The 247,632-nt window shown below is 38.6% G+C and overlaps 3 protein-coding genes, 1 non-coding gene and 1 pseudogene across 16 annotated transcripts; 2 read left to right on the top strand and 3 right to left on the bottom strand.

Moving 5' to 3' along the window:
- The first annotated feature begins 16,985 nt into the window (after positions 1-16,985).
- Positions 16,986-101,288, top strand: WDR19 (WD repeat domain 19). 7 transcript variants are annotated; one of them, XM_060148336.1, is made up of 37 exons: positions 16,992-17,012; positions 19,362-19,453; positions 19,741-19,806; positions 22,941-23,066; positions 27,346-27,461; positions 31,114-31,229; positions 34,722-34,802; positions 35,974-36,086; positions 36,359-36,532; positions 41,579-41,649; positions 42,110-42,282; positions 42,366-42,480; positions 43,347-43,453; positions 44,603-44,725; positions 54,325-54,474; positions 58,521-58,668; positions 58,798-59,002; positions 61,701-61,860; positions 62,284-62,394; positions 65,974-66,083; positions 68,961-69,018; positions 70,972-71,112; positions 71,193-71,275; positions 71,749-71,832; positions 73,097-73,243; positions 73,576-73,700; positions 75,990-76,102; positions 77,649-77,717; positions 82,108-82,185; positions 84,299-84,395; positions 85,069-85,193; positions 87,871-87,952; positions 89,724-89,874; positions 91,520-91,643; positions 92,407-92,483; positions 92,806-92,930; positions 100,988-101,288. In XM_060148336.1, exons 1-36 carry the CDS (start codon positions 17,007-17,009, stop codon positions 92,915-92,917), a joined length of 4,029 nt encoding a protein of 1,342 aa, XP_060004319.1. In that variant the 5' UTR covers positions 16,992-17,006; the 3' UTR covers positions 92,918-92,930; positions 100,988-101,288. The 7 variants fall into 7 exon arrangements, 5 of the variants coding, with proteins under 5 accessions (XP_060004321.1, XP_060004319.1, XP_060004323.1 ...); XM_060148337.1 differs by lacking the exon at positions 16,992-17,012 and adding an exon at positions 22,594-22,684 and having other exon boundaries at positions 19,436-19,453; XR_009540359.1 differs by lacking the exon at positions 92,407-92,483.
- Positions 101,289-103,768: 2,480 nt separating this feature from the next.
- On the bottom strand, positions 103,769-185,533 carry RFC1 (replication factor C subunit 1). 7 transcript variants are annotated; one of them, XM_060148320.1, is made up of 25 exons: positions 185,400-185,533; positions 168,808-168,936; positions 164,274-164,349; positions 161,261-161,383; positions 142,175-142,416; positions 141,253-141,330; positions 137,876-137,953; positions 136,628-136,715; positions 135,293-135,567; positions 134,450-134,557; positions 133,197-133,376; positions 131,740-131,844; positions 128,241-128,640; positions 126,547-126,659; positions 124,736-124,850; positions 123,138-123,229; positions 122,792-122,929; positions 112,392-112,487; positions 112,171-112,269; positions 110,829-110,983; positions 110,585-110,702; positions 108,167-108,312; positions 106,630-106,843; positions 105,340-105,531; positions 103,769-104,319 (listed from the first exon to the last, which is right to left on the bottom strand). In XM_060148320.1, exons 1-25 carry the CDS (start codon positions 185,400-185,402, stop codon positions 104,242-104,244), a joined length of 3,441 nt encoding a protein of 1,146 aa, XP_060004303.1. In that variant the 5' UTR covers positions 185,403-185,533; the 3' UTR covers positions 103,769-104,241. The 7 variants fall into 7 exon arrangements, with proteins under 7 accessions (XP_060004303.1, XP_060004304.1, XP_060004306.1 ...); XM_060148321.1 differs by having other exon boundaries at positions 126,547-126,656; XM_060148323.1 differs by lacking the exon at positions 112,171-112,269.
- A 15,286-nt stretch (positions 185,534-200,819) lies between these two features.
- On the bottom strand, positions 200,820-202,183 carry LOC132519376 (bifunctional methylenetetrahydrofolate dehydrogenase/cyclohydrolase, mitochondrial-like; annotated as a pseudogene).
- A 7,980-nt stretch (positions 202,184-210,163) lies between these two features.
- On the top strand, positions 210,164-245,271 carry KLB (klotho beta). Its single transcript, XM_060147312.1, is given in 5 exon segments — positions 210,164-210,988; positions 230,399-230,909; positions 233,712-233,980; positions 240,465-241,608; positions 244,520-245,271. Coding segments are annotated over 5 exon segments (3,132 nt in total). The 3' UTR covers positions 244,903-245,271.
- LOC132520124 (U4 spliceosomal RNA) lies at positions 221,616-221,755 on the bottom strand. Its single transcript, XR_009540488.1, has one exon. It is a non-coding gene; the product is annotated as a U4 spliceosomal RNA (small nuclear RNA).
- Positions 245,272-247,632: the final 2,361 nt, after the last annotated feature.

The following is a 247,632-nucleotide window of genomic DNA, read 5'->3' as shown; positions in this document are numbered from 1 at the left end:
ATTAGGGAAATGCAAATCCAAACAACAATAAGATACCACTTCACATCCACTAGGATGACTGTAATTTTAAAAACAGAAAATAAGTGTTGGAGAGGATGTGGAGAAATTACATAGCAAAGAAAATGGTAAACCAAGGTGGAGCTTCCAACATCAAGAAAGTGATTAAAAGAAGATGAAAGACTGAGGAATGAGGCCTTGAACTCAGTATGTCAGGTCTCCCCACTGAGTCTCTGGGCCTGAAGACAAGCAGAGCCTCTCTTAGGTGTTGAAGCATTTAAATGAAATTGGGCTAAAAGCTCATGTTTTATTAAATTGCCTCAGACTTGGTCATTTGTTTACTGAAATATAGGGAGGTTGAGTCAACTTGATTACGTGGCAGGTACTGTGTGCTGAGTACATCATGTATATGTTCATACATTTAATCTTTACAGTAGCCCTATGAAGTAGATACAATTATTCCCACTTAATGATGTAGAAACTAACAGAGCCAAATTTAAAAACCAACCAGATGTGTATGACCTTAGAGCCTTTAACAAAAATCTATGCAAGATTGCCACATGAAGGTGAGTTCTGGCTGTCCTGATTACATAGGATGATGATACCTATTTGATGCCAAGGTTAGATATTGTGATAGTGTCCTCATCACATCTGTGCTACATTTGAAGCTTTTAAGGAGTAGAAACAGGCTGGGTAGTTCTGCCTATTACGTGCATGAGTGCATACACACACACACACATGCAGAAACTGATCCTTACTAAGTACGTTTCTGTGGTGAGAGGACAAAAGCAGGGCATTTTAGTAAGGATGGCATATTTAATGTCCTGGGTACAGAGAAGAATTGGTGCTGTCAATAGAGTGAAGAGCAGGGATGCTGAGTAGAGCAGTAATGAGTGGAAATGAGAAGATGAGCCATTAGTAGAAAGTCATGAATCCATTATTAGAAGTTTAGTATAATTTAATAGAGACAAATGCTTAAAAATTCTAAGGATATGAGGAAGATGATTCTGTAGTTATGATGTATTAGTCAGGGACCAATCAGGAGACAGAAACCACACAATAATTTGAACAGGGGAGATTTGATATAAAGAATTAAATGCTATAATAGAGGACTGAACTCACAAAGGATCGGCTGGTTATTAAGATTTGGAATTTGATCCTGCCCTATTTGCAAGCTAGTAAATTATCCTGTTATTGTTTCATGGATGCTGGCGGAAGACACAAAACTCCTGGATCAGAGAAAAAGGACTTTATTACTCAAGGCGTAGAAAGCAGTATGACTGTCATCTTTGGGTTAATTCCCCTTGCCTCCCAAGTCCCACATGAGCAACGTGGAAGATCCCAGGTAGGACATTCCCTGACTTGGGGAATCCTCTGCTTTTGTAGTAAATGGTAGGCAACCCTAAATTTAAACTATGTCTCAAATTTTAAAATTAATGTGTAGCATCTAATATTCCTTCCATGATCTGATTCCCTTGTCCAGCCCCAATTAAACTTCAGATTCAGAAGTTCAACAGAGACATGGAGGTACATCTCACGTTCTACCTAAACGTCAATTGAGAGAGCGATAAAGGATGTTCTTTTCCTTTTCTGCATGAACTAACAATAACAACAAAATCTATTGTGGCCATCTTAGACTGTGTCATTCCAGCCTATGGACCCTTCCTTGGAGAAATGAAAAAGAAAAGAAAAGAAAATGAGTGACTAAATAATAGAAGAAAAAAGAAAGAACATGGCAATGGGGAAAAAATGGTTTACAGGGGTTATTATGAAGTTGAACAGAGAAGGGGGAAATAAAGAATAGGGAACAAACTGTCAAGATTTACAAGGCTTTTGAAAGTAAAAACAACAGCCCTTGAAAAATGTATACTCTTTACGAGTGACTTCAACCTAAAGTACCATCTGATTTTGTTGCCAAGCCAATTTAAAAGTAGGTAAGAGAATCAGAATGAATGACTGTAAAATTAATCTAATTCAGATAAAAACATACTAGGGACTTCCTTTGTGGTCCAGTGGTTAAGAAGCCACCTTCCAATGCAGGGGACGTGGGTTCAATCCCTGGTCAGGGGAACTAAGATCCCACATGCCTCGGGGCAACTAAGAGAGCCCGTGCGCTGCAACAAAGACCCAGCTCAGCCAAAATAAATAAAGTTTTTTTAAAAATTAGAAAAAAAAAAGTAAATTTCATTTTAAAAAAGCATTTTCCTATCCTAATAATGCGATCTAAAGCCATTAGGTGGAATATGACAAGGATGGCACCTGCAGTGGTGTTGAGGGACGTCATGGTAGCCCCATGTGGGGTATTGGAGTCCAAGTGGGGTGAAGAGGGCATCCTACAGAGGAGAGGGATGGCCTGGGGTAGGGTGTCAGACCCCAAGCAAGGTAAGGAGGGTAACCACACAGGGGGCAGCCTGGCATTAGAAAGTCAGAGCCTGAGCAGTGAGGAAGGTGTGTGTGAGGATGATGACACATAATGAAAGTCTGGAAAGAGGACTTAGAGCCCAGCAGGGAGGCGTGGGCATCTGGGCAGAGAGGGAATGGGGGCAGGGATTAGAGAGTGTTTGCATACAAGAGTGTGATGTTGTGATTTATAATAAGAAATGTGCATCACTATTTGTCTTCCAGTTTCTGGCAGCCTCCTAAAACCCTTGGAATTTCCTGAGCTGGGGGCGATCAAGGTGTCTTGTGTGTGTTAATGAGGTAACTTTCCGAAAGCACCTAAGGATGGAGGTCTGTTGCCAGGAGAACCAACTTAGTGATTAGAGGGTTGGAATTTTCATTCCCACCTCCTTTACCTCAGGGGAGGGGAGAGAGGCTAGAAGTTGAATTAATCACCAATGGCCAATGATTTAACCAATCGTGCTTTGTAATGAAACCTCCATAAAAACCCAAAGGGATGGAGAACTTCTGGGTTGGTGAACACGTGGAGATTTGAGGAATGGAATGGTCAGCAAGGACTGGAAGCTCTGAACCCTTTCTCCATACCTTGCCCTGTGCATCTCTTCCACCTGGCTGTTGCTGCGTTATATCCTTTTATAAACTGGTAAATAAAATGTTCCTGTGAGCAGCTCTAGCAAATGGATGGAACCTAAGGAGGAGGTTGTTGAAACCTCCAATCTATAGCTGTTTGGTCAGAATCACAGGTGACGCCTGGGCTTGAAATTTGTGTTAGGAGTGTGAGGGTGGGTGAGTAGCGGGTAACAGTCTAAGGACTGAGCCCTTAACCTGTAGGATCTGCCGGGATATTTCCAGGTAGTGTCAGAGTTGAGTTGAATTGCAAGACACCCAGCTGATACCAGAGAATTGCTTGGTGGTGTGGAAAAACCCTGCAGACATTGGAATTGGTCCCAGAACTATTAAAGGGGATTAATCAAATTAGTGATTATATTAAGGATAATGAAAGACCAGATTCTCACTGTTGGAGAAGAGAGTTATGAATACAGAAAAGGGAAAAAAAACTAGAATGAACACTGTAGTGTTGAATTGGAATTGGGCACATTAGTATGAACTCAGTTTTCAAGATAGATTTAGATAGATGATAGATAGATAGATAATAAATAGATAAATAGATATATTCCCTAGCTCAGTCCACAGAGAGTCTGGGAATAACAGTGATCACATCTTGTGCCCAGATCTTGACTTCTAAACATCACTTTCTACCAAAAGGAATGACGGATCCTTGGGCAAATGGCTGGTTCCAGAGTTGAGGCAGGGAAAATACATGGTGAACCTGGAACATCTTATTGTGCCAGTAAACAAGGCTGTGCTCAAAGAATGTTGGGGACGTAACAAAAGTACACAGAAGTCAGCTTCGAGGGGCTTCCACTGGCCAAAATGGAGCCAATTTAAGCATAAAAATAAATGAGAATAATGAATTATATCCCTTTGAATAACACAGGAATCCATACAGGTATAAATAAACACACAAACTGAAAGTTTGATGAGGAACAAGATATTTACATGGTTCTAAGATATCTTCCCCCCAAAACATTCATTTATTACAAAGGGCAAAGGATAACTTTACAGGTAAGAAGCCTGGCAGATACCACTTTAGTCAAGTGATCAAACTGAAAATCATCAGTAATGGGACAAATCAAAATCTTATGCCACATGATAGAATGGGATGAGAAGAACACAGCATTACTTCTGTGATACTCCTGCCGAAAATGCATAACATGAATCTAATCATGAGAAAATATCAGACGAAGTAAAATTGAGGGTCATTCTACAAAACAACTAGCCTGGAATTTTCAAACATGTTGAGGCATGAAAGTTAAGATTGAGTAGCTATACCAGATTGAAGACTAAAGAAAAATGACAATTAAATGCAATGCATGATCCTGGATTGAATTCTTTCACTGTAAGCAACATTATAGAGGCAACTGTCAAAAGTTGAATGGCTCTGTGAATTAGATGATAGTAATGTATCAATGTTAACTTCTTGATTTTTATGGTTGTATTGTGGTTTTGTAGATAACTGTCTTTGTAGGAAATACAATGTATTCTGGGGTGATAGGCCATCATGCTGGCAACCTACTCTCAAACAATTCGGGGCAGGAGTTGGGGCAGGGGGGCGTTACTTTTCTGTAACTCTGTTTCAAAATTTGGAAAAGTGGTTTTTAAAAAGTAGGCCCATTTTAGGCTTAACACATGTTTACTGTGTTCTAGGCCTCTTCCTTCCAGTTTTCCACAAAGCAAATTTCTTGCCTTCCTCAGATGTATAGGAAACATTAGTGGAGTTGAAAATCATCTACAAGTAGTTGATTATTGAAAACTGCACATCTGACCTCAGATTTGCCAATGATAGATAGCTTCTCTGCATATAACTCCATCAATATGAGATCGATTTTATTAAAATGATCCATATTGCAAATGAAGCAGACAAAATTCAGTTTTCCATTTCTTCCTTCCAAGAAATTCTTAGAAGCAAACTGATACCCTTCCCTGTGGAAGAGATTAGATAAAGTGAGTGAAGGCATGGAAAAAAATGCTGAAACCTTTTAAATGAGTAGCATATATTGTACACATTAACTAGGAAGATGAAAAGGTGTTTTATATTCAGGGATAGCCTTAGGGTTTGAAAGACCTGATGTAACCAGAGTGTTTTAGGGCCTTAGCTCTGTGTTATATTAGTGGTCCTCCTATAGATAGAAGTATCAGCTAGAAGAAATCTAAGGGCAGGTCTCGGGTCCCTGACCACTTCTGCCCTGTAAGTCTGATCCTGTGTGTTTATCATAGAATGTTGCAGTGTAACAGTTACATTACTTATCCATTATTTTCACTCTTTCAGAATAGTAACTTTTCACTCTCAAATAGTAACTTTTCCTTTGGTTCCAAATATATCCCATCCGCTTGGCATTTTTAAATACCATAGGATATCTTTTTTTTTTTAAGAAAAATTCACATTTCTGGTGTGTTTTCAAGAAAAATCTTGAAGTCTGCAGCTACTTATTCACATTCCTCAACCCTACTACTCTGATTTTTCCTATTCTTTTTATTTTCCTTAATTTCTTTCCTTCCCTTTGGCATGCTTCTCCTCTGCCCTTTTAGAGAAAGCATTATTTTCAATGATTTACCCTTGGAGGACAGGTCCATCCAGAAGTTTTAAAATCACTAACACTAAGGGACTTCCCTGGTGGTGCAGTGGTTAAGAATCCACCTGCCAATGCAGGGGACACGGGTTCCATCCCTGGTCCAGGAGGATCCCACATGCCACGGAGCAGCTAAGCCCGTGTGCCACAACTACTAAGCCTGTGCTCTACAGCCTGTGAGCCACAACTACTGAGCCCGCGCACCTAGAGCCCGTGCTCCATAACAAGAGAAGCCACCGCAGTGAGAAGCCCACGCACAACAACAAAGAGTAGCCCCCGCTCTCCACAACTGGAGAAAGCCTGCGTGCAGCAACAAAGACCCAATGCAGCCAAAAAATAAATAAATAAAAATTTAAAAAATAAAGACATAATATTTTTTAAAAATCACTAATAATTGAGACAAGGGATACCCTTTGGTCACTGCATGCTCCTCACTGAGGACCTAAACACCCAGTTTAAAAAAAATTCAAATCCCCAGATACAGTATATTCTTAGGTATATTCAGAATATAGGTAAGTGAGAGCTTCTACCTAAGGCTCTTTATGAAACAAACAAAAAGCCTGGATCGTGTGATTAGGTAGATTCAATAGTTGTTTTATGACAAGGTTTAATCTGATTTTCAGAAAAGCTAGTTTTGTTTATCAAGAAAATCACATTAAATGTAAAGATTCAATGTGCATAGGCTTTTTTTTTAATTAAGTCAAAATTCATGTAACATAATATCCATTTTAAAGTGGACAATTCAGTAGTATTTAGTATATTCATATTGTTGTGTAACCACCACCTCTATCTAGTTCCAAAACATTTTCATAAGCCCAAAAGAAAACCCTGTAGCCACTAAGAAGTAACCTCCCATCCCTCCTTTCCCCAGCTCCTGGCAACCACCAATCTGCATCCCAGCTCTGTGGATTTACCTATTCTGGGTATTTCATGTAGAATAATACAATATGTGACTTTATGTCAGGCTTCTTTCACTTAGCACATTTTCAAGATTCCTCCATTTTGTAGCATGAAATGTAGCAACACTTCATTCCTTTTTATTTTGGAACAATATTCCATTGTATGTGTATACCAAAATTTGGTTATCCTTTCATGAACATTTGGGTTGTTTCTACCTTTTGGCTAATGTGAATAGTGCTGCTATGAACATATGTGTACAAGTATTTGTTTGAATCCCTGTGTTTAATTCTTTGGGGTATATACCTAGGAGTGGGATTGCTGATTCATATAAGTAATTCTATGTTTAACTTTTTAAGGAACCATCAAACTGGTTTCCAGAGCAACTGAGCCATTTTACATTAGTGAGCATAGGCTTTTACCAGAATTAGCTCTCCACTTTCAGAAACAAAACAGGCGTTCCGTCTGCTGTTTTACATTTGGCATACTGGTCCAAATGTAAATAAACGAATGGTTCTCACCTCTGTACACCACAGAATTAGAGAGAGACAGAGACAGAGCAGGAAAGAAATAAAAGATAGGCTTCATCTCTAGAAATTCTGTTTCAATAAATCTGGGTTGAGCCTGAGCCACCCCAGGTGACCCCCAAGTCATTCTAATGGCAGTCAGGATTAAGAACTACAATATGAACTCCGGAGAGTAATACAAAACATTTCCCCTAGAGAATAGGAATCATTAAATTGTCATGGACCCAGAACTAATTTTTTGTTTGTTTGGTTTGGTTTTTTTTTTTTTTTTATAGCTCTCCATTGGAGTATAATTGCTTCACAATACTGGTTTAGTTTCTGTTGCACAACAAAGTGAATCAGCCATATGCTTACACGTCCCATATCCCCTCTCTCTGAGCCTCCCTTCCATCCTCCCTATCCCACCCCTCTAGGTCATCGCAAAGCACTGAGCCGATCTCCCTGTGCTATGCTGCTGCTTCCCGCAAGCAAACGATTTTACATTCTGTAGTGTATGATGTAGTGTTGATGCTACTCTCACTTCACCCCAGCTTTGCCCCCCTACCCCATGTCCTCAAGTCCATTTTCTATGTCTACCTCTTTAATCCTGCCCTGCAACTAGGTTCATCAGTACCTTTTTTTTTTTTTTAGGTTCCACATATATGCGTTAGCATACAGTATTTGTCTTTCTCTTTCTGACTTACTTCACTCTGTATGACAGACTCTAGGTCCACCCACCTCACTACAAATAACTCAATTTTCTTTTTTTTATATATATCTTTATTGGAGTATAATTGCTTTACAATGGTGTGTTAGTTTCTGCTTTATAACAAAGTGAATCAGTTATACATATACATATGTTCCCTTATCTCTTCCCTCTTGCGTCTCCCTCCCTCTCACCCTCCCTATCCCACCCCTCTACGTGGTCACAAAGCACCAAGCTGATCTCCCTGTGCTATGCGGCTGCTTCCCACTAGCTATCTATTTTACGTTTGGTAGTGTATATATGTCCATGCCACTCTCTCACTTTGTCACAGCTTACCCTTCCCCCTCCCCATATCCTCAAGTCCATTCTCTAGTAGGTCTGTGTCTTTATTCCTGTCTTACCCCTAGGTTCTTCATGACATTTTTTTTTCTTAAATTCCATATATATGTGTTAGCATACGGTATTTGTCTTTCTCTTTCTGACTTACTTCACTCTGTATGACAGACTCTAGGTCTATTCACCTCATTACAAATAGCTCAATTTCATTTCTTTTTATGGCTGAGTAATATTCCATTGTATAAATGTGCCACACCTTCTTTATCCATTCATCTGTCGATGGACATTTAGGTTGGTTCCATGTCCTGGCTATTGTAAATAGTGTTGCAATGAACATTGTGGTACATGTCTCTTTTTGAATTATGGTTTTCTCAGGGTATATGCCCAGTAGTAGGATAGCCAGGTCATATGGTAGTTCTATTTTTAGTTTTTTAAGGAACCTCCATACTGTTTTCCATAGTGGTTGTATCAATTTACATTCCTACCAACAGTGCAGGAGGGGAATTCCCTTTGCACCACACTCTTTACAGCATTTATTGTTTCTAGATTTTTTGATAATGTCCATTCTGACCAGCATGAGGTGATACCTCATTGTAGTTTTGATTTGCATTTCTCTAATAATTAGTGATGTTCAGCATCTTTTCATGTGCCTCTTGGCCATCTGTATGTCTTCCTTGGTGAAATGTCTATTTGGGTCTTCTGCCCATTTTTTAACTGGATTGTTTGTTTTTTTGATATTCAGCCCCATGAGCTGTTTGTATATTTTGGAGATTAATCCTTTGTCTATTGTTTAATTTGCAAATATTTTCTCCCATTCTGAGGGTTGTTTTTTTTGTCTTGTTTATGGTTTCCTTTGCTGTGCAAAAGCTTTTAAGTTTAATGAAGTCCCATTTGTTTATTTTTGTTTTTATTTCTGTTACTCTAGGAGGTGGGTCATAAAAGATCTTGCTGTGGTTTATGTCAAAGAGTGTTTTTCCTATGTTTTCCTCCAAGAGTTTTATAGTGTCTGATCTTACCTTTAAGTCTTTAATCCATTTGGAGTTTATTTTTTGTGTATGGGGTTAGGTAGTGTTCTAATTTCATTCTTTTACATGTAGCTGTCCAGTTTTCCCAGCACCACTTATTGAAGAGGCTGCCTTTTCTCCATTGTATGTTCTTGCCTCCTTTGTCATAAATTAGGTGCCCATATGTGCATGGGTTTATCTCTGGGCTTTCTATCCTGTACCATTGATCTATATTTCTGTTTTTGTGCCAGTATTAGACTGTCTTGATTACTGTAGCTTTGTGGAATAGTTTGAAGTCGGGGAGCCTGATTCATCCAGTTCCGTTTTTCTTTCTCAAGGTTGCTTTGGTTATTCGGGGTCTTTTGTGTTTCCATACGAATTGTAAAATTTTTTGTTCTAATTCTGTGAAGAATGCCATTGGTAGTTGGATAGGGATTGCACTGAATCTGTAGATTGCTTTGGGTAGTATAGTCATTTTCACAATATTGATTCTTCCAATCCAATGACATGGTATATTTCTCCATCTGTGTCATCTTTGATTTCTTTCATCAGTGTTTTATAGTTTTCTGAGTACAAGTCTTTCGCCTCCTTAGGCAGGTTTATTCCTAGGTATTTTATTCTTTTTGTTGCAATGGTAAATGGGAGTATTTCCTTAATTTCTCTTTCTGTTTTTCATTGTTGGTGTATAGGAATGCCAGAGATTTCTGTGCGTTAATTTTGTATCCTGCAACCTTACCAAATTCACTGATTAGTTCTAGTAGTTTTCTGGTGGCATCTTTAGGATTTTCTATTTATACTATCATGTCATTGGCAAACAGTGACAGTTTTACTTCTTCTTGTCCAATTTGTATTCCTTTTATTTCTTTTTCTTCTTTGATTGCCATGACTAGGACTTCCAAAACTATGTTGAATAAGAGTGGCGAGAGGGGACATCCTTGTCTTGTTCCTGATATTAGTGGAAATGCTTTCAGTTTTTCACCATTGAGTATGATGCTTGCTGTGGGTTCGTCATATATGGCCTTTATTATGTTGAGGTAGTTTCCCTCTATGCCCATTTTTTGGAGAGTTTTTATCATAAATGGGTGTTGAATTTTGTCAAAAGCTTTTTCTGCATCTATTGAGATGATCATATGGTTTTTATTCCTTAATTTGTTAATGTGGTGTATCACATTGATTGATTTGCGTATACTGAAGAATCCTTGCATCCCTGGGATAAATCCCACTTGAATATAGTGTATGATCCTTTTAATGTGCTGTTGGATTCTGTTTGCTAGTATTTTGTTCAAGATTTTTGCATCTATGTTCATCAGTGATATTGGTCTATAATTTTCTTTTTTTTGTGATATCTTTTTCTGGTTTTGGTATCAGGGTGATGGTGCCTTCATAGAATGAATTTGGGAGTGTTTCTCTCTCTGCAGTTTTTTGGAAGAGTTCGAGAAGAATGGGTGTTAGCTATTCTCTAAATGTTTGATAGAATTCGCCTGTGAAGCCATCTGGTCCTGGACTCTTGTTTGTTGGAAGATTTTTAATTACACTTTCAATTTCATTATTTGTGATAGGTCTGTTTATATTTTCCTGTTTATATTTTTTTGATGCTCTGTCCATTGGTGAAAGTGGGGTGTTAAAGTCCCCTACTATTATTGTGTTACTGTCGATTTCCCCTTTCATTGTTGTTAGCATTTGCCTTATGTATTGAGGTGCTCTTATGTTGGGTGCATAAATATTTACAATTGTTATATCTTCTTCTTGGGTCCTTTGATCATTATGTAGTGTCCCTCCTTATCTCTTATAACAGTCTTTATTTTAAAATCTATTTTATCTGATATGAGTATTGCTACCCCAGCTTTCTTTTGATTTCCATTTGCATGGAATATATTTTTCCATCCCTTCACTTTCAGTCTGTATGTGTCCCTAGGTCTGAAGCGTGTCTCTTGTAGACAGCATATATATGGGTCTTGTTTTTGTATCCATTCAGCCAGTCTGTCTTTTGGTTGGGGCATTTAATCCATTTACATTCAAGGTTATTATCAATATATATGTTCCTATTACCATTTTCTTAATTGTTTTGGGTTTGTTTTTGTGGGTCTTCTTCTTCCCTTGTGTTTCCCACTTAGAGAAGTTTCTTTAGCATTTGTTGTAAAGCTGGTTTGGTCGTGCTGAATTCTCTTAGCTTTTGCTTGTCTGAAAAGCTTTTGACTTCTCCATTGAATCTGAATGAGATCCTTGCTGGGTAGAGTAATCTTGGTTGAAGGTTTTTCTCTTCCACCACTTTAAGTATAACCTGCCACTCCCTTCTGGCCTGCAGTTTCTGCTGAAAAATCAGCTGATAACCTTATGGGGATTCCTTTGTATGTTATATTTTGTTTTTCCCTTGCTGTTTTTAATATTTTTTCCTTGAATTTATTTTTTGTTAGTTTGATTAATATGTGTCTTGGTGTGATTTTCCTAGGTTTTATCCTATATGGGACTCTCTGTGCTTCCTGGACTTGGGTGACTATTTTCTTTCCCATGTTAGGGAAGTTTTCAACTATAATCTCTTCAAATATTTTCTCAGACCCTTTCTTTTTCTCTGCTTCTGGGACCCCTATAATTTGAATGTTGGTGCATTTAGGGTTGTCCCAGAGGTCTCTGAGATTGTCTTCTTTTCATTCTTTTTTCTTTATTCTGCTTCTCAGCAAATATTTCCACTATTTTGTCTTCCAGCTCACTTATTCATTCTTCTGCCTCAATTATTCTGTTATTGATTCCTTCTAGTGTATTTTTCATTTCAATTATTGTGTTATTCATCTCTGTTTGTTCTTTAGTTCTTCTAGATCTTTGTTAACATTTCTTATATTTTCTCAGTCCATGCCTCCATTCTATTTCTGAGGTTCTGGATCAACTTTACTATCATACTCTGAATTTTTTTTCAGGTAGATTGCCTATTTCCTCTTCATTTATTTGGCCTTGTAGGTTTTTACCTTGCTCCTTCATCTGTGATGTATTTTTTTGCTGTCTCTCTTTTTTTTTTTTTATGAGTGGGATTGTGTTCCTGTTTTACTGGTTGTTTGGCCTGAGGCTTCCAACACTGGAGTTTGTAGTCTATTGGGTAGAGCTGGGTCTTGGTACTGAGATCAGGACCTCTGTGAGACCTCACTCTGATGAATATTCCCTGGGATCTGAGGTTCTCTGTTAGTCCAGTGGTTCGGACTTGGAGCTCCCACCGCAGGAGCTTTGGCCCAACCCCAGGCTCGTGAACCAAGATCCTGCAAGCTGCCTGGAGTGGCAAAAAAAAAAAAAGAACAATAACAAAGTAAAAAATAAAATTACACTAGGAAACTAACAGATATGTTAGGAAGAATATAATGATTAAAATAGAGATGAATCAACAACCAGAAGGTACATGAGTACCACAATAGTAAAAAAGAGGAGGAGGGAAAAGAAAAAAAAAGGGAGGGGGGAAGACCTTGGCTGTGGAGGGTGGGTCCTAAGCAAGGGCGAGGTTTGGGTGGAGGGCAGGGCCAATGCTTAGGACCCACAGGGCTGGAAAAGGCCCTGGGGGATGTGGGGGGTGGGGCTTAGGCTCAAGGAACAGAAGGGGCCCAGGTGTGCCCTTCCCCTGGTCTCAGAGGGCAGGGGACCTCACCTGGGAGCCCAGCAGGCTTCCCAGGACGAGTGGACAAGGCCAGCGCCCTCTGCTCCTCTCCCGCTCCTCCTGGAGGGCTCCTCCCACCTGCCTCTCCTCATCTTCCTAGCCTCCCTTCTGTTGCCCCCAGGATCCATACGGCCTGTATGGGGCTTTGGAGGGGGCAGTACTGGCTTGGTAGCTCAGCAGGCTCCCTGGCCTGGTGGGCCAGGCGATCACCCTCTACTCCTCTCCCCCTCTTCCCGGAGAGTCCCTCCCACCTGCCTCTCCTGAGCTCCCCGGTCTCAGGGGCACCTATCCCCCCTGGGCTCCACTTCTCCTACCCCCTCAGTCTCCCTACACCACACTGGTTCACTTTGGGGTTCCTCCCGTCTCCATGGGCAGCAGAGTCCCCCACCAGTGGCTGGCAGGTGCCCTAGTTGTGGGGAGATGCTAACTCCATGTCTTCCTACACAACCATCTTGACTCCACCTCCTAGAACTAATTTTAATTTCTTAATTTCCTTGGCTATTTGATTCATAGCCATGTATCTGCATCTAGAATCATGCTTGGCACAGAACTAGACAAAAATAATTGGCTTAATTTTGAATATTCAATTATATATATATTTTTTAAATAAATAAATTTATTTATTAATTTTTGGCTGCTGTTGGGTCTTTGTTGCTGTGCACGGATTTTCTGTAGTTGCAGTGAGCAGGGGCTACTCTGTTGTGGTGTGTGGGCTTCTCATTGCAGTGACTTCTCTTGTTGCAGAGCACAGGCTCTAGGCGTGTGAGCTTCAGTACTTGTGGCTTGCAGGCTCCAGAGCGCAGGCTCAGTAGTTGTGGCGCACAGGCTTTGTTGCTCCGTGGCATGTGGGATCTTCCTGCACCAGGGCTCAAACCTGTGTCCCCTGCGTTGGCAGGTGGATTCTTAACCACTGTGCCACCAGGGAAGCCCCAGATATTATTTTTGAATACACTATCTTTCTCTAGTTATTGTTAGGCTTATTAGACTTCCTTTCTATATAATTTTTGTTTAATTTATTTATTTATTTATTTATTTTTGGCTGTGTTGGGTCTTCATTTCTGTGCGAGGGCTTTCTCTAGTTGCGGCGAGCGGGGGACACTCTTCATCGTGGTGCATGGGCCTCTCACTGTTGCGGCCTCTCTTGTTGCGGAGCACAAGCTTCAGATGCGCAGGCTCAGTAGTTGTGGCTCACGGGCCTAGTTGCTCCGTGGCATGTGGGATCTTCCCAGACCAGGGCTCGAACCCCTGTCCCCTGCATTGGCAGGCAGATTCTCAACCCCTGTGCCACCAGGGAAGCCCTCTATACAATATTGGTAGGAAATTATTTCCTCAAATGGCTATCATTTTAAAGTTTGGAAGTGTAAATGATAAACTGGAGGCAAATTATAAGATGATCAAACAATATTGGCATTTCCTGGAAGTGTAGTATGCAATAAAAACTTTCTGAATTTATATCTATTTATCTTTAAAATCTGAATTCCACCTAAATTTCCTAGTTTCTTTATCTGTACTTAGTGTTAAATGTCATTATTTTCCATCCCCAATCCCATGCTATCCCCCTTTCTCTTCACCTTGGAAGCTCTCCTCTTTCTCTCTTTGGAAAAACGTTTTTCTGATATTATAACAAGTTATGTTATTCATTTTTCTCAATATCCGTTTGAGAAGCTTCATACCATTTTTACCAGCTTTTATAGCAGATTCTGACAAATACTTTCTCATAATGCCATACTTTTCCAGATAAATTAGAGGTTCCTGAAGATTACTATAATAACATATTTGTTTATACTTAAATAAGGAATCAATTTTAAGTTGTATAGTTTATTTTAAAAAATAGCTCTGTGCACTCTAGAATTACCCCTTCCCATAGATTGTATAACAGATTGGCTAACTCTTCAGTGAATCTCTCCCCACAAATGGACACCAGATCCTTTCCCAGATGTACAGGTTTAATCATGTTCCTGGTTCTTAAATTTTAGAATGGGAAGCTGTATTTCTCTTCTTTCCCAAATATTTTACATAAAATTTTGTATTCAGGTAAGGATACACATATTTCCAAGGTATACAAAAACTTCCAGAAGAATACCACAACTAAAAATATTTTTATCAATTTTCAAGTTCCATTATAGATAATAAAAGTGAAGCTTAGGTGGAGTTCCCTGGCAGTCCAGTGGTTAGGACTTGACACTTTCACTGCCATGACCCAGGTTCAATCCCTGGTTGGGGAACTAGGATTCTGCAAGCCAAGGTGCAGCCAGAAAAAAAAAAAAAAAGAAAGAAAAGTGAAGCTGATAATTATTGCTACGATGGCAATCATATTACAGTATATAAATGTGTCAAATTAACATGTTGTACACCTTAAATCTATACCACGCTATATGTCAAATATATGTTTCAATTAAAAAAAAAGTGAAGCTGAGAAAGTTAAGTACATAATCTGTTACTAACTGGTTGTTACTGGGTTCAAATCAGTTTGTCTGCATCTTCCACCTTGTACCTCATTACCTCTAAGTATCCTTTCTCTTTTTATCCACCTGTTGAAATCCTGCCTATTCTGTTAGCCTAATGAGAAAAACAGAGTAATAAAAAACAAAAAACTAGGCAATAATTAGGATCCCTGTTTTATCTAAAATAATACCAAATGCTCCTTGCAGCTTAAAAATAATAAATTGAAAAGTGACTTTCAGAGGCATATACTTGGAAAAGATTTGTTGCTTTGTAAATTTAATCAACATAAAAAGGAATACAGACTCTTTTTAGTATAACACGTAGGACAAAAAAGTGGAGAGGCTTTAGGAAACAAATATGGAGAGAACAGTGGCCTCAAAGTGTAATCCACAGATGGGCATAATCAGCATCACCTGAAAATGTGTTAGAAATACAAATCCTCCACATCAACCCCAGAAGGACTAAATCAGAGACTCCAGGTGGAACCAAGCAATCTGTGTTTCAGCAGGCCCTCTAGGTGAGTCTGACACCCACTAAACCTACCAGATACACAGTAAAGTTAGAGAACCAATTTTTCTAAATGATTCAGCCTCAGAAGCACTGGAAGGAGTGGAAAAAGTTGATTTTCTTGGTATGGGGAAACTAAAATTATTAGGATTGTACGCTTTTCTGTTGCTCAGTACTAAGCACCCTAATAAATGTGTTATATTATTTGACCTAAATAAATGTGTTAAATACACACATATATACCATAATTATAAATACATAGTAAAATTGGTATACATAGGGGCAAAAAATAGAGGGAAATATGCCCCCCCAAATTAATATGTTGATGTGGGATTTTTGTTTTCTTTCTTTTTAACTCATTCTCTCATATCAGGTAAACATAATACATAGAAATTTGTATGCTTTTCCCCTGTTAATTGGTCTTATGTCAGTTTAATTCTCAGGCCCTAAAGGTAAAAGTAAAATTTTGTCTCACATTCCCGAAATCTAAAAAAGTCCCATTCACTCTGTTTTAAATACTACAAGGACAATTTCTGAATTTCTACTTCTCTAACCTTTTTCTCCTTCACTCAGTCCCCTATTAAAAACATCTCCCGGGGCTTCCCTGGTGGCGCAGTGGTTGAGAGTCCGCCTGCCAATGCAGGGGACACGGGTTCGTGCCCCGGTCCGGGAGGATCCCACATGCCACGGAGCGACTGGGCCCGTGAGCCATGGCCGCTGAGCCTGCGCGTCCGGAGCCTGTGCTCTGCAACGGGAGAGGCCACAACAGTGAGAGGCCCGCGTACCGCAAAAAAAAAAAAAAAATCTCCGTTTAAATGTGCAGGTCTTGCACCCAAATTTAAACATCTGAAGATACAAATATATCCCCAGCAGAAATCAGTCTTCAATTTTAACATCCCTTGAATAGCTTCAGAGTGATCTCTTTGCGTGGATTGCTTAAGAGTATTGCCCCATGAACCAACTCCCCCCTCCTTTTATCCACACTCAGTTCCTTTCTTTTCTTGAAATTCTCAGCGCCCTCCTCTGGCTACTATTGACTTCTTAGCAGCCGGGGCCGAAATTTACGCAGGCGCTTTCCAACGTCTCATAGAGTCAGCCTCCCCTGGGTCGCATCCAATCAGGGCCCAGCCAGAAAGAAAGGGCGCTGCAAACCCTCGCGAGGTTCAACTTCTCTGGGCCTTGCTTCGCGGGCTTCACGTGATCTCAGTCCACACCTCCCACTCTTCTTCGCGGAGGTCGCCGCTAGGCACTGTTTTCAGCTGGCGCTCGCTGATTGGCCATTGCTCGCGCGGTCTCCTGGGAGACGGGAACGCGGTAGCCTTCTTGAAGGAGACTGCGTGCGCCTGCGCACTTGCCAGATCGCGCGGCTGCTCGAGCTTTGAGATGAAGGTAAATAACCTACGAACCCCGGGGGAGCGGGAAGAAGCCCGCCAAAGTCGCTTTGAGGATAGGAGCTTGTGACCTCCTTTCGTCCTCCCGAGTGCGTGAGAAGTGGGGAAGGGAGCGGGGCGACCAGGGAGGGGGAGAGCAGGGGCGAAGTTGAAGGAACAAGGGAATAGGAAGGAAAATTGAAGAGGAGAAGGCGGGGAGGGAGGCCTCTCATTTCTGGGACCGCGGCTGGGGTTCGTGCTTTGCGGGAAGAGGGAACCCCGCCACGGCTGGAAATGAGCAGACTGGATCTGAAGAGAACCCAAACTTCGCACGGTAGAAAGAACGAGTTGTGTGAAAGCGCTTGGAGGGTCGCGGTGAAGTTGACTCGTTCGGGTGTCAGGAGCTGCCTCATTTATTGCAGCTAAACACCTGGCAAGCCGCGCGACTGCTCAGCGCCTTAAAACGAGTGAAAAGCCTGCGAAAAAATAATCCCAAATTGTATTGCCTGTGACTGGTGCAGTTTACAGATCACCTGGTGGCGATGTACATTATTCACGGGGAAATCTGCACACGCAGGTCTCAAGCTCTAGAGCGTCATCCTCTGCACGCACGGTTTCTAGGCTTGGGCTTTTCGTGAACCCCATTCCCGGGTCACTGGCTACAGATCATTCACCCTTCGCTTTACCGAGCAATATCCCCTTACACACACACATCCCGGCCCTGATCTGGCAAAGAAATGGAAAGCTTAATTTTTATAAGTTCTGGTGGCTATTAATGTGGAGATTGCAGTTGACAGACTGGTAATCTTAACTCATTTCTAAAGCTCTTCACGATTTATGAAGTACCAGAAGTAAGGAGATATTATTATTCCTGGTTTACAGTTGAGAATTCTATGTTTGAGGCAATTTAATCGACCTGCTTTAAGCCCTACAGCTAATAAATAAAAAGCCAAATATAAACGTTGGTATTCTGGTTGTGAAGCTAGCACCTTTTCTGGTCCATTGTATGTGTATGGAGTGTCTGTACACCTCCTTTGAAGAAAAATAGTTTATAAGGTCACAGCCAGAGGAGGTCTACCATGAAGCTGGTAAAATTCAAGTTTAGGGACCCCTCGCTTGCATGCAGGGGTTCCAGGGCAATGTGGTCATAAAATTGCAAAAGTAAGATGCTTTTATACTCTTTTTTTCTTTAAGGGTGTCTTCATGCTTCACAAAACTTGGATGCACCTGTGATTTTAGCGCACCTGTTTTCAGTACAGGTGGATTTAATCTTTAACATAGTAAATGCCTGTGATTGGTGTTCAATTTTGACCATTTGAAGAGTTTTGTGTTGCTATTCAGACTGTCAAGCCACCTGCAGTAGTCTCTAAACTTCACATGCCTAGATATAGGCATCATTGTTTAACCTGTAATTTAACCTAATGTTAAAATCTACATTTATTCATCCCAAACTCTTAAGTTCCTAGATGTTCTAGATCAGCACTGTTTTGATATAAATATAATGTGAGCCAATGTAATTTAACAATCTTAGTAGCCAAATTAAAATGTTTTTAAAGAAACAGGTAAGATTACTTTTCATAATATATTTTATTCTACCCAGTATATCCAAAATATTATCATTTCAACATGTAATCAGTATGAAAATTATCAGTGAAGATAGTTTGCATTCTCTCCTTTATAGTCTTTGAAACCCCATGTGTAGTTTATATTTACAGCACATCTAAATTTGGACTGCCCACATTTCAAGTCCTCAATAAAATTCCAAGTCCACATGTGGTTTGTGGCTTCCATACTGGATACACAGTTCTTTATTGTCTAAGTGAAAAGAATGATTTTTCAGTTGAAAAAGTGTCCACCCAATAGCCAAATTAAACACTTAATGATAAAGTAAATGTAACTGATGGGGAAAGGAAAATAATAATTTTGAAGAAAATATAGACATTTTGTATTTCTATCAGAGTTAATATTTTTAATAGCAATTTTGTTAAATTTAATCTCCCCAAATCTATGCTATTAATAATTAGCTAAGTTCAAGTTTAAATTATTTAAATTTTTAATAGCTATAAAACACTAAAGCCATACATTTTTATAAAATTAATATTCGAAAACATTCAAAAGCAAAAACGTTTTATAGTAAATGCTCCCATATATATTGAGGTCCATACTTTACCGATCAGATTGTGATTATTTGGTTGGTTGGTTGATTGGTCATTTTGTTTGTTACATTGTTGACTTCTTTTGGGTAAGCTCTAGCATAAGACTTCACCATCCTGAATCCTACTGTTTTCATTATCACGTTTTGACATCTTTTCTGACCAATGTTTAATTGTATGTTCTGAAAATACAGAAATTGTATTGTGTTTTTTAGCGTGTTTTCTCACTGCTAGAAAAAACTTGGCTTGGCACACCAATAAAGTTTACCTGGCAGAAAACATCAGGAAACTACCTTGCAGTAACAGGGTAAGAAATCAGTGAATGTTGGTGAATCATCCTGACTCCAAACGGTTGTATGCCCACCTAACTACACTATCTGCTCAGTAGAAATTCTTGGGTGATGACTGAATGGTGGGAAAAGTAATATATTTCCATTAACATCACAATTCATAGAACCTTTTCCCTGGTAATAACTTTTTACATATAAATTATGAAACTATCGTGAGAAAATAAAATCAGTTGGGTGTATAAAAAAACTCTTTAGAGAAATAAGAAACACTTAAATCGTATCTTTGTGTTCTGATTGCTTTTAGAGCTGATCATATTGTGAAAATCTTTGATCGCCATGGTCAAAAAAGAAGTGAAATCAACTTATCTGGGTAAGTACAGTGGTAGATCAAAAACTTTTTCAAGCTTTGTGGCCTAAAAAATAAAAAAACACTGTCTTAAAACTATAATCAAATAGAATTTTATAACATATCTAATGTGTATCTCTTTTGCCTTCTCCATTTGCAAAGAGATTTGGTTTTTTATACCATAAACAGTTAATGAAATACGTATATATATAGCATATGAATTAGAATTTAACGTTTATAAACACTCATACATTCACAGATAAGCTGTAAGACAGAATTATAAATGAGTCCATGTGAAATAATTCTTATTTAATTATAAACAAGCTTTAGTGTGTGTATATGCAGATAAGATAAGCCCATATGGCTGTAGTATTTCCTCTCTAATAGTTACTTTCTGCATACTTCTTAAAGGACAAAGGCCTTATTTTATCTATTTTAAGGAAGTCATTCTAGATTACAGTAAGCATAACATAAGCATTTTTAATGATTCAGGGTTATCATTCCCTATAGTAGTTATTTTACTGATAGTCTTAGTGGTTATTATGATGTGTAGAGTCCCTCACCTAAATGGTCTTATGCTGCCAGCCTTTTTAAATACACATCTGCTTTCTGCTTTTATCACCACCATCTTTGCAAATCAGGTTGCTTTACTTCTCTCCCATCCACCTAATGCCACCATTTTGGCATTTCCCATTGCTCTCTTTTTTTTATTATTATTAATTTTTATTGGAGTATAGTTGCTTTACAATGTTGTGTTAGTTTCTGCTGTACAGCAAAGTGAATCAGCTATACGTATACATATAGCCCCTCTTTTTTGGATTTCCTTCCCATTTAGGTCACCACAGAGCATTGAGTAGAGTTCCCTGTACTGTACAGTAGGGTCTCATTAGTTATCTATTTTATACATAGTAGTGTATATATGCCAATCCTAACCTCCCAATTCATCCCACCCCTGCTGCCCTTGGTATCCATGTTTGTTCTCTACATCTTGTGTTTCTATTTCTGCTTTGCAAATAAGTTCATCTGTATCATTTTTCTAGATTCCACATATGAGCGATATTAAATGATATTTCTCTCTGACTTACTCTGTATGACAGTCTTTAGGTCCACCCACTTCTCTTCAAATGGCACAATTTCATTCCTTTTTATAGCTGAGTAATATTCCATTGTATATATGTAGCACATCTTTATCCATTCCTCTGTTGATGGACATTTAGGTGCTTCCATGTCCTGGCTATTGTAACTAGTGCTGCAGTGAACATTGGGGTGCATGTATCTTTTGAATTATGGTTTTCTCCTGGTATATGCCCAGGAGTGGGATTGCTGGGTCATATGGTAGTTCTATTTTTAGTTTTTTAGGGAACCTCCATACTGTTCTCCATAGTGACTGTATCAGTTTACATTTCCACCAACAGTGTAGGAGGGTTCCCTTTTCTCCACACCCTCTCCAGCATTTGTTGTTTTTAGATTTTCTGATGATGCCCATTCTAACCGGTGTGAGGTGATACCTCACTGTAGTTTTGATTTGCATTTCTCTAATAATTAGTGATGTTGAGCGTCTTTTCATGTGTTTGTTGGCCATCTGTATCCCACTGCTCTCTTAATTGTTGCTTCTGGTTTCTCTATTCTAGGAAACAGAGGGCAAGCTAGTTATAATTATGTCTAAAAGTAAGAAGCACTTAGTAAAAGAACTTCTTTGAGTAAATTGTATGAGCTTTATTGCATAATCTCTGTGACATCTATTTTGGTTACACAATGGCCTTATTTTTTTACTTATGAATTCTTTTTTGTTGTTGTTGTCGCTTTTGCGGTACGCGGGCCTCTCACTGTTGTGGCCTCTCCCGTTGCGGAGCACAGGCTCCGGATGCGCAGGCTCAGCAGCCATGGCTCACGGGCCCAGCCGCTCCGCGGCATGTGGGATCTTCCCGGACCAGGGCACGAATCCGTGTCCCCTGCATCGGCAGGCGGACTCTCAACCACTGCGCCACCAGGGAAGCCCACTTATGAATTCTTTTGCTGTATTCATCATAGTTGAATTAGACTGACAAAAGATCTCCACATAAATAAAATGCCATTATATATTGTCTTTAATTGGCAGATGATTTTATCAACAATTTGAAAGCCTTCCTCTTCCACACTCTCAAAATCCTGAAAATATTATAGAAAATTGAGATCCCAAAACATATTTTATTTATTTTTAATTTTTTTAATTTTTGGCCACACAGTGTGGCATGTGGGATCTTAGTTCCCTGACGGATCGAACCCATGCCCCCTACATTGGGAGCATGGAGTCTTAACCACTGGACCACCAGGGAAGTCCCCCAAAACATATTTTAACAGTTCAAAGAATAAAATAACTTCAGTAATGCCCAGCTGTCTTAAATGTAAAGCTGAGCTGAGTATGGCTTAGCCAATACCCAAGAACAGAGGGTCTCCAAATGAAATATAGCATCAGAGAAGGAAGGAAAGGTTAATCTTCAAGGAAGTTCTTAAATTATAATAGACATTTGGAGTAATTTTAAACAGTAAGAAACATGTTAAATAGAGCATTTCCTATTTATAACTATTTTGTTATCTTAATTGAATCACTCATTCTATTAAGATATGAAATAAAAATAAACTTTCTTACTCACTATTTCAGAATTCAAGTCTTTCTTGTTGTTTGCAGTCCTACATCTACCCAGCCTTGATCTGTTCAATACACAGTTTATCTAGATATAACATCATTTCTTATCAGTACCTACTTTTTCCCTCTGTAAATCTGAAATAACCTTTCGAAAGTTGATCATACAAATTTTCTCTTGATTCCAGGTGTGATTCCTTTCCAGAGGTGCTTGATGAGTTTGTTTTACCAAAGGGCCAGGCTCTTTATAGGTGTTGAGAAAATCTGCTAACTTATTAGGTATAATTATATTTAATATAGTATATGAAAATGATATTTAAAATGTTTCTGTTCCCTCAACAACGATATAATTGGTGTTAGTTTTATCTAGGCACTGAATGGTGAGTTATATTTCTCACTTTAGGAAGTTTATGACGTATTCAAAAATAGATTGAATGGTCTTGTTATAGACAAAAATCACAAATAGTTGAGTGTTTAAATTTCTTTCCCTGCTTAAAAAAAATGCATAGTGATGTTTTGCTCTCTTTTTAAAAAGTAACTGTGTTGCTATGGATTGGGATAAGGATGGAGATATCCTAGCAGTGATTGCTGAGAAATCCAGTTGCATTTATCTGTGGGATGCCAACACAAGCAAAACCAGCCAGTTAGACAGTGGCATGAGGTAAGGATAGCTTTTTTTATATTTTAAATCTTCACTTAGAAATATCATTATTTGCAGATTTGATGCTACAAATACTACTTTCATTATAAAGATGCATTGATGAGTTATTTTCTTATAAAGGAAAAAGTTCATTTCTTTTTTAATTGTTATATATAATCCTATTAATTTTGTTCAGTTAATTAGAATAAAGTTGTTATGATTATAAAATATGACTTCTTAAAAAGTTGCTTTCAATGGAACAGACTAAAATGTCCAAAGAAGAGAGAAAACGTATATGGGAAAATCTGGAGATGGGATTGGCTGCAGGCATGGCTGGATCTAGGGGTTCTAATGATGCAGTCAAGACTGTCTCCATCTCTCGGCTCTTCCTTTCTCTGTATTGACTTCTTCTAAGTCAGACTCTCTCTTTTTTAAATTTTATTGAAGTGTAGTTGATTTATAATGTGTTAATTTCTGCTGTACAGCAAACTGATTAAGTTAAACATATATATATTCTTCTTCATATTCTTTTCCAATATGGTTTATCACAAGATATTGAATATAGTTTCCTGTGCTATACAATAGGACCTTGTTGTTTATCCATCCTATATATGTAAGTCAGACTCTTGATGGCTACTGGCAGGTATCAGCTTATACCATTCTTCACAGCAAGTTATGCCAGAGGAAAGAACATGCCCCTATCACATGACTAGTGTCCACTCATTTCTTCAGAAGGTCTCTGAATAGGGTAGGCAGGGCCATGAGGTTGATAATCCTACCCAGTGAAGAGTGGAGTGAGGGTGGGGAAGTTCACAAGTGGGAAAAATCCTGGGCAGACAGAATAAATTGCAGGTCTCTGCTAAAATGGAAACCATTTTGCCATATGGAAAAGAAAAACCTATCGGTATTTACAACTAAAACTGCAATTTTGACCTTGGATAAGTTGCTTAACCTCTCTTTAATCCTCAATTTCTTCATATATGTAAAGAGTGTATAGTAATAATAATCTGCTTCATGGCATCATGTGGCCTGCAGGTGGGCAGGAAGAGATCACATACCATAAGGTTAGACTATACTTTTCCAGCTTACTTGCCAAGGAATAACAGAGCAGGACCAAACATCACCTTAGCGCAGGTTCTCTTGACCCTCCAAAGTGACGCACGAGACATGCATCCACAGGCAATAGTGTCTGACCAACACCAAGTCTTGCTAGGTCTGAGAACCTTCATTTCTTGCTCTGTCCTTTAACACTTTGGTACAGCACTTTTCAGAAGGATTTTACACACCCTGTGTGCTTCCATTCAAGAGGATGTTTATAAACATCAAGTACTGCTTCTTGAACCAAATTGAGCATCAGTGAGGCCACATCCTGACCCAGAGAAAAAAAACGCATAATTAATCCCAGGTGTTTCGAATTGGCAGCTCTGCCTCCCACTGTTTTATCTTCCCCCACTTCCATTTTCTCACATCATCTCAGGATTGTTGTGATAGTTAATTGTATGCAGTGGCCAGGCACCAAAATAAGAACTGAGGGAACAGTAGATGTTATTGTAATTATCAGTAAGGTAAAATTAAGGGTGTTTTACTGTTGCTATTAATATTTAATGTCTAAAGCCCTTTGGCTATAGAAAGGTATACCTACTACTATTTGTTTTTTTGTTAATGATCAATCTAACACATCACGATAGTTAACAATTCTGAATATCAAGTTTGCAAAATTTTCTTAAATATTTTGCAAACTTAAGTTTCCTTTAAACAATTAAAATTTCATTTACAAATTTAATCTGATTAGATTCTTCTGCGCACTTCAAACACAGATAATTCACAAAGCATCAAATATAATTATTACAAAACTTGCTGCAATGCCACTTAACTATCTTAAATTATTATGTTAGCACAATGGGTTGAATTTATTTCATCATTTTTACTAAATGTATTTTTTATACCTTTTTAAGATTATAGTGGTACTTACCCTGATCCTACCTAGGCCAACAGCAGTAATCATTTAGTTTTTTACCTGGGATACAGCAATCTTTTCAGAGAAACTCTGAATACAACATCTGATTCATAAACCAATTGATTCTTGGTTGGATCATGGGACATGGTTGCTTCTCCCAAGGCCATTCACACCTGAGTACTAGTCACCCTACTCAGCTTCTTTTCTAATTGACCTTCAACTGTCACATCAGCCAGAATTTTACAAACCTATGCCTTTCACATAGGTTGCCTTTTTTTGTAGCCAGGTGCATTTTCCTAAAATAATATATTCATTACATTTTTCTTGGCCAGAAATATGTGTCATTATTATATGTTGGCCTCATCGGTTAGCATAATTGGAAACATGTATGCCTTGGGATCTTACTGTACTTTGTAGGACCTTCTAGACATCTTATCTCCTAAGAGGAAAGATAAAGCCCATTCAGTTAACTCTTCTTTTGATGACATTTGATTACTTGATCTTCTTGGAATACACTATTTAACCCTCTTTCTAGTTGGTTGTTCTGTGACTGTTAGTACTGATCAACTATTGACTGGACTAATATTGTTACACTACTCTTACTATATGTGACTGCAGTTGCTAATCAGACCTTGTTCTTGTCATATAGTTCCTCTTTTCTCTGGTACTATTTAGCTCACTCCAGTTTTTTAAATTCATGTTTTCTGAGCAGCAGACTCCAAAATGGGATTAAATGTGTAAGGTGTTTATCACAGGAAATATCTGTGAGGGAAGAGAGAGGGAGAAGAAGTTAGAAGAGCCGTCAGACCCTTGTAAAGGAGAGAGGGAAGAAAGAAAGGGGGGGGTAGAAACATCTGGGACCGCAACACAGTTCTAAAAAGTTCAGCTAGGCCCAGTCTGAGCCAAGGTTACCATCAAAGGAGTCCTGTGCCTCCCAGAAATGGGCCTCAGCAGGACCCTTGCCATGCGCAATCATTGTCTGGGAGCAGCCCATGGGAAGGTGTGGTCCCAGCACGTTGAGGTGATGGATTCCAATGCCTAGCAGCTGGGGGCCTTGGTCGGTTATACTTTCTATAGTTGGAGATCTGAGAGGCATATTCTCAGGGCTGCTGTACCTACTTAAACTGAGAGACAAATGCATATTTATCTTTTATAAAGTATGTACTTAATATCTTTTATAAAATATACTTAATATATTCAACAATTGTAAATATATACTCAATTGAAGAAAGCTAGCAGCCCAGTATATTAATACTTCTTGTTAAAATTAATTTTTACCTAAACATTTTATTACATTCACTTATTATTACAACTGACTTTTCCTATGCTTTAAGTGAATTTTTGTCTTCCAAGTATCATTAGGTGTTATGGCCTTTCACAAACTCAACTTGTTGCAATTAAATATGTAATTTTTAATGCTCAAATTCCTCTAATTTAGCCAGAGGAGTCCCCTTTAAGCTGACTCTTTTGTCCTTTTATTACTGCCCTCAACATTCTTGAGAGCTGTGTTGCTTTCTGAAAACAGTAGCTTGATCTATCAGTGACTGTCAAAGTTTAGCTGCATCAGAATCACCTGGAGAGCTTATGAGAACACAGACAGCTGCGCACCACCCCCAGTTTCTCATGCAGTAGGACAGGGGTGGGATCTGGGAACTAGCATTTCTGAAGTTCCCAGGTGATGATGCTGGTCCTGGGATTGTATTTTCATAACCACTTTTCTAGATCCATTGTGATTTCTTTCCTCAATATATAAATGAGCTACTCTCCAAGGAGTCTTGATTCCCTTTAGTAGAAGATTGTATAAAAGTTCAACCTATGGATCCTAGAATGCACAGTAAGAACTGGTGGTAGGCAAACGTGCCTTCTACCTCCTTCTGAGCTACTCTTAGCAGAGCTGGAAAATGTATGTCCTTTTTCATGAATCATGAATTCCCAATGATTTTTCCAATTTAGTATATCGTATAGTTGGACCCTACTTTTTTTTTAAAGCATAAGATGTTATCCATGAAGATTTTTACCACAATTAGAGTTACAACTATCATTAGTAGACAGATTAATAAGTATCTCATCATGAATCATCTGATGAAATTTGAGATTCCATCATGACTGAATTGAAGCCTATATTCATCATACATTTGTATTTTAAGTCTCACTCACCTAAGATCATTTTATAGTGTCTCAGAATGTCTTTAGCACTTCTTCGTAGTCCTAAAGCATTAAGTTGTAGTTTTGTACTTCAGCTTCTATGTAGATGTTAAAACTATTCATGAAGTACTTTTTAAAAGGACTACTTAGGGGGTTATAATTGTGAATTGTTTAGTAATTTGTATCTTAATGTTACAGGGATCAATTGTCTTTCCTTCTTTGGTCAAAATTTGGAAGTTTCCTGGCTGTTGGAACTGTTAAAGGAAATTTGCTCATTTATAATCGTCAAACATCTCGAAAGATTCCTGTCCTTGGTAGGTTGTAGCTGGAAACACTGCTAAATATTTGAGATGCTTTACATAAATGGAAATTTTACCACCTCAGATTTCCCTGATATTGCAAGAGAAATTTTGTAGTTTAAAATGAAGACTTCCCTGGTCAAGCCATACATCTATCTAAACTAGAAGATCCATCTTCACTACCTACTAAGAATTTCCCAGGCTATGTAACAGGTTGCCCTAGGGTGAGCCTGTGCCTTTGGACACCAGTACATTAATAGCATGGCTTCTATCCCTTTCTCACCCAGATTGTGCCTCTGGCATGGAATAGCTCAGATGCATATCAACACATTAGTAGATGGGCTAAAACATTTGGTGGCTTCTTGGACAGAGTATCCAGATTCCTAATTCTGACCCCTCACTCTCTCCAAACACCAATTTAATCTAGGAGTTGACTTCGAGTTATATTTCCCTCAGGGTATATGACTGGATGATATGCGTGTTTAATCCTTTGACCTTCTTGGTTCAGTCTCTGATTCCCCCAGCCTCTGGTCGCCTAGCATCTGCCCTGGGACTCCCCAGGAGGAAACAGTATGGATTCTTTTCAATTATTGTTAACATCATGCTGGTGAATGGTGAAACAGTGGGCTTAATTACATACAGGTGGCCAGTATAACGTACCACTAATGAAAGAATCAAATCCTGGAGATAATAGTGCCCACAGAATACTTGAGAAAGTGCCTTTCAATTAAGGCCACTTGTTCATTTCAAATTATTTTCACATATATGTATATCTTTCATAGGAATATTTTTAGTGCTCTAGCTAAACAGTTACGTCATTGATCCATCTGAAAAATTAAACTAAAAACTTCTGAGTTACAAAGCTCTGCTTTCACCATATAAATTAATTTGTTTGACTTAAATAGGCATTTTCTATATCCCCCTTCATTTACAGGAATATTCTACCAGTTAACTTATAAGCCCTAGAAATTTTGACACTTGAGGTATAAGAAAATAATTTGTCAAAGCATGATTATTTTGTCAGTAACTGTCATATATACATGATTTTATGTGATCTTTGTATTTAATATGAATATTGATTCTAATCTCAGCTAATTTAATTCACTGTGTAAAATGGAAAAGATTCAGGCTAATTATATATTTTAGGTCCTCTTTCAGAGTTAGTTGTGATTTGTGGCTCTGCTTTTTTTCCTTTGAAATAATTTACTTTCCTAAAACCAAGGCATTTCACTTCCAATAGCAGCTGCACGAATGCATGGTTTTTACAGTAGCTAATGTCTGCTACCTTGTTTCGTCATGCTCTGATTTATTTCCTTGAACTAGACTAGATATAGGCAGTTCTCACTTCACATGCTTCTAACATGCATGAATTTCAGTGTTCACAGTGTACCTAATATTGCCAGTCTCCCAGTAACATGATTTACATTTCAGTGGCCATAGTATGGTAGCTGTAAGTTAATACTAATTAAATGAGTCGATACGTGTAAAGTGCCCAGAACAATGTTAAGTAAGCACACACAACATGTTAACTGTTATCAGTGAGGTTAAGGTTAACCTGAATTCTGAGCACTAGAAGAAACGGAGAGATTTTCTTCTCCCTTTCTTGAGTATAGAAAGAAGTTTGTCTTTGGCATCTTTCCACCTCTCTTTATGTACTCCTTTTTTCCCTTCTAACACCCATTACTTCCGACACTCAGTTCCAGTGTACCACTTAAGCCACTTAATCTATGATCAGCAAAATCTCCTATATCCCAGTCTCTTCTCTGAATGTTCCCTTCACTTTTGTGCTCTGGTCTTCTGATTTGAAATACTACCTCTATAGTCCCACATTTATCTCTTCCAAACTCTAGACTCATACATCCAGCTGCTTACTCAACATCTCCAATGAGATTTCTAGTAAACACTTCAAATTTAATACCACCAAAACCAATAGTTTTCCCTCTCATTGATGGCATTTCATCCTTTTAGATATTTAAGCCTAACCTTACCATCATCCTTGACCCTTATCTTTCTCCTACGTTCCATACCTAATTTGCCAGAAAATCTAGTAGGATCTATCTCCAAATATCTCCAGAATCAAGACTGTTCTCATCACCTCTACTGCTGCCACCATGGTGTGGGGCTCAGACATCTTTGACCTGAATTTCTGGAATATCTTAACTGGTCTCCCTGCTTCAGATCTTGCCCTGCTATAGAATATCCTCAGCCCAGAGGCCACAGTGAGCCTTCTGCTCGGAACTCTCCAGTGGCTCTCCATGTCACCCAGGGTCAAAGTCCTCAGTATGGCCAGCCAAGCCCTCTGTGACCTGGCCCTTGCGACTCTCTGACTTCATCTCTTACCCATCTTCCGGGGCTTCACAGCTATACTCTCCTCCCACCTGAGCCTCTAACACACTCTGGCACACTCTGGCCTCAGGGTCTGCTCACTTAACGACTATTTATTTAGAGCCTGCCTTCTGCATACATACTGTATTAAGTTCTGTACGGGGTACATGAATAAAATAAACATGATCTCTGTCTCAATAACAGCTAAAATAGCTAACATTTATGTGGCATTTCCTATATGCCTGGCACTCTTCTAAGTGCTTTAACTCGTTTGATCCTCAACCCCTATGAAAGAGCTCCTACTATTATCCCCAATTTTTGGATGATGTGACTAAGGAATAGAAAGGTTAAGTCACTTACCCGTGGTTTTGCAGTAAGTGGTGGAGCCACTTATTCAAAATAGGCAGTTTGCCTCCAGAATCTGTATACTTAATTAACCTTGGGGCTCTTGAGTATTTATCTATCCCAGGACCTTCAACAAATGCCCTCAGTGTCAAGCATGCAATTTCCACTCCAAAATGTGGTTTTTGCACTGTCTAGATTGCTCAATAAAAAAACGTCCTGATACTTAGTGGCTATCTAATATCCCTCACTAGCTAAATGAGTCAATTCTTTTTTTTTTTTTTTTTTCCCTGCGGTACGTGGGCTTCTCACTGTTGTGGCTTCTCCCGTTGCGGAGCACAGGCTCCGGACGCACAGGCTCAGCGGCCATGGCTCATGGGCCCAGCCGCTCTGCAGCATGTGGGATCTGCCCAGACCAGGGCATGAACCCGTGTCCCCTGCATCGGCAGGCGGACTCTCAACCACTGTGCCACCTAAATGAGTCAATTCTTAACACAAGTCTCACTAAGGTGCATTCGTATTTGTACCTCAGTGTTAATCATGAATCATTGTATGTCCTTTAGTTATATACGAAGAGTCAAAACTGTGATGTTGAATCTGCTTATGCTAAGGGTCTCCCACACTGTGAAGCTGAATATAGTAGAGATAGCTTCAGTGCTTTGAGATTTAAGCACATTTTGTGCTTAAGACATTAATGTGATAGGTTTGGTTATATGGTAAACAAATTTGTCAAGGGGTGGAATGTCTTTTTTATGTTAGGACCTATGCTCATAGGCACATAAAAAATTGGAAAACATGATTGCCCTCATATGCCTTTATCTTGATTTACAACTTGGTAATAAACTGTTTTAAATAAGGTTGCTTAGACACTAACTGCTTTGATGAGATTTTAAATTTCTTGTCTGTTTAATTTCCATAGTATATTACCTAAACTTTCAGATTAACATCATGGATATCTAAAATTTTTTTTGAGAAATCAATATGTACATCTCTTTTTCAGGAAAGCATACTAAGAGAATCACATGTGGATGTTGGAATGCAGAAAACATGCTTGCTTTAGGTGGTGAAGATAAAATGATTACAGTTAGTAATCAAGAAGGTGACACAATAAGACAGGTAATACAGTAACATCTCTTTGGTCTGCTATATTCAAATTTTCTTCCAAAACAGAGTTTGTCTATCAAACAGACCTATAAAATTTAAAAATCTCTATGTGAGATATGTATACAATAACTTCACATTCTAAACATCAAATTTTTTTAATGTATTAGGACATTTTTCTTTAATATGAATACTTTATCCAAATATCCTCCTTTGTACATTTCCCATTGGCTAGTTATTAGCATGGATTATCGGTTCTGTGGTTATAGTCAAACAGTATACTTGTGAAATAACTCTTATTTTATATATGTATTTTACGGCATAAATGTTAACAACTGGACTCAGAGTCAGGTAATGTAATCAACTGCCTGATTCTAAAGCCTGCTCCTTTAGCTGATATGTTAAATTGCTTCCAAACTAATTCTAATTAAATTTAATTTTAGGATTAGATTTTACTGATGTTCAAATTTCCCAAGATTGATTAGATCTTCAGAGGCTCCTCTCAAGGGAATTTGTATTACCCATAGCTATAGAAGCTCACCAGTGGCAAAATTTCACTTTGGATGACTTGGCTTATGATTTATTACTTCTAGAGCAATATTGACGTGCTTTGAATACCTGCTAGTTACATGGCACTGTGCTATGTACTATAGAAGAAATATGAAATATGACTACAGAAGAAATAAGAAATATGGCCCTATATTAACTATCTATTGCTGCATAATAAATTACTCCCAAAACTTAGCAGTTTAAAACAACAAACATTGCTTTGCAGTTTTTGTGGATGAGGAATCCAGCTGCAGCTAAGCTGGGTGCTTCTGCCTCAGGGTCTCTCATGAGGCTGCAATCATTTTATCAGTCTGAACTGCAGTCTTATCTGAAGGCCTGACTGGGGACCACAACAAAGCAGCTGGCAAGAGAGTGAGAATAGTCATTCAAGACTTAAGCTGCAATCGTTAATAAATAACCTGATCTCAAAATTATTTTTGCTGTATTCTGTTCTCTAGAGGTGAGTCACTAGGTGCAGCCTACACTGAGGGGCCGGGATGGGGATTATACAAAGGCATGAACACCAGGAGGTGAGGATCATTCCAGACCATCTTAGAGGCTGCCCACCATAGGCCCCCTACTCTCAAGAAGAGAAAACTAATCATGATAAAACATATATCATCTTATATGATTATCAAATTGTGTGATATAGCTTACAAGTCCTATAACATTTGTGAGATAGAGGAGATAAATGAAAGTTGGATTGTGAATCTGTAAGAGAAAAGATGATCTAAATCAGTCAGGGTATAGGCTAAACTATTGTAACAACAAGACCCAAAATTACAAGGACTCTAAGAATATGGTAGTTTGGGTGGTTTTTCCTCTTTTTTTTCTCATAAAACAGAGAGGGGTAAGCATGTCATCTATGTATCTCTGCTTCTCAAGGTTGTATAAATTCCCCCTTCCTTCCTTCCCCTCCCTTCCTTCCCCTCCCTTCCTTCCATCTTATTGTTCTGCCATTTTCTAGGGTGTTTTGCCCTCATGTACATGGTTAAAGCAAGCATACCAGCACCTCATTTCAGCCCCAGGCAAGGAAAAAAGAGAAGTGGGGTGCAAGAAATTTGTGAACGACCTAATCTGGAAGATGCAGTCATAATTTCCATTCATATCATTTGACCAGAACCTAGTTATATGGTCACACCTTGCTGCTGCCAGGGAAGCTGCAAATTTAGTCTACCTAGGTGATCATGTGCCCTGCTAAAACTTGTTTTAATGGGTATTGTAAGACATTTAGCAGTTGTTGTCATTCACTCCAAGCAGAACAGAACAAAGATAAGAGGAAAAACTTATTACAGCTTGTTCATGGCTTATTCCAGACTGGACTGACTGAAGATTTGGACTTTGAGAATTTATAGAAGATAAGTCTGAAGAAGAAAGTTGGTTCTTGTATCTGGAAAGCTTTGAAAGTGAGATAGAAGTAACTCAATCATGTTGAGCAGACCATAGCATGCTTACAGTTGTTCTTAAGGAAGGTTAATATGACATTACAATAGAGATGTTAATATATATATATATAGCATTACTGTAAAAAATAGTTTCTAGAAACCTTGTAATTTTGGTCCGTCTATGTTGGAGTCCTTTAGAATTAGAATGCTACAGGTCCCGCCTCTTGTATCCATATCACACATCATCAGTAGATGTTGGCATTTTTTTTCTTCACTGAATCAAGACCTTAGAATACTTTTCCACACATAACATCCAAGGAAGCCACTACCACTGAGCCATTATAAACATACAAGACAACTATTTCCCATTTTTAATCCCCAAGAAGTATGCTTCCAGAATTTGGCATACTACTTAAGTTATGATGCAGTAAACAAAACATACGTTATAAGTATTGTTTTGTCTGGTATTTTCTCTGCGTTGCTTTGACTTGGCTATTCTGCAGAGCACTCCATTGTAACTTGTGTGGATTTATCTTTATTTATCCTGCTGAGGACTTGTCTTGCTTCCTGAATCTGAAGATTGCTGTCTTTCATCAATCCTGGAAAGTTCTTAGTCATTATCTCTTTGAAATTCACCTCTCGCCCTTTCTATTCTGTCTTTCCAGAGCAACTGTTAGACATATGTTGGATCTTCTTATATCTCTTGATCTCTCTTTCATAGTTTCTTTTTGTCACTCTTTGCAATCTTCAGGATAATTTCCTCAAATCAGTTAACTTATTCTTTCTTCAAATTTGTCTAATCTTCTGTCCATCCCATTGAGTCTTTATTTTAATGGCTCTACTTTTTATTTGTAGAAAGTACTTTGTAGTTCTTTTTAAAATCTGCCTGGACTTTTAAAGAAAGTGTTGTCTTTTCTTATATTTATGAGTCCTTTTATGTTTTTAGCCATTTTAAATGTATTTATGATATCTTTCTGATAATTCTGTTCTTTTTAGATCTGGTGACTCTTCCTCTTGATCCATTGTTTGTTTCTGAGTTTTCTCATTTTGAATTGTGAGCTCATCTCCAGCAGGGCTTGACTGTGGAAGTTTTTTGCAGCCTTTGAAGAGGATTTAGATTCGTTTTGGCCAAACACTGCAGGGAGTTTCTAGACCACTCAAAGTATAACTTTGGACCTTAGACCACAATGAGCATAGGAGGGAAAGTCTTTGATTTTAAAAGAATTTTTTCTGACCCAAAGCCCAGCTTGAGCCAAATGGGCTTCCTTATTGTCTCCCTTTACCAGCTGCTGCTCTGGATATCTGCAGCATCAGTTTCTGCACACACTTTGGTTTTCAATTTGATCTTTGCTTATGGTCCCTGGAAATCTGCTAACCTTCTTTCAAGCTTATCTTAGCCATTTAATAAGATACGTGTTCAGTTTCATCCAGAATTTCTAGAAGTTTGTAGCAGTAGGATTTTCAGGTTGTTAGTCCAACCTGTAACAGAAATGAAAGCAAGTTACCTGTTTTAGTAATAGAATGAATTTGAGTTTGGGGTTTATTCATAGTGATAATATTTTCACCCTTGCAGACACCAGTGAGATCGGAGCCTGGCAACATGCAGTTTTCCATGATGAAGACTGATGACCGAACCTCCACTGCTGAAAGCACGGTAAGAGTTCTAAATCAAATCCAGGCCCAAATTATTTTGGTAATTTTTTAGGATATTCTGTCTCCTTTTCTAGTATGGTTCAGAATCTATAGTGATAAATAAATTATAGTCCTTCACTTATTAAACCAATGCAGGCCCCAGTTTCTCAGGCCTAAATGTTTTTTCTGCTGCCACCTAATATCACAGCAAGTGAGGACAGTTACCTGTTACACTTGCTGCTCTTCTTGTTCTTATGGTAGCAAAAACAGTGGGGGCACCTTGAAAAGCAAGAGTATTGATTTCTCTATCTTTTTTTAAATTTTCACTCTATCAGATGTGGGGACCAGAGCTCTGGAAATTACAGTTTTATTTTTTTAATACCTTACATTGTTTTTCCTGCCACATTTTAACATTCTGAAATCCAGATGATTTTCACAATCAACAAGAATATGTTTAATGAAGTAATGTTCCTTTATTTCTCAAAAAGCTATTATTAAAATGATAATAACTCCTAACTGGTAGCGTCTTAGAATCAAGGAAATATATCAAAGTGTTTCTCTTTACATATATATATCCATTACCCTTAATAAGCCCAAATAAGTAATGCACTCTTTTCTCTCCCCAACACAGTTAGACCCTCAACTGAGAATTATAGTTAAGTACCAACTTGTAACAGCGGGATAGTAGTCTAGCCACACTGACCAGTGCCCTGCTGGTGATGGGAAGAGTGATGATATAAAAAGCCGAGCTAGATTATCCACACAGGTGTGGACCTGTAATCCCAGATAGCCCCAAATCAAAATCAGATGGCCTTAGGATAGAAGACTCTCTATACTCTGGATATGAATTCAGTTTCAATGGAACTATGTCAGACCTACCTTCCTGTACTGCACAGGACTCATATTAGAGGTACAGAGAATTGTAAAAGGTTATTCCATCGAGCTATTTTAGTGTACCTCCAAGGGTGTATTGCATATATGTGAAGCCAAGGATCCTTTCCAGACTGTATATTAGTAAAATGTTACAAATGTTTTGAGTTAGTCACACTGTTACCTTACTAATTATAACATTTAACACGCTAAATTTGGCTCATTGTTTTTCTAAATTAGGTTTATGCTCTTTGGATTTGCTTATTAGTCTTTTCATGAAGTGCTGAGTAATTCATTTCATAATCTCTTTTCTTTTCTGGCAGATAAGTGTAGTGGTTGGCAAGAAAACTTTGTTTCTTTTTAATCTGAATGAACCAGATAGCCCAATTGATCTGGAGTTTCAGCAGCGCTATGGCAACATTGTCTGCTATAGTTGGTATGTACAAAAGCTCATTACAGAAGGATACCCCTGTGTTTTCCCTTACTAATTATATTTAATTTTTGTCTGTAGCATTTTCACTTCACTATGTAATATTTTCTGGATTATAGTCTATGATTTATTATGTGGAACTACCTAGTATATTATCTGACAAATAGGCCCTTGATAACTTATATTCTCTAATTCCTTAGTTTTAAGGTATTTGCTTATTTACTGTATTGCAAATGATAATCTTCCTTTTTACTGTATTATTGCCTTCGTTGCTATAGGTATGGTGATGGCTACATCTTGATTGGTTTTTCACGTGGAATTTTTGTGGTCATTTCCACTCATATTCGAGAGATCGGTCAAGAGATATTTCAGGCTCGTGACCATAAAGATAGTCTAACCAGTATTGCAGTATCACAGACCCTTAACAAAGCTGCTACATGTGGTGATAACTGGTAAGTTATATTCACATATTCCCAGGAAAGCTTATATAAGGAATATTCAAGAGATTCAGCAAGACATTGTTAACTAATGTGAATCTGTCAACCATAGTTGCACTGTTAAAATACGTTTGCAGTTGAAAATTCCTAACATGCCTTTACCTCTGCCTTTAACACTCGGGGTAATACCTAAAATACTAAATGCGTACTAAATACAAAACCTGAAATGGAGTATGCTTGAAAATCAATCTTAAAAATAAAATAGGCACTTCTGGGTAACATGGAGTAAGCACACTCCACCCTGTCACTCTCACTGAATACAGCCATAAAACCTGAACAGAATCCGTGGAACAGCTATTAAAGGACTCTGAAAAGTAAATAGTAGCAGGCAGATTGGAGAAGAAGGCCGGCGTCTGAAGTATCACTTAGCCAGCGGTGAGTCTCCCATTTGTCTTCTGGTCTCTCTCAACCAGGACTCAAGGCAGCCTGAAACCTGGACCCTGGATGTAAGCACTGGGCAGAGAGAGAGAACTCTGAGAGAAGCCCTTTAGTTCTGGCTCAAGTTGCAGGAAAGAGAACTCCTAACACTCAGAGAAAGTTGGGGAAATCCCCCAATTTTCTTTTTTTTTTCTTTCTTTGTTCTCTCATGCCCCAGCCACCAAGCAGTCTCACCATGGCAGTGACAGAAAGGACCCACAGGCACCTAAAACCCTGATGGAGGGTAACCTTCCTCTCCAATTGGAGGAGCTGTGGTCCCGAGAAGGTGGGGCATACCCTTGTTATTTATTTTTCTCTCTGTCCTCTCACTTCTTGGCTGCAGGCACAGTTGTAGGAGGTACAAGGCAGAGCAGAGCAACTAGAGCCCCAGCTTTCCTGCTGGAAGACCAAAAAGGGGAGCCCCAGGGAACCAGAATATACCAGGGAAGTCCTGGAGAAGGAGAAACTCTGGAAAGCAACCTTGTAAAGATATTTATGAACTCCCAGGTTCATCCCTGAGCTGTGTGTGTGTATCACATCCTAAACACATACCAAAGACTTTGAGAAGTGAAATAAGGGATAGATCATAGCCCATGTCCTATACTGGCCAAAGAGTAGGGCATACAGGGACATATCCGAGTACCACTACAAAGGCTTTGGAAGTGGAACTGACGTTGAAATCATAACCCACAGAAGGCTGGTTAAAATGTGTGGCCTGAACCCAACTGGGCTGATTGCCTGCTTAAAAAAAGAAAAAAAAAAAGTAACCTTCTCTGTGGGATTTAATCAAGACAGAGTCTCATAACATAATATTCAGAATGTCCAGAATATAACCCCAAATTACTTGACATATGAAGAATCAGGAAAATTTCAACTCACTTGAGAAATGGCAATCAAAAGACACCAATGCCAAGATGATGCACATAGCAGCTATTATAAAAATGCTCCAAGAAGTAAGGGCTAGCATTCTCAAAACACATGGGAACAGTCTCAGGAAAGAAATAGAGCCTATAAAGAAGAACCAAATGGAAATTCTAGGACTGAAAAAATAATATTAATGCAGTGTATGTAATACCAGCATGGAAATCACAGAGTAAAAGAGTTGGTGAAGTTGAAGGTAGAGCAATAGAAATATCCATTCAGACCCAGAGGAAAAAAAGATTGGAAAAGAGAAAAATGAGCAGAGCCTCAGGGACCTGTGAAACTACCAAAAGTCTAACACTTATGTCTTAAGAATCTCAGAAATAATGGCCGGAAACTCTCACATTTGGCAAAAGACATAAACCTATATATTATATAAGCTCAGCAAACCCCAAAAGGGTAAATCCAAAGAAATCTAGGCCCAGACACATCATAATCAAACTGCTAAAAGCTAAAGGCAAAGAAAAGATTTTGAAAGCAGCCAGAGAACATTTTGAATGATAGCAGATTTCTCACCATAAACCATAGAGGCCAGAAGGAAACTCACAACATTCTTAAAGTGCTGAAAGAAAAGAATTGTTAACCAAACCTCTCTCTATATCCAGTAAAAATATCCATCAGTAATGAAGATGAAATAAAGACATCCTCAGATGAAGGAGAATGAAGAGAATTTACTGCCCGTGGACCTCCTCTAAAAGAATTGCTGAAGGAAGTTCTTCAGATAGAAGAAAACAGATGACAAGGAAATTTGGAACATCAAGAATAAAAGAAAAGCAACAGTAATGGTAAATAGCTGGGTAGGTCTCCAGGCAGGGGAGGCTGTTGGTCACAAGGACTGTTGGTGAAGTCACATAAGGAACTTACATTTGCTTGTGACTGTGGGCTGCTATGTAGGGCATGCCTGTGCAGGAAGGACTAGTGTTAGTTTAAGGTCCCTGCAAGCCATGTGGCCAAAGTAGATGCCAGGGCAGCTACATCATGGTGTAGCTTAGCTAAACTCTCAACAGACTTGGACTGTGTTGTAAACCAACCAGACCTAGCAGCCATCTACAGAACACTCCACCCAACAACAACAGAATACACATTTTTTCCAAGCACCCATGGAACATTCACCAAGGTAGACCATATCCTGGACCATGAAACAAACCTCAGCAAATTGAAATTGAAATCATACAAAATGTGTTCTCTAACCATCATGTAATCATGCTTGAAATCAGTAGCAGAAAGACAACAAGAAATTCTCTAAACACTTGGAAAGTAGACAGCCTACTTCCAAATAACTCTTGGGTCAAAGAGTAAATCTCAAAGCAAATTAAAAAATACATAGAACTTAGTGAAAATGGAAATGCAACATATCAAAATATATGAGAGTCAGCTAAAGCATTTCTGAGAAGAAAAATTTATAGTATAAATTCATACACAGGAAAGAAAAGATTTCAAATCAATTAGCTAAGTTCCTACCTCAAGAAACTAGAAAAAGAAGAGCAAAATAGGCCCAGAGCAGAAGGAAGAAAGTAATAAAGAGCAGAAATTGAAAATTAAAAAGTAGGAAAAAAATTAATTAAAAAGCTAGAATTTTTGAAAGAAATTGATAAATCTCTAGCAAGGATGACAAAAATAGAAGACACAAATCACCAATATCAGGAGTGAAATAGAGGTATCACTACAGACCTGAAAACCATTAAAAGGAGAAAGGAGGGCTTCCCTGGTGGTGCAGTGGTTGAGAGTCCACCTGCCAATGCAGGGGACACGGGTTTGTGCCCCGGTCCGGGAAGATCCCACATGCCGTGGAGCGGCTAGGCCCATAAGCCATGGCCGCTGAGCCAGCACGTCCGGAGCCTGTGCTCCGCAACGAGAGAGGCCACGACGGTGAGAGGCCCACATAACGCAAAAAAAAAAAAAAAAAAAAAAAAAAAGGAGAAAGGAATACTACAAACAACTTTATACTCAGAAATTTGACAACTTAGAAGATAGGGAACACAACCCAATCAAAAAATGGGCAGAAGATCTAAATAAACATTTCTCTAAAGAAGACATGCAGATGGCCAAAAAGCACATGAAAAGATGCTCAACATCATTAATTATTAGAGAAATGCAAATCAAAACTATAATGGGGTATCACCTCATACCAGTCAGATTGGCCATCATCAAAAAAATCTACAAGCAATAAATGTTGGAGAGGGTGTGGAGAAAAGGGAACCCTCCTACACTGTTGGTCGAAAAGATACGTGCACCCCAATGTTCATTGCAGCATTATTTACAATGGCCAAGACATGGAAGCAACCTAAATGTCCATTGACAGAGGAGTGGATAAAGAAGATGTGGTACATATATACAATAGAATATTACTCAGGCATAAAAAAAGAACAAAATAATGCCATTTGCAGCAATATGGATGGACCTAGAGATTGTCATATTGAGTGAATAAGTCAGACAGAGAGACAAATATGATATTGCTTATATGTGGAAACTAAAAAAATGGTGCAAATAAACTTACTTACAAAACAGAAATAGTCACAAATGTAGAAAACAAACCTATGGTTACCAGGGGGGAAGGGAGGGAAGGGATAAATTGGGAGACTGGGATTGACATATACATACTACTATATATAAAATAGATAATAAGGACCTACTGTATAGCACAGGGAACTCGACTCAATATTCTGTAATGACCTATATGGGAAAAGAACCTAAAAAAGAGTGGATATATGTACACACACACACACCACACACACACACACACACACACACACACACACACACACACACACACACACACACACACACACACACACACACACACACACACACACACAGTACAAGTAAGACCAGGGACATCTGAATAAGATTCATGGGTTTTATCAATGTCAACATGCTGATTATGATATTATACTATAGTTTTTCAAGGTGTTACCATTGGGGAAAAAGGTAAAAGTTACACAGAATCTCTCTGTTACTTCTTACAACCACATGTGGACCTATAATTATATCAAAATTAAAAGTTTAATTAAATGAAAACATTTAATGTTTTAAATGAAAGGAAAAATATATAAGTGGGAAACAGTGGGAGGGAAGAAGGAAGGAGAGGGGAAGGGAGACAGGAAGAAAGAAATGTTGCAACCGTTGGGTCCCAACATCCTGCTACACAGCTTTCATTCACATTAGCATACTTACTCTTCCCAATAACCCCATGAAGTAACATTATGCCTGCATTTTTCAGAGCTTTCCACCTAGGCCTTGTGATTCCAAATTGAATGCTCTTTCTATTATATGTCACTTCTTTTTGTAGGAAAGAGCTCTTGGGGTGGGCGGGGCGGGGGGGAGGACACATTGCAAAGAGAAACCTGTTTCAGCTTGCAGTAATCAATACTGCTCGGGGAATGTTTTCCTACTCAAACTTTTTTTCAGGATAACTTAAACCTCCTTGTTCCTGAAACTTTAGATTAGAGAACTAGGGCACAACCCTACCCCACAACTCAACAAACAAACAAAAATTTAAAGGATAAAATATAATTAAATATAGAAAATTTAATATTTTCTTACCTTAACCCAGTGGATCCTCCTTCTTTTGAAGAGCACAGACCTGTTCCATAGCTTATAATTGTTTGTGAAGAAAAACAATTTAACTTAGTGGTCATATTTAAAGGACATTTTTTTTTTCAGCATTAAAATCCATGACTTGGCAGAATTAAAAGACATGTATGCTATAATCAACCTGGATGATGAAAATAAAGGTACTGATTTTTCTGTAGCAGAATGACATTTTATCATTTCGATTACAGAGAGTAATGTGTCACTGTATGGTTTGCATTAATTATAGGAGGAATAAAATTAACACCTTTCACTAGAGTTCCCTAAGATAGCCTCCTTATTTCAGTAATTATGTTGAGTCATACTCCTTGAATAGAAGCATATAAGTCCACTTTGATTCAAAGATTTCTAGTGCATTTTATCCCAAATCCAGTTGCAAAAACTAAATTCCTACATACCTTCCCTCTGAGCCAGTGTTGAATGAATCAGGGCTCATGTCCATAAGTCAATCCATGATGAATGTCCTAGTCTAAATAAAGACTAAACTATTTTTAAAATTTGAAGATTTTTATGCTTCTGGCAGCTTAAGTGAGGAGAGTTGCTTGTTTGCCTGCAACAGTATCTCTGTTTTTGAATAATCCTTTATTATGTCCATTATTTCAGGGTTGGGCACCTTGTCCTGGACAGATGATGGTCAGTTGCTGGCACTGTCTACCCAGAGGGGATCGCTCCATGTTTTCCTGACCAAGCTCCCTGTCCTCGGGGATGCCTGCAGCACCAGGATTGCATATCTCACCTCCCTCCTTGAAGTCACCATAGCCAACCCTGTTGAAGGAGTATGAAAATGCTGTTACTTTTATTTATTAATAAAATCAAAACAGTTTCAACGGGTAACTACTGTTATTTTTCTCTATTATAGGAGCTACCAGTCACAGTTTCTGTGGATGTGGAACCCAACTTTGTAGCAGTAGGGCTTTATCATCTGGCTGTGGGAATGAATAATCGAGCTTGGTTTTATGTCCTTGGAGAGAACGGCAAGTCTAAATCCAGTTGTTTTCTTATCTGGCATATAATTTGTTTTTATTTGGGAAGCACTGATAGTTTCTTTTAAGACCAAGTCTTTCACTCTTTTTCTTCAGACATCCCTTTCTTAGCTTAAATGGTTTTGCAAATCTTCTAAAAAATTTGCATAATATTTGGAAAGGTTTTATTCTTTACCTTTGTTGTGAAGACACCATGGTATAGCGGGGCAGAGTGTGATCTTTAGAATTGGGCCCTGGGTTCAAATTCCCTTCTGCCCCTTTTAGCTGGGTGCCTGTAGACAAATTCTTTACCCCTCTGAGCCTTGGTTTACTTATCTGGAAAATGAGGATTCTTCTACTTATGAGGAAAATTAAATGAAGTAAAATGTGTGATCTGCTTTTGCACACGGTCTTTCTTAGGCACTTCTTGGTCTGGTGGGTACTTAGTAAATGTTGATTCCCTCCCCCACTTTATTCTTCGAAAAATGACCATTAGCATCTGAAGGGAGCCTTGCTTTTTCTTCCCGTCCTTCCTCCTCTCCACCCCTTTCCCCACTGGAGGTCAGATATCCCTCAGGAACAGAGCCAACCTGAGAATTATCCTTAGATGTTCTATTAAGCTTATTGTCACTAAGGTTTAATTTTTGGTTGTTTTGCATGTGATTTTATTTTACATTACTTTGTTTCGTGTGAACCACTATGAAATTCCTGAAGGCAAATTTATATGGCAACTAAGATTTTCTTTAGAATGGCTAAAATAAAAATTATAGGTTCGGAATATTCTTGCAAAGGCACACGTTTAAAACTTATTTGCAAATCATTAATTAGATCATTTTATTTATATTTTAATGTGTTTGGTTTTGTTTTAATTGCTGCAGCTGTTAAAAAATTGAAAGATGTGGAATATCTGGGGACAGTAGCCAGCGTTTGCCTTCATTCTGACTATGCAGCTGCACTTTTTGAAGGCAAAGTCCAGTTACATTTGGTAAGTATAATTTTGATGTCCTGAGGCCTGCTCAGGTAAGTGATGAACAGCCTAATGTTTTATTATCAAGAACTTTGGTCAAGAAGCGACCATATGCTTTGTGACCACCTAGAGGGGTGGGATAGGGAGGATTGGAGGGAGCACAAGAGGGAGGGGATATGGGGATAAATGTATATGTACAGCTGATTCACTTTGTTATACAGCAGAAACTAACACACCATTGTAAAGCAATGATACTCCAATAAAGATGTTAAAAAAAACAAACAAAAAACAGCATTAGGGTAAAAACTAGGAAATCTGAATAACGTATGGAGTTATGTTATAAATGATGTATCGATATTCGTTATTATTTGTAATAAACGTACCATACTCATGTAACGTGTCAATGATAGGGGAAACCAGGTGTGGGGTATATGAGAACTCTACTATCTTCACACCTTTTCTGAAAATCTAAAAGCATTCTAAAATAAAGATTTATTTTAAAAAAATAAAAAAAATAAAGAAGCAACCATATGACAGACTAGCTAGAAAGCCAGATGTGGATAAAGGATTAACAGAACTCCTTGCCCTTCTGCACGAGCTGTTCAGTTGACTCCCAAGCTCTGTTCCCATGAAACCTGACAGAGTTTCAGCTGTGCTACTCACAACATTGCTTATGGTAAAAATGACTGTGTAGACTACATCTAGGAGGAACTATAAGTAAATTGTAAAAACTGATGGGAATGCCATACGTCTGGCTTCCTGGAATGCACTGACCCATGTATTTGGGCATGTCACTTGTGGGGATCTTGAAACTGTGCCTGTTGAGTTGCTCAAGAGATATTGGCCCCTGAAATATGGGACTCCTCAACCAGGGCATCTCCCACATCTGTTTCTTGGCTCTTTGCTTCTGGGAAGCCAAAGATACTAGCTACTAGCAATTGCAGAGCCTGCTGCGGAGACTATTCCCATTAAAAGGGTTGTTTAATGCGCCCTGCTGGCAAGCTGGGTTCCTTCCTGATATCTTTTTGAGTAAACTGGTCTGTGATAGTTTGGTGAGTCTGAATGTTTAGCTGAACTTAAGAAAAAGACTCTCCCCTACCCCTTAGATGTTGCAAACCAGGTTTATTCAGATAAATCTATGATCCACTATTATTCTTTATGTTTTAGATAGAAAGTGAAATGTTGGATACTCAAGAAGAACGTGAGACTCGACTTTTCCCAGGAGTGGATGATAAGTGCCGTATTTTATGTCATGCCTTAACTGGTGATTTCCTCATCTATGGCACAGATGTACGTATTGTCTTCCTTAATATAGGACATGGGGGAATTTCTCATTTTTACCTTGTAATTTGTTTATTATATATGTGTTTATATACATCTATTATATAGATATCATATGTGCAATTACAAACATTATATACTTATGTAGCGCACATAGGTGGTGTGATTTGCCAGTGTCAAGTGCTTTTGTAACTATAGCAATTTTGATGGCACAACGGCTTTGGAGTCTGGACAATCTGGGCTCAAATACTAGCTCTCTTACTTGCTGCTTCCTGCTTGACACTCCCAGCCTCATTTTCCTTATCTAGATGCTTTAAGGATTTAATTTGATGACAAATGTAAAACACGTCATTCAACTTTAGCTCTCCAGTGCCTACATTTAGTGGGCATTTAATTAAAATTACTTGAATATTGAGAATCCCACTTCAATTTTTTGTCTTTTGAACCACCAATACCCTGTACTCCTAAATATTACGTTAGCCACATATACATAAAACATAGTTTAGTAATAGCATCTTATATTTGTAAAAAGTTTTCAGAGTTTTTCAAAGCATATCATACCTCTTACCTTGCTTAGTCTCTAGAAGAATTCAGTGAAGTTGGTCTAAAAAAAAAAGCATTGTTTTCCACATTAGAAAACAATTATTCACTGTTTCAAAGGTTCCATTTTCTCATACTGTTTTTTAAACCGAGCATATTTTAAAACATGATTATTGCCAGACGAGAGACTTTTTAAATTTAATTTTGACCTAAAATAATGAGTCTTTGAGCTATATACACAAGTAGGGTAGGTTTCATGTATCAGGTAAAGTGGTAAATGATATGGTAAATAAGTAGTAAATATAGTCATAAATATATAAGCAGAAAAGTTTTAGAGATAAGGATACTGAAGATTGAGAAGTTAGTAAGTTTGTAGTAGAGGTGGACTTAACAAGCAAGATTTTCTGATGGAAAATCTACTCTTCCCACTGTGCCACACAGCATTGTGAAGTAAGAACTCAAAGTGTGGTAATCTGCCAATAACGTAGCATTTATCTCTATCTCAGTTTCTTTTTTTTATTGAGGTATAATTGACATATAACATTATATTAGTTTCAGGTGTGCACCATAATGATTCAGTCTTTGTACATATTGCAAAATGGTAACCCTCTAGTTAACATCCATCACCACACACAGTTACAAAATCTTTTTTTCCTATAAAATATCTCATTCTTGAGTGATTCTGAAAATATCGGGGGTTTTTAGCAGCTTTATTGAAGTATAATTGTTATACAATAAACCACACTATAGATAGTCTATAATTTGATAAGTTTTGACATATGTATATCCTGTGAAAACACCATCAACTTAATCAAAATAGTGAACATATTCATCACCCCCAAAAGTTTTCTAATGACCCTTTATGATTCCGTCTTCCCATCCCTCCCCACTCAGTGCTTTCTGTCACTATAAATGAGTTTGTCTTTTCTAGAGTTGTATATAAATGGAATCATATAGTAGGCACTCCTTTTGTCTGGCTCAGTATAGTTATTTTGAGATTCATCCATGTTGGTGTGTGTGTCAATAGTTCATTCCTTTTTCTTGCTGGGTAGTATTCCACAGTATGCATATATCATAATTTGCTTATCCATGAACCTATGGACGGACATTGGTGTTACTTCCAGTTTGGAATATTTACAAATAAAGCTGCTATAAACAAATTTGTGTTCAAGTCTTTGTATAGACATATGCTTTCTTTTCTCTTGGATAAATGCCTAGAAGTAGAATGATATGTCATATCGCAAGTGTATGTTTAACCTTTTAAGAAACTGACAGACTCTTTTCTAAATTAATTGGTTGTACCATTTTACATTCCCATCAACAGTGTATGAGTGCTCCAATTCCTCTACATCCTCACTAACACTTGATATGATTGGTCTTTTACATTTTAGCCACTCTAATAAGTGTGTAGCAATACCTCATTATGATTTTAATTTGCATTTCACTAACGGACTAATGATGTAGAACATCTCTTCATATGCTTATTTGCTAGCTGTATATCTTTGGTGAAGTGTCCAAGTTTTTTGACCATTTCTTTTTTTTTTAATTAATTTATTTATTTTTGGCTGCATTGGGTCTTTGTTGCTACGCGCAGACTTTCTGTAGTTGCAGCGAGCAGGGGTGACTCTTCGTTGTGGTGCATGGGCTTCTCGTTGCAGAGCACAGGCTCTAGGCACGCAGGCTTCAGTAGTTGTTGCACATGGGCTCAGTAGTTGTGGTTTGCGGTCTCTAGAGTGCAGGCTCAGTAGTTGTGGCACACGGGCTTAGTTGCTCCGTGGCATGTGGGATCTTCTCAGACCAGGGCTTGAACCTGTGTGCCCTGCATTGGCAGGCGAATTCTTAACAACTGTGCCACCAGGGAAGCCCTTGACCATTTCTTTTTTTTTTTTTTGCCCTTGACCATTTCTTAATTGGATTGTTTGTTTTCTTATTGAGCTTTGACGGTTCTTCACACAATTTAGATTCAGGTCCTTTATCGGATATGTGCTTCGCAAGTATTTTCCACCCAGTGTGTGAGTTGTCTTTTCAGTCTCTTAACAGTGTCTTTCAAAGAGGAGAATTTAAAAAATTTTGACCAGGTCCAGTTTATCAATTAATTTTTTTATAGGTTGTGCTTTGGGTGTCATATCGAACAAATTTTTGCCTAACCCAAGGTCACAAAGTTTTTCTCTTATGTTTTCTTCTAGAAGCTTTCAACTTTCATGTTTTACATTGAGGTCTGATCCATTTTGAGTTAATTTTTGTTTATGCTGTGAGATATGGATCAAAGTGTTGTGGGTTTTTTTCCCCTGCATATAGCTATTCGGTTGTTCCAGCAACATTTGTTGAAAACACTATTATTCTGTTGAGTCGATTTTGTACTTTTGTCAAAAATCAATTGTCCATAAATGCACAGATCTTTTTCTGGACTCTCTGTTCATTCTCTTGATCTGTTTATGTCTTTACATCAGTATCACAGTGTTTTGATTACTGTAGCTTTATAATAAGTCTTGAAATCAGGTAGTGTTAGCCCTCTAACTTTTGTGTTTCCCTTTCAAAGTTGTTTTGGCTATTCTCAGTTTTTTGTATTCCCAGTTAAATTTTACAATAAGTTTGTCCAGTTTTACAAAAAGCCTGCTGGTATTTTTATTGGGATCATTGTTGAACTTACAGATCAACTGCCATCGTAACAATATTGAGTTTTCCCACCAAGGAACAAGATATATATCTTCATTTATTTAGATTTTCTTTAATTTCTCTTAGCAGTGTTTTGGAGTTTTCTGTGTACAGGTCTTTCACATCTTGTTTCAGATTTATACCTAAGTATTTCGTATTTTGGGTACTCCTATACATGGTATTGCTTTTTTATTTCGATTTCTGATTACTCATTTCTAGCATATAGACATGCAACTGACTTTTGTATATTCATCTTGTATCCTGAAACCTAACTAAACTCACTAGTTCTAGTAGCGTTTTTTTTGGTAGATTCCATTGGATTTTCTATATAGATGATCATGTCATCTGCTAATAAAGATAGTTTTACTTCTTCCTTTTCAGTCTGCCTTCTATTCCAATATATTGTTGGATAGAAGCAATGAGAGTAGATGTCTTCGTCTTGTTCTTGACCATTAAGTATGATGTGAGCTGTAGGTCTTTTACAGATTCCTGTTATCAGGTTGAAGAAGTTTTCTTCTATTCCTAGTTTACTAAGAATTTCTGTGGATGTTGGATTTTATCAAATGCTTTTTCTCCATCTATCGAAATGATCACATGGGTTTTCTTTTTTAGTTTGTTTATAATTTGTGGATTATGTTAATTAATTTTCTAGTGTTAAGCCAACCCAGCATTCCTGGGATAATCCCCGCTTGATCATGATGTATTCTTCTTTTTATACATTGTTGAATTCATTTACTAAAGTTTTATTTCAAATCTTTATATCTACATACATGAGGTACATTGGTCTGCTGTTTTCTTTTCCTGTGATGCCTTTGTCTGATTTTAGTTTCAGGGTAATGATCATAGAATGAGTTAGTCATCTTCAATTTTCTGGAAGGGTTGATTAGAATTAGTGTTTTGTTTTGTTTTTTGTTTGTTTTTTGCTTAAATGTTTGAAAGAATGTGCCAGTGAAGCCTACTGGGTGATCAAGCAATTCCTAGCAGCAGTTGAGTAGTACCTGCTAGGTTGGCTTGCTGCAATTCCATAGATTCAGCTGGTAAGGAGGAAGCAGTCCCAAATAGATGTATACAGCAAAGGCAAGATCATGTTATTAGAGCTCCCCACATCCTTAGTGCCACAGGATAATACCAAACCGAAGGGGTCAGATGCTCTTCTATGTACTCTGTGGTGGAGGACTCAACTCTGCTACAACTAAGCAGTTTATACTCTGCAGCTATACACTAAGGAAGATGAATTGGACAATCCAAGATGAATTGGACATCATTGGAACCAGGGAAGCAGCTGAGAAATTCCTCATGGAAGTCTCCCACAAGACAGAGAGGTGGATGAGAAATGACTCAGTGACAGATTTTCACAAGAGTGCCCATCTCACCATGTTCCTTGTAAGATAACAGAGGATTCTGCCAAGACATGGGTCAGACTACAGTTGAGCCTTGACTCTGTGGCATTGCAAAGTAGCCAGGTGCCATGGTGGAGCTGTTTTCCTACGAAGCCTTCTAGGCCTGGAGTTTTTTTATGGGAAGGTTTTAAACTATAAATTTAATTCCTATAATCAATATCAAAATATTTGGGTTATCTGTTTTTTCCATGAGTGAGCTTTGGTAGTTTGTGTTTTTCAAGGGATTTGTCCATTTATCTAAATTATCAAATGTATAGGCATAAAATTATTCATAATATTCCTTATTATCCTTTTAAATATTTGTAGACTCTGTAGTAATATCACCTGTTTCTTTCCTGATTTGGGTAATTTGTGTCATTTTTCCTGATTGGTGTGCCTGGAGGTTTATCAGTTTTGTTTTATCAATCTTTTAGGAGAATACAACTTTTTTGTTTCATTGATTTTTCTCTGTTGTTTTCTGTTTTCTGTTTCATTGATTTCTGCTCTGATCTTTATTTCCTTTCTCCTGCTTATTTTGGCTTTAATTTGTTCTTTTTCTAGTTTCTTAAGATGGAAGCTGAGTTCATTGAGTTGAGACAATTCTTTTCTAATATACTCCCTTAGTGCTAGACATTTTCCCCTAAGTACTATCTTAGCAACATCCCGCAAATTCTGATATGTTGTGTTTTATTTTTATTCAGTTCAAAATGTTTTACAATTTCTCTTTTAATTTCTTCTCTGATTCATGGGTTATTTAGAAGTCCGGTGTTTAGTTTTCTAACAATCGAGATTTTACAGAGATCTTTCTGTTATTGGTTTCTGATTTAGTTCTGTTATGGTCAGTGAACATACTTTGTATGACTTGAATCCTTTTAAATTTGTGGGACTTAATTTATGGTACAGAGTGTGATCTATCTTGGTAAATGTTTTTGTGTATTTGGAAAGGATATGCTGTTCTAGAATGTCAGATCAAGGTGGTTGATGATGTTCAAGACTTCTGCAACTTTATATATACTTGTTCTGTCAATTATTGAGAAAATGGTATTGAAAACTCAGATTACAATTGTGGATTTGTCTATTTCTCTTTGCAGTTCTGTCAGTTTTTTTTTATGTGTATTGAAGCTCTGTTATTAGGTACATAACCATTTAGGATGGTTATGTTCTCTTCATAAATTAGCCCCTTTATCATTTTGAAATGACCCTTTTTATCCCTGGCAATAGTCTTTGCTCTGGAATTGATTTTGCCTGATATTAATATAGCCATTCTAGTTTTTTAGAATGTTACCCTGGTATATATTTTTCCATTCTTTTATTTTTAACCATTTGTGTCTTTATATGTAAAATATTTTTCTTGTAGGCGCCATATTAATTCTCACAATTTGACAAACTCTGCCTTTTAATTACAGTGTTTATTTTTTTATAAATTTATTTATTTATTTATTTTTGGCTGTGTTGGATCTTTGTTGCTGTACGTGGGCTTTCTCTAGCTGCAGCGAGTGGGGGCTATTCTTCGTTGCAGTGTGCGGGCTCCTCATTGCGGTGGCTTCTCTTGTTGCAGAGCATGGGCTCTAGGCGTGCGGCCTTCAGTATTTGTTGCACATGGGCTCAGTAGTTGTGGCTCGCGGGCCCTAGAACTCAGGCTCAGTAGTTGTGGCACATGGGCTTAGTTGCACCACAGCATGTGGGATCTTCCTGGACCAGGGCTTGAACCCATGTCCCCTGCATTGGCAGGTGGATCCTTAACCACTGCGCCACCAGGGAAGTCCAATTATGTTGTTTAGACTTTTGAATTTAATGAGATTATCTCTGTGTTTAGGTTTGATCTACCATCTCGCTATTTGTTTTCTATTTGTCCCATCTCTTCTTTGTTGCCTTTTTCCTCTTCTTTTGGATTGTGTATTTTTTACTATTCAATTTTATCTTATTCATTGACCTTATTAGCTACAACTCTTATTTTAGTGGTTGTTTTAGGTTTTGTAGTATACATCCTTAATTTATCACAGGCTACCTTCAAGTGACATTATACTTTATAAGCTATAGAGAATAGTATAAGTTCATTTATTAGAATAGTATGTGTCCCCTCCTACCTCTGCTGTTGCTGTCATACATTTTACTTTTGCAGGTGTCATAAACCCCATAATACACTGATATTAGTTTTGTTTAAACAACCAATTAAGAGATTTACATAATTAAAAATATCTTATATATTTCTCCATATAGTTACCATTTTTGGTGCCCTTCATTCTATTATGTGGATCCATAGTTCCAGCTGGTATCATTTTCCTTCCAGTAAAGGACTTCCTTTATCACTCTTTGTAGTGCTGGTCTGCTGGTGATGAATTCTTTTGCTTTCGTGTCTGAAAACATCTTTATTTCACCTGCATTTTTGAAAACTATTTTTGCTAGATATAGAATTGTAGGTTGACAGTTTTTTCTTTCAGTACTTTAAAGATGTTGCTCCTCTGTCTTCTGGCCTGCATTATTTCTAATGAGAAATCGGTCATCTTTATCTTTGTTCCTCTGTGTGTAAGCTGTCTTTTTCCTCTGGCTTCTTTTAATACTTTATCACTGGTTTTGAGCAAGTTGATTGTGATCTGTCTTGATGTAAGTTTCTTCATATTTCTTGTGCTTGAGGTTGTTGAATCCAAGGGTTTATAGTTTTAATAAAATTTGGAATATTTTCAACCGTTATTTCTTCAAATATTTTTTTCTCCCTCTGTTTGCATTCCAATTTCAGAAACTCCAATTATACATATATTAAACCACTTTAAATTATCCCGCAGTTGATGCTCTTTAAATTTTTTTATTTTTTTCTCAGTTTCATTTTGGATAATTTCTACTGCTCTATTTCAAGGTCACTAGCCTTTTTTTCTGTCATGTTTAATCTGCCAGTAGTTTCATCCATCATATTTTTCATTTCAGACATGGTAGCTCACCTGCAGAAGATATATTAGAGTCTGTTTTTGTATCTTCCATGTCTCTGGTTACCTTTTTAAACATATGCCATGCAGTGATATTAACTGTTGTAGTTACATTGTCTGCTAATTCTAATATCTGGGTCAGTTTTGATTGATCAGTTATTCTCCTTAATATGGGTTATGTTTTCCTATTTCTTTGCACTCATGGTACTTTTACCTTTTGGGGTGCTGGATGTTTTTGTATTCCTAAAAATACTCTTCAGCTCTGTTCTGGGATGCAGTTAATTTGCTTGGAAACAGTTTGACCCTTTTGAGTCTGATTTTGTGATTTGTTAGGTAGATGTGAAATACTGCTTAGTCTACAGCTGATTACTTCCCACTTTTGAGGCGAGATCTTCCTGAATACATCCCATGAATTATGTTTTCCAATCTGGCTATTGGGAACAGTCACTCTTCCCTGTCCTGTGTGAGTGCCAGTCACTATTCACGCTCATCCTTTTGGATGGTTCTTTTTCCTGGCTTCAGCAGTTTTCTCGTATTTATGCAGTGATTAGTTCTCTGCTGAAGACTCAAGGTAGACCCTCTGAAGAGCTCCAAGGTTCTCTCTCAGTGCAGCTTTCTCCTCTATGGTACTATACCCTACAAAGTCTAGCCGCCTCCTTCCTTGCCCCCACTGGATTCTCAGCTCTATCTCCTCACCTCGGGGAATCACGCTCCACCTGCATTTTCCCTCCCTTTGCCATGGCTTGAAAACTCTCTCAAGGCGAAAGCTGGAGCATTCACAGGACTTACCTTGTTTGTTTCCCATCACTCAGAGATCACTGTCCTTTGTTGCCTTATTCCAATATCTTAAAAACTGTTTTTTCATGTATTTTGTCTGTTATTTTTGGTCATTTTGGGTGGGAAAGTTAAATCACGTCTGTTATTCCATCTTGGCCTGAATAGAAATCTAAGATATTATTATGTTTTTATTTCAATTAAACTTTTTATTTTGAGATCATCATAGATTCACATGAAATTGTAAGAAACAATACAGAGAGATCTTAATAAACCCTTTTCCTAGTTTCCCCCAATGGTAATATTACATTGCATATCACAACCAGGGTGTTGACATTAATAGTCAAGATACAGAACAATTCTGTCACTACAAGGATCCTTCATGTTGCTGTTTTATCTCCACATCCACTTTCCTCCTGCCCCCACCTCATCCTTAATCCCTGGTAACAAATAATATGGCTTTTCTGGTGTATTCCAATGATCTATGTGTCTATCCCTCCACCAATACTACAGAATCTTGATGGCTGTAGCTATAAAAAAAAAGTCTTGAAATTTAATATACTAATTTTCCCACTATATTTTTTCAAAACTGTTTTAGCTATTGTAGTTCCTTTGCCGGTCCATATAAATTTTAGAATAATCTTGTCTGCGTCTACAAAAAAATCTTGTTGAGATTTTTGTTGGAATTATATTAAACTTATATATAAGTTCAGGAGAAGTAACATGTTTACTATGACACCAATCCATGAATACAGTACACCTTTTCACTTATTCAGATGTTCTTTAATTCTTTCATTAGAGTTTTTTAGTTTTCAGCGCACAAATCCTATGCATGCTTTGTTGAATTTACACCTAAGTATTTAATTTTTTTGAGTGATTGTAAATGATATATTTTAAAATTTTGATGTCTACATGTTCTTTGCTAACATATAGAACTACAATTGATTGTATCTGGTGGGTTTTGGTTTATTTTTTATTTTAAACTTAATTTTCTAATTTATCTATTAATTAACAGTAAAAATATTTAAAGTAACATGACTTGAAAGTCACTCTTAAACAATAAGGGTATTTCTTGCAAGTGGAAAATCTGAAAAATCAATTAAGCTTTAATATCACTAAGAATGTTAGAATTAATAGACTGTTTAATCACATGTGCATTTTCATTTTACTTATTTTCTTGGGTCTGTACTTGGCTCATATAGTAAATATTATTCTTAAATTCTTCCTTGATCAAAAATATGACATTTTTTTCCTTTAAGTTAGGAAATATGTTTAACATAAATGCTGAAAGTCTGTATCTTCTTGACAACCTTTTATTTCTATGACTGTATTTTTTTAGACTGGTGTCATTCAGTATTTCTACATTGAAGATTGGCAATTTGTTAATGATTATCGACATCCTGTCAGTGTGAAAAAGATTTTTCCTGACCCAAATGGGACCAGATTAGTTTTCATTGATGAAAAAAGTGATGGATATGTCTACTGTCCAGTAAGTCAAGAAAAGTTTTCAAATGCTTGTCTTTAAAAAATGCAACATATGAAGAAAAAAGTGTTTTTAAAATATATTCCATATATAAGATCATTTTCTCTTAAACCTTGCCAAGGATTGTAGTACTTTGTTATCATGTTTGTGATATCATGTTTGTGATCCGTTTTCATGACTATTTACATCAAGAAAAGTTTTTCCATTATTTTGCCATTTCTCAGTGTTAAAAATCTTCAGAGAGATTTTTTAGTGGAAAGAATAGTTGTTATATTCTGCACCATTTTTAACCTTATTTACTGCACAGTATTACAGTGTATCTTCAGGTACATGAGTTTTCTCTCTAGAAATGCAGTAGCTTCAGAGGGCAAGGAGTGTTCTCTGTCCTTTTTGTCCACCTCAGTTGATTTCCCTCTTCCCTTAAAGATCCTGAACATAAAGGAAAGGTATTTTTGTATTAGGTGATTGAAAACAGATGAACCCATTTTTAGACTTAGTTACTCTTACTTTTAAACATCCTTAACTTTTTTGAGAATAGATTTAGATAAAGGAGATGTTGTGTTTTTACATCATCTACTATACTTGAATTTTTCATTTATTTTTGATATCCAGTTAATGATTTGTATGTTGCTGGTCGCAGTTCACACAGCCTACAGCTGCTCTTGGACCGACCCTTAATAACTGTTCCCTAGGCGTCTGTGCTTCACCACAGCGAAGACATGATTCAATGAAGACAGCTCTCCCCTCACAATACACTCTCCTAGATATAAAGACTTTCTTCCTTCCATTTCTGTCTCTCTCTTCCTCTCCTCCCTTCCTTTCTTTATCTTCCCTTCATTTTTTTTCTTTCTCTTTTCTTTCTTTGACAAATGTAACAGGTTTCCATGGGTGTCTGAATTATTTATGCCAAATTCCTAATATTCTAGTTCTTATTCAGCCCATTTCTCTATCACAAAACAAATGAGGAAAAATGACCTAAATAAAAAGATGACCTTGCGTTCCCTCTACTTAATAAGGAAATTCAATCTGTAGAGATTTCCTTTCTGGAACAGGGTATACGGAGTTAAGCTGCCTTGCTTCCTATGTGGGTTCACCCCAGGTGGAGTCTGCTCTTTAGACAGGGTACACAAGAGGGTAGCAGGGTGCAGCGGGCATCTGACAGGACTGAGAGTGAGAAGTGGGGTCTGACGGCTCGGAGAAGGGCCAGGGGTAAGGCCTGTCCCGAACAAGTTGATGCTTTTTTCTTTCTCCTTTTACAGTTCTCCTTTCCTTGATAATTTCTGTCAAAGAGGCTAATGTGACCTCCTTCCTGGGGTTGGGATGAGGTTTCAGTGAGCTGATTTTTCCAAACATATTATCAGGCATAGAGTAGCTATTTAGCAGGGGTTAGTTAAAGCTCTGCCCTCTTTACCTCTTTATCACAACTTAAAACCCTCACATTCCAGAATTTTGTCACCTGTTGCTGCTCATCCCCAATCCCTTTTCCAAGTCTAACCTGAAACTCAGCTAAGTTAAAAACAAAAACCCTGGTGAAACAAATCCGCACAAAAGAATGACTCCACGAGGGCCTAGCCCCTCCCTAACCCAACATGGGGTTGGGTGTGAACTTCTTTCCAAGTTAGGGTCTCATTGGTAGGTTAGAGTTTTAGGTTGTTGGATAAGATATCCGAGGGGCGTGTGGTACCCACAGGAGCAGTCCCTCTTTTAAATAATACCCAGTCTTGCCTAGGAGTAAGGCCAGCCTGGCAGGGAAGGGAAAGGAGAGCTTGTGGTGCAGAGCCTTCCCACACCTCAGACACAAGAGGAAGCTATGCTAAGGCCCTTGGATTCTTGACCAGAGTGCTGTGCTGTTTTTTTTTGTTTTTTTTTAACACTCACCCTGTCATAGTGTACTACTATTGCAGCTTACTTTTTCATCCAACTTCAAAGTGAGAAAAACATTGCTTCTGTGATGTACATATATGAAAGTATATAATAATTCAAACCACAACTATTCCTCTTTAAAATTCCCATATATACTCGCAATTTCTCTTCATGTGTACATTTATTCAACCTCTTTTCCCTCACTGTGTGGATGGCAAGGAAGTGACTCCTGTCATACATTAGAGTTGGGAGAGATGGCTTTTTTCTTACATGTGCCCTAATGAAAACCTTGCACCCCATCACTCCCTATATACCCATAAAGGCTGACTTGTGATATACTGTAGGAAGTTCATAAACAGAGGCAGTGGAGTATAGTAGTTTAGTGCATGGGCAGACAGACAAACCTGGATTTGAGATTAGTAATAATGACAACTAATATTTCCATGCTGAGTATGCTGTACATATATCAGGGATTTCTTGTAATCCTTAAAGCAGCCCCAGAGATCAATACTCCTATCTTACCATTTTACAGGTGGAGAAATTAAGGCATAGAAAAGGTAAGTCACTTGTCCAAGGTCACACAGTCAGCACATGGTATCAGTGGTGTGAGACTAGGCCAGCTTCCTCCAGGGCTCTCACTTTGATTGGATTCCCAGTTTCCGCATCTATAAAATGAAAATGGTTCCAGTACCTACTTTGTAGATTGTATAAAAATTAAATGGGATAATGCACATAAAGCTTTCAGTACAGCATCTGCCACATAGTAAGCATTTAACAAATGGTTACCCCCTTTAAAACATTTCTACCATCTAGCACTGGTGTGCTCATCCTTACAAACTGAGAGTCAGTATGACATAGTGGCTAGAAGCATAGACTGTGGAGCCAGACCGCCTGGTTCAAATCCTGACTCTTCAGCATATTAGCTGTGTGACTTTGGGCAGATTTCTGTGTGCCTGTTTCTTCATCTGCAAAATGGGCATAATAGAATCTGTCTTATAGAGTAAGAGATTAGAATTCAATATATTAAATTATAAACTATTAAATTATATATATACTTACATATCTTAAAGTAATTCTGTATATTAAATTCAGTAAGTATAATTTACAAAAAGTAATTTATAAGGTAAATTAAGTAAATATGAGTACAATAAGTATAATTAAATATAAGTACACTTCTTGGTAAGCAACACTATCCAATAGAAATGTAATTTGAACTACATACATAATTTTAAATTTTCTACTAGTCACATTTTTTAAAACAGGTAAAAAGAAACAGGTGAAATTAATTTTAATAATATTTTTAATTTAACCCAATATTATCATTTCAGTATGTAATCAACATAAAAATCATTAATGAGATGTTCTACACTCTTTTTTTCATACTAACTCCTTGAGATCTGGTGGGTAGTTTACACTTACCCACACCCCAATTTGGACTAGACACATTTCAGTGCTTAAGAGCCACATGTGGATATTAAATAGTGGCCGTACTGTATTGTATGGCTGTATAATATTAGTTGTTATTATCTATAGGAATTTTATATTTCATTCTTATTTTGAGAGGAAGATAGATTAGAGAGGAGGCAGGTGTTTCTTAGCTTCACATTGAGGATATATATAAGCCTATCTGCCTGAGGAATATGTGGAATTGAAATATGTGGACTGATTTTTTTTTTAATAGCTTATATTACTGTAACTACAGTTTATGTTTGTTGGAATTGCGCTGTAGAGAAGTTTTTGAAATAAAACATACCGAGTGTAATTTATTTAAATCTCAAATCATATACAAATTAATTTGTTTCTTCTCTAGTTGGAGCATTTCTGTACCCAGTACTATTGAAAATTTTCTAAGCACAGGTGTGTTCATAGTTTAAATTTCCATCATCTTGAGCAACTTCAACTTTTTTTCTTAACCTGAAGTTTTGTGTCCAGACTTGTAGTTTTTCCTGCAAATTCACCAAATTTTAGATAAAATCCTTGATTTTCCATATAACTACAGGTTTTTTTCAAGTCAGACCTCTAGGAACGGGAAAAGAAACTTTTCTTCCTTTATCTTGGGATTTTGCTGAGTTGAATGTGGGTTGCTAAGCTTTGCCAGCTAAGGCTGTAGACAGGCTCCTTCCTACCAAGGCAAATGATAGTGGTTTAAGTACAGACCTGGGGCAAATCTGTAAATCCTTATTTTGTAGGTTAATGATGCTACCTATGAGATTCCAGATTTTTCACCAACCATTAAAGGTGTTCTTTGGGAAAACTGGCCAATGGATAAAGGTGTGTTTATTGCCTACGATGATGATAAGGTGTACACTTATGTCTTTCACAAGGACACTATACAAGGTACTTAATCACTTTTTTTGTACATTTACTGAGAAATACATTTCCATTGCAGTGAAATTAAAACATGCCTTTCTGATGTGTGTGCTGAGTATTAGCTTTCAGCATTAAGATGTCTGTTTTATAATATAGGATCCAAGGTCATTTTGGCTGGTGGCACCAAAGTTCCCTTCTGTCATAAACCTTTGCTGTTATATAACGGAGAGTTGACCTGCCAAACACAGAGTGGAAAAATAAACAACATCTACCTTAGCACCCACAGCTTCCTCCACAGTTTAAAAGATGTGGAGCTTAATGATCTGAGGCAGATGCTGACGCAGACTTTAATGCTAAAGAGGTATGGTTTTAAATACTTCTCGTGGGGCCTCTCATTTGCTTTTGTGATTTTAAAGGTCAACTTCTATTAAAATAGTTAGAGGTAATAGTATTTACCTCATTTACTTCACAGGATTATTGTGAGGCTCAGATAAGATGATGGATATGAGAATGTATATAAATTCTAAGGGAAGTACTTTTGTACAACACTATTGGTGCTTTATTCCAAGAAAAGCCCTTCAGAACAAAAAGGTTTCCCATCACCCAAATAGCACAGTTATTGTGAAATTCTAATAAACGTAATTATTTCAACACTCTTAATTTCATCATAACAAAGTTTGATTTTACCTTACTTAAGATTTCCTTTTCCTGCTTTTTCCTCTCACCTCTTAGGGCCGCTGTGAATTTCTTTGTGGTTCTGATTCTTCTCACCATCTCTTAAATGTTGCTCTTCCTCAGGGTCCCTTGAGCTCCTTTCTTCTCTTCTCACTCTAATTATTCTTCCAGAGTGAATCTCCTCAAAGATGGTTTCAGTACCATCTATACGAGGCTGACTCCAAAATGTGCATCCTTGACTTAAAACTCTGTTTACCACTGCCTCCTAGTCATAGGTAGTTGGGAGTCCATGAGTTCCTCAAAGTTGCCTCATCATCTTCCCCAGCCTCCCCCGCTGCCCTAATCACATTGTACACATGCCCTACCACCCACCCACACACGCACACACACACACCCTCACACACACACCCTCTCACACACAAACACCCTCACACACACACACCTTCACACACACATGCTCACACACACACCCCTCACACACACACACCCTCACACCTTCACACACACCCTCACACACACACCCTCACACACACACGCTCACACACACACCCTCACACACACCCTCTCACATACACCCTCACATGCTCACACACACACCCTCACACATCCTCACACACACACCCTCACACCCACTCACCCTCTCACACACACCCTCACACACACACCCTCACACACACACACCCCTCACACACCCCCTCACATGCACACCCTCACACACACACAGCTTCACACACACGTTCACACTCACACCCTCACGCACACACATACCCTCACACACACACACACCCTCACACACACACACACCCTCACACACACACACAGACACACACCCCACACACACATACACTAGGTCCTTTTGTCCTCTGCTATTCCCCCACCTTAACTCAGGCCCTCACGTGGAGTAGTGTATAGCGGAACCACTCCTGACTGCTCTCTCTTATGGTAGCCTCATCTAATCTATTCTCTACACACTTTGGAAAATGTGAATCTGATCCTGTCATTTCCCTGGTGAAGATCTTCCAGTGACTTCCTGTTTTCTTTAGGAAGAAACCCCTGCTTCTCGGGGACCTCAGCATGACATGCTAGGTTCATGATGATTTAATACTAGCCTCATCTGTCCCCACTCCTCCACTCCTCTCTGTGCACTGACTGCTTGGATTCAGTATTTTTCATGATTTCTTGCCTTGGCACGAGCCGCTTTTTCATCCTGGGCTGCCCCTCCCTGTCTCTGTAAATAGTAACTCTTCATTCTTCACCATACAGTGGAGCGCTCTCCTCCTCCAGGAAGCCTTCCCAGAAGCCCCGACCACTGACAGTCTAGGTCAGGGCCTTTCCAATGTGTTGCCTCAGAGCCAGGATCCAGTGTGCAGAGTGGTTTAGCACATGTTATCTCTTACCACTGTGTGACCTGGGCTGGATTTTTAAGGCCTCTAAGCCTCACTTTCCTCAGCTCTAAAGGAGAAATAATAATAATACATAGTGGATAGGGTCGTTAGGGTGATCCAGCGAGAGAATTTACACAAAGCACTTAGCACAAAGATTCACATATTGTAGGCACTCCAGTACCTTTGTCATACTGTGTCATAGTCATCTGTCTTCTTACCTGACTCTTCCACCTTCCCCAAGTATGACTGCCTAAAGGACAGTGATCTGCATTTGAGCCTTACGTCTTGGTTCCTGGCACATAATGGTGCTCAGTGAATGTGTGTTGGATGGAAAAATGCATCAGTGAATAGAGGGGGAGGCGTAACATATTCATTAACGTAGGGGTTCCACAAAAAGTCTCACTGGCATTTATGGTTAAGTTTTATACCAGAGGTCAGCAAGCTTTTTCTGTTATGGTCCAGATGGTAAGTATTTCAGGCGTTAAGGGCCATAGGGTCTGTCACACCTACTCAGGCCAGCTGTTGCAGTGCAAGCACAGCCAAGACAGTCCGTAAAGAGCGGGCGGGTGAGTGTCTGTGTTCCACTCACACTTTATTCTCCAAAACAGGCAGCTGTGGGCCATAGTTTGCTGACCTCTGTTTTAAAGTTCCCAGTTTATAGGGATAGAGTACTAATTTTATTAGAATTATGTGAGAACAAAAATAATTTTCATCTGTGTGTGAAGTAAACCAAAAATAAATAAACAGAATTAGTTGTTGATGAGGGAAGGTGGTTATACAGAATAGATTCAGATTAATTCAAGGAATTCAAGAAAAAACATCTGCATAAAACTGGAAGAAAAGTTTATGTAGCTTTTCATAACTTGAAAATGACTAAAGATTAAGAAATGTTTCTGCAAAATTTATCTAGGGCATAACATTAAATTATATACTATCTGAAAATTGCCTAATACGGGGCAAATAGAGCTCCCTGATTAAGCTTATGTACTCAACTGCTAGGTTTTCTGATGCTTGGGAAATGTGCAAGATTCTGAATGATCATGCTGCCTGGAATGAGTTGGCCAGAGCTTGTCTACACCACATGGAAGTGGAGTTTGCAATCCGTGTTTATCGAACAATTGGAAACGTTGGCATGGTGATGTCCTTGGAACAAATAAAGGTAAACAGCATCTTATGGGAAGATGCTTTAGCATTTAAATGGTGTTTAGTCAAACATTTAAAATTTCTGCAGTTAATCTTACCTAACTCATAAACATTAATTGATAGACCACTACCACTTCCTCCTAAGTACAGTCCTTAAATAAAAAACCCTTGTATTGGGCTTCCCTGGTGGCTCAGTGGTTGAGAGTCCGCCTGCCGATGCAGGGGACACGGGTTCGTGCCCCGGTCTGGGAAGATCCCATATGCCATGGAGCGGCTGGGCCTGTGAGCCATGGCCGCTGAGGCTGCGTGTCCAGAGCCTGTGCTCTGCAACGGGAGAGGCCACAGCAGTGAGAGGCCCGCATACCGCAAAAAAAAACCCCAAAACAAAACAAAAAAAAACCCTTGTATTTCTTCTCATTAAAACTGCTTGTATTTGTAGGGAATAGAGGACTACAATCTTTTGGCAGGACATCTTGCCATGTTTACTAATGATTTCAACCTGGCTCAGGACCTGTACCTGGCATCCAGCTGTCCCATTGCTGCCCTGGAGGTACGACTCTCACCTTTTGTAGAGTTAAAATCTCTCAGCAACAGATACCACATGCTTTCCCCCTCCTGGAATTCAGACTTCAGCTTTAAGAATTCCTGAGTATTCATTTACTTTAGAAATATTTTCATTCTGCATTCTGTGGAGCCATAAAAGGCATGGTATTGTAACATTACCAAATAATTTTAAAGTCAGACTGTGTCCAGAGAGGACAGATTCCGTAACTTACAAAAACGCACACAAATAAAAACAGCCACCATTTCTTTCTTTCTTTCTTTCTTTCTTCTTTATTTTATAGACAAAGATGTTTATTTTAAGAGTATTTGTTTTTTTGTTTCTTTTAACATCTTTATTGGAGTATAATTGCTTTACAATGGTGTGTTAGTTTCTGCTTTATAACAAAGTGAATCAGCTATACACATACATATATCCCCATATCACCTCCCTCTTGCGTCTCCCTCCCACCCTCCCTATCCCACCCCTCTAGGTGGTCACAAAGCACCGAGCTGATCTCCCTGTGCTATGCGGCTGCTTCCCACTAGCTATCTATTTTACATTTGGTAGTGTATATATGTGCATGCCACTCTCTCACTTCATGCCAGCTTACCTTTCCCTCTCCTCGTGTCCTCAAGTCCATTCTCTAGTCTGCGTCTTTATTCCTGTCCTGGCCCTAGGTTCTTCAGAACCTTTTTGTTTTTTTTTTTTTAGATTCCATATATATGTGTTAGCATACAATATTCGTTTTTCTCTTTCTGACTTACTTCACTCTGTATGACAGACTCTAGGTCCATCCACCTCACTACAAATAACTCAATTTCGTTTATTTTTACTGCTGAATAATATTCCATTGTATATATGTGCTGCATCTTCTTTATCCATTCATCTGTCGATGGACACTTAGGTTGGTTCCATGTCCTGGCTATTGTAAATAGAGCTGCAATGAACATTGTGGTGCATGACTTTTTTCGAATTATGGTTTTCTCAGGGCGTATGCCCAGTAATGAGATTGCTGGGTCATATGGTAGTTCTATTTTAAGTTTTTTAAGGAACCTCCATACTGTTCTCCATAGTGGCTGTATCAATTTACATTCCCACAACAGTGCAAGAGGGTTCCCTTTTCTCCACACCCTCTCCAGCATTTATTGTTTGTAGATTTTTTGATGATGGCCATTCTGACTGGTGTGAGGTGATACCTCATTGTAGTTTTGATTTGCATTTCTCTAATGATTAGTGATGTTGAGCATCCTTTCATGTGTTTGTTAGCAATCTCTATATCTTCTTTGGAGAAATGTCAATTTAGGTCTTCTGCCCATTTTTGGATTGGGTTGTTTCTGTTTTTGATATTGAGCTGCATGAGCTGCTTGTAAATTTTGGAGATTAGTCCTTTGTCAGTTGCTTCATTTGCAAATATTTTCTCCCATTCTGAGCGTTGTCTTTTCGTCTTGTTTATGTTTTCCTTTGCTTGCAAAAGCTTTTAAGTTTCATTAGGCCCCATTTGTTTATTTTTGTTTTTATTTCCATTTCTCTAGGAGGTGGGTCAAAAAGGATCTTGCTGTGATTTATGTCAAAGAGTGTTCTTCCTATGTTTTCCTCTAAGAGTTTTATCGTGTCTGGCCTTACATTTAGGTCTTTAACCCATTTTGAGTTTATTTTTGTGTATGGTGTTAGGGAGTGTTCTAATTTCATTCTTTTACATGTAGCTGTCCAGTTTTCCCAGCACCACTTATTGAAGAGGCTGTCTTTTCTCCATTGTATATGCTTGCCTCCTTTATCAAAGATAAGGTGACCGTAGGTGCATGGGTTTATCTCTGAACAGCCACCATTTATTGAGTGCTCACATGTGCCAGGCACTTTTTTAAGCATTGACATATTTTAGATTCATTTAACCTTCACAACAGTCCTGTGAAATAATACTATTATTTTCTCTATTTTCCAAATGGGAAAATTGAGGCGCATTTGTCTTTTATTTATTATGTGAAATTCTCTTGTGTATGAAGAGGGCGTTAAGGCTTGTGTATCATCACCAGTTTCCCAGAGGTGAGTGTTGCAGGGGAAGGATTAGAAATGAGTGAAGGACCTAGTTCAACGCAAGGAAGGAGAGAGCTGTGGCTGTGTAGAGTAGTGGTTAAGAACGTGGACTTTAGAGTCAGACGTGGCTGGGTTCAGATCCCAGCTCTGTGTAACCTTGGACAAGTTATTTCATCTCTCTGTGCCCTAGATCCCATTTAAAGGAGGGATAACAATATCTAGCCCACAGGGTGTTGTAAAGATTTAATTATGAGATTAGGTCTTTTGGAACAGTGCCTGAAGGGCTGTAAAGACAGAGATGGTGGCTGCTGACACTCACATTATTTCACCCCAGCCAGCATTTCTACAACCACACAGAGGGAAGCATATTTGCTGTTGATTTCACAACTTCTCTTTTCAAATTGTTCTATAGCAAATTTTCATTTTAAGTGAACTAAATTACTTTTGTTTTAAGAAAAAATTAGATAATATTACAACATTATTTGAGCTCATTGGGGACACCCTGGGAAATTTCAGAACTTGGATTGGTAAGCACTGAAGTAGGAACATGGCTGCCCTGAGTGAGGGCAACGATGTCATCCCAGCTCTTCTGCATTAGCTGTGGACACTTGTGTGCTGCTGGATTTGTAAAGGATTTAAGGTGATGGCTTCACAATGGAAAGAGGTGATTGCACCCTGTTGTTCCTTTAACCTCACTTTGAAGACTGATAGGTTAGCTAAGTAAAGAGGTTGGAAGCAAAGCCCTACTGCCCAGCCCTGCCACACACTAAGAATGAGACTTTGTGTGCAAAACTCCCTCTCTTTGCCTCAGTTTCTGGATCCCTAAAATGGGCACAAGAGCAGCTCATTACAAAAAGCCTAGTTGTGAAGAGTAAATAGGCTAATGTCCTAAAACAGTACCTGGCAGAAAATAGCACTTACAAAATGTTAGCCATTATTAATTCTTTACAAAGAGTGAATAAAGTGAGGAATGAACTCTAAAAAATTAATGATTTAATCTTTAATGGTTAGTTTATATGTGGAATTATGTACCAGACACATATAAAAGACCTTGGGAGCCAGAGAGAAAGACACGTTCACGTTTTATTTATGTTTGCTACTATTCATCTCATGATATAGGTTCAGATTTTCTCAGAAAATAACATCAGTTCCTATAGTAAAGTATTTCTCAACTTTTTCTTTATTATCTCCCCTCTAAGAAGAAATATTAATTTTAATTTAGCTGATTGAATTAATTTTAATTCAATTTAATTTTTTCCTATGGAGAAAAATTAACTACTAAAGAGAATAAGATTTTGTTTAGGATTGAGTTTTGGAGGGCCACAAACCATTGTAATAGCCAAGATGTTTTTGGTCTCCAAGAACCAATTTTCACCCTTTTGGAGGCTCTGTCACCTGCATTGAGAATGTATGCTATAGTAATTTATTGTCTTTGGAAAGACCAAGTTTCATTTTTTAAACAAAAAGTATCTGTAATCACTTTTATTAAAAACTATATGGTGACTGTGCAGAATAATTTGCTATTTGAAATTAATATCTCTCTCTTCCTAATAGATGAGAAGGGATTTACAGCACTGGGACAGTGCTCTACAACTGGCAAAGCGTTTAGCCCCAGACCAAATACCTTTTATATCAAAAGAATATGCTATTCAGCTTGAATTCACGTAAGTACTTGTCTTTATATGTTTCAGTCAGTATCTAATTATTGAATATCTTCAATTCTAAACAGCTGTTCATTATAAGGCCATTGATTTAATAATTAAATCCATTGATTTAATAATTGCTTCTTAGGTGGAAAAAGCCATATTAATTATACATCCAAAAAGTTTTATTCTAACTAATGATGTCTTATCCATGTATTTATCCACTTGCATTTTCAGCATCAAAGTCTAAGTTTGGGTCTAAGCCTTTTCTATATTTAGAGTCTAAATATTATTTTGAATCACATTCGGCCAACAACAGTTACACATAAACATTGGGGTGACTCTGCTTTTCTTAACCTAAGTGCATGACCTTGACCTCTTTGAACACTTTGAGGATTTGCAGTGTGATTTCAAGGCACAGTGAAAAATACCAGGCTTTGTTATACAACTTCTATTTGCTTAAATTTGTACTTTTTTTTTTGTAAATTGAATTGCACATAGATAAAAATTCAACAGCTAATGTTGAAAATCAAGCCAGAAACTTTTCACAGGTGGATATGTAGTGCTAGAATAATAGTCCTTCATGATGCATGATGAATAGGCTTCACGGATCTTTCCTACCTTTGAAAATGCCATAATCCATTCTGAGAGATTTAGAATTTTCTAGTGCTGTTAATTGCTAGATGGTCTTAACTGTCAGTAGTCTTAATTGACAGACTATACATTTTTATTTCAATGCTGCATAAAAGTGTAAGTTTAGAGGCATTCAAGATCCAATTGTAAACTCACCTTCAGCCATGGTTAATGCCACTAATGCAGATACCTGCAGAGACAAAAAATGAATAATTCATTTGCAAATATAAGTTCACAGGTATATGTGCAATGGCAGTTACATCACAACTGGACAATTTCTTTTGACATTTATTATAGGATACATTCCAATTTCAAAAACTATAAAATGGGAAAAATACTGTTTTTGAACAAAGAAAATATGGTTCTAGCATTTAAAACAACATTTTTATATAGTTCCACTTTGTTTTCTATAGACTTTAGATTCATTGAGAATCTTGACAGATAATAGTTGTAGAAATTATTCCATCAAAAGTATTCTTTCATTTCTAACCAAGATACCTTATTTAAAATTTTCCATTTTGCAAATAAAAACTTTTGGAGATTTTATTTCTTCTTAGTCAACCTTGATCTAAATTTGGTACATTTCTGCCTCTTATACAGTTAATCTATACGTTGAAAAGGTCAAATAGGAATCTTAGTACATAACACAACGGACAAGGCCCTCCGTGTCTGTCCTGAGAGTGACTGGGTCTTAGAGTAAAGAGAAAAGGGTCAATACATTGGGAGATGACCCACCATCTCCTGTCAGAGGACAAACACCAAAGTAAGCCTTGGAACCATCCAGAAAACTTCCATTGTCTCTTCTTTCAGGAGAATCAAAGTTTTTGTAGCAGACCCTCAAAAACTGTCTCGTTATAGTCAGATGAGCTGAGCCAGTTGAAAGCCTGTGATGTTTTTGATATTTTTTAACCCTTTCTGCTCAACACTTCACCGTGAAGCCACCAGTTCCCAAAACTTTCACTGCTATTTCTGTGCTGACCCCTGGACCCTGATCTAGATACACACCCCAGCCCCCAAAATCAGGAGACTTTCCCTTGTGATAATAGTAATGAACTAAGTATATCTCATCATCATCCGATATCCCAGTAGCCACCAGCTGCTGATTTTGATGCTAAGGCCCTAGGCCTGTGCTCAGTTCCATCAGTCTGTTTTATTCTGCATCCAAGACATTGATTAGATCAAAGCAGGACCAGTCTGTCACCTGTGGGAGGGATTTAGCTCTCCAGTCTGGCACTAGAATAATGAGCTAGATCCACATGAGAGTTCCAAAATAAAATAATAATAAAGTGAGTGAACTAAAATACCATAAAAATAAAGTGAGAGTTCCGAAGTCTTAATTTAGCATCTCCTAACTGGGTTTGCCCAAGGAAAACCTCAGGCTCCTGAAGGAGGAACTATCAGGAGACATCTCTAGCTGTGTTGATGTAATTGGGTCAAAGTATTAGAAATTCGCACTTAGGAACACTGCTGACTATGAAGCCCTGGGCTGTCCAAAACAAAGTTCTCAATTGGCTTCTCTTCCAGAAAATTCCTTGTAACCAACAGATGAGGAAACTGAGTGGGGATGAGAGAGGTTGAATAACTGGTCTAAGCTGATAAGGTAGAGCTCAAATAATGCCATTTTCAGAGCTGATTAATTTATTATGGAGGAGGTGATTTCTCAGAGGACAATGGATCTCCAAATTGATCTTAAGTAAATCACTGGTCCATTCTGTTCCAAGCAATAAAAATGAATTGAGGTCATAAATATGACTTCTAGATATGCAGATCCATGTTAGCATTGGTCATGGGAATAGGGAGTGGTATTATTTATTTCATGTGTAATACTTCTAATCAGAATAAGAACCAGGGCCCTTAATACTGTCATCCCCAGTGTTTTCCTTCATTTCTACCCAGATTCTCTTAATACATATTGTACTTATAAATATTGGGTGTTTGGAAAAAACATTCTTTTTTATGGTCACATGATTGTCTTTAGTGCCCCAAAGGAGATAATTAAGCAAAAGTGACCCATAAAATTTAATGTACTTCCCCAAAATGCCTAGCATACTGCAAAGTTAGTACCTTACAGTCTTAGCAAAATCTAGCTTAATAATTATTTTTAAAGTAGCAAAATAATGGACTGCACTTGAAAGAATGCATGTATAAATGTTGTATATCACACCTTTTATGTGCTTAAGCAATTCAGTGACAGATGATCTTTTAAATCTTGTATATGTAAATAAGATACTTGAATGTGTATTAAAATTCACATTTTTTTTTCAGGGGTGATTATGTAAATGCTTTGGCTCATTATGAGAAAGGAATAACAGGTGATAATAAGGTAACCTTGAATAAAGATAAGATATGCATAATTATCTTTGGGTTTGTTGTTAGTTTCCTTTAAAAAATAATCTTATTTGCATTGTATTTATTCCATATATAGCAGGTGAGCCTTTTTTCAGTTTATTAACAGCTTTGCAAGGATATGGTTAAATCATTTTAAAACCCTGAACTCTTAAAAACTGAAGTTGACAATATTTTTATCAGTCTGAAAAAGCTATGTTTTCCATACACCCTAATTATGAGCTTCATATTAAGGTTGGGAGTATGATTTTTATCCCTTCCCAGTTACAGGCTAGCTATTGATTTTCATAAAGCTGTTCCTTTTACTCTTAAAAAGTTTCAGTAACCACTTTGAAAGTGAATTCCCAGTCCATAAAAGTTTGTTCTGCCATTTCATTCCTTATGCTGTATCTTTTATGATGAACCTGGTAAGCATGTACTTTACCCACCATTCCAGTCCATTCTCCCATCCCAGACGATCCCAGAATTTTAGCTCCAGAAGCTAAATTTTGCGATAAAAATGGATGTTTTTAAGTTAGGTGATGTCAAGATTGAAAATCTTTTTCTTTTCTATATTATGTCTAGCATTTTATTACAGAAGTAATACAATTTCAGTATAGTCAATTTGAAAAATCACCAAAGTATGTTAACCTGCAAAGTGAGAGTCCAACGTTCTCTCCTCCATCCACACTCCTTAATGGTAACCACTGTTCATGATTTTATATATTTCCATCCAGAATCTCTGCTAAGCATACAGATATGTATATAATAGGGATTTTTACTAAAAATGAAATCATTCACTTCCATTCATTCAGCAAAGATCAACTGAGAATACATTCTGTGAAAAGCAGCATTTTGCTTTATGGTCTTTCCAAATCAATACATTATGAATGTTTTAATTTTTTAAGAGCTTCTAAAATTTCATTGTTTGGATGTACCATGGTTTTTTCATCCACTCCCTTATTGATTATATTGTAGTTGTTTGGGGTTTTGTTTCTATCAGAAACACCACAGTGAATATTCTACCAAATATATATATCTTTAGCTACTTAAAATAGTATTTCTGCAGGATATATTCTTACAGGTGGGATTCTAGGTCATAAAATGTGTGCTTTTAATTTTTTGTACTGCTAGATTGCTCTCCAAAAGAACTTGTAGTAATTCATCCAGCTGTTAGTTGTGTAGGAAAGTGTCTGTTTCCCTCACATTCTCAACACTACCAATCTCTACCAATTTGATCAGCCAAAAAAAAAGAAGGTATTTCATTTTACTTTGTGTGTGTTTGATTATTAGTGAAGTCAAGCATGTTTTATTTATTTATTGGCCAATTGTATGTTTTTTTATGAATTGCCTGATTATATCCTTTGTTCATTTATCTCTTGGGGTTTTGACATTTTCTTTGTTTGGCTGCATCTATTTAAGTTCGTCCTTAATTGTGTTATTAAAGACAGTCACCACTAGTCACATGTGGCCATTTAAGTTATTTAAAATTAAATAAAATATAAAATTCAGTTCCTCTGTCACAAAATAAATAAATAAAGGTTTTATGTTTCATCAGGCCTAGTAGAGAAATTTTCAGTTTGATAAATATTTTCTTTCTTAATGTTATTCATACATAGCATTTATGCTATGTGCCCAGTATATTTCCTCTCACGTAAAATTTTATACCAAGAAGACATACAAAGAAATGCAAGGTATTACGACAAAGGGGCAGTAAAAATTTGGTCTTGAGCACAAAAGATCTAGACTTTTAAAGAAAAAAATATAACTTTACAACAGATGATTTTTTAAAAAAGACTCAATGTTATTTCAAAATCTTGAGATTTGCCAGAAAAAGATTAATGAAAGTAAACCATAACCTTTGGGCTCATTTTAGATTTAAATTGTTTGGCTAGAATACATCATTTTAAGTTAGGGTCTGATTCATTAGTTATTTGCCTTCTAATTTCAGGAACATGATGAGGTATGTCTGGCTGGCGTGGCCCAGATGTCCATAAGAATGGGAGACATCCGCCGAGGGGTTAGCCTAGCCCTCAAGCACCCCAGCAGGGTCCTTAAAAGAGACTGTGGAGCCATATTGGAGAATATGAAGGTAGACTTTTCTGTGAATAAATATTCATGTGGTCTCATACATAATAAATTTAGTATTTTGATAATCTCATATTATTTTAGCAATTTTCAGAAGCAGCTCAACTCTATGAAAAAGGTCTCTACTATGACAAAGCAGCATCTGTTTACATCCGCTGTAAGAACTGGTAAGAATTTGCTAAAATTTGTTCTGAGCAGGTGTGGAGATGAATGTGTGTCGACGATCTCCCCACTGGTTTTCTTGCTGCTCCTCCCAGCTGTACAACTGTTGCCTCTATCTGGGCCTTCCATCTCCTCTTTTTCTTTTTAGATGAGTTTACATTAATAGTTCCTTTTTCAAAGAACAGCACATTTTCTTGGTTTAATATGGGGAAATACCTGATAGATAAATTGCTAGAATAAAAAAGCCCTGTTGTCCCCAAAGAGTTAACGAACTAACCTTCATTTTCCCACAGAGGGTGGGCTAGTGGGGTTGCGGACCGGAGAAAGAGCAATTAAATCTTGTACCTGTAGGAGGCCAAGATTTTTTAAAGATCACGATAACGGTTTTTTGAATCCTAAAAATGAATATCTGATTGTAGGAAGCTACTTTTAGAGCAAATGTAGTGCTGATATTATTCTCCTAAACCTACCTTTCTAGGGCAAAAGTTGGTGAACTTCTGCCTCATGTTTCTTCTCCAAAGATTCACCTGCAGTATGCCAAAGCTAAAGAAGCAGATGGAAGGTTTGTACAATTTCTCAATTTTATACAAATTTAAAAGAATGTTTTATAAATTAACTATTGATATTTGCAACCCTCTAAGAAAGGCAGAGCACAGAAAGACAGAAAATATCTTACTCCTCACCTGGCTTGAAGTGCCAGACTATTAAATTTTTCCCACACTTTGATATACCTCAGTCAGTCCTTTATGTATTCATATATGGACTAAAATCTCATTTTTACTTGAGGGTTAAATATTAGAAGTTGAAATTTTGATATAATACGGCATGAAAATGAAGTTAGGCAATAGTCATTTTATTAAGGACGATAACTTACAGATGCAGAGGAAAAGAAAAGGGAAGAAACATGAAGTTCATACCTATGGCTGCACTGTTTAAACCACAAAACAGTATTAAAATATAGCAATGGATAATTGGTATCCTAAATATACAAATATTTCCTGGAACTTTAATACAAGAAACTCAAAGGCACTAGGAGGAAATGGGCTAAAGACAAGGAAGAAATACAGTTATGAAATTATATTTTATGCAAACGTGAAAAAGTTCTATCTCACTAACAGTAATTAAATTAAAGCAAACAGTATATCATTTTAACTTATCATATTGGGGAAAAGATTTATTTTAAACTAATAACCATATTGTCAAAATGAGACATGACTGATGTCTCATGACTGATGTCTCAACATGACTGATGAGACTGTAAATTTCTAAAGTCTTTAGAAAGTTATTTAGCAATATGTATTAAGAGATTTTGAAAGGTTACTTCCTTCTACTTTTAGAAAGTAACCTTAAGAAAGAGATATACATTAAGTGTCTTGTTAAAACGGAAAGAGCTAGAGAGCTCATGGGGACTGAACAGAAGTTTTGAGCTCCGTCTAGAAGTCAACACACAATGATTTTATATATCACTGTTAAGCTATGTCTCTAATTGAGAAAAATTCCTTATTTTCTGTTTTCTAAAATAAGCCTGTATTACTATTATAATCTTTCCACTCTAACAAAAACAATAAAATGTAAAAAATTGTATATATATATGGTTCAGATGAGAAAACAGTAAAATTGGTATTTTACTGTTAGTTTATCAAACCTCTGAAAAGAACATATTTTAGTGAAATGGTTCCTGGTATTCTTTCTGATAAAAAATGAAGAAGTTCAAGAAAAATAAGCAACCACCATCAATAAAAAAGTGTCCCAAACATTTATTGACATTTTTTTCCCCAAATGTGACAGTGTTAAGAAAGTTTGTCTGAAATAAGTATCTCTTATAGATACAAAGAAGCTGTTGTGGCTTATGAGAACGCAAAACAGTGGAACAGCGTGATCCGCATCTACCTGGACCACCTCAACAATCCAGAAAAGGCTGTCAGTATTGTCAGAGAAACCCAGTCCCTGGATGGAGCCAAGATGGTAGCCCGGTAACATAATGCATTAATATTTTTGGACTTCCAAAAACGAACCTTAAAAGAGAGCCCCCACTTCCTCTTATCAAAAAATCAATTCAAATGGAATACTTATTCCGTTTTGGGTTTTTTTTTTTAAATTATATCTAAGTGTTTAAATTCGAAGGCTGTTTGTTGTGGTCAACGTATGAGAGTGTGTTTTCCAAATATAAACATATGGTATAGAACTGCAGTTTACCGAATACATTTTTACTTTTAAGTGGTTTCTCCAGGTTGAAAAATATCTTATTTTGTAAATGACAAACTTCTTTTAAATGAGTCAAGTTCATTAAAGTACTTTGTTTCAGGTTTTTTCTACAGCTAGGTGACTACGGGTCTGCCATCCAGTTTCTTGTTATGTCCAAATGTAATAATGAAGCTTTCACACTGGCTCAGCAGCACAACAAAATGGAAATCTATGCGGACATTATCGGTAAATATCGGTTTTTTCCCTAATTTCTCTTAAAGACTTTATCAAAGGAACGCTTTGACTCTTATGGTCTAATGATCAGATTTGTATATCCACAAGGACATGCACACACACCATTTATACACAGACACACACACCAGCTATATGTAACTTGTTAGATTTCAAGATCCCTACTATACCTTAAAGATGAGACGGAATTATAAGACCATTTTCAAAAATTAAGGTGTTTTGGGTGACTTCTGCGAGAGGCCAGATTTCCCAAATCCTGCTATGCTACTGCTCAAGGAACCTGGTAAAGCAAGGTTCCAAGATGAAGGGAATAGGAAATGAAGAATGATTTTTGAAAAAGTAAATGTTTTCATAAATTTTTTTAATTGAGTTATAAATTAAGAATATATGGGGGCTTCCCTGGTGACGCAGTGGTTGAGAGTCCGCCTGCCGATGCAGGGGACACGGGTTTGTGCCCCAGTCTGGGAGGATCCCACATGCCGCGGAGCAGCTAGGCCTGTGAGCCATGGCCGCTGAGCCTGCGCGTCCGGAGCCTGTGCTCCGCAACGGGAGAGGCCACAACAGTGAGAGGCCCACGTACCGCAAAAAAAAAGAATATATGATGTGGTTTTTAAAGATTTTGAAAGTACAAAAGAAAATTTTATATTCTGAGAATACTGGCTTATACGTTTTCTTCCCATGTTTGTAATTATTCTTAGAAATTGCTGAAACAATTTTCAGATTTTTCACTTCATGGGCCATGTATAACATTATTTGTGGTGTGATTTTTCTTCTTTTTTTCCTTTTTTATTGTAAAATATACATAATGTAAATTTACCGTTTTAACCATTTTTAAGTGTACAGTTTGGTTGCATTAAGTACATTTGCACTGTTGTGCAACTATCACCACATCCGTCTCCAGAACTTTGTCATCATCCTAAACTAAAACTATATACCCATTAAACAATAGCTCCCATTCCCCTCACCTCCCAGCCTCATAACCACTGTTCTACTTTCTGTCGCTATGATTTTGACTACTCGTGGTACCTTTTATAAGTGGAATTATAATATTTGTCCTGTTATGTTATTTCGTTTTTTTACAATTCACAAAATGACTGTAAGAATTGTTGGTGGGATTCATGAGAAAATATTTGTTTCAGTCTTCAAGGGAAGTAATAGGTAAAAGCATCTTCTAATATCTTAGGAAGTCATTCAAGTAATTGGAGAAAATAAAGAGCTAAAGAAAAAAAGGAAATACGGATAAAAGCAACATTACCAATATTAATGTTTAACATGACAGATGACATTTCTGTCCTAACAATTGCAAATCATCATTGCACTAAAGCATTTAAGTTTTTCTAATTTCAGAAGGATGTGGCTTATCCTAAATCATGCACACACACATATACTCACATATGCCCTCCCACTCCCAAAACATAACACAATTTTCTTCACCTTTCTTTACTCCCTTCTTTTATAAACTCCATATCTGCCTTGGTCTGGAGACACAGAGCTGTTCTTATACTTTGGTGCCCTACTGGGCCTCCAACTCCCATGGGTAAACATAAACAATAAATTGGAATTCCAGCAGCTTTGGGGTCTTCTGTGCTTAATATGTTTAAGCCTGTAAAAGAAAAACAGAAAAGGGACTTCCCTGGTGGTTAAGACCTCACGCACCCAATGCAGGGGGCCCGGGTTTGATCTCTGGTCAAGGCGCTAGAGCCCGCATCCCACAACTAAGATCCAGTGCAGCCGAATAAAAATTAATTAAATAAATATTTTTTTAAAAAAGGAAAAACAGTAATTATCTTTAAATAGCATCTGTTGTCCATTTGAGTATCATCTCCCTTGTCTGACAAATACATACAGACTATTGTTTAAACTGGGCACTGGAGAAAGGAGATGGATTACATTTGCATTATGGTTAACTTTGCTCCTGATTGTTCTGAAACCCTAGGGAAATCTTGGATTGTTCCTTGTTTTAGGAAATAAGATTGAGACTCTTAAAGAAAGATAAAAGTCACTAACGGTAATGTCAAACTGTAACCCAGCTTCTCACAAAGCGTCATAACTTCCTCTCCTGATTGTTATTTAGAGCGAAAAGAAGATGGAACAGAGTTGATATGTGGGGTTATTATGGTGAATGTGTTTTGTGATGAAAAAGACACTGATAACAATATTTGCTGTTAAAAGGTTTTCATCACCTCTTTTTAGATCACCTCTTTTTAGATCCTATTTTTAGATTAGCAATAAGAGGTAAACAAGTTTTGCTCAGATATTTTACTCAATGAATTTCTGTTGTAGGTTCTGAAGACACTACTAATGAGGACTATCAAAGCATTGCCTTATATTTCGAAGGAGAAAAAAGACATTTTCAGGCTGGAAAATTCTTCTTGCTGTGTGGCCAGTATTCACGAGTGAGTATGTGCCAAGAAAACATACTTTGGACTCCACAGGAATGATCAGATAAAATAAATAATGATATTAAAATAATGATAATCATTAAAATAACGATATTATTTTAAGTAATATCTTAAAATATATTACGCTCCCAGACACCCAGATTTGAAATCTCAGAGTCAGCCTTAAACTCTTCCCCTCTCTCCCACATCCAGTCACATTATGCCTTCGTAACCTCTCTCACAGCTCTCTCTTTTTCGTTCTAACTACCATCCATGTAATACAAACCTGGGTCACCTCACTTTAGATTATGGCAATGGTTTCCTGTTTTCCTCGTTTTTAGCTTCTCTGTCTATAACTCATCCTTCATTTTGTTCCCCAAATGGTACTAACTTTGACTGACAAAGAGCCCCTAAAGCAGGGGTTACGGTATTCAAGCAAGGGACGTAAACAAGTGAAGCTGCAGGGTCAGGCTGTGCGTTTACTGAGTGACAGGGTAGGGACTGCTGGACGGGACGCGTTTTGTCTGAAGGGAACAGCTGTTTCTCACCTCCAAAAAAGTGTTGCCATTCAGGAGTTTGGGCCTACTAGCTCAGATCATAGGATTTTTTCACAAGAAACACAAGTCTGGGTCAATATTAAAATATAGGCCCAGATATTTGTATAACATCTCGCTGGCCAAAGAAACATGTCTGTGTGTGAATTCAGCCTTCAGGCCATCAATTTGCTGTTCTGGCCTCTTAGTTACTGAGTCTAAACTCCTTAGCTGGCACTCAAGAGAATTTCCACAATTGACCAACCAGCCTGAACTTCCCAATCTGGCATCTAGCTTTTTCCATTGAAGAATCCCACGCTTCCGCTAGCCTTCTCCCATCCCTGTTCTCCACCTGGGTTCCTCTTTGCCCTCTTCCCCACCTTCCACAGACCTGTCCATCTTCAAGTCCTTTTCCTCTGTGTTATCTTCAAGATCATCCTCATGTCTAATCATCTTTTCTTCTTCAGACCACCTATAAAGCCAACTGGCAATACTGCCCATTTGTCTCTGAAACTTTTATAACTTTAAACGTCTTCATAGGTGTGGTGGTGTGGCGTTCAGGAGTTAGACAACTATGGCTTAAAATATTTGATTATAATAATTATATTTTCATCACGTCACATAGATCTCTCCAATTAGATTGTACATGATACAAAGAGACGGTCTGGTATTTTCCATAGCATCTAGCACAGTCTCATATACAGGGCAGCAAGTTGTCAGTAAATATTTGTTGAGTGAATAAATGAATGAAAATAATTAACTCTTCCTACCTAAAGAGGGCACATTTTTCATTCTGATTTCATTTGAAATCAGAACTAGATGTTTCAAAGGGTCAACTGGATCCTTCCACTTTTTAAACTACACTCAGCCTTTTAAGTATATATTTTAAGACTCAGCACTGTGCAAGCTCCTGGTTAAGATGAAGATACTTTCACAAACTGTGATTACTTTGTTTGTATGGAACCTTTGTTTTTCCCAATGTGAAAGCAGTCTGAAAATTTTTAATTTCTATTCAATTCTCATTTCAGGCACTTAAACACTTGCTGAAATGTCCAAGCTCAGAAGACAATGCAGCAATAGAAATGGCAATTGAAACTGTAAGTTAACTCTGGAATGAACTTTCATGAATGCTAATTATTTTTTTAACTTTTTGAGGAAATTTCCAAACATTTACAAAAGTAGACCAAACAGCATAACAAACCCCCAGATACCCATCATCTCATTTCAACAGCTGTCCACACGTGGCCAGTCATATTTTATTCATACCTCCACCCTCTTTCCCTATATTATTTTAAAGCAAATCACAGACATCATATCATTTCGTTTGTGGATACAAAATCTATCTCTAAAAGATAAGAACCTTTGCATTTTCTTTTAGGTGTAACTTGCATACAGTAAAATGCACGAATCTTAAATATGCAACTCAATTAGTTTTTTCAAATAAAATCTGTGTACACCTGTGTAACCCCCATCCAGATCAAGCTGGGCCCAGAAGGCCCACTGCTGCCTCCCAATCAGTGTTCCCCACCAGGGGTAACCACAATTCTGACTTCTATTCGTATAGATTGGTTTTCCATGTTTATGGATTTCATGTAAATGAAACCATACATATGTTCTCTTTTGTGTCCAGTTTCTTTCAGTCAACATTAAGTCTGCGAAAGCATCTGTGTTATCATGTGTAGCAATAGTTCATTCTTATTCATTGCTGTGTAGTATTCCACCATATGACTGTCACAATTTCTTTACCCATTATTCTGTTAATGGACATTTAGGTTGTCTCAGTTTGGGCATATTATGAATAAAGTTGCCATAATGCTGTTCATGTCTTTTTGTGTACACAAATAAGCCCTCAGTTTTATTGGGTATATATCCATGAATAGAATTATTAGGTCACAGAGCATATATATCTTCAGCAATAGTAGGTACTGCCAAACATTTTTTTCAAAGTAGTTGTACCAGTTTCACTCTACCAACAATGTAAAAGAATGTAGTTGCTTCCCATCTTCACCAGCACTTATCAGTCTATTTCATTGTAACTATTCTGATAGATGTGCAGTAGTATCTCGTATGGTTTTAGTTCATTTTTCAAAAGAATAATGAAAGTGAGCGTTTTTTCATGTGTTCATTAGCCATTCAAATATCCTCTTTTTTTTTTTTTTTTTTTTTTTTTGGTACGCGGGCCTCTCACCGTTGTGGCCTCTCCCTTTGCGGAGCGCAGGCTCAGTGGCCATGGTTCACGGGCCCAGCCGCTCCACGGCATGTGGGATCTTCCCGGACCGGGGCACGAACCCGCGTCCCCTGCATCGGCAGGCAGACTCTCAACCACTGCACCACCAGGGAAGCCCCCAAATATCCTCTTTTATGAAGTTCTGTTCAAATCTTTTTTCTAATTTTTAATTGTATCATCTCATTCTTACTGATTTGTAGGACTGTATTATATATTCTGGATACAAGTCGTTCCATCAGATAGATGCATTGTTGTAACATGTATCAGTACTTTATTCCTCTTAAAGCCTAATAATATTTAATTGAATGTGTACACACTGCATTTATCCATTCATCAGTTGATACACATTTGGGTTGTTTCCACTTTGGGGCTATTATGAATAATGCTGCTGTGAACATTTGTGTACAAGTTTTTGTGTGGACATGTGTTTTCATTTCTCTTGGGTATATACCTAGGAGCAGAACTGCTAGGCCACATGTTAAGTCTATGTTTAACATTTTGAGGAACTGCCAAACTGTTTCCCAAAGCAGCTATACCACTTTACATTCCCAGCAACAATGTATTGGGATTCCAGTTTCTCCAACAATAATTTCTTTTTTTTTTTTTTTTTTGCGGTATGCGGGCCTCTCGCTGTTGTGGCCTCTCCCGTTGTGGAGCACAGGCTCCAGACGCGCAGGCTCAGCGGCCATGGCTTATGGGCCCAGCCGCTCCACGGTACGTGGGATCCTCCCGAACCGGGGCACGAACCCACATCCCCTGTATCGGCAGGCGGACTCTCAACCACTGCACCACCAGGGAAACCCCTCAACAATAATTTCTTGTTATTGCTCCTTTGCTCTTGATGTTACCCACACCTAGGACGCCCTCCCTCCTGCACCCCTGCCTCCTACCCAACATGCAGGACCCACTTCACACGCCACTCCCTGTAAAGTTTCCCTGAACTGTCCTCTGGATGAAATTTCACCCTCCTTAGAATCCTGTAAGTACTCTGAACCTTACTTACTGCTACAGTTAACCCCCTTCAGATTAGTAGTTCCTCAAGGTCAAAGGCCCATCTCTTTATAGAGTGTTTAGCACATTGTGGACACTCAATATTTATTGAAACTACTATGCAGGTGATATTAGTTTCCTTCCCATTCCTTTATCCCTTTATCTTCTTTCCACCTTGAGACCCCTCCCCTGAAAAAAATAAATCACCTTTACTTGTAACATGCATTTTCTCACAACCTGTGCACTGGTACCTGCTGATTCTCAACCAGAAGGCATAGCCCTTAATCATTTGAGAACATCTTTAAAATGTTCATGCTTCACTCACCCCCACCCCCATCCTCTACACCTCAGAGTTCTGAAATACCTTCTTGGTGTGTGTGTTGGAGAAGGGGGGCAGTAATAGACCCCTAGTTGGGAATCATCACCTGAGAGAACCCACGATAGGGATGGGAAAGATGGGTCTGTACAGCATCCGACGGTTAGCTTTGTGGGGGGCCTGCTCACCTTGCAGTCAGCTTCTGCCTTCACCCCTCTGTAAACCTTCTCTAAAAGGTCCCCACTGATCTCATCCTTGCTAAATACGGACGTCCCTTCTCAGCCTGCACCCTACCCCATATTATGGCAGCATTTTACGCTATTACAGCGCATCTTTCTCGAACTTCTTACTCCCTTAGAACACTGCTTCTCTGCTCTCCAGGTACTCCTCAGATGGTCCCTTCTCAGCCTCCTTCTCTGGTTCCTCTGCCCATCAGTGGAAATGTCCTCAGCATTCTGTCTCCACCCTTCTTTTAACTTTAATTCTGAGTGGCCGCATCTGTTCCCTGCTGGCTCCCCTTTCCATCTATCCTAATGTCTTGGGTGTGCTCAAGTCCCTGAAATTCAAACTTAACTGGGCATCTTATATTTTTTGTTTGCTTTAGCTGGCAACACTGCCTGTTTGACACCAGTCCAAGCCCTTTATGTGTATTAACTTATTTAATCCTTACAACAATTCTGTGAGTTAGGTATTATTTTTATCCTCTTTGAGGTCCCAAGAGTGACCTGCTCTGGATCACACAGGTTATCTTTTGACCTCAGGCAGGCTGACCCCAAAGCCCTTGCTTTAACCATTTCTCCGTACAGGCTTATTCACCCAAAGCCACACACAAAAGCCATCGAGGTGATGAGCTCTACCTTCTCTTCCTTCCTTAGAGCAGTGGCGAGAGCAGAGGCAACAGATTGGTCAAAGCTTAGCTCTCCCACACTGGTGACGACCACAGTCAGTGGAGTGTGCAGAAATTCTGCAGCCCGAGAGCCTCTGTCCCCCACAGGTTCACGGCGACCTCTTCTGTGCTCAAGTCAGCTGATCTCATCCTTCCTCTCCTGCACAAAGAACTTCCGAACTTTTCCTTACACTTTCCCGGAGGGGTGGCAAGCTAGGCCAACATGTTGCTCTGTCCCTAATGAGTTTCCTTTCTTTTCTGGTAGCTTTTCTCACTGTATCGCTAATGTGACTGCGCTGTTCAATGTTCCTTCTCCTTGGCTGAGCTCCAGTTGGGTTCTTGGCTCACCTCTTTTATAGACACAAGACTCTTAAGCCACCTAATCTTGTCAGTAACTATTCCTACTATCTAAATCTAATACATTTCCGTCCTCCAATTTGATAAGTAATTTTCCTGATCAGCACGGCAGTGATTTAAGTCTGAGCTTTATGGAGATGACTCTCAAATCCAGATTTCCAGGCCAAAGTCCTCTCCAGAACTCCACCCCACATTTCCAGCTGCCTGCCCTCTTCTGGGACCCTCTGGCCGTACTTTTATTTCTACTTTAAATTACACGTAGCCATATGCAAGTGCCTTTTCTCAGGGAGCTGCTGGAGATGAGGCACTTGGAGGTATATTGTTGTATAAGGCCCAGTTCCTGTGCTCAAGATGGCATTCTCTCCATGTCACAGTCACTTATCTTAAGAAAGTTTTTATTGAAACATCCAAGAAGTACATTCTCTCTGTGTGTAAAAAAAAAAATACCACAGTATTTTGATATGACAACTTAGAAAAGATATAGCTTCTAAGGATGGATTTTTATTAATGGAGACTCTACAAATGAATGAAGACATACCCTGAGCTTACATCATGTTTCAGGCACTTGATTATAGGTATTTTTACGCAATTTTTAAATTTCGTCTCCTCAGTAGATTATTTGTCCTCCCCCCCCCAACCCCGCCGTCCACGACCACCCCTTCCTAAGTTTAAGATGCTGGACTTATATTGTTTCTTTCTCTTCCTAAACAGGTTGGTCAGGCCAAAGATGAACTGCTGACCAGGCAACTGATAGACCACCTTATGGGGGAGAGTGATGGCATGCCTAAGGTACTTAAAGTGTTTTCGCCACTGAGATTCTCAAGTATCTTAGTTATGGTTTTACTTTATTCTGCCCTGTTTTTATCTATTATGGCTTTTGCATCATAGATGTAACAAGTTTTCTTTCTGGGTGCAGCTTTAGGTCATCTAGACAGACCCTGCATTTTAGATATTGTGTACATTCACTCTTTGACATTGGCATTGCCCCCTGTGAAATAGCCACGCCCTCTGGGTAACAGTCCTCACCACCCACAATTTTTCTCAAATGTTACAGAGTTTTATTTATTCTAGGAACCATGAAAATGATTACTAAAACCATGAGTTAGCACTAATCCCTAAAAATCAGTGTACTTTGTTCATATTTCAGAAATTTGGGGACTTAATAAAAATCCTATTTACCGTAAAAGTAACTCACTGAAAATATAAAATAGAAATAAATCATTAAGAACACGTTTTCGAAATAGGTGACTCTTGGATTTTGTGCAGAAGTTGGTCTTCTCTCAGTCCTAAGGAGGACAGACTCCTTTCAGAATGCCCCTAGAGCCTTTTTTTTCACTTTTGCTTTGGTGTTTTAAGGGGATCTGCTTGTGAAGGAAACTCGAGTACAGTTGACCCTTGAACGACACGGGTGTGAACTGCACAGGTCCGCTTATACACAGATTTTTTTCAATAGTAAATACTATAGTACTACCCAATCTCAGGTTGATTGAATCCGAGGATACAGAGGAACTGCAGATACAGAAGGGTGACTATAAATTAAACACTGATTTTCAACTGCGTGGAGGTCGGCGTCCCCTAACCCCAGCATTGTTCAAGGATCAGTTGTAAGTGATTTGGATACAAGGTGCTGGAATGTCATAGCTGGAGAGGATTGTAGCCATCCTGATCCCTGAGTCCATTTTCTGTATTTTACAGATAAAGACACTGAGACCCAGGGAGGCTAAGTTAATCTGCCAAAGGGCACAGGCCCTTAACCTGTGCCGAATCACCTCACCTTATGTCCACTTATTCTGATAATCAGCACACCAGCATCAAGTATGTGAAATTGTTTAGAGTTAACATAGAAATGGAAAATGGGCCAAAGAAAATTTTATAGGCCAGAGAAATTTATATAGGTGTAAAAATTTTTGAAATCTTGCGAAGTTGCTACATTGTATAAGAGCACCTTTCCGTTTGAAGCACATGAGAGAGAACTCTATGGACTAGGGTTAGCATGCAGACTCTGAAGCCAGACCACTGTGCTTCAGATCCTGGCTCTGGAGAGGTGCTGTTGTGTTTCAGTTTCTCATCAATGAAATTAGTACAAAATCGCACCTTCCTCCCAGGGAGGGTATGAGGATTTAACCGAGTTATTACTTCTAAGGATACTTAGAATACTTACCTGGCACATATTAAACCCTGAATAAATACTTGATAAATAATTCTTTTTTTGTTTGTTTTTTTGCGGTACGCGGGCCTCCCACCACTGCAGCCTCTCCCATTGTGGAGCACAGGCTCCGGACGGACGCGCAGGCTCAGCGGCCATGGCCAACGGGCCCAGCCGCTCCGCAGCACGTGGGATCCTCCTGGACCGGGGCACGAACCTACGCCCCCCTGCATCGGGAGGCGGACCCCCAACCACTGCGCCACCAGGGAAGCCCGATAAATAATTCTTTATTTGTTGGCTTTAAAAAAAAAAACAATTTTGGGCTTCCCTGGTGGCACAGTGGTTGAGAATCTGCCTGCTAATGCAGGGGACACGGGTTCAAGCCCTGGTCTGGGAGGATCCCACATGCCGCGGAGCAGTTAGGCCCGTGAGCCACAACTACTGAGCCTGCGTGTCTGGAGCCTGTGCTCCACAACAAGAGAGGCCGCAATAGTGAGAGGCCTGTGCACCGCGATGAAGAGCGGCCCCCGCTTGCCACAACTAGAGAAAGCCCTCGCACAGAAACGAAGACGCAACACAGCAGAAATTAATTAATTAATTAATAAACTCCTACCCCCAACATCTTCTTTAAAAAAAAAAATTTCAACCCTCAGTTACTGGAAAGTGAATATGATTCTAACAGAAATACAAAATTTTAGATGTTTCTCCCTTAAGCAAATGCAGAAAGTGATGTTTCTCTAACGGCTTGTATGTCAGGATGCCAAGTACCTGTTCCGCTTGTACATGGCCCTGAAGCAGTACCGAGAAGCCGCCCGGACTGCCATCATCATTGCCAGGGAAGAGCAGTCTGCAGGTAGGTCCCCAGTAGGCATGTTTTTCTCCCCAAACAAGTAGTAGAAGCCAGCTCCAGTCCCTTCTCTGTCCATTTCTAATCTAGGATTGCTTTGAGCCCAAAAGGCTAGGCGGATGACCATTTCTGGGCTTCAGGGAAGTAAAATCATTCACCATCACAGAACAGCCCCACTGAAGCTTTCTCATGTTCGGTGCTAGTTCCTCTCCTCCTCACAGTTCTGTCTCCTGGACGACGGCTTCTCTGACCTCTCCAGCCCACAGACCCCCCTGCACTTTCACTACACTTTCTTTCCATCCCAGGTGTTTGGTCTTAACAATATAAAACATATTACAAGGTGGAAGACGATGTGGTATTCTTATTGACCTAGTTTTTTATAACACGCAGGGACTGTTTATAGAATCTCTAGAATGGTTCTGTTCCTGTCTATGCTCTGTAAATACTCATTGAACAAGTCAGAATTAGTCTGACATCTTCACTGATTTTTGCAAGCTGATTCTTTTAAATGTTCATAAATATGGAATACAATTTTGGAAAATACGGAATTAAATGTCATTCTTTATTACCTAGTAACTTAATAAGATGATTAACAAAATCCACCTGTCAAATGGTGGCCCATAGAAAGTCCTCAGATTTCATCCTTTACAGTAATGTCATCTTACCACCTATTTTCAAGGAAACTATCGGAATGCACATGACGTTCTCTTCAGCATGTATGCAGAACTTAAATCTCAGAAGATCAAAATTCCCTCTGAAATGGCCACCAACCTCATGATTCTGCACAGTTACATACTAGTGAAGGTGAGGCCCTTTGAGTGACTTGGGACACAGTCTGCCAGGTGCGCTAATCACCTGAAGTGCTTTCGTTCTGGGCACCTCTCCATTGGATTAGAGCCATTTCCTAGATCTCTGTAGCGTTAACTGAAAAAGCAAGATACAGAATAATTATACAATATGCTGCCTTTTGTGTACCAAAAGGCAGAAATATATATATATATGTTTTCATTGCAAATAAAATTAGAAATATACTTTTTTAAAAAAGCCTAGGAAACATAGTTTCCTAAAGGGATCAAGGCATGGAGCAGAGGAGGCGTGGCACCAAACCCAGTCAGGGGAGAAGAGGGAGAACAGGTTTCTCCATACAGTATATCTTTTTATACTGTTTTGATTTTGAAGCATATAAATGTATTACTTGGTCAAAAAAAGATTTACGGAAAACATTTTTGTTTAACCAGAGCTTCCTAAGTTTATTAATTCTAGGATAGTGGATTTTATACAATTCCACTGTGTTTTAATACTATTTAGTTTTCATCTGAATATAAAATAGATATTCAATGAGAAAATTTAGAGAATATAGAAAAGTATAATGAAAAAATAACTTGCCCCCTTTAAATCCATCACCAGATATAACAGTTGTTAACACTGTGTTGTATATATCCTCCATATTTCTAAAATAATGTGTGCACCCTTTTTTTACATTAGGAATATATTTATGTCCATAAAAATCACTAATATTTTTTAATCAGTGATTTTCAATAAAAACAAAATAGAACATGCAAACCTGAAATACTTCTATTTATAATTTACATAAATGTTATATGTGTGTGTATATATATATATACACACACACACACACACACACACACATAGTTATATACAGACACATATCTTTGTAAAAATACAGGTAGATGCCAACTTACATACTTTTCCAAATTTTCATTTATGTCAAAGTACATCTTTCCATATTAATGCTAAGTCGGTTTTCAGGCCAGACCACAGGAGCTTATGCAATTTTGAAGCTTTCTAGCTTACAGCAATCACGTTATGAATGGCTTAGATCCTTATTATGGTCCATAACAGCACTGCCCAATAGAACTTTCTGCAGTGCTAGAAGTGTTCTGTATCCACTAGCCTGGCTGTGGAGCACTTGAAATACAGATAGTGCAACTGATAAACTGAACTGTAAATTTTATATAATCTTAATTTTTATTTAACTAGCCACATGTGACTAGTGGCTACCATTTTAGGCCCCACAGGTCTATAGTCCTGATTGTAAGAGAAAACTTAGAATTCCAGCTTGCAACCACTAGGAGTGTATTTCCCTTCGGAGCCGCATGGGGTCCCTTCTCTCGTACAGAAAGGAATACAAAATGGGAGGGAGGACTTTCTCAGCTTCAGACATCAGTGCTGGTGCCAATGTGCTGGGGCACAGAATCCAGCCTTTAGGGGTGGAGGGGAGGATAGAAACAAGTTAGTGGAAGATGGGAACAAAAATAGGGATTGCTGTAAGAAGCCCTCCAGGACCAGGGCTTTCTTCCACTAAAAGCCATAGGGATGGTTCTCGAGTCTTTTTCTTTTCCTCCGGCCCCAAGAGCTGGCCCATCACTTCCACTGGACCAGACATCCTCTTCCCCTTCCACTGAAGAGCACCCGTGTGACTTTTCCCCTCTGCTCTAGTCTCTTATTCAAGCACCAGATATTTTCAAGATTTTTAACAGCTTGTGGTATCAAAAGGGAAACTATTAGACCTTATCAAATAAGAATTGATGTAAAAATGTCACAGCCCTCTTCGACACAAAGGACTGGAGAAAGTCAGCCCCATTTCAGGGGAAATGGAGACTTGGCTTTGGTGGATGCTTCCTCCCCGGAGCTGAGGCAGGGGCTTTGGCTGAAGGACAGCCTGGGGCCTTCGCACATGGGTGGCTGAGCCGGGTAGCCAGGGAGTCAGTGGAGGGTGACCTTAGATTCAGTTAGTATTTATGAATTACATTGCAGTGCTCAGTAAATTATACCACCATCCACGTGCTTAGACCGGATGGATGTTATGCCTGGGAGTTATTCTGTACTCACCCTTCACGTTCTCACCAGATATCATCAGTTCTGACTCCCCGTCTACTTCTCTCCATCCCCACTGCCTGCCCTCTGTGGACCGCCTCCTCTCACTGGACGACAGCAGTGACATTGTGGTCTGGCCCTGCCGACTCCCCAGCCTTATGTCATCCTAAGTGGACCCCCTCCTGTCATCACAGATCCCACTCGTACTTACCTAAGCTCAGGCCCCTCCAACCATCGTTGCCCCTTCCCTGACACAGGCAGCGCCCTCTTCCTATAACAACTCATCCTTTCTCCTGCCTAACTCATAACTCAGCTTTCAGGTCTCACAACAACTTGTTAGTCCTCCCATAATGGCCAGTAAGAGATGGACCAAGGATGTGAACTCATGTTGAGTGGTCTCAGGCAAAGTGAAAAGCTGAGTGTAGAGTAGGGGTGAGGCCAGTGAGGCCAGGGGGCCAGGTGGCAGCTGCTGGAAGGAGGATAAGTAAGAGAGAAACCCCAAGTGGCATTAAAGTAAGGCTGCAAGGAGCCCGTGACCACCCGTTCAGGGTCACAGTCAAGGAGTTGTTTATTTGGGTGAATGAAACATGGATTAGGGTTAATCAAAGTCTCTAAGAAGAGTAAAATTTATCATTTATTTCAGATTCACGTTAAAAATGGAGATCATATGAAAGGGGCACGTATGCTTATCCGGGTGGCCAACAACATCAGCAAATTTCCGTCACGTGAGTACTGAGAGGAGCCTGTTGTCCCCATGTCTGCCCGACTGTAGCACGCCAAGATCATCCTCACGGACTCTGCCAGCCGCTCTTCTCTACACGTAGTAACTCATTTAATCCTCACAGCAACCCCATGAAGTGGTGTAACCGGCGCCCGTCCCCAAGACCACCCCCAGGCGTGAAAATTCACGAGGGGGATTTACATAACTCAACATATAGTAGTGCTAAAGCTAAGATTTATTACAGGGAAAGGATACAAAGCAAAATCGGCAGAGGGGAAAGGTGCGGGGGGTGGGAGGCCGGAGGTCAGGGGCGAGCGTCCACAGCCCCCCTGCCACCACTCCCCCCCCCCCAGTAAAGTCGCACTGGACACACTCAGCACCTCCAGGCAGCACGTGGAAGGTGGTGTCTACCAGGGTGCTTGTGAGAGACTCGGTACCCAGGGGTGGTCTTGGGGAGCTGGCCACGTCAGCACCCCCTGCTTAGCATGTACCAAATTTTCAGACTCCCAGAAAGCAGGTGTTCTGCATAAACCCTATTGTTTGTACAAAAAGGTCAGGCACAGGCAGCCACTCTTCTCAGTTCTGGAAATGGCAGGAACTCTCCCAAAATCCAAGTTCCCAGATCCCAGTTTCAGGCAGATCCTTCTAAGGAAAACAGTCTCAAGATTGCACACAAGGGGCCTATTGTTATTTTCCCTATTTTACAGATAAGCAAACTGGGGCAAAAGAAGTGAGGTAACACTTGCCCAAGACCATACTGTCAGCCAGTAAGTCTGACTCTGTGTTCTCAACCACTGTAGACCATTGCCTCTGAAAAAGGTCCCAGTATTCTAAAAGACTTGTCATTATAACATTTTTCAGTGATTAGATTTTGTCACATTCCATGACGGAGTCAACAAACGTTTGCTGTAAAGGGTCAGATGTCAAATGTTCGGGGCTTTGTGGGCCACGTGGTCTCTGTTGCAACTATTCAACTCTGCCGTTTCGGCGTGACCCATACATAAATGGATGAGCATGGCTGTGTTCCAACAGAACTTTATTCTTTTGGACACTAAAATTTGAACCTCATAAACCTTTCACATGTCGCAAAATATTATTCTCCTTTTGATTTTTTTTCCAGTCGTTTAAAAATGTAAAAGTCTTTCTTAGCAAATGGGCCATACAGAAACAGAGGGCCAGATTTAGCTCACGGGTCATAAGTCACCAACCCCTGTTCTCTAAATGTGTTCTTTTTTGTTACATAAAAAAGACTAAAATAATTGTTCACCATGCTGGCAACGGGTGTGATAGGACAGGCATTCTCATGACTGCTGGTGGGATGGAATGGACATTGTTGTGGCCTTTCTAGAAAGCAGTTTCACAATTTGTGCTAGGAGTATTCTTTAAAGTCATGTTCTTTGAGCCAGTAATTTGACTTTTAGGTATCTGTTCTGAAGAAACAGGTGCACGCAGAGAGGTTAGTGCATGAAATTGTTAATCTCCCCACCGATTCATCAGCAGTCCTGTCAAATGCAAAACTCTCTCAGAGGCGGGGAAGGACGCACGCAAAAGGTTACCTCAAGGGAGTGTGGGTCCTGGTGTTACAGGCAAAACACAGTATAATCAGGGGAAAGACATTGTGGTGAGCAGTTACCTGACTCCACTGCCGTGCCCTTTCCTCGTTAAACAGTCCACTTCTGGTTCTTTGTCAGAAAAAGCAAATTTAGAGAGGTGCAATCCTGGCATCACGCCAGTAGAGGCAACGTGCTCTTTCTGCTCCTCCGTGTGCGTTGCAGATATCGTGCCGATCCTGACGTCTACTGTGATCGAGTGTCACAGGGCCGGCCTGAAGAACTCTGCCTTCAGCTTTGCAGCCATGTTGATGAGGCCCGAGTACCGCAACAAGATAGATGTCAAATACAAAAAGAAGATCGAGGCAATGGTCAGGTAGGCGGCTGTTTCTACCATCTAATCGCATTTCACAAGCGTATCTTTCAGAACGTAGCTGCTATTATGTGGGCTCAACAAGAACACAGATTGGGGGTAGCAATTAGGATTGTACTCAGCTACCAGCACCTGGAAACCCAACGACGGCTTTATCTGATTTATGTGACTCACGCACAAGGCATCGTAGCCCAGGGCTGGTGGTGCCGTGTCCCGATGTCACCAAGGACCGATCTCTCTGCCTTTTGGCTTTACCATCCAGAGCACACAGGTTTCCTCCTCATGGCTGCACAGTGGTGGTTGTCATGGTGGGGTGACATCATGTACCCCATTCAACGCAGAAAGAAGGAGGGAAATTAGAAGATGAAAAGGTCTTTTGCCTTTTTAGTTAGGAAGGACACCACCCCCAGGACTTGCATTTACATCTCACTACTCAGCCGTGTGGCTACCTCTAGCTGAAAAGCATACTGCTGAGTAAAAACCAAGTTCTCTTGGCAAGGAAGAAGGAAAGATGGCTATTAGGGAGGCAGCAAACAGCGTGTCTGCCACAGACAAAGAGTGGGTATTTCTCAGTGTAAGAAACCTGGTAATTATACCGCCTACTGCCAAGAGACTTCATTTCGAAATCCTGTGTAGCTCCAAAGGCACATAAGGCATATCCTCACTTCAGAAAGCCTGGTTTTCAACAGGAAAACTAGGAGAAAGTAGCACTCATCTTTTACAAAAGGAAAAATTACCTGCAATCCTGTAGTAGTTCTGTACTACCACTTGTTCATAGCGATGACATCTGGGGTACCTGTTAGTCCCATTTTGACCAGGGAACTCAGGTGTACCTGAATCTTGACCCAGAACTCTCTCATCTCAGCCAAGGGAGATGGCTACACCAGTAATGGCAAAGGGAAGCAAATACTACTTATTGTTAGCTGGGCTCATGGCAGAGAACTCTAACCTGGATAGGGGCTACACGGAACACTCCCTTTTTTTTTCTCAAAGCTGATAAGCCTAAGTAGCTTCAGACCCAATCAGTCTCTGACCCAACATACCTGCCATCAGGAAGAGTGAGGTGGGGAGAAAAAGCTAGAGCACATTTATCCCCCCGTTTCGTGCCACACCAGTCTAGGTGCCAGCTTGAAGAGGCGCTGGTTCCTCTCTCCCCGCGCAAGAGTACTCTTAGCTATGAGGTCTAATGTGGTAGCAGCTGGCTGCATGTGGCTATTTCAATTTAAATTAATTAAAAGTGAATAAAATGTAAAACTTAGTTCCTCACACTATCCATATTTCAAGTGCTCTGAGCTCCATGTGGCTCATGGCTACCGTATTGGAGAGCGCAGAATTAGAACAGTGCCATTGCCACAGAAAGCTGTGCCGCACAGCTCTGGACAGCCTTTACGACTTCAGTACACAAAGGGAAAGACAGAGAAGCAGCAAGCTCACTACTCCAGTGGCAAGGAAGACACGAGACAGCCAGACCCACCCATGTTTTCTCCCACATAATGTGCTGTGAACTCCAGCTCCCAGAGGTGGCCATGGAACGCTAGCCTGAGCAGTCCTCATTCCTCTCCCTCCTCCGTGGGCCGGAGCGTGTATCTCTAGTCTCAGAGTCTGACTGTGAAGAAGTAGGTGCATTTCATGTGATTCTTCCTCACAGGAGACCCGATACATCTGAGACAGAAGAGGCCACAACCCCATGTCCATTCTGCGAATTTCTTCTCCCAGAGTGTGAACTCCTCTGTCCTGGATGTAAAAATAACATCCCATATTGCATTGCAACAGTAAGTTTCTTTATCATCATTTCCCTTTCTTTGCATACATATCTATAGCCCATTTGAATACTTGTTTGTCAGTACTTTCTTCACTTCTGAAATAATCTTATCCCTCAAATCTCCTGCAACATTCAGCATACAATTTCATGGTCAACAAAGTTGAAAGTTACATTCGAGGCACATAATAACCTAAGTTAGTATCAGGAAGGCACTGTGGGGCAGGAGAGCACACACTTGGGGATCAGATGGTCCTAGGCTTAGATCGTCTTTCTGCCACTTACTGGTTACATAACCTGGTGCGATTTGCTTTTACCTTGCTAGGTCCGTCAGTTAACAGTACCTGCCTATTGAGGTAAACTGCAGGTTGACGAGAGGACGTGTCTGAAGCCTTAGTACAGTTCCCGGCATGCTGTAGCACTTAATAAGTGATGGCTTTTATTGTACACTTTAATATTAAGACCTATTATTAGAAAATTTTTAAATATCAGATTATTTGTTCATCACTAGGCTAACGTAAGCTTTATTTTAAAGGAAAATAAATCTAGGTAGTGTCACAATATTGAAGATTATTCTCTTTATACATGAATCTGATAAATTTGGCTTTAGTCCTTTTGATGCCATTTATTTCTAATTACCCACCTATGTGAAATATCAATAATTTCATAATTTAGAGGTCTGTCTGGCTTTTAACTGTAACCATGTATTATAACTGAATAATGGGGGGAGTTTTAAAAATAAAGATGCATTTTATTCTTCAACGTACTGTTTCCAGGGTCGACATATGTTAAAGGATGATTGGACGGTGTGTCCACATTGCGACTTCCCTGCACTGTATTCAGAATTCAAGATGTAAGTGCGCATCATTTCACTCAGCCATACAGGTTTATCCAATAATAGGCCTTTTATTCAACCACTTTTATACTGAGGTCTCTTTATGTGTTCATGTTCTTAAAAATCTCTAAAGACTCAAATTGTCTTCTTGGAAGAACCTTCTGTGATCTTTGAGAACATTTTCTTTAAAGGGGATTTTGCATGAGACTGAATATTCCTAATTCTTAAGTCTCATGATGAACATGTACTAAGAAGTAGAAAGGAATAGTTGGTTTTCACATCACAATAACCCAAAAGTAAAGGAATATTTAATCTACTCTGTCTTTCCCTCTCCAAACAGCATGTTAAACACTGAAAGCACATGTCCTATGTGTTCAGAAAGATTAAACTTTGCTCAGCTGAAAAAAATCTCAGACTGTACCCAGTACCTGCGGACAGAAGTGGAGCAGTGAGTGGCATGTGCAGGTAAGTCAGACCATTCACCTACCTTCCCAGGGCATGAGATCCACGGGGTGGACACAGCTGTACAGTGTGTTTTGCCATTGGCTCCTTTTTGTGCATCATGTAACTTGTAAGATTTGAACGAACAAAACTTGTCAGATTTGAAACAAACCTTTGATATACATAAAAGCTAAAACGTAGGTTGTACAGTCTCCATGGTGACAAAGGTTATTTGGCCAAGCAGCATCATGGATTCCAACCAAAATGTATATTATCAAATCACATGGGCTCCTTTTTAACCAGTCCATTAAAACTGTAGCTAGCTATTAACAGTGGGGTTTTTGAGTTCTATAATTCAGGAGAATATATTGTAAAAATTTTTGCTTCCAGAGGCTTGAAAACTCCCCATTTCTTTTTCTTTCCAAGTGTCATTTTTGTTGCATGGAAGCAGCACAATACCGCTTCCACTCTCACTCCATTGGCAAGAATTTACGCATAGGGCCACACATACTGCAAGGGGAGGCAGGGAAATGTAGTCTCCAGGTGGAAAGCCAAAAGCCCCTCCCAAAAACTCTTTCATTTTAAGATTCTTTAATTAAAAGGAAAAAGTAAGATTAGTCCCTGACACAGCACTAAACATAGTTAAAACGGAACCCTAGGTTTTCACACGAAACGTGTTCTCGCAATCTTCACTCCATCAGTAAACAGCAGCTCCATCCTACCAGCTGATCAGGATGGAAATGTGGACACCACCAATCCCCCAGTCCATGGGCAAGTCCTCTCAGTCCCCCTCCAGTGTATCTGGTTCCCTTCCTCAGGGGGACTTTTTATTGCACCTGCAAAAATAAAGAGCCTAAAAGACTCGACACGAACTGCCCCAGCCTCCTCCTCTGCTCACTATGCTGCAGCCCCACTGGCCTCTTGGCTGTTCCTTGGACTCCAAACTGCTTTCTGTAGCACCTGCAGTCTCTCACATTCCTGCCAGCAGCACCCAAGGGTTCTAGTTTTCCCATATCCTCACCAACACTTGCTGTTGACTGTATGCTTGATTATAACCATCCTAGTAGGTGTGAAGTAGTATCGCATTGTGGTTTTGATGTGCATTTCCCTAATGGTAACGATGTTGAGCATCTTTTCACGTACTTGTCGGCCATTTGTATATCTTCTTTAGAGACCTGTCTTCAAGTCCTTTACCCATTTTTTTAACTGGGTATTTTGTCTTTTTATCGAGTTGTAAGAATCCTTAATATATTCTAGGTACAAGTCCTCTATCAGATACCTTCCGTGCAAATATCCTATTCTGTGGAAGTATTTTTTTACTTTCTTCATAGCATCCTTTGATGTACAAAAGTTTTTATTATTTTGATGAAGTCCAGTTTATTTTTTTTCCTTTGCCTGCTTGTGTTCTTGGTGTCATGTCTAAGAAACCACTGCTTAACCCAGCGTCACAAAAATTGACACTTACGTTTCATTCTAAGAGTTCTATAGTTGCTGCTCTTATACTTAACGTCTTTGATCCATTTAATTTTTGTGTATGATGTGAGGTAGGGACCCAATTTCCTTTTGTGTGTGGATGACATGTGTCTCAGCACCATTTGTTGAAAAGACTGTTCCTTTCCTATTATTACTGGGTATTGTCTTATTATTATTGTTATAAAGGTTATTTGTATATTCTAGATATAAATCTTAGTCAGATTTATTTTGCCGATATTTTCTCCCACTCTGTGGCTTCCCACTTCTTTTTCTTAATGGTCTTTTTTTTTGGAATATAGTTGATTTATCAATACAATGTTGTGTTTGTTTCAGGTATACAGCAAAGTGAATCAGTTATACATATATCTTAATGGTCTTTTGATGAGCAGATTTTTATTCTGATGAATTATAATTTATCAATGTTTCATTTTATTATTACTTTTATTACTTTCTGTGTCTAAGAAAATTTTTGCCTACTCAAAAGTCAGGAGCATATTCGCCTGTGTTTTCTTCTAGAAGCTCTGGGTCTGTGATCCATCTTAAAGTTATTTTTGTTTACAGTATGAGGTGGGGATTGAGATTCTTTTCCCTCTCAAGTAGATATCCAGTCTTCCAACACCATTTGTTGAAAAGTCTTTCCTTTCCCCATTGAACTTGCTTGCATGCCTTTGTTGAAAATCAGCTGGGTTTTAAATATGGGTCTACTTCTGGACCCTCTCTTCTTTTCCATTGCTCTATTTGTCCTCTATTTTTATACTATACTGTCTTCATTACTGTGACGTTATAGTGTATCTTAAAGCCAGGTATTGTGGATCCTACAACTTTGTCATTTTTTTCCAAGACTGTTTTTTTTTTTTTTTTTTGCGGTACGCGGGCCTCTCACTGTTGTGGCCTCTCCCGTTGCGGAGCACAGGCTCCGGACGCACAGGCCCAGTGGCCATGGCTCACGAGCCCAGCCGATCCGTGGCATGTGGGATCTTCCCGGACCGGGACACAAACCCACGTCCCCTGCATCGGCAGGTGGACTCTCAACCACTGCGCCACCAGGGAAGCCCCCACCAAGGCTGTTTTGACTACTCTTACTTCTCTCCATTTCTCTCTAAAATTTTAGAATCAGCTTGTCAAATTCTGTTTTAAAATCTTACTCAAATTACGATTGGGATATGTTTATTTTTCTGTTGCCACATAACATTATCACATATTTAGCATCTTAAAACAATATACATTTAATATTTCACAACTTTTTTTGAGGTATAATTATCACCTTGTATTAGTTTTAGGTGTACAACATAATGATTTGATATATGTTTATACTGTGAAATGATTACCACAGTAATTTAGTTAACATCCATCACCACACAGTTACAATTTTTTTTAATTGAGAACTTTTAACACCTATTCTCTTAGCAACTTCCAAGTATACAGTGTTGTTAACTATGATCGCCATGCTGTATATTACATCCCCAGGACTTACTTGTAACTGGAATTTTATACCTTTCAACCACCTTCATTCTGCCCACCCCCACCCTCTGGCAACCAACAGATTGTTCTGTATCTATGAGTTCAGTGGGGGTTTTTTAAAATTAAACATGTGAGATCATACAGTATCTGTCTTTCTCTTATTTCATTTAGCAAAATGTCCTCAAGGTCCATCCATGTTGTTGCAAATGGCAGTATTTCCTTCTTCTTTATATGTATATACACATGTATACATATGTACCACATATTCTTTATCCAGTGCCATTTTCTTTATCCAGTATTAGTGGACACTTAGGTCATTTCCATGTCTTGGCTATTGTAAATAATGCTGTAATGAACACTGGGGTGCAGATACCTTTTCAAGATAGTGATTTTGTTTCCTTCAGATAAATACACAGAAGTAGAATTGCTGGAACATATGGTAGTTCTATTTTTAACTTTTTGAGGAATCTCTGTAGTGTTTTCCATAATGGCTGCATCAATTTACATGCCCACCAACAGTGTACGATGGATACCTTTTCTCCATATCCTTGCCAAGACTCGTTATTTCTTGTCATTTTGACAGCTGCCATTCTAACAGGTGTGAGGTGATATCTCATCGTGGTTTTGATCTGCATTTCCCTGATTTGTGATGCTGAGCACCTTTTCATTTACGTATTGACCGTATGTACGTTTTCTTTGGAAAAATGTCTATTCAGAGCGTTTGCCCATTTTTTTGATTGGATTTTTTTTTCTATTGAGTTGTATGAGTTCTTTATGTATTTTGTATATTAACCCAAATTATCAGATATATGATTTGCAAATATTTCTCCCATTCCATAGGTTGCCTTTTCATTTTGTTGATGGAAACTTTTTAGATTGATGTCGTCTTACTTGTATATATTTGCTTTGTTGCCTTTGCTTTTGGCGTCACATACAAAAATACATTGCCAAGACCAGTGTCAAGGAGCTTACTCCCTATGGTTTCGTCTAAGAGTTTTATGTTGTCAGGCCTTATGTTCAAGACTTTAGTCCATTTTGAGTTAATTTTTGTGTATGGTGTAAGACAGTGATCCAGTTTCATTCTTTTGCATGTGGCTGTCCAGTTTCCCCAACACCATTTATTTAAGAGATCGCCTTTCCCCATTGTATATTCTTGGCTTCTTTGTCATAAATTGACCATATATGCACAGGTTTATTTCTGGGCTCTCTATTCTGTTCCATTAATCTGTGTGTCTGTTTTTATACTGATACCATACTGTTTTGATTACTATAGCTGCATAATATAGTTTGAAATCAGGAAGTGTGGTGCTTCCAGCTTTGTTCTTTCTCAACATTGCTTTTTGGCTGTCCAGTGTCTTTGTCTTTCCATACAAATATGAGGATTGTTCTATTTCTGTGAAAAATGCCATTGGAAATTGATAGGAATTGCACTGAATCTGTAGATTGCTTTGGGTAGTGTGGACACTATAACAATATTAATTCTTCCAATCCATAAGCATAGAAAATCTTTCCATTTATTTATATCTTCAGTTTCTTTCATCAGTGTCTTATAATTTTTCAGTGCACAAGTCTTTCACCTCCTTGGTTAAATTCATTCCTAGGTATTGTATTCTTTTTGATGCAATTGTAAATAAGATTGTTTTCTTAATTTCTCTTTCTGATAGTTGATTATTAGATACAACAGATTTTTGTATATTGGTTTTGTATCCTGCGATTTTGCTGAATTTATTATTCTAACAGCTTTTTTGGTGGTCTTCAGGGTTCCCTATATATAATATGTCATCTGCAAATAGTGACAGTTTAACTTATTCCTTTCCTATCTGAATGCCTTTTTTCTTTTTCTTGCCTAAAGGCAAGAGTGACATCCTTGTCTTATTCCTGATCTTCGAGGAAAAGCTTTCAGCTTTTCACCACTGAGTGTGATAGCTGTGGGTCTGTCCTATATGGCCTTTATGATGTTGAGGTATGTTCCCTCTATACCCACTTTTGTGAAAGTTTTTATCATGAGCAGATGTTGAATTTTGTCAGATGCTTTTTCTGTATCAAGATGATCATATGATTTTTATCCTTCATTTTGTTAATGTGGTGTATCATCTTGATTTTCTGGATGTTGGACATTCCTCCAATAAATCCCACTTGATTGTAGTGTGTGATTCCTTTAATGTATTATTGAATTCAGTTTGCTAATATTTTGTTGAGGGTTTTTGCAACTATGTTCATCAGAGATATTGGCCTGTAATTTTCTTTCTTGTAGTTCCTTTGTCTGGTTTTGGTATCAGAGTAATGCTGGCCTCATGGAATGAGTTTGGAAGTGTTTCCTCTTCTATTTTTTGGAAAAGTTTGAGAATTGGTATTAACCAGTGAAGCCGTCTGGTCCTGGATTTTTGTTTGTCAGGTTGTTTTTGATTACTGATTCAATCTCCTTGATAGTAACTGGTCTAATTTTCTGTTTCTTCATGATTCAGTATTAGAAGGTTGTGTGTTTCTAGCAATTTATCCATTTCTTCTAGGTTGTCCATTTTGCTGGATTATAGTATTTCATAGTAGTCTCTTTTGTATTTCTGTGGTATCGAATGTAATATCTCCTCTTTCATTTCTGATTTTGAGTCCCCTATTTTTCTTGGTGATTCTAGCTAAAGGTTTGTCTATTTATCTATCTTTTGGGCAAAAAAAAAAAACAGCTATTAGTTTCATTGAACTTTTCTATTGTCTTTTTAGTCTCCATTTCATTTATTTCTGCTCTTTGAGATTTCCTTCCTTATACTAACTTCGGGCTTAGCTTGTTCTTTTTCTGGTTCCTTAAGGTGTGAAGTTAGGCTGTTTATTTGAGATCTTTCTTGTTTCTTAATGCAGGTGTTTATTGTTATGAGCTTCCTTCTTAGAAACTGTTTTTGTTGCATCCCATAAGATTTGGTATGCTGTATAGCTGTCCCTCAGTATTCGTGGGGGATTGGTTCCAGGATCCCTAGTGGATACCAACATCCACGGATGCTCAAGTCCCTTATATATAATGGTGTAGTATTTGAATATAACCTATGCACATCTTCCCATAGACTTTAAATCATCTCTAGATTACTTATATTACCTAATGTAACTGCTATGTAAATAGTTGCCAACATGTAGCAAATTCAAGTTTTGCTTTTTGGAACTTTCTGGTACTTTTTTTATTTTCCTGAATCTTTTGACCCATGGTTGGTTGGATCTGTGGATATGGAACCCACAGATATGGAGGGCCAACTCTATTTCCATTTTCATGTCTCAGGTATTTTATTTCTCTTTTGATTTCTTCTTTGACCCAGCAGTTGTTGAGCAACATGTTTGAATGTCCATGTATTTGTGAATTTTCCAGTTTTCTTCTTGTAACTGACTTGTAGTTTCATACTTTTGTGGTCAGAAAAGATGCTTGATATGATTTCAGTCTTCTAAATTTATTAAGACTTGTTTTGGGGCCTTACATATGATCTATCCTGGAGAAATGTTCCATGTGTGCTTGAGAAGAATGTGTATTCTCCTGCTTTGGGATGGAATGTTCTGTAAATGCGTTAAGTCCATCTGGTCTAACATGTCATTTAAGACCAATGTTTCCTTATTGGTTTTCTGGCAAATGAAAATCTATTCACTGATGAAAGTGGGGTAATGAAGTCCCCTCCTATTATTGTATTGCTCTTTCTCCCTTTAGATATGTTAATATTTGCTTATATTTAGGTGCTGCTAATGTAAATAATAAATATCTACAAATGTTATATCCTCTTGTGGATTGATGCCTTTATCATTATATAATGGCCTTCTTTGTCCCTTCTTACAGTCTTTGTTTTAAAATCTATCTTGTCTAAGTATAGCTACTCCAGCTTTCTTTTGGTTTCCATTAGCATGGAATATCTTTTTCCATTCCTTCACTTTCAGTCTGTGTGTCCTTAAAGCTGAGTGAGTCTCTTGCAGGCAGCATATAGATGGGTCTTAGTTTTTATCCATTCTGTCTTTTGATCAGAGAATTTATAAATTATATTTAAAGTAGTTATTGATAGATAGGGACTTGCTGCCATTTTGTTCATTGTTTTCTGGCTGTTTTGTAATTCCTTTGTTCCTTCTTTTCTTGATCCTTTTTCTCCTTTTGTGATCTGACAATTTTCTGTAGTCATATGCTTAGATTCCTTTTTGTCTACCATAGGTTTCGCTTTGTGGATACCATGAGACTTACATAAAATACAACAGTCTGTTTGAAGTTGATAACAACTTAAGTTCAAATGCATTTTTACTCTCACCATCCACATTGTTTGTGATGTCACAATTTATATCTTTTTATCTTGTGTATCCATTAACAAATTATTAGTTATTTTCACTATTTTGTCTTTTAACTTTCACACTAGGTTTATAAGTACTTACCATTACAACATTATTCTGAATTTATATATTTACCTTTACCTTTGAGATTTACAATTTCATATATTTTCGTATTATTAATGAGTGTCCTTGTGTTTCAGCTTAAAGAAGTCCCTTAAACATTTCTTGTAAGGCCAGTCTAGTGGTGATGAACCTCTTTAGCTTTTCCTTGCCTGGAAAACTTCCTCGCTCCTTCAATTTTGAAGGATGTCTCTCCCAGGTAGAATATTCTTGGTTGGCAGTTTTATTCTTTCAGCACTTTGACTATATCAGGCCACTCTCTTCTAGCCTGCAAAGTTTCTGCCAAAAGAATCTGCTGACAGTCTTATGAGGGGGGAGGGGGGTTCCCCTGTACATAACAAGTTGTTTTCTTTTGCTGCTTTTAAGATCGTCTTCTTGTCTTTAACTTCTGGCGGTTTAATTATAACTTGTCTTGGTATGGGCCTCTTTGGGTTGAGTTGCTGAGCACTAACTAACTTTGCACTTTCTCATTCTTCTCAATAAGGTGGCTGTTATCATCATCCTCACTTTATAACAGAGGTTCAGCAGCTTGCCCATGCAGTTCCAGTCAGTTGAAAAGCCAGGACTGACACTCGATTACAGACTGGGAATTTCTTACTTGAACGTAGTGATCCTGCTCCACATTCCAGAAATGAGCAAAAAAATCTTCTTTATTATGCTTGGCTTTATTACTAAATGCTAGTAGTTACTTGAAACGCTTCTAAAAGCATATAGGGTTTTGTTTTTTATTTTTTTATCCTTTCTAGGTATTATGGTTCTGAGAAGATACCATTTTTCCACAGGAGGCTGTGTTTCTACCCCTGGCAGATTTCAAGATGGTCCATCCCGAATACAGAAAAAACAAGGTCACCACTTTCAACTTCTGCAGAGTGGGAAACAGTGACATAGAACATTGCTGTTTATACTTTGTACATTTCCTCTTCTGAGTCTTACATAGTCTATGCTCTATACTGTTAATAGTAACCTACAACATAACTGTAAATATTCAGCTTTTCGATATCTTTTCTATTTTGAAATACCTCCTTTAAAATAAACTTATTGATTAGATATTTGTAATGTTTTCCCAGATTCAAAGACAGCAAAAGAAATAAAGGAAGGTAGCTTTAAACCATACTGTGAAGTTTGGGCAGCACAGATATTAACAGTGTTAAAAAGTTTGAAATGAGAGGCTTACACAAATCCAGGCTATTTAACAGAATCAGTCTGAGAATAAAAACGTCAAAAATCAGTAAAATCAGCATTTTTAAAGAATGAAACTATAAGCTTATGTTTCTTGAGTCATTATGCTACATAGTACGGAATTCCTGTCACAAAATTAAATCATTTGACTTCCCCTGAAGACGTACATTATTCAGAATCTTCCCCAAGGTGGGTGGAGGGTTCCTTTCCCATGTCACACACACCCAATACTATACATATCAGTATATGCTTCCTTGCCATCCAAAGCCAAAGTATCAAAGTCTGAGCAGCTGACAGAATCATGTAGCCTAACTAACTCTGAATGTATCAGATGATATGATTTTGCAGTATAGCCACCAGCATTCTGAGCATTACAGAGGTACCTAGGAGCCTAGGGTAGAACCCAAAGTGCCAGTAAAGTTTTACAGCATCCAGGTATCCATATGCATGCCTCCAGCTTTATGCTTTTCCTTCCCAAAGGCTGGCTAGAGGCTCTGGCCTTCCTAAGTGATACAAGTCATTATCATTAACCCCACCCGTGGTCCCTTTGTTTTGTGTTATCACTTGAGGGATGTTGTAAGGTTACAGGAATAATAAGAGCCATAGGCACTTGGGATCTGTAAGGGTAAGCACATTATATTTTGGGAGTTAGTTATGGGCCTCAGACATTCACTAATGAGCATAATTGTACCAGAACTTATTTAGGAAGATACTCCTAGTACACATAACTATGTGCTCCTTATTAATAACTTCAAGAGGCCCAATAATGTTGCTGTAAATAATACACTGACAAAACTTAAAAAATGACGGACGAAGTAGTATTAGTAATAAAGTAGTAGTTTGTTATAGACTACCAAATGGCCAAGACTCAATGGATTGCAAAGAAAGCAAGTATACAGTTTTATGCTGCAAGGATGATGTGTGGCATCCAGTGGCTCCAATAAGGATTTACTGGTTGCTCCAAATCATAATGAACAAGTAAAGGACACTATCTGTTGTTCTGGCTGCAAGGAGATAATAGTCCCTTTCCTGGAAAGCACAGAGCAAGTAGGCAGATATGACTTGCATACCAAAAAGCAATAGAAATGGAAAAATATGCATAAGAAATTTATGCTCACCCCGCTGGTGAGGTGAGGCAGTCGTCAATCAAGAAAATCTTCACTGGGCTTCCCTGGTGGCGCAGTGGTTGAGAATCTGCCTGCTAATGCAGAGGACACAGGTTCGAGCCCTGGTCTGCGAGGATCCCCTATGCCGCGGAGCATCTGGGCCCGTGAGCCACAACTACTGAGCCTGCGCGTCTGGAACGTGTGCTCCGCAACAAGAAAGGCCGCGATAGTGAGAGGCCTGCGCACTGCGATGAAGAGTGGCCGCCACTCGCCACAACTAGAGAAAACCCTTGCACAGAAACGAAGACCCAACACAGCAAAAATTAATTAATTAAAAAGAAAATCTTCGCTGAAGCAGAAGTTTCAAGCAGGGCTTTTAACAAAGAGAGGGACGTGGTTTAGTAGGCAAAGGCTTAAGGCAACATTTTATTCCCATAATGAACTTAATCTACATGAAAGACATTTTTCACACTGGTAAATACATTTTAAATGTCTCAAGAACTTCGTCTGGCGTCCCAAACAAGACTATCAGTTCCTTAAAGGCAGGGAACAGAATCCTGATTTTACATTCCTTTTAGCACATACCTTGCAGAAGTAGCACATACCCTTGAGCATTTACTAACAAGATTTTAAAAATTGCTAGACACCCAAATTCCAGACTAGTTCCACAGCCTCAGGCCCGTCAACAAGCACAGTTACAGGTACAATCTAAAGTTCCAGTAGGGTTTGTGGAATCTGTCAGGACAGAACTGAATCCCTCAGGGACAAAGTAAACAAAAGCCAGTGTTCATTTAGTCCCAAACCAGAGTGAGGATAAGAGTTTGACCCAGCCTAGGCCCTACTGGTTTTAAACTAATGAGTTGAAACTCTGGAAGGCTAGGAATGTCTGACAATCTTTCTGCAGCCACAATACCCTCTAATAATAACAAAGAGCCCTCTCCACGAAATTCTATTCACAGCAGAGGTGTGGTTGACACTCATGGGGTAATGAAGTTGGCAATTAGAGTTCTGACTCTTCAACTGCCAAAGTTATGTTTCACAGAACAGGTCAGTAGGAATATAGTTAGCTTTTGTATCCAATCATTTGCAAATTAATAAGGAAATAATATACCAACATAGTATCCTACTGTACAAGATGACAATCTTAAGAATTTGTACATGTATCATGTGAAACATTTTTATTTCTAATTTCTATTTTGCAAGGTATTTGACAATGTACAAAGAATACCCAGTTCTAGGTGGTGACTGTTTTGTATTTTATTTACAAAATTTCTCCACATAATAGTAATAACTACCTACCTCTTTTTTTAAAAATCGGCATTGGTCGTATAATGGCCATTAGGATAAATTCTTAAGCCTACAAAAGCCGCCTTAGTACCTCTGTTCCCAGACATATTACTGTTAACTAAAAATCTGACTCCAAAGCCCACATGTAGTTGCTAATTCTGAATATACAGTCATTTTGAAGTACAATCTCATTAGATTGACAGGGGACAGTGGAGGACCCAAGCAGTCCTATCAACCTCTATAAGAGGTGTACATCAGCCTACTGTTTACATCCTTCTAGCTGTACCACCGTTTATTTGTAATGGGACCATGAGGTTGCCCCATTACACTAAAACATGGTTCCTTTGGAAAAACAAGGCATTCTCTAAGACCAGCTAGACTGGTCAGCAGGTTGAGTAAAAAGTAGCGGTCAGCAGTGAAAAATGGTTTTATTTCTTTGAACTTTTTCCTTTTCCTTTTCTGGACTCTTTTTCTGATTTTGAAGTCTTTGAAGATTTTGTCTTTTTCTGTTGGGAGGGAAAGATGCACAAAATAGTTAGTGGCTGTGTTTATGAGTAAATGAAATAAGTTCATCTCTACAAGAAAGCAAATCTTTACCTGCAACTTAATAAGAAGAAAGGTTGCAAACACCTAGATCTTGAACTACAGCTACCCTCGATGAGCTTACTAATAACAACTGGCTAGCTGTAGCTTTGAACTACTGAAAAGCTATTTAGACTCTAGACTAGGATATGTTCCCCAGAACACCGATATATTTAGGAAAGACAAAATAAGCAAGATATAATTTACACACATGGTAATGTTTTCATGAAGAATTTCCTTTTCTTTCAGTTTCAGATTGAGATCCAAACACACTCAGTTTGAGCAGGGGAGGGAGTAGACTTCTTATGTCTACACAAGACTAGAGACCCACACTGGAAAAGGCCACTATTCCCACCCCTGCACATACAAAACAGAATCAAGGAGCAAGAATGATAAACACACACACACTAAGGACAGAAGAGGATACAAACTAGATTCCTTTGCGTCAGCCAATGGTAAACAGGGGGCTGATACCATAAATAATTTTAATCTTTCCTAGCAAAAGATGAGGATGTTTTGCTCTGGGAAACTTCTATGGGCAGTTCAACAGCTATAGCAAAAAATAAATAACAGAAAGGAGAAATGGTTTCATTAAAAATGCTTTTCTTGATTATGCTATGAAAATGTGTCTGTGGGTAAAGCACACACCAATGGCAAATAAAAAAAAATAGTCCTTTTTCCAACACAGCATATGACCATCAATATGATGGCCTATTTTTTTGCTGTCTGGCTCTTCCACTGTTATAAGAAGTTGACTGTTTATAAAAATGAAATCTACACCTTCTTCACCCTCGGAACTGTGATGAACAAAACAAAAAGTATTTTCAGCTTCCTCTGTTACTTGCTAAACAGGCTCTGAATAATTTCAAAAGGCAAGTTATACACAAGATAAGCTATTTTGAGGGAGTATCATAGCTTCTCCTATTTGCAGATGAAAATACTACCTTGATCATAGCATCAGTTTCCAAAGTGTCCTGGTCTTTCTCATCAGACTGAGAGTCATCTTCATTTAACTCTTCATTGTATTCAGCATCCAGCGCTGGGCCTGTGCTGTGTCTGTGTGTCTTTACTGCCTGGAGTGAATACGGAATAAGGTGGACTTCCTTATTGTAAGTTCTTGTGAAGGCTGCTTTCACCTACACAAAAGGAATAGAGGGAGGTTTTTAAAACTCTAACTGCCAAACAACCCCTTTAAACTCTGTAGGCCTAGAGGCTCTGAGAGACCCTAGGAGCCCCTTGAAATTGTTTGTAAAATATGTATGCATGTACATGTAAGTATATCTATATGCATTTTCCTATGGAGAAGTTCCATATTTTTAATGACATTCTTCATAGAGCCATGACTCAAAAAATAAGAATCAGTATTTGGGAACATTAGGCAGGTTTTTTAAAGTCACTTTAAGTCATCAACTTTTTTCTATTCAGTGTTCTCTGCAGTTCTACAAAGTGACAAGCAAAGTTAGTCAGTGAACCAATAAATCAAAAAAGGCTTACAATAAAGTACAAGTTAAAGTTGGCCTTTAATTACCATAAAATAGTAACTTGAAAAGCCTTAACCTCAAGCTTCTAAACCTAACTGTAGAATTAGTCCACAAATTCTAACAATGAATGTCTCTTGTGAGAATTTACCGATAGTCATCATACCCGTAGTCAGGTCAAAATTCTAGAGAAGACAAGCCACAGAGAACATGTCTTCTAGAACAGCACCAAGTAAACAAGCACAAGGGTGACATATTAGATACCACAAACTCATGTTACGTCACTTTAGTTTTTTCATGTTCACTATATAAAGTAGGGGATACATCATTACATAATAGATTGTCCAACTGTAATAAATACACTAAAACACAGATTAGGCAGCCTAAGAAAAAGTCTAAAAATGCTCAGCCAGTAAACACTTCTTTTCATAATGCATTCCCACCACCTCACTTTTACTTCCCCAGGCTCATCTGCCTATCCTTGTAAGGAATACATCTACATTTGCTCCTCAGATTTCACACCTTGCTTTTCCATGCAGGATAAGGCAAAGATAAAACTATAAATTATAAAAGTCAAATCCCAAAGTCTACTCTTAATATCGTACTCAAATAGTATCTTTGGAAAGCACAGACCATAAGTAAAAAGCATTTAAGAAAAGAAATTAAACTTTTAAAAACATCTAAAACATCTCTGAAGTACTCCTAGTAACACGGTAATTACAAAATGATGGAGAACCAGTGGGGTACACAATTTACCTTGGGATCCAGCTTGGAGAAGGGACTAGGTCTGTCTCCCCAGCTGCTGATTTCCATGATATTCTCAAAGTCTTCTTTCATCAAATAATACGCGTCCATAAGAGCAACAACATCCTGTACTCCTTCTATCCCTTGTGAGGTCAAGGGCTGTACAAGTGCATCCCTTATATGGGACAGATAATCCACGTTTACAGTCCTTTTGCTGGAGTAAGTTCTTAAACCAAAACAAAAGATACACTGTAATCAATGGCAAGCTACCACCAACTCATAGTTTGCTGGAGTTTAATCCACTTTTAATAATGTTAATGTATCTACACAATGTATCTACACAAATATAGTGGAAACATCAAAGAGGCACACCCCAGGGCAAAGTGATACATCACCTTGAAAAAGTGGTGGGCAGGGAATAGGAAAGGAGCTGAAAGACAGGCCTTCAGCTTGAGCTATGAGAAGAGCCCTTTCAAGCTTCTAGAGGCCACCTGTATCTCTTGGCTCATGGTCCCTTTCTCCATGTTCAAAGCCAGCAGTGGGAGCGCAACATCTTCACATCTCTCTGACTGATGCTGCTGCCTACCTCCACCACTCCTTTTTTTTTTTTTGTAAAAACACTTACGATTACATTGGGCCCATCAGATAATCCAGGGTAATCTTCCCATCTCAAGATGGGAATAAATTTGTGTTGTTTTAAGCCAGTATGTTTTGGTAATTTGCTATAGCAGCAATAGAAAACTAACATGGGGTGGCAAAAAAATGACCCACACCATAAACTACGAAGAGGGATCATAGTAGGAAGCAGAATTCTACAGGAACAGAAGAAAGGAACATCTCAGTTCAGTTTTAAACAAAAGTTAAGGTTAGACTAATATTAATATTCTTTCCAGGGACTAGAAAGGAAAATAAGATTGCTTAAGTAGTTCTTCATGGTTAAAAATGAATCCCTAAAGTTCACTTAATATTTGTATGCAAGCACATTTCTAAGTTTCTAAACTGTAAAAAATTTAACAAAATTAAGAATTTTTGAACGTCCTTAAACTTCTCCAAGGACATTGGTTTTCAATCATCTGAGTATCCACCTTCTGTAATACGCTAAACTGTATCCCCCTGTCCCAAATGACTAGGTCAGTTTACTATTAGGATAGGAGGCAAAAACTAGTTCATGTATTTAAATAGTTCCCTTTTTCCTATTAATTTATTTGGAGGCCAATATATTATGTATGCCTACTAGTAATAGGCACAGTCACAATAACAATAAATAATAGCAGTACCTCAGATTTATATAGCTTTAAAACTTATCTTAACATTATGGCACATCTACCATCTGGCTTTATTCTCCAAAGTATCCTTTTAAGTAATAAAACGAGTGTCATACCAGTTACAGATAATAAAACTCAGGGCCGTGAACTTATCCATGTTCACTTATCTAGTTAGTAATGAAATCAAAACTAAAACACAAATCTTTGTGACTCATGCTATCCTTATTAAAGGTTAGATATACTACCCTGATAAAATGCCACACATAGAGTAATACCCCGCTTACCTGAGACTCATATGCAATGCTAGGTCCTGAACAATACGATCGTGTTTGCCCATAGATGAGTGCTTCCCCAACCAACTTGGGAAGGTAGGAAACTGGGTCATGTACCCCCTCATTAACTCTCCAGGAAGAACACTGGCATAAATGGCCTGAAAAAATTAATTGCAGTCCACAAGTTAAATTCAGTACTGAGTTAAGTTGCTTCTTTAGCAGCTGTTGGCTTCCAAGCAGTCTCCGGAAAATGCAGTAACATTGCTCCCGGTACCTAATTCCAAGATAGGCCCCTTCCCTCTCTCCCTCATCTGTTGGTATGGGAAACTTCAACTTGAGAAAACAATTAATTGCAGTAAATGCCTTGGTCCAAAACATGTTATGGCCCTCACAGATCATCTAGCCAACACAGACTCCTCAGCCAACTGATCTCAACATACACCAGTAACCTCACAATGCCAGTGTTATAGAAAAAACTGTTTAAGAGGAATATGATTGTCTTCAACATAAGATATCAATAAACCAGGTGGATCAAAGCATGGAAAATCTAATAATTAGAGAATTAAGTAAACTGACGCTTGAGAAAAGTTTTTTTTAAAGGTATCCTTGGATATCTTCTATATCCAGGGTTTTTACCTTTTTTATATATATAAATTTATTTATTTTTGGCTGTGTTAGGTCTTCGTTGTGGGCTTTCTCTAGTTGCAGTAAGTGTGGGCTACTCTGCGGTGCATGGGCTTCTCATTGCGGTGGCTTCTCTTGTTGTGAAGCATGGGCTCTAGGTGTGCAGGCTTCAGTAGTTGTGGCTCATGGGCTCTAGAGCACAGGCTCAGTAGTTGTGGTGAACAGGCTTAGGTGCTCCATGGCATGTGGGATCTTCCCGGACCAGGGCTCAAACCCATGTCCCCTGCATTGGCAGGCGGATTCTTAACCACTGCGCCACCAAGGAAGTCCCAGGGTTTTTACTTTTTTAAAGGTTGGAATCATACATAGATCTTGTGTCCTGCTTTGTTCTAATAATATTCTCTCATAAGTATTTTTTATATTAGATCATCTTTACAAGTAATTTTAAAGGCTGCATAATGTTCCATCAAGAGGATTTACCATAATTAATCAGACTCCTATTGCTGAACATGGAGATTTTCTCCCATTTCTTGCTATCAAAATTAATGCTTTAGGGCAGGGGTCCCCAACCCCCGAGCCACACACCGGTATCAGTAGGAACCGGGCTGCACAGCAGGAGGTGAGCGGCGGGCAAGCGAGCGAAGCTTCATCTGTATTTACAGCCGCTCCCCATCACTCGCATTACTGCCTGAGCTCCACCTCCTGTCAGATCAGTGGTGGCATTAGATTCTCATAGGAGTGTGAACCATACTGTGAACTGTGCACGTGAGGGATCTAGGTTATGCGCTCCTTATGAGAATCTAATGCCTGGTGATCTGAGGTGGAGCTGAGGCAGTCCCATCACCCCCAGATGGGACCATCTAGTTGCAGGAAAACAAGCTCAGGGCTCCCACTGATTCTGCATTATGGTGAGTTGTATAATTATTCCATTATATATTACAATGTAACAATAATAGAAATAAAGTACACAATAAATGTAATGTGCTTGAATCATCCCAAAACCATCCCCCCACCCCCACCATCCGTGGAAAAACTGTCTTCCATGAAACTGGTCCCTGGTGCCAAAAAGGTTGGGGACCCCTGCTTTAAGAAGTATTTTTGCACATTAAGCTCTTCCTGTGTTTAACATTATTTCTTCAGGATAAATTCTCATAGGTATAATTATTAGGTACAAAAAAAAATGAACACTTTTAAAACATAAGAGAAAGGAATCTTTAAAAGAAGAGTAGACCTCCAGAAGTCCCTTGCTTGTTACGTCAATATTACATAAATATGCAAAACTCAAGAATAAATAACCAGTCTTAATTATGGAAGTTTGCAAAACTCTGTTTTGAGTAAAAGATATCAACCTAAATAAAGTACCCAATACAAAGCTGCCTCTGCAGCAAGGAAGAATAAAGAAAATCAGAATTCATATATCAGAAAAATGGCTGCGAACCTGCCCTGGTTGCATTTCTTCAGGGATGAGCTACTTAGTAACAATCTGGGAGAGCCAAGAATGACAAAAAGGAAATGGATTCTTAAGGTAAAAGAGAGCAAATGAAACTTTTGACTTACATCTTAGTTATGACCAAAATCTGACATTCCTAGTTCCATATGTCCATTTACATTAAAAACATTGAAAAATAAGAGTAGATTAAGAAATAGATAATAGTGACTACAAGGTACTTTAATCTATAACAGATTATATTTTTTGCCATTAAGAGACATAATGTTTATCTGGTATTTCAAATAATTACAGGAGCTAAAAGCTATTTTGTTCTAACTAAAGCAGGGTCTGCGCTTTAAGGAAAGCCCTATGCTTACCTGTGTGGGCAGAAGACTCCAGTTTTGCTTATTCCGGATCTGACGGTCCACTAGGTCACCATCAGATATGCTGTCTGCTGCTCTGCTTAAAAGCATCAAGTGCTTTTTCATGTCACCCCTGCAGGAATAAACCAGTCCAAATTACACCACTGTCCACACTTCACACCCCTCCCTCCCAGGTATCTGGCCTTCGTAGGGCTTGGAGGGGTACTAATTCTACCCCTCATTAGCTCTGAACACTCACCCTGCGGCTACAGGCTTCACATGTATGTAGTTCTCCTGGACAAAGAGGGGTGCTATTGAATAATCATAAAAAAAGAGATCTAATTTGTCCACAAGTGACATATGAGCAGTCTCCTCTCCAGTTACAAACACTTTCCGGGCAACATCAAATGGGCCCTAAAAAGAGAGAGGGACATACCTAGTAGAATGACCAATAACCAAAACACTGACAACACCAAATGCTAGCTAAGATGTGGAGAAACAGAAACTCTCACTACTGGTAGGAGTGCAAGATGGTACAGTCACTTTGGAAGACAGATCGGCAGTCTCTTACAAAACTAAATATATTCTTAACATACCATCCAGCAACTCCGCTCCTTGGTATTTACCCAAGTGAACTGAAAACATATCCACATAAAAAGAAATGACTTATAAAGCCATGAAAAGATGTGGAGAAACCTTAAACGTATATTACTAAGTGAAAGAAGTCAATCTGAAAAGATGACATACTAGACTCCAACTATATGACATTCTGAAAAAGGTGAAACTATGGAGACAGTAAAAAGATTAGTGGTTACCAGGGGCTGGAGGAAGGGAGGGATGAACAGGCAAAGCAAAGAGCATTTTTGGGGCAGTGAAAGTATTCTGTATGATACTACAATGGTGGATAAAGGCCACTACATATGTGTCAAAACCCATAGAATGTACACCACCAAAAGCAAACCCTAATGTTAAACTATGGACTGTGGGTGATAATGGTGTGTCAGTGTAGGTCATCAATTGTAACAAATGTGCTGCTCTGGTGGTGGGTGTTGACAGTGGGGGACATTATACAGGGGGACATGCAGGCAATCTCGATTTTGCTGTGAACCTAAAATGGCTCTGAAAATGTTTACTGATTTTTTAAAAAGAGGAAGGGAGGGGAAAAATACTGTTTAGTCATTGCTCTAACTGTAATAATAAATTCTGACTGGTGACTAGGTGAAACAACACAGAGATAATTGATACAGACCTGTAGTTTCAGAGAGGTCATTTAAACTATAAGCCAACTGAAACAAGATTATTCTGAACAGTTCCAAAACCATTCAAAACATGAAATCCATATATAAGGGACTCTAGAAAGGCCATTTCATAACTACTGAGGCATAAAACTTCCCTTTCTCAAAATTTACAATTACATTGACAGTCCAGTAAGGAAAAATTCATTTGAATTAGAAACACTTTTAGCAGCTGTCTATATCTCTTACTATAAATAGCCATAGGTTCCACAGGTGGCTCAAGGAACTATAATAACTATTTCATTTAAATTAATACTAACAGGAAAAGAAGTGCTTTGGCACTTAAGAAGTGGAAATTTATTTTACCAATTTGATATCCTTTTTGGCTCTAAGAGAATCAGCCTTAGCCTGGTCATAGGTTAGTGCTTTACTTCGTGCACACCACATACTCAGATTGTGTAAAACCTGAAAGAATCACAAGTAAGACACTGTTAAGACAGGAAAATACTGCCACTCCCCATCCCCAAAACACTGAAGGCATCCATTCAGAATCATCATCAATGTTATATAATATATATCTCATTTACCTGTCTGATATCTTGATTGGCTCCCAAAATTATTTCATTCATAGCTGGAGGGGGGATCTTTAAACCCTCTTTAAATGCAATAGACATCATAGCACCCTGAAATTGACAAAGGGGAATGAATCTTCACTCATTTTTTTTAATTCATATAATCAGATTTTTAAAAAATATTTATCATGTACTTTTAAAAACTGACCCAGAAAACATGGAAAAAATAAAATGACACTTTCCCAAAGGATATTATAAGTTTCAGTCTCCAGGTTTTGAAGACTGGAGATCTTATGGGGCATTTTTCTACAAAGCTTTCATCTGAAAAGACTTCCGCTTTATGATGAGGTTCTGCCGACACTTCCAATCTTCTAGGAGCTTGTAAAATTGTGGAACTGAAGAGCCGTTGTGGATCTTGGATATTACCTTTCCCAAACCTCATATATCCCAGAAATCATATTTTCACTCACAGAAAGATAGACAAGATGAAAAGGCAGAGGGCTATATACCAGATGAAGGAACAAGATAAAACCCCAGAAAAACAACTAAATGAAGTGGACATAGGCAACCTTCCGGAAAAAGAATTCAGAATAATGATAGTGAAGATGATCCAGGACCCTGGGAAAAGAACAGAGGCAAAGATCGAGAAGATGCAAGAAATGTTTAGCAAAGATCTAGAAGAATTAAAGAACAAACAAACAGAGATGAACGATACAGTAACTGAAATGAAAACTACACTAGAGGGCTTCCCTGGTGGCGCAGCAGTTGAGAGTCCACCTGCCGACGCAGGAGACACGGGTTCGTGCCCCGGTCTGGGAAGATCCCACATGCCGCGGAGCAGCTGGGCCCGTAAGCCATGGCCACTGAGCCTGCGCATCTGGAGCCTGTGCTCCGCAATGGGAGAGGCCACAACAGTGAGAGGCCCGCGTACCGCAAAAACACAAAAACCTACACTAGAAGGAATCAATAACAGAATAACTGAGGCAGAAGAACGGATAAGTGACCTGGAAGACAGAATGGTGGAATTAACTGCTGTGGAACAGAATAAAGACAAAAGAATGAAAAGAAATGAAGACAGCCTAAGAGACCTCTGGGACATTAAATGCAACAACATTCACATTATATGGGTCCCAGAAGGAGAAGAGAGACAGAAAGGACCAGAGGAAATATTTTAAGAGATTATAGTCGAAAACTTCCCTAACATGGAAAAGGAAATAGCCACCCAAGTCCAGGAAGCACAGCAAATACCATACGGGATAAACCCAAGGAAAAACATGCCAAGACACATAGTAATCAAACTGGCAAAAATTAAAGACAAAGAAAAATTACTGAAAGCAGCAAGGGAAAAATGACAAATAACATACAAGGGAACTCCCATAAGGTTAACAGCTGATTTCTCAGCAGAAACTCTACAAGCCAGAAGGGAGTGGCATGATATACTTAAAGTGATGAAAGGGAAGAAACTACAACCAAGATTACTCTACCCAGCAAGGATCTCATTCAGATTCGATGGAGAAATCAAAAGCTTTACAGATAAGCAAAAGCTAGGAGAATTCAGCACCACCAAACCAGCTCTACAACAAATGCTAAAGGAACTTCTCTAAGTGGGAAACACAAGAGAAGAAAAGGACCTACAAAGACAAACCCAAAACAATTAAGAAAATGGTAATAGGAACATACATATTGATAATTACCTTAAACGTGAATGGATTAAATGCTCCAACCAAAAGACACATGCTCGCTGAATGGATACAAAAACAAGACCCATATATATACTGTCTACAAGAGACCCACTTCAGACCTAGGTACACATTCAGACTGAAAGTGAGGGGATGGAAAAAGATAGTCCATGCAAATGAAAATCAAAAGAAAGCTGGAGTAGCAATACTCATATCAGATAACATAGACTGTAAAATAAAGAACATGACAAGAAACAAATAAGGACACTACATAATGATCAAGGGATCAATCCAAGAAGAAGATATAAAAATTATAAATATATAAGCAACCAACATAGGAGCACATCAATACATAAGGCAACTGCTAAGAGCTATAGAAGACGAAATCTACAGTAACACAATAATACTGGGGGACTTTAACACCTCACTTACACCAATGGACAGATCATCCAAAATGAAAATAAATAAGGAAACAGAAGCTTTAAAAGACACAATAGACCAGATAGATTTAATTGATATTTATAGGACATTCCATCCAAAAACAGCAGACTACACTTTCTTCTCAACTGTGTATGGAACATTCTCCAGGCTAGCTGACATCTTGGGTCACAAATCAAGCCTCAGTAAATTTAAGAAAATTGAAATCATATCAAGCATCTTTTCTGACCACAATGCTATGAGATTAATAACCAAGAGATCACTGAAGAAAACAAAGAGGAAATCAAAACATACCTATAGACAAATGACAATGAAAGCACGACAATCCAAAACCTATGGGATGCAGCAAAAGCAGTTCTAAGAGGGAAGGTTATAACCATACAAGCCTACCTCAAGAAACAAGAAAAATCTCAAATAAACAATCTAACCTTACACCTCAAGGAACTAGAGAAAGAAGAACAAACGAAACCCAAAGATAGCAGAAGGAAAGAAATCATAAAGATCAGAGCAGAAATAAATGAAACAGAAACAAGGAAAACAATAGCAAAGATCAATAAAACTAAAAGCTGGTTCTTTGAGAAGATAAACAAAATTGATAAACCATTAGCCAGACTCATCAAGAAAAAGAGGGAGAGGACTCAAATCAATAAAATTAGAAATGGACGAGGGGAAGACGGTGGAAGAGTAAGACGCACAGATCACCTTCCTCCCCACAGATACACCAGAAATACATCTACACGTGGAACAATGCCTACAGAACACCTACTGAACGCTGGCAGAAGACCTCAGACCTCCCAAAAGGCAAGAAACTCCCCACGTACCTGGGTAGGGCAAAAGAAAAAAGAATAAACAGAAAAGAATAAACAAAGAAAAAAGAATAAATTATAAATATATTTATTTATAAATAAATAAAAAGAACAGGGACGGGACCTGCACCAGTGGGAGGGAGCTGTGAAGGAGGAAAGGTTACCACACACTAGGAAGCCCCTTCGCGGGCGGAGACTGCAGGTGGCGGAGGGGGGGAGCTTCGGAGCCACGGAGGAGAGCACAGCAACGGGTGCACAGGGCAAAGCGGGGAGATTCCCGCACAGAGGATCGGTGCCGACCGGCACTCACCAGCCTGAGAGGCTTGTCTGCTCACCCGCTGGGGCGGGCGGGGCTGCGAGCTGAGGCTCGGGCTTCGGTCGGAGCGCAGAGAGAGGACTGGGGTTGGCGGCGTGAACACAGCCTGAAGGGGGCTAGTGCACCACGGCTAGCCGGGAGGGAGTCCGGGGAAAAGTCTGGACCTGCCGAAGAGGCAAGAGACTTTTTCTTCCCTCTTTGTTTCCTGGTGCGCAAGGAGAGGGGATTAAGAGCGCTGAGCGCTGCTTAAAGGAGCTCCAGAGACGGGCGTGAGCCGCGGCTAACAGCGCGGACCCCAGAGATGGGCATGAGACGCTAAGGCTGCTGCTGCCGCCACCAAGAAACCTGTGTGCGAGCACAGGGCACTATCCACACCTCCCCTCCCGGGAGCCTGTGCAGCCCACCACTGCCAGGGTCCCGGGATCCAGAGACAACTTCCCCGGGAGAACGCAGGGCGCGCCTCCGGCTGGTGCAGCGTCCTGCTCGCCTCTGCCGACGCAGTCGCGCCCCACATCCGCACCCCTCCCTCCCCCCGGACTGAGTGAGCCAGAGCCCCCGAAGCAGCTCCTCTTTAACCCAGTCCTGTCTGAGCGAAGAACAGACGCCCTCCAGCGACCTACACGCAGAGGCAGGGCCAAATCCAAAGCTGAGCCCCTGGGAGCTGTGAGAACAAAGAAGAGAAAGGGAAATCTCTCCCAGCAGCCTCAGAAGCAGCAGATTAAAGCTCCACAATCAACTTGATGTACCCTGCATCTGTGGAATACATGAATAGAAAACGAATCATCCCAAATTGAAGAGGTAGACTTTGAGGGAAAGATTTATGATTTTTTCCCCTTTTCCTCTTTTTGTGAGTGTGTATGTGTATGCTCTGTGTGAGATTTTGTCCGTCTAGCTTTGCTTCCACCATTTGTCCTAGGGTTCTATCCGTCAAGGTTTTGTTGTTGTTTTTTTCTTAATATTTTTTATTTTAATAACTTTATTTTATTTTACTTTATCTTCTTTCTTTCTTTCCTTCCTTCCCTCCTTTAGACAACGAATCATCCCAAATTGAGGAGGTAGACTTTGAGAGCAAGATTTATTAATTTTTCCCCTTTTCCTCTTTTTGTGAGTGTGTATGTCTATGCTTCTGTGTGAGATTTTTGTCTGTATAGCTTTGCTTCCACCATTTGTCCTAGGGTTCTATCCATCCAGTTTTTTTTGGTTTTTTTAATTTTTTTCTTAATAATTATTTTTTATTTTAATAACTTTATTATATTTTATCTTACTTTATTTTATTTTACTTTACTTCTTTCTTTCTTTTTTTGCTTCCTTCCCTCCTTCCTTCCTTCCTCCTTCCCTCCCTTTCTTTCTTTCTTTCTTTCTCTTCTTTCTTTTCCTTTCTTTCTTTCTTTTCTTTTCCTTTCTTTCTTTCTCTCTTTGTTTTTGTATCTTTCTTTCTACTTTTCCTCCCTTTTATTCTAAGCTGTGTTGATGAAAGGCTCTTGGTGCTGCAGCCAGGAGTCAGTGCTGTGCCTCTGAGGTGGGAGAGCCAACTTCAGGACACCAGTCCACAAGAGACCTCCCAGCTCCACATAATATCAAACGGCGAAAATCTCCCAGAGATCTCCATCTCAACACCAGCACCCAGCTTCACTCAATGACGAGCAAGCTACAGTGCTGGACACCCTATGACAAACAATGAGCAAGACAGGAACACAACCCCACCCATTAGCAGAGAGGCTGCCTAAAATCATAAGGCCACAGACACCCCAAAACACACCACCAGACGTGGACCTGCACACCAGAAAGAAAGATCCAGCCTCATCCACCAGAACACAGGCACTAGTCCCCTCCACCAGGAAGCCGTCACAGCCCACTGAACCAACCTCAGCCACTGGGGACAGACACCAAAAACAACGGGAACTACGAACCTGCAGCCTGCAAAAAGGAGACCCCCAAACACAGTAAGATAAGCAAAATGAGAAGACAGAAAAACACACAGCAGATGAAGGAGCAAGATAAAAACCCACCAGACCTAATAAATGAAGAGGAAATAGGCAGTCTACCTGAAAAAGAATTCAGAATAATGATAGTAAAGATGATCCAAAATCTAGGAAATAGACAAAATGCAAGAAACATTTAACAAGGACCTAGAAGAACTAAAGATGAAACGAACAACAATGAACAACACAATAAATGAAATTAAAAATACTCTAGATGGGACCAATAGCAGAATAACTGAGGCAGAAGAACGGATAAGTGACCTAGAAGATAAAATAGTGGAAATAACTACTGCAGAGCAGAATAAAGAAAAAGGAATGAAAAGAACTGAGGACAGTCTCAGAGACCTCTGGGACAACATTAAACGCACCAACATTCGAATTATAGGGGTTCCAGAAGAAGAAGAGAAAAAGAAAGGGACTGAGAAAATATTTGAAGAGATTATAGTTGAAAACTTCCCTAATATGGGAAAGGAAATAGTTAATCAAGCCCAGGAAGCACAGAGCGTCCCATACAGGATAAATCCAAGGAGAAATACACCAAGACACATATTAATCAAACTGTCAAAAATTAAATACAAAGAAAACATATTAAAAGCAGCAAGGGTAAAACAACAAATAACACACAAAGAATCCCCATAAGGTTAACAGCTGATCTTTCAGCAGCAACTCTGCAAGCCAGAAGGGACTGGCAGGACATATTTAAAGCGATGAAGGAGAAAAACCTGCAACCAAGATTACTCTACCCAGCAAGGATCTCACTCAGATTTGATGGAGAAATCAAAACCTTTACAGACAAGCAAAAGCTGAGAGTTCTGCACCACCAAACCAGCTTTACAACAAATGCTAAGGGAACTTCTTTAGGCAAGAAACACAAGAGAAGGAAAAGACCTACAATAACGAACCCAAAACAATTAAGAAAATGGGAATGGGAACATACATATCGATAATTACCTTAAATGTAAATGGACTAAATGCTCCTACCAAAAGACACAGATTGGCTGAATGGATACAAAAACAAGACGCATATATTTGCTGTCTACAAGAGACCCACTTCAGACCTAGAGACACATACAGACTGAAAGTAAGGGGATGGAAAAAGGTATTTCATGCAAATGGAAACCAAAAGAAAGCTGGAGTAGCAATTCTCGTATCAGGCAAAATAGACTTTAAAATAACGACTATTAGAAGAGACAAAGAAGGACACTACATAATGATCAAGGGATCGATCCAAGAAGAAGATATAACAATTGTAAATATTTATGCACCCAACATAGGAGCACCTCAATACATAAGGCAAATACTAACAGCTATAAAAGGGGAAATCAGTAGTAACACATTCATAGAAGGGGACTTTAACACCCCACTTCCACCAATGGACAGATCATCCAAAATGAAAATAAATAAGGAAACACAAGCTTTAAATGATACATTAAACAAGATGGACTTAATTGATATTTATAGGACATTCCATCCAAAAACAACAGAATACACATTTTTCTCAAGTGCTCATGGAACATTCTCCAGGATAGATCGTATCTTGGGTCACAAATCAAGCCTTGGTAAATTTAAGAAAATTGAAATTGTATCAAGTATCTTTTCCGACCACAACGCTATGAGACTAGATATCAATTACAGGAAAAGATCTGTAAAAAATACAAACACATGGAGGCTAAACAATACACTACTTAATAACGAAGTGATCACTGAAGAAATCAAAAAATACCTAAAACAAATGACAATGGAGACACGACGATCCAAAACCTATGGGATGCAGCAAAAGCCGTTCTAAGAGGGAAGTTTATAGCAATACAATCCTACCTTAAGAAACAGGAAACATTTCGAATAAACAACCTAACCTTGCACCTAAAGCAATTAGAGAAAGAAGAACAAAAAAACCCCAAAGGTAGCAGAAGGAAAGAAATCATAAAGATCAGAGCAGAAATAAATGAAACAGAAACAAGGAAAATAGCAAAGATCAATAAAACTAAAAGCTGGTTCTTTGAGAAGATAAACAAAATTGATAAACCATTAGCCAGACTCATCAAGAAAAAAAAGGGAGAAGACTCAAATCAATAGAATTAGAAATGAAAAAGGAGAAGTAACAACTGACACTGCAGAAATACAAAAGATCATGAGAGATTACTACAAGCAACTCTATGCCAATAAAATGGACAACCTGGAAGAAATGGACAAATTCTTAGCAAGGTATAACCTTCCAAGATTGAACCAGGAAGAAAGAAAATATGAACAGACCAATCACAAGTAATGAAATTGAAACTGTGATTAAAAATCTTCCGACAGACAGAAGTCCAGGACCAGATGGCTTCACAGGTGAATTCTATCAAACATTTAGAGAAGAGCTAACACCCATCCTTCTTAAACTCTTCCAAAAAACTGCAGACGAAGGAACACTCCCAAACTCATTCTATGAGGCCACCATCACCCTGATACCAAAACCAGACAAAGATACTACAAAAAAAGAAAATTACAGACTAATATCACTAGTGAATATAGATGCAAAAATGCTCAACAAAATACTAGCAAACAGAATACAACAACACATTAAAAGGATCATACACCATGATCAAGTGGAATTTATCCCAGGGATGCAAGCATTCTACAATATACACAAATCAATCAGTGTGATACACCATATTAACAAACTGGAGAATAAAAACCATATGATCATCTCAATAGATGCAGAAAAAGCTTTTGACAAAATTCAACACCCATTTATGATAAAAACTCTCCAGAAAGTGGGCATAGAGGGAACCTACCTCAACATAATAAAGGCCATATACAACAAACCCACAGCAAACATCATTCTCAATGGTGAAAAACTGAAAGCATTTCCTCTAAGATCAGGAACAAACAAGGATGTCCACTCTCACCACTATTATTCAACATAGTTTTGGAAGTCCTAGCCACAGCAATCAGAAAAGAAAAAGAAAAAAAAGGAATACACATTGGAAAAGAAGTAGTAAAACTGTCACTGTTTGCAGATGACATGATACTATACATAGAGAATCCTAAAAATGCCACCAGAAAATTACTAGAGCTAATCAATGAATTTGGTAACACTGCAGGATACAAAATTAATGCACAGAAATCTCTTGCATTCCTATACACTAATGATGAAAAATCTGAAAGAGAAATTATGGAAACACTCCCATTTACCACTGCAACAAAAAGAATAAAATACCTAGGAATAAACCTACCTAGGGAGACAAAAGACCTGTATGCAGAAAACTATAAGACACTGATGAAAGAAATTAAAGATGATACCAACAGATGGAGAGATATACCATGTTCTTGGATTGGAAGAATAAATATTGTGAAAATGACTATACTACCCAAAGCAATCAACAGATTCAATGCAACCCCTATCAAATTACCAATGGCATTTTTTATGGAACTAGAACAAATCATCTTAAAATTTGTATGGAGATACAAAAGATCCCAAATAGCCAAAGCAGTCTTGAGGGAAAAAAACGGAGCTGGAGGGATCAGACTCCCTGACTTCAGACTATACTACAAAGCTACAGTAATCACGACAATATGGTACTGGCACAAAAACAGAAACACAGAACAATGGAACAAGATAGAAAGCCCAGAGATAAACCCATGCATCTATGGTCAACTAATCTATGACAAAGGAGGCAAAGATATACAATGGAAAAAAGACAGTCTCTTCAATAAGTGGTGCTGGGAAAACTGGACAGCTACATGTAAAAGAATGAAATTAGAACACTCTCTAACACCATACACAAAAATAAACTCAAAATGGATTTGAGACCTAAATGTAAGACCAGACACTATAAAACTTTTAGAGGAAAACATAGGAAGAACACTCTCTAACATAAATCACAGCAAGATCTTTTTTGATCCACCTCCTAGAGTAATGGAAATAAAAACAAAAATAAACAAATGGGACCTAATGAAACTTAAAAGTGTTTGCACAGCAAAGAAAACCATAAACAAGACGAAGAGACAACCCTCAGAATGGGAGAAAATATTTGCAAATGAATCAACAGACAAAGGATTAATCTCCAAAATATATAAACAGCTCATGCAGCTCAATATTAAAGAAACAAACAACCCAATCCAAAAATGGGCAGAAGACCTAAAAAGACATTTCTCCAAAGAAGACATACAGATGGCCAAGAAGCACATGAAAAGCTGCTCAACATCACTAATTATTAGAGAAATGCAAATCAAAACTACAATGAGGTATTACCTCACAACAGTTAGAATGGGCATCATCAGAAAATCTACAAAGAACAAATGCCGGAGAGGGTGTGCAGAAAAGGGAACCCTCTTGCACTGTTGGTGGGAATGTAAATTGATACAGCCACTATGGAGAACAGTATGGAGGTTCCTAAAAAACTAAAAATAGAATTACCATATGATCCAGCAATCCCACTACTGGGCATATACCCAGAGAAAACCATAATTCATAAAGACACATGCACCCCAATGTTCACTGCAGCACTATTTACAATAGCCAGGTCATGGAAGCAACCTAAATGCCCATCGAAAGACGAATGGATAAACAAGTTGTGGTACGTAAGTACAATGGAATATTACTCAGCCCTAAAAAGGAACGAAACTGAGTCATTTGTTGAGACGTGGATGGATCTAGAGACTGTCATACAAAGTGAAGTAAGTCAGAAAGAGAAAAACAAATATTGTATATTAACGCACGTATGTGGAACCTAGAAAAATGGTACAGATGAACCAGTTTGCAGGGCAGAAGTTGAGACACAGATGTAGAGGACAAACGTATGGACACCAAGGGGGGAAAACCGCAGTGGGGTGGGGATGGTGGTGTGATGAATTGGGCGATTGGGATTGACATGCATACACTCATGTATATAAAATTGATGACTAATAAGAACCTGCAGTATAAAAAAACAAACAAAAACGAAATCATATTTTCTCTGTGTATATGCTGTGATAAAGCTCAGAACTTAAAGCACTGGTTCAAAAGTTACGTTTATGTTAAAACTGTAATAGCTATAGTTCCTCCCCAAATTGTACTCATTTATACATCTGTCATTAACATATGAAAATACCCTTTCCCATACCCTAGACAACACAATATATTGTCAAGATTTAGAAATGAAAAAAAAAAAAAATTGACCCAAAAATATATAGGACAGGGTGATGGAGAAAAATATTCCAATTATCATACCTTAATTTGTTCAACCCGAGGTCTTTGAAAACGAAGATCAAAACAATAATGAACCAAAGATCGAATCTTGGGATGATTTCTATCATTGCACATACAAATAATGGGAATTTTTGTATGTTTTATCAGGCCAATTAATTCCTGAAAGGAAAATTTGCAACATAAAAACAATTTATAAAAGAACAACAAAATACCACACAACGTATGTATTTTAGGTTTTAAAACCTCCTCAGCAACATGCCTGAATTGCCGTAAATATCACAGCATGATAATTAGTTCTTTAAATATATATTTTTTTTAAAAAATAAAAATCAACAGTAAAACTTCAAAAATACGGTGATTTCATTACCTGAATTCCTCCCCTGTCCTCATTGCCGGCCATGCCATCTACTTCATCCATGATGAGAGCATGTTTCGTGCCTACTGAATAGGCTGCTCCACCTGCCCCACGTTGAGAAGCAATGGGACGGGACACAAACAAAATCACAATTGTTCAAACACGGCTGCTTTAAAAATGTATCTATGTAACACATGTCCATGGCGTGAAATTCAAGAGGCACAAGAGTAAGCAGTGAAAAGAAATTCTTTCCCACCTCTGTCTCCTAGGATATGCAGTTTCTAGAGGCAAACAATGGGAACAGTCTCCTGTACGTATATCCCTTAAGAGACATTCTATACATATTAAAAACATGTGTACATAAAAATATACACCTTGGTTTTATCATTTAATATGTTTTTGTGATCTGTTCCTTATCTGCACATACAGAACACCTTATTTATGAAAGGCTATTTAAATATTCCATTTTACACATACATCATAATTAACCACTTTCCACTGATAAAATATGAAATGCCTCCAATCTTTTGCTATTATGAATCGTGTGCAATGAATACCCCTACATATATCTGTCGTTTTGCATATATACAAGTATAACGTTGCTAAATTCCAGGAACTGGATTTTCTGGGTTAAAGGGTATGTATAATTTAACTTTGAGCAATACTGTCAGATTGCTCTCCAGAGCTGTACTGATTTATACTCCCACCAATCATGTATAAGAGTGACATTTCCTGAGCAAATTCTTTTTATCATCTTCTACCGTTCGGGTGACCATGCAATATACCATAGATTGTAAATATGCAGTATAGTCTGTAATTTGGGTATCTTATTTTCCACATAAACTCTGGCCATGCCAGACCACTAGCTACAACCTGAAACACAGTGGCACTTTCACACTATGTCCTTTCTCCTCCTCTACCACCTTTGCCTGAAATAACCTCTTCCACCCACAAACTATTCCCTTTCTCATTTTTCAAGGCCCTCTGAACAAACGTCACCTTTTACTGGTAGCTTTCCCCAATGTCTCAAACAGAATCATTCCTTCACTTACAGCCTTTATCTCCTCTCTCATCGCACTGTATTATTTATCAACCTTCTCTCTTCACAGGATTCACTTTTGAATCCTCTAAAATCTGCATAAATGTGTCCACATATACATTTTTATCACATTCTCAGAAACCACTAAGACCTGACCAAAAAAAAGAAGTTAACTACTGGCTTCCCTGGTGGCGCAGTGGTTGGGAGTCCGCCTGTCGATGCAGGGGACGTAGGTTTGTGCCCCGGTCCGGGAGGATCCCATGTGCCGCGGAGCGGCTGGGCCCGTGAGCCACGGCCGCTGAGCCTGCGCGTCCGGAGCCTGTGCTCCGCAACGGGAGAGGCCACAGCAGTGAGAGGCCCACGTACCGCAAAAAAAAAAAAAAACGTTAACGACTGTCCTATCAGAATTATGTCAGAGGCTTTTCTTATTCTCTCATTAGCTCTAGGACTTAGAAGGGTGCCTGGCACATAGTAATGTTCAATACTGGTTACTGAACATTGAAATTAACCTGTTTTTCTTACATAACCTCTCCCCTCCACCAAAAAAAAACCAGTTTAAAAATCCACGTACTTGAATAAAAGCCTTTGATGCTGGTATTATTCAGCGATTCAGCAACAATCTCCTTCAAACTGTTCTTACTCCGAGTGTCACTTGCATTCAGTTCCACGTAGCTATATCCCAATTCCTAATCAAAATATTGGACACCATTACTATCACAATGCAAATTAATAACTCACCCCCCAAAAACAAGGCAATTAAGAAAGAAAGAGTAACCATGGGTGAAAAGATAAAGTAGGATACTAACAGACAATAAGATGAACTATAATATGCCTCACATTACTAAGAGATTTTTTAAAAATATCATATACATAACATACCACACACATGTAAACACACACAAGTTTGGTCTTAAAACCTTAGCTCACATAGCACTAATCTGGAAGAGTATATTTGAACACAAGCAATTTTAAGAAGTTTGCTTCTTAAAGTCCCCAAAAGAATTAAATATAACCATCCTAAAATTTCAATAGTAGATCTAGAATTAATCTTTATTAGGATAACAAAAAGTAATTATTGACTCTTCAAGATAAACTATACAGTTAAATCATTCTTTGTCAAACTATCCCGATACACAATCTTCCTGTCAAATTGTGAAAAGTAATTTGGACTTATTTCCCAAAATTGATCATTATGTTGATCATAAGGCATTATGAAAGACCATAATTCAATTCCCAAAAAAAGTAATGATAATAATAAAGGGAAAAAAGAGCCATCTTCACAATTGTAAAGACTAGGGAAAAAATTTTTGTTTTTTTAAATGTTAAATAATAGAGTAGAAAATATATAGTTATTACACCAACTAAAAATTTATGGTCTGGTCCATACAACAAAGACTAAATGAAACCACCAGCCTATCCAACAGAGGTTGGGAAATCCAGCAATAATTTTTTTTTTTTTTTTGCGGTACGCAGGCCTCTCACTGTTCTGGCCTCTCCCGTTGCGGAGCACAGGCTCTGGACGCGCAGGCTCAGCGGCCATGGCTCACGAGCCCAGCCGCTCCGCGGCATGTGGGATCTTCCCAGACCGGGGCACGAACCCGCATCCCCTGCATCGGCAAGCAGACTCCCAACCACTGTGCCACCAGGGAAGCCCCAGCAATAAATTTTTTAAATATATATATATATTTATTTATTGGGTTGGACCGGGTTTTAGTTGCGGCACACAGGCTCCTTAGTTGCAGCATGTGAACTCTTTAGTTGCAGCATGTATGTGGGATCTATTTACCTGACCAGGGATCAAACCCAGGCCCCATGCATTGGGAGCATGGCGTCTTAACCACTGTGCCACCAGGGAAGTCCCAATCCAGCAATAAATTTAAAGTAAGTTTAAAACCTCTCATTTTATTATGCTGATACTATTTCATGTTTCGTTTCATAGCATCCTGATACATGAGCCCTGCTTGGCTCTAGTGCCTCGTCCTCTCATTGTCCAGAGATATGGCAGCTGTAGAGACAACAAGAGCAAAGGCAGGATCCCATAGCAGTGAAGAGTTAGACTACCTGGGTTCACACTGTGCCACCACCCTCCTCTATAAGCCTGTTTCGTTTGTCACATGAGGATGGCAACAGTACCTATATTGAGTACACAGCATTCTTCCTACAAGGGTATATAAGATATCTGTATCTATAAGAGTCTGCAAGACATATTATCTATAAGATTATACACCCAAGGGCTTATTTGCACACTGTCTAGCACACAAGTGAATATCACCTATTATTATAATTACCAATATTTAAAAAAGGATGAAAATGACAAATACGCCCAGAACCAAAGCAAATTCTAGAGGTTTGATTTTAGAAAAGTAAGGACAGAATACCCACCTGACAAACCAGAGAAGCTGTGGTTGTTTTGCCAACACCGGGAGGGCCTGAGAGCAATGCAGCTTTAAAACTGGAGCCATCATCTTTGCCAGCAAATTTACCAAACTTTGCTGCTAGGAAGAAAGAAGTTCCAGAATGTTAACCTCTACTACCTAACAGAAATGCAGGAATGGCAGGAATAACTGCGTAAAGTTAGCATCAGAAGCACCTCCAGTTTAGTTCGAAATTTGCAGAATATTTTTTACAAAGTATAAACAACAGTTTCCAGAGCATTTAGTGAAATTCTACTCCCTATCTCACCTCCACTCAAAATAAAACACGAAAACTTTAAAACCCTGATCTGAAACAATAATCTTATGAGTTTCCTTTCCTACAAAAGCACAGGTCATGGAGCACACTACCTGGGCTCTGATCCTAACTCTACCGCTCACCAGCAGCTGGGAGAACTTCAGAAGTGACTTAACCCCTCTGTGTCTGTTTCCTCCTTTGTAAAATGAGGGTAACAATAGTAATGCGTCTAGTGGGCATGCTGTGAGGATGGACATGCTGAGCACAGAGCCTGGCATGTCTCAGTAAATACTAACGAGCACAGTCACCTACATGATCACAAAAATAATGAACTGAAAATGCTGTATCTGCAACTATCCTGCCCAGCTCAACTCCTCCCCTTATCACATGGGGACCTGGCACATAATGGGTTCTCAATTCACATACCAGGACTGAGAGAGAGATGGTTAAACCTACTTCAGGCATGGGAAAATGGACTATAGTTCACCCGAAGCCTTAAAAAGTCTTCTCTAGGTACACAAAGCACTTATACCACCTTTTATTTGGTGTTGGAAAGAGAAAAGGGGTCAGCTTAAGTTTAACCCTGTATTATTACAATTATATTATCTGTTATAAATAAAATAAACTGGCATTGTTGGCCAATGTCTAGTGACCACCTAGACATTAATAACCCGGTCATTGCTTTGGGAATTCACTATGATGCTCACTAAATTTTTCCTTCTTATTTCTCACACAGTATCGCCCAGGGCTGTGGCTGGAGCTCAAGACAACACTACTAACATTTGTGATTGGAAACTTCAGTTCCAATAATAAACACTTTGGACATTAAATATATATTGCAACTGTTCATTTGCCGTGCCTACCAAAAGCAAACATGCTACTGGGATTCTCAGGCTGCCTACTCGGTAAGCGTGCCTCAGCTTTTTATTTGCACCTTTCCTCCCAAGTCTCTCTGGCCCTCTCAGGGGTCTTGATCTCACATGTCTCGGACCTTGGTACATGTATGCTCTCCCAGCCGACACTCCCCTCCCTTCACTTAGCTAACTCCTTCTTAGTTTCCAAGTCTTAGCTTAGATATCTCTTCCTCTAGGGATGGGAATCCCTGACCACACACTTCCACCCCCTGAGGACCCTATACTTAACCCTGTAACAGTACTTAGCACAATACATTTTAATTACTGGTTTACCTACGTCTCCCTCACTGACCGGGAGTGCCTTAAAGGGGACTGTGTTTTGTTCACAATAGCATTCCCGGGGTCTAGCACAGCACCTAGGCTCAGAGCAGGCTCTCAATAAATGCTTGCTGAGAGATCAATGAACCAACTACTACACTTCCTAACACATGTGTCACTGAGCAATGACATGGTGACAGACACACAGAAAAATGAATGAAGCTGTAAAATCACCGTGTTTCTTATCTTCGGACGGACTCTTGTGCCAGTTTTGGAGCCAGCGCAGGAGTTTGTTGGCACAGCTCTGGTCACCTTGCTGTCCAATTATGGTCTTGAGCGAGGATGGCTTATATTTATCCACCCAGAGCAAATTCTCCACTTTGTTTTCACTGCTGTCATCAGCCAAATTCCTAGCCCAGCTGTCACCATTTGTTTCCTCAGCCACCTGCTCCTTGAAGTCCAGGCCTCTCTGAAACATACTTGTTTCCTTTTTTATTGACTTTATAGAGCTTTGCTTTTTGGGAGTCAGTCTGCACTTTTTAGATTCTGATTCCTTCTTAGTTGGACTAATTTTTCTTTTTCCTTGGTCATTTTTTTGGGGTGTTCTTTCCAATTTGGATTTTTCTTTCTTCATCTTAAAAATTGGAGGAAAAAAGAAACCTGATGAGATATAGAGAATTTCTATCCTTCTAAATGTACTCTAGAGGGCAATCTAAGATATCCAAATGAGCTACCCAACCTGGGTCTGTCTTTTCACAATGGACCCTGCTATTTGTGGAAATCCCCACCTTCCAAATCTTAAAAAAATTAACAGCACACCAAAAAGCACCCAAATACAATTTTAAAAATGAGAATATATTAGTTTTTTGAAAGTAGTAAGTATTATAAAATCAGTTTAAAAAAACGTAAAGGGGCTTCCCTGGTGGCGCAGTGGTTAAGAGTCCGCCTGCCGATGCAGGGGACACGGGTTCGTGCCCCGGTCCGGGAAGATCCCACATGCCGCGGAGCGGCTGGGCCCATGAGCCATGGCCGCTGAGCCTGCACGTCCGGAGCCTGTGCTCCGCAACGGGAGAGGCCACAACAGTGAGAGGCCCGCGTACAGCAAAAAATAAAAAATAAAAAAAGGTAAAGGATTAAGAATTTGTTTTCTGACTAGTTAATATTTAATTTCTCCACAAAAACGCGTACACAAATGTTCATAGCAGCATTATATTTTATACATACAAATAATTATATTATTATAGCCAAAAAAATGGAAACGACCCAAAATGGCCATCAAAAGATGAACAAATAAACAAAATGTGGTATACCCACACAATGGAATACTAATCACCAATAAAAAGGAGTGAAGCACTGATTTATACTTCAACATAGCTGAACCTTGAAAACACGATGCTAAGTGAAAAAAGCCAGAAAAAAAGACCACATATTACATGTTTCCCTTTATAGAAAATTTCCAGAACAGGCAAATCCATAGACAGAAAGTAGAGTAGTGGTTGCCAGGGGTGGGAATGAAGAGTGACTGCTAATGGGTGTAGCGTTTCTGTGGGGAGTGATGAAAATGTTCTGGAATAGACAGTGGCGACAGCTGCACAGTCTTGTGAATATACTAAAAACCACTAACATACATTTTAAAAGGGTGAATTTTATGATGTGTGAATAATGTCTCAATAAAAAGAAAAGTGCCTCTGCACTGTTGGTGGGAATGTAAATTGGTACAGCCACTACGGAGAACAGTATGGAGGTTCCTCAAAAAACTAAAAACAGAACTACCATACGACCCAGCAATCCCACTACTGGGCACATACCCTGAGAAAACCATAATTCAAAAAGAGTCATGTACCACAATGTTCATTGCAGCTCTATTTACAATAGCCCGGAGATGGAAACAAGCTAGGTGTCCATCAACAGATGAATGGATAAAGAAGATGTGGCACATAGATACATTGGAATATTACTCAGCCATAAAAAGAAACGAAATTGTTATTTGTAGTGAGATGGATGGGCCTAGAGTCTGTCATACAGAGTGAAGTAAGTCAAAAAGAGAAAAACAAATACTGTATGCTAACACATATATATGGAATCTAAGAAAATTAAAAAAAATGGTCATGATGAACCTAGGGGTAAGATGGGAATAAAGACACAGACCTACTACAGAATGGACTTGAGGATATGGGGAGGGGGAAGGGTAAGCTGTGACAAAGCAAGAGAGTGGCATGGACATATATACACTACCAAACGTAAAATAGATAGCTAGTGGGAAGCAGCCGCATAGCACAGGGAGATCAGCTCGGTGCTTTGTGACCACCTAGAGGGGTGGGATAGGGAGGGTGGGAGGGAGGGAGACACAAGAGGGAAGAGATATGGGAACATATGTATATGTATAACTGATTCACTTTGTTATAAAGCAGAAACTAACACACCATTGTAAAGCAATTATACTCCAATAAAGATGTTAAAAAAAAAAAAAAGTGCCTCTTTACCAGTGAGTGGGTGCTAAAATTAGTGGGTGAATGTTTGAGGAACAACAAGGTATTAAAGTATCTCCCCAAGATATTTATCAGTTACAAAGGGGAAAAACTGTCACTTCACTGGTGGGAAAGGCAGGCAGAAATCATCTTAACCAAGTAACAAAGGTTAACATCACCAGTAATAAGACATACCGACATTATGCACAGCTGATACGATACACTGAGGAGGACAGAGTATCACTTATGTGGTCTTCTTTGCCAAAAATGCATAACCTCAATCTAACCATGAGAAAACATCAACAACCCAAACTGAGAGACATTCTACAAAACAACTGACTAGTACTCATCAAATCAAGGTCATAAAAAGACAAGGAAAGACTTAAGGAACTAGCATAGATTGGAGGAGACTAAGAAGACACAACTCAGTGCAGTGTGGGATCCTAAGGATAACGGGGGGGAATTGTGAAGTTAACAGCATGGCATCAATGTTAACCTCCTGGTGTTGATAACTGTATTACGGCTATGTAAGCTGTCAACATTAGGGGACACTGATGACGGGCTAGTCCAAATCATTCTCCAAGATTTTTCTAACTGGAATAAATCGGAAGACCACCTCACCACTTGGATGACAGAGCTGGGGACATTTAACTTGGGCTGCTGGCACCCCTGTGTCCTACACGTGGACAAGACCTGTATATAGTGGAAATGAATAAAGCTAACACTAGGAGAAGTAGAGACAGAAACTGAAAGGGTCCTAAAAGCACTGCAGTCTGTACATGCAGTAGTTCCTGCATCCGACTGCCCAGAGTTTAGTTATGTGAGTCAAAATTTTTCCCTTTTTGCTAAAGCTAATATCGGCTCGGTTTCTGTCACAACTGGAAAAGTCCTAATATAGTTCTAAATGAAAATATTATCATGCTGATACCTATAGCATATCCTTCAAAGAACTCTTAAGCAAGAACCTTTGCACAATGTTATTGCAAGAATATGGAAAATATGGACGGTTTAAGTAGATATGGTAAGTGCAATACAAGGTCCCCTCTCCCTCCTCATACTCCTTTGAGAAAGGTAAGGAAACACGTCAAAGACAACAGCCTACAGCACAGTCCACCACTCAAAAGGAAATAAGGTAAGTTCATTTGTGGTAGAAGGAAAAGTTAATTTTTTAGCCCACAGACCTGCATCCACCCAAGAAATGTCTCTATGAAACAGGGAAGTTGCTATACACCAACTTAAATAAGTCAAGTTCATTGTATACAAACCTCAGCTTCAGCTGCTATTTCATACTTGGACTTCTTGCCTGGCATAGTTCGAATCAGATTCAATAGGCCATCTTCATCAATAATTTTTGTTCCCAAGACTGCTGCCTATTAATTAAAAATGCAAATCATTGAAACCATTACTTTCTGTAAAAAAAAAAAAATATGATTCCCAGGCTTGTCAGAAGGTGAAAAACCACATTTGTAAATTAGATAACACTGGAATGTTTTCTAAAACCATGTTCATGAAAAAGTATCATTAAAAAGAAAGAAAATAGGGCTTCCCTGGTGGCGCAGTGGTTGAGAGTCCGCCTGCTGATGCAGGGGGCGCGGGTTCGTGCCCCGGTCCGGGAGGATCCCACGTGCCGCAGAGCGGCTGGGCCCGTGAGCCATGGCCGCTGAGCCTGTGCATCCGGAGCCTGTGCTCCACAACGGGAGAGGCCACAACAGTGAGAGGCCCGCATACCGCAAGAAAAAAAAAAAAAAAAAGAAAAGAACAGATACCTCCTCTAAGAGTGGTGGGTTGGCACCTGAGGTATCACACTGCCACTTCTGTGGATTGCTTTACCTTTCCCTCTGCCCTACAAAGGTCAAAGCCACTAGGGTCAAAGGCATATCGGCTGGCAGACACTCTCCTCTACCTTATCCCTGCTAACAGAACTCCAATGTGTCCATCTCCAAGTGATGACTTATGATTGGTCTGAGAATCAGAAAAGTCCTCATCCTCCCCAACCTCTTGTGTAGCTGTGAATGGCCATGTGACAGCTCCGGCCAATGAGACTTAAGTGGAATTCTGTGAGAGCTGTTTCCAGGAAAACTCTTATAAGGTCAGTCACAGCTAGTATAACATCTTGTCACTGCTCCCTATTTCCGGCCTTATATGTGAACTTGAGAGTGGCAGCTACCTTGCAACACAAGGCAACGTGCATGAAGACAGAAGTGGAGGATGGCACTAAGTCTAGCTACATCACCGAGGTGCTGAACCATCCCCCGCAACTGCCTGCCTCTGCAATTCTCATAAGGTAAGGAAATAAGCAGCTATTTGTCAAAACCACAGTTAGTCAGGTATTCTATTACTTGGAACTAAATGCAATACTACCCAACAGACCTTCCAATAAAAAGATCTTCCAGTTAAAAAACTTAAGATGGAGTCCACAGCAGCATATATAGGTATACTTAGGACTAGAAAAAGAGATTTTCAAAACAAGATTTTGACTAGAATAGTATGCTAAGAAAGCCAAGTAAATAGGAACTGTGCCTTCAACTGGAAAATCAAAATCCCAGGGTCAAAGCCAAACAACATCTCTGTGCAGAAGAAATAATGTAGTGAAGAAATTACTTTTCCATTTTTTTCCTTCATCTCACAACGTGTAAAGGACATTATACTACATATGGTCACATGAAGAGCCCGCCAAGGCAAGCAGCCTACTTCACTGTGCTGAGAACACAGCAGTACCCACCTTATCACTCTTGGACTGACCACTATCACGACCCATGACAAGGTAGTTTGTTTTCTTGCTGACATTTCCTGTTACTTTTCCCCCATAACGCTCAATTAGAGACTTGGCCTCATCTCGTTCAATGGACTCCAGCACTCCTGTGATTACAAACGTAAGGCCTTCCAAGCAATTTTCAGCTCCCTAAAAACCAAAGTGTTCAAGCAGAGAGGAAATTACATGGCAGCTTTCCAAAGAAATATTTGGCATCAAAGCTGCAGGAAGTTGATTTTTCTCATTTGACATCATAAATAATCTCAGCATGAAAAAATTTACAGGAAATTTACAGCAAATAAGCAGGAACAAATTAAATCCTGAGAAATTCTTATGTAGGTTAACATTTAATAAACTTATAAAACCAGCAATAAAAAATATACGTCCAACGTGGTTAGGAAAGTGTATTAAAATTATCCATTCATACTATTCTCATTTTTTTTTAATATTTAAACTACTAGTTAACTTGTAACACTTTAACAACCAGATGCAATGTACCTACAGAATATCTTGCTACTGTTAAAAAATGAAAGTTTCAATTCTGAAAAAACTAAACAAGTCTGAGCTCCTGCCCTTCTCTCTGGCTGTTTCCCCTATGATAGTAAATCTAACAACCTGTGAGCAACTTAAAGGCAATAGCACATAATCTCTTGATTGGAAAGTTAACTTGATAATACAAAAGACATGCGCCAAAGAGAGCCAAGTCCTACAGATTTTGCCTCTTCCATTGAAGCTACTTCACTTCTCAGCCCTTTCACTGCTACTAGCCTGGACAAGTCACTATTATTTCTCACCATCTCCCCTAATTGATCTCCCTATATTTATTCCTCCCCCTCCACTGCACTCTATATTCAGCAGCCAGAGTGCTCTCCTTGAAATGCAAATCTGGTCATACTCTTCCCCCACTTACAACTCTTCTTAGGGCCAGGTTCCTCTGTTACATCCCCTAAAAGAATCTTGGATTGTTCCCTTATGGTACATATCACAATTATAATTAAATAATAATTTACTTAATGTCTCTTTCCTGAGTTAGACCATAAGCACCATGAAGGCAAAGAGCATTAATCTTGTGACTGCCGTAGCCTATCTCCTAATTCGTAAAGATGGTGACTAAGGCTTTTCTGTTCATTTTTAATTATTAATTCTCTGCTACTATAAACATAGTAAATACATACATGGACCCACAGGCCAGAGGCCATGACATATCCTTTCAGTACTCTTACCTTTGGTATCTCTTTGGAGCCCAGAGCTTTGGGACCTTCTCGATTTAAGTAGCTTCGATAAGCTTGATAATTAGTTCGTCTCTTTTCAGAATCTTCAGGACTTATAGACTTTGGGGAGAGGGAGAGGAAATTGAATAAAGTCATGCAAATTCAATGTAAAATTAAAAATACATATCAATAAATAAACATTAAGTCACTTCAGTGTTTGGTCCTGATATTAACAATTTTAGCTACAGAGGTACTCCCCAATTTACACGTGCCTGGCTTATAAACATCCCTGCCATCAGCCCTTCTCAAACCTTTTGACTCTCTCTAAAGGCACGTACCTCAGGGTAGATTGGGTGTATAAGCCAAGTTGCCAGCCCCAAGCAAAAAAAACGAAAAGGGGGACTTCCCGGGTGGCACAGTGGTTAAGAATCCGCCTGCCAATGCAGGGGAAACAGGTTCAAGCCCTGGTCTGGGAAGATCCCACATGCCGTGGAGCAACTAAGCCCATGCACCACAGCTACTGAGCCTGTGCTCTACAGCCCGCGAGCCACAACTACTGAGCCCACGTGCCACAACTACTGAAGCCTGTGCACCTAGAGCCCGTGCTCCGCAGCAAGAGAAGCCACCACAATGAGAAGCCCACGCACCGCAATGAAAAGTAACCCCTGCTCGCCACAACTAGTGAAAGCCTGCGCGCAGCAACGAAGACCCAACGCAGCTAAAAATAAATGAATAAATTTATTTTTTTTTAAAAAAGTACTGTAATGACTTATAAAGTTAGAAATAAAACTTGAACACAACCAAACCAAGATCAACACACAGCCCCCAAATGATATGCTTTTAGAAAACTTATACCTCTTTTTTAGCTGGAGAACTTCTGATTTTCTTAGGCGTTCTTGTCTCTTTCAACTCAATGGCATTTTCTTTTCTTTTTGAGGCCATAGGCTGTGTTTCTTTATTAGAACTTTCTTCTTTTTTTTTCAGTGGTGCCAGCTTGGAACTGGTTTTTGGAGAAGAAGTTTCTCCTATTTTATGAGTGGATGACCTGGAATGTTGCTGAGATTCTTTTGAACTTTCACATTTAGTTTGCTTCTTAGGACTGCAGTTCTTTCTGTCATCTGAAAATTGTTCTGTTTTTATTAGGAAGAAGGAAAAGATTATGATTGTTGTTTTTGGAAAATGATACCCAATATCAAGATTATTTTTTCATTTTTCAACTGAATAATCTTAGTAGGACACAATGTCATATGGTGACTTCATAACATGCACATTAAGATTTTAGTTCTTCGCGGCTTCCCTGGTGGCGCAGTGGTTGGGGGTCCGCCTGCCGATGCAGGGGACACGGGTTCGTGCCCCGGTCCGGGAAGATCCCACATACCGTGGAGCGGCTGGGCCCATAAGCCATGGCCGCTGAGCCTGCGCGTCCGGAGCCTGTGCTCCGCAACGGGAGAGGCCACAACAGTGAGAGGCCCTCATACCGCAAAAAAAAAAAAAAAAATTAAACATCTGTATATTACTTCTTTGTATAACCAGTTCAAATTAAGAGATCTGCCTTTTTCAATATAAATTACTCACTAATTGAAATAATATGGTAAACTACATCTGAGAACATGGACTTTATCCCACAGATAAACATCAATGATCTGAAATTCACACAGAAAAGTTGCTAATTAAAATATGTCACATAAAAATTTCTGTTTGTAATAAAGTCTGAAAGAATCTTGGGATTTCAAGACTAAAATTATATGAACAGATATACTTATAAGGTTAAGCCCATCTATATTAACAGATGGTTAGATATCAGGACCACTAAAAAAAAAACCTAAAACCTACAGACAACCAGCAGAAGAGCTTCAGATGACCTGGATAACTATGAGCCAACTCTATGAGCCTGAAACATCTAGTCTTTTGTCTTTATGTATTGAAGTCCACACAGTTGCACTACACTTGGAAATAAACATGAAGCCAAGAGCTATGATACATTTCTCGCAATCAGAGCAGACAGGCATTCTACACCAACTAATATCCAAACAGCTTTCCAGGTATCTAAGTAGAACACGCTCCAGTACTCCTATGAAGTATCTATCTAAGAATACCAGGCAATTACTCAACAGAACGTTTAAAAATGATTACATGAATTTTCTTCGATAAAGATAAATGTTCCAGCTTACTTTTTTCTGCTAGTTTTACCTTTATGAGGATATTTAGGTTTTTCTGCTTTACATAAACTGGCTTGCACAGATGAAAACGTCTCTCTCTCTCCTGGGTCCTTTTGAGCCTAAGAAAACGTAAAAAGTGTCAAATGTGACAAATAACAGGAAAACTGTTACCACAAAATATGTTGTTAAAATCAACCAAACATTAAGGGTCGTCTTCCAAAGTAGAGGAACAATACAATAAATTTTCATTCATTTATACACAAAATTTCTGGGGCAAATGAAACATGTTTTAGTACTTTTAATTTTACAGATGAGGAAACAGATGAAAGGGTATAAAAAAATACATCTATAAAAAATTATGCCAGTTGTTCCCCACTTGTGAGTCTGAAAATGAAAGCCTTGTTTCTGCTGGTTTCATCTCCAGTCTCAAATTGTTAGCATTATGCAGTTAAAAACTAAAATCTAAACCCAAAAGACTAAATTAAAAACAATCTAAAGATCAAAAGAAAAATAAAGAGTATTTTCTCAAGAGAAAAAAATGTCCATTCTCTTCACTGCTCCTTCAAAACTCTCCATTTTACAAAGAGGTCACAAACTGGGGTGCATGACACAGCATATTTTTTAAATAATTCTAATTTAAATGCCTTTAGATGAAGTAAGGCATTTCAAATGACAGAGTTCCCACCATACCCTATTGTGTTATACCTGCCTGCTGTAAAATCTTTTAGTCAGGTATTGATAATGACAATATTAACAGAATGTGATTCAACAGAAATAAGGCTAATTATTTGGAGATCAAGTGCTTAAAGAAAAAAATCTTGATGCTTTTAGAGAGTCCCAAAAATACACTCATTATTATTTGAGACTGTCCTAATACAGATCTTAAAGTTAGCTAACTAGAAACAGCAAAATTATGTTTTTAAGAAGACAGTAATTAATATTAAAGTTATTAAACTTTAGATTCATTGGAATCTTTATAAATGTTATTCTCTGAACAAGTACATGAGAATCCCTTTGTGACAGACAGTAAGTAAAAGTTACAACTTGTTGTTTTGTGAAGAAGGGTTTTGGTTGGCTTTGGCTCTATCAACCTTCCTTTAGGAAGAAGAAGTTTCTCAATAAGCTTCTCCAAAAACATTTTTATAAATGAAAATAATTTAGCTTCTCTCTAGCAGAGTTATTCATGGTTATATCTCCAGAGCCTAGACTACACAGGTCTGAAAGGGCACACTGATCTGTACTGTATATTCAGAGTGCAAACAGCCTGGTAAAACACCACCTTTTTGGTCTTGGGTTCTTCATCCAACAAGGCTAATGTTCTGGCAAACTCTTCATCTTCATGCAGTTGTCTCTCTAGCTGTAAAAAGTGTCAACACAGTGAGCTGCTTTTTTTCTTTTTGTAAATGAAAAGTTTTAAAATGTGTGGTTCATGATACTTAAAAGAAACTGGAAAAACATTTCCCAGAAAGTAACTAGGACATTTTTTCACTTAATAGCTGAGTATCACAAGTTTGTTTCGTGAAGCCAAATTAGACTGCAGAACATATATTTCTAGTTTTGCAGGCCTGATAGATAAATTGAACATAAAGTTCCAAGTCTTTAGCTTTTTCTTAATGGTCCCAATGCAACACTTACAGATCTCTCATCTCTATTTATTTTAAACTCTAAAAAGAGTTCAGGAGAGAATCACTATCCTAACAGAAAAACAATAGCCATGTGGGGGACGTGGGGGGCACACAAAGAAATGAATCTATAAACCAAGAAAATTATATACCTTCTTTGCACACACAGTAAGATACATACTAATGCAACTATCACTAATATCATCAAACTTCTATTTTCAATTACTAATTCAAATGTATCTGTTCTGATATTTTTTTTAATTGAAGTACAGTAGACTTAATAGTATATTAGTTTCAGGGGTACAACACAGTAGTAATTTATCTGTCCTGACTTTTGAAAATTTAAGTCATTATATCAGAAGTTTTCCTAAAATGCTAATGTAACACGCAGACATTCACCTCGCTGTTATTTCCAAATATTTTTACTTTCAGTAAAATGGAGCTCTTCCAGAAGAGAACGTGTGGAAGTAGAATGTATTTCTCATTATATATGAGAAACAGGACCCAAACAGGATTCTGAAAGGATGTGATAGAAATGGGAAAACAGAGGATTGTGATACAAACTGCCACACCTGGTTTGGAAAGGACAGGGTAAGCCTCCAGTATTTCAGACAGATAAGAAGTCAGGTCCCTAAAAAAATCACTTCATGATTTTACCTAGGCCATCTGTCCTACCCTGAGTCATGTGGATATCTGTATGTAGTTTATAAAATTCAGTGTCGTCAATAAGATGGAAAAAGATTTTGAAAACACAAACTATAAACTGCCAAATTAATAAAACGTGAACAGTCAGTATTACTATTTCAGAAGACTAGAATACTGTTCTCTCAAAACAATTGTTATCAAGAGCCTCTTCTTTGTATAAGTATAGCTGATTCACTTTGCTATAAAGCAGAAACTAACACACTATTGTAAAGCAATTATACTCCAATAAAGATGTTTTAAAAAAAAAAAGAGCCTCTTCTTTGCCAAGCACTAAGATGAACACTGATGTCACAATAGTTGAGACATAAACAGCCCTGGTAGGTAGAGTTTAAAGTCTACAGACAGGAAGACAGTGAAATAGCAATTTAAGAAGACACAAATAAACATTAATAGTAGCTACAGGGCATACAGAAGGGATTTCTAACATAGTTTAGGGAATATGAGAAAGTGGCACTTAAGCTAATAAACAGGAAGGAGGTTCAAAGAGCAGGTACCAAGGTCTAAAGTCTCTGACAGAGACAACACTCCCCCTTGAAATACCTTCTTCACTTGGCTTACATAAAATACCAAGCTTTCCTTATTGTCCTACTTCACTAGCCACTTTCTTTAAATCTCCTCTGCTGGATCATTCTTCTCTTCCTGACCTCTCATTGTTAACAGTGCCCCAGAGCTCAATCCTGAGACTTCTTTTCTGTTTACATTCTCTCCCCGTGATCTCATCTAGTTACATTGGTTTTAATACCATTCAAATGTTAATGATCCCAAATAAACATCTTCAGTTTAGACCTCTCCCCTGAGCTCCAGATTCTTCTACCCAACTACCCACTCTGCATATCCATTTGGAAGCCTATTCGGCATCTCAAACTTATGTGCGAAACAGAATTCTTGATTTTCCTGTACCAGTGTTCCAGTCTTAATAAATGATATCACCAGGGCTTAGCTGGTGGCGCAGTGGTTGAGAGTCCGCCTGCCGATGTGGGGGACGCGGGTTCGTGTCCCGGTCCGGGAGGATCCCACATGCCGCAGAGCGGCTGGGCCCGTGAGCCATGGCCGCTGAGCCTGCATGTCCGGAGCCTGTGCTCCGCAACGGGAGAGGCCACAGCAGTGAGAGGCCCGCGTACCGCAAAAAAAAAAAAAAAAAAAAAAAAAGTGATATCACCATTCACCCAGCTGCTCAAGCCAAAAAACATGGAGTCACCTTTAAATCTTCTATTTCCCTCATACCTTACGTCCAGTCTATCTGCAACAACTTGAAGGTTGCACCTTCAAAGCATATACAGATGATGACCACTTCTCACTACCTCTTCCGTTACCCCCATCCTGGTACAAGCCAACATCTTCTCTCACCTCCCCTACCCTAACAGTCTCCAAAATGATCTGCTTTTGTTCTTGCCCACCGTGGTTTCTTTAGCTTCACAGCAGCCAGAATAATTTTCTTTTAAGAGCCATCAAAAGTCATGTCATTTCTCTATTCAATACTCCAATGGCTTCTCATCTCACAGAGACTAAAATCCAAACTCCTTACCATCTCAAGTCCTTCTGGTAGGTACCAAAGACCAGTCATGACATAACAGGATTTGCTGCTGGCCATTTCTTCCAAACTCATTAAACTCAAACATTTCTACCTCAGGATGCTTACACCTGCTATTCTCTATGTTTAGAGGAAAGCTTCCTCCAGGTAGAAGGAAGCCCCATGGCTCACCATTATCATGAATTATGTGCCCCAATGTCACTTCCTCAGAGGGGTTTTCCTAACCCCTGTATTTCAAATAGAACACTCATAACCCCACTGATCACACCAAACATCTATTCCTTTACTTTTCCTCGTGGCATTTATAATGATCTGACTTTTTTTTTTTAATTTCAGTATCCTTAACACCTAGAAGTGTGCCACGCACTCAGTAAGTGCTCGATAAACACTTACTGAATGAATATAACAGGTTCACTACAAAGGGCACTCTGAACTGAAGATAGATTTAGAGATCACCAGCATATGCATAGTACTTAAAGCCAGAGGAGTAGATGAGATTGCCCAGAGGGGAAAGAGAAGAGATATGACCAAGTTAAATTATTTTAACTATTCTAAAGGAGGCTTCCATTCAAAGAAATCTAATAATAGATCTTTAGTTATCCCCTGCTCTCATCATTTATCTTTTATATAAACTTAGATTTTCATATAGTATTAGATTTTAACTTATTTTACACATAACTCTTACAATGAGGCTCAACCCAAAATGAAACTAGAACTATCTTAATTGCCTGCCTGGGTAGACTAAATAGCAAGTGACAACATCAAGGTGCTAATGAAATCTAAAGAAAATGCTAATACCTCTGCATCTTCATCAAGTTGCAATTGCTTGGCGATGGCTTCATCATTTAATCTGGAATCATCTGCATTTTGTGAAGGCTATATTTCAAGGAAAATCAAGCAAGATCAGCATAAACCTTAAGTTCAAAGTAAGGTGCTTTTTCTTAACTATAGCTAAATAAATACACCAATGAGAGATAAATGTACCAGTTATGAAACAGACTCAATGCACACCAGCCAAAAAATTATGTTCATGGCTACTCCGTGACCACATCCAATTTCTTAACAAGCAAATATGCTACAGACAGATGATTCTCACTTAATTCTATTGAAATGCTCACAAGAGGTACCCAAAAAAAACCCTAGAGACTAATGTCTTCGCTTCAGAAGTAGTCCAGAACATTGGCACACCAACACATGAGAAAGATTACACTGTCTAATGGAGGTACTAATGAAATCAACACACACACTGCTCGGCAGGCTTCCACGCAGGGAACTACTTTCACTAACTTATCTGTATTTGTTTCCTAAATGTCCAGGAAAAGATGAATCCAACATCAGCCAAAATAGAGTAGGTCACAAGTATAGCATAGGGAGGCTCTATTCTAAGTTATGTGTTCATGACCTCATTTGGGAACAATTATATTGTCTGAGGTCAAGGGTAAAATGAGTTTGCATTCTGAGTATTTAAATTCTAAGAATCACAATTTATTCTTATGATTTAAATGATCTTTTCTCACTTTCAAATATTAAAAACTTAAATGTGTGATATTCTAACTTGGTCGTCCTCCAACATAATAGCAATTACATTTTACCCATAATCATAGGAAAATTATTTTCATCAATAAAATGCTGGTCTATTCATAAAATCCAATTTCACCTCTTATTAATAACTGAACGGGTACAAATCCTGAACATTCTTGCTTGCCTGTAGAACACTCACCTCTTTTCTTTTGCTTGCCACCATCTTCTTAGCCGATCTTTGGACACTTGCAGTTCCAAAATAATCAAGCACTGATGTGGGGGTAAGCTTCATTGGTGACAAAGGCTTATTCTTAGTGTTTAGTGTCTTAGTGTTTTCTTCATTCTTTTTCATGTTTGATGCTCCAAGATAACTATTTGGAGATCCTCCATTCTCTTTTGATTTAGAGGCTGCCTTCTTACACACAAAGTCATCTTCTTCATCTTAAATGAAATATGACCAAATATGGCTTGATAAAATATCAATTCTAATTACAAAAGCAACCACTTCCACCAACTTTATAAAAAATATACAAGTGCTATGGGATGCTAATGATTTTCTTTTCTTCCTATCTCCTAAATTCAACAGTTATCCTCACATTTACCAGTGCCAGGTCTGTAATACACCATCTCCCCCAATTACTACCCAGAGTACACAAACGTGTATATTTACTCATGTATTCAACAAATAATTACTGAGCATCTATTATGTGTTAGGCACTGAGGATAGAGCAGCGAATAAAAAAGACAAAATCCCTGCCATCATGGAGCTTGGAACCTAGAAGAGGAAACAGATACAGAAATAAATAAACATATACTGTCAAGTTATAAGTGCTATGAAGAAAAGAAAGACAGGGGCTTCCCTGGTGGCGCAGTGGTTGAGAGTCCACCTGCCGATGCAGGGGACATGGGTTCGTGCCCCGGTCTGGGAAGATCCCACATGCCACAGAGCGGCTGGGCCCGTGAGCCATGGCCGCTGAGCCTGCGCGTCCAGAGCCTGTGCTCCGCAACGGGAGAGGCCACATCAGTGAGAGGCCTGTGTACCACAAAAAAAAAAAAAAAAAAGTCTTTCTAAGCATTCATGACAATGCATAGATAATTAAAGACCCCAAAAATGCACCTCAAAAGGGCCTCAGTAAACTTTTTTGTTTGATTCAGTGATTCACAAGATAAAAATCTTTTTACTTTGGCCTAATAACAAAAGAAATCCAATAAAAAGAAAAATCTAAAAGGCAGCCGTGAATACTAGGTCAGGTCACTGTGGGGGAGGGAGGGTTCACTTTATAAGTTTGGTGTTCAAGGCCACACATGAATGGGTCTTACCTCCTCTCAAGTACTCATTCAACTACTAGTGTTTGCTAAGGGTCATACGTGCCAAGCACTGTGCTGTTCCTAGGTGCTGCCATCGCAAACAAAAAAGTATCCAAGATATGTAAAAATCAAAAAGGGTTTAGCCTTACTCTCTAATTATTATATTTATATTAAAATTAAACTATAAACTTTACAAAGCATAAATAACTTACAGGTTTCCGAGTACTAAATGTAAAAAGTAATCCACTATTTAAAGCAAGAGCAGAGTAGACACCTCTGAGGATGTCCATACAGTTCACTATAAGCCTACTTTCCCTAAGGACTTACACCCCACTCCACCCTCCAAGGGCCTCCAATAACCACAGATATATTTATTAGATGGTTCCATATTCCTTGCCATCACAAACTGGACCAGGAGTGAGCACCTGAACAAGGTGGGGTGAATCTTACCCTTGATCAGTTTGCTGAACTAATGTGTTTAAACTAAGGTGCTAAAGGTTTATTTTTGCATTCAATGACATTCAGCAATGGCCTTCTAATAAATTCCATTTTGCTTACAACAAGCTAGGTTTTCTTCTTAACCTGCAACCAAAGATTTTAGTTAAAGCATACTTGTTTTCTTATCTTCAACTATAGCCAATCTACCTTCAAGATTAAATTAAAAATTCATTCATCAATCTTTCTAAGCACATCCAAGGCTTGATGCACGTACCAGAGTTCAATCCATGTATTGACAAGAGTCAACAGACTAAGTTTAGTCACTCATATATCTGTTCTTCCTACATGACGAGTCCTTCTCTGCCTCTGCCATCTGCTTCAGATGGTTCTGCAAAGGCTAGTGACATTATCCCCATTCCACTTAGGTACCATAGCCATGCAAATCACTCATAACAGTCCTAGTAACCACTGCGAATATAATCTGAAACTCCTTCCCTCTTCTCTAAGATAACAACATAATGAATTGTTATATTACTGAAATCCAATTTTTTATAATTTAAGGTTTGTCTATTTTAAATCCCTAGACACAGTTAAGCTGTAGATAACCAAACCAGTAGCATTCAACAACAAACTATTCTACCTTAGCAGTCAAAACAAATTATATGAAATGCCCTTAAAAGAAGATTCAAAACAAAATTAACATTGCTGGGACTTCCCTGGTGGCGCACTGGTTAAGAATCCTCCTGCCAATGTAGGGGACACAGGTTCAATTCCTGGTCCGGGAAGATCCCACATGCCACGGAGCTACTAAGTCTGTGCACTACAACTACTAAGCCTGCGCTCTAGAGCCCGCGAGCCACAACTACTGAAGCCCGCACACCTAGAGCTCGTGCTCCACAACAAGAGAAGCCACTGCAACGAGAAGCCCACACACTGCAATGAAGAGTAGCCCCCGCTCGCCACGAACAGAGAAAGCCCACGTGCAGCAACGAAGACCCAATGGAGCCAAAAATAAATAAATAAATTTATTTATTTTAACAAATAATAATAACATTGCTGATATCCTGGCTTTAATAAAAATAAAATAAGAAAGCTACAAAACTGGAACCTCCTAAGTATAGATATCCAATATATCTCCTTAGGCAGTAAGTGCAAAGTTAAAAGCATATCTAGTGTATACAAGACAAGACTTTCAATCTTATCGAGAGCTTATTAAATTTTATAATTTTTACTTGGTTTGTTTTGAATTCAACAACTGTACTTCTGGGAAGAAAGGATTTCCTTAATGGAGAAAGGACAAAATTAAATTGTATCTGCAAAATGACAGTCTTCTACTAGTTTCTCCCTCACTTTAAAAATGCCCAAAGCAGTAACATGTGTACAAGCAGTATGACAGAAAATCCCAGAACTGAATGGACCAAGTCAACCACTATGTTTTTCTGTTATAGTTCTTCCCCTACACTCAAGAATTTCCTTAGTATATAAAATATTGTAACTGTCCTTAAGCAATTAACTCAAACTAGATCAATCACTGATATCTGGTATAGACTCAGAAAGGGAAACAATGGTATTGTAGATATTTGCAATCCCTAGCTTAACGCTTTCTCCAGCAATCTCATAAATATTCACAGGTAACAGATGAGCATGAAATCTAGTGAGATCAAGAATTTCTAAGACCATCAGATTAAAAAGACTGTTGGCAAGGGTGTAGGGAAATGGGACCTTTACATACGCAATAGGCAACAGTATTTTTAAATAGTAAATTTTAAAAAATCTTTATGGGGGGGCAATCTTGCAACATGTATCAAAACCTCTCATATGCATACCCATTAGTTGGACCCAGCCATTCCACTTCTTTTTTTAATTTTTTTAAATTTTGGCCGCACCGGGTCTTAGTTGCTGCATGCAGGATCTTCATGGCGGCACACGGGATCTTTAGTTGCAGCATGCATGTGGCATCTAGTTCCTTGACCAGGGATCCAACCCGGGCCCCCTGCATTGGAAGCACAGTCTTACCCACTGGACCACCAGGAAAGTCCCAGCAATTCCACTTCTAACTAACTAGTCTAAAAACAAAACAGGGGGTCTTCCCTGGTGGCGCAGTGGTTAGGAATCCACCTGCCAATGCAGGGCCACGGGTTCGAGCCCTGGTCCAGGAAGATGCAGCGGGGCAACTAAGCCTGTGCGCCACAACTAACGAGCCTGCACTCTAGACCCCACGAGCCACAACTACTGAAGCCCACGGGCTTAGAGCCAGGGCTCTGCAAAAAGAGAAGCCACCGCAGTGAGAAGCCCGCGCACCGCAACGAAGACCCAACGCAGCCAAAAATAAATAAGTTAAATAAATAAAATTTAAAATAAATAAATAAAAACAGGGACTTCCATGGTGGTCCAGTGGGTAAGACCCCGCGCTTCCACTGCAGGGGGCACAGGTTCGATCCCTGGTCTGGGAACGAAGATCCCACATGCTGCACACCGAGGCCAAAAAAAAAACAAAACAAATGAACACGTACACAAAGACATATGTACAAAAATGCTTATCATGGCATTTGTCCATTCAAAAGTATGGAGGGCTTCCCTGGTGGCGCAGTGGTTGAGAGTCCGCCTGCCAATGCAGGGGACACGGGTTCGTGCCCTGGTCCGGGAAGATCCCACATGCCGCGGAGCGGCTGGGCCTGTGAGCCATGGCCACTGAGCCTGCGCGTCCGGAGCCTGTGCTCTGCAACAGGAGAGGCCACAACAGTGAGAGGCCCACGTACCGCAAAAAACAAAACAAAAAAGAAGTATGGAGAACAGACTGCAAGAGGGCAAGAAAAGATGAAGGAAAAATTAAGGGACTAATACAGTTTAGGCAAAAAAGACAGCCTCAACTATGACAGTTGCACCAAAGATAGAGATAAGTGAACACTGTTTATAAAGTGAGAAAACAAATAACCTGAATACCTACTATTATGTTCAACCATGTAATGAATTATGCAGCAACAGAAAATTATAATGCATATCCATATTTACTGACATCAATATATTCATGTGTATTAAATGATAAAAGAGATATTACAAGATGTTTAGTGATATATCTAAATCTACCCATCTATATATTTATAGATATGCTTTTAAATTCATGTTCAAAGATCTGAAAAGAATAAAATGTTATCAACTTTTATCTCTGGATAGGGGATTGTGGGTGATTTTTCATTTCTTTCATCGTATCTTTTTTATCTGTATATTACACTTCTCTTTCTTTTTAACCTACATCTAATATTTTACAACAAATTGACTATCTCCTAGAAACTCTCCGTCCCCTTGGCTTTCTGAGACAAAAGAGGTTTGGCTTTAGCTTCTCCCTCCTCTCCATTTTTCTTTGCTTACTTCTTTCATTATTTATTAGCATCTCTACTTATTCTGTCACTAGCTTCAGGGACTTCATGGTATCTTTTTATCTAATTTATGATATAATTAGTTTATAATAGTTATCATTATTGAGCATTAAACTCCATGCCAGGTACTCTACCACATTCTTTATAATGCATTATCTTTAGTCAACTAGTTCTCTTATTCCATACATGGATTCCATTTTCCACATTCCTGGCAAACGCAGACTGGGCTTAAATACTTTCAAAATGGAGCAGAGTAATTCAACGTGACCTCCTCTTTCTTTGGTGAACAGCACTACTGTATTCTTTAGAAAAGTTCTTCCCTACATTAAGCCAAAACACTTCCCTGTGAATTCCACCTATTTTCCCTAATTAATCTTTTTTCCCATTCAGTGTTTGAAGACTGCCTTCGTTCTCTTCTTTAGCTCCTCTTCCCTACAAATGGTAAAGTTTCAAACCACTCACTTGGGTTATTGGAAAGATTAGATTTTTAAAAATCAAAGTGCCCAGTATAGTACCTCGCCATGTTATAATAAACATTCAATAAACAATAAAGCAGTATTCTCTGGTGAAAACAATACTGAACCAGAAGTCCAGAAAACTAAAATGCTAACCTGACTTCGGCTTTCTATTGTTATTTTTTTAATTATCTGGGATTCGTTGTCCTCTGCAAAATGTTGGATCAGACAAACTCTTTTAAGATTTTCCCTTCTATAATTGTGAAAAATCTGTGGATAGTCACATAGATTTTGTAGCTACTATACTCAATACTGATGAGAATGTGATAAGTCTGTACTAATATAAACACTAACTATGAACGTGTAAACTACTGGGTTAGCCAAAACAGTTTGTTTGGGTTCTTCCATAACATCTTACGAAAAACCCGAACGAACTTTTTGGTCAACCCAACAGTATGACTTTTCTAGAAAGCAATTTGGCAAAATATATCTAGAACCTTAAAGAAGTTCATAACCTTTAGCATAGTAATTCTTAGAGATAATGAGAGGTGCTGACAAACATTTATATACAAATATATTCATCACACTACTAAAAACATTAAAAACGTAGGCAACAAAAATAATTAAAACTGGAAGGGCTATATACATTGTGATCTAGTCATACAATGAATTCATGCTGTCATAAAAAATTAAGCCCAAATTTCAAAGCTCAAAAAAAAATTATGAAAACAGTAAAAATAAGCTGGCAAAAAACCAAAAATGCATCACTTTGTTCTTTAGGTTAGCCTTAAACATCACTCCTAAAAGAGAGCTTCTTTCCATAGCCTTCTCTACTAGAGATCTTTTTACAATGGGTTTAAAGTTAACAATGTCTTCAAGCTACAGATCCCAAAAATATACTACATCTAAACACAGACATAACTTTATAAACATTTTCATAAATACTGAGTAAAAATGTAAGTTTCAAGAAAAAATATGGAAATATTCTACATGAAATTTCAAGTATGTTTTCACTGTACTAAGCAAAAATTATATACAAGGTGCTTTGTTCTCTACTAACCACAAAATAAATGGTTCTCCAAGTCCCCTTGGAAAGCAGGAGCAATTCTAGTGAAATACAGTTATGCAAAAAGGAAAAAAAAATATTGACTTGCTTGATTTAATGCTTATTTAGTGCCCTGTGATTTGTGAACTTCTCCACAGTCCTTATAGTTACATGGACCTGTAACTATAAGGCTGTGACCATCCTTATGTAAAATAAATATTTTACGATTCTACACAGTGTGTAGACATGAAACACCCCAAATAAAGTTATGGTTGTTTTTCTTTTTTAACATTTGTTCTTGTTTCCTAATGAGCCTAAATTTGTTCTGCCTTGTCAGAAGCCAAAGGCAAAACTGTGTTCTCTTCTTCACATTAACTTAAAATAATGATAAATAGATCTAAGTCAAATTTCTGTGACCTAGTTGAAAATCATGGGCAACGGAACACTTAGAACCTCCCCCCAGGATATCTGACTCCTTATAAAAACACCATTTATTTTTATTTATATACAACATAACCTCAAATGTGGTAAGAATCACCACGTAAACTAGCATTATCCAACATACAGCAGAGGAATTGCCTGGAAGAGAAGATTGCTTTGCCACTCTGAGTTAGATACATTCATTTATTTAAAAGGATAACAAATGAAAGAGCAAGAAAATAATGTGCAGGTCTCTAAAAAAATCTAATTCTGAAGTTCCTACTGCTGAGAGTTTGGGATTCTAATTTTTTTCCCTCAGTGTGAAATACACAGAAACCAAATTAATGGAGACCATCCTAGAGAATCTGGTTACAGAGATTAAAAATAATTTATTTTGCAACAAGTCAAAAACTAAAAAGGGAATCTGAGTCTTTAGAGCCTTTTTCTACTAACTTCCTTTTCAATACTTCCTTGAGTCAAAAATCCAAACTGTCATTTTGGTGTGGACATAGAGAAAGGTTCATATGCATATTCCAAGTCTTCAATAAATATTTGTTAATTAAGTGGTTGGAAAAGAAACTACACATATCATCTTTGCACCGCTTATGGGGTGTGAGAATCGGACATTCTGGGGTGAATCACTGAATGATTTATGTGGTGAATCAGATATATTTCAGTATAATGAAATAAAACTGAAACTACTCATCCTTAATCAAGAAATTTAGAGATATCATGATTCTTTACTAATAAATCCTCTTAGAATCAAATGGAGTCAGTTATATTTTAAGAATAAAATTACTTAATAATTCGTGAGGTCTAGTGAGGTAGCTAAGTAATGATATTTATCATTAAGAGAAAAAAGTACTGGCTTGTGCTGTGATGTTATCTACCACATAGAGTCCTCCCCAGAGCAGGAAGAACAGTCCATGGAAAGTCACAGCTGGTTTCAATTACTAAGAAAACAATGCAGGAGAAGAAAGTGGAACATTTTACTACTTACTCACCTCCTTCCTCCATCTCCACTGCATCTCACAGGAAAAGAAAAAGGAGGTTCAGGGTTAGGGGAGGGAGGGCTTAGACAACTAGCCACAGGTACATTATCCAGAGCTTCTTACAACTCTAAAGCATGAAACCGGCAACAGAAGGAAAACTCGACTGACCGGAAGAGTTAAGGGAGTGGTTCAGCAATGCGATTCACCACTTCCATTCACATTCCACTTCCCCGCACATGAGAGGACATAACAATGCTGGTTTCTATGCTAAGACCAAGTATAAATCACCTGTATACTGTTTCATTAGTGCTTAATGACATTTTCATAACATAATTCTACTTCCTTAGCATTCTCGAATACAATCCTGTATCTCTCATACTTTCACAAGTACCTGACAACAAAATATGTGTCACCAGAAAACAACAGTCTGTTCATTTTCAAAGATGTTTCAGACACTCAATAATCATTCCAGATACTCTAGTGCTTCATTATTCACTATGTCCTTTTCAGTTCTCCTTCTTCATATGCCACTGAATTTTTTTTCAGGTCTCATAATATGCACTACTGAAAGGGGACTGAAGAGCAAACTAGGGAAAAAAGACTACAAGAAAGCACCTAGCTCTTATAATGATGCTTCAGTCAAAATGAATTTGGGAATGAACTTGCTAAAGGATATCAGTGACCTTGAATCATCATATAAAATGGAAGAAGTCTCTAAAGATTAAAGAGGAGAAGTGGAGTCCTAATTGTCGAAAAGAGAAAGGCAGATCCCCAACTACAGAAATATAGAAGGAGAAAGGTTTGGTTACAGTTCTACACAACAATATCAAGAGCAGGGCAAAAAGAGAGTATTTACAGATAGCCAACAGTCACATGAAAAGATGCTCAACATGGCTATTAGAGAAATGCAAATCAAAACTACAATGAGATATCACCTCACACCAGTTAGAATGGCCATCATTAAAAAGTCAACAAATAACAAATTCTGAAGAGGGGGTGGAGAAAAGGGAACCCTTCTACACTATTGGTGGGAATGTAAGTTGGTGCAACCACTATGGAAAACAGCATGGAGGTTCCTCAGAAAACTAAAAATAGAACTACCGTATGAACCAGCAATCCCACTTCTGGGCATATATCTGACAAAACTATAATTCAAAAAGATACATGCACCCCAGTGTTCACAGCAGCACTATTCACAACAGCCAAGACATGGAAACAAACTAAATGTCCATCGACAGATGAATGGATAAAGATGTGGTACATATACACAATGGAATACTACTCAGCCATAAAAAAGAATGAAATAATGCCATTTGCAGCAACATGGATGCAACTAGAGATTATCATACTAACTGAAGTAAGTCAGAAAGAGAAAGACGAATACCATATGATACCACTTATATGTGGAATCTAAAATGACACAAATGAACTCATCTACAAAACAGAAACAGACTCACAGACATAGAGAACAGACTTGCTGTTGCCAAGGGGGAGGGGGGTGAGGGAGGGATGGAGCGGGAGTTTGGGGTTAGCAGATGCAAACTATTATATATAGAATAGATAAACAACAAGGTCCTACTGTATAGCACAGTAAGCTATATTCAGTATCCTGTGATAAACCATAATGGAAAAGAATATGAAAAAGAATGTACATATATGTATAACTGAATTACTTTGCTGTATAGCAGAAATTAACACATTATAAATCAACTATACTTCAATAAAAAATTAAAATAAAAAACAAACAAAAACCAAAAAGAGAGTATTTAACAGAAGCAGACAGAGATTCACTGAGATTAAACTATGCTGGCCTGAGCCATCATTTATTCTTTAGGACTAGCAGATGAGATGAATATTAGAAACAGGGATGTCTGGACTGTAACAAAGCATCTACCAAATTGTCTTCCGATAGGCTACGGCAGGGTTTTTAACCTCTGCATTATTGACATCTTGAGCCAAATAATTGTTGTAGGGGGCTCTCTGGTGCACTGTAGGATGTGTAGTAGCAACTCTGGCCTCTACCAACTAGATGCCGCAGCATCCGCCAGTTGTGATGACCAAAAATAGCACTCCAGATATGCCAGATTTTTTGCTGCAAGGCAAAATCACCCTTGATTAAGAAGCACTGATTTATGGCAAGATGGAGAAATACAAGATACGTAACAGTGGTTTCTGAGATTCATAACTAATTGCAAAGCTCTTCAGAAGAAACTGAAAAGCTGTATCCAGGATGCTGATATTCGATCATGTCAATTTTGAAAAAGGTTTCTTTACATGTCCCTTAATACTAAACAGTTTCACTAATGATTCAGAAAGAAATATACGGATAGGTTTATCAAATCTGTAGAAGATATGAAATCAGATGATATAAAAAATAAGTGGATGAGGGGCATCCAAAGAACTACAGGATTCTTTCACACTGAAGCTTTGTGCAACCTTAGATTGAAAATTGATTCGTTAAGAGTAAGTTTTCTTAAAGCAAGTCAGCTCTGATATAAGGTAGTTTTGAAGATCAAATGAGACAGATAGGAAATATAAGCCATATAATAAATAATGTTATTCCATTCCATGAAGTCAGTATAAAAGTGTTTTGAAAAAAATTTATAATAGTATACAAGACAAAATTTATGTTGACATTATTAAGGTCGAATTCTCCCTGCCTTTCACATGGACACAGAGGTTTCAAGTAAAGTAAGAGATTCCTAAACAGATGATACTGTAATTAAGAAAATACAAGGTACGATACAATACTAGGTAGTATTAATCTGGTGTAAGTAAATCTGTGAAAGTTTATAAATTGAATTTTTTAAAGTAGATTTTCCTCTTTCTATAAAGTTAGAAAGTAGTGAATAATGCACATGAAATAGCACTACTGATTTCCAAACTTCACATTATTCTCCTTTCTAGTATACACAATACCTAAATCTCCATGTTAAATCCTACCAAAACCTTTGATGTTTATCTCAAATTTCTCTCTCTCCCAGGAAATGTTTCCTGAACTTCCAAAATAAAAGTTACCTCTCTCATGCCCAAATATCCTTGGAAGATATTTTTATCACTGTTAATTCTTTCCTTGTATTATAATTTTTATGTAAAAGGCTTATCTCCCCAGTAGAATTTAAGCCCTTGAAGACAGGGCTGAACTTTATTCTCTTATCTATTTCATAGATTGTCCAGTATGCTGTTGGGCACAAACAGTGAACAATCGCGTTTGTTAAATAAATAAATGAGAATTTAATATTGTTAAATGAAAATATTCAAATGTAAAATTAAAAAAAAAAAGATGACAGAATCAGAATACAAAACCCTGGAAGTTAACAAGATAAAAACGTAAGAGTTTCAGAAAAAAATTTTCAGAAAAAAAATTTAATAAGGATAAACATAAAGTCCCTTTTCTGGACCTGAGAAGCACAAAGTGGAACCCCCTTCTATTCTTCATAATATAGATGAATAAACTACACCCTTAAAACAAATGCCACTTAACCTCAAGAAATTCTATTCTCTTTTAAGTGATAATATTCTTCATTGTGAATTGTCCACTTATTGATGGCTAAATATGTTCTATTACAATGAAGCATAAACAAGTATGTTCACATCAATAATCCAATATCCAAAATAAGAGTATGAGAAAAATTAAATGCATACCATTAAAATTCACTATGCAGAAGTTTAAAAGAATGAGATAGGAATCTTTCTGTATTGAAAGAGAGAGAGGCTGAGGGGTGGGGAGGGAGGGAGGGGAGAAAAGGAGAGAAGGAAGGAGGAAGGGAAGGAGACATTAAGTTATGAAAAAGCAAGCTGCAGAAATGTTACAAGATGCCACTCTCAAATACGTGTATATATGTAAATATACATGTGTGTATATATATATTTTTTAAATTTATATAGCTATGTAGGGCAAAAGGGATGGATGAAGGAATGGAACATTTTTTATCTGAATGTTTCTTTTTCAGTGAGAATGTGTTACTTAGGAAATTCTGAATAATATTAATCTAAATACTCATCCTCAAAAATCTAAACTTAGTTTCTTTTATAGTCTTATAAAAACTATAAATATTAATAGTATTATTAATTTTTTAATATTGATTTTAAATCCATATTAATTTTTGCACAAGTATAATGAAAGAAATATAATACACAGTTCTTAGGTTTCCTCTCACTTCAAGGAAATTCTCTGTCTCAGCCACACTGGGTTTCCCTGAAAATATCTAAGAGAAGTTCTCTATCCTATACAGAAATCTATTCTTATTTATCTGGTACACAAAGCTGTATGTCACTAAAAATTAGCACACACATTCCCCAATAATATTCTCTGCTGCTATTTTCCCGAGTCACAAGTCACTGATATTACATGGTAACCTGGAGAACAGCACATTCCCAATTTTTTCCCACTTAATGTCCCCAAAATAATTATAACTTCAAGAACACTATCAGCCTATGGAATTATATGCTCAATAAAAATTACCGGTCATAACAACCCACAGAATGGGAGAAAATATTTGTAAATGAAGCAACGAACAAGGGATTAATCTCCAAAATATACAAACAGCTCCTGTTTGGACTTTTTTTAATACAATATAGAAAAAAAAACACAGCTCAATCAGAACATTGGCAGAAGATCTAAATAGACATTTCTCCAAAGAAGACATAAAGAGGGCCAAAAATCACATGAAAAGATGCTCAACATCACTAATTACTAGAGAAACGCAAATCAAAACAACAATGAGGTACCACCTCACACCAGTCAGAATAGCCATCATTAAAAAGTCTATAGGGCTTCCCTGGTGGCGCAGTGGTTGAGAGTCCGCCTGCCGACACAGGGGACACGGGTTCGTGCCCCGGTCTGGGAAGACCCCACATGCCACGGAGCGGCTGGGCCCGTGAGCCATGGCCGCTGAGCCTGCGCGTCCGGAGCCTGTGCTCCGCAACAGGAGGGGCCACAGCAGTGAGAGGCCTGCGTACCGCAAAAAAAAAAAAAAAAAAAAAAAAAAAGTCTACAAATAACAAATGCTGAAGAGGGGGTAGAGAGATGGAGAAAGTGTGGAGAAAAGGAAACCCTCCTACACTGTTGGTGGGAATGTAAACTGGTACAACCATTATGGAGAACAGTAAGGAGGTTCCTTAAAAAATTACATATAAAACTACCATATTATCTGGCAATCCCACTCCTGGGCATATATCTGGAGAAAACCATAATTTGAAAAGATGCATGCACCCCAATGTTCATTGCACCATTATTTACAATAGCCAAGACATGGAAGCAACCTAAATGTCCACTGACAGAGGAGTGGATAAAAAGACGTGGTACATATATATGATGGAATACTACGCAGCCATAAAAAAGAATGAAATAATGCCATTTGCCACAACACGGATGGACCCAGGGATTGTCATACTAAGTGAAGTAAATCAGACAAAGACAAATATCACATGATATTGCTTATATGTGGAATCCAAAAAAATGGTACAGATGAACTTATTTACAAAACAGAAAAAGAGTCACAGATGTAGAAAACAAACTTATGGTTACCCAGGGGGGAAGTGGGGAGGGAATAAATTGGGAGATTGGGATTGACATGTACACACTACTATGTATAAAAGAGATAACTAATAAGGACCTACTGTATAGCACAGGGAACTAGACTCAATATTCTGTTATGACCTGTATGGGAAAAGAATCTAAAAATGAGTGGAGACATATATATATGCGCATATATTCACTTTGCTGTACACGTGAAACTAACACAACATTGTAAATCAACTATACACCAATAAAAACTTTTTTTAAATTACCCGTCATAAACAATTCTCAAGATTGGGAAAAGCCCCACCATTTTCAACCAAACACAAGCAGCCCCTGATGAAACCGCATAATAAAAGGTCACCTGTGTCAAACAAAACTCAAGGTCTCTCACTTCATTAAACAACTAAAAGTAAACATATTTACCCAGTACAACAAGTATTTGGATTTTTACCAACCTACAAGAACATTTTACTACAGTCAATGGTTAGCTATGAAGATATGTATAAGCAATTTTTTTCCTTTTCCTGTAATATGAGAAATTAATGTAGTTAAAGTACTTTAAAAATCAGTAAGGGACTTCCCTGGCAGTCCAGTGGTTAAGACTTTGCCTTCCAATGCAGGGGGGTGCAGGTTCGATCCCTGGTCGGGGAGCTAAGATCTCACATGCCTTGCGCTCAAAAAACCAAAACATAAAACCGAAGCAATACTGTAACAAATCCAACAAAGACTTTAAAAATAGTCCGCATCAAAAAAAATCTTTAAAAAAATCAATACATAATAGAAGACAAATTTAATCAAACAAAGTGATGATGAAAAGTGTGTCATGGAGCTAAATGATAAGCCTAATAAAGATCTGTATAACAACATAGCCTAAAGAACTGTGTAATAGTACAACCAAAGGCACCTGAAGTAGGTTAAGTAGGTTATTTTCTTTTCTTTTTTAACTTTTTAAATTAATTTTTACTGGAGTATAGTTGCTTAGTAGATTATTTTCTAAAGTTAGGTTATTTCCAAGACTTCCTTGGTGGTCCAGTGGGTAAGACTCTGCACTCCCAACACAGGGGGCCCAGGTTCGATCCCTAGTCGGGGAACTAGATTCCACATGCATGCCACAACTAAGAAGTCCACAGGCCACAACTAAGAGCCCACATGGAGCAACTAAGACCCAGTACACCCAAAGTAAATAAATAAATAAATATTTTAAAATAAATAAATAAAGTAAGGTTATTTCCTAAGTATGTTTCTCATTGTTTATAAAGCACTGTGCAACAGGAATAAAATGCAAGCCACCTTTTTAAAAAGGAAAAAGAAACAGATGAAATTAATTTTAATAATATATTTCACTTATCCTAACATATTCAGATTATTATTTAAACATGTAATCAATGCTAAAAAATTATTAATAAGATAATTTATCCTTTTTTTTTGTAGTAAGTCTTTGAAATCTATACTTCACAAGTAAAACATTCTGAATTTGGGCTAATCATATTTCAAGTGCTCAACAGCCACATGTAGTAGTTCCCATACTGGACAAAGAACATCTATAACATAAGTGGGCCAAATACAATTTCTAAATTTCTAAAGCACAGTTATATAATCAAAAAAAGCCCTAAGTATCTAAGCAAAAGCAAATGTCTTTAGCATAATCTTAAAGGCAGATGTAGGTGTACGATCAGGTCAAAATATAATAATAACAGTTAATACTTACTGAGCATTTCAGTAATGTGACAGACACTATTTTAATTGCTTTTCAAGCATTATCTCATTTGATCAAGCACAAAGGCCTCTGATGTAGGTACTAGTAATACCCCATTTTACAAACAAGGAAACTAAGACACAGGGAAAGGTAAATGAAGGTTTAACCCAGGCAGGAGGTTTTACTCAAGAGCTCATGTTCTTAAACACTACGCATGCTATGCTGTAAGGAAAAAAAACAGTTGGTTTATAAAAGATAAAATATGGAATAGTAAAGAAAATTGTTTCTTTTGGAATTAACAGGTTTTTAAAACTGAATCATCTCATATAATCCTTTTCCACAAGAAGCTCCAAACTCCAAAAAAAAAAAAGTACAATTTTATTACCACAAATATTTTATTTAACCTTATACTGATAAATTGTTGTTGTGGGTTTTTTTTTTTTTTTTTTGGCCACGTGGCATGTGGGATCTTAGTTCCCCTTACCAAGGATCGAACCCATGCCCCCAGAATTGGAAGCATGAAGTCTTAACCACTGGACCTCCAGGCAAGTCCCAATATACTGATAAATATTTATTTCTACAATATGAATACTTATTCATAACCAGCATTGAAATTTTGTATGTAGTTTTAGCTTTAAAAAAAAGAATAAAAGAATTATTTTATGGTCAAGAAATTTCTAGTTAGTTTATTAATTTCAAGAAGCTGCACTTTTCTTTTTGTGAAACTCATTATATTTCTGATTTTATTATGCTAATTTTATTGCAGACTTCTTTTTAACCGTCTCATTCTCTTTTATGATGGGAAGGAAAAGGGCTTTTCTCCCATTCACCTATCATTCCAAGGCATAAAAAAGTATGAGAAGATAAAACAGGCAAAAAAACAGCTAACTTCTTTCCTGTATCTCAAATCCAGGAAAAAGCAGAATACTATGTAATACTGAACATCATATGAGATAGATATACTGTACCCCAAGAATTTTTGCTAAGACAAGATGACAACATTCACTTTCACATGTACATACCCTTGGCAGGGTGATATAAATACTGTCTAATGGTCATAAAAATTTCAGATAAGATGATAGTTAGTTATCTTTTCAGAAAATAACATTCGAAAATACCTGGTCTGAAATAAACAGTCCCATGTTAAAGAAAACCTGTGATCAGAGCTTAAATTGTTTGACCCTTCTGTGTACCTAAAATCACAAGATAACGATAGCCTTGATCCGCAGTTGAAGGCCATCGCTGTCTGCACACTAACTTTGACGTTTTCAGGGTGTCACTGGAAAGCTTGATCACACCACCTTCAGTTACATAATAAACCTATCACCATACTGGTTTTAGTATCCCTCCCACATATTCAAAACTTGACAAAGGTGGCCAGATGTGAGAGGGAGCCTTTTAATGGAAGAGCTCATTTGCACAACGTGCCTGAACAGATATTTAGCAACAGAACAGAAAGGTTCAAGAGTCAATCTGCCACAGGCCATAATGAAGAAATTTATCTCTGCTTCCAGAAAATATGTTCATGTCACTTAGATTTTCTCTTTGGTCATTTGAACAACTTTATCAAATATGTAAATGTTTCAGAGAGCCTACAAAGCTTCATCTGTGGGCTTCTTTCATTTTTATTTTTTCCTTTTGACAGCCTGTTATTTATGTTTCAGGCACTGGGTCTGGCCCTTTCATATGCATCATCCCATTTTTTCCCAACTAGCCTATTCAGTTAGTGTTTCTACTTTACAGAAAGGGAGACAGACTCACTGCCCTTTAGCCCAGTCACACAGCTGTTAGATGGGAACTAAGGATGTACCCTCCAGGCAGGGCTTCTGACCTTCCAGTCTCAGCTTCCTTCTACAACTCAAGGACTTCTTTCCTGTTTCATTCCCTACTTACTGACCAATTTATCTACCATGAGTACCTTCATACTCTCAAGTAACAGCCCATACATGAAAGCAAATTCCAATAACATTAAAACATTAAAGGTGGGGATTCCCTGGTGGCTCAGTGGTTAAGAATCGGCAGGGGACACAGGTTTGAGCCCTGGTCCGGGAAGATCCCACATGCTGCGGAGCAACTAAGCCTGTGCGCCACAACTACTGAGCCTTTGCTCTAGAGCCCGCGAGCCAAAACTATTGAGCCCACGCCCCACAACTACTGACGCTGCGCGCCTAGAGCCCGTGCTTCGCAACAAGAGAAGCAACTGCAATGAGAAGCCAGCGTACCGCAACAAGAGTAGCCCCCGCTCGCTGCAACTAGAGAAAGCCCGCATGCAGCAGCAAAGACCCAACGCAGTCAAAAATAAATAAATAAAATAAAAAATTTTTAATTATATTAAAAAAACCATTAAAGGTTAATTGTATGGTATGTGAATTATATCTCAATAAAGCTGATGTTAAAAAATAAAAAAATTTTACATGTAAGCATGCTAATAACATCAGCTCTCTAATTATCCTAATAGTAAACCATAGATAGCATGGCTGAATGAAGCCCATAGGTAATCCAAAAACCTAACCTATAACTCATCCCCAAAATGTTTATAGATCAGTCCCTAACTATTGCTAACTTTTAAGACTCTCATTACTTCACTCGTAGATTACCATAAATGCCTCAGCCTCCCCAATTATGATTTTTCTATTCTCCTTCCACCTTAAATACTCGCAATCACTCTTAAATACTAGCAATCACTCTTAAATACTATTTTCATCATTCTATATCTGTTCAAAAACTTTAATGGTTCCCTTTTCCCTGCTATGTGGAATTCCTCTGCCTAGCTTTCAAGATCTTCCCTAAACTGGCTTCATCACCTCTCATTATTCCTCATCATGTGGGCAAGCAATCTCTTCAGTGTCCTGCGAATACATCAAGCCTTGTGCTGGATGCTGTGCTTTAAATAATCCCATCTTATTAACCACACATGTTCTTTCCCTCCATCATGGGCTCATCCATCAAGGGTTAGATCAAATCTTACCCTCTCCATGAAGCCCTCTCCCTGACTATTGTATATTGCAGCCTCAGGCAATTCCTATAGTACTTAGGAGGCTTTAATCATCTTTGTATCCCAGCACCTAGTATCTAGGACAGAAAAGACAATCAATAAATGTCTGTTGAATGTAAGTTGTAACATGCTGTGTCAAAATAATTGTGGTTTTTACCCTGTCTCTTCAAACCAGGTGTATTCACTTCACTAGCAATACAAGTAGCAGAGTGCTAAAAATAATGGTGTCAGAGGTTTTCCTTAAGATGAACAAACTAATGAGGTATCAGATGCTCTCATGGCCCCTTTAAGCAATTTCTATATAGGAACTGATAAAACAGGTTCTGTGAATTTGAAGATGGTCTCCTCTAGGAGTTAACAATGCTAAAATCTAAATGACTTTATAATGAACCCATCTAAGTGTTTTTTCCTAAGATGACAATATAATTCAGGGTTCCTCACCATAAAAGAATACTATCTATGAAACAATTATTTATACTATGATATCTTAAGATTAGTGTACATTTATAAATGTCTTATTTTCTGACCACTCAAAACAGCTCAAATAAATATAAATACAATAACAATCATTTTTTTTTAAAGCCAATGCTAAAATCTTTTGTGTCACCAGAGAATATAAGGAATTTAGGTCACATCTGTGCTAGATTATAAAGCACAAATATGAATAGTCATTATATACTTAGATTGTTATGACTTTAACACCCAAGATAAAAAAACTTACATTAAAAAGTTTTAAAACAACCCAATAATATTTGAATATATGATTCAAGACAGAGCTTCAACATATATGCTTCAATATACAGCACTTTAAAAAAATTCTAAGAACCAATTCCCCTGTAATTGGCCCTTAACTCACAGAAAATGCCAAAGATAATTACAACCTTCCCCTGGTAAATATAATTCAACAAACCAAAAAAAGGCAACAGAAATTCAGTTCAAAGTGAAGGAGGTACATTTAGATACCAACGAGAAGCTCAAGAACATAACACACACTGCGCTTTTTTCTAAAACAATAAACATATTCGGTACCCTTACCTGTTTCTGAAATGTATGTAACAGGATCCTGGTGTCGAATTTTAGCAGGTTTAGAAGACAGTGGCAATTTTTCTGGTCGCTTTTTGGAGTTTTTTACCTGCACTGTCTCCTCTGATTCTGAATCTAAATGAGAGGAAAATTAAAACTTTGAAAAGAAATAGTATAATATAGTGTGTTTTTAAAGTGGGTTTTTTTGTTTTGTTTGTTTTTTGGCTGTGCCATCCATCTTTCAGGATCTTAGTTCTCCGACCAGGGATCAAACCTGGGCCCACAGCAGTAAAAGCACCAAGTCCTAACCACTGGACCACCACGGAATTCCCTTAAAGCGGTTATTATTAACCAATTCCTCAAGACCCTTTTCAAGACAAATCTCTTTTATAAATTCTCATAGGTTGCCTTCTATCCAGTGTTAAGCCTTTGTATTACTTTTCTGTTGCTGCTGTGACAAATCACCACAAACTTAGTGGCTTAAAACAACACAAATGGGGAATTCGCCGGTGGTCCGGTGGTTAGGACTCCGTGCTTCCACTGCAGGGGTCACGGGTTCTATCCCTGGTCAGGGAACTAAGATCTCGCATGCCGCATGAAGCAGCCAAAAAAAACAACAAACCAACACAAATGTATTATCTCACTGTTCTGGAGGTTGGAAATCCAATTTGGGTCTCACTGGGCTAAAATCAAGCATCAGGATGGCTGTGATCCTTTCTGGATACTATAGGGAAGAATCCATTTCCTCACCTTTCTAGTTTCTAGTGACTGCTAGCATTCCTTAGCTCATGGCCCCCACTTCCTCCATCTTCAAAGCCTGCAACATTAGGCAAAGTCCTTCTCATGCTGCCATCTCTCTAATTCTCTAACCTTCTTCCATAGTCAATCTCTCTCTAAATCTCTTCTTCTGCCTTCCTCTTCTTTGTGACCACATTGGGCCCATCCAGATAATCTCCCTACTTTAAGGTCATCTGATTATCAACCTTAATGTCACCTACAATTTTAATTCCCTTTTGCCACGTAACCTAACATATACACAGGTTCTAGTAACTAGGGTGTGGACATCTTTGGGGGCCATTATTCTGTCTACCACAATCTAATCACCCAGAGCACTTAAATATAAATCAAGACAAAGTATAAATACCTAGTATACGTCTGGTACACAATAGAGGAGTTTCAGAAACTTTAGTGTCCTTCCTCTTCCTCTCACCATGCATTTTTAAATCCTGTCTCATATTGTTCTAAAATGTATCAAACAATTAAATTTCCACTCTCCCAAAAGATGGAAACTCCTGAGAAATGGTGATATGTACTTATTTCAAATTCTTTACAATTCTATACAGCAGTAAAAGACTCACGATAAACACTCAAGTACTTTTAGAAAATGAGTCAGAATCTTTGCTACCACTGTCAAAATCCTAACAATCTATAAATGCTTCCTTAGGTTACATTTCTAACTTTAAGAATTCATACCAAATAGATCTTCTCCAAAAAAAGCAAAACCTAAAACTTCCTGAGTTCTACTATTATTTTAACATATCATAAAAGGCATGCATAAAAGTGTATGTTCCCTATCTTAAAAGGATAGTTGATCCTTGAACATGGGTTTGAATTGCACATGTCTACTTATACACAGATTTTTTTCAATAAATACATTGGAAAAGCTTTTGGAGATTTGCAACAATTTGAAAAAAGAGACAAACCACGTAGCCTAGAAATATCGAAAAAGTTAATTAAAAAGTATGTTATGAATGCATAAAATATATGTAGATACTAGTCTATCCCTACATAGGTATAAGGTGATCTTTAATATAAAATTAATGTGTTAGTTTTCTGTTTTGTAACTTTGCTTTCAAAGAATCACATTACTATACAGTATGCCTCTCTATAACTGGAGAAACTGCATATCAGCCTATCTATCATCACAGGTGAGTTTTTTTTAATGTAACAATGTTTCCAATACTGTATTATGAATATGACTGTAATACTGTATGCCAAAATTTTATAACAGATTCATTCATTAGTGCATAGGCTAGGCTATCATGAAGCAATTGTATCAACAACACTAGGCTACCATAAAGCAATCATACTGCTGCTTCTTCATTATTAATGTATGAATCGTTGTATCTGTAAATAAATACGAACTTCCTTTTCACATTATCTTTTCATTTTTGATGTCTAGCATTAGTAATACATATAACATCTACAGTCTTTTGTATCATATTAGACAATGTTGATGTAGGTACTAAGAGATGATTCATCTTGTAAACAGATGACATAAACTTATGGTATCAAAAACACAGTACAGTACTATAAAGGTATTTTCTCTGCCTTAAGATTCTCTTAATAACACTTTCTTTTCTCTAGCTTACTTATTGTAAGAATATAGTAAAAATATATATATAACATACAAAATATGTATTAATTGACTTTTTATGTTATTGACAAGGCTTCTGATCAGCAGTAGGCCATTAGTACTTAAGTTTTGCAGGGAGTCAAGTTATATGCAGATTTTCAACTACAAGGGGGGTTGAAGCCCCAACCCTTGCATTATTCAAGGGTCAACTGTATATTCAAAGTTTTTAAATTGTGTTTGTTCCTTTTTAACTGCAACAAAAAAGGACCAGATCAAAAGCACAAAAATTATATTTTAGATCTTTGTTTCTAAAGCAACATTTTATGGCACTATTTTTCAAATTCAGTTTCTAAGAACCTCAGCTGAAAGAGAAGTTAATATGAATATTTAAAAAAATAAACATACCATATTCAAAGTAAGTTTCAGACATGCTGTATATACTATCTCCCCTCCCGAACAAAACTTTAATATATTAACATATTTCGGCTCTGATAAATTCTGTAGTGTAATAAAGTTGTTTTCAACTTTACTAGAACATAGAACCCTCTTCTCACAGCACCTGTTAACATCATAGAGAGCTGTGTGTCTCAGAACATCAGTCTGGAAAACACTGTTCTAACAGATATAAAATAGTTTTTAAACTTGAAAGCTCCTCAAAAGAAATATTACCTGAATCATAGATGATCCTCTTTTTCTTGTTTGGTTGCTTCTGTTTGAAGTCATCTTCTTTACAAGAATGATTTACCTATAAACATCACAGTATAATTAGAACACAGAGAAGACCATATAACTTAGCTGTTTTTTCCTCATTAGATTTGGGCTCAATAGTTCACAACTAGAGGAACGCTGCCCCCCCAGGAAACATTTCTGCTTGTCATAACTGGGGTGAGGGTGTTACTGGCATATAGTGGGTAGACGAGGGATACTACTAAACATCCTGCAATGCACAGGACAATGAAGAATTATCTCCACAACGAAGAATTATCCTGCCCCAAATGTCAGTAATGCCCAAATTAGGCTAAAGAACAGGCCAGACCCATCATCAAAAAGATAAGAGATAACAGATGCTGGTGTGGATGTGGAGAAAAGGGAACCCTTGTGCATCGTTGGTGGGACTGTAATCAGTGCAGCCACTATAGAAAACAGTATGGAGGTTCCTCAAAAAATTTAAAATAGAACTAACTACCATATGACACAGCAATTCCACTTCTGAGAATATAACCAAAGGAAACAAAACACTAACTTGAAAGGGTATCTGCACCCACATGTGGTAATCACTGTGGTAATCATTTCATAATATATGTAAGTCAAACCATCATGCTGTACACCTCAAACTTATACAGTGGTGTATGTCAATTATTTCTCAATAAAATTTGGGGCGGGGGGAGGAGCAGGGGAGAGAATAAGCCGGATAATAATTGCATCAGATGGCAAAGGCAGGATCATAGAAAACGCTATATTATTATTCATTTCCACTTTCAACACTAACCCATGTATAACAAAGAGTAAAAGGATATCAGATATTACAAGGCAAGTGCTTCCTGAAAATGAAAAATTGAGACAGAAATAAAAGCTAAGGAGTTGTGGGCCTATCACTACTCATTGCCTGGTGGAAAACTAAATAAAACCAAGGCAAGGGTAATTAATATTTATATTTTTTAGTTATATACACATTTCTAACATATTCATAAGGTATTACTAATATTTTGTATTTTATATTTTATATATTTTATATATTTTGTAGTTATACATCACATTTCTAACACATTCAAATTTTCCCAAACAAAAATCAAGAAAGCAGACAGCAAAAAAACTGACTATAATCAATTACAAGGTAGAAATACGTTTCTATCCATTATAATAAAACTTCAAAAACTTAAGCACAAAAAAAAAAACTTAAGCACAATCAACTAGCTTGGAAGAAAATGAGATGAATAAACCACTGTAATTCAAATACACCACCAGACTAGAGGACAGGGTTAGAAACAATGACAATAATTCAGAAGTGAGAGAAAGGGGTATCCCAGGAGGGAGAGAGCTACAGAAGGGGTGTTCCAAATTCTGTCAGTAAACTTAGCCCAAATCTGTGGCTGTCTCCTGAACTATATATGCACAGAAAAACTCGAAGTGCCCAGCTAAGGTTAAAAAAAATTGAACAAAGACTTCAGATGCTGCCCATAACAGAGTGGACAAGAGTTTGGAGTTTGAGTTCAGGCAGGTTAACTGCCTGCTAAACTAAAAGAATTAACACTCTTTGGAGGAAATAACAGAATCCAAAGTTCCTACATTGTAAAATTCACACTATGCAAGGTAAATCCAAAATAACCAGATGTACAAAGAAATAGGAAATGTGACCTGTGATGGTTACTTTTATCTGTCAACTTGACTGGGCCACAAGGTGCCCAGATATTTCATCAAACAAGATCAAATAGAATTTGCCTTGCTAGGTTTTAGACTTGCTTGGCACCTGTCACTCCTTCTTTCTTCTGATTTCTCCCTTTTGAAATGGGAATGTGTATTCTATGCCTGTCTTACTATTATATTTTGGAAGCGCATGCTTTGTCTGGTTTCACAGGTTCACAGCTGGAGAAGAATTTTGTCTCAGGATGCATCATACCTAAGTCTCACCCACATATGATTTAGATGATATTTAGATAAGCCTTTGGACTTCAGACGTTAGAACTGGTGATGCACTGAATTAAGACTTTGGGGGGCTTTAGAATGGAATAAATGTATTTTGCATGCAAAAAGGACATGAATTTTGGGGGACCATTGGCAGAATATTATGGAATGAAAGCTTGTATCCCCCCAAAATTCATACATTGAATCCCTAACCCCCAGTATGGCTGTGTTTGGAGATGGAGTCTCTAAGGAGGTAATTAAGGTTAAATGAAGTCATAAGGGTAGAGCCCTGATCTGACAAGTTAGTGTCCTTATAAGAAGTGAAACCAGAGAACTCACGTGCATACACTCACTCACTCTGTCTCTCAACCTCTCTCCCCACGTGTTCACACCAAGGAAAGGCTATGTGAAGACTCAGCAAGAAGGGAGCCATCTGCAAACCAGAAAGAGAGTTCTCGAGAGAAACTGAATTGACTGGAACCTTAATCATAGACTTCTAGCTTCCAGAACTGTAAGAAAATAAATTCCTGTTGTTTTAAGTCAGCCAGTCTATGGTATTTTATGGTAGCCCAAACTGACTAATACATGACCCACAGACTCAAGATAAAAGGCACTAAACTGAGATGAATCCAGATGTTAGAATTAGTAGGCAATGCTAGAACTGAAAAATACAATACTTAAAACAAAATATTCACTGTATAGGCTTAATAGCAAATTGGAGATGACAGAAGAGTCAAAGAACTTGAGGACAGTAATAGAGAAATTATCCAATCTGAAGTACAGAGGAAAAAAAGAATAAAAATAAATAAGCTGCAATGATCTGTGACGCAATTCCAAAATTCTTTTTTTTTCCATATTTATTTATTTATTTTGGCTGCACCAGGTCTTAGCTGCGGCACACGGGATCTTTAGTTGCGGCGTGAGGACTTCTTAGTTACAGCATGCAAACTCTTAGTTGCGGCATGCATGCAGGTTCTAGTTCCCAGACCAGGGATCAACCCAGGCCCCCTGCACTGGGAGCATGGAGTCTTACCCACTGGACCACCAAGGAAGTCCCGTAATTCCAAAATTGTAATGTGTATATAATTGGAATCCCATAAGAAGAGGAGAGAGATAATGAGGCATAAATATATTTGAAGAAATAATGGCAAAAGTTCTCAAATTTGAAGAAAGATATAAATTTACAGAGTCAAGAAGCTCAGAAACCCTAAACAGTATAAACACAAGAAAATCACACACAGGTATACCATGGGCAAAGCTGAAACCCAAAGATAAAGGGAAAATCTTTTAAAGCAGCATGAGAAAAATAATACATTACATACAAGAGAATACAACATGACCACTAACATCTCACCAGAAAAAATGGAGGCCAAAAAAAGAATGGGACATTTTTAAGTGCTGAAACAAACTGTCAATCCAAAACTCTATATCCAGCAAAAATATCCTTCAAGAATGAAGGCAAAATAAAGACATTTTTAGATAAACAAAAACTTACAGGATTCATTGCCAACAGATCTACTCTACAAGAAACGCTTTAAAAAATTCTTCAGGTTTTAAGAAAATGATATTAGATGGAAATTCAGATCTTCAATAAGAAATGAAAAGCACTAGAAGCAGCAAATACATAGTTAAGTATAAAAGATCAATTCTCCTTTTATTTATTTATTTTTTTGCAGAGCAGAAAACTGAGGTTTTTATTTTAGTCTCATCTAAGAAATAAAAAAAATTATGTGTTTAAATTATAATTTATTGATGATTTTGATGGTTTGCTTATTTTAAATTATTATATGTATTTGTTTATAATTTTAATCTTACATATTTTTAAAATTTTGTTTAATTTTGTTTATCTTATTAATTTAAGGTAAGTTTTTATTGAGAAATAATTGACATGTAACATTATATTAGTTTCAGGTGTATAACATGAAGATCTGATATTTGTATATATTGCAAAATGATCATAAGTTGTTAACATCCATCACCACACGTGGTTACAAATCAATTTTCCTCTTTTAATTTCTTCAAAATAAGGTCAGTTTACAGCAATAATTATTACACTGAGTGTGGAGTATTAATATATGTCGATATAAGACATATGCCAATTAGGGCATAAAGGATGGGGTGGTGGTAATCAGACCTGTAGAGTTGCAGAATGCTTACATTTTACACAAAGTGGAACAATATTAACTCAAATACACTATTGTAGTCATTGCCTGCTTTTCATAGTGACGTTATATCTTAACTTCTCTAAGGCCCAAGGAGGACAGGAAAAAGAATAAAGCTTTCCTCCAAAGCCTTCCCTCACCAGAAGCCCAATACCATTCACCTGGCACTCCTGTCTTTATGAGCAAATTTTGGTCTTAAAACACAAAGTTTTAACAACTAAAAAGGGTTCCATGTCTAGTGAAGGAAAACACTAAGCTATGAATGCAGTAAGATATATTAACCAGAAATAAGTAATACCTTATTACTTTTCTTCTTCCTCTGCTGAGTTGAAATCTATATTTACTCGAGACTCCAAATATATCAAATCTCAGAACTGAGTTTATTTTATACAATTCAATATTGTATCTGGAAAACTGACCTTGATTTCCTTTATTCCTTTCTTCACTTTTCTGGTTTCTTCAGCAGACTTCGTTTTCTCATTCTTCTTTGCTGTTTCACTTACAACTTTCTTTCCACTTGGTATAACCCCAAAGAATTTTCGAATATCCTAGAAGCAAAAAAGGAGAATCATAAACAAACATTAACTGCACAAAATTCTAATTTCAATTGTAAAAAGGAACAACTCTCCACACACACTGGTTTACTCTCAGTAATTTCTTCATAATGAGATAGTTCCACGTGTGCAGCAGCATTCTTTCTATATGCAAAAGTTAACTGATAAAATTACCTCAGTTAAAAATAATGTGTCCAGGGACTTCCCTAGCAGTCCAGTGGTTAGGACTACTCACTTTCACTGCTGAGGGCCCGGGTTCAATCCCTGGTTGGGGAACTCAGATCCCACAAGCCACGTGGTGTGCATCCCCCCGCCCCCAAAAAAAGATTTAAAACTAGTGTGCCTAATGAAAAGTAATATTAATTCTCAGAATCTGGCCAAAAATAGGGCAAAAATAAACAAAGGAAATTTTTCCTAACGACAGCACAACTACTAAAGAGGCAAGTAACAAGCATTTATTGATCATGTATGCACATACCCCATCATCTCGGGCATAGTAGGTGAAAAGACAAAGAGTTGAAGAACATAATCCTTGCCTATGGGATTTTGTTTTTAATTATTTATTTATTTATTTGGTTACACTGGGTCTTAGTTGCGGCAGGCAGGCTCCTTAGTTGCACCTCCAAGGCTCCTTAGTTACGGCATGCATGTGGGATCTAGTTCCCTGACCAGGGATCGAACCCGAGCCCCCTGCACTGGGAGCACAGAGTCTTATCCACTGTGCCACCAGGGAAGTCCCGCCTATGGGATTTATACTCCAGTTTGAGAGAAGAATAACTCTCAGAACCCTGATCATTTAAGACCTTAATAACTAAGAACCTTGAAATTATTTTCCTTTCCATGATTTTTCCAAATTCTGAAGAAAAAATTTTGACAATACTTTCTTCAATTACTCTACCCCGTGTTAAACAACAGAATCAAATTAATCATACTGAAACACTTACAATGTAATTTACAATTAATATCACTCATCTTTCTTATCCTTCGCATACATATTCTTCCCTACCCTTTTATATTTTAGCTTTGAAGAAACTGTGGTATAGAGAACAGGGAATAGACCTTAGAATGAGAAACCTCTGGTATGAATCTCTGCTCTAGTGCCTTCTAGCTGGGTGACCCTGAGCAAGTTACTTTAATCTGTTTTCTCATCAGTAAAGTGAGACTAATACTCTCTACACTTTATGAGGATTAATCATGCGTCTGTCACAATATTGGCTCAGTAAAAACTTCCCTTCTCTCTCATTTATGAACTATTATCCCTTCATGTCACTGAAACATCTCCATTTACAGTTGTCTCTGCTCACAGGCAAGGGTATAAGGAACAAAGTATAGCGAGAATTTAGGATCTGAATTCCAAAGGATGGGCTCAAGAGCCTGTTGTATTGTTTTCCCTATTCCTATCCTTAATGGTCATAAGCCTGAGTCTTCAATTCTTTTTACCTGTTCCAACCTATCTCTATTGTAGTGAGGAAAATGCCTGTTAAAAGTACCTTACCAAGTGGAAGAAAGGTAACAACTTTTCTCCTAGATCCTGGCAGTAATTGTCAAACCCTTAAAATGTCAAAAATCCCAAACAAGTGTGTTATACAAAGACACACACACACACAGCTTTGTGGTTAAGGCAATAAAGAAAACAGATAAATGAGGTACACAGACATGTTAATTTTTTTTGAAAGGTTACAGACTTCCCTAGTTTTATACCCTCTTTTGTAAATTTCTTAATATAAAAAAGTCACAAATCCATCCTAATAAAATCTAAGTCTAAAAAATACTGTTAAAAAATAAATAAATAAAATAAATAAAAAATACTGTTTGCAGAATGGATACCTCAGTTATGAAACTCAGACATTTGTGTCAGGTGCTAAAGAAAAGTTAGAGGAATCAGAAAGCCACAGTCTTCCATATAATTTGCAAAGAATTGAGTTTGAGGCTAACAACTACTTACTTTATTGCTTCTGGAGGAAATGAGAGTTTCACATTGGAGTTTCACTTTTTTTTTTTTTTTTTTTTTTTTTGCGGTACACGGGCCTCTCACTGTTGTGGCCTTTCCCGTTGTGGAGCACAGGCTCCGGACGCGCAGGCTCAGCGGCCATGGCTCACGGGCCCAGCCGCTCCGCGGCATGTGGGATCTTCCCGGACCGGGGCACGAACCCGCGCCCCCTACATCGGCAGGCGGACTCTCAACCACTGCGCCACCAGGGAAGCCCCCTGGAGTTTCACTTTTGAAATGACCAAGTGAGTCTTCATTCAAACAGTGGTGATTTTTTAAACACATACAAACACATACACACACACACACACATACACTCACACAGCACACATGTACCATGGAAATATCAAAACTAAATATTAATAATCAGCTTAAAGTCAATGGTGGTTTTCCATCTGTGTTGGAACCACAAATACTTAAAAAAGCAAGAGGAAGAAAACAAAATATAATTCAGGAAATGGAACTGTTGGTAACGTTGAGCTCTCTGATTTTTGTCTGTTCTATACTGCCAATCCTCAGCATTGTTGCCACCTTTCCTCCCTAAGTAATTCTTCCTATTCACAACCCCTTTCTTTTCCTTTCCCTTTATTCTACCCTACTCTCCCACTCCCCATGCCCTTATACTCTGATGGCAGCTGAAAAATTAAATTACAGCATCCTGATCTAACTCAATATACATTAAAAATCTAAACTTTTGGAAAAGAATTTACATCAGAATGAAAGCGATTCTACTCACACCTTTTTAGGGATTATCTCTAGTGTGAGCAGCCATCTGCTGTATAAACATTTAAGAGCCAAAGTCACCAATTTGACTTTAATTTGTAGTGTGACTTCACCTCACTCTTTTTTTTTTTTTTTTTTCTTCTGGTACGCGGGCCTCTCACTGTTGTGGCCTCTCCCGTTGCCGAGCACAGGCTCCGGACGCGCAGGCCCAGCGGCCATGGCTCACGGACCCAGCCGCTCCGCAGCACGTGGGATCTTCCCGTGTCCCCTGCATCGGCAGGCGGACTCGCAACCACTGCGCCACCAGGGAAGCCCCACCTTACTCTTAATTCACATTCCCTGCCTGGTATTCCAGGTCTTCGAAGACTAGTGACTAATCGAACTCCCAAATAATGGATCTAGACATCACTCTTACCTGCACGGAATAATTCTTGCTGAGTATATTAGTAAGGAACAAATTTTTAAGTTTACTTTTATAATCTTAGCAAAGGGAAGTCCTTCCAAGCAGAACATGAAGGCTAGAAACCACCCATAAAGAAAGATTTGACTGCATAAAAATAAAACAAAAGATGCCATAAACAAAGTTAAAATATAAGCAACTAACAAGAAAATATCTACAACATGTTATATATAAGAGGGCTCCTACAAATCAATAAAAAATAACCCAGTAGAAAAATGAGTAAAAGCTACCAGTAGACAAATTATAAAGAAATGCAAATAACCAACAAACATAACAAAAGATGCTCAACTTCACAAATAATAAACAGATAAATTAGAACTTGATTATATTTCCCTAAGCGTTAAAAGACTGATAATGCCCAGATATGTCAAAGTTGTGGGGAAACATGCTCACATACTACACTGCTAATAAAAGTAAAAATTGGGGGGGGGGGAGAGGGGGAAGATGGCGGAAGAGTAAGACGCGGAGATCATCTTCCTCCCCACAGATACATCAGAAGTGCATATACACGTGGAACAACTCCTACAGAACACCTACTGAACGCTGGCAGAAGACCTCAGACCTCCCAAAAGGCAAGAAACTCCCCACGTACCTGGGTAGGGCAAAAGAAAAAAGTATAAACAGAGATAAAAGAATAGGGACGGGACCTGCACCAGTGGGAGGGAGCTGTGAAGGAGGAAAGGTTTCCACACACTAGAAGCCCTTTCCTTCGCGGGCGGAGACTGCGGGTGGCGGAGGTGGGGAGCTTGGGAGCCGCGGAGGGGAGCGCAGCCACAGGGGTGTGTAGGACAAAGCTGGGAGATTCCCGCACAGAGGATCGGTGCCGACCAGCACTCACCAGCCCTACAGGCTTGTCTGCTCACCCGCCGGGGCAGGCGTGGGCTAGGAGCTGAGGACTTGCAGCGTGAACACTGCCTGAAGGGGTTAGTGCACCACAGCTAGCCGGGAGGGAGTCCGGGGGGGAAAGTCTGGACCTGCCGAAGAGGCAAGAGACTTTTTCTTCCCTCTTTGTTTCCTGGTGCGCGAGGAGAGGGGATTAAGAGCGCTGAACGCTGAAAGAAGCTCCAGAGACGGGCGTGAGCCGCGGCTAACATCACGGACCCCAGAGACGGGCATGAGACCCTAAGGCTGCTGCTGCCGCCACCAAGAGGCCTCTGTGCGAGCACAGGTCACTCTCCACACCTCCCCTCCCGGGAGCCTGTGCAGCCCACCACTGCCAGGGTCCCGGGATCCAGGCACAACTTCCCCGAGAGAACGCACGGCGCACCTCAGGCTGGTGCAACGTCACGCTGGCCGCTGCCGCTGCAGGCTCGCCCCGCACTCCGTAACCCTCCCTCGCCCCAGCCCGAGTGAGCCAGAGTCCCCGAATCAGCGGCTTCTTTAAGCCCGTCCTCTCTGAGTGAAGAACAGACGTCCTCCAGCGACCTACACGCAGAGGCGGGGTAATTCCAAAGGGGAGCCCCGGGAGCTGTGCGAACAAAGAAGAGAAAGGGAAATCTCTCCCAGCAGCATCAGGAGCAGTGGATTAAATCTCCACAATCAACTTGATGTACCCTGGATCTGTGTAATACCTGAATAGACAACGAATCATCCCAAATTAAGGAGGTGGACTTTGAGAGCAAGATTTATTATTTTTTCCCCTTTTCCTCTTTTTGTGAGTGTGTATGTGTATGCTTCTGTCTGAGATTTTGTCTGTATAGCTTTGCTTTCACCATTTGCCCTGGGGTTCTATCCATCCGTTTTATTTTTACTTTTTAAAAAAATTCTTTTCTTAATAATTATTTTTTTATTTTAATAACTTTATTTTATTTTACCTTACTTTTCTTTTATCCCCTTCCTTCCTTCCTTCCTTTCTTTTTCTTTCTTTCTTTCTTCTTTTTCTCCCTTTTATTCTGAGCCATGTGGATGAAAGGCTCTTGGTGCGGCAGCCAGGAGTGAGTGCTGTGCCTCTGAGGTGGGAGAGCCAACTTCAGGACACTGGTCCACAAGAGACCTCCCAGCTCCACGTAATATCAAACAGCGAAAATCTCCCAGAGATCTCCATCTCAATACCAACACCCAGCTTCACTAAACGACCAGCAAGCTACAGTGCTGGACACCCTATGCCAAACAACTAGCAAGACAGGAACACAACACCACCCATTAGCAGAGAGGCTGCCTAAAATCATAATAAGTCCACAGACACCCCAAAACACGCCACCTGGCGTGTGGGCAGACGTGGACCTGCCCACCAGAAAGACAAGATCCAGCCTCATCCACCAGAACACAGGCAATAGTCCCCTCCACCAGGAAGCCTTCACAACCCACTGAACCAACTTTAGCCACTGGGGAGAGACACCAAAAACAACGGGAACTACGAACCTGCAGCCTGCAAAAAGGAGACCCCAAACACAGTAAGATAAGCAAAATGAGAAGACAGAAAAACACACAGCAGATGAAGGAGCAAGATAAAAACCCACCAGACCTAACAAATGAAGTGGAAATAGGCAGTCTACCTGAAAAAGAATTCACAATAATGATAGTAAAGATATCCAAAATCTTGGAAATAGAATAGACAATATGCAAGAAACATTTAACAAGGACCTAGAAGAACTAAAGATGAAAGAAGCAACGAAGAATAACACAATAAATGACATTAAAAATACTCTAAAAGGGATCAATAGCAGAATAACTGAGGCAGAAGAACGGATAAGTGATCTGGAAGATAAAATAGTAGAAATAACTACTGCAGAGCAGAATAAAGAAAAAAGAATGAAAAGAACTGAGGACAGTCTCAGAGACCTCTGGGACAACATTAAATGCACCAACATTCGAATTATAGGGGTTCCAGAAGAAGAAGAGAAAAAGAAAGGGACTGAGAAAATATTTGAAGAGATTATAGTTAGAAACTTCCCTAATATGGGAAAGGAAATAGTTAATCAAGTCCAGGAAGCACAGAGAGTCCCGTACAGGATAAATCCAAGGAGAAACACGCCAAGACACATACTAATCAAACTGTCAAAAATTACATACAAAGAAAACATATTAAAAGCAGCAAGGGAAAAACAACAAATAACACACAAGGGAATCCCCATAAGGTTAACAGCTGATCTTTCAGCAGAAACTCTGCAAGCCAGAAGGGACTGGCAGGACATATTTAAAGTGATGAAAGGGAAAAACCTGCAACCAAGATTACTCTATCCAGCAAGGATCTCATTCAGATTTGATGGAGAAATTAAAACCTTTACAGACAAGCAAAAGCTGAGAGAGTTCAGCACCACCAAACCAGCTTTACAACAAATGCTAAAGGATCTTCTCTAGGCAAGAAACACAAGAGAAGAAAAGGACCTATAATAACAAACCCAAAACAATTAAGAAAATGGGAATAGCAACATACATATCAATAATTACCTTAAATGTAAATGGACTAAACGCTCCCACCAAAGACACAGACTAGCTGAATGGATACTAAAACAAGACCCATATATATGCTGTCTACAAGAGACCCACTTCAGACCTAGGGACACATACAGACTGAAAGTGAGGGAATGGAAAAAGATACTCCATGCAAATGGAAACCAAAAGAAAGCTGGAGTAGCAACTCTCATATCAGACAAAATAGACTTTAAAATAACGACTATTAGAAGAGACAAAGAAGGACACTACATAATGATCAAGGGATCGATCCAAGAAGAAGATATAACAATTGTAAATATTTATGCACCCAACATAGGAGCACCTCAATACATAAGGCAAATACTAACAGCTATAAAAGGGGAAATCGACAGTAACACATTCATAGTAGGGGACTTTAACACCCCACTTTCACCAATGGACAGATCATCCAAAATGAAAATAAATAAGAAAACACAAGCTTTAAATGATACGTTAAACAAGATGTACTTAATTGATATTTATAGGACATTCCATGCAAAAACAACAGAACACACATTTTTCTCAAGTGCTCATGGAACATTCTCCAGGACAGATGATATCTTGGGTCACAAATCAAGCCTTGGTAAATTTAAGAAAATTGAAATTGTATCAAGTATCTTTTCCGACCACAACGCTACGAGACTAGATATCAATTACAGGAAAAGATCTGTAAAAAATACAAACACATGGAGGCTAAACAGTACACTACTTAATAACGAAGTGAACACTGAAGAAATCAAAGAGGAAATCAAAAAAATACCTAGAAACAAATGACAATGGAGACACGACGACCCAAAACCTATGGGATGCAGCAAAAGCCGTTCTAAGAGGGAAGTTTATAGCAATACAATCCTACCTTAAGAAACAGGAAACATTTCGAATAAACAACCTAACCTTGCACCTAAAGCAATTAGAGAAAGAAGAACAAAGAAACCCCAAAGTGAGCAGAAGGAAAGAAATCATAAAAATCAGATCAGAAATAAATGAAAAAGAAATGAAGGAAACGATAGCAAAGATCATTAAAACTAAAAGCTGGTTCTTTGAGAAGATAAACAAAATTGATAAACCATTAGCCAGACTCATCAAGAAAAAAAGGGAAAAGACTCAAATCAATAGAATTAGAAATGAAAAAGGAGAAATGACACTGCAGAAATACAAAAGATCATGAGAGATTACTACAAGCAACTCTATGCCAATAAAATGGACAACCTGGAAGAAATGGACAAATTCTTAGAAAGGCACAACCTGCCAAGACTGAATCAGGAAGAAATAGAAAATATGAACAGACCAATCACAAGCACTGAGATTGAAACTGTGATTAAAAATCTTCCAACAAACAAAAGCCCAGGACCGGATGGCTTCACAGGCGAATTCTATCAAACATTTAGAGAAGAGCTAACACCTTCCTTCTCAAACTCTTCCAAAATATAGCAGAGGGAGGAACACTCCCAAACTCATTCTACAAGGCCACCATCACCCTGATACCAAAACCAGACAAGGATGTCACAAAGAAAGAAAACTACAGGCCAATATCACTGATGAACATAGATGCAAAAATCCTCAACAAAATACTAGCAAACAGAATCCAACAGCACATTAAAATAATCATACACCATGATCAAGTGGGGTTTATTCCAGGAATGCAAGGATTCTTCAATATACGGAAATCAATCAATGTAATACACCATATTAACAAATTGAAGGAGAAAAACCGTATGGTCATCTCAATAGATGCAGAGAAAACTTTTGACAAAATTCAACACCCATTTATGATAAAAATCCTCCAGAAAGTAGGCACAGAGGGAACTTTCCTCAACATAATAAAGGCCATATATGACAAACCCACAGCCAATATCATCCTCAATGGTGAAAAACTGAAAGCATTTCCACTAAGATCAGGAACAAGACAAGGTTGCCCACTCTCACCACTCTTATTCAACATAGTTTGGAAGTTTTAGCCACAGCAATCAGAGAAGAAAAGGAAATAAAAGGAATCCAAATCGGAAAAGAAGAAGTAAAGCTGTCACTGTTTGCAGATGACGTGATACTATACATAGAGAATCCTAAAGATGCTACCAGAATATTACTAGAGCTAATCAATGAATTTGGTAAAGTAGTAGGACACAAAATTAATGCAAAGAAATCTCTAGCATTCCTATATACTAATGATGAAAAATCTGAAAGTGAAATCAAGAAAACACTCCCATTTACCACTGCAACAGAAAGAATAAAATATCTAGGAATAAACCTACCTAAGGAGACAAAAAACCTGTATGCAGAAAATTATAAGACACTGATGAAAGAAATTAAAGATGATACAAATAGATGGAGAGATATACCATGTTCTTGGATTGGAAGAATCAACATTGTGAAAATGACTCTACTACCCAAAGCAATCTACAGATTCAATGCAATCCCTATCAAACTACCACTGGCATTTTTCACAGAACTAGAACAAAAAATTTCACAATTTGTATGGAAACACAAAAGACCCCGAATAGCCAAAGCAATCTTGAGAACGAAAAACGGAGCTGGAGGAATCAGGCTCCCTGACTTCAGACTATACTACAAAGCTACAGTAATCAAGACAGTATGGTACTGGCACAAAAACAGAAAGATAGATCAATGGAACAGGATAGAAAGCCCAGAGATAAACCCACGCACATATGGTCACCTTATCTTTGATCAAGGAGGCAGGAATGTACACTGGAGAAAGGACAGCCTCTTCAATAAGTGGTGCTGGGAAAACTGGATAGGTACATGTAAAAGTATGAGATTAGATCACTCCCTAACACCATACACAAAAATAAGCTCAAAATGGATTAAAGACCTAAATGTAAGGCCAGAAACTATCAAACTCTTAGAGGAAAACATAGGCAGAACCCTCTATGACATAAATCACAGCAAGATCCTTTTTGACCCACTTCCTAGAGAAATGGTAATAAAAACAAAAATAAACAAATGGGACCTAATGAAATTGCAAAGCTTTTGCACAGCACAGGAAACCATAAACAAGACCAAAAGACAAGCCTCAGAATGGGAGAAAATATTTGCAAATGAAGCAACTGACAAAGGATTAATCTCCAAAATTTACAAGCAGCTCATGCAGCTCAATAACAAAAAAACAAACAACCCAATCCAAAAATGGGCAGAAGACCTAAATAGACATTCCTCCAAAGAAGGTATACAGACTGCCAACAAACACATGAAAGAATGCTCGACATCATTAATCATTAGAGAAATGCAAATCAAAACTTCAATGAGATATCATCTCACACCAGTCAGAATGGCCATCATCAAAAAATCTAGAAACAATAAATGCTGGAGAGGGTGTGGAGAAAAGGGAACACTCTTGCACTGTTGGTGGGAATGTGAATTGGTACAGCCACTATGGAGAACAGTATGGAGGTTCCTTAAAAAACTACAAATAGAACTACCATATGACCCAGCAATCCCACTACTGGGTATATACCCTGAGAAAACCATAATTCAAAAAGAGTCATGTACCAAAACGTACATTGCAGCTCTATTTACAAGAGCCCAGAGATGGAAACAACCTAAGTGTCCATCATCAGATGAATGGATAAAGAAGATGTGGCACATATATACAATGGAATATTACTCAGCCATAAAAAGAAACGAAATTGAGCTATTTGTAATGAGGTGGATGGACCTAGAGTCTGTCATACAGAGTGAAGTAATTCAGAAAGAGAAAGACAAATACCGTATGCTAACACATATATATGGAATTTAAGGGAAAAAATGTCATGAAGAACCTAGGGCTAAAACAGGAATAAAAACACAGACCTACTAGAGAATGGACTTGAGGATATGGGGAGGGGCAAGGGTAAGCTGTGACAAAGCGAGAGAGTGGTATGGACATATATACACTACCAAACGTAAAATAGATAGCTAGTGGGAAGCAGCTGCATAGTACAAGGAGATCAGCTCGGTGCTTCGTGACCACCTAGACGGGTGGGATAGGGAGGGCGGGAGGGAGGGAGACGCAAGAGGGAAGAGATATGGGAACATATGTATATGTATAACTGATTCACTTTGTTATAAAGCAGAAACTAACACACCATTGTAAAGCAATTATACTCCAATAAAGATGTTAAAAAAAAAAGTAAAAATTGGTATAACCTTTCCAAGACAATCTAACAATATCTATCAAAATTTTAAATGTGCATACCCTTTGTCCCAGTAAATTCATTTCTAAAGGAAATGGTGAAAGAAATAGTTTTATTTCGGGAACCAAAAGAGAGTAGTAATTCACTCTTCTTACTTTCTTTTTTAATAGTTACTAATTGAACAGGTCAGTTCAAATAAGACAAAAGATTTAGGCAAAAATTACATAAAAATTAAAACAAATTTTAGCACACACAGCTAATAGTAACAAGTTAAGTTTTTCACACTTTTACTTACAGCTACTGGACATAGATTTATCTCTTCTGATGTTTCTGTGAGGTATAAAGGCAAATAGAATGATTTATCTCCATTTTATAGGTAAGTAAGTGGAATTAAGTCAGACAAAAAAAAGCTTTTTGTCAGTTTTGCCACTTACTTCCAGACACTTGGGATGAATTACTTAACTTCTCTGGCCCTTAGTTTCCTCGTAATGCCACTTACTCCACAGGATTCCTGTGGGGATTAGAAGAGATGGCACAACAGAATGGAACCTGGTCCTCTGACTACAAATCCCTTTCATAGTTCTCTACTTGACCATGACTGCTCCCTCATAGTTTTACCACAATTCTAAGGATCTATGCAAAAGTAGCCATACTCCACAACTAGCAATATGGCCTTTCGATTCTCATTATTCCTGATACATTTGGTCCTTGTGTGATTACAGGCAGGCACTTAGGACACAAACAGGAAAATGCCCTCATGAGGCTACCTGGGAGATAAATTAGTATATAAAGAATTAAATACAAAACAGTGCTAAGACAGAGCCAAATCACAAAACTGTAAGAGCACCAGGAGCCCCTAACACAGAGAGCCTCAGGGACAGTTGACCAAAAGAAGCAACACCTGAAATGGGTCCCAAAATGATTAGTAGGAGATACTTTTGATAGTCATAGTAATCTGAGTTTGAAAACATTGCTGTAAGTTCCATACAGCAGGCCTGTCTAGCTTACTCACCTCTGTATCTCAAGTACAGGGCCAACAGCTCAGATAAGCAGATGCTTAATTAATAATGGTTGAACACATGAGTGGTTATTCCTAAGGTCACTGACCTTCACACCTGGGCTCAGAAAGAGACGTTCTTAATTATGTAAAATGAAATTCATGGTAAATTTGTTTTTAAAGATTCTGTATTAAAATAATCTTTATTTGAGACTAATTTTTTGCCATCCCTTTACCTATTGCACTTTGTTTTAAGAAACTTTAAGTGGGTATTAACACTTACTGTGTATTATTACTTCTATCATATAGTACTCTCTTGTCATATTACAATATTGTGGCTACAAAAAGCAAAAACACTTTCACTTTTAGTATAATACTTCCTCTTCTTCAGGGCTTTTTCCTGAAGCCTATTAATGGCTCTCCATGAACCCTAAGTTAAAAACTTCTGATTCACATATTCACACTGCACAAGCTAACTCACATCCATCTCAATGTCAGTACCACTGAAAAACACACTGCTACCTGCTAAATCTTGTCTCGACTCAAGACCTCTGAGCTCCATATCCATGTAGTCAATAGTCTGTCATCTCTACGTCTACCAAATGCCCCAAAGGTGCCTCCAGCTCATAACGTCCAAAACTAAGCCCATATTTTGGAGGCTTGCTTCTCTCTCTTTATTTCCCTCCTCAATGCATAGCACCACCATTAACCAAAAACAGAAAAATGAGCACTGTTTTTCCTCCTCATTCTGACCCTCCACCTAATCAACCAACCCAACCTAATCTCCCAAATACTGCTGTCTTCTTTCCTCTATTTCTGTTGCCAGCGCCCTGATTTAGGGCTTCATTTTACTTTTTTAACAAACCCTTAAATAGGACTTACTCTGTGCCAGACAATGATTTAAACACTTAAAAAAATTAATTTAATCCACAGAACAAATCTATGACATTCTTTAACTTTAATTCACAGATGAAAAAACTGTGAATGACAAGGCATTTTCTAGTAAAAGTTTTGAAATTTAAATGCTCTTAAGTGTAAGCAAAAAAAAAAAAAAAAAAAAGATTTATTGCACTCTCCTACCCTAAGGTGTAACTAACAATTCTACAACACTATTAAAGAGAAGCATCGCCTATCAGGCAACCCAAATGCAATTTTAATATGCATAAGTCAAGACAAAGTACCAGACCTCGCTGGTACTCAAAAAAATCATGCATTTTTTAGAATTTTCTAACTTGGTTGATTATAAATCTATTAATAGAGATGAAAAAAAAATTTTTTGCAGTAAATACTCCTAAACCTGCACAAAGTAAGCCATCATAATGACCTTTTAACTTTAAAAAGTCAAAGTACAAAAGCTGATATATATCAACTTTGAAGTATAACCAAACAGCTCTTATAACTTTTTTCCACTGCTAATGGGCTCAACCAACCAACAAGTTGTTTGTGCCTACCAAAAATGCAAAGAGAAAGCAAATCATGCCACCGTGTTCACTTACTTTGACAAGTACAGGATTTTATGCAAAATAAGTACTGCAGTGCTCTGTGGGGTAGCTACCAAAATATTACATTTTGGCTTTACTTCTCTATTTTGAAAGTAAAGAAATATAAATATTTCTGATTAATATTTTTAAGTCCTCCACCAAATCCACAAGCAGAAATTGATTATCACCAACACACTTCACAAAACCTATCCAAATGTAAAAATCTTTTATTTTTAAAACCACTTAAATGCAAAATTATACATCTGACTAATATTGTATATTGATAGCAGCACAGAAGAGAGAAATGAAATAATTTTAAAATAGTTAAAATTATATTATACTTTAAAAACAACAGGTAATTTGTTAGAATGTAGTCCCTTAAGGTCAGGAAGAAGACAGATCCTTCTTGCCACTCCTATTCAACACTGTGGCCAAAAAAAAAAAAAAAAAACTAATTAGGCAAAAAATAAATTATAAAAGGGGCACCTAGATTGGACAGGAAGAAGAAAAATTATCTTCATTTGCCGATGAAACGATCTTAAATGGAGAAAATCGTAAGGAATTCACTAAAAAACTATTAGAACTACAAAATGTGTTCTCCAAGGTTGCATGACACAAGATCAATATACTAAAACCAATTATATTTCTATACTTTTGCAATGAACAATCCAGAAATGAAATTAAGAAAACAATTCCAGGACATCCCTGGTGGCGCAGTGGTTAAGAATCTGCCCGCCAACGCAGGGGACACGGGTTCGAGGGAAGATCCCACATGCCGAGGAGCAACTAAGCCCGTGCACCACAACTACTGAGCCAGCGCTCTAGAGCCCACAAGCCACAGCTACTGAGCCCAGGTGCCACAACTACTGAAGCCCGCGTGCCTAGAGCCCATGCTCTGCAACAAGAGAAGCCACTGCAATGAGAAGCCCGCGCGCCACAACGAAGAGTCGCCCCCCACTCGCCACAACTAGACAAAGCCCGCGCGCGGCAACAAAAACCCAACACATTATAAAACGGTGACAACACTGCTCCGGGAGATCATTCGCATAGTAAACTACAATGTGAAAGGTCTCCCCCAGAATGCTGCAATGAAGCAGCTTAGATGTAGTGAGACTCTCTTTGACAGCTCTTCAAAAAGGCTTTCCCTTAAGTCTCATGCATGTTTAATTCAAACTTATGCATATTTTCAATAAATAACTATGCCAGCCAATGAATTATATATGTTGATTTCTTAAAAATGGCATCTTTCAAGTTTTATTCACATTTTGAGCAAATAATTAAATCCTCGTAGCAATTCAAATCATTTACATGGCTACTTTTTATTCTGTTTATTTTAATTTCATTTCGATTCCTTTAATAGACATTATATTCACATGGTTCAAAAATTCAAATGGGTGAAACGTCTCCCTCCCACCATGCCTCTCAGACACACATTTCCCATCTTTAGAGGCAACAAATGTTATCAGTTAGTTCCTTGTGTATCCTTCACATCTTCAAGCAAAATAGGCATATTCTTTTCTCTCCTTTCCTACATAAAGTGGTAGCATACTTTACATATTGTCCTGCACCTTCTTTTTTCACTTATCTTGGCAACTGTTTCACATCAGGGCATAAAGTTTTCTCCTTTTTAATGGTTGCGTAGTATTCCATTTTGTGGATATACAGTATTTTATTCCTTTGATAACTTTAATTGGAAAAGATTTGAGAAAAAGATGCAGCTCCCAGGGCAAGAGTTGCTAACCCTGCACCTGTAGAAGGGCTTCAGAAGATATGCAAATCCCCTAAAATGGTGTGTATGTATCCATATGTATTTCTGTGGGCAGAAAACTTGCATACCGGTCACCACAACATCAAAGAAAGCTGTGACCCAAGCAAAAGTTAAGAACTACTGTACAATATAACTTGTGCATAGGTGTTCAATAAACATAGGTTGAACAGAATTCTGGTCTAGGATTCTGCTAATTTTTGTACTACAAGACAGAAGGACTAAATTAAACACTAATATAATCCAAAACTCTTATGTACTTTATAGAACCTTTTCCCCACTTGTTTTCTGAGAAGGGCATTATTTTTCCTATGCACTATGAACAGGAGTACTAAGACGGAAAAGAACCAATCATTTAAAGTAACTGAATAATCAAAAGTTGAATAAATAAGCTGTTGTTCACCATAACTGACAACATCAGAGGCATGTTTGATGTCCCTTAAAACTCTTTGTAATGTTTCATAGAGTCCTTCCTGAGAAAATTAGATCATTAGTAACGTAGTTGTATACTTCCTACCACATGCCAGGAAACAGAACAGAAGCTTTACATTTATTATCTTGTTTAATCCTCAAGACAATCACTTAAGGCAGCTATATTTCCCCCCTTTTACAGGTAAGGAAACAGAGGATTTAAGAGGTTAAAGTTAAGATATTTACTTAATCAGAACCACTTAACCATTAAATGGGAGAGCAAGACCAAAACATTGCCTCACTCTCACCTTCAAGACTCCAAATCTCATGAACTTTACACAATTACCATAGTGCCTGAAGTCCAAAATGCAATTTTGATCATTATAGGGAGGTGGTATAATGCACTGAAGGGTTTTTTTTAAAGATTACTTTTAACATCAGGTGATAAGCGATGACAGCTGTCAAATGTATTACAGCTGTTTCTACCAGGTTTTTTGTTTTTTCTCCTGGTAAACCGTGTTATCCCTTTGATTTCTTTCTATGAACTCATCTAAACAAAATAAAACATCCTTCCCATGCCATCGATTTCAAAACGGCTCTGTGATGAGCATTTCGCTGAGCTGTTAATCATGAAAGTTGAAGGCCTAAGACAACTTTTTCATTAGAAAGGAAAGTCTGTTACATTCTTCTCCTTCGAGACCCAAAGCCTGAAATCAACGCTTTAGGCAGGACTCAAACCGAGGTTCGAGGCAACACTGAACAGGAAAAGCAACTGTACCGCTGAGCCCCCAAAGTCACCTTCATTACTCCCTTCCTTTCTCCCTTCCCCCACGAGTGGAAAAAAGTTAAAACTGCTGCGCAGCACCAAGAGCCCTGAGCGCTGGCTGCGGCTGAGAGCTGAAGCCCGCGGTGCAAGGAAAGCTGTGAGACCAGTGCCTAGTTTGTGGTCCCTTTCTTGCCTTCGCTCCCCTCCGAAGCCACGCATCGCGATCCTCCCCGACCCTCCATGCCAGGAATGCCAGGTCCACGCCCAGCCTGCAAACTCTCCCCAGCCCCCTGGCCGCATAGCCTCCCTCGGGGGCTCACCATTGCAGCCCACGGATGAAGGCGCGGGCGGGCAGGCCGGCCGGCTGGGGAATCCGTTACCGCGGCTCGGGATCCATTCGCGCCAACAACTTCTCCCGCGAAGTGGAAGGAGGTCGAGGCAGCGGCGCCCTGTGATGACGTCACGAGGTGCGCAGCTTCCTGTGGGCCCAGGCCGGGAGGCGGGAGGCGGGAGATGCCACGTGGGCCCAGGTGCAGCCCCCGAGACCCGCAGGCCGCCGCAATCGCGAGGAGAGGCAGGGCCCAGGACCGCGCCCAGATTTGCGTCTTCCGCTTCTCTAAGGGCCTCTCAAGTGGGGAGGTTCTGAGATTGATTTCCCCCGAGGGCGGGCACGTTTAGAGAATGCAATGCCCCCCTCCTTTAAGTGTAGCTTTAAAATGTTTCTATTACCAGCCTCAGTAAGACACCTTTTAGGTGTACGTTTCACATATTACTTTTTAATATCTATTCTGAAACAAAAATTTCACCAAACAGTACTTACCCCGATTTTTTTTTTTAATGTTTGACGAATCGAATTGGTCTTTTCGCCTACTTTTAAGTGGAGACCCACAGTTTGAAAACACATTTAGGACAATTTTATGTTGTATAATTCCAGGGCAAAAAAGACTTTGATAAAATAGTCATTACTACCCACACCATTTTATAAGTGAAAAATATAAGGCCCAAACAAGCTAAGGGTCCTAGCTGGGAATCTAGGCCTCCAAATTCCCAAACCTGCGTGGCTGAGTCCCTCAAAGTGGTGTGTGAAACCAAGACATAAACAAGGTACATCTTCTCCGTAGAAGAACAATGATCCTGAAAGCTTTGGAGCAAACAAGTTTTATATTAATAGATAAGCAACTGAACTGTGGAATAGCATGTGACATTTGCATACAATTTTAAGAGAAGACATGAGGCCTTAAGGAGTTTAATGGGAAGAGCAATATCTCCAGCTTTGGCCCTAGACTTTCAAATCCTTATCCACCCACCCCCTGTTCCGTCTTGCATTTTATCACACCCATATCTCTACAGTGAAAGATAGCAAAGTCTTCAGGAATAAAACAGAGGCTAAGCATGGAGAGCTCCTATTTATTAACTGACCACTGTAGTATGTGCCAGGCATGCAGCTATGGACTATCCCAGTTTAACTCGTCTAATACCCACAATGACACTGGCTACTATTATTATCCCCAATTTACAAAGGAGTAAACTATAGCTCATGAACAGGGCCTCATTGCATGGGACTCTCTGAAGCCAATATGCTAGGGTTCCTAGCCCCACCACATGCTAATTGTGTAACCATGGGCAAGTTACTATGCCTCAAGTTTCCTCAACTGTAAAACAAGGATAATAGTACTATGTTCTTCATAAGGTTATGAAACTGCTCCTGGCACATAAGCAGATAATAATCTTTTTTTTTAAGTCAGCTATTACCATTATTACACAAGGTTAGGTATTATCAAGGGAGATGGTTCCAAAAATGAACTTATCTACACCATAATTTTACTCAGGAAAATACTTGATTGGGGAGGAGGGGAGTCATTAGATCCTTTGAGAAATCAGTAAGCTATGAAGCTACTCCCCAGAAAACTGTACCTAGCAGACACATCACATAAATTTTTGCCTATAACTTTAGAGAACCTAAACCAATTTACAATGTTCATTGTGTTATAAATAAGCAAATAAGATGTATATTAAATGTTTTACATATCTTTTACATTATACTTCTTTAAACTTTTGCATTCCTTTTTTAGTATTTTGAAGCCTTCCTTGAATTCAGGTGAGAATTAAGTCAGAAGACTATAACTTCCAGAAAGATACTGAACTGAATTTGTTGGATTGTTTTCTTTTTTTCCTCAATAAATTTATTTATTTATTTATTTGTGTGTTTATTTATTTATTTTTGGCTGCGTTGGGTCTTTGTTGCTGCACAAGGGTTTTCTCTAGTTGCGGTGAGCGGGGACTACTCTTCACTGCAGTGAGCGGGCTTCTCATTGCGGTGGCTTCTCTTATTGCAGAGCACGGGTTCTAGGCCCACAGGCTTCAGTAGTTGTGGCGCGTGGGCTCTAAAGCACAGTAATTGTGGCGCACGGGCTTAGTTGCCCCATGGCATTGGATTGTTTTCTTTAGGAACTTTTTTTTTTTTTTGCGGTATGCGGGCCTCTCACTGTTGCGGTCTCTCCTGTTGTGCAGCACAGGCTCCGGATGCGCAGGCTCAGCGGCCATGGCTCACGGGCCCAGCCGCTCCACTGCATGTGGGATCTTCCCGGACCAGGGCACGAACCCGTGTCCCCTGCATTGGCAGGCGGACTCTCAACCACTGCGCCACCAGGGGAGCTCTCTTTAGGAACATTTACTTGGAAATATTCTATCTCAAAAATGTACCAGGACTTCCCTGGTGGTGCAGTGGTTAGGAATCCGCCTGCCGATGCAGGGCACATGGGTTCAAGACCTGGTCAGAGAGGATCCCACCTGCCGCGGAGAGGCTAGGCCTGTGCACCACAACTACTGAGCTCACGAGCCACAGCTACTGAGCCCACGAGCCACAACTACGGAGCCCACGTGCCACAACGCTGGGGTCCGGGCACCTGGAGCCCGCACTCCACGAGAGGCGGGGCTGCCACAGTGAGAGGCCTGCGCACCACAGCGAGGAGTAGCCCCCACTTGCTGCAACTAGAGAAAGTCCATGCACAGCAACAAAGACCCAACACAGCCATAAATAAATAAAATAAAAAATTTTTTTAAATGTTCCAGATTTAAAACGGCTGTATATGCTTTGATACTTCTCCCCAAATGTGGGCTGACCTGTGACTAATTTGATCTAAGAATATGGTGGGAATGATACTATGACGGTTCCAAATGTAAGCTTTAAGAGGACCAGCCACTCTCATCTTGCTCTCTTGAAGCCCTGAGCCACCATGTAAAGCAGGAGAAGGGGCCAGTTGAGCCCAGGCTTACAGCCATCTCCACCAGGTACCAGGCTTGTAAGTGAAACCATCTTGGACCCACCATACCAGCTGCTAGTGGAATTCCACTAAGTGACCCCAGTCAGCACTACGTAGAGTAGAAAAATCATCTAGTCAAGGCTTGCCTAAATTCTCTGACCCACAGTAGTGTGAGCATAATAAAATTATTGTTCTTTTAAGGTACTAAGTTTGGGGTAGATTGTTGTAAAGTAATAGATAAACAGAAATGTTTTAAAGAACCCAAAGTGTAACAAAAAATAAGCAGGAACAGAATATTCATGCTTATTTTCTCCACTGTGGTGATTTTGATGCATCATTCAACAAATATTTATTGAACATCTGCTGTGTGTCGGCACTTTTTTATGTGCATGCTGGGAAACCATAGTAAACAAGACAGACAGTCCCAGCTTCCCTAAAGTTCATATTTTTGAGGAAAAGAGAAAAATAAGTAAGTAGACAAAAATAAATTCTGTATTTTCAGATAAGGTAAGTGCTATAAAGAAAGACTTCATGAGACTTCAGGCCAAAAGATTGCTATGATCCCATCATTTTACACTTTGTATTTTATGGCCAAAAAAAGAAAAAAAAAGATTGCTATGTGTTTTGTGGCAAAATATGATACTCATTGGTTTCCCATGGCAGAGAAATTTGAAGAGTGCTGAAAAGATGACCAAACATGATTTTTTTTTAATTTGTCTGTAGGAGAGCAGCAGGGTCTCCTGTTAGGTTTGTTTCTGCATAATAACTGCATCTGGATTTTAACCTTTACAGGGCACTAGTCTATAACAGTGTCTAATTTGAATTTATTCCAGGCAAAAGACCAGCCCCTTCCATCTCTGTGTGGCCTTTCTTCGACAATGAGAATAAAATGATAATAGGTCATAACTACTCCCATCTCTCAGGGGGGTTTTTTTGGCTGTGTCAAGCGGTATTAATTCCCCGACCAGCGATGGAACCCGTGCCCCCTGCAGTGGAAGTGCAGAGTCTTAACCACTGGACCACCAGGGAAGTTCCCCATCTCTCACTATTAACTGAAAGACTACAATAATGCATCTCTAAGAAACTGAGGATACACAAAGAAAGAATACAACAAAATAGGGCTGTTGATTTTTAGATAGTTTTTTTAGAGAAGCCCAGAAAGTCATTTATCGGTGATGTAAACATTAGCTAACAAAGATTCCTTGCATGTTTTCTTGAAAGTATTTTCATAAAAACTGTCTGCTCATGTTTTCCTTAGTCATGCTTTCCTTAGTTCAACTCTTCTTGGTATAAATGTTTCTGAAACCAGCTGATGAATAAATAAGACCAATAATTCATTTGTAGAGTAACACTGGTAACATAACACAGCAATTGAATAAATACTGCAGTTTCCAGAATTAAGGGCATCTCTAAAAGCCTAAAATATTTTTAAAATATTTTTTTCTTTTAATAATGGTTTGAGACCTACCACGGAGAAGACCTATCTTAAGGGATATATTATGTATTGGATCTGATCACCTGATGCTCACTGGTCTTCTCTTAATCCTTAAAAGAAAGGGCTTCAAACAAAGCCAATTTTGTGAAAGTTAGGGATCTCTTTCCCTCCTCCACTTAGGGATATATCACTGGTAGAAGAATTGTTGACATTCCCTGAAGAACTCTTTACCTGAAAAGTTAGAATATTGACAGTGACATCTCTACTAGTATGTTTCTAAATGTGTGAATAGTTGGATTAAGCGAATAATAATTGGTTCTCTTTCCATAACATATACAGGGAGTTAAATCATTGCCCTCCCCAAAATGACTCAAAAGCTCTGTGTTAGAAAGCGCATGACTTGAATTTTGGTCATTCTTTATAATCTAACTAACTACTGCCATATATAAGTGAAAAACAATTGCAAAGGGCAGTATAAATTCTCAGCATTAATGCCTGTGCCTTAGTTAACTTATCTGTGTGATGGGAATAACTCTTTACTTGGAGTCACTTGGAAATGCTTTTCAAGAGCACAATAGTTACATTGTCTTTCACATAGACTTTTGTAAATCGGCAGAAATCAATCGAATTTTCACTGTGCAACAACAAATGTGACTTTCTGCCCTCTAGATAAATATTAGCATGTCCTGCTTTGTCAGGGTTTATTGGAACATTTTCCTTATAGAAAACAATCCGTTAGGCAGCTTGTCCTTTTCTGTGTTTGTGATACCTGCAGAGATCCACAACAATGATGTTGACCTTGTAATCCATTTATGAACATAATCATTAAGTCATAATCTGTCATCATTAAAGTGGACTTAAGAAATTAGGCACTATGTCATTTATCTTAATTCTTGGATGAATTAAGATTATCATATTAATATGATCAATCATTAATATGATTATTCTTGAGTAATCTAAATTTATATAAACTTGACTGATGATATTTTACAAATAATAAAGTTTGTTACATTAATAAATCAGTCTCTTCACTTAAGTTAGAAGAAACATTTACATTTAAAAAAGTAAATTTAACAAAAAGCATGTAACTTTACTATTGACATACACATTTGATTATATATGTAATGTATCTCAAATTGCGAATTAATTCCCTAAAATATTCATTGGCAATTTTAAAGGTGTTTATAGACAGAGTAACAGGAATGCCAACAGTATTTTGTAGCTATGGTAGATTTTACGATTAGGCTAATCTTTCATTCTCCAAGTCCTACAAATCAAAGTAATTCTAGAATTTTTTTGTTGTTTCATAGGAATAATGTGAGGCGTAGCAAATAAAGGAAACTACAATAAGTTATTTGACAACTGCTGCTATAGTAAGAATGACCACATACTTGGATATTATAGACCTTTAAGACTCTTGAGAATCTGAGCTTCTATAATAAGATACACCTAGAATTATTATTCATATTTCAACAAAGTTTGCAATAAAAACATATTTGAACTTCCATGGAAATCTCACGGGTCATCTTTCTCAACATGCAGTTTAAACAGAATTGAATGTAATCACTGTTTATACAGAGTAGTGTATATTAGAGGTTAAAAAAAAATCTTGTAAATGAACACAAGTCAGAATAGAAAAGACGCATGAAAAAGGAATTCCCATAAATTCTCATCTTCCGTAAAATATACAGCAAAATCTTATTCATATGAAGTATGATTCATTGCCACAAAAAGGATGTAAACAATACTTTTAACATGCATTTAAATTGCTACTTCCTATAGGAAGAGCTAACCTTGCTTTAAGACAAAGTCAAGTGCTTTGGACTCTATTTTAAAATATTTTACCTGGTTTGATGCCTTTCTATAAATATTATCATTAGCTCTGGGATGGTGGGAAACGTTATAACTGGTAAAGTAAATACAGAGTATCACTAATACCTGGGATTCCCTAGACATTTTTCAGAAAATGTTTATTTTAGTCTAAGAATATGATTTGCAAAAACGTAACATTACTGTATGTTGAAACCATTACTATAGTTGAATTTCACCTCTTTTCCCTTCTTGCACCATGGGTGCATCATCTAAATCTGATCATGAGGAAACATTAAACAGACCAAAACTGAGAGACCTTCTACAAATTAACTGACCAGGATTCAGCAACAGTTATGAAGGGTCATGAAAGCAAGGCCATGAAAGATGGAGGAACTGTCACAGATTGGAGAGGACTAAAAATACACAATAGGGGACTTCCCTGGTAGCGCAGTGGTTGAGAATCCACCTGCCAATGCAGGGGACACGGGTTTGAGCCCTGGTCCCGGAAGATCCCACATGCCTCAGAGCAACTAAACCCGTGCACCGCAACTACTGAGCCTATGCTCTAGAGCCTGCAAGCCACAACTACTGAGCCCACGTGCCACAACTACTGAAGCTCACGTGCCTAGAGCCCGTGCTCCGCAACAAGAGAAGCCACTGCAATGAGAAGCCCGTGCGCAACGAAGAGTAGCCCCCCGCTCACTGCAACTAGAGAAAGCCCGTGCGCTGCAACGAAGACCCAACACAGCCAAAAGTAAATAAATAAAATAAATAAATAAAATACACAGTAACTAAATGCAATATGGCTTCCTGGACAGAGAGGACATTAGAAGGAATTAAGGTAAAATTTGAATAAGATCCATACTTTAGTAAATAGTAGCATAGCATAGTATCCCAGTTTTGATCGTTGCAAGTGATTATAAGTTAATAAGAAGCAAAACTGAGTGAAGAATGCATGTGAACTCTCTGTACTCTTTTTGCAACTTTCCTATAACTACTTTTTTTTTTTTTTTTTGCGGTACGCGGGCCTCTCACTGTTGTGGCCTCTTCCGTTGCGGAGCACAGGCTCCAGACGCACAGGCTTAGCGGCCATGGCTCACGGGCCCAACTGCTCAGCGGCATGTGGGATCTTCCCGGACCGGGGCACGAACCCGTGTCCCCTGCATCGACAGGCGGGCTCTCAACCACTGTGCCACCAGGGAAGCCCCCTATAACTACTTTTAAGTAAAAAGAAAAAAAAAAATGACCCCAAAGTAGATGGCTGTGCTGTTAAACAAACAGGATTGGAGGTAGGAAACAAGAATTTGTTTTTTGGACATGTTAAATCTGAGATGTCTTTTAGACTTGGAATGAAAGACATAGTCATGAACAAAGAAATTAGAAAATTTTTATTTATGTCCAAGTAATGTATAACATGGCTATGAAGCTTAATGAAATTTTTAAGAAGATCATTTATTGGGCTTCCCTGGTGGCGCAGATGGTTGAGAGTCCGCCTGCCGATGCAGGGGACACGGGTTTGTGCCCCGGTCCGGGAAGATCCCACATGCCGCGGAGCAGCTGGGCCCGTGAGCCATGGCCGCTGAGCCTGCACGTCCGGAGCCTGTGCTCCGCAACGGGAGAGGCCACAACAGTGAGAGGCCCGCGTGCCAGAGGAAAAAAAAAAAAAAAAAGATCATTTGTTTAAAAAAAATTGAAGGTATAATTAATAAATTATTAATAACCTGGAACTTAAATATTTATGATTTCAACAAAACATTTCTTCATGAGAAGTATTTCTTGATGAAATACTTTCTTCACTTTGTTTCAAGGACATCTGTAGTCTCCTAGTTTTCTTCTTTCGTCAATAGTCAGTCCTCAGACTCTTATGTTCATTGCTCCTAATTTTCTGTCCTTTTAATATTTGATTACCCTAGGGCTTGTTTCTATACTCACTGCCTGGTGATTTCAGCCAATCTCATAGACTTACATACTATATAAATACTGACACTTCCAAATTTCTATCAACTGCTGATTTTTCCTGTAACCTTCAGATTTATATATCCATTTTCCAACTTCACATCTCCACTTGGCTGTCTAATAGACATATCAAAGTTACTCTGTCCAAAACTACACTCCTAATCTTCCCTCACAAACCTGCATCTCAACTGATAGCATCCTACCATTTGCTCAGGTCAAAAATTTTTGAAGCAATCCTACTTTGTCTCTCTCTGTCTCTCTGTCTCTCTGTCTCTCTCTCTCACACACACACATACACACACACACACACACACACACACACACAGACACTCATATCCAAGTCATCAGCAAATTCTGTTGGTACTACCTTCAAAACATAACCAGGGCTTCCCTGGTGGTGCAGTGCTTGAGAGTCCGCCTGCCGATGCAGGGGACACGGGTTCGTGCCCCGGTCTGGGAAGATCCCACGTGCCGCGGAGCGGCTGGGCCCGTGAGCCATGGCCGCTGAGCCTGCGCATCCGGAGCCTGTGCTCCGCAACAGGAGAGGCCACAACAGTGAGAGAGGCCCACATACCGCAAAAGAAAAAAAAAAAAAAAAAAACATAACCAGAACCTACAAATCTCACTACGTCTACCAGTACCATGCAGGTCCAAGCCACCATCAGCTCTCACCTGGTTATCATCTCTTGACTGATTGCCCTGATTCAGCTTTTGTTCCCCTCACAGTACACTCTGAACCCAGCAACCAAACTGATTCTTTTCAAATGTGAGTTAGATTGTGTCACTCTCTGCTGAAAACTCTCTAATGCTCCTCTTCTCATTAAGGGTATAAGACAAATTCCTCCCTGTTCCCCTGCACCATCTGGCCCTATTACCTCTCTACACTTACTGCCTACTACTCTCAGTCATTCCACCTCAGCCACACTGACCTCTTCATTATTTCTTGAAGGTGCCAGACATGCGTCTGCTTCAAGGACTTTTCACTCTCTACTCACTCTCTGCCGAGTGCTCTTCCCTCAACTGTCTGTACAGTTCACCTCCTCACCACAGCAAAGCCTCTACTCACAATCAAAGATGACCAAACACCAGCACCATGAGTGAGAGTCAGCAAAAAACAACAAAAAACAGATTTAGGTTCCCAATAACTAGCGATTCAGAATACAGGACAGCTATGTATGGAGTATTTACAGATATAATCACAGAAACGAACATTTCATCTATTGACCAACAGTATAGGAAGCAGAAATCACTCTGGATATTTCATTCAGAAAAGAGTACTGTTTTGGTTTTTTACAGGAATTTAGTACTTAATATGTTGGAGAGGCAGAGGTTTAAGAAATGAAGCCAGACACCATCGCTCGACTTTTGGCTTTAAGGTCACACTTGGAAACTGCAACTACTCTTGCTGCTTTCACGACCCCTGCCACTGCCAAGGCCTCCCACCCTTAGGAATTTGGAGTCAGTCCGGGGAACGTGGAGCTGGCTGCTTCAACTACTAGTGGTACTAGAAGTGGCCCATCAGCTTCTACCATCACAGGAAGCATCACCTCTGTCTCCTTTCGAAAGTTTATATGAAAATGATCCCCAACCTAGAAGTCTAAAACCAGCCAAACAACCAAACAAATGTGGGGGGGGGTGGAAGACTTGTAATCCGCCCTCCCGTCCTCCAAAATGTATTCCCTCTGTATCTTTTTTTCAGGAAACTACTAGAAAATGTGCTTCATCAAAATGAGGGGGCAAACGAAAAGGAAGATATCAGGTAAAGAAAAAGGCAATCTAGCACAGAAAAAGAAAAGGGAGGGGAATCCCCAGTTGTGCCCCAGGTGTAGAGAGAGGGCAAGCGGTCCGGACTGCAGCAGTGCCACTTAGGAGACAAACGTAGCAAAGGCTGTCATCACTGTGCCCTCTGGACAAAGCTACTGGGACATTTACTCCATGACAAGGAGGGAATAAACCAGGAAAAATGAAAGAATGAGATTCATGTAATGGAATCCAAACTAGGAAAAGGTAAAGGAATTCCTAAGTTGTCAGCAAAGGGAAGTCCCAAAATGACAAAGAGGCAGAATGGTGCAGGCCCAGAGCATCAGTAGATAGAGGGGAACAAAGGTCTGCAGGAGGAGTAACTCCAAGAAAAAAGAATGAAGCTAGTAATAGAAGAGATTGACCTTGTACTAAGAGCTATTGGCAGGTGTGGGAACTTGGCAATAGGTACAGACAACTAAGCAAATGAAAAACAAGGCAATTATTAACCTATAAGAAAAACAAAAAGAAAGAGAGAGAACATAATCATAGTATACTACAGTACTCTGCAATGAATTATATTTATGTAAAAAATAATGTAAACTCTAGATATCAATTTAACAAAAAGGTAATTTTTTTAACCAACAGAAAACGGTGATACCAGAAACTTAAATCTTTATCTACCATGAAAGGACATCAATAGATAGTCTAAAACTAATGAATTGACAGATAGCAGTACCTGAGTATTATGCAAAATACAGATGTGGTGATGTACAAATTCTAGACAAACAGCTACAGAGTTGAAATTAGGGGAGGGGACATGGGAGCAAATACCTTAATAAAAATAAAAATTAATTTTAAGAAGATCACGCATGAAAAACAAAACTATAAAAGGACTAAAAACAATATATAGGAGAATATCTTTACAATTTTGGAGTGGGGACCGCTTTCCTAGCCCAGAAACCCAAAAGGAAATGAATAATTTGATTGTACAAAGTGAAAGCCTTTTGCACATGTAAATATTTTAAAGCAAAGTTCAGTAATGTTCTGAAATCGATTGTGGTAATGGTTGCACAACTCTGAATATACTAAAAACTGTTGAATTGTATATTTTTAGTGGATGAATTTTATGGTATGGGGATTATATCTCAATAAAGCTGTTTTTAAAAAGACTTAGATCGTTGGGAGAAAATATTTGCAACATATACATAGGACAAGGGATTTAATACTTTATATAAAATGAGCTTCCTCCTCTAATTCTTTAGAAAAAGAAAAAATAAGAAAATAAACAAAGGAGATGAAAAGGTAACTCACAGAAGAAGAAATTCAAAGGACCAATAAAAATATGAAAATATTAGTAATCAGAGAAACCCAAATGAATACAAAAATGAAATGACATTTTTTTACCATATTGACAAAAAAGAGAACTATTGATAATACCCAATACTGAGGAAAATAGGGAAAAATGGCCCTCATGCACTAATGGTAGGAGCTTGAAAGTATCTACTGCCTTTCTGAAGGCAGTTGGGAAATATCCCTGAACATAGAAAATGTACATACTCTTTAACCCAACAACTCCAGTTTTAGCAATCTCTTGTATCTCCCACATATGCAAAGTTATGGATTCAAGGTTATTAATTGCAGAATTGTTTGTAATAGAAAAAATAGAAAAACTTATATGTTTACCAGTTTGTAAATAGTTAAATAAATAAAATATATAGGTGCATATATGCCATGGAATATTAGGCATCTATTGAAAACCATTGAGCTAGATTCATGTGTACTGACATAGAAAGAGTTTCACAATAAATTATTAAGAAAATAGACGGCTTCCCTGGTGGCACAGTGGTTGAGAATCCACCTGCCAATGCAGGGGACCGGGTTTCAGCACTGGTCTGGGAAGATACCACATGCCGCGGAGCAACTAAGCCCGTGCGCCACAACTACTGAGCCTGCGCTCTAGAGCCCATGAGCCACAACTGATGAAGGCTGCACGCTTAGAGCCCGTGCTCCGCAGCGGGAGAGGCCACCACAGTGGGAAGCCCGCGCACCACGGCGAGGGGTTGCCCCCGCTCGCTGCAACTAGAGAAAGCACGCGCACAGTAACGAAGACACAACTCAGCCAAAAATAAATAAAAGAAAATAAGTAAATTTATTTTTTTAAAAAAGAAAATAGAGCATGTTGTAGTATACCGTGTATGGTGTGTGATCATATTTATGGTTTTTAAAAGTACAAAAAGTGTGTGTGTATGTGTGTGTGTGTGTGTGTGTGTGTAAAGATAGACTCCAAATGTTAACAGGGGGGACTTCAGCTTTTTACTCCATATTCTTTTATTTTTACTCTTTTAAATCACCTCTTAATAATCTGTTTCTAGTATTTTAAAGAATTTGAATTCTAAAAAGAAACGGAAGTCAGGTATCTATTCAGATCTTCTGAATCAGTCTCCAGGGGTGGAGATTGAGCATATGTATTTTTTAAAACTCAAGAGGTGATTCTGATGCATAGCAAAAATTGAGAATGTGGAAAACAGTACAGTAATTCCTCAAAAAATTAAACACAGAATTTCCATATGATCCAGCAGTTCCACTTCTAGGTATACACTCCAAAGAACTGAAAGCAGTGACTCTAACAGGTATTTATATACTCGCGTTCATAGCAGCGTTATTCACAATAAGCAAAAGCTAGAAGCAACCCAAATGTTCATCAATGGATGAATGGATAAACAAAATGTGGTATAGCCACGTAATGGAATATTGTTCAGCCTTAGAAGAGAACTAAATTCTGACACATGTTACAAGTGGATGAACCATTATGAAAACATAATGCTAAGTGAAATAAGACAAACACAAAAGGACAGGTATTGTGTGATTCTATTTATGTGAGATACCTGGAGAAGTCAAATTCATATAGATGCAAAAAGTAGATTGTTGATTGCGGGAGGCTCAGGGGAGGGGAACGTGGGGAGTTATTGTTGAATGTGTACAGAGTTTAAGTTTGGGAAGGTGACCGAATGCTGGAGATGGATGACGGTGATGGTGGCACAACAATGGGAATGCACTTAAGGTCACTGAGCTGTACATTTAAAAATGGTTAAAATGGTAAATTTCATGTTACATATATTTTACTACAATAAAAATATTTTTAAAGACTTGAGAAAAACTACTTTTTCACTTCTTGTTGTGTGATGCGTCTCCATTTATTTCTGAAACTTCAACTATTGTCTATATACTGATAATGCACACATCTATACCTTCAGAAAAAAATCTTTCCTCAAACTTTAGTCTCAAATATTACCTGGTCATCAGATATCTCATACCTCAAACTCAAAATGTTTGAAACACCATCTTCTTTCTAAAGTCTTCTGTATTCTGTTTTACCCAGTTGCCCAAATCAGAATTCTGGGTCACCATTGGCTCCTTCTTCTCCTAAACTCAGTCTCAACATCCAATTGATTATTGCGGCCTGTCGATATTATCTTCTAACTAGTTCTTTTTCTTTTTTTTTTTTTTGGCTGCATTGGGTCTTCGCGGCTGCACGCATTCTTTCTCTAGTTGCAGCGAGTGGGGGCTACTCTTCGTTGTGGTGCTCGGGCTTCTCATTGAGGTGGCCTCTCCTGTTGCAGAGCACAGGCTCCAGGCTCATGGGCTTCAGTAGTTGTGGCACGTGGGCTCAGTAGTTGTGGCTCGCAGGCTCTAGCGCACAGGCTCAGTAGTTGTGGCGCACGGGCCCAGTTGCTCCGCAGCATGTGGGATCTTCCCGGACCACGGCTCGAAGCCGTGTCCCCTGCATTGGCAGGCGGATTCTTAACCACTGCGCCACCAGGGAAGCCCTTCTAACTAGTTATTGAACTTGTCTCTTTCTCGCCACCTACACTACTACTACCTTTGTTCAAGCCAAATCATTTTTCACTCAGGTTAACAAAAGAGCCTCTTAACCAATCTCCCTGCCCCCAGGATTACCCACTCCCTGCCAGAGTGATTCTCCTAGAGTGCAGATCTGATCAGGGCACTCTCCTGTGGCAGAGGATGCCAGCTAAACACGAAAATGTGTGCTCTCCCTTCCACAGCATTGAATATAGAGTAGAGAATAGAGTGTCCAGCCGGCCTTTCCTCTACAGGTGGCCACAAATCTGTAAGATTTAGGAATACTGTGACATCCTCAGTTTTAAATTCCAGCCTCCAGCAAAGTGCTTGATCCATAGGAGATAGTCAACAAAGATTTGTTGAATGAATAGATGAGTGATTAAATGATGAATTCTGGCCTCTAATATCTTGGTCTCAAAACGCTCATCTATAAAATGAAGGGCTGACCTAGATGATCTCTAAAGACCCTTCCAGCAGTAAAATTCTGTCATTTGTACAAAGCATTATGAAGTGATGTTTTGAATGTAGAATTCCTAGAGTGTGTATATCTGTCCCACTTAACCTGGTACTTGGCAGACGTTATTTATATTCTTAGACATTTTATGGTTTTTATTATGTTTTTTCCTTGACTAAACTGTATACTCTTTGAGGGCAGGGACATATATATAGTTCTCTCCTAGGACCTAAGATGGATCATTTTATGAGTAAAATATTGAATAAATATTTGATAATTGTTTAGGAAAGATGATGCCCTATCCTGTTTCACTAAGTCATGATAAATACTTCATGAATTCATAGTCTGTTTTCATAAATATTTAGAAATTTTTAATCTCAGTATTAAGTCATTGTCATCATAAAATTTCTTCATATGTGTTTTTTCTTTCATTCTTTTTTTTTTATTTTTCTATACCGGTCAGAGTGTTTTATTTAAAAAAACAAAATGAAGCAAAAAATCCTTTAATCAGAAATTCTGATTAAATTCAGTATTAACTCAAGTTCTCAGAAATCAATCGAGGAAAGCCAACAGGTGCATCAGAGAAAAGCTGGCAGCTGTTGACAGTTCTTTGGTGGAAAAGTAAGTTGCATACTTATACGAGCTGCCCTAATGATCATCAAGCCCAAGTTACGTTGTCCAAACACAGGTTTCAAGATACACTAAAGAAACCATACAGACACCCCCACCAGTATAAAACTTTGACAATGAAGTTGAAGGATGTAGGAAAGTCAAGTATGACAACACACGTGACTAATTTATAAAATAAGACTGTCAATCCTAGAAAACTAAAATGGGGAGACCTCAGAAACAGTAACGAACATAAAACGAGGGCTGATAGCAAATGAAACAACCCCAAACATTTTCCTAATGACTAAGCTACAAAATGACAGCTTAGGAGACTATTAACATGTAGTTTTTCTTCTGGCTATCAATCAATACATATATTAAATTAGGGTAATTTTTTTTCCACTCAATTACCATCATTTCTTTCTTTTTACCTTTTCCCTAATTTTCTCTTGCAACATTTTTCCTTTGGCTTGACCAGTTGAACTCAAGAGGTTTGGAACCTAACGTGAGCATCAACTCATTATTGGAATAGCACTTGGGAAATGCAATTGTAGAAAAGACAAATTTGTGCAGCGTTGGTGGTATAGTGAGCATAGCTGCCCTCCTAAAAAAGACAAATTTTAACTGAAGTGGCTTGACAAAGTTAGGCAGCCATTCTCAATGTGACAGTGTCCCCCTGTTAATCAGTAGGTTAATGGCTTCTCTTGGCTGGATCGCATGATCCTGCACGATAGCGGCGTGCTCCCTGGTGGATAACTGCAGAACTATGTGTGCAAATACCCACCCATTTAAGCTTACAAATAAATACAAAGCATTGTTTTAAACCATTTAAGTAGAATAAATATTGCACTTCTATCGGCCTGGTTTTCCTCGTGAACTAGCTTGGAGTGCTGTGCATGACACAGAAGACACAATAGTTAATTACTTGCTACTCCAAGCTCCTTAGACTTCACTACTTCCCGCTCTTCAAGCCTCAGCACTTTTTTTGCAGAAGTAATGGTATTCCTCATTAGCATTGCCACTGTCATGGGACCAACACCCCCAGGGACTGGAGTGATGTAACTGGCTTCCTTCCTGACTCCTTCAAAATCCACATCTCCAACCAACTTGGGTTTAGCAGTTATGGGATCTTGAATTCTATTTATTCCCCCATCAATGACAGCTGCTCCTTCCTTAATCATATTGGCTGTGATCAGATTTGGAATGCCTGCAGCGGAGACGACAATATCTGCAAGAGCTGTATGTTTCTTCAGCTGCTCCTTGGGAGTGTATGGATGAGAAATTATGACAGCGGCATCACCTCCAGGATGTTCGTGTGCCCCTCCGGTGTGTAGTAACACTGCAATGGGCACTCCAACATTTTTTAACCTTCCATCCACACCCACATTCTTCCCTAGGGTTGGAATGCCAGTTTGCTTAATTATTTCCTACACACCCCATGGAGTAGCTGGTAACATGGAATTCTGGTCCAAACACATTCGCCCTATGTTAATTACATGAAAGCCATCACCATCTTTGTCTGGAGAAACAGCATTGCAGATCTTTCTCTCATCAATGTGCTCTGGAAGAGGCAGCTGAACGAGGAGGCCATCTACATTATCATCATTATTTAGTTTATTGATTAAATTCAACAGTTCTTCCTCTGAAATTGAAGCTGGTTTCACAATTGTCTCACGGTTGATTCCCACATCGGCAGCTACTCTGGTTTTGTGGAGGACAGAGGAGTGACTTGCGGGATTCTCGCCAACCAAAACTGCGCTCAGGTGCGGTCCTTTGTTGCCTGACACCACCCACGCTTCCAGCTCCTGCTGCACTTCCTGCTTGATCTGCTTGGCAAGTTTCCTTCCAGCATTGACAACAGCTTCATTTCGGACTGCTGATTGCTGGAAGGGGCGATGGTGGAGGCAACAGCTCTGTGCCGGGCTGGAGCAGCAGGGTGGCCAAAGTGGATACGAGGGATGCTGCAGCCATGGCCAGCGCCCTCTCTTTCATTCTTTAAAAAAAGAAAAAGAAAAAAAGCCAAGACATTGAAGTAACCTAAGTGCCCCATCAACAGATGAATGGATAAAGAACATGTGATATATATATTCCATTATATATATAATGTATATATTACATACTATGTATATAGTATGTATAATATATATAATAATATATACTATAATATATATATAATGGAATATTACTCAGCCATAAAAAAAGAATGAAACCCTACCATTTGCAGAAACATAGACGGACCTAGGGATTATCATGCTAAGTAAAGTAAGTCAGAAAGAGAAAGACAAATACCATATGATATCACTTATTTGTGGAGTCTAAAATATGACACAAATGAACTTATTTACAAAACAGAAACAGACTCACAGACATAGAAAACAAACCTATGGTTACCAAATGGAAAGGGGAAGGGGTGGGATAAATTAGGAGTAAGGGATTAACAGATACATACCACTGTATATAAAATAGATAAACAATAAAGATTTACTTTTTAGCACAGGAAACTATATTCAATATCTTGTAATAATCTATAATGGAAAAGAATTTGAAGCTGTACACCTGAAACTAACACAATATTGTAAATAAACTATAGTTAAATAAAAATAAATTTTAAAAAATACTCAGTACACATTTCAAAACTTCCCTTTGTCAATTAACTTTTTTTAATTAAAAGACTTTTATTGAGCAATTATAGCTTCCATACACTCCATCACTCCCTCCCCGCACATTTCCCCTATTTTTAACATCTTGCATTAGTGTGGTATATTTGTTATAATTGGTAAGCCAATATTGATATATTACTAACTAAAGTTCATAGTTTACATTAGGGTTCACTCTTTTTTTTTAATTAATTAATTTATTTATTTATTTTGGCTGCATTGGGTCTTCATTGCTGCACGTGGGCTATCTCTAGTTGTGTCGAGCGGGGTTACTCTTCCTTGCAGTTCACGGTCTTCTCATTGTGGTGGCTTCTCTTGTTGTGGAGCACAGGCTCTAGGCACATGGGCTTAGCTGTGGCACGCAGGCTCAGTAGTTGTGGCTCACAGACTCTAGAGCTCAGGCTCAGTAGTTGTGGCACATGGGCTTAGTTCCTCCATGGTGTGAGGGATCTTCCTAAACCAGGGCTCGAACCCATGTCCCTTGCATTGGCAGGTGGACTTTTAACCATTGTGCCACCAGGAAGTACAGTATCCTACAAAATATTCCTTTCACTACCCTAAAAATCCCCTGTGATCCACTTATTCATCCCTTCCTCTCCCCAGTATTTGGGGACCACTGATCTTTTTACAGCTTAACACATATTATAGTTTGAATCATACAGTATGTAGCTTTTTCAGATTGGTTTCTTTCACTTAGTAATGTACATTTAAGGCTCCTCCATGTCTTTTCCTGGCTTAATACCTCATTTCTTCTTATCACTGAATAATATTCCATTGTATGGATATTACACATCTTTGTTTATCCACTCACCTATTAAATGACATGTTGGTTGCTTCCAAGTTTTGGCAATTATGAATAAAGCTTCTACACACATTCATGTGAAGGTTTTGTGTGGACATAAATTTTCAGTTCATTTGGGGAAATACCAAGGAGTGTGATTGCTGGATAGTGTGATAAGAGTATGTTTTGTAAGAAACTTATAAGTAGTTTTGTAAGAAATTTCCAAGCCGCCTTCCAAATTGTCCATAAGTTTTTGCATTCCCACCAACAATAAATAAGAGTTTCTGTTGCTCCACAACCTTGCCAGCATTTGGTATTGTCAGTGTTTTGGATTTTGACCATTCTAATAAGTATGTACCAGTATCTCATTGTTTTAATTTGCAATTCCCTAATGATATATAATGCAGAGTATCTTTTCATATACTTATTTGCCATCTGTATATTTTCTTTGCTAAGATGTTTGTTCAGGTTTTTTGCATCCTTTTAATTGGATTTTTTTTATTATTGTTTTTGTTGAGTTTTAGCATTCTTTGTACATTTTGGATACTAGTGCTTTATTGATGTTTATCTGTTTTGCACAGATTTTCTCCTAATGTGTGGATAATTTTTCATTCTCTTAACAATGTCTTTTGCAGAACAGAAGCTTTTGGTTTTTTGGTTTTTTGTTTGTTTTGTTTTGTTTTGTTTTAAATGAAATTCAACTTGTCAATTTTTTTCTTTGTTGGGTCATGTTTTTGGTGTTATATCTAACAAGTCATTGTCAAACCCAAGGTCTCCTAGATTTTCTTCTATGTTATCTTCTAGAAGTTTTACAGTTTTTCACTTTATATTTAGGTCTGTGATTCACTTTGAGTTAATTTTTGTGAAGTGTGTAAGCTCTTTAACTAGATTCATTTTTTTGCAAGTGGGTGTCCAGTTGTTCCAGCAACACTTGTTGAAAAGGCTATCCTTACTCCATTGAATTTCTTTTGCTCCTCTGTCAAAGATCAACTGACCATATTTATGGGGGTGTGTTTCTGGGCTCTCTATTTTGTACCATTTCTCTGTGTATCTTTTGTTAATACCACACTGTCTTGATTGCTGTAGCTTAAGAGAAAGTCTTTTTTTTTAATATTTATTTATTTATTTTGGCTGTGCCAGGTCTTAGTTGTGGTACACAGGATCCTCGTTGTGGCATGTGGGACCTTTAGCTGTGGCATGCAAACTCTTAGTTGTGGCAGGCATGTGGGAACTAGTTCTCTGACCAGGGATCAAATTCGGGCCCCCTGCATTGGCAGCGCAGAGTCTTACTCACTGGACCACCAGGGAAGTCCCTAGAGAAATTCTTAAAGTCAAGTATCATCAGTCCCTGGATTGTCCTTCAATAGTATGTTGGCTATTCTGGGCCTTTTGCCTTTCTATATAAACTTTAGGATCAATTTGTCAATATCCATAAAAATAACTGGCTGGGATTTTTAGGGATTGCACTGAATCTATAGATCAAGTTACAGAGAACTCACATCTTGATAATATTTAATTTTCCTATCCATGTACATGGAATCTCTCTCCATTTATTTAGATCTTTCTGATTTCTTTCATCAGAGTTTTGTAATTTTCCTCATATAGATCTTGCACATATTTTGTTAGATTTATACCTAAGTATTTAACTTTATTTGGTGTTAATGTAAATGGTATTATCTTTTTAATTTCAAAGTCCAATTGTCCACTGCTGGTAAATAAGAAAACAATTGATTTTTGTATATTAAATTGTACTTTACAACCTTGATATAGTTGCTCACTAGTTCCAGAATTTTTTTTTTTTTTGGTTAACTCTTTGGGATTTCTTACATTGACAATGATCATCATCTACAAAGACAGTCTTATTTCTTGCTTCCCGATCTATAAAAATAATAATTTTTATTTCCTTTTCTTGTCTTATTACATTAGCTAGGACTTCTGGTATGACGTTGAACAGAAGTGGTGAGAGTAGAAATCCTTGCCTTGTTCCTAATCTTAGCAGGAAACTATCTAATTTCTCATCAATAAAGTTTTATATCTAATATTGACTTTTTTATGTTCATTTTTGTTATTAAAAGTAAAAATTTTTAATATATAAAATAAAGGAAATAATTATAACCTATTTTTCACCATCCAAACACAATATGGTAAAATGTGGGTATTTTCTTATAATTCTATGTATTGGTTATAGCTTTTATTACATCATTATAATCATACTATTATTCAATTTATTATCTGGATTTTTTCAGTTAGTTTTTTATCTTCAACATTTTAATGTTACTATATATTCTTTGAAAATGTTAATGACTCTACAATATTTCACCAAATGAATATTTCATGCTTTAGGTAATTATTCTCTTATGAATAAATCCTTAAATTATTTTTAATTTCTTTCTGTCATAAATAATGCAGCTATAAAAATATTTGCACATATAGCATTTTATATATTTGTAATAACTTATTATGATACATTTCTGAAGTTATTAGATTAAAAGATATGACAAAAATCTAAGGTTCATGATATATTGAAAAATTGCTTTCCATGAATATTGTACAAATTTATATTCTAAGCAGCAATGTCCTACAATCTCATCAACACTGATTTTCATTACTTATATTTATTTTTGCTAATTTTATAAAAGAAAATATTATATAGTTTTTTTTGTATGTGTTTTTTTTTGTTGTTGTTGTTTTTATTTTTGGCTGTGTTGGGTCTTCATTGCTGCATGCAGGCTTTCTCTAGTTGCGGCGAGTGGGGGCTACTCTTTGTTGCAGTGCGTGGGCTTCTCATTGCAGTGGCTTCTCTCATTGTGGAGCACGGGCTCTAGGCGCACGGGCTTCAGCAGTTGCGGCACGCAGGCTCAGTAGTTGTGGCTCACAGGCTCTAGAACACAGGCTCAGTAATGGTGGGATACGAGCTTAGTTGCTCCACGGCATGTGGGATCTTCCCGGGCCAGGAATCGAACCCGTGTCCCCTGCATTAGCAGATGGATTCTCAACCACTGCGCCACTGGGGAAGTCCCTGTATGTGTTTTTAATTATTGGTCATTTAATTTTTTTCATTAGCTACACAGTCCTCTTTGTATCTTTTTCATTCATGTTGTTTGCCCATTTATTTGATTTAGAGTATTTTTCTTATTGATTTGCAATGAAATACTTATATAACAAAAAGTTGGCCATTTTCTTTCTATATCTGCTCATTTTTCAAGTTTGTTATTAGTCTTCCAATTTTTATTTTTTCAAATATTTTAATTATAAATTATATGAGATCATATATACATAAGATCATACAAAATATATATTTATATAATTTCATATTTATTTCTGTTTTCTTCTAGAGTTCGGTGGCTCTCTCTTACTCTCTCTCTCTCTCTCTCTATATATATATATATATTTTTTTTTTTTTTTTTTTTTTTCTGGCTGTGCCACATGGCTTGTGGGATCTTATTTCCCCATCCAGGGATTGAACCTGGGCCCTCAGCAGTGAAAGTAGAGTCCTAACCACTGGACTGCCAAGGAATTCCCTATATATATATACTTTTTTTAAATTGTGGTAAAATACACATTACATAAAATTTACCATCTTAAATGTCTGTGGCTATATATTTTTGAAATAAATATATTTATGAGGGTTCAAATTATTACATTAAATTTTTTTATTTTTAATAATCATTTCATAATATATACATATATATCAAATCATTATGTTGCATACCTTAAACTAAAACGATGTTATACGTCAATTAAATCTCAGTAAACCTAGAAATTTTTTTTTTGGCGCGCCACACAGCATGCGGGATCTTAGTCCCCGAGCAGGGATCAAATCTGCACCCCCTGCAGTGGATGCGTGGAGTCTTAGCCACTGGACCACCAGGGAAGTCCCAAACCTGGAAAATTTTTCTTTTAAAATAGGGAATTGGGCTTCCCTGGTGGCGCAGTGGTTGAGGGTCCGCCTGCCGATGCAGGGGACACGGTTTCGTGCCCCGGTCCGGGAAGATCCCACATGCCACGGAGTGGCTGGGCCCGTGAGCCATGGCCGCTGAGCCTGTGCGTCCGGAGCCTGTGCTCCGCAACGGGAGAGACCACAGCAGTGAGAGGCCTGCGTACCACAAAAAAAACAAATAAAATAGGGAATTAACTGCATCAACTCCATTCACTTAACAGACAGTGATTAAGCATTTCCTCTGATAAGCGATGATAAAATTTTAGATAAGAGATATTCTTACAGTCTAGTAAGGGAGACAAAGAATTCCCGGATTATGTGATAAATACAGTGATAGAGGTATACATAGTATACCATAGGTACATTCCTTCATTCAACATATACTTTAGGCCCCAGTTATTCAACAGGGAACCAAACAGTAACAGTCCTTACTCTTAAAAGAGAGAGAGATGACAGTCAAACAGAGGATACAAATAAATGTATTGTATGTTAAGTGTCAAAACAGCAAAAGCATGGGCTGCCATGGGGACACAGAGAATATCCATCTAAATCATATCAAACTGGCTTTTTTCACTCCCTGGCTGCCTGAAGATCAACTGCCAGCATGAATGACACTGTAACTATCTGGACCAGGAAGTTCATAACCAAATGACTACTTCAGCAGAAACAACTGGTCACTGACGTCCTTCTTCCTGGGAACACAACAGTACCCAAGACAGAAATTCGAGAAAAACTAGCTAAAATGTACAAGACCACACCAGATGTCATCTTTGTATTTGGATTCAGAACCTATTTTGGTGGTAACAAGACAGCTGATTTACAGTTCCTTAGATTACACCCAAAAAAATGAACGCAGACATAGACTTGCAAGACGTGGCCTGTATAAGAAGAAGCATACCTCAAGCAAAAGGAATGCAAGAACAGAATGAAGAAAAGTCAGGAGACTGTAAGGCCAATGTTAACACTGGCATAATGTGAGCTGGAGATTGGACACAGGTGGAGTAGATTCTGCAGTGACTTTATCTGCAGCGATTGTGAAGATTTTTCACAAGAGGATTGATAAACTAAAAAAAATTTTTAATCTAAATTTTAAAATAAATAAAATCAAACTGGGGAGCCAAAAAGGCTTTCCAGAGGAGGTACTGAAGTTTTGAAAAACAGGTAGACATGAGCTAGTTGAAGGGGAGAGAACACATCCTATGCAGAGAGCAGAGAGCACACGTACCAAGGCACAGGGATGGGACTGATCAATGTGTGCACAGCTATTTAGAAGTTATTTGTTATGGCTGCAGGGAAGGGGGTTACTTGTGGTTAACGGATGAGAAATGAAGCTAAAAATGTAGGCAGGAGCCAGAACTTAGTGTCTCTTATGCTAAATCCTAGCGTCACTTCCTGAATAATCCTTACCTTTCACATAAAAATAAGTAATGTTCACTGAGCACTTACTATGTATGTGTCAGTATCTGCTCGAAGTGCTTTACATGTATTAACTCATTTAATCCTCACAATAATTCAGGCAGTTGATACTATTATTATGCCTTATCTTACATGAGAGGAAACTGAGGAGCAGAAAGGTGAAAGAACTTGTCCCCAGTCACATAGCTGTATGACTGGCAGTCTAATTCCAGGGGCCAAACTATTAATCACTCTGCCTCTCATTAGTATGCGATGCTTCAAATATTTAAAACTTTAACTATTTTCAAGGTTATTTGGAGGCTATAGATTCTGTAATATTTCTTTTTATTTATTCTTTTTGCAGACAATGCTCTTTAAATTGTTTTTTAATGTTTTTATATCTGAAGGTAGTAAACAGCTTCACTATTTTCTTTTTCAGTTTTTTTTTTTTAATGATTGCCTATTTATTCTTTAAGTGAACCTCCACAATAACTTTGTTGAACTAAAATTTGGGATTAGAGGACTTTGGTTAAAAGTGCATTAAATGTATAAATTAAATTGGAAATGACTCAATGCTTCCACCCAAACAATTATTCAATGTTTCAGTGTTATATATTTCTTCATTCATCTTTTTTTAATTTATAAAGACATTTTTATAATTTTCTTAAAATAGATAGCATTTAATAAGATTATTCTTAGATGTGTTGTAATTTTCGTGGAAGTGTAATATCTTATGTTTTTTAATTCTTTATTTGGGTCATATAGGAATACTATTTATTTGTCCATAAGATTGTTTTTCCTGAAATGTGAAAAATAAAATTACCACTCAAAAACTATAAAAATAGAAAAGATATACACCTTGCTCAATAATGTCCAAAACATTCAGAAAAGATTTGGATCCATAGGAAAGGCTACAAAGAAACTATGGCATTTTATTCACTGTTGATGTGTGTTTGTTACACATTGGAACTATTGTCACATGCATTTCCATCTAATTTTTCCAATAATAAGAGAGAAGGTGACGTGTTGGTGAGTGTAATAGAGCCCCCTCCCTCAAATTACGTTGCTCTCCATGACCCATCCTAAGTCTCACAGTTCAAGCTAATCATTGACAGAGCTTTACAATCACAAGCTTTTTTACTGAAGCGTTGATAAGACAGTCGAGAAGCTAGTGGCAAATGAAGCCAGGCTGTGCGGCATGATCTCCAGGGAATGAATGGATTTTCTTCAGCACCGATGAAAGAAACATACGCTATAGGAAAACAATGTCCAGCGGGGGACTGCAAAGATCTGTCATCCTGTCAGCACTTATTCTCCTTCGAGCTGTTTCTGGATTCTCTGGAGACGGAAGAGCTATATGGTCTAAAAATCCTAATTTTAGTCCGGTAAATGAAAGTCAGCTGTTTCTCTATGACACTTTTCCTAAAAACTTTTTCTGGGGTGCTGGGACTGGAGCATTTCAAGTGGAAGGGAATTGGAAGACAGACGGAAAAGGACCCTCTATATGGGATCATTTCATCCATACACACCTTAAAAATGTCAACGGCACAAATAGTTCCAGTGACAGTTACATTTTTCTGGAAAAAGACTTATCAGCCCTGGATTTTTTAGGCGTTTCTTTTTATCAATTTTCAATTTCCTGGCCAAGGCTTTTCCCCAATGGAACAGTATCAGCTGCTAACGCAAAAGGTCTCCAGTACTATAATACTCTTCTCAACGCTCTGGTACTTAGAAACGTTGAACCTATAGTTACTTTATACCACTGGGATTTGCCTTTGGTGCTGCAAGAAAAATATGGGGGGTGGAAAAATGAAACCATAATAGATATCTTCAATGACTATGCCACATACTGCTTCCAGACGTTTGGGGACCGAGTCAAATATTGGATTACAATTCACAACCCATATCTAGTCGCTTGGCATGGGTATGGGACAGGTATCCATGCCCCTGGAGAGAAGGGAAATTTAGCAGCTATCTACACCGTGGGACACAACCTGATCAAGGTACTGTACAGCTGACTTATTATAGCTTCAGAGGATAAAGAGCAGGAGTTTAAAAGAAACTCTAAGAAATGTATCTTCCATTTAAATAACTCTTTTTATTGAAATCAACTCAATTAATTTTAGTCTAATTCACAAGTTCTATCCTCAAATTTCATTCTTAGTGTATGTTTTATCTATCTAAGCTATTATTAATATATTAATCCAATTATTTTCCTTAAATATTGCACTTTTTAAATTAACTATGTTTAAATCTACTGTTATACATCAGAGCATGAGAATGTGAGTTTACTTTCATTCTGTGGAAAATCAGTCCTCTATAAATTTAATTGTTGAAACCCTTTTCTGACCACATGCAACAATTTCAGAATTTTATATTAAGGCATGACCATTTCAAATATGTATTTGTTGTTAGTCTTGCTATTCTTAGTGATATTTAGAAATAGTGAGCTAAATAAATGTTAGCTAACTGATGATACATATTAAATGCAGGAATTGAAATAAATGTATTTCACAGTTGGTTTTATTTGTATTACATGGCAGAAAAGATGAGATTATTTGTTCTAGGAGCTAAAATTAAACTAGTACCATAAAAACTGGGAAGAATATGCTTTAAGTGTTTTAAAGGAGCATATTTCAAAAGCTAGAGTTTATGCTGGGAAATGCTAACATGATTAAAACAATAGTGAAAATGTAAGCAAAATAATAGCTAATATTTATTGAGTGCTTACTATTTACCACAGATGACATTAAGCATATTACATGCATTATCACATTTAATCCTCATGATAACCTTATGAACTGGGTCCTATTATTATCCCCATTTTAAAGATGAGCAAACTGAAGCTTAGTGAGATTAAATAACTTGCCCAAGTTTACAGAGTAAAATGAGCTGTGGTCAACATGGAATTTATAAATTACAACGTTAGTAAACATTGGATGCCTCTATTAAGAATATTTTTAAAAGAGCAATCTTTCAGGAATTTTCAAGAGATTTCATCTCACATTGAGGCTAATATCTAGAATCAGACTTCACTTTTTGAGCTAAATAGTTTGCTTGGGAAAAATAAATTACCCTGGACACCTGCTACCTTTTGAAAATGGAAAAAGCTTTACTAGTAGGGTTTCATAATGTGCTACGAGACATAATTTGATTTTTTAATAATCAAATGTTAAATATATAGAAACAGAAAAATGTATAGGAACATAAAATTACTCCATGTCTAAATTTGCACATACAAAATATGTTAATCCTTCTTTTCTTTTTGAACTTTCTGGTTTATTACACGTGTGCATTGTACTATGGTTCAGTCACATCTGCCCTTGCAGTTAACAGATTGCATTACAATCTCAAGGTCATTTACATAGCTTTGAATATAGCTGTATATAGAACATATTATTAATATGTGGGTATACTGTGATTTGGCAAATAGGCCTCAAGGGGAGAAAAATTATAGCTATTAACTATGAAGGTTATGATATATATTTTAGAAAAAATATTCCTTTTATTTAGTTCTTTCAATTATTAAAACAATACATGCTTGTGTAAACTGAGAAACATCAGATTGTACCAAAGGGTACACAATGAAAAGCTTAAATTTCTCCCTCCCTCCCCACCTGATAATCCCAACCTCAAGAAAACTAGTATTAGTAGTATTTTATATAGTCTTTTTAAAGTTATCTATGCAAATACATGCACATATATGCTTATTCAACTTTTGTGTAAAGAAAAATATTCTAAATTGTTAAGTTTTTGGTTACCTGGAAAAATGTTAACAATTAGAATTATCATGAAGAATATGTTTCAGTGATTCATTTAAAGCCTTAAAAACTGACTGATAAAAATACACAAGAAAAAGTTATAACTAACAAATAGATACTGCTTCCAAACTTATCCTATCAAAGCTATATTTTCAGATGTTTTTCATTTTCCTCTAATTTAAGATAAACTCTGCCTCTAACACAAGATTAACACTCTCTGATAGTAAGATAAATTTTATAGTTTTAAATTGATGGATTATATTTTTAAATTATTATGTTTTCCAAATAATTTCTTTCATCCCTTTAAAGTTTCTAAATCAAAAACCTACGTAAGGAGCATGAGGGGTCCCTTGTAATTAGTTAGAAAGTGAACTCTGCTGCATAACCCAGTGGCTTACAGCACCAGAGAGAAATCTTGCAATAGTCTGGCGGCCTGAGGTGAACTAGATTTTCTCACTTGCTCCCTCTCTGTCCTCCTTCTAACATAGAAAAGATTAATTTGATATTTTATGTTGCAATGAAGTATTTCTTCCTCATTATGCCACCTTGTGACCCAGAAGAAGCATTCTTTAGGACTAGTTTTTTGTCCAAGAATATTTATTGAGTTAAAAAAATTAATATAAAACTAAATTCATGGGTGGTTTATAGACCACTTTATTCCCCAATCCTCAGATATTGAAAAGATTTCACAGCGCCTATTGCAATGTTTCTAGCTCCAGGATGATGCTGAAAACACCAACTCAGTCTGAAATGTCCTGGTTTGCAGGAAACCTAAATGGTCTAGGCAGTCCTGAGACTGACCTGGAATCTAGACTCCACTTTATGTGGACTTGGTGGCACCTAGAGCAAGTCTCTCAGGTAGAAATTTACCATAACCACTCCGACTAATAGATGCTCCACTCTGAGTTTTTTACAATATTTGGAACAGAAAGAGGGTGACTTTTTTGGCCTTAACCATCTCTAAGCACTGTAATCATAGCTTTATATATTATCTATAATCTTTACAACAACCTTGCCAGGTACCTATTATTATCTCCATTTACAGAGTGACATTTCTACCAAGCATCATGTCACTCCCTTGCATAAAATCCATTAGTGGCTTCCCAAAGTTTTAGGGATCAAGTCCCAAGTTTTCATCAAGATCTTCAAGACACAACCCCAGCCTCCATTCCCTCCTTCCTGGCCATCCCCATCCCTCTCCCGTCCCCATCACTAATGCCGACCCCTTGTACCCTACACTCCACAATAATGCATGACTAGGAGTGCCTTAATTTTACCTTACTATTCCTCTCCACTCAGCCTCTACCAACTCTCTATCCAGCTAGAACACCCTCCTTACTCCCTGCTTTATCCATCTAATGTCCTTCAATACTCAATTTAGGCAGTCACCAGCTCTAAGTTCTCCTGGACTCGTTAGGCTTAGTGTCCCTCCTGAGGGCTCCCATAGTAAAATGTGCTTGCTTTTATCATAGCAGTCTTTTCATATGGTACTTTTCCATCTCCCCCAACTAGTCTGAGAGTTCTTTGCAAGGAGAGACTATTTTTCATGTGTTTTATGTTTCCACCACATAGCACAGAATATTAGGTACATGATAGGTATTAAGATTTGAGGAATGAGTGGTTTAGGATTTCTATCTTAAACCTTGTAATCGAAGAACCAATCTCAAGTTCAAAATTCATATTTCATTGCATTCTTGCTAATTCTTGAAATATTGCTTACATTAATCCAGTGGTGTGTTTATAAGTTAGGACTCTTGGTTGCAAGAGACAGAAACCTAATTCAAGTTGGCTCAAGCAAAAATGTGCATTTTCCAGTAACCAGATCACAGGGATGAATGGACCCAGTAACCAGGACACTCTCAGAAGCCCTTTATCTCAGTCTCTCATGTCCATTTCTTCTTGTGGGTTCTCCTCATTCTCTCCTTTGTAGAGGAGAGTTCTCTCTCCCAAGTTCAGTTTTTAAAACCCCAGAGACAGATCCTAGCCTGTTTGGCCTATGCACTCGTGCCTCAGAGCAGCAGAGCCACAAGTTTTCACATTAGTAAAGGCAATAATGGTGTCGGTTTTTATTCTATTTTTAAAGCAGTAAATATGCATAATAACTGAAATTTATAGATTCCATCCCCTCCTCCTTAAAATGAAATATCTGAGAGCCTCTGAGTAAACATGCAGGGAGGTTGGAGGATATGAGATTGCTCATAAGATGGTAACTCATTCAGTTTATTTCTCCACTAAATACTGCCAGCTTCCATGATAGTTCTGACCACTTCATGGTTTTAAATTATTATCTTTCATAGATGTGAACTGTTTACATAGTACCAGGATTCCTCAACCTGGGCGCTATTGACATATTGGGCCAAATAATTCTTTCTTGTCGTGAGTTGTCCTGTGCATTACAGGACGTTTAGCAGCATCCCTGGCCTCTAACCCCTAGATGACAGTGGCACCCTCCTCCACAGGGTTACAACAACAAAAATTGTCTCCAGACGTTGCCAAATGTCCCCTGGAGTTGGGGGCGGGGGGCGGGATAAAATTTCTCCCCCTTCCCTCCCATGAAAACCACTGACTTAAACCTATAAATTGGCAACTGGTTAAAGACATGAAACATAAAAAACAAGAAGTTTGAAATAGAATCAGTATGAGGGATGTAAAATTGTCTCAGTTTTACAAAACTGACTCAAGGAGATTTTCACCAGACCTGTAAGTCGCATACATAGACTCTAATTTATGCCATATCAGGATGTTTTTAGAGAACGAACAATTCTTTTAAAAATGTTAAATGAGGAAATAATGTTGATGATTGTATCTAATTTGGCTTTTCACACTTTGGGAATAAAGACTGTTCCTACTAACTTTGTGTTATTTGTAAAATACTTGAAAGAGTTGCCCCAAACTATTTCTCTTATATAGTTATTTATGAACAAAACAGTAAACTTACTTTTGAAAGCTTGTACTTTTTTAAGAGCAAAATTCAAGAATTCAAACAGAATGTTATAGAAGCAATATTATAAATATATAAATATTTATCCATTTTTGATGCCATAACACTGTGTTTCACAAAGTTTGGGTATTTTGTGCATCACTTCATGCTGGCTTTTTTGCTGGCTTTTTTGTTTCTTTGTATATCCAAGTACCACATGCACTATTATTTATTAAAACAGTTTTCTTTAAAAATGTTTATTTTGGGGCTTCCCTGGTGGCGCAGTGGTTGAGAGTCCGCCTGCCGATGCAGGGGACACGGGCTCGTGCCCCGGTCCGGGAGGATCCCACGTGCCGCGGAGCGGCTGGGCCCGTGAGCCATGGCCGCTGAGCCTGCGCGTCCGGAGCCTGTGCTCCGCAACGGGAGAGGCCACAACTGTGAGAGTCCCGCGTACCGCAAAAAAAAAAAAAAAAAAAAAAAAAAGTTTCTTTTGAGGGGAGTTCCCTGGTAGTCTAGTAGTTAGGATTCAGTGCTTTCATTTCTGTGTCCCGGAGTTCAATCCCTGGTCAGGGAACCCACAAACCGTGTGGCCAAAAAAACAGGTTATTTTGAAAGGAAATTTTATATCCTATTATACACGAAATACCAGTATTTTCTAATATCCTTAAAATAAATATGTAACATTTAAAATAAAAAAATGTTCATCTTTGTTATGCCCAATGTCATATCCCATACAAAAAGAGGTAGGTGTACCAGCCTTGGAAAAGACCACTGAATATGTAAATTTTATTCTGCATTTTAGTATATATTCAGTCGTAAAACCAAACACATTGTGTCATTTAAAAATGTGTCATAAAATGCTTTTTCTTATGTAATTAAAATAATTTTAAAAATATAAAAATATTTATTAAATGGGAAAATACCAATACTTATGTTTATGTATATGAGTATTTTATATATGAGTATTTTATTTTCTGAATATTTTAAACTTCTTTGAAATAAACTTTTCAGTACAATCTTTAAAGAAATAGACTTATATAAAATAAAATATATGTCAACACTTGTTTGTATACCACACACAAATAATGAAATGATTTTTTAAATTCCTCAGGAGCTCAAGAGATTTCTTAATACTGTGAAAGAGGGTTTCAGGACAAGAAATGTTGGGAAACTCTACTCTAGGTCAAGGCCTCACCCATTTGTTCCTGAGCCTACGATAAGACTTGATTTATTCCCTATTTTTCCACCTCTTTGAGGAACTCTGTCTTAGCATTTATTGGCGTCATTTCCTCAGAGAAGGTCACAAGCAGCTGCTTATGTATTAGGTGTTAAATAAATAATATTAATTATTTTCTATTTAAGGGAGATCTGCCTTGCCCCAGAAAGTACTTAAAATTGTAATTGAATAAAAGTGGACTTCAGACACACACACACACACACACACACACACACACATGCACACACACGCACACCAACCCAGATACTGGCATAAACATATAGTCTTTTCAGAACATGCAAATCAATTTCTGTGTATACCAGCTTCTATTAAAAAGTTTACATTGAAAGCCCATCTCAAAACAAGGTGCAGAATGTTGATCATCCTTAAAGCTGAGAGATGTGTTTTGAGGGGTCATCATACTATTCTTTCGATTTTTACGTGTTGTGACAAAAGCAAAAAATACATAAGAAAGTAATGAGAATATTTTGTATTTTTAAAAGAAAAGAAAAGAAAACAATCATCTTTATATAGTACACTTCTTAAGGACTTGTCAAAATTCTTAACCAAAATTTAGTGCTAAAACTGCAAAAATAGCTGTGAAAAAGCCAGCATTCACATGATTTATAGCTAAGCCTTCTTTGGCAAAAGACAGCTGCATTGCTTTCTTTTTTCTTTTTTATTAATTTATTTATTTTTTATTTACTTATTGTTTGGGCCGCATTGGGTCTTCATTGCTGCACGTGGGCTTTCTCTAGCTGCAGCCAGGGAGGGTTACTCTTCATTGCGGTGCAGGGGCTTCTCATTGCGGTGGCTTCTCTTTTTGTGGAGCATGGGCTCTAGGTGCGCGGGCTTCAGTAGTTGTGGCACGTGGGCTCAGTAGTTGTGGCTCACGGGCTTAGTCGCTCCACGTCATGTGGGATCTTCCCAGACCAGGGCTCAAACTCTTGTCCCCTGCATTGGCAGGCGGATTCTTAACCACTGCACCACCAGGGAAGTCCCTGCTTTCTTGAACAAGAAGGCTGCAGTGTTTCACAGGCACATTTAAATAGATTAAATGTCATTTTTAAACCTCTTTGGCCCAACCCCCCTACCTATATCTTGAAGACTAAGTGTAATATTTTGAAATGGAGTTTCTAGCTGGAGCATTTTTAGCTTGCCTTGGTTAGACAGAAGCAAAGTCTTCAAGGATCGTCTGAAACGTTTTTTTTCCATGGGAAAAAAAAGGAATTTTTAAAAACTCCCTTATTAAAGTTGGGTTGCAAGACAATACATTAAAATTAATTTTTGCTAAATCTTGTAGCTAAAAAACTAGCCCAAGCTTTTCTGTCAGTGAGAAGGTTAAAAACAAACTTACTTGCTACCTTCCACCACATCCCCGCCAACACCAAAAACAAGCAAACAAACAAAAAAGAACACAGAAATGGGGAGCATAAAGGACAGAGATTGGTCTTAAGTCTTAAGATGGAGACTTGAGACAATTACTACAGATAACTTTTTGACATTCTATCATACTATTCTTAATAACTATTATTTTAAGCAGAATTTTTTTCACACACCTAATGTATTGTCAGAAACTGTACTAGGTACTTTATATATGTTAGCTCATTCAATTCTCACATCAACCCTGCCAGGTAGATATTCTTATAGGCATTTTATAGTTGATGAAACTGAAGCCCACAGAAATTTGCCTGAGGTTACAAAGCTGTACAAGTGTGGGTTTTTTACTCATAATAAGTGTCAGATCCAAAATTTAAATTTCATCTGTCCAAATCCAAGCTAGCAGGTTTAATGACATGAATCAGCTACCTAGCCTCAGTGAAAAACGATTTACAGCCTACAACTCCATTGCAGCCACTTGTGTTGATGCAGACTCAATAGATATTTGACTCATATTCCCTATTTAAAGACCAAAACAGGGCTTCCCTGGTGGCGCAGTGGTTGAGAGTCCGCCTGCCGATGCATGGCACACGGGTTCGTGCCCCGGTCCGGGAAGGTCCCACATGCCATGGAGCGGCTGGGCCCATGAGCCATGGCCGCTGAGCCTGCGCGTCCGGAGCCTGTGCTCCGCAACAGGAGAGGCCACAGCAGTGAGACGCCCGCGTACCGCAAAAAGAAAAAAAAAGACCAAAACAATCTATGTATATCCATTCATCTGTCAATGGACATTTAGGTTGCTTCCATGTCCTGGCTATTGTAAATAGTGCTGCAATGAACAGTGTGGTACATCTCTTTTTGAATTATGGTTTTCTCAGGGTATATGCCCAGTAGTGGGATTGCTGGGTCATATGGTAGTTGTAGCACATATATATATGATGGAATATTACTCAGCCATAAAAAGAAACGAAATTGAGTTATTTGTAGTGAGGTGGATGGACCTGGAGTCTGTCATAGAGAGTGAAGTAAGTCCGAAAGAGAAAAACAAATACCGTATGCTAATGCACATATATGGAATCTAAAAAAAAAAAAATGGTACTGATGAACCTAGTGGCAGGGCAGGAATAAAGACATAGGCATAGAGAATGGACTTGAGGACACGGGGAGGGAGGGGGAAGCTGGGACGAAGCGAGAGTAGCATCTACATATATACACTACCAAATGTCAAATAGCTAGCTAGTGGGAAGCAGCTGCATAGCACAGGGAGATCATCTCGGTGCCTTGCGATGACCTAGAGGGGTGGGATAAGGAGGGTGGGAGGGAGACGCAAGAGGGAGGGGATATGGAGACATATATATGCACATAGCTGATTCGCTTTGTTATATAGCAGAAACTAATACAGTACTGTGAAGCACTTATACTCCAATAAAGATCTATTTTTAAAAATCTATCTACATGTTTTATTTGTCCACAAAACCTATGAACAATTTATTACTGACCCATACATTAACCATTAGTTTTTTCCTTTGTCCCCATGATTTTACTTTTTATTTGCTCAAAACTTTAGTGTCCCATTAAAGTGCTGTGAAATCACATACGTGTGTCCTCTGCGATGCCATCTAAAGTTTAAAAATGTTAAAACAATCATTCATTTAATTAGCTAATGCATAGTACATATATATATATAAATACATATATATATATATATATATATTTTTTTTTTTTTTTTGCCATGCCACGCAGCTTTTGGGATCTCAGTTCCCTGATCAGGGATTGAACCCGGGCCACAGCAGTGAAAGCCCAGAATCCTAACCACTAGGCCACCAGGGAACTCCCCGTAGTACCTATATTATTATCCCAACTCATCTTCATTAGGATCTAAGACACCTCTAACAAAATATAGGAAATAATGATCAAACAAGTTAAAACTAGTATTCTTATAGATGTTCCTAATCAAATTTGAATAAAAGGTAAAAACAGCTTTCGGATAAGAATTGCTAAAAAGTTTCAATAACCAGAATACCATTGTTAGACAGAAGAGTCATGTAAAAAAAAACTATTTGTAGACGGCAATTGGTATTTTATAACCTTCAAGAGAGCAGTATTTACCTTTTCTAATCATTAAGTAGAAAAAGTTATACTTCAGTGAATGATTAACAGGTTTAAATAAATGTAATTATAAATGTTCAGAGAATAACATTATGATCGTATTTAAACAGCTTAATTTGATATGAACACTCTCATACATGGAAAATTAGGCCCAACTGGAGAACAGAAAATATTGTAAGTAGTGGAAACAGTGTTAGATATGACGAAATTATGAACTGAGGGAAACTTCACACTCGTTTATAATACATGTATCATTTAATTGCATGTAAAAAATCTTACTGAGAAAACTCAATATTAGACAATAGTCTATGTTAAAAAGGAGTAATTAAAATTATTGAACATTAACAGCAATTCTCTTGCTGAAAAGTAGAGGGATGCTGAGAATAGATCAGAACCTCTAACTTACTAACCAATAAACAGTGAATCACAGAAGTAATTAAGTGATTTCCTGGGTGATCTAATAGTGCTACTTGTTTGGGGGAGCCTTAAGGCTGATGAAAACCAGGATCTTTTAGTATTTGGAGGATTCCATTCATTGGTTCTTTGTAGCATCATATCTTGACCACAGATTATGTGACTGAATCTTAAATAAAGAGCTGGGTTTACTGTTATCAGTTCTTCTTCCATGTTAATCATCTGTGTATTGTACGCCTCCTCCTTCTACCTTTGAATATCAACGTATTATTCCGGAGTAAAAATACATAATGAAATCCAGAATAACAGAACTTTTAATTTAAGTTTCTTTCTTTTCCTTTGAGATTTTTGGAACTTCAGAGAAAGTGAAGAGTAATAGCATAGAGCAATTAAATTCACTGACAGAAACCATCTGTTTCAACCAATTCTCATGACTTTTTTAAATTTCAAAGATAATGCATTTTTACTGCAAAACATTCAAACAACACAGAAAGACATAAAGTTAAAAAGGAAAGCTCTCCTCTTTTCATACTCCCTAATCCAATACCCTAGAAGTAACAACTGCTAGCAGCTTGTTCAATGTCCAAATATTTTTCTATGTATATATAAGCATATACATATAGTCATTTTTTTAACAAATTTGAATATTACTACATTAAGCTTTTGTTATCATTTCTAATTAATTGAAATGTAGACGTATACTGTTTTTCTTCTACTTATTTCTATACTTCTCTCTCCTACTAGAGGTCAGAGTTCATCTGAAGGCAGGAGCTATCTTGTTAATATTTTTTCTAAATGCCTACTAAGGTGACTTGCATTTTTTTTTTAAGCAGTCTCCATAGAGACTCTCAAAAATTGCCAATGGCAACTATATTTCAAGTCTTCATGGCAGGGTATTAGGAAAATTTTCAATTAGCAATAATCATGCCTCGGATAAACCTCATTGGCTATGATACTGCCACTGCACAAAGCTACATTGTGTTTGTTAAATAAGTGTTTATAGACTTGAATTTAAGCAATCAATCAACATAAATGAATGAAGAGTGAAGAAAAGGATAAAATAATAGCCATGGGTTGAGGCCTTCCCTGGTGGCGCAGTGGTTGAGAATCTGCCTGCCAATGCAGGGGACATGGGTTCAAGCCCTGGTCTGGGAGGATCCCACATGCCACGGAGCAACTGGGCCCGTGAGCCACAACTACTGAGCCTGCGCGTCTGGAGCCTGTGCTCCGCAACAAGAGAGGCCGCGATAGTGAGAAGCCCCCGCACCGCGATGAAGAGTGGCCCCCGCTTGCCACACTAGAGAAAGCCCTCGGACAGAAACGAAGACCCAACACAGCAAAAATAAATTAATTAATTAATAAAAACTCCTACCTCCAATAAAAAAAAGAATCCACCTGCCAATGCAGGGGGCGTGGGTTCAAGCCCTGGTCCAGGAAGATCCCACATGCCGCAGAGCAACTAAGCTCGTGTGCCACAACTACTGAGCCTGAGCTCTAGAGCTAGCGAGCCCCAACTACTGAGCCCATGCACCACAACTACTGAGCCTGAGCTCTAGAGCCGGCGAGCCCCAACTACTGAGCCCGTGTGCCACAACTACTGAGCCTGCGTGCCACAACTACTGAAGCCCGCGCCCCTAGAGCCTGTCCTCTGCAGCAAGAGAAGTCACCGCAATGAGAAGCCCGCGCACCGCAACAAAGAGTAGCCCCCGCTTGCCACAACTAGAGAAAGCCCACGTGCAGCAAAGAAGACCCAACGCAGACAAAAATAAATAAATAAATAAATTTATTTTTTAAAAAAATAGCCATGGGTTGAAGGAAAGAGATAACTAAAAATAATTTCTCTAAACTTGATTTTGCTGATGTGTATAATTTCTTGAAGGGGAAAAATAATTAAGCAGAACAGAAGGTAATGCCGAGGAACTGTTTGACTGGGGACTGAGGGGATTGGATGAAGGCATAATCAAAACCATGACTCTCAGATTGTCTCTTAGAGTGTTCCTGGCACCCAAACACTGTCAGATGGCTTTCTCAATGTACTGGCCCTTGTTTTTGTGCCATGTCTGTTACATACCCTTGCATTTGCACAGCCTGTTCAACCACCTTTGAGTCTAAGATGTAAAAGTGTGTTTCAAAAGCTCATAATTTAATTTGCATCATGTCCAGAAATCACAGTGATCTAGAGGCTGAAGGATTTAGTTCTAATTCTGGCTTTGCACTAACTGAGACCTTGGGCAAGTCACTTCTTTTTCTTTTTCTTTCTTTTTTTTTTTTTTTGGCCGTGCCATGCGGCTTGTGGGATCTTAGTTCCCTGACCAGGGATCGAACCCCGGGACCCTGCAGTGGAAGCACAGAGTCCCAACCACTTGACCACCAGGGAATTCCCGAGTCACTTATTTCTTTTGCTTAAGCATCTTATCTATAATAGATAGTTTTTAAGAACTGGACCAAATGATCTCTAAAGTCCATCTTCTATCTCTAATTAGCAGGCAAGAACACAGAACTTGGAGCAATACAGCCTGGGCTTGACTTTGCTTATGAGTAAGCTACCTAACCTCTCTTCTCTCTCCTATAAAACGGGAATAATAATAGTACCTACCTCTCAAGATTTAAATGAGGATTAAATGAGATAGTACATGGAAAGTGCTTAGAATAGTGCTCAGCACATTTAGCACTAAATATATGTTCATTCTTATTACTGTTTATATTGTAAATTTTCTATGGTTCTGTAATTTAACCACTATTCTGTTATATTTGATCATGAAAGTCACTCATCTTTAAGGACCATTTAATTATGATTTGTTCAAAGGCGATGCTGGGCTAACTGCTATGCAACCACAGCGTCCCTGCCCTTTCAGTCTAACATTGACAAGGGTGTAATGATCACCATCCTTGGTCAAGACAGTCAAGTGTAGAAATGGTTCCTAAGGGACTTATTTAGCCTCTGACACCAGTAAGGACAATATCCAATGTCAACATCGCTGGTTCTAGGAAAGAGGTACAGGGAATTACACATAAATGTTACATGCTGTACTAGACACTTGGACAACTACATGGTTTTCTGAATACCTCAAATTTGCTGGCAGGTCCTCCATGAACTTTCTAGGTGATCCTAAATTCCAGACACATATAGATATTTTATTCTCAACAGGTGAGAGTGGGACCCTCATTCTAGGACTGTTTAATTCTTTTAATAACCAAGTACAGCCAAAAGAAAATATAATTTTAAAACAGTATGCTGTGGTTCATGTCAAATGGCCTTTCCCCAACACTCAAAATTTAGAACTGGTGGGACATACAGAAAGCACAATGGTTTAGTATAGTGATCAGAGAGGCCTGAATTCACATCCTGTCTCCATGACTACCTAGCCTCTGTGAACTTGTTTCTTCTCTAAAATGGGGGAAAAATAAAACCTGCTTTGCAGAGGCTGTATTATCAACAATGTATGTCAGGTCACCAACAAACTAGCTGATCCATAGTGGGCATTTATTCAACAAGTATTCTATGCCAGGATCTTCCCTGGACATCTGTATGTATGACTGTGAACAAAAGAGATACAGTTCCTGCACTCAAGAAGCTCGTAGGCCAGGAGTGGATCTATGTTGCATGGGCCTGAGACTTACATAAGGAAAAAATTCAAAATTATGGACACAAAAGTTCGTACAAAAGTAAACATCTATTTAGAATGAGAAAAATATTACAACAAATTACTGTGGTCTTGGAGATTCAGATTCCTTATTTTCTGAGGTCTCTTCAAGGAATTTATCAGAAATATCGATACTTACTTAGAAATGTTTCCAATCACTACCTGGCTCCCCACCCTCCCAGCACATTTCATGGGGACTCAGGCGAGTGAGGAGTCCCGAAGTTTCAGCTTCCTTAGGTTCATGGTCAGTCTGCCTCTGTTGCAGGCCCCAAAATGGTAGGTCTTATATTATTTGTAATTTTCAGAGTGGTTTCTATATTGACTATCTTTAACTTTTTATTCCTAAATCCTGAGGAAAGGCTTAAAGTCTCCAACCCAGGTCATTTTAGCTTCAATTATACTTGGAGATACAGTCTTTTTGCATTAAAAAGATTACTAATAGGATCACTATTGTTAATTTAGTACTAACAGAAAGCTTAAAATGTCATTTCACCTTCTGCAAAGTTGGCATGCAACTGTTCGCCTTGGGCAAAGAACCTGAACTTCAGTAAGGTACCAATTTACTGATGTTGATTTCTTCTAAGTGCCCTTCTAATATCTGGGGAAACCCACAGGTGCTTCATTTAATAAATTATGAACTTTATTCTAGACCTTTTTCCCTTTGTGTTGCCAGGTTTAGATTCTGGCTCAGGCATTGGTTTAGTTTAGTAATATTATAATTGAAATTAGAATTCTATAACAATAATAGGACTTTTTTTAAGGAACAAATATATTAGAGTTTAGTTTTTACATGATTTCTATGTGGAAATCCTGACACTAGGCAAATTGATAGCAATAGATGATTTGTTAGAATAAGTTGAAAATATAATGATTGAAAAGAAAATAGGAGGAAAACGAATTTTAATATGATCGTTACTAAGTTAGTCCAACCATAGAAAATATGAATTCAAACCATTAAAAATAGAATGGGTAAAAATTTTCTTTATGAAAGGTGGTAACTTTTGTTAATATTTAAATTCTCTCCTAAGAATAATGAGGGTAAGATATTGTTTCCAAGAGAGTTTCAAGATTATCAAAAAATTAATAAGAAAATGACAATCACATAATTTATTTTTAGCAATGAACAATAAAGTTCACATATCTTAAGCACCCAATAAATATTTGTGGAATGAATGAATGTTAAATAATCTGGAAGAGCAGCAATTGTAACTAGTAGAAAACTTGATACTTAATATAAAGAAGTGCTGAGTAAATTAAATAATAAATCAAACTGAAATGAATCCTAGCCCAAATGAACAATGAATAATTTTGATCAGCAGCAAAAAAATAAATGAGGACAAAGCGGTCAGCTGCGAGCCTTGAGAGGTCAGGGAGCGCCATCTGTGAACACCCCTCAAGCCTACACAACTCCCCACCGTTCTGCACAGCAGGTTAAATAATTTTCAGCTTGCTCTTTCAAAGTCCTTCAAATTTAGGTTCATGTGGTTTTCATAGGGTCTTTACATGTATTACCTCATTCCATGTTCACAACGATTCTCTAGAGTGTTTATTTTTAGCTCAGTATAATGAAGGAGGGAACTGAGGCTGCTAAGAGGGAATTGACTGATCCAAGACCGTAAAGCTAATTAGTAGCAGGGCCAGTACTAGAGCCTGGGTGTCCTGCTTTCAAGACCCGGGTCCTGTCCCCTGTGGTACCAAGTAGGTGACTAGCACTTTTATATCATTCATGATGGCCAGTTATCCCCCGAAAGAGCAATCAATGATTCCAAGCAGGTGGTCAGAAAACAGTCTCAGTGAAGGACAAAATGTATGGAAATCAATTTGGAAACATGCAAAACAATTCAAAAAATAGGTAGCTCATTCCTGGGATTCAAAAAAGGAAAGGATTCAAACAAATTAAAAGCTATATGACCAAAGTTAGTTACTACATTATTTATGACAGGAAGGAAGGAAGGCATGAAGAGAGAGACAGGAAGGAGGGAGGGAAGGAGGGTAAGTAAAGGGAGGGAAGAAGGAAGGAAATATGGTAGGAAAAGGAAAACAAGCTAATTTTTATGAAAAGAGGGAGATGACTAAGTAAATCATATTTCATCAGATTGATGAATTGTTATACGAAGATTATTATGAAAACTAAAAATAACATGGAAAATGTTAGAGTGACTTTAGCTGGGAAATATATTTGGAAAAGTTGGGGGGAACACAGAAATATGAAAACAGTTTGCTCTGTGGAGTTTTAAAGTATATTTTCTTTAATGATTTTCATTTAATACTTTATTAAATAGCTTTAACAATAAACAAGTTTATAGTTCACATGAAAATATTTCAGCCAAAATGTGGCTAAATTCATGCACAGATTTGAAAATTTAACAAAAATTTATTTTTTGACAAATGATTGGGTGTTCCTTAAATACAGACATGTGTGATGAGGTAGGTTTCTTCAATGCACGCCTTCCAAAGCACTGCCTTCCACCCGTGTCCCTTCCACCACATCTCCCTGACCTTTGACCCCTTCTTCATCTTTGTCTAAAGTTGTCCAGCTATCTTATTTGCCTCCTATCATCCACAGAACTTATCTGAGTCTGGACTTCCAGGGGCATCAAAGAGCTGCTACGTTAGATTAGAGGAGGGAACAGAATGAGATATTAGGCCCCTGGCTGTCTCTCAATGACATTAGGCCCTGCTATCTGCCTCAAAAAGAAAAAGCTGACTTCCCCTTTAAGCTACTGAATCTAAAGAACAAAGGTTGAAGCTCCCTTAAATCAATCATTCCAAAGGTAGATGGCCTTGTACAAGATAGAGGGTAACCTTGGAAAATCACAGAATGACTGTTGTGCAAGGTTGCAGGGCCCAGGTTGCACTCCCCCGCCAACCCCAGTTCGGTTTCCCCAACAGACCTCCTTTATGAGCGTTGGACCAAAGCACACGCATAGATACCCCAGTTTCATCAGGAGTTATGTCAAACTCACTGCCTCAGAGCAATAGTTTTTACCTTGTTACCTGGCGAACAGGATCAGGTTATAACTACAAGTGCTGCACAAAGAACCTCCCCCACATTCTCCACATGAGGATGGAGAGGCTGTCTTCAGCCCAGAGCAAAGATAACCCTAGATACCTTGATAGCCTATGCAAATAGCAGCAAAGGTGAAAGAGACACTGTGAAACACCAAGGTCAACTTGGGGCATAACAACACATGTATATATAGATATATGGAGAGATATATATCTCCAGAAAACTCGCTTGGAAAGCTATTGCAAAGGTACATGTCTGTCATCACAGCTTAGGTCATCTTTCATATAGTTACAGAAATATGCAATAGAATATCTATTTCAAAGAAAAGCCCCCCTGCTTTTTTTCCCTATTAGAACCGGTTAACTGCTATTAGGACTGGTTTATTACATTTATACTAATTTCATCTCACTCTCCCTTTAGTGTCTGATGGCATCATATTCACAAGGCAGCTAGTTTATGGCTCAGAATCTTACGTGTGTTTAGTGCTTCACAGTTTACACATAAGAGGTACACACCCACCCTAAAGAGGCGTACTGATCACTCACTGCGGCTTTTATGGTTGAAAGCGCTGAGGCTACCAAGGGATTAAGTGATCGCTTAGAATAAAGCAAAGAATGCCTCCCTGTGAATTCTAGTAATGCATGATTACTTTTGTTTCAAATCAGGAAAAATGCAGTTAAGAGTTTCTGCTGTGTATACACTACCAAATGTAAAATAGATAGCTAGTGGGAAGAAGCTGCATAGCACAGGGAGATCAGCTCAGTGCTTTGTGACCACCTAGAGGGGTGGGATAGGGAGGGTGGGAGGGAGACACAAGAGGGAGGGGATATGGGGATATATGTATATGTATAGCTGATTCACTTTGTTATACAGCAGAAACTAACACACCATTGTAAAGCAATTATACTCTAATAAATGTGTTAAAAAAAAAAAAAGACTTTCTGCTATGATTCCAGCCCCAGAAAAGTCCAGAAAGAGCTGCTGAGACCACTTAAGGTGGAATCTGCCCTGGGCTGCCCTGAGATTCCTTTCAGAAGCTGGAACCTAGGGGTGGAGGCAGGGGAGGAGGCTACAGCCTGAACACTTTTCTGAGAAGAATATTCATAAGGATCTTTGGGAACATTTGGGTGCTAAGTGGTTCCAGGATCTTCCAATGAAAATGGAGTAAGAACAGGTAGATAGAGGTAATACCTTGAGGCATCTACTTCTTCAGAAAATCTTTCATGGAATTATTTAAATTAGCTATTCTTGCATAAAACAAGGAGACACCAGTTTTGGAATCCTCAGCCCTTACATTAATGTCTATCTTTCCCCACCTAACAGAGTTTATGGAACATTTTTAATGTCCACAGGATCTATTAAGTTTGAGCCATTGCTTGTATTTTTTTGTTTTTGACCTTCAAAAAGGCACTTTTGGATAATTCAGCCCAATATAAAACATCTCCAATGAGCAAAAGGTAAGCTAAAGAACAAGACTGAAAGCAGACTTTGTGGGTTAAAAACAGTAAGGGTTTGTGCCCTTGTTTTAGAAACACCCAATTAGAGGAGAAATTAGCAGTCCTGGGAAGAGCCATTAAGAGACAAGCAAGTCAGGTGCTGAGAGGAGGAGAGGCAGATACATAAAGGAGCAAACTCTGGCTGGCCAGGCAGGAAGGAGACCTTGCACATTTAACTGGCCTTGAGTCCTTAACTGGAGTCCTCAAGTTAAGAACCATACAGCTAGCTCATGGTTCTTTATCGAACCATGCCTCTGCCTTAATTTAGTGTCTTATTTTATTCAGTTTTATATGTTTCTCTTTCATACATTTTAGTTTTATTTTCCCATTAAGATTATTGGCTCCTGAGAGCAAATCCCTGCACCATTTATTTCAGCCTCTCAGGGCAGGGCAAGACAGGCATTGAGTCAGCGCTCAGTAAGTACCTAGTAAATAGACTGGAAACTGATCATGAGGCTCTGTTTTTTTTGTTTCTTTAACATCTTTATTGTGGTATAATTGCTTTACAATGGTGTGTTAGTTTCTGCTTTATAACAAAGTGAATCAGTTATACATATACCTATGTTCCCATATCTCTTCCCAGGGTGTTTTAAGTGAATGCAACAGGAAATGTAAATTCCAGGGGGACCAATAATAATAACATCCATCTTTAGGCAGTAGCTCCTAGGTGCTCTAGTCTATGCTACATATTTAATATGTACATTAGCTCTACATCTAACAACCACTTTACAAAGGGTATTATTATTTTTAACTTCCTTTTACAGCTGAGGATACGAAGAGATTTCAGACAGGTTAAGTGCCTTATCTAAGGCTACTATAGTTAATACCTGAACTTCAAGCCCAACTGTGCTGATGCCAAATCCTACACTATTTCCACTGGTTTTCTGAGTTGTGCCATGCCTGCCACCCTTTTATAATAATAGTAATAATAGCTAAGGCTTATATAGAGCTATACTGTGTGCCAGCCACCATTCTAGAGTGCGTTAATTCATTCAATCCTTACAACAAGCCTAGGAGGTGAGCTCTATTATTATCCATTTACAGAATATAGAAATTGTATTATCCTGGACTTCTAAGTTAGGGCCAAAAGAAGACTCTGTAGAACAATGAAAGAGCACTGCTCTGAGTCTTTCTATGCAGAGGAAGAAACCCTATAATCCACATAGTGTCTCACCTGTACCCAGCCCCGAGAGAGCCCGGAAGGGAGCCAGGGAGAGGAGAAGTAAGATGGAGCTGGGACAAGAGCTCTCTGCCCGCCTCTCGGTAATCCTATAGGGGAGGTTTTAGGTTGGAAGCACAGGGGAAGTGAACAGAGAGCAGACTTTGCGGTCATCAGGGTTCCCTGGCAGCTTTCCCCTGCAGCACCCGACGCTTCACTAATTTGCCCACGAGAAGACCTTCTATCAGCCAAGTCACAACCCTTTGAGTAAGGACAGTAAAGATTAACAATATTTTCTTGTTCTTAGGCTCATTCGAAAGTTTGGCATAACTACAATAGAAATTTCCGCCCACATCAGAAGGGTCTGCTATCAATCACGTTGGGATCCCACTGGATTGAACCAAACAGATCAGAAAACACAATGGATATACTCAAGTGCCAACAATCCATGGTTTCTGTGCTCGGGTGGTTTGCCAACCCTATCCACGGGGATGGTAACTATCCAGAGGTGATGAAAAAGAAGTTGTTCTCCATTCTACCCCTTTTCTCTGAAGCAGAGAAGAATGAGGTGAGGGGCACAGCTGACTTCTTTGCCTTTTCCTTTGGACCCAACAATTTCAAGCCCTACAACACCATGGCTAAAATGGGACAAAATGTGTCCCTCAATTTAAGAGACGTGCTGAACTGGATTAAACTGGAATATGGCAATCCCCGAATCCTGATCACTGAGAATGGCTGGTTCACAGACAGTCATGTGAAAACAGAGGATACCACAGCCATCTACATGATGAAGAACTTCCTCAACCAGGTTCTCCAAGGTTGGTTGCACATTAGCTCAAAACAACTGTCTTGAATACTTATGCTATAGGGTATTTAAAGTCACCTTTGAATATATGATTATTGTTGTTCCGGTCATTGTTGGACTTCTCTATTTTCCAATGTTGACAGAATTTTTTAACATGACTCTCGTTTTTTTTTCTTTATAAATGTATTTATTTATTTATTTTTGGCTGCGTTGGGTCTTCATTGCTGCTCATGAGCTTTTCCCTAGCTGCAGCGAGCGGGGGCTACTCCTCGTTGCGGCACGCGGGCTTCTCATCGCGGTGGCTTCTCTCGTTGCGGAGCATAGGCTCTAGGCACGCGGGCCTCAGTAGTTGTGGCACGTGGGCTCAGTAGTTGTGGCTCGCGGGCTCTAGAGCGCAGGCTCAGTAGTTGTGACGCACGGGCTTAGTTGCTCTGTGGCATGTGGGATCCTCCCGGACCAGGGATCAAACCCACGTCCCCTGCATTGGCAGGTGGATTCTTAACCACTGCGCCCCCAGAGAAGTCCCACTCTTGTGTCCTTTTAAATAAAGGTTTGAAAACAATAATTTTAGACTGTAGATACATCCTTAATTGGCAACAGGATGCTGTTTCATTCCTTTTAAAAGGACATAATGCTAAAGGAGACATGTCAAAAGTTTTCTAACAGTAGTACTTTAGTCTAAGATGCTGAAAGCTTTTTTTGATTGTGCTCCTTTTACTCTACTCCATGACTCAATGACGGAAGGTCTGAAGACAATGAATGAGCCATGAATGGCTAAGGTGAGCAACTTCTATTGTTCTTGGATATTTCTCTAACCCCTGCCCATCCCCTCATTCCTTTTCCTTTACTCAGGTAGTGACATCTGCAGGTGGCTGACTGAAATAATGGAGCAGAGGACAAGCTCGAATTATGATGTTCTGTCTCCTACAGAGTTGGGCTCCATTTCTCTCCTATATAAAGGAATTCTCAGTGGATCTTTCTACAACTCTGTAGCTCTCTTTAGAAGTCACAAGCTTGGAGGGAATTCCCTGGAGGTCCAGTGGTTAGGACTCATGGCTTTCACTGCTGAGGGCCTGGGTTCAATCCCTGGTCAGGGAACTAAGATCCCGAAAGTGGCACAGCATGGCCAAAAGAAAAAAAAATGCCACAAGCTTGGAGAAAACTCCCTTGTTCTGCAGAAGAGAGTGTTCGGGGAGGGTCCTCAGGGAGAGCAAGATGTGCTGTCCCAACTTGCAGGAGGAGTACATGGAACAGAGCCTTGCCCAGCCACGGGGCACATGCACATGGGGGCCTCCAGAGCAGAGGACTCTGCCCACAGGGCCTGGGCCAAATGCCAAGCACTTTGGCAAAAGTGGTGTCATTCCCCAGGCGTTACCATTCCACCACTCCTCAGGACCCTACGACACCAGAGAGACTAGAACCAGGGCCTGCTGAAACATACTTATTTCATCAGAACCCCTTTTTTTAGGCCGTGCCATGTGGCATACAGGACCCCAATTCCCCAACCAGGGATGGAACCCACGTCCCCTGCAGTGGAAGCACAGAGTGTCAACCACTGGACCACCAGGGAAGTCCCACATCAGAATCTCTTGACATCAGTTCCCTTGACATTGACTCCACCTTTTAGGAAAAGAATATCAGTGATAAAACCCCCAAAGTGCAGAAATGAGACATTACCATGAGAAAATGAAAGCTTTTAAGAAAAGAAAAATGGTTCACGATTGATTGGGGTATTTGTTGTTTTTATTGCATATTTCATTTTTATCTAGTTCCTAAAAGTTATTGAATTTAAAGCTAGAAAGTTCCTGAGAGATCATCTTTTCCAAACTTCTCTATTTACAAATGAGGAAACAAGAGATCAAGAAACTTGCCCAATAGCCCCATCCCAGGAGCACAGTAGAGCAAGCCCTCTCCCCTCCTGCCCCTCGGCCCAGTCAGTTCTTGTTCTCTTACATCACTGTGCTTCTTTCTCCTCCTTAAATCTACATTCACACATGCTCATTCTCAAAGCTGATATTTCAGTCCCTGAGGATTGTTTCACAGAAGATAGTTGGTCCACAAATGTGAACCAGCTCAAGGTTGAAATGAGAAACTCTTGGTCACGAGCAGACGTCTACATTGGTCCCAAAGGGTTCTGGAAATCATCATGCCCTCTGACACAGATTTTTTTTTTAACTATTTTAATTCAGTATTTTACTTTTTTTTTTCTTCTTCTTATAAATCCTCAACTGCTATTTATTTATTTTTGGCTGCGTTGGGCCTTCATTGCTGCACGCGGGCTTTTTCTAGTTGCTGCGAGCGGGGGTTACTCTTCTTTGTGGTGCACAGGCTTCTCACTGCGGTGGCTTCTCTTGTTGCAGAGCACGGGCTCTAGGCACACGGCTTCAGCAGTTGTGGCCTGTGGGCTCTAGAGCGCAGGCTCAGTAGTTGTGGCGCACAGGCTTAGTTGCTCCACAGCATGTGGGAATCTTCCCAGACCAGGGATCGAACCCACATCCCCTGCATTGGCAGGCGGATTCTTAACCACTGTGCCACCAGGGAAGTCCTCTGACACAGATTTGCACACTAAGCCTCAGGAATGTTTTAAATTTTATCCTTTAACTGTGTCATTCTCTTGAGAAGACCACTCTAGATGAAAATAATTGCCCCTTTTCAAATATAAAAATAAATTTTCTATTTGATATATTGGGCCTGCAAATTTAGGAAAAAGGTTGGTTTCACAATATGCTGCCCCTGGCATGTCATTAGTGAAGTGGTAAACATGAACCAGAGTGTGTAGTCCTCTGAACATCTCTGCTTTTTTCCTTCTGTGCAGCAATCAAGTTTGATGAAATACGAGTGTTTGGTTACACTGCCTGGTCCCTCCTGGATGGCTTTGAATGGCAGGATGCTTACACCACTCGCCGAGGATTATTTTATGTGGATTTTAGTAGTAAACAAAAAGAAAGAAAGCCCAAGTCTTCAGCACATTACTATAAACAGATCATACAAGAAAATGGTTTCACTTTGAAAGAGTCCACACCAGATGTGCAGGGTCAGTTTCCCTGTGATTTCTCCTGGGGCGTCACTGAATCTGTCCTTAAGGTAAGTTGGCTACTTACAAATTAACTATAAAGTGGTGCAAATAGTACACAATATTTTCTTTCACTTTACTCAGTGACATCTAGGAGATAGCTGTCAGACAATATCAAATACCATGATCACCTGGAGGTTATGAGGGGAAGTTAGGGAAAGAGGAAGGAAGAGGAAGAATTCATGCTTACTGAGAGCTTTTCATACTGCCCTCAAGTTGTATACAGTCTAGAGTGAACTTACAGTCATTTTTGTGAGAGGCATTTGTTAGTAGTGTCAAAATTAAAGGAAAATAATTTTATAGATTTTTAAAAAAATTTTTTGGCTGGACTGCACGGCTTGCAGGATTTTAGTCCAGGGACTGAACCCACGCCCTCAGCAGTGAAAGCACGGAGTCCTAACCACTGGAACGCCAGGAATTCCCTAGATTTTTGTTTTGTCAAAAGCAAATTGTTAGTGGCCTTTTATTTAAGTGATTCCTCTTATTTGATAAATTTGGATTATTTGCCTTATGAAGTCTTTATACCCAGTGGGGCCTCCTGACTCGTCTCATTCCTCACCTTCTTCAGATGTTTACTCAGATGTCACCTTCTCAATAAGGCTTCCCTCCACTCCAAAAAGCATAACTCCATCACTATCAGTGCACATTCCCCCTTTCTGCTCTATTTTCCTATATAGCATTCATCATTCTCTAGCATACTATGTACATTACACATTTCCCTTTTTTCTCCAGCTTTACTGAGATACAATTGACATACAATATTGTGTAAATTTGAGGAGTATGATTTGATACGTTTATATATTACAAAATCGTTACCACTATGGCATTAGCTATCACTTCCATACCATCACACGCAATTCCCATTTCTTTTTTTGTGGTGAGAAAATTTAAGATCTACTCTCTTAGCAACTTTCAAGTATGTAATACAATATTATTAACTATAGTCACCATACTGTACAACAGGCCCCCAGAACATGTTAATCTTATAACTGGAAGTTTGTGCCCTTCAACCGGCATCTCCCCATTTCCCCCACCCTCAGCCCCTGATAACCACTTTACACATTTTTCTTACTGATCACCTGTCTTCCCCTACAAGAATGCAAACTTTCTCCTCAAGAGGGTGGAGAGGTTTGAGGCTTTGCTGCCTGCTGTATGCCTTACTAGAGCAATGTAAGGCACATGGCAGGTGCTCAATGCATAGTGCATGAATAAGGTCAACTTTTAGAGCCAGGTGAGCCCTTCGAAACCTCTTACTCCAAATTCTTCATTTTATAGCTGAGGAAAGTAAGACCCATCAGTTAATAATTGAGACCTAAGTGACTTACTTGCCCAAGGTAACACAAATAGTGGCAGAACTGTAGCAGGCAAACTTCAAGCCCCCAGATGCACAATGCTCTTTCCAAAATAATAATAACTATTTTTTGAAGCTCCTACTATGTACCAAGCACTTAACCGCTGTATGTATGTGCATTCTGTCTACTTAATCTTTTTTTTTTAATTTATTTATTTTTGGCTGTGTTTTGTCTTCTTTGCTGCGGTCAGGCTTTCTCTAGTTGCGGTGAGCGGGGGCTACTCTTCGTTGTGGTGTGCAGGCTTCTCACTGTGGTGGCTTCTCTTTGTTGCAAAGCACAGGCTCTAGGTGTGCAGGCTCAGTAGTTGTGACACAGGGGCTTAGTTGCTCTGCAGCATGTGGGATCTTCCTGGACCAGGGCTCGAACCCATGTCCCCTGCATTGGCAGGCAGATTCTTAACCACTGCACCACCAGGGAAGTCCCTGTTTACTTAATCTTAAAACCCTCATTTTAAGAGACATAGATGTAGAGAACAAACGTATGGACACCAACGGAGGAAAGTGGCAGGGGGGTTGGTGGTGATGGGATGAATTGGGAGATTGGGATTGACATGTATACACTAATATGTATAAAATAGATAACTAATAAGAACCTGCTGTATAAAAAATAAATAAAGTAAAATTCAAGGGCTTCCCTGGTGGCCCAGTGGTTGAGAGTCCGCCTGCCGATGCAGGGGACGCGGGTTTGTGCCCCGGCCCGAGAAGATTCCACATGCCGCGGAGCGGCTGGGCCCATGAGCCATGGCCGCTGAGCCTGCGTGTCCGGAGCCTGTGCTCCGCAACGGGAGAGGCCACAACAGTGAGAGGCCCACATACTGCAAAATAAAATAAAATTCAAAAAAAAAACCAAACCTCATTTTATAGGCAAAGAAACCGAAGTTTAGGTAGGTTACATAACTTGTCCGGGTTACCCAGATTTGTTTGTCTCCTGACCATTATGCTATAAGACCCCACAATACCACACTATTACCTGTATTCTAGAAGCATATGGAAAAACAAGATGTGCAAGTGATAGGACCAGACAAAAGGGCCCAAACCATTAGTGGGCAAAGTTATGAATCTCAACCCCTATCGATATTTAAATAAGACTTTAGTAAAGGCTCAGAGGTGATAAAAGGGGGAAAGATACAGAGAGTAATATAAACACAGTGACTCACCTTCAGTTTGTGTCCCCTGGAGAGCCACCTACTTACCCAGTGTCTATCTCCTCCTCCACATGGCACAGGCAGGCCATCTTTTCCATACCACTTCAAGTAGGTTTATATTTTCCAAAATTCCAGACCCAGCAAAGAGAGGCCCCAGGGGAGACAAGAGTTCCAGCCTGTACATGACCCAACCTGTAAGTTCCTGCTTCCTCTGAAGACCCATCTGTTCCCCAGTGTTTGACACTGTGAATGTCTGCCCCCTCTGAGGACCCTACTCCTATTACTCAGAGAAAGAGCTGATCACTTGGGTCAGGGGAAAGTAATTCTGTGATCAATCAGGCCTGGGTTTCTTGCTCACACCTGGAGCCCATCAAGGAGTCAGCCTCCCTTGAACTTAAACCAGGAGTGAGGATGAGTGGCTTGCCAAGAAAAATTAGGGTGCATTATGAAAACTCAGCCAGATGATGTATGAAAAGATGGTGGGTAGGCAAAAGAGTAGATGTTCTCCATAGGAAGACTAATAAAGTGAAAGTAACATTTTAAAAATATTGCTATGCCTACCCACACACATCTTATTTGCCCCCAACCTTTTTTTCCTTCAATATTCTTTTTTTTTTTTTTTTTTTTTTTTTTTTTTTTTTTTTTTTTTGCGGTACACGGGGCTCTCACTGTCGTGGCCTCTCCCGTTGCGGAGCACAGGCTCCAGACGTGCAGGCTCAGCTGCCATGGCTCACGGGCCCAGCCGCTCCGCGGCATGTGGGATCTTCCCGGACCGCGGCACGAACCCGTGTCCCCTGCATCGGCAGGCGGACTCTCAACCACTGCGCCACCAGGGAAGCCCATCCTTCAATATTCTTCTCCAACATTTTGTTTTGAAAAATTTCAAACTAGTACAATAAACACCCATATTCCTTTCATCAAGACTGGCTGATTGTTAACATGTTGCCATGTTTGGTTTATCTCTCTCTTTCAGAACCATTAAAAAGTTGCAGACATCATTATACTTTACCCCCAAATATTTCAGCATATGTCTTCTAAGAACAGTGACATTCTCCTATCTCATACTATTATCATACTCAGGAAATTTAATATTTATTCAATATAATCCAACATATAATCCATATTCAAATTTTCCTAAATGTCCCCAAAATGTCCTTTATAGATTAAAAAAACCTTTTTTAAAAAATCATGAATAAGGAACACATATTTGTTGTTGTGTATCTTTAGCCTTTTAATTCAGAGCAATCCCCCTAATCTCTTGGTATTGACATTTTTGAAGAGTTCAGGCCAGTTGCTTGTAGAGTGTTTCATGGATTTCTCTGTTTCTTTATTAGATTAGTTAAGCATTTCTGGAAATAATACTACATAGATGATGTTGTGTATTTCCCATACATCAAATTAGGAGGCACATAAAATCAGTTTGTTTCATTACTGAAGACATTAGTTGAAGTAATAGTCACCAGATTTCTTGGTTAAGGTGGCATTTGCCAGATCTCTTAACTGAAAAGTACCTTTTCCATTTGTAATTAAGAATTAATCTGATGGTGATACTTTGAGACCATATAAATATCCTGTTCCCCAACAACATTTAACCAATGGTCTTAACATTGATACAATAACCTTGCCTGAATTAATGATTACTTTGTAGATTGCAAAATGGTGAATTTCTAATTAGATTATTCCTTCTATATTTATTAGGTGAATTCTTTTAAATTCAATGTGTTATAATTCATTGTTGTCATTGTTTCATTGGGCCTTTTGCTACTCAAATTTTCTCAAATTTGGCCAATGGGACTCTGTCAAGCTGCTCCTGTGTCTTTTTGACATTTCCCTTTTAGGTTTTAAGCACTTCCTTATTTTTCTGGCACAAGATGTACCAGCATCACTTCATTCTTTTCCTGCCCCAGACCTGGAAGAAGCCATTACTCCAAAAACCCCAGGATCCTTTTAGTGGAAAATAGAACTTTAGAACCAAGCTCTGGGAGCCAGGGTTGAGATCAGGGTGCAATACTTTAACTATATCTATTGGCAGATTAATCACACACTGGCTAAGACTAATGCTTTCTGGATATTTTTAAAAGTAAGACAGATTTGGGGAATTCCCTAGCAGTCCAGTGGTTAGGAGTCGGCGCTTTCACTGCCGTGGCCTGGTTCAGTCCCACATCAGGGAACTAAGATCCTGCAAACCGTGCCTTGGCCAAAAAAAAAAAAAAAAGTAAGAGATTTTTCATTTGATCTTGCCTTACCTTATGGCAGGATTTCCCTTTGTAAATACCCTTTCAATATCATGATGCTCTGCGATTTCAAAACACTGGAACTGACCATCTAGGCTAGGAGGGTTTTACTCAAATAATTATATACAGATTTACCTTAATGCTCACATGATCAATGTTCTCTGTTTAATGTTCTAGATAACTGGCTGGCAGATGGCAAGTGGGAATGATATGATTTTGTAATTAGACTATGAAAGATGACACACGAGAAAACAATTAGAGGGAAAATATTTACCAAAGGTTAATTACCCATTTATTCCAGGTGTGTTTAAATTCAGTCATGGGAAGAAAAAGCACTTTAAAACAAGTTCAGAACTTTTACTTTTTTTAATTAAGCTTGAATTTGGATATGTTTTTCTTAAGCCCTTTTCTCTTTTAATTGAGACTCAAGGGCCTAGCCGGCAATTATTACAAGGAAAACTAAACCCAAGTTATAAGTACCTTATGTTTGTAGAGTGCTTTAGAGTTGACAGAGCAGTTGCCCAGATCACACCTGTGAGGTGCATGAGATTGCTGTCACTATACAGAGTTGCCAAGCCTTAAGTTTTAAAGGGACAGAATTAGAACAGGAATCCAGGGCTCTCTCTCTGGTGGAGGGGCAGGGAATGGGACGCCATCAGATCCAAGAGTCAACTTGGGAGCTTCTCACGGTTATTTTAGGGTCCTCTCTTTTCATAGTTCAAGTACCTTATGTAAGGAGGGTGTTGAGTATTCTCCCTTTAGATGAATAAATGCTTTGTTCTCACAGGCACATGGGTGGGGGAGAAACAGAATGATGCACACGTGATATCACTGGGACTTTTCAAATCAGGTGCGTTAGAGAGATGCCTTCAGCAAATGCAAGGGGTCATTCCCCACCCTGTCCCACTGTCCTCTTTTAGGAAACGTGGCTGGGGTCAACCAGTCCCCTCTAAACCCAAGTGCCTATCTCAGTGAAATCCTCGACAACTGGAATGTTAACTTTGCCTTCAATTTACGGCAGGGTTTGGAAGGTCCATCTTTTGTGACTCCTTTTAACTGAGAGGACTAAGCCAATTTCCTGATGCATTTGAACAGAATCACATGAGAGACCCCTACTACATTACTGTGTTTTTAGGACCGACAAACTGGAAAACAGCTTCTCGGTGTTTTCTTTTTTTTTTTTTTAACTAATTAATTATGGCTGTGTTGGGTCTTTGTTGCTGCACATGGGCTTTCTCTAGTTGCCGCGAGCAGGGGCTACTCTTTGTTGCGGTGCGCGGGCTTCTCACTGCGGTGGCTTCTCTTATTGCAGAGCACGGGCTCTAGGTGAGCAGGCTCAGTAGTTGTGGTGCACAGGCTACGTTGCTCTGCTGCATGTGGGATCTTCCCAGACCAGGGCTCGAACCCATGTCCCCTGCCTTGGCAGACAGATTCTTAACCTCTGTGCCACCAGCAAAGTCCCTTCTCAGTGTTTTCTGAAAGACAACTTGTTTTCCAAGGCAAGCCCTGGGTGTAGTTCCTTCTCTACATTTTCCGGTCTCCCCAGTAAATTTCAAGGGCTGAGAGGGAGGATAACCCATCAGGCCTTTTTTCTGACATCGCCAGAATAGCAGGAAGACATATGTTGTTATGAAGGACATGTGCATCATTTATTTTCTCTGTTGTCAGTGAGAGGCAAAATAAGATCAGGCTCTTCTTCTCAGAGGATGTATGCCAAGTCTGTCTGCCAGGGTGTGCTTTACCTGAATTTGCTTGTTTTTCACAGCCAGAGTCGGTGGCTTCCTCCCCACAGTTCAGCGATCCTCACCTGTATGTATGGAATGTGACAGGCAACAGACTGTTGCACCGAGTGGAAGGAGTGAGGCTGAAAACACGACCAGCTCAATGCACGGATTTTGTCAGTGTCAAAAGACAGCTTGAGATGTTGGCAAGAATGAAAGTCACCCACTACAGGTTTGCTCTGGACTGGCCCTCAATCCTTCCCACTGGCAACCTGTCCACGGTTAACCGGCAGGCTCTGAGGTACTACAGGTGTGTGGTCAGTGAGGGACTAAAGCTCAACATCTCCTCAATGGTCACGTTGTACTATCCAACCCACGCCCACCTAGGCCTCCCCGCACCTCTGCTGCACAGCGGAGGGTGGCTGAACCGGTCAACCACCAAGGCCTTCCAGGACTATGCCGACCTGTGCTTCCAGGAGCTGGGGGACCTCGTGAAGCTCTGGATCACCATCAACGAGCCTAACCGGCTGAGTGACATCTACGACTGCTCTAGTAATGACACCTACTGGGCAGCCCACCACCTGATGATCGCCCACGCCCTGGCCTGGCACCTCTACGACCAGCAGTACAGGCCTGCACAGCGTGGGGTTGTGTCGCTGTCTCTCCACTCGGACTGGGCCGAACCCGCCAATCCCTATGCGGACTCGCACTGGAAGGCGGCCGAGCGCTTCCTCCAGTTCGAAATCGCCTGGTTCGCAGAACCCCTCTTCAAGACTGGGGACTACCCGTTGGCCATGAGGGAGTACATCACCTCCAAGAATAGGCAAGGGCTCACGCGCTCCGCACTGCCTCAGTTCACCGAGGAGGAAAGGAGGCTGGTCAAGGGCACTGCAGACTTCTACGCCCTGAACCACTTCACCACCAGGTTCGTGATGCATGAGCGGCAAAACGGCAGCAACTACGACGCGGACAGGGACATCCAGTTTCTGCAGGACATCACCTGCCTGAGCTCCCCCACCCGCCTGGCCGTGATACCCTGGGGAGAACGCAAGGTGCTGAAGTGGATCCGGAGGAACTATGGAGACGTGGATGTTTACATCACGGCCAGTGGCATCGACGACCAGTCTCTGGAAAATGATGAACTCCGAAAATACTACTTAGAGAAATACATTCAGGAGGCTTTGAAAGGTGAGGTTCGGGGGCTATTTCAGATACAGTGAAGTATGACATTCCCAGATAATATGAACAGAAGAATGAGGGGAATAGGCTCATTAATGACAGACAGTGTCAGCTCATTATGGGAAATTTGGCAAGTACAGAAAAATATTTTTTAAAACCTGAAATCTTACACCCCCGAAAAAAGTGCCTAGGCTCGTGCTGACTAGATATCATTAATACAATTGAGCTCATACTACAATATAGTCTTGTAGCCAACTTTTTTCTTAATATCACATTATAAATGTGTTCTGTCATTAAAATTTCCTTGTTAACATTATTTTAATCGTTGCTTAATATCTCATTATAGGGACATATCTCAGTGTACTTAGCCACCTCTCTCATGTTTGATACTTAGGTGTTTCTTCAACTACTAAAAAATAGGTATCTTTGTATATAAATTTTTGTCTTCATTTCAAATGATCTCCTTGGGATGGATTCTCCAACATGGAATTATTGGATCATATATTATAAACAGCAGTGTTTGAGAGTGCTTATCTCACATACTCCTCCCAGCATCAGTTAATATCACATTTTTAAAAAATATTATTTTTAAATGTTCATGATCAATTTGTTGAAGCTGCAAAAGTTCCTAGAAATTTATTCATTTATTTGACAAATACTTATTGAGTACCCAGTATGGGCAAAAACTGGTCTGGGCAAAAACTATTCTGGGCACTATGCCACCACTGAACAAAAATAAAGATTACTGTCCTTTATGGAGCCTGTATTTTTCTGGAATAAGAGTCAACAAACAAGTATAAGATATAGCATGTCAGGGGTGAAAAGGTCTGTGGAGAAAAAACAGCAGAGAAGAGGGTGCCTCAGGGTGGGAGACAGGAGAGTTGTTACAATTCTAAATAGAGTGGCTTGGGAACCTCAAAGATCCTCAAAGAGAAGTGAGGCAGCAAACTGATAGTTAAGGAAGTGTTCCAGGTAAGAGAAGAGCAAATGCAAAAGCCCTGATGTTGGAGCATGCCTGGCCTATTTGAGGATCAGGAAAGAGGTCAGGATACTTAGAAAATAATGAGCAAGGGGGAAAGTAACTGAAGATGAGGTCAAGGAGGTAAGGGAAGAGGCAAATCAGGTAGGGCTTAGTAGGCCACTGTAAGAACTGTGGCTCTGAGTGAAATAGGAAGACTAGGAGATTTTAAACAGAAGGGTGATATGCTCCAACTCACACTTTAAAAGAATTACTCTGGTTACTCTTTGTGAATACACTGTAAAGGAGCAAGAATTGAAACGGAGAATTGCACTGGTCTGGGTAAGGATAACAGTGGATTGGATCAGGCTATTAAGAGTGGAAATGGTGAGAATTGGCCAGGTTCTGGATGTATTTTGAAGGTAGTCAAACAGGATTGGATGTGGGTATGAGAGAAGAAAGATGATTCCAACATTTTGGCTTGGGTAACTAAAAGGGTGAGTGGCCATTTATCAGGCTGGGGAACAGGTTTTTGGAGATGAGTTGTTTGTTGTGCAAAGGTTAAGTCTGAGATGTCTCTTAGACACCCAATTAGAGATGTCAAGTAGGCTAACAGATATGAACCTCCGGTTCAGAGGAGAGGTCTGGGGCTGAGACACAAATTTGGGAATCAAGAGCAAATGGATGTATTTAAAACAATAAAGCTGAAGGAGATCACTAAGAAAGCAAGCATAGAGAAGAGGGCTGAGCCCTGAGAAACCAGTATAAAAAAAAAAAAGACTAAACAGGAGCCAATGCTGTAAAAGATAACTAGAGGAGGATGTGCAATCAAGGGAGGTTGTTTTTGCTTATTAAGATACCAAAGTTATAGCATATTTATATGGAAATGATCCAGTAGTGAGGGAAAATACATGAGAAAAGAGAAAGAACAATGGAGCGATGTCCTTGAGTAGAGGAGAATAAACTTAGTGAATGTGTAAGTGGAGAAGTCAGCTTCCTCCAGGAGCATGAATATAGGTCATCCATAGTAACAGGAGAGAAAGCAGAGTACCAGTGCAGATGCCAGTAGGTGGGTAGATGTGATTATAGGAGACTGAAGTTCTCCTGAGAGCTTTAGCTCAGCAGAAGTAGGGAGGAAGGTCATCACTTCAAAGCAAGGATGACAGAGTAGGGTCTATCAGTTTGAGGACAGAAAGGTGTGAAAAAGTTGAGGAGAGGGCTTCACTGGTGGCACAGTGGTTAAGAATCCGCCTGCCAATGCAGGAGAGAGCATAGAGTTCAAGCTGCTTCATGGTCCGGGAAGATCCCACATGCCGCGGACCAACTAAGCCCGTGTGCCACAACTACTGCGCCTGTGCTCTAGAGCCTGCGAGCCACAACTACTGAAGCCCGCGTGCCTAGAGCTCGTGCTCAAGAGAAGCCACCGCAATGAGCACAGGCACCACAACGAAGAGTAGCCCCCACTCACCACAACTAGAGAAAGCCCACGCGCAGCAAAGACCCAACACAGCCAAAAATAAAAATAAATATATTTATTTTAGAAAAGTTGAGGAGAGCTAGAGTAAATGGCTGGTGAAACCAAGTGTAGTTATTGGGCAGCACAAAGGGCACATCTGAGATTTAAAATCAGGCCAAATAGGCAAGATTTTTCTGCTTTTGACACTAGGAACAAAAGTAACAGTAAGTCCTTTGAGCTTCATGGCTCCAATTCTTAAATCTGCTTTTCCTCCAGGTGTTTTTGTATTATTATAGATCAAAGTTTTACTTCAAATTTCTTTTTAAAGTTATAGCATTACACATATTTTCATCTTAAGATCATAAAAGAATGTCAAAAAAACCTTTAATGAAAATCACATTTTATGGGCACGAGTTTCAGATTGTTTCAATGAAAACTAAATTCTTATTCAAAGACATTTTATAGTCCACTTATGATTAATAATGTTCATTTCTGATATTTTTCAGCATACTTGATTGATAAAATCAAAATCAAAGGCTATTATGTATTCAAACTGACTGAAGAAAAATCTAGACCCAGATTTGGATTCTTCACATCTGATTTCAAAGCTAAATCCTCAATCCAGTTTTACAACGAACTGATCAGCAACAATGGCTTCCTTTCTAAGAACAGTAGTCCTAGATGCAGTCAGACTCAAAGAAACACAGAGTGTATTGTCTGCTTACTTCTTGTACAGAAGAAACCACTGATATTCTTTGGATGTTGTTTCTTCTCCACCCTGGTTCTACTTTTATCAATTACCGTTTTTCATAAGCGAAAGAGAAGAAAATTTTGGAAAGCAAAGAACTTACAACACATACCATTAAAAAAAGGCCATGAGAGTTCTTAGCTAAGCTGATCCTACCATATTTCTGTCTGCATGATGGAAAAGTTTAAAAAATTCACTCCAGTTCCATACACTGGTAACTTACAGAAGATACACCTATACTGTAGAAAAACAAGTTTTGAGATATTAGTGATAGCCAAGGTAATGACAATAAATGTCTCCGCTATGTGGTTCAAATTTTCCCTTATGTGTTAACATCAGTGAATTCAGTTCTTGGATCTAAGGTAAAGGCTTCCCTAGAAGGTAAGGTATGAGGATTATCTCATACATTGTTTCATGGAGTTTGATGAGCTGTTTCCTATCATTATTCTACAGTTTTTTCCTAGGAATACCAATAGCTACTTATGATAAAAGAAATTGTTTTGAAAAAAGTGCAACTTTGTTAACTCCATAGCAGACATGGAGTTAACAAAGTCACTTCTAACAAGGTGCTTTCCCCTTTGGTGAGGGTGTTTCTCAAATGGAAAGAAAAAATAGGGTAAGTAGTGCTTGTGTATAGCCAGTTACAATATAGACATCAATCCCTTAGTTTTTCTCAATAAAAATTAAATTAAGCACTCACAAAACATCTAATTTTGTGAGGTCTTTTTCCAAATGACTTTTAAAACATAACATTTAATTTCCAAAACTCATCTTACGTTAAATATCAGATGACTAAGATTAAAAAGAGAGCTTCCCTGGTGGCGCAGTGGTTGAGAGTCCACCTGCCGATGCAGGGGACACGGGTTCGTGCCCGGGTCCGGGAAGATCCCACATGCCGCGGAGCGGCTGGGCCCGTGAGCCATGGCCGCTGAGCCTGCGTGTCCAGAGCCTGTGCTCCGCAACGGGGGAGGCCACAACAGTTAGAGGCCCGCGTACCGCGCAAAAAAAACCCAGCTAGACCCAACTGCCTGTGATGACAGGGAAGTCACTCAACCTCACCGTACACGTACAGCAACTTCTTTAGACAAATTGACATTATTCTTCACTTGAATTTTCTGAGGTGACAAGATGTATCATACTTAGGAAAATTAAAACATTCTAAAAAGATGAAAAGTTTTAAATTATCAAGTTACCAAAGGACCATTTATCCCATAAGACTTGCTCTCTCCCCTGAAGTGCTTCACTGTTCTGACACATGCACACAGAGACCTGTAGACTGCAGCCATATCTGGACCTCTCAACTGTGTCTCTTTGGACACAATTCAGAACGTTGGTGGTCTGCATAAGTGGAAACTATTCTTAAATTGCAAGTTTTGAAACTAGGATTAAGCAAATTCTTAAACCTGAATTTGCAGTTTGACTTTCTTGAACTCTATGCTTAATATTCATTCACTGTATTCTCAATGTTGGAAGAAAACCTGAATCTAAACCCATTTATACACATTCTTTCTTTAAGTGAGTCAGTATTTAAATAACTAACCATTGTCTACTCTCCTGGAATTTTGACTTTAAGAGTCAAAGGAGGGACCTCCCTGGTGGTGCAGTGGTGAAGAATCCACCTGCCAATGCAGGGGACACAGGCTCAAGCCCTGGTCTGGGAAGATCCCACATGCTGCAGAGCAACTAAGCTCGTGTGCCACAATTACTGAGCCTGCCTTCTAAAGCCCTTGTGCCTAGAGCCTGTGCTCCGCAACAAGAGAAGCCACTGCAACAAGAAGCCCGAGCACCACAACAAAGAGTAGGCCCCGTCGCAACTAGAGGAAGCCCGCGCGTAACAAAAGACCCAATGCAGCCAAAAAATGAATTTTTAAAAAAGGAGCAAACACTCATTTAAAAAAAAATGAAGACTAAACGCAGCCCAAAATAAGTAAATATAAATAAATCTAAAAAAAAAGTCAAAGGAAAGCTCTTATTTCCAACATAACTGAGATACTAGTTGATAACAGCATTGTTTCAAAGATACAAATAACAATTGGTCAATTCAAACAAATGCAAAAGTGATGAGACATCAATTTGCTATCTCTGGCTGGCCAAATTCAAATAGTAAAATTTGGCAGATGTGTTGTTCTATTCTCCTTGTTCCAACTGCACCCCTCCTTCAAACTTAGCAGATTTTAGGTTATGCAAGGAATTTTTTGTATTTTCTTTTTGAGAACCACTTAGTTATTGGCCTTGAGGCTATACACAATTACAATAACTAGTCAATTATTTTAATTTTATGGTTATCAGTTGAGCAACTCATCAACTCTTTAACCTCTAACGTCCAAGGTTTTGAAAAAGAAATGCATATTCAGTCATAGGAATAACAAAGCTTTAGAATTAAGACTTTGCTTTTATGGTCTCTACTTTGTGTTTTGACTAAAGTATCTTGTATTCATTGTTTGTAACTCCACTCAACAGCATTATTTTATGTCTTTACATTTAGTGCTTAAGCTTGACTTGTGACCCCCTTTTTTAGACTTGTTGCCTTGCCATAAATTCTTGCAAATAGTAAAGTCCCTAACCCAATGCTTACCCTCTTCCCTTTTTTTTGGCCACTTGGGAATTATTTTTTTTTTTGGCCACACCATATGGGAATTAGTTCCCTGACCAGGGATCAAACCCACTGCCCCCTGAAATGGAAGTGCAGTCTTAACCACTGGTTTAAGCCATCATCATACGAAAGTCCCTAGGTAAACATTAAAACTGGCTCATGATCAATTATATTTACTATTCAGGTTTTTCTTAAACTCATTTTAAAATCATAAAGGGTCAATTAGGAACTGTTGATAGCTTTTGACAGGGTAAGATCTTTAAATTTAAGCTTTTCTG

The sequence above is a fragment of the Lagenorhynchus albirostris genome, chromosome 4 (genome assembly GCF_949774975.1).
Source record: "Lagenorhynchus albirostris chromosome 4, mLagAlb1.1, whole genome shotgun sequence".
In the NCBI taxonomy this organism is placed as follows: domain Eukaryota; kingdom Metazoa; phylum Chordata; class Mammalia; order Artiodactyla; family Delphinidae; genus Lagenorhynchus; species Lagenorhynchus albirostris.
This window is presented reverse-complemented; position numbering and strand designations above follow the sequence as displayed.

Coding starts and splice junctions, on each gene's coding strand:
- WDR19 (XM_060148336.1), top strand. Junction 54,475..58,520: donor ATGGATATGTCTACTGTCCA/GTAAGTCAAGAA, acceptor CTTATTTTGTAG/GTTAATGATGCTACCTATGA. Junction 58,669..58,797: donor TCACAAGGACACTATACAAG/GTACTTAATCAC, acceptor TTTATAATATAG/GATCCAAGGTCATTTTGGCT.
- RFC1 (XM_060148320.1), bottom strand. Junction 137,954..141,252: donor AACTTGATGAAGATGCAGAG/GTATTAGCATTT, acceptor CACTTTTTACAG/CTAGAGAGACAACTGCATGA. Junction 126,660..128,240: donor GTCCGAAGATAAGAAACACG/GTGATTTTACAG, acceptor CTTTCTTCCTAG/CAGCAAAGTTTGGTAAATTT.